The 283,985-nt window shown below is 45.6% G+C and overlaps 4 protein-coding genes and 4 long non-coding RNA genes across 28 annotated transcripts in view; 3 read left to right on the forward strand and 5 right to left on the reverse strand.

The window, feature by feature from the left end:
* Nucleotides 1-15,282: 15,282 nt before the first annotated feature.
* On the forward strand, nt 15,283-106,668 carry ABCA1 (ATP binding cassette subfamily A member 1). 3 transcript variants are annotated; one of them, XM_038169977.2, is made up of 50 exons: nt 15,283-15,442; nt 30,752-30,906; nt 35,627-35,720; nt 39,622-39,763; nt 40,620-40,741; nt 58,246-58,367; nt 61,397-61,588; nt 68,236-68,322; nt 72,830-73,070; nt 73,605-73,744; nt 74,427-74,543; nt 77,903-78,091; nt 78,979-79,184; nt 79,276-79,452; nt 79,793-80,015; nt 80,363-80,584; nt 81,112-81,316; nt 81,889-82,002; nt 82,452-82,623; nt 83,159-83,290; nt 83,799-83,938; nt 85,038-85,175; nt 85,717-85,937; nt 86,402-86,474; nt 86,978-87,180; nt 87,913-87,961; nt 88,909-89,022; nt 89,361-89,512; nt 89,846-89,970; nt 90,394-90,492; nt 91,197-91,383; nt 91,541-91,635; nt 92,071-92,103; nt 92,687-92,792; nt 93,510-93,584; nt 94,027-94,196; nt 95,372-95,549; nt 96,081-96,196; nt 96,284-96,428; nt 97,360-97,483; nt 98,113-98,242; nt 98,376-98,496; nt 98,674-98,736; nt 99,199-99,305; nt 99,716-99,857; nt 100,639-100,773; nt 101,524-101,627; nt 101,755-101,847; nt 102,029-102,272; nt 102,470-106,668. In XM_038169977.2, the coding sequence occupies exons 2-50, from the start codon at nt 30,841-30,843 to the stop codon at nt 102,608-102,610; spliced, it is 6,786 nt and encodes a 2,261-aa protein (XP_038025905.1). In that variant the 5' UTR covers nt 15,283-15,442; nt 30,752-30,840; the 3' UTR covers nt 102,611-106,668. The 3 variants fall into 3 exon arrangements, with proteins under 3 accessions (XP_038025905.1, XP_038025907.1, XP_038025906.1); XM_038169979.2 differs by having other exon boundaries at nt 89,364-89,512; XM_038169978.2 differs by lacking the exon at nt 15,283-15,442 and adding an exon at nt 24,372-24,490.
* Nucleotides 106,669-107,376: 708 nt separating this feature from the next.
* NIPSNAP3A (nipsnap homolog 3A) lies at nt 107,377-113,188 on the reverse strand. The gene is made up of 6 exons (XM_027447016.3): nt 113,035-113,188; nt 111,740-111,947; nt 110,518-110,679; nt 108,805-108,954; nt 108,322-108,408; nt 107,377-108,219 (listed from the first exon to the last, which is right to left on the reverse strand). Exons 1-6 carry the CDS (start codon nt 113,107-113,109, stop codon nt 108,143-108,145), a joined length of 759 nt encoding a protein of 252 aa, XP_027302817.1. The 5' UTR covers nt 113,110-113,188; the 3' UTR covers nt 107,377-108,142.
* Nucleotides 113,189-117,806: 4,618 nt separating this feature from the next.
* On the reverse strand, nt 117,807-120,523 carry LOC140000829 (uncharacterized). Its single transcript, XR_011806060.1, has 2 exons — nt 120,187-120,523; nt 117,807-118,855 (listed from the first exon to the last, which is right to left on the reverse strand). It is a non-coding gene; the product is annotated as an uncharacterized lncRNA (long non-coding RNA).
* Nucleotides 120,524-122,504: 1,981 nt separating this feature from the next.
* LOC113840322 (uncharacterized) lies at nt 122,505-129,156 on the reverse strand. The gene is made up of 3 exons (XR_003493123.2): nt 129,029-129,156; nt 127,225-127,329; nt 122,505-125,172 (listed from the first exon to the last, which is right to left on the reverse strand). It is a non-coding gene; the product is annotated as an uncharacterized lncRNA (long non-coding RNA).
* Nucleotides 129,157-132,448: 3,292 nt separating this feature from the next.
* PSD3 (pleckstrin and Sec7 domain containing 3) lies at nt 132,449-240,335 on the forward strand. Of its 18 annotated transcripts, XM_072031615.1 has the most exons (18): nt 132,451-132,576; nt 132,699-132,803; nt 145,592-145,700; nt 150,959-151,363; nt 158,420-159,488; nt 160,831-161,223; nt 173,973-174,179; nt 174,283-174,363; nt 177,071-177,183; nt 179,784-179,842; nt 182,833-182,922; nt 203,987-204,030; nt 210,956-211,149; nt 213,668-213,738; nt 219,869-220,026; nt 220,858-221,002; nt 224,160-224,303; nt 230,723-240,335. In XM_072031615.1, the coding sequence occupies exons 5-18, from the start codon at nt 158,701-158,703 to the stop codon at nt 230,933-230,935; spliced, it is 2,700 nt and encodes an 899-aa protein (XP_071887716.1). In that variant the 5' UTR covers nt 132,451-132,576; nt 132,699-132,803; nt 145,592-145,700; nt 150,959-151,363; nt 158,420-158,700; the 3' UTR covers nt 230,936-240,335. The 18 variants fall into 18 exon arrangements, with proteins under 18 accessions (XP_038025800.1, XP_071887716.1, XP_038025797.1 ...); XM_038169872.2 differs by lacking the exon at nt 150,959-151,363 and having other exon boundaries at nt 132,449-132,576; XM_038169868.2 differs by lacking the exons at nt 132,451-132,576; nt 132,699-132,803; nt 150,959-151,363 and adding an exon at nt 139,267-139,465 and having other exon boundaries at nt 230,723-230,863; nt 233,982-240,335.
* LOC119714371 (uncharacterized) lies at nt 183,729-187,969 on the reverse strand. 2 transcript variants are annotated; one of them, XR_011806031.1, is made up of 4 exons: nt 187,334-187,969; nt 187,038-187,244; nt 185,841-185,973; nt 183,730-184,887 (listed from the first exon to the last, which is right to left on the reverse strand). It is a non-coding gene; the product is annotated as an uncharacterized lncRNA (long non-coding RNA). The 2 variants fall into 2 exon arrangements; XR_005261494.2 differs by having other exon boundaries at nt 183,729-184,887; nt 187,038-187,964.
* LOC140000807 (uncharacterized) lies at nt 195,547-209,800 on the reverse strand. The gene is made up of 4 exons (XR_011806032.1): nt 209,287-209,800; nt 208,211-208,266; nt 198,567-198,666; nt 195,547-197,982 (listed from the first exon to the last, which is right to left on the reverse strand). It is a non-coding gene; the product is annotated as an uncharacterized lncRNA (long non-coding RNA).
* A 35,247-nt stretch (nt 240,336-275,582) lies between the features above and the next one.
* LPL (lipoprotein lipase) overlaps nt 275,583-283,985 on the forward strand; it is a gene marked incomplete at its 5' end in the record, with an annotated part of 17,349 nt that continues 8,946 nt past the window's right edge. The window contains 4 exons of the mRNA XM_027446391.3: nt 275,583-276,411; nt 282,930-283,096; nt 283,237-283,416; nt 283,876-283,985. The exon at nt 283,876-283,985 is cut by the window's right edge and continues 2 nt beyond it. Coding sequence (XP_027302192.3) covers nt 275,583-276,411; nt 282,930-283,096; nt 283,237-283,416; nt 283,876-283,985 — 1,286 coding nt within the window. The remainder of the gene's footprint in view (nt 276,412-282,929; nt 283,097-283,236; nt 283,417-283,875) is intronic.

The following is a 283,985-nucleotide window of genomic DNA, read 5'->3' on the forward strand; positions in this document are numbered from 1 at the left end:
TTTTACTTCTGTTTTAATAGTACCCATGCACACTTTGAAAGAGAAAATCCATTTTAGCCCATAGTTTTAGTCTGTAGGAGTATCCTACACCCTGAATTGAATTTAGCGAATCTAGAAGTGGATTAAGTGATGCTCAAAACTTTGGTGGCACTTATGCTTTGCATTTTACAGCTTGGCATTTCTGGTCCATACAGACACCAGACAAAAGCAATTAACTTTCTTTGTTTTACACATCTCTGCCCATGCTAGGAAGCGTTCCTCTACTTTCTGCTCAGGCACTGTGAGAATAACAACGGAAAAGGATGTTAAAAATAAACAAAAAATCCTGCCCAAGAACAGTAGGATCCCTATGATCTTTGGCTTTGCCTGGGATAGCAGAGCCTCTGCTGCACTCTGGGAGGGGTATCACCACATAAAATCCCCGTGAGAAGGGGACGAGGACCTGCAGCTCCCAACTCACACTGCTTCTCCCTTGCCTCCAAAAGCAGCGCCCTTGCCCAAGGCTTACAAGGGCATGTGCAGGCTAAGTGAAAGCAATACATGTCCTTTCATTTCTTCATTTATCTCCATAAGTTATCTGGAAGCCTCTTTTCATGTTATTTTTAAGTTTCCTTTGTTTAGCCTGTGCAACATGTTTTTTTTTTTTTTTTCTTTTTCTTTTGTTTTGTCTAGTGTAAGGGGGGAGGGGAGTGAGAGCCTTTGTAAAGCAGAAACCTAAACCTGTCTCTTTACACAGTGTTGGGAGAGATGTGCTGTGCACGGAGCTGGGCTTGTTTATGGCTTTTGTGGCAGAAAAAATAGCATGATGTACATAGTAATTCATACCAGTTTCCAGACAGCTTCTTCAGGCAGTCTCTCTGCATTGAAGCGGACATTGAAATTCCAGAATCACAGGGTCTCAGCCTGCTCCTCCTAAAAATTTACTTAGAACTTATGTAAAAAGTATGAGTCACACTGTCCTGTGGGCAATGGAGTTCAAGCTGTGTCTTTGCTTCCTCACAGATCACTTAGCTAGGGATCCCCATGTGCTTATTGTTATTTATTTATTTATTTATTTTGTAATTGCACAACTCTGTATACTTTGAAGCTGTAAGACAATTGTCCCCATGGTTCCGAACTTCTAGTTTAGGAAGTAACAACTGAGGCCTGCCAGTATATAAAAAAGGACTGATGTAATTAGGAGTGTTGTTTGACAATTGCACGCTGACCGTTTCAGTAGTTTTTATATAGGAATGCACATAGAGTATTCAGTTGTGATGGGTACACAATGACCAAACAAGTGATGCCAAAGCTCATGTTAATTTAAAATACCCGTGGCCTGGTGTTGTACGCATTTTCCTGACTGGGACTGAAAAACTTCTCTACAGCTGGAAGAGGGATGTTCTCAGACTGCATTGACATGTCTTAAGAGGATCACCCTCCTGCTGAATATAGGTCTTGTTTTGTAGAACTGTTGCAGAGAGGTGTAACTTTCTTCCTTAGTGTCAATAAATCAGCAAAGATGGGTAGAAAAGTAGCAAAGACAGAATGGTATGTCAAACTGGACAGAGAAGAGCTGATGGAGAAAACATCTAAGCTGAAAACAGGAGGAGAAAGTCACCTAGAAAATGCTGGTTGATAAAGAGAGAGTCTCTCCTGAGATGAGTTTTAGGAAAGAGGAGAGAAGATGAGGGGATTTTGCAGCACAGTACTGAAAAAGAAATGAAACATCAGGAAGAAAAGTTTCATTTTCCCTTTAGACATGTGATAGTCTATTAACAGCTGTCTGACTGAAGGGAGAACCCACCTGGTAAAAGCTCTTTAGATGCAGTTAGACACAGCTCTTTGCTGCTGACCTCTCCTCTCCTCCCAGCTGGGTGCTCTCACTCCCTTTCCTGCCCTGGCCCTGCCACTCACTCCAAGGTCATTTGGGAGGTGAGGAAAACGTTGCTGCTGGTTAACACAGGGGTGCAAGAGCTGGCAGGAGGAAGGGAAAGGGCGAGAGCAGGGCATGCTGCTGTCAGAGTGGCTGAGGCTGCTGTGGACATACAGCCACTGTTGCTTTCACCCGAATTTCCCATCTGTCCCTTCATATATTTTTGGGATAACGTCATCCTGCTACCTTCTGGGGTGCTTCTGGAGAGAAATTAACATGTTTTTTTTAGACTGTTTTTGGTGGTGTAGATATTCTGTACTTGTGTCCTTGAAAAAGGCTTGGCCACTGTTTACTAGAAGCAGCTCAAGGTTGCAAAAGAGAAAAAATAAGTTGTTGGGAAAACAATTACATGAGCCTTTAGTCAAAGACCACTGCAACACATATGTGTTAATGAAGGTAGCTTTCATCCTGGCATTTCATCAGTTTTGAGCATTTTACTTTTCTACTGCCACAGTCTTCCAGCAGGGATTTGTGTGTGATATAGTGGTAGCCTTTGCCCAGCCTGTTTAGGAGTTAAATCTTCCAGCAGTTAAAGCACTGGATAGTCCTTCAGTGAATCATTCCTGGGCATATATTCACTCAAAGCTTGGCCAAACAGTAGTTTGCTTCATGCACACTGAATGTGTCTACATGAGAAGTGTGGTGCTCAGCTGTAAATTCACTTCCTTCCTTACTAAGAAATAGCTTCCTCATGTAGACAAGCTCTAAGACACATTGCATTTAATCTAGCTATACTGTGGCCTGTGGAGATGGAGGGATGCCTTCCAGTGATTAGATGTATCTGCAGCCTGCCCCAGACATTCAGCAATTTGCTGACTTGAAAAAGCAAACTCCTTGCCTGCATGAGCCAGGCTTTCATGCTGGTCGGCAGTGGTGTAAAGTAGCTGAGGGCACTGAATGTGCCCTGCTTTATTCTGTCACAGAGTTTGGCTCGGTGGGACTTTGAGTAGCAAGGAAAGTTTGTCCAGGCTGAGGATGGGGAGAAATAGCAGAAGTCTTCTTACAGGGAAGGAGATAGGAGGACAAGACAGGAGAGGTTCATGTCTGAACTGATACAGATGCTGAATCACATTATTTATTCTGTGGAGGTAATTCTCTCATTCCAGCATGGAAGCTTGTTGATATTTGCTTTTGCACTACATTTTTCCTCAGGATAAATATGGATGAGATGCTTTAGGATCCAGTCTTGTGAGAGAGAAACAGATAAACCGGTGTGCTCCAACCAGACTCTCACCCTCATATAATTTGCATAGCTGCATTAACACCAGCAGATGAGGATTCATCCATTTGTTTAAAGTTCATTAAACTTGTGAGTAATTAATGAAGCTCATGAGAATTTGAAAAGCAGTAACTTTGCTATGAGAGCCTCCTATTTAACCATCTCTGATACTGTCTTGCAGCCTAGCCACAGGTGTGCAGGATCAGACCTTATTTGTAGGCAGCAGAAGGATGTTTTTCACATAGATTGGCCCCAACAAAAGAGTTTGAAAAGGTTTTTCCTTTAATATGTGCATGCGGGACCTCGGTTGTCTCATGCCCATCCACATAAATCAGCAATATTACTGGAGCTGATCAGACTGCGATCTCTAGCTAGCAGAAAACACTGCCACCTTAATCTGTGATGGCATGAAAGGCTGCAGTGAAGTGACCCCTCTTCGCCAGCTGCTCTTGAAATGACGTTGTAGGAGGGACAAGGACCGATTCTGTCCTGTCCATGACTGGCGACTCTCCTTTATTCCCTGTTTATGTGGAGCTGAGCACAAGGCTTGGGCTGTAGCTGGTCTCCACCGATATAAAATGATCGCTCATCTTATCCAGAGCAGTGGGGAGGAACTTGAGTCAAAGGTGAGTGACAGTGATTTGTGGACGTGCCAGACGTGGGGTCATTTTGTGTATTGCTTCGCAACCCCTCTCTTCTGTGCCATTATTTGGATGTACTGTTGCATTCAGCCTCTACTTCATGGTCATATACAGCCCTAAGTCAGTTTGTACATCTTAAAGAAAGGAGAAAGGCCAGCCATCTGCTATGTACTGCTGCTGCCAAAACTCCATGGAATATTAACAGCAAGACAAAGCTTAGCTGCCAGCAGACTCCATCTAGGAAGCACCAGGGAGCACAAGTGAAAAGATGCAAATTAAAAAAAAAAAAAAAAAAAGAAAAAGACTGCAAATCAATCCCAGGAACAAAAAAGCTGGAAGAGCCAGGATTTTGAGATTCACAGGAAAGTATGGGTAAAATAGATGTGTGCAAGATTTGCATATGTGGTTCTCATAACTCCCTGTATGCAAGAAAACATGTAAAGTACAAAGTATATTACTGTTTGTGAGTAATAAAGCTGTGTTTCTGCAATAGAAGGTGTTTCTGAAGGTGTTCCTGTCTGAGAAAATTATTGAGATTTCTCTCACATGTTGATATATGAGGGTGCAGGTTAAAGCTAGAGTTTAGTTTCTGTTTTTCATAAAATCATCCTTGCTTTTCCTTTGATTAACTTTGTCTTCAATGTTTTTCCTCAGCAAATGGTTTAGGTGTGCAGGCCTACGCATTCTCAAATCTTAGATACATGCCAGAAAAGTGGTTGGTAAGGATGTTCTCCTCTAAAAAACACAATATAAGTGGCAAAGGGGTGTGTTAACTGTGCATGTTTCACTTGTTGCCAGTTCCAAGCAGATAAATTCTGTACTCGAAACAGTTTTTTGCACGTGGCAGATAACCTCTTAAGGAGGAAGCACGTCTGTGGACAGCACTGAGTCATTCAAGTCCCCAGAGTCTGTTCCAGTTGGTAGGGAAGCCAATAACTCCTGTGCTGCTGGGAAGTTTCAAATCCTGAAATGCAGAGGCTTGCATTTAAGCAAGGTGGCTTAAATCATATAAAAGGAGGAAGTGCTCCAAAATTCCTCAGCGCTGGTCGGTCTTCCTCTAAGCAGCTACAGCATAAAGGGATTTTTACTGTTTGTTTTCCTGTGAGAATGGGGCTGCCAGACGCGGCTCCTGTAGGGGTCAGACCTCTGCTCCAGCTCCCCAGGGGCAGACCACAGCAGTGCATGCAGGCAGGTGTATTTTCTAGTTGGGCTCCTTCCTTTGTTGGGAGACCAACGTGGAAAAAAAAAAAATGGGTGGGAAGATCCTTTAAGAAGTCATTTTTTTCTGCCTTCTTTTCCCAAGGTAGTGAAGGGATGCAAGACATGGACTCCTGATAGCTCTTGAACACAAGGCCTTTATTGTCCTGATCTGCTTCTTGCTGCTATCGACTGGTAGGTTGCAGTCAGTTTTTCAGAGAGGCTGTGTTCCAGCTGTAGCATTCAGGGACATACCTGCACTGGGGCAAGAGTAGCTAAGCTGCTTAATGTAGAGAGGATTCTCAACTCTCCTTAAAAAACGACCCAAAGAAACCTCTGAAAGAACTTTTTTTTTTGTTATTCTTCCCCCCCCCGCCCCCGGAAGGAGTTTGTTCTTGTGTAGGCAGGGTTGGAATGCATCCACAAATTACTGCTGTTTTTATTTGTCCACGTGCAGTGAGCTTTATGGTCAGGCAGAACTGATAGAAACATTGATAATTATTCTCTGACAGCTCTTATCTGTGGTTGGTACAAACCAAAAAGTTTGTAGTTTTCAGGGGCACCTCCTGTTTGTTTGCTGTCATACACTTTTTTTTTTTTTCCTAATTCATCCTAGATTATTATTTTTTTTTAAACTTCCATAGAAAGGGTGGCAGCAAGGACAAGGGAAGGAAAGAACAGAGGTGGAGTCCCTTTATGTCTGAGTGTCTCAGTTTAGGAGAAGAAATATTTTTTATTCTGTAGACAGCAGATATTTTTCATTCTTACTTCGATAGGAAACCCATCTCCCATTTTACAGGCCAGTTCTGGAGACAGAAAAGTTTCAATTAATTTCCCAGTTAGCTCTTCAACCTCATTTCCAACCACACAGTCTGAGATTTCCCAGCTACAATGCCCTTCAGCTCACGTTGCTACATATGGACTCGTATGCAGGAATCCATCCCGGGCACAGTGTTACCTTATTTACGCAATGTTAGTTGCATGCATCTCGGTACCCTACCCACTGCTCATGTGCCCGAACTGTAATTGCGCAGGGAGGAGCTTTGCATAAGCTTTCTGCCAGCAGAGATTTATTTACCATGAATACTGAACCACGTATAAACAGACCATTAATATTACCTTTAGACAGTACCCTAATTATCATGTGCAGCGTTTAGAAGTAGGCAAGGAAAACAGGTAAGACGTTGTGACTGCAGAGCTGACACTCCATTGTGTCCCACAGAAATTCTAGAGATAGCTGACAGCTTTGAAGGTACTCATCTGTGGGAGGCTGACCTGGTCGTTCATTAAAAATGAAAACAAACTAGGAAAAGTTAGCCTGAATGAATAAACCCAAACATTTCAAAAGCAGTCCTGGAGAGTAAAAGTGGAATTATGAACCTATCATTTCAAATGGGTTCTTTAAAGTTGCTTCAGAGTTTGGGGCAACCACTTCCCATTTAATTAAGCACTAAAGTCACTGGGCAGCTTTTAAAATCCAGCCTTAAACTACAGTTCAGAGTCAGAGAGCAATTTTAGCTCGATGTAGCAAAGGGACTGCAGAACGTGCAGATGGAGTGCACAGAATCTCTGTGACAGAGATAAACACACAGCCTGATCAATGGAGCACTGAATGTGAAGGATACTGAACTTCAGCATCAGGAATATAAATTCCTTCAGTGGAAGGAATATGTTAATGATAAGCATTTATTGCAAACAAGGTCTCTCCTGTATATTAGTAGGCATCCCTACAGCTTCTTGGCCTTTCAAGACCAAAAAATGTTAAGGGGTTGGGGAAAGGAAAACAACAATAATCTAGTGAGCCTGGTTCACAATGAAAAATACTCTTCAGAGAGACTGTGGATTTGAAGGTGAGATACTGAAGTTACACTCAGTTAATCAGCCCATTGCATTTAGAGGGAATACAATCCAGCGTGAATGGATGAGACCTACAGCCCGTCTAATTAATCTCTGAAAGTGATCACAACCAGGTGCCTTACATAATGGCATGTGAACGCTGAAGCAGATCTAGAAAGCTACGTTAGCTCCTGACTCCTTATGACTGCAAGAATTTGGCAAGACTATATTACATGTATTTTAATAAAGAAAATACAACCTGCCAAAACTTAAAATGCCAGTTGATCTTGTAAGAAACATTGAGAGAGCTTTAAATGATAGCATATGTATCAAACTTGTCTTGAATCTACCTGTATCTTCTCCTTTTTTGTGTGTGTGTCACACACGTCAGTTTTCTTGGTCTTCCATTTTTCTTATACAGCCCTTCAGGCAACTAATACTTTTAGGCTGATTGCTAGGAATCATTTGCTCTGAAGATTTCTTTCTGATAGTTTATAATCGTTCACTGTTCCACAGATGGCCAAAGAAGAGTCATGGAAATCTCAGTGAAAAAAAAAAAAAAAAGTAAAAAAAAAAAAAAAGTCCCCAGTCATAAGTTCCCTTAGAAAGATATGAAAGTCAACACTGATGAGCAGCTTAGGGAGGAAGCCTGGACAAAGCTCGTGGGCTACAGCAATCACAAAAAGATTCTTTCCTGCATGCTGAAGAAGAAAGAGAACAAGTTTTTACAGATACCAAGAAAAACAACACAAGCAGATACCATATTGCTCTGTAATTCTGATGGAGCTGATGATGACAGCACGGCTTTTCTGAAGGAAACGAGTTCTGTGGGATACTTAGAGGCTTTAGAATAAAGGAGATAGCTCATAGCAGAAGGAAGAACCCCAGAGTTACTAGTTTTTATGGAAAATCTGACTAAAATGGCCAGGAACCAAGTGAAGCTGGACAGAATGGGTGTGTAAAGACTCAAGGACAGAAAGAAAGAGGTTGATTGTCTTTTTCTTCTCTAAAAGCAGAGCATATCCAAAATGTTGTGTTATTCTTATTACAGGGGCAGGTGGGAATGTGCTGACTGAGGAACATCAAAGTGAGAGGGAGATCCTCTAAGACAAAGGGAAAAGAGAGAGAACCTCTCCTGAAGGAAGAGAAGGATCTGGGATACAGAAGCCAGACAGCATTGATGCTGGACAATAAAGAGACAGCGTTTCACACTTGGGCATGCCACATGAGGATAAAGAGGAAAACAGGCTGGGGATGATAAGAAAGGACATGGTTTAGGTACTGGATTCTCCTTGGAAACATACAATAGATTGTGAGCCCGTTGAACCTCCAGGGAGGTTGTTAATATCCTGAGCAGTGACTGCACAGTCTCTGGCACCAACACTGAAGGTAAGTTAAAGGCAGCATTTGCAGCAGCTACCCAACCACACAGATATGGATGCGGGTGCACAAGACAAGGTTAAGCTTGATTATCTCCCCTTGCTATAGCTCCTAGGGAGAGAATTAACAGGCACAAGGAGGTACCTGTTCTTCAGATCAAGACAAAATGAGCAGAAGCAGGAACTGGCCCATCTCAGAGCCAAGAAGAAGAGTGTGTCTGCAGCACAAGTTGGCTACACCCTAGATCCGGCCCCGGATGCCTGCAAGTAGCTAGAGAATGTAGAGGTCAAGCCTGCTGCCTTGATAAAAGAGCTGGGAACATTCAGAAAGTGAAGCTATTTCCAAAGGGAGAAATATCAGAACTCAAAAGCTGCTTTTTATGTGTGTGTGTGTTTGTGTAGAAGCACAGTGCAAAGCAGACCCCAAACTGAGCAAGCATTTAACCTATCAAGAGGAAAAAATGTTAGGCTCTACAGAGCAGACTGCAGTGTAAATAAGCATGGAAGTCAGCTGGCAATTCCAAGCAGCTATGGAAAGATTTGGGCTTGAATAAGAGATCCTTCCTTTTCCAGTGTGAGTTTGTCTTGGTGTCCAGGGAAGCTCCTGATTTGAAGAGACACCTTTAAAGCTCGACTGCAGAAGGTGCTTCTCCAGGTGGATGAAAAGAGCAGCAAAATGTAGCCTCAAACCTATCTTTGTAAACAGTCATGCCTGGAAAAGGAGGGGTAGAACAGGTCTCTCTTGCCTCCTGGAAAGCAAGTCCCTGTTGCATGGCATGGATGCTCAGTAAAGGCAGAAGTGGGAAAAGAGGAGGAAAGTGTTTTCACCAAAAAAAAAAAAAAAAAAAAGTGTAACTTTTTCTTTTAGGGCACTATACTTAATGGCAGATGAGTCCTGTTTTTTCCCTTCTCACAGACATGGAGGCGCCGTCCGAAGGACAGAGGCACTTTACCAGCTCCACGCTGCAGGTTTTATGGGTGCAGAGTGAGCTGAAGAGCCCAAAAGCACCCCTTTGCTGGGGTGGAGGCCAGGGGGCTGGCTGGTGGTGCACTGCAGTGCAGCTAAGTAAGCGAAACCTCCCAGGGCTGGAGGATGGCCCTGGTTACCCGAGCATGACTCCTGTGTTAAGTTCAGAGGTAAGGCACAGCGTGCTTTCCCTGTGGCCTCTGGTCGGACTGGCACTGAAGCAGCCTGTACAGCTTGGGAGCCGTCCCCACCTCCCTTTCCTTCTGGTTCAGAAGCTGGTTTCATACACTGGAGTGCACTTCCTTCCCTTCCTGAATGTTGTTATCTACTAAAGGAAAAACATTTCTTCCTAAAAACAAGCTCCCACACACTAAGATTTGCACTGAGTTGTCTACAGCTGCAGGGCTGTAGACAGGAGGTTTGCTGATTGGGGACTGGCTGGGTCTGCAGTTGCACTGCCGGCACACGCGGTCCAGTTCCCAAGTGCACATCTCCACCGACTTCTGGAGCTACTCTAACACGTCCTCCGTATGTAAAAGGCTGAATCTTTTGTAGTATCAGCTCCAGTCCAGGAGCCCTTACTCAGGTAAACATCGCACTGAGTTTCACAAGCAACCGATTGAATAAGGATTTTTGATCGGCCGATTTTTGATCTCTCTTAAATAATTGTGTAAGGAAACGGGCAACTACAACTAATACAAAATGGCATTTGGCTGGCCATGAGGGAATGCTAGCCATTCTAGCTCACACCTCAAGGGTTAAGTTGGTGAAGTTTACCTCCTGGCCAGTCCATTTAACACAAGTAAAAATTTGTCCATCAGTACCTAAATTGAGGTTAGATAAAGCCAAATTGCATCCTTTTATTTGGCTTTATTTGCATTTGATTGGATCCTGTGTCTACCAGACCACTTCTACTTTGTGATGAAGCCTTTCTTCCTTGTTCCACCCACTGGGGATGTTATTAGAATAATCATTTTTCACTGGGGAAGAAGTGCCAATTTTTTAAAGTATGGGCTTTGTTCACACTGACATTTTACTCTCTCCACTGCTAACCGTTCAATCACATTAATGGCACAGAAACCCCAGTTTGTGCAGGCCAGGCTGTCCCTGTAAAAGTTGAATGGCAGAGTACACGTAATGTGCACTGAAACATTTCTAAAGGAGCCCTGGTGTGGGATAATTTTTGAATGGTAGACAATTGCACAGAGGAAGATTGAAATGTTAGCACAAAAATTTATACATGCTTCATGCCATTATAAGGTATACCTCTGGGGAATATGGGGAAGGCATAAAGTTGGTGTAAAATTAGAATTGCTACCTTAGGTATATTTTACTTGGCAACTCTACATATGTTCTTTGCTCTTCAAACTATAGGTTAGACTCATGGTTGGGAAAATCAGCTTATTTCTGGCAAGCTGAAGAATTTTTACCAGCTAAGTATTTGGCTGTATGTATATTTTACATCCAAAATGTAGTAATTTTGTTAACAGGGAGCCTCACACCACCTTATCTATAATAACTGCAGATGTAATTTGGCATGTGCTTACATTTAATGCTAAGCATTTGTGAGAAATGACAAGGCTATGCTTGTGGTAATGGGTCCTCTTCTTAAAATAACAGCAGTAATTTGGCAACTAACCTTCACAAGAGATGACGTTTTTAAATCATCCTTTTTAAACAAAATATATGTTACGTTAAGAAATATTACCCATACCGCTTGAATTGTTACTTGGTCATGTCTGAGCTTCAATATATTGTTTTATTAAAAAACTTAGATGTATCTTATTGATTATTAGAGGCAGTTTGGTGCTTATACCGAAGGATGTAGGGAATTAAGCAAGCTCCTTTGTCTCCACTAGGCGCTAAGACAGGCCAGCAATGTTCTTGGTCCCAAGGGCAGCAGCTTCCCAGGTTCAGTACTTGACATGGCACAAACACCTCGAAGCTTCCCCCATTCAGGGCACAGTGGAGTACCTAGGGCTTGTTAAGCCTCAACCACTTCTCTTTCTCTCCAACTGGAACACCGTCTTTTAAAGATCAAATGAGTGTTACCTGTTTTTCTGTGAATAGTATAGGAAGGGGAAAAAAAAAAAAAAAAGTGAGCATGGCAGGCTGCAGTAAACAGCAAGGTGCTGTCATTTGTACTCACTGTGTTGTAAACCGGGCTGGAGTGACTAACTCCCATGTTAGGAAATACAAATTGAAGACGGGATGCTCAGTGAAAGTTTAGGTTGCTATAAAATAATAACGATGCAATTATTTCTTACTAAAAGTTAGGAAGTTCCTTCCAGGAAGGCCTTATGAAAGTTGGCACCTCAGCTGACTCAGATATTGCAAATCAAGGGAGAAAGTAAAACAACACCGAGCAGATGTTTGAAATGCTGATTAATCTTCAATGTGTACCCCACAATGCAATAGAAAAGAGTCCTGAAGTGCTGCAAAACTGTAAACTAATCAAAGAAGAGTTGATCAAAACTCTTTGAAAAGTAATTTCCTAACCAGAAGTATTACTAATCTTACACCTTTCCTGTTTCCTGAACTAAGTCCAAACTAACTCACTTAGGGTTAAAAAGAGTTTGGATTTCCAGATGAAATACTTCATCTCAACAGCTGACTGCGAACTGGCATTCTTTATATCTGAAATCTGTCTTAGAGCTCTTCTGTTTATACCAAGGCATTTCTTGGTGTGACTGACTAAGCCCAGGGACTTCTCTAGCATCCTGATGTCAGGAGCCACCGATCTTAGAGGCTCAACAATGGCGTGCCATGCCTTCTACAAATTACAAGCACGGAGAAACAACTTCCTCCTCAGCAAGAACCCAGCTCCTTCATTCCTCTACATAAGGTCCTTTCCATGAACAGCAATTCACACAGTCTAGGACCTCTCCCTGTAACCTTCTGGAGTAGTTGTGGTCCCTTTGGCAGCTAAGTCTTCCCTTGCACCCAGCCTTGGACCCCAGTGTGGGCTGCATCTTCCACACTTGCAAAAATGAGGTTGTGGTGTGGGTGCAGGCTAAGGAAGAGGAGTAGCCTCTGGAAAAGCAGAGCAGATCAAATCTAGTATAGAAGAGCATGTCATGAGAGCTGTGTATCGGCTGTTCCTGGAGGCTTTCAGTAGCAGGGGCTGCGAGGGAGGAGGCCAGGAGGTGCTGTGACAGCCACAGGCAGTTGCTTCCAGCCAGCTCTGAAATGGATGAAAACGACCCACTGCATACCCAAACCTCAACCAATGGGAACAGCACGTGGCACCTCTGCTCACGTGTATCTGAGTGAGGGCAACAGCCACTGGGAGTGGAAGACATCGGAAGAGTAAGTGGAGGGGACGTATGGGAGGGGACTTGGTTGGGGACATGGCTGGAGACATAATATTGAAAGGATGCACTGTGCAGGGATTATCCTGAGGGGACTGTGGCCTATGAAGGACCCACAGAGAAGCAGTAAGAGGTGGGGAGCAGTGGAGGAAATTAAGAAGCAAGGAACAGCAGAAAGAAACCATTACACACTGACCCCAACCTCCCTCTTCACCCAGTGCCTCACAGAAGAAATTGGGAAGGATTGGGCATAACACCCACTGGAAGCAAGGGGTGTTGAGACTAGGAAGGAGGTAGAAGAGGTGTGTAACTGGAATAGAGCTTGGGGAAAAGACAGAAGGGTGTTTCCCTAAGGGTTTGACTGTTTATGTCTTTTTTTTCCCCTCTCAGTATCTGAAAGGTGTTTCTCTAAGTGTTCACTTATTCATGTCTTTTTTTTTTTTTTTTTTCTCTCCATATTCTGAATCAGTACCTGGAAGTTTGTGTTAATTGGTAATAGACTAAACTGAGCACAATTCCCTGACTGAAACTCTTTTGCCTGCAACAAACCTATCCCACCTTCCACAGGACACAAAAGCTAACATAATGCTTGCTGTGGGTGTAAGACTTGGGAGGTACAAATTTCTCTGAGAAATCTATAGGAGCTGCACGTGCCCATCCACTCTGAAAACTACACCCAAATAGAAATACTGTCAGTCCAGGAGACTGATTTTTTTATTAAAATCTGTTCCTGGTTTAGCTGTGGACTTGGTGTGTGTACAGGCTAGCCATTGGATCTATCAATGCTCCCTTTCCTTGTTTATCTTCTTGAACGGTTCGCCACAGCTTGCCTCTCAGTAACCTGACTGTGCTGTCATGCAAGAAATTGTAAATGTGGAAAATGCTATCCAGTGGTGCGCAAAGATATTTCTCACCGTCTTACAGGTATTTAGCAAACTAAATCAAATATTCCATTTGCTTCTGATGAACAGCTGTTTATTAAGTGCTTTACTGGAAGATGATATCTAAATGCTTTAACAGTTGACACAGACACTGATTTACAAAATTAAAAAACTCCAGTCTTCTGATGGCGTTTTGAAGGAATCTGATTTAAGGAGACGACAGCAGCAGGGCAATTTCCAGCCCCTTTTCAGTGCTCACATAGCACACTTTCCACTGATGTCAGGTCACAAATTGTTTTGAAAACCCTGTCCAGCATACCCCACTCTATTCAGACTCTTTATTGCATGGGATGAGTCTTTATGCCTTGCAGATAATAAATTAAATGTACTCTTTCTCACTGTATTTGAGCAAGCATGCTGAAGTTAATTTATATGACAATTCAAAATTGTGATCTAGTAAATGTTTGGAAATGTGTAAAAATTGAAAGATGTAGTATATAGTGAAGTATATAGTGAAGAACACATGGCTGTATTTTTACATTAAGGACCTAATTTTTATTTCAGTTTTGTGACCAGATGAATGTACAGAGTGAGTCCATGTAAGTCAGTGGAGCTGTGCAGCAGTGGTACTGGGGAACCTGGGATCAGAAAATGGGTCTGTTTTTATTTTGTCCATCCCTGAGTTGGTCTGCAAGATGGTGACTGATGGAAGGAGCTTGGGTCGTTGCCGAAACAAATGTGTCTGCGTTTATTCAGTGCAGAAGGGTCTGCACCATTAATCTGAATATTTACTACTATATATGACACGCCAGTGGATAATATTATTTCAGATCACAGTCACTCTGCGCTCTCTGGAGTTTTGCTTTCAGGTCCTTGTATTTCTGTGCTCCTCGAAGAAATACAATGGCTGTAGGCTGAGAATCGAAACAGAAGTGAAGAAACTGGAACGTACAGTTCCCTCAGTAACCATGTATCATACAGGTTGCTCATAATAAAGCAAGGCACTAACAGCATGCACAATAACATCAATGACTTCACTGCAGATGAGCAATGGCAGTGCATTATGTCTGTAGCGGGAACCATAATTTAGAGTTGCCTGTCTTTCGCGCGTTACATGTTTTCATTCACAATGGAGATGCACTGCTACACTTCTGCAGACCGAATTTCAGTGTTTCTGGGTGCTCCTGACAAAAATTTTGGAAAGGGTGATGCGCAGGCTGGTGTGTTTCTGGGAGAGGAGCCCACTGGGGAGGACGAGGAGCGCAGGCCGTTCCTGTGGGGGCTCCGACATGCTGCCCTTTGTGTTTGTCCCAAGCTGGAGAAGTTGGGCACTGTCAGGAAGGAGCTTTTTTAAGGTTTGGGAGTGGTTCCCAGTCTCACCACGAACCATTTCGTCCAAATTCATCGTTGTCTCTGGGTAGGTAGCAGCGCACTAACTTTCGCAGCTCCTCGCCCACTTCCTCAGCACGAAGAGCCACGGTGCGGGGGGGTGTCCCGGTCCTGCTGGACCTGGCACAGCCGGCGACAACCCTCCTCGGAGGTCCCCGGGCCTCCTCCACCCTTATCGCCCGGGGGTCCCACGCCACCCGTGTCCCACCGTGGGCAGCAGGCGCTGTGCGGGCCCGTGCGGTGCGGGCGGAGCCTCGAGGTTTGTTTTGTTTTTGGCTGCAACGTGCACGCCCTCATGCAAATCGCCGCGTCCCCGCCTCTCCTTCACCCCCTCCCCCGGAGAGAAAAAGTGGGGAAAAATAAAATTAAAAAAAAAAAAAAAAAAAGAAGAAAGAATAAAGGAGAAAAGCAAAATAAAAAATGCAAGAGGAAACAAACAAACAAAAAAAAAAGTAAAGGGGGAAAGAGAAAAAAGGGGACGGGAGAAAGAAGCCCCGGCGCTGCCCGGCCTTGGAAGGGGCGGTCGCCGCCGCCCTATAAGAGGCGCTGCGGGGCCGCGGCCGCCCGGGAGCGGGGCCGGCGTCGGGGCCGGAGCGGAGCGAGGCGGAGCGGAGCGGAGGGGCAAGGCGGCTCGGCTCGGCTCGGCTCGGCTCCCGGAGGGACCGACGGGACCCACGGCAGCTGCCCAGGGCCCCCCGGCCCGGGAGGTAGGCGAGGAGGGCGGTCGGGGGGATGCGCCGAGCCGAGCCGTGATGCGGGCAGCTGTCGGGGGAGGCAGCCCCGGCACAGAGCGAGGGGGGAAGAAAGCGAACGTGCCCTTTTTCTTTTTTTTTTTTTTACCCCCTTTTTAATTTTTTTTTTTTTTTTTGTCTTTTTGTTTCTCGCTGCGCGCAGCGTGTCTGGAGCGAGGCGCGGAGGATGGCTTGCGGGACGGCAGGGCACTGGGAGGGGGACAGCGCAGCTTGTTTTTTCTTTTTCCCCTCTTGTGCGTTTGTTTATTATTATTACTATTTTTTTTTTTTTTTTTGTGATCACTTTATTGTAGCTCGTCCTGAGCGAAGCGACGCTGGGTTGGCTGCGCTGGCGGAGGGGGGCTCGCCTCGCCGTCCCTTCCAGCCCCGGTGGGCTGCAAGAAGATAACGGGAAGGGTTTCCATCCCCTTCACACCTACGGGAAATCCATAAAACGTCGGGGGCGGGGAGGGCCTTGGGATGAGCGGGAGTGTAAAAATAAAAAAATCGATCCCGCAGCTTTTTGTGATGGGCAGGAGGCTGAGTTGCAGGCGGCACATCCCGCTCCTGCGTGCCAGGCTGTTGTGAAGTCTGCGCTCTGCTATGTTACAGGCTGCCATCAGCCTCTTACAAACACTGCTGCCTAGCGCGGGACGTGCCTGACTGCTCAGATGCATACAGTCTATCAGAGGAAAGATACTCTGACTGTAAATCGAAAGTTTACAGTAATCAGTATTTTTGTCTGTTTTGAACATGAGCTGTTTGTCCCGCCACCCCCAGCTGCTGTGCTTGGAGATTTTAAGGGTAATCAACTTACGTGGAGGGTCGAAGTTGATCTCTAGTGTGTTGGAGTAGACCTTACAAAAGCCAGGGGGATAAAAACGTGCTCGCACTTTTAGCTGAATTGGTGCCCATCTTGAAAATTATGGGTATAGATTAATGCATTACAAACCCGTTAGGAGGTGGCCTTTGGAAATTGTTTGCTGCTGGTGCAGCAGGGAACAGCCACGTCTTGGGGATGTTCCATTAACAACAGATGGTCCGGCTTGCTGTCTCGAGGCTCTCCGAACTGAGCAGTCTCGCTCAGTTTTGAAAGGGGTTAGGGTAATAAACACACAGTGCGGATGTGTTTTTGGTCTGGTCCTGGTTGGCACAGGTTTCCATCCTCACATCCACACCAGGGACGGGTGGCAGCGTGTGCCCAGGTTCTCCCGGAGCATCGCGCAGGGAGCTGCCCGGGGCTGCAGCATTGCTGATGTGTCAGCTGTAAATGCTGCTCCTGGGTCATCACCCTTCATCGCGCCCATCTGAACTTTCATGTGTGTAAAATGTGGTACCTCAATCTGTACCTGGTGTGGTCTGGGCAGGAGTTGTATGTATCTGGTGTGGTCTGGGCAGCTACAGGCAGGAGTCTGATGCCTTCGCTCGCAACCCGTGCCGCGTTGATCGTGTTGTCACAGTGCACTAGGGCTGATTATGGTGAGAATTGGAAGTTGGCTCTTTCCAAACCGGGGATAAAAGGTCTGCAGCCTGGAAACAAGAGCTGTGTGGTAGAGCTTAAATTGAACTTTTGAAGTTGAGAGTGTCTCGCTTTTGAAGACAGGAGTGTGCTCGCCATGGTTGTTCTGCAGAGATGGGTGGGTATGTGCTGGCTTTGGGCTGCCAGAGATCACAGTGGCTCTCATTTGCTGTTACAGGGCAGTGGTCCAGCATTGCAGCCATTCACAGTAACTTTCCCTTGAGAAATTACTGTTGAAGTTCAATTAGCAGTATGCTATTTGTGTGAAACAAGCACCTTGGGTGCAGCTCTGTGTAAGCTTTTGGTGTCTACAGGAGTTACAGCAATCTTTAGACATAAATTCCAGATTTCTTCCAAGTTCAGCTGGACTGTAGTGTAAGCAGGTATATTGAAAATCACTTAATGTCCCTTTCACCCAGCGAGACAGAGGCGTGTTTATAAATGGGTTTGCCACAGGCAGCTGCTGGCTAACCTTTTTTGTCATGCCAAATTTGTTTTCAAAAACCCGTGTGGCTCAGCTCTATTGACGTGAGTGGAGACCTTGTCTAGCACCAAATTCAGCACCTGCCGTTGCAGTGCAGGTGAGAGTGGTTCCCGGTGAAGTGCTTAACTACAGAAATTAAAAACGCATGACTATTAAAAATGCAAATTCTCAAAGATGAATCTAGTGTACACAGCTCAGGAAGCAAGTCCTCCCTTGCCTTCCTCTCTGTGAGCCTGTTTTCTCGCTGGTAGTTCACCTGGCAGAACTGTGCCCACAAACCAGAACAGGAGGAGGATCGGTCCCGAACCCATCCCTCAGTGGCAGAATGGGATCAGCGCTGCTAGTGTTTATCACGTGTGTTGCACCACACAGGCACAACATTTCCTAGGGTGTGGTTTCTTCAGAACTTTAATCCAAAGTAATTGAGGGCTGCAGCTGCACTGGTAATGGACCCAGTTCACTTCCCCCCAAGTGCCTGTTCTCTCATCTCTCCCTATCAGTTTCACCCTCTGGGCTGGTGTTGGTGTTCACCAACCAGTGAACAAACTTGAAATTATTATTTTTCTCTTGAGTTTTTGGGTCTGGGGGTGCTTTCACGGAGGGATAGAAGAGATGAAAACGTTTACTTTAGCTTCGGCATCCTGTGTTCAGGGGTTTGGTGTGGGTTCGTGAACGCTGGTGCCAGCACAAAGATGATGACAGGAGCAGGGCAGAAAGGGAACCAGACTACCCCTTTGTTTAAGTAACCTTGGAGCAAGCACCCTTGGTGTTTATATAGGTCTTTTAGGCTGGGCAACACACCAAATCCTGAAATAAGTCCGGAGGCCATGGCTGACCAAACACCAGCATGTTTCTATTAGGCTGCTTATTCTTGATGACTCCTGCTGTGACTGGCCAGAGTCAGGACCTGCTGTTTAATAAAACACACACACATATATATGCTGGATTTTCCTAGTTCATCTGAGGCAGCTAGGGACTGACATGGTAGAAGTTCTTATGTCTGCTGAAGATTTGAATCCTGAATTCTTGAAAGCTTGCTGTGTGGTTATCCAGCACAGTTGCAATTACTGATATTAAGAATAAAGATCATAAATAACATGGTAGAATTCTTACTTGTAGAAGATGATTGCTATTATTCAAAAATCAAATAAAAATATTTCCTATAATGTAGGAAATACTCCTCTATTTCTCCTGGCTGTAGGAAAGTCATACAGAACGACTCAGAAAAAATTACTATGATTTGAACTACTGATTGGAGTACCCTCTTACCTATTTTTAGATCTGTTTTTCTAATAAAACAAACAAATGAACAAAAAACAGCAAAGCTAGACCTGTGTTTTTTAGCACTTGTCATAGGGCAGAAAACATGTGAGCTTGCCTCAAGGACTGAGGGAGAGACAGAGTAGGATGGAAAACTGTTGATGCAGCTTTCCTGACACAACAAGCTAACACTGTAGGAAAAATAGGAGCATTCAGATCTTAAGATTTATTGGGTTATTAGTGAAAAGGCTTGATCGTGGATTATAAGAAGAATGTACATCAGTCTGAAAGGCATAAATATCCATATACAAGCTGACCTTTTTCCTCTTCTGTTATTTTCTGGAGGAGTGTTGCTTAGCAGAGCTCAATCTAATCCAATAAGAGATCCGTTTGTGTTGTGTTAACTTTGTTAGGGAACAATTGGCATTAGGCAAAAAGAGGAGAGCAGAAGAGCCTTTCCAAAGCTGCTCTGGCTTGGGCTAGATAGCAAGGTCGTTCTTTGGGAAAGAGCAAACAAAGTCAGAGCCCCTGACCACATGGTTCAGAGATCATTCTGGAGGTCTGGCTTCCTTTCTAGCAGGCAGGGCTGCGTGGAAGGTAAAGTGGCCAAAACCAGCTACCAGCCTACTTGCTTGGCTCCCTGAAACATTCTGCAGTTTTACTAGCCCATGTCCCAGTGAAAGGCTGTTACTGGGAGCTGGAACGCAAGCTATGCAATTAATGTTCATTAGCATTCTTGGCTGTAAGTAAAAGCCAAAATTAAGCCATGTGTAAGGTCTCAGAGCAACAGCGGTGGCGGTCTGGGTGACAACAGCAGGACGAGGATAACCTGGTTTCCAGCAACAGAGCCTGTCTTGTGATGACATGCTGCTGTTTCCCCTTAATTGATCTTAATATCATTATAAATATGAGATCACAAAACCTTATATTCTGCAAGGTAAAAGCAAAAGTGTATTTTAACTCATCTACAGCACTGTAATGTGTCTGCTTTTAAAGACTGTCGGCTGTGTTGCTCATGTCAGCAACCAGGTTGTAAAGCCCATGTTTTCAGACATAGCTTGTACTTCTGCAGGTGAGTTCTTGTGCCTTCAAAAGAAACAAGCAAAAATCATACATGTGTTTTGTCTGAGGGATGTATTCATGGAGGGTATGTTTATATTCTTAGGATATGTTGATGCCTGTTTCTCCTCTTACCAATGTTGTGATTATGCTCCCATAATTGTAATTTTGTTGTGGCTGATGGTTTAAGCAGAGTTAGGATCAAATTTAAATGTATTAAAAAATGAAACAAAACAAAATCAAAAACCTCCCCTCACCCAAACAATGAAATGGTAGCAACCTTTTGTATGTGCAGAAGCATTGCCATTTCTTTCTAGTAGCAGCAGTGGAGCCCAAGTTCAAAATCTAGACCTCTCTTAAAGCATTTTCTGTTTATGAAACTAAATTAATCTTGCATTTCAGTCTTTGTGCTATCACTGGACAATGTGCTTTTTATCAAAATTATTTGTTTTAAAGTATTCTTGGTGTTCTTTACCCTATTAAATTAGAGCAGCAATTCTTACCACCTAATTTACCCGCTTTAACAAACCTATATTGAAATATTCATCCTAAAGAAAGCTGTATCTTTTCTTCCCAGTTGTATTCACATATAAAACCAGACATAATTGCAGCCAATTAGATTGTCTGTGGGAGTGTGCTTTGACTCCAGTGGAACTTTCTCAGCATCATTAAGAATATCCTAAGCTCCACAGAAAATGTATGGCTTGGGTCCCATTTCCATTAACAACTTGCCAAACTATTTTGTTTACATTTCTTTTACGAGCTTACTCTCTCCCTTTGGGTGTTTAATGCCACTTCTGCACCTACCTGAAGTTTTTTTTGAATTGTTAGTCCTTTGCTTTAATTTGAGTAGACCACAGCTCTTCACTGCTGGATTTAGTCCCTTGAAACTGTGCAAGTAAACTAATGGATCTCTGTCCCGAATCTTGCTTGAAGAGATGTAACTTAGGATATGAAGAAATTCGGTCATCCTTGTCTCTGTTACATCAGTATGTGTATTATATTAAAATAAGCATACTTTTGTATGTTTTACATGTCTGCTAACTGTCTTGTTGACCCTAAGGATTGGAGCTTTAGCCGCAGGAGTGTGAGCTGTACAGCTGGAGCTAAAGAACACAAATGTGCAGAACGACTTGTTTCTGTGAACCAGGCAAAAAGGGGAAGCTTTGCACACAACTTTCTGGCAGCGCTCCCGGTGAGGTGCCCGGTGCCACACCTGCCCCAACAGGCGTGCTGCCTCCATTCTTATCATCTATGCCAATTATTTTTTATTCCTCTATGAATAACCTTAGAGATAAGTGGTTATTGAAAGCCGTATCAGTTGCAAAGATTGAGCAGAAATTCATTCCTCTTCATAGCTGATGCTCATTACGTTCAAAAGCATTTGGACACCTCTTTCTTATCTCTAGTGAATTACTAGTTTCTACATCCATATTGTTGGCTTGTGATGTGGGAGCTGAAGTCATGTTGTGGGACGGTGTCTTGTAGGGTTTCGAGGATCAAACAGTTCAAACTGACATCTGTTGCAAAATACTGCCTTTGCCACCTGTTTTTTTTTTTTTTTTTTTTTGACAATGTGATTTCCTTGCATTGTGCTAGAGGCTTTTTCTTGGCTGATTCTTTTCTGCATAGTTCAGAGAACTTTTTTTGTTTTGTCTGCTGTAACTTATACCTGTGTGACAGATATCAGTGCAGTTGTGTAGGTACCAGGCTTCACAGACAGTTTATTCCTTGCACTAATGAATCCCAAAGATACCTCTGGGATGTTTCCCACAGTATGAGCCACGTTGCATTCTGCTTTCTTACCGGACATGTGCTGGTTCACGACATGCTGCTCCCAGATGGCAAAGATCATGAAGGAAATAACAGTAAAGTTTATTTGGATGTTACAGGGCAGACAAACATCTCAGATTGCAGCTTAATCTTGTGCTGGGCCAAGATTGTTTGTAACCTTGTCTTCTCCCAAGATCAAGAGCAAGCTACAGAAACAAGACTTTGAAGACATTGCCTTCCGAAAAAGTCCTTATGAAGGTGATGGCAACACTGCAAGGCGTGGTGATTTTGCTCAAGAGAAGATACAAACACCCCAGTGGTGCTCCAGCCACTCCAGGGTAGGAATGTGGAGCACTTATCCAGTGTACACTTTCTAAAGACAGATCTCTAGCTGCTTTGTGTGGATAAAGTGATTCAGTGAGCAGGGAGTGGGGCTGAAGAGGTTTTCTTGCCCAAGACCTCCTGAGCTCACCAGTTTCTTTTCCCAAAAGTTGAGTAGGCTGATGACTTTCTTGGGGGGTGCCTTATCTTTCCTCGCACCCTGAAGGTGTCTGTCATGCAGAAAACGGTACCTTTTGCTACATGAAATGCTTCCTCTTTTTTCCCATTTGAGAAGATAACGTCCTTAAATAGGATGCGTCATCAGCTGGAAAAAGTGACTGAGGCTGTGTTACACAGCTTTTTGCAGGCTGTGTACTGACGATGCTATAGTTGCTCAGAGATCAAAGCTTAATGGCATGAATTGAGCTCAAATGTCGCAATTATTATTTTAGCAGGATGTTCTATTATTTCTAGATCTCACTACAGAGAGGAGCTCATTCTGTGAGAGCCAAAAAAAAAAAAAATCAGCTAATATGGACTATGGATTTTTGGACATTGGCCGTGATAAAGCAAATCGTCTTTTTGTTTGTTTTCACCAGAGAATGGACTATATTTCAGCCTCTTTTTTTTTTTTTTTTTTTTGGTGTGTGGGGAGAGTATGGATGTCCAGTGTAATAGGAAAGTTGAAATATTTTATGTGTTTCACAACGTTCCAGTGGAAGTTTTTTTTTTTGGTAAAACAGACGACTATTTGAGTGTTATACTTGACACTTAAGCAATTGCTCTTGCTGTAGTGCGTGACACAATCTCTTGCATGTGCCTTACTTTGGGCCAGTCCAACTGTGGCACGTGCAAGCCTGACTTCTTCCACTGCATGGGAAACACACTTGTTTTCACCAGTGAGCCTCCTGAATGTGCTAGCAGTAAGGAGAACCAGTTGTTGTGGTCATTCTGGTAGGAAGACATTGCTCCTGTGTGACCTGGGACAGGTTTTCAAAGGAGCTTGGTATGCTCTGTCACAAGGGAAGCTTCTAAAAACATGTCTAAAAACATGGCTTCCTGTAAATGCCTAAGGAGGCACTGCAGACTTTGGAAAATCTAGTCCAATTTATATTATGGAATGCTTTGTAAGCTAGTGCTCAGGTCTTTTGCAAACTATCTCTTATGGATTGTTTCTTGTTGGTAGGCACAGGCCCACCTGTGCCCTAAAAATGCCCCTTGGGACTTCAGCTTGGTCAGAAAGAGGAAGCAAAATCATCTGAAGAGTTCATGGCCAGCAGTTTGTGTGCTTGTGATATTCATTCTGGCCGCAGGCTTTCATAACGATCTCTGCTCAGCGATTCATAGCTGGTCTTTTTGAGCTACTCAGCACTTAATATGCTGGCTTTTGAAAAATCCAACTGTTTATTCCTAGCGTTGAGGCTAGGTACCTTTTAGAAGCCCCTTTCAATTTTGTCTAAATATTTGGGGTGCTGGATTTCTGCCCCTAACATCACATTTTATTTGTAACAGTTCCTGCCAGAACAAGGTCTAGGGTTCCCTCTCCTCTTGTAATTCATGCTGTGGCAGGCAGAACCCAGTACCAGTCTCTTTTACAGGACTAATTGTTTTAATAGCAGCAGTTAATGCAGGTTGTGAGTAGCTATTTTCTTGTCCTGCTGTTTTTAAAAGGAGCAGTTCTTTTCTACTAGCTGTCTCTTCTCTTCGGTGAGGTTCAGCCCTCTTAAACAAAGGGAAGTCATTTACTTGGTGTTTTGTAGCTGTGTGTATGCTGCCCTAAGGACCCTGTGGATAAGTGAAATGCAGTGTCTTGGTTTTGTTTGGACACTGGTGGAATTCCATGAGAATGTTTAGTCAGCCTACTGATACTTTGGCACTCTCCTTAGAGGGTTTTAGGAGACTTGACATGCTCCTCAGGGGGAAGTGAGTCAAATTGGTTGTGGATTATTACCATGAAAGCTAGATCTTAAAGTGCTTCAGTCATATGCATCGTTGTTATTCAGAGGTCAGACAGATGGCCAAGTTGAAAACAATGTTCTAGTTGCTTGCAGCGTTAGTAAGTGCTGGAGAACAAGGCCAGAACCTGTTTATTACCAAACATAAAGCCAGGTCGTCAGTATGTGTAAAGTGATGTAAACTAGTGGAGGATCTTGCCAAGAATCACCACCCAAATATTGTTGTTTGTGGTCCTAATTAAGTCCTTGCCTGCTGACCCAGAAGCTCTCCAATCACATCGTTAACAATAAGCAGTCAGATTAAACCCTGTGATGAGATCTGGGTCATTCTGAGAAGGATAGTACTTCTCATTGAATGAATTTTTAGATGGAATGGGAAATTTTGTCCGATATTCCTCTGGCAAATGGGAAAGAAATGGAAGTCCTCTGTTGGGAAGTTACGAAAGACGTGCGTTTTAGTGTCTGTGTGGCTCTGCTGATAATGATCCTGTGTCCCAGAGAGCAGGCTGCAGGTTCAAAGCTCACACCTCCTCTGCTGACCCTGCATTGCTCGCTATTGCTACAGAGTCTAGCAGTGCTTAAACTGGGAGACAGACGTGTGGCATCTGGTAGTTGTATTCTCATCTCTGCTTATGCTTTGGTTGTGGCCCGGGGTGAGTTGCTTGAACTGACCATGCTGCTAACATTTTTGATGGCATCTTGTTGTAACATAGTTCAGGCTGTTTGAGGTAAAGGGCGACTTTAAAAGAGCAATGGTGTTATTCCTAGAAGAGTATTATTGTTTGGGTGCAGTTTCCCTTCTTGCCTATGTGGTTTTTAACTCATAGTAATGAGTTTTTTTGACTTCATAGTCAAGAGTTAATGATTTTTTTTTTGACTTCTTGAAGGTTTTAGAGATGTGAATGTCAGATTTGCGCCTATTAGTCTTGCAAACTTTGCATGAATTATTTTGGTTTTAGAATGGACATTTACTCCTGATTCTTCATGCACTGTCTGTTTCTGCTGTGGAGATTATCTCCAGTTAGATCCCTCACAGTGGGATAAGTAATTGTTTGCATTTGTCCTCAGCTGCTCTTTGTTGAGCCTAATCTCAACAGCATTGTAACTAATGCCGCATTTCCAATTCCTTTAGTCCTGTTGAAGTTGTGTAGAAGCAAAGTGCTTATCCCTTTCTGGAAATCATGGATATTGTGGTGGAGGGGAATTAACGCTTGTGTCTTGAGAATTGCTTATTGCCTCGCACAGTCACAGGTTGTACGAGGTGGATGTGGTTGTGTAAGTCTCTTGGCTGTAGCTACTATGCGGGAAGAAACCAGAAGCTTAGGTCTAGGTGTCCTGCAGAGCAAGGGCACGTTAGACCCTGATTAGGGAGACATTGGCATCGTTCTAAGCTCTTGACTTACTTTGCACCTCTATTCACCAAATAAACAGAAGGGCTACTAGTTCTCCGATGGTTTGTCATGTTTAAATCAAAATGTCAATGCTTGAGGCACACACTTCTCTCTTGCCAGTGTTGCTCGTGGCCGTCATGGGGACCTGCTCTTGCTTGGTGGCATATGGAGAACTGGGGGACTTTGCTCTTGGGTCTGGGCTTTGCAGAGTTGACGTGGCTCATGATACTGTTTGCTTCATGAAATGCAGCTTGACCTACCTAAAGGAAATGAAATGTTAAGCCATTTCTCAGCATTCCTTGAAAGGACTGTTTCTGCTCAAAAATGGCGTGTTTTTTTTTTTTTTTTTTTGTTTGCCCCATTTCTTTCAAACAGTGGCTGTTTGATTTGATAGATATTTGTAAAAAAAGCTAATGGCATTAAGCAGATCTACAGCTTTTCATCTGAGATAGAGTAATGTGCTAGACCAGGTTTGCTCATTGTAGAGGAACAGGACTGGCTGTAGCAGTACAGCAGCTAATATTTTCTTTTCTCTTAGAGGGCATCATCTCTAGATATTAGATTGATATTCCCCCTGGCTGGTTGGTCTGTGGAGTGCTGCCAATGATGGTAGCTTTTATGATGTGGAGATCTGACCAACAGGGTGGGACAGAAGCCACTGACTGCTTTCATGGAGGCCTCTGAACCATCATCAATTGGTAAAAAAAAAAGCTTTTAGCTCTGCTGACCAGGGCTGGGTTTAAGTCGTTGCTGGAGCCTTGAAGGTAGCCTGCTGCCAGAATCCTGAAATGTTCCAGTCTCATAAGGTTTGATAAGTTTGCTTTGTTCACTGTCTAAATAGTGATTTCTTCTCTAGGGAAAAGGTTTTTTCGCCCCCAAAAGAAAGCAAACAGCTGCATTGTTTGCAGAAAGCTGCTTTTGAAGGCTGTTTTATGTTTATTTAGTACAGACACCAGGCATGGGGGTAGGGAATTGGTTCTCTGCCACTTGAGCATTTTTCCCCTCTTAAAATCTACAGCTGTAAAAATACATAGCTTTGTGTTTAAGACTGATTGGACCTGCAAACTCTTGGCATACCAGCTAATGGGCTTTTCAATAGCCGTTCTACTTCCAAAGAGTGGGGTAGCACTGATCTAGAAAGAAAGGGTTGGTCAAAGTGTGTATTTTGTTGTCAGCATTTTCAGAGCTTGCCCCATAGTGTAATTATCTCTTAGGAGTAATTTTCTGAATTGCACACTGAGATGGAATTGCAGCCTTGCAGGTCTGGAACCTCTGCAGGGTTTCTGCAGTGGGGAGAAGTGCCATATACAAAGGCAGTCTGTGGGACAACCATTTGGGCTCTTGTGCTTTAATTGTGCAGGCAGCTGTTGTGGCTGCTTGGTCTGGTAGAGAGGGTCCTGACCCACTATTAGAGCTCTCTGAGGGTCGAAGCAGGAGGAATCCCAGGCTGGATCAGAAGGTACACGCAGGCTGATCTGCCCTGCCTCTGGTGCCCACAGTTTTCTGTTGGTTGAACAACTGTTTTATAATTGGAAGGGTAAGCTTCCCTTGGGGAAGAGGATGTGAGGCGGACTATCAAAAGATGGGGGAATATCTAGATGCCTTTGCTTCATTCCTCCTGTGTGTTTTTTGTCATGAGTTGAGAAAATTTGGAATGCTCAGTAAATAGCACGTTAAGTGTATGCAAGTCTAAGTGGCACGTTGGTAAGGCATGCAAGAAGGTCTGTATACTGGATACCCAGAATTTATTTGCTGGTTAAACGTAAGGTGACCCTTTGATCCTTTTGCCTGGCTGTATGGTTAACTGAATGCTCGTTGCTCTATCTGTGTTGCACAGGGCATGTGGTGGGATTCAGGACATTACTCCAAACACCATTTGCTTGTTTCAATTATCAGACAGCCCGTTCTGATGGTATCTGTTTATTTGTAGTAAGATGGTGGTTAGAGTTTGCACCTGAGGTACCAGACAGCTGCCAGGTGTATCCCAAAGCTATAGGCAATTTGAGCCTCCCCTGGTGTGCTCCATGTTGCCTAAGCTATGCAGCGGTGTTGCATGTGTTGGTGAAGAGGTGGAGAAGTGCTGAAGCAGAGCTAGACAAAAGCAGACTGCTGGGTGATGAAGAGAAGCAAACCTGTTTATTGCCCCTAGGCTTAAAACTGCTGTGCATGGATACCTACCTCTGCTGGAAAACTTCCAGTGTTCACACAATGAAGAGGATTGGGTGTGCAAGGTGTATGTCTACAGCAAAGACCTCTACACAACCAGGTTGCGCTGCTTATTAACAGCTGGGGAAATTGTTCCTGCTCTCATGGAGCACAGCTTTACAGAAGCAAGAGATCGCACTTTCAAAGGGTAGGCCCAGTCTTGGCAGGCTTAAATCCCCACTGTCCTAGACAGAAATGGCATTGCTTTTTTAGAGGGTTGTGAGTAAGAGTCAGGAGTGATCACTGATGCTTGCTGTTGGCTCAGAAAGTTTTACATAGGTGCAACACAAAAGGAAAACTGGCTGGTACTTGTGCATTTGGCACTGCAGTAATTAATGGCAAGTTGGGTTTCCCAGCTGTGCTGAACTTCCCAGGCTAATCTGGAGTGGAAATACAGGTGGACTTCAGCTCCTTGAGCTGGAAGTGTTGGGTCTGTCACAGTTTTCTGTGTTGCTGCTTTATAGTTCTTACTTTCTGACAGCCAGAACATCTGAAGGAGAGGTAACCCATTTTCCTCTGAGATTCTTAGCTTGCAGAGCATTTTGATGCATTAGTAATTCAGGTGGACCTAGTTAACTTGTATCAGCAGTGAACCAAATAAGTCAGCCTCTGATCAAAATCAGAGACAGCTCTAGGCACCAACAAAACCTGTGTTGCCCACTCTATAAGAGATACTGGGGCAAAGATGTGTCTCTGAAGCTGTCATCCCAACATGGCTGGGAAGAAGTACAAGTGGAGACGCTTCAAGTTTTGTGCAGTTGGCAAGTATCCAGAGTTAGGGCTTTCCCTTTGGCTTCATGTAGAGACTTAGCTAGTAGGGTCAACATCTGGGACAAATTTTCCGATCTTCCAGTACAGTTGTAACAAATCAATATCTTTTTCCTAACTTGAAACTTGTATCTAGACTAACTAGCCTGATTTGAAAGCCTTTGCATTTGCTCTGTTCCCCATAAGGTTTAGATAAACTGTGGAGAGCTGCAATCTAAGCAGGCATAGCTGAGTCCTTCTAGTTGCACAGGTTTCTGCTGATCAGCAGAGATGTGTGTTAAGTGAGCACATATATGCCCTTATCTCACTGCAGAGTGCTAATGCAATGCGAACCCTACAACCTCTATAGAGCAGTAGTTCTGTATTTTGAATCCTGGGGGCTGCCTACAATTGCAAAGCACCAACATCTGGATTTTCACTGGCATGGATTAAACCAGATACACCCTGTGACTAGCTCAAACACCCTCTGGATGGCTTCAAATTTTACTCTACCTTTATGCAGGATATTAAAGCAAAGAAATTCTGTGATTTTATGAATTGTGTGTATTTCCATTCAGAATTAAAGGTCTCATTGGCTCTCCTTAGGATCCTTCCTGCTCTCTTGATCCTTCCCCTGGCACTTATATTTGTGGGGTTTTGTAATTGTTGGAAAAAAATAGGAAGTAGTTTGTTGCAGAGTGTTGATAGGATGCTACAGTGGGATTTTTTTTAACACTGCGTATGTGCTATCAGGTGTTACAGTGCCTTGCTCTGAGTATGCCTGGGAAATCACTATCTACCAGCCAGATGTGCATGCATCTGGAATGTGTTAGGGTGCTCCAAACAGAGGGAAGCACAGTGTTGGGGGAGGAAGGCTGTCCTGCCAGATCTGCTGGGCATCTACCTGTGAAGGGGAGCTGCTGTGGGCACAGGTCATTTCAGTGAGTGATAGCCGTAGTTAATGAACCCATGCTGACTGTACACCCGGCTGCCTGGGTACTGACATGAGGTTCAATTTGTAGGTTTTTGTAGGCGTGTGTTATCATTCTTGCTTCCCTAAACTGGCATAAAGAAGCACTGTTGTCCTGTTGTGATACTACAGCGTAACTGTCTGTAGCACTCGGCATGACTTTGTCATGATAGGGAAACTTTTTTGTAGCACAGACATATGCTGTAAAACAACTTTTTAATCTGTAAGTCATTGTAATAATGGATTTAGTTGTGGGCAAGTCATAGAGGCAGCAAATATTCATTAACTCAAAGCTCACATCCGGAATTACCATTTCTAATCCAGTCTTGGGCCTGTATAGGACTGGTCAGAGCATTTCTTGGAGTCTTAATTTCCTAGCGCATTTACAGATTTTCAAAATGTTTTCAGTGCAGTTTGCAATCAGGCATGCAACTCTGAATCATAAGGCTCAGATACTGGTATGTGGGATGTTTGAATCAAAAGCATGTGTGTTCCCACTTTAACAGATGTTAGAGGGAATGGTTATCTCTTAGTGTGTTTGGATCAGTTGCTAGCTGTCCTGTTAACACTGAGCCTGTCAACAGAGTGTATTCAGGAACATAAATCAGAGTTAATTTGATGTGGATTTAGCCAAATTCCTGCATGGACACTTATATGGAATGAAAATGCTCTTACTCTGAAGTGGCTTAAACTCAGAAGTAAATTAAGCTATGCTAAATTAATTCGTTAAAAAAAAAAAGTTTAATGACATTTAATCTACTATAAGCTCACCTTTCCATCTGAGCCTTCCTGAAAGTCTCTGTGTACCCAAGCCTATACCATGTAATTGTTAAAAGCCACCAAAGAAATGAATGCGTTTTTAAATCCTTTATACTTTCTCATAGTCTTACAAGGTGCATAATGAATGCACAGTATTCACAACAGATGTGGAGGCCAGGTGGCTGCAAGACCTGACACTGACTCAACAGTGATTTTCCATTCACTTTATCCAAATGTAAATGGTGGTAGGGTCATTCTTAGTCTCTTCATTTCAAGTAGATGAATGTTTCTCCCTCGCCTGTTAATTGCATAGCATTTTGTCCTACAAGCTGCGGTGCTGATTGGACTTCCAAACAAAGGGATTCCTGATTTGGTGTTACATTTTTCACCATTATAAAAATAAATATGGAAAGAAGCTTAAGGGAAAAAAACAAAAACCAAAAAACAACAGTGGTCAGAATTCTATGGTTCGACCTCATTCACAGAGTCTCTAAATTAGCTTTCAAAGCCTATGGTTTCTTCCCCCTTCTGGGCTGTTTTTTTTTTTTGTTTGTTTTTGCTTTTTTTTTTTTTTTTTTTTTTTTTTTGGAGGGGAGAGGAAGGGAAATAGCTTTCTTGCAGGTGTTTCATTCTTCTGTATCTAGGAGCTCTGAAGCAATAGGCAGTGATTCTAAATCTGAGTTTACTTGGGCCCACAAGGCTTGGGCAGAGTGCACGGGGTAAGAAGGAAGAGATGGGGAACGCACCGGGGTGCTGCAGGGTTATATGGGTTCACAGGGCACAGCCTCTGCCTTTCTGTGTCTTGTTGCATTTCCTGTATTAACACAGCTTTTCCCTTTCAGCTCTTGTTTTCTAGTTAATGCCCAGCCACAACCTCCTTGCTGTATACTGCTGCTGCTGCACAAGAGGAGCAAGGCGTTGCTGAAGAGCGATGGCTTTTTGGACGCAGCTGGGATTGCTGCTATGGAAGAACTTCACCTATAGAAGAAGACAGACTGTAAGTATTATCCAGAGGGTTTTTTGGTCTTAGGTTGTAGCCTTTAGCTTGCTTGTAAAGCCACACAGAAAAATTCTTGTATCTAGGTGTCTCAAATCTCAAACCAAACCTGCTGTGTATCTTTCCGACAGGTGTTGTAGTTTACATGGCTGACAAGAGACATGTTCTCAGATTTTTGTGGAGAGGAATCCAGGCAACTGATGCTTTTCTACCAAGGCATGTTCTGATCGGTTTCAGTGCTGGCCCCGCCATCTGTTAGCAGTGCAGAAACATACCTGCTTGGGTAGACAGTCTTATAGAGAGTCATTCAGGTTGGAAAAGACCTCTTAAGATCATCTAGTCCAACCTTTAACCTAGTACTAAAGTCCACCACTAAACCATGCTACTAAATCTACTTGTATGCAAGAGGGGTCTCTCTTTGTGGCAACAGGGGCACAAGAGCGTGAATTCAGCATATTCTTCTCAAAGCTTCTTATCTTCTCATCAATGAGACCTCACAGCATGCTGTAACTCCTGCAGACAGCTAAAAGCCACAGAAGGCGTGTTGTTTCTCCTCCAGGAATTTTGGAGGCAACTGTGTTGGACTGGGGCATGTTCTGTAGAACAGGGCTGTGCAGAGGAACTGTCCCATTAGGTCTGACCTTGAGGAGGTATGAGTAGGGAATGCAAAGGGAACACGAGTTACCGAGGTGGTGAGTGGAAAGTGGTCTCTCTGATAAGCTTTCTGAACCCTGCAAATGTCAGGGTGTTTGCCAGCTGGCTGGGGCTGGGTCGTTTTAGAAACTCAGAGTCACATGGGAGAGAGAGACAGCTATCATTTTCACTAGGGGAGATTCAAACGGTCTGTGAGGTCTTTGCTCAAATGTTTGGGTCTTGTCATAGGACTGGTGTCCAGTGAATTCAGAGCTGAAGTTATCCTATTCTTACAGTGCTTAAATAAAATCAGACAAAGGGGACTCGTGCCAGATTAGACTTTTCCTGTAAGCTCCACGGTTGCAGTGCTATCAAGGTGGCAGGAATTTCCGTGCAAGTTGCATGTTTTTGTGCTTACCCAAGAGCCTTGATCTCCCATGACAAGACAGCCCAGCTGATAAGCTGTGGGCTGTGCCAGCCCTAAGGAATGACATTGCCTGCTTTCTGGAAGTACATACAGGTCAGCATCCTAACCTTGTGAACTGCCTCATAATTTAGAAAAATGTTGCAATGGAGCTGGGGAAAGTAGTCTCAGAAGTAGCTGCAGCTCCTAAAAGTGCAGGCTGTTCTCAACTACCACCAAAGTAACCTAGGCTCTCAGAGCTGAAAATATTCTCTTCCTCCCTTGCTACTAGAAGTCTTACTCCTGTTCTGTCCCAAACTGGCTTTATGAGCCTGGGGGAACTGCAGGAGATTGTATCCTCTGGAGCAATGCTTAAACTGGTTCAGCTAGGAGGAGACTTCAGAGGAGCTGAGTTTTATGCTGAGGATGGTGGCTGTTTTGGCTGGACCTTATGAAATTAATGCATCAGGTCTGAAGGTTACTTGAAGAGGTCTGAGTCTAGCATGGTATGTCCCATCAAGTAACTGTAGGCTAGAGTGCTGGGCAGCACAAGTTCATAGAGAACTTTTGGCAATGCCACAAAAACGCACGAAGCATCTGCATGTTGGTGGAAAAAGACTTTCCTGCTTGTAATTTTGTCATGACCTTGGATCTGTTCAGCTATTTCTTGGTACCTTTTGCCAGCTTCTGTATCAATTTCCCATTGAGTAGCCCAAAGACCAGTGCTTTATAGTCTATTCCATACCAATTTTATTAGTCAATTCACAGTGAAGGCCCCAGTCATTCCTTCATCACACATTCTGCATATATCTCCATGGTTTTGCTCATTAATGGTTTCAGTGTGGGCTTTACCTGCAGATATAGAGGGGAAGGCCACTTGAAAAAATGGCAAGGAAATGGCAGAACCTCTCTTCTCACCATGGTGCTCTCACGTCTGCACAGTCATTCATGTTTGCTCTACTGTTAGAAGGCCATTGTCCTTCACCTAGGTTTGCTGGCAGTGGTGCTCACCCGTTTGTACCTACTGAAGATGTAGCCCTGAAATAATTTGATTTTTTTTCCCCTGCAAGAAGCGTGGGCTAGCCTTTTCTTCCCACTGAACTCTCTCCTCTGGTGCTGTGAGTTTAGTTTGGTCTGTGTTGCGAAAGCTGGGTTCAAAGCTCAGCCTGACGTGTGCAATTCAAGCGTTACTTTGTACTGGATAACTTCCAACAGCATAGGAGTGGGGGGAAGGAGCGTACGGGGGAGAGCAGGGGAAAAAAAAAAATCATGTTCAGGGGTCACTGTTGTGTAAAAGCACTATCTCTTCCTGCTGTCTTGCAGATCAGGAGTCATCTCAAACTGGCATGGAGAGACTGGTCAGCGCTGGTAGCTCTCCCCCCATGGAAACTGGACCATGAAGATGGGGAGGGTGGCTGACAGTGAGATGGGGTGGTAGTTTAGTTAGTTCTTGCTCAACAGATTTCCTGTTGACACAGCGTTGATTTCGATATTTAAGAGTAGCCAGCATTGTCAGCCAACTGGTATAAATTGGGCATGCTTTGGGAACTAGCCTAGTAAAACTACAAACAGTTTGTGCTGCCTCTGAACTCACCTTCTGTGTGCAAACGGGATGTTCCTTCCTCAATTCCAGATGGGGCAGGGGTGGCAGCAGGGTCAGGAGACCGAAGCTTCATTTTGCTGTTCACCAGGCAGGTTTGGTCACTGAAGCGTGAAACAGTGGGAGAGGAGACTTGGTTCTTTCGTATCTTCTTAGCAGGAATCTGGGAGAGGCATGTCCCTTGTAATATCCATGTGTCCTCTTCTGCAAAAGCTCCAGCAGATGAAAAGCGGTGGTATAATTGCTGTCACGTGAAGGTCAGGAAGCAGCATGGGAAGGAACCTATTAAACTCTACAAGCAAAAGGAAAAGATTTGTTTTTTTGTTGAATAGCGTAAGAGGCTGCCCAGGGAGACAAAAACTCTCTACTGAAAATCTGCAGATGCAATAAGTTTGACCCCATGCAAGGCTCATTTGCCAGCCACATCTGATGGAGTAGCATTTCATTTGCAGCTGTGATGTAGCAGCCTTCAGCTTCTAACATACAGCCAGTCCAAACTACCTCTGGAAAGCCAGAAACATGGGCATATACGTATGCAGAGGCAAACAGCACCTTGCACGCAGCCTGCACGTGGTTACCTTCTGGATTGTGCAATTAGACTACCGACGCGTTTTTGTGGTGCCTTTGTTAGCATGGTTTCAGTGCATTTCCTTATCCAGTGGCCATATAACATGTGCATGTGAATAACGGGTGGGAAACAGTATTCAAAACTCATCCTGCAGAGCCGGGCACTGTTACCAGAAATGCCTGGGAGACTCTGATGCTCCGTTTTCACTTCTGGGTACAGTTACCATGTGGCTGGATGTCAGCCATTAATGATATCTGTGAAGAGGCATCCTAGATGGTTCCTCTGCTGGATCATGGCATTTGTTTTAACATACTGATTTTACAGCGTGAGAATTTTTTCAAGGTACAGTAGTCAAGAGATCTCACCTCCAAGTTTGATTGGAGTGCTCTGTGTTGAATGTCAAGAGCCTAATTTTAGCTGTTAATGGTGTAGTACAGGAAAACACATTTGTGTGGGGATTATCTCCTCCACTGGAGTGCAGGTCTTACCCGTCTGGCTTGTCAGAGTGACGTAGATATCTTATTAGAAAAGATGTTTTATTCCAGCAAAGGAGAAAAGATTTCTCTTGACTAAGAAAGCATTCCGGTTTCCATTCCCCAAAGCATAAGAAGTAGCAGTATAAAAAGCTTTCAGTTTTCTTTGTCTCGTGGTTTACCCGAGATGCATGTTTAGGCAGCCTTCCTGGAAGGAGAAAGGAGGGAATAGCTGGTGAAGCTCAAGCCTGGAACACTTCTGCTTGTGTTCCAGGAGCTCTGTTGAAGTGTTGCTTTCTCTGTGTTTCTGTGGGATGTAGCACATACTTTTTTAAGGAGTTTTGCTGTGCTTCAATTCCTTAAAAAATGTTCTGCATTTAATAGTAGCCTTTTCTTCTATCCTCACCTCATTCCTCTAAATAACTGAGTTCTTTCTATCTTTACCTGACACTCTCTGTGTATATGTAAGAACCCCAGAGCAGTGTTTGCCTGCCTTTGGAAACATAAATACATCAGAACAGAACGGTAACTAGGTATAAGCTTAGTAGCTTTGCTCTCCTGATAACAATATACTTCCCTAACAGAGAAACTGAAAGATTTGGCATAGCTATACACTGGCACAATTTTCATCCCTGATGTTAGGGTAGAAGCTGAGTGGTTTATTGTGAGGATGAGATGTAAGTACTTCCCACTAACTCTAAAATACGAGGCCAAAAATTCGGCTAATTGCTGGGAAGATTAATTGGGCAATTTCTTGCAGGCAAGAGACGAAAAGAGCTATAAAAAAAGCCAAAAATAACCCTTCTTAAGCACATCCAATTCAGGTCTGTAACTGTCACATATCAACAAGAAAAGACTAATTTTTCACAGAGTGTCTTCTGAAGTAGTAGGAACAAACTTTTTGGTCCTGGAATGCATAGCCAAAAGGACACGAGACCATGCTTGGAAAGCTGTCCTGACTTACAAGTGGATTGTACTGGAAACTCTGTTCTGTCCCGTATTTTGCATATGACGTCTTAATACTTTGTCTTTATTGTTTCCAGTTCCAGCTGCTGATCGAAGTTGCTTGGCCTCTGTTTATCTTCTTCATCCTGATCTCCGTAAGACTTTCATATCCGCCCTACGAACAGCATGAATGTAAGTACCAAATGCTGCAGCTGCTCCCAGAGCGGTTGTTCCATGGCTAGGAGGCAGCAACGCCAACTGGCAAGAGACAAAGCGCAGGGGTAGTGGCTGCATACCTCTCAGTAATCTTCAGGGAAGTTTTAGTGGCTGCTTTCCTTCCATCTTGGGGTCTGCAGCCTGTTCTGACACGTTAATGTAGCTTCATAACTGTACGCTGCTCCTGCTTTCCTTGGTGTTCCCTGGTTTCTGCAGTTACAGTCTATTAGCCGAGAATTTGCTGTGGGAGCGTGACAAGTCTGTAAAACCCACACAGAACCTAAGCCTTATTTCTCATCCTTGATCCGTATGTGACTTAGCATAAAAAGAAAGCAGTGTTCAGATCTGTTGGAAAGCAATCTCATTTTCAGGCAGTAATGTGGGCTAATGTATTACATAAAACAACAGAGGAGCAATTCCATTCCTTCTAACTGCACACCATCAGCTCCGTGTTCAGTAGATTCAGCAGCCATACGTTTGCGAAGAAAACTGTTGTATTTTTCTCTTCACATCATAAATGGGCACACGTCAGCTTTTCCTTCAGAGTAAGCTTATTCTTGCCCTGCGGATGGCTGTCATTAGGCTTCTGTGTTGGTTGCCGTTTGATTTAGGAAGCATATCTTGTTTATTAGCATTATGCTTCATCTTACTGTGATTGGTGGCGACCTCATGCTGCAATCAGCTGACGATGGAAGAGCTCTTTGTTTATCTTTCCTTTGCCTGATTACTACAAGGTGAGGGTTAAGGGTCAGCACAACATGTTTCTGGAGGGCAATCTGAAGTATTTCGTTCTTAAAATAGGTGAAGAACTAGCTCTTACAGCACTTACCCTGTGGTTCTTTGCCGCGGCTGGGGCATATTATGCTGCTTGCTAGGCTTTCAAGCTAGCAAGGAGCCTGTCAAGGTTGAAGTGCTAATGACTGCAGTTTCCCTATATGCATTGGACACTGCTGGTCTCATGCACTGCCTAAGCCACTTTCTGCTGTGGCTGGCAGGATAATTGAAGCTTCTCTAAATGCCATCTCGTACTTTGCTGCATGACATTTGAGTTGCCTTTCCTAACCAAGTATTACAGTGGCATTAGGAGAAATACCTGCAATATGGACATGGAACTGGAGAGAAGCAAGAGAAGCAATAGGCAGTCTACTCAGATGGTATAAATAACTGCAGCAGCCTCAATGGTAATTTTTCCCAGCTGTGGCAGTGCAGTGTATAGACTCAAACTCAGAAAGAGCTGATTTTTCATAGCTGCTCATGTTGGGTTTGTTACTCATTAGCCTCCTTCTATGTCCTTTGGTCTGGCACCCTGGTGTCAGAAATAGAATTTCATTTTGGTATTTCACCTGCAGCCCTTTTTCCACCCCATTTTTGTTGACTAATATTGTTTTGTCTGCCTTCTCCCACTGTTGTCACCAAGAATCACAGAGGGTAGAGCATCTGGTAACTCTTAAATTCACACTATGGTTAATCTAGTTCCTCTCCTGTTCTGAGAAGCCTTCAGCAAAAAGAAAGCTAAGTCCTTTAGTTGAAATCTGGATTGGTTTCACTCACTGTTAGCTCGTATGCTGACAGATAGGGATGCATTCTGTAGTGGAACATTTTTTTGCTGAACTGTGAGCAGAGATAATACTGGAAGGAAACCTTGAGTTCGTGGTGAACTCTGTGGCAACCCTGTGGATGCCTTTAGGGAAACAGGATTGTTATCTGTAATGGCAGCACTGTCTGCTGTTATGAAATGACTTGCAGGTAATGCCTGACGATAGCAGTAGCAGAGCTGTGTGCAGGTGCTTTGCAACCTCCAAATACCCTCGTTATTTGATGGCATAATGTTTTTAATAAACAGATAAGATTTTCAGCTCTTTTTCTGTTTGATGAAAAGGAGAAGAACCAGGAATTGGACTGTTTCTGTAATCAGACTTTCCAGACAGGACTTTTATTTCCAGCAGCTTGGTCTGGTGTGGGGAACCTTTTTCTGAAAACACAGGGGAAAATTTTGCTAACTCTGCAATGATAGCTGCATGGCTTTCACCAGACGAGCCAGAGAAGGCATCTCAGACTGAGAGCTCTCTGGTATTTCTTTCATATCATTAGCATTTTGTTTTAATGCAATTAAATATCCAGAAGAAGCATTGAGCAAAATTGCTGACTTTGTCTTGTAGAGCTTGACTTTTTTTCCATTCCTGTGGTCTTTTGAGGTATTCAAAATGTGCTTCATTTGTAAGAAAAAAGCCCAACAGAAAAAAAAAAAATCTATTGAAAAGCTAGATGTTTGCAGCAATACCATTGAAAAGGGAGTGCTGATATATTGTGTTTTCTGAGTAGCTCTGCTGTCTTAAAATTGGATGATTCCACAGTAGTCTTTGAGAAACTGCCATTACATGCTTCACTGTACGTAGAAAATTACCATGAATTCCTGTGCACTTTTCCTGTTTTCATACTGCTCTTTATTTTTTTATTTTACTTTTTATCCATGTAAAGTAAAAGGCATGGAGGAGAAGGTGTTTCTTTTAGAAATTTTAGGAAAATAATCTAAACATCTTAGCACTTTTCTTCTTTTATCCTCCCCATACCCCTCTGCCAAGAAGAACAAAAACCAGAAATGAAACAAAAGCCAGAGAGCTCAGGTAAATAGCTTTTCTATTTTAAAAAGAACACTAGGAACAAGTAGTCCCCTGGGTACTGGAAACAATGAACCTTTGGTTCCCTCACCTTTCTCCTGGACAGAGTCCTTGGCTTTCTGCAGGGAAGACTGATAAGCACCCTGTCTTCTTTCCACCACCTGTACCAACCAGCCTTATTGGATCTCAGCAGACTTCTCCTAGGGGCTTGGTACCGCCTTTGTGGCTGTGGAGGCAGGCACCAAGAGTGAGGTTTAGAGAGGAGTGAGGTTTAGAGAGAAGCAGATGGAAGATTGTGGGTGTCATTGTCAAAGCCCTATGCAAGAAAGATGCTTGCCTCCCTTCCCAAGGGCTGGGGTAAGGAAGTGAATTCATGTGCAGAAAGCAGAGTGACAAGCCCTCTCAATTGCGCGATTGTATGAGAGAAGCCTTTCTTTGAAGGCTGAGGGATTCACAAGTACCCGGGTGGCGTACTGGTGGAGCTCTGCCACGGGCAGTTTTTTTCTGCTTTAACATTCACCAGAATTCATAACATAAACAGGATGCTAATGTTAAGGTATGCCTTAAGTAGGTCTTTAAGAGCAAGAGTTGGATTTTATTGGAAAGACTTGAAATTGGCAGACAGATGCCTTAGTGTTACAGGAACTCTGAAATCTTAGAATTGTCTGGAAATTAGCAATTATGGGAGAACAATGACATACTTATCTCAGGTAAACTAATGTAGGCACCTCACATGTGCTGACCTTTTGCTTGGAGTCTATGGTGCTTATAAGTGAGAGATGATTTTGAAAACCAAGAGGTCTGAGCATTAAGGGTCTCCAGAACCAAGATCCTGACCTGGTCTGTTGTTGTGGACAGTCCCCTTTGTTGGATAACCATGTTAATCCAGAGCAGCCTGGCTGGCTAGAAAGTAATGTGTGTACATGTGGTCAATATTGCCAGGCTTTGGAGCTGCCTATTCATGGGTGTTCCTCAACAAGTAGTATGTCCCCTTCAGCATGGCCAAAAACAATAGTGCAAGACTGAGGGTAGCAGAGAGCTTTTACAGCCTTAACACGGTGTAGTTTTTAAGTGGAGGAGGCCAGAGCTATATGGAGAAGTTAACATGTACTTAACCATCTTGGTATTGACCATTCTGCTCTCATGTATGCAATTTGAGGCAGTAACCAGGACAGGATTGCCATTGCCCTCTGCTGCTACATAACATGACATCTGCTTTGTCTTGTGTCTGTCTCCTAACTATTGTGTTTTGGTTTTAGGTCACTTCCCAAACAAAGCTATGCCTTCAGCTGGAACCTTGCCTTGGATACAGGGGATCATCTGCAATGCCAACAACCCTTGTTTCCGCTACCCAACTCCTGGGGAATCCCCTGGTATTGTTGGAAACTTCAATGCCTCCATGTGAGTCTAGTCTGACTGCTTTTTCCTAATCTCTGTTCTTGGGGGGACGTATGGAAAAGGGATATTTTGAAGTCACCAGTTAATTCTGCTACCACTTCAAGCACCAATCTGTGCAGCTCCCAGTTCAGAGGGGCTGTGGTGTATCCCCGCGTCCAAGCAGTTGAAGCTCTCATTGAATAGAGCTTTGCCAGGGCAAGGGCTGGGTCTGTTCTCTTATTAAGTGTTCAGAAATCAGCCCATAAAAAGGCAAGGTGCAAACTCTGTTCCCCAAGGAACCCCCATTACCTGGCTAATGTACCTCCGAGATGGACAATGTAGAGTGAGAGACTAAGAGCAGCTTAAGAGCAGGGTCTGGGTGATTCTCTTTGTCAGTTATTACTGGCTAATGTGTTGCAGGAAGCTCCATTTGTGGCCAGCATCCTTGTACCCTGCCTTGCTTGCTGCATTTGTACTGTCAGGCTAGCTAGGCTTAAAGCAGAATAAAAGATGTCTGCAACCTGGAAAAGCATTTGAAAAGGAGCAAGGGCACTCTTACATTATTGAGTTCTCAGAGGGAGCAGTTTACAAGCAGCAGGAGAACCACTCCATCCAAGTCTAACTGCTTTCAAATGCTTGGAGGTTACCAGTGTAACTTTGTTTGACCCTACTTTAGCAGACAACTTTTATTAGGCTCCTTAATTGTCCCAAGGGTGACCACCAAGAAAGGGCTCATTGTACTGAAGAGAGCAGTGGCATAACTGAAAGGACTGAAGTTTGAAATTGGGATGTAAAACTGTGTCTGTGGATGCTGGCTCACTGAGCTGATGACTGATGGTTGTTTTTTTTTTTGTTTTGTTTTTCCCGTATCTTCCATCAGTGTTTCCCGCCTGTTCTCAGATGCCAAGAGGTTACTCTTGTACAGCCAACAGGACACGAGCATAAAGGATGTCCAAAAGGTCTTGGGAAAACTGCGGAAGTTGGGAAACTCCTCTGGGTCAGGTAATGGCATGGCAGAAAAAGCCACCTACATTTGGTGTTTCTCATCTGGTTAATTCTATGTGTGTGAATTTCTGACATATATGATAATAGGAGGCTGCGTGGTTACCACTTGCTGCTCATCAGATCTTTCTAGTCCTACAGAATTAACTTAAGCCTCTCCATGTCAAAGCTTTGTGTGCTCTTTAGATTCTTCCGTGGAAGAGAAAGGGGAGGTCTGAATGCCAAGAATAGCAGCTGTTTTGGATGTAAAATTACAATCCTCAGCCTGCTGAAGTGATTTAAAATGCTGACTTTCTCAAAGAAGTTTAGGTAGCGTGTGTTTGGAAAACACTAGTTATTTTGCCAGTAAAGCAATGAACCCGTTAGAGCTAGAATTTACCTCTTTACTCTACAAGCTGCAGAAGGAAGTGAGCTGAAGGAAGACAGATAAGGAAAAGCTGATCTTGGCCTCGAGTTTACAAACTCAGAGCTGATTATTATCTGACCATGAAGTCTTCATTTCCCTTCTTAGTTTTTATTTTCCCTGTGACCGTTTGGTGTAGGGTACTGTATTCTCTGCTACTGTCCAGCAGGATTTTCAGTGACAAGCTCCAGAACAAAATGTTTTGTCTTACGGGCTCTTACTGCCCCGTTAGTGGAAAACAAACAAACAAAAAAAAACCACCAGCAACTGAGGATCCTGCCATTTTTAGCTGATGTGGGAATGCCTGGCATGGCTTCCTGTTCCATGGAAATGGGTAACTAAGTAGTGTGAAATCACATAGGAGGCTTACAGTAGAGCTGGGACTTGCAACAGCTTTGTCCAGTCTTGGAGAATGTATTGCCAAGCCTCACTGACATGGCAACTTGTTAGAGTTTTTTGGGGTACTCTTCTCTCAAAGGTTATTTCTCTTGGCTGCTTTGTTGGTACTGCCTGCTTCTATTGGAAACAAGTTGGAGATTATTGGAAAGTAACCGTTCAGGAAGAAATATTTACAGAGCAGGGGATGCAGCTGTTGAGTGCCTTCACCTACAAGCACTTGATGGTATTATAGAGTTTGGTGAAAGTTGTCCCTGGTTTTACAGTTGTGGTGTTCCCAGCTCTTTCCACCTGAGTATGGTTCAGGTAGGCTCCAGGAAGAAGAATATTGGCCCGGTGTGATATGAATAGTTTCACAAGTCTGATGTGGCCTGAGCATACTTCTGAGGCAGAGGTAACATTTTTATATTCTTTCTCGTGTTGCTCAGTACAAGGCAGGTCATTTTGAAATAATCTATATTGTTACTGGAAGGTTGGTAGATGCAAAGGGGATTGTCTTGGATAAATAACCATCCTCTCTCCCCTTCAGGGCTGTTCAGAATCCTGATGAGATCAGATCTGCAGGTGTTAGTGTGGCCTACTGCCTTTTTTTTGGCGTTAGTTGACCTGTATCTTTATGTAAAAGGGACACCCTTCATTCCTAGGCCCAATGTCCGTCCATATTGCCAGGCTCCCTTCTTTTTACTCTGGCAGCTGGTAAGTGGCACCACCATCCTTTTACCTAAATATTCAGTATTTAAGGGGGAGTAGGTATGTGGTGAGCCCATTGCGCGGAGATTAACAGATAATGAACACAGCCAAAATGAGCTAGGATGACTGTATTCCTCAAGGAGAGATTAAAAACACATTGAAGGGAACGCGTTAAACCCTTGGTTTAACTTGGTGTTGTGGGAACAAGCCCTACCAGTGGGAACAGCATAAGTTGTTACCAGATTTTACATCTAATTTCTGCAGTACTATCTGCAAATTAACTGTACCAAAGAAAGTCAATACTTGTGTTTTGTATTGAAACGTGCATAGAGCATCAAATGTGAACATTTGCAGGAATATGACTGAAGCCATAAGCTGGAGCATCATTGTTGGGAAGGTTTGAGGGGGCAGAGTGATTCCAAGAAACATTTTGCATAGGGAGTATTGTGCGAGTCTAGTCAGAAGTCTCGTGTTTCTCTACACTACAAAGACTACTGGACTGATTGCAAAAAATAAGCATCAGACAAGTCATCTAAGATTGTATTTCTGTAATAAAGTATTTCAAATGTGTAGTGAAAAAAAATAATCAAGCCTCCATGTCATTGGAAGGACAGACTGTCCATTGTTGGTATGGCTTGTAGGGAACAAAGCTTGTGCTTGTTTGTCCTTCTTATGATATGCTCATTTACAAAGCCACCAGCTTGGGGGTCCCTGCTGCCCACGCTTTGGCTGCCTGATTCATTCTCTGACAGCATGCATAAAACTGCATCCTCTAATCTTACAAGTATTTGCGTATTTATCCTTAGCAATGGTTAGATCCCTGTGCAATGAAGGGAACTATAGATGAACACTTCAGCTGCTGTTGACAGAGGTGTGAGGAGTAGCTTAAACCCATTGGTCTCTGGGTTTTTTCAGTGACTCTGGGAACCTAAGCAGACCGTAAGAGAGAGAGAGGTCAGCTGTGAGAGAACCTCCCAGACTGAAAGGATGTTCTGAGTAAATACAGCCACTGCAGTCTACAGGAAGAAAGTTCCTTTGCCTGCCTTAGTACAGGCATTTCCCACAATTAGCAGGAGGGTTAATTACCTGATGAGTTAATAATGATAATAATAAAAAAGTAATACCTCATCCATTCCAGTTCTGGCCCGGACCTGAAGCCTCTTCAATCAGTGATGCAGACAAATACAGCTTTGCAGCTCACGTTTCCCCACTGGGAGTAACTGTATGCTTCTTAACTTGTGTTACGGGCTCAACTGGTGTTTCTGCAGCTCCTTCTTCCTCTCTTAGGCTGGTGTGATGTCCCTCTTCCACACACACTTCTCACTGCTGCCTGATGGCTTTAAAACAGGCTTCAGGATGACCTCCTGTTACTAGCGTAAAAGCTGGAACTACGGGATGGTTTGTTCTAATATTATGCAGAGTATGCATGTCTGTGTTTGGCTCCAGATGTTTGAATCAGTTAAGAGATCATTTGCCAAAGTCCTTTGACTTCAAACTTGTTTTTAAAAAGAGCCTTGACAAACTAATGTCCAAGGTGGTATTGCTGGGGTTATCTGATCTGACATTAAGCACATTGTGAACCTTGGGGAAGGGATGCGTGCCTAAGATGTCAGGGTACTTACACAGGTGTCACGAAGTCAGGAGTCTTGGTTAAAGACACAAGGCAGGACCCTGAGATTTTGCTCAGGGAGAGCTTTAAACTCATGACAGCAGACTTTGTGCCTCCATCACTTCTGAGGGATCACCTCTAATCTTATGAAGAACAGGAGCTAGAGAACTGTCTCCTGTTCTCTGCTGCATCTAGCTCCAGAACTGCTGTCCAGCTGAAAGGGGAGGATGTGGCCATTAGGGAGCAGCCCACCCTCTTTCCATGTGGCACCTTTTCTAGCCAGGATGAAGCTTTGGCTGGTGGTGAGAGGGAAATAAGCACCGGTGGCTGTCAGGCTGTGTGGGGGCTGCTGTTTATGGCAGCTTCCAGCAATCCCTGAGCAGTGAAATCTACGTGCATGCACACACATAGTGCAATGCAATCGATTTTGCAGGCAGGTGCCAGGTGCCCTCTCCTTCCCAGCACTTGTTACATCTCTGTCCAACAATGTCATCAAGGTCTTCAACATTCATATGATAAGGCAGAGTACAAATCAGAACAGAGTCAAAGACCTTGGTGACAGCACTTCCAAGAGCAAGACATGGCTGTTGGGTTTGCTCCTCACTATAGGCTTGGCTCATTGGATATAGGTACTGACTTGGCAACTGTCCTCAGCGTTGAAGATAAAGTGTTTACAAGAAATAAGCTATTCTTCTGTTTTGGAAGGTGGAGATACACCTTCCTTTTTGCTCTGAGGCATCTGTTCTTTGTTTCCTTCTCCTCTGTACAAAGCTCCCAAATGTTTTGCTCTGTGGTGCTATGGGGTAATAAAAATCAACAGGTAAAATTAAAGCCACCTTCCCTGTTGTTGCTAACAGTTGCACGTGTAAGCCAGTCTAGCTGGTATTTACTTCATTGCTCTTAGTTTTCAGTGATCCCAAAGGGCATGTTTTTATTTTCCTTGAAACCAACCCAACTAAACAAAAAGGGAGTAATGAAATAGGCAGAGGGAAACAAACATCGCCTAAGAAGTTGCATCATATCTCAGGCTGTTGTTCTATACGTGCCCTCCCTTTCCTGCTTGTTTGCTAGATTAGTATTACCCGTGGTGTAGGAGAAACATCAGCTGGGTCGCATCTTCTGCCAGTGTTGCACCTCGGGGACTCTAGGTCCTGCACAACCCCTACTGGGGCTGAAGGAGTTTTCAGCCTGTCCAGTCAGAGCTAGTAGGGCTACTTTTATTTCAAGAATGGTGGAGGGCTAGGGCTGAACAATGGCCTTGGGAGAGGCTTTGTGGTGGTATGTGACCTGCTGGATGATTATTAGGGTGCTCAGGGAAACAGGATGTTCTGCATTATCTACTAGATGACTTTGAGGTGATAGATAGCTCCCTCCTTGGTGTCTTCTCCCTAATAAAAATGGCCCCACACCCTCAAGCTAAACATTTGGATCAGTTCTTATACCTGCCTACATCTCCCTAATTAAGCTGGTTTCCTCCCTGACTTACCTTGGGAAGGATCCTAGCAAAAACCAGCCAGGCTAGAACGAGGACTAACAAACCATGTGTCCAGGTGGCCTTTATCCCCGGAAACACCTGCGTACACCAGTGGTTGCAGGGTGGCATTCCTGGCATCTCATGGCAGCAAGTAAATACATGTCTGGGTTCTCTGATACTGTGCTCCATAATGACGCACAAGGCCTTGCTTTTCCTTCAGTCTGGGGAAAATGCCGACAAAAACCACTGCTCTGTGGTAACAGTGGTGAGATTTTGACTCTTGGGGGCATCTAGGAAGGCCAGCTGTTGAGCGTGATTCATGTATTTCATTGCGTTAACCCTCAGCAGAACCCCGTGTGGGGTTCCTGGAGGTCTCCAGGCTGCTGCTCCCTCCCAGCCCAAAGGGTCGAGCCAGGACTGTGTGTGAACAGGCATGATTCTGCCTTGGTCAGATGCAGTCTGTAATATGGAGCATGTGGAAGAAGCCGCCAGCACTGGGTACTCAGATTGCACAAAGGGTTTTACTTTGTGTGCTGTGTCGATCAGAGAGGAGACTTGGATATGCACAGTTTTCCCACATTTGCCTAATTACCTTTTCCCTGAAAGCACCGAGCCTCTGAGCAGACACAAGTAGAAAATATTTCCAGTACATTCTTGGAAGTTCAAGTCCCTTACTACAGGTGTAGTGAGCAGCATCTGTGTGTGAATCCAGAGGGTTCATTATGTTTTTGTCCTAAACTCCAGCAGGAAGACTGATGGTCAAGATAGGTACCGAGACTGAGAAGACTTCTTGGTGTGGTATTCAGCCCAAATTATGTGTTGTGCAGTTAGCTATAACATTTTTAGTGACATGGCACAGTATTTGCTGAACTACACACTTGTACACTTACCACTTCCATTGGAGTCTGCTTGTGCTTCCCTTGCTGTTTTGAAGCTGCTGCTAAGATTAAAGTAATAAAATAATTCTGTTAGAGGTTTAGGCACCAAGGTCTGCTGCACTGTGAAATCTGTTACCAGGAAAATTATCCTTGCTTCCCGTGGGGGTGTCCATGAACTTTCAGAGATTTTTTATCGGTAACAGCATTGTTGTTATATGACTGTACTTAGAGGCTGGGATGGGTAAACAGAAGCAGCGTAATGTGCATCACTGTCTCGTGATTGTGCAGAACTGGGCTTCGGTGCCTGTGTGTTTGTAGCTGAACTTCCCTTCTGCTTTTGAAGTGGGAGGTTTACATTTGTTCCAGCTTGCACTCTAGGTAGAATATGCATACATGTGGATGTAGGAGAGAAAGACTGTAGTACCTTTGAAAGCGTGGCTCAGAACATCCATTCAGTGTCACATTACATCTGGCCTTGCTTTAGTGTTTGCGCTGTAAGTGACAAGAGCTTGAGCAAGACATCTAGGATTCCCATGATAAAGGAGTGTGTGTACCATGTTAAAAACATGCAAGGGGAATCACAAGGATGTCACCATTGGTCTGTATTGGTGAAGGACAGTGCTGACAGTTTGGTTACTTTAAGACCACCTTACCTGATGATGCCACCAAACAATTTGACCACTTGCGGGGCAACCAACAGTGCCCATAGTTAAAATATGCAGCACAGCTACTACAACAAATTTTAGAAAATCACTGTACCTTAGAGACACTGGCTTTATCTTGATGTTAATTTGTCTAGAGAAAGACACAAAGATAAAGAAAACAAGAATTGCTTATTGTGCTTCTTGCAGCATGAATAATATCAGCTGCCAAAACAGGACACTGTGGGAGAGCTCTGGGTGCTTCCTTTAGTCTCCTGTAAAACTCTTCAGTCTGGTCTGTCAACACTGACTTTTGTTCTGAATCACCAAGTAAAACCAAGCGTTAAATGAACAGTCACACCTTTCACACTCTCCTATTATCTCACTCTTTTTTTTTAATGCAACCTTATCAGCAGAGCTTGCTAATACCAGCATTATGTTGCTGAAAACATATTCTCAGTGTTAACTTCAATTTGCATTTATTTTCTCCATTCCCCATTCTGAGACGATTTCTGGGTTTGTTCTCAGCGACTTCTAATCTCAGAATTTCAATAAATTGCCTGATTTGTGGAAGATCACATTTGGTTTATCTAAGGTACAGGCTGAGGTTGAATGAGACGGGAGGGTCACAGGCTGCTAACACCAACCTCGATGTGAAAACAGTCTCCTAGGAAACTTGTACCACTGTCCTCTGGTGAAAAGTGCAGCTGTTCCCAGGGGATTTCCTTGTCTTTGTGCTCTCATGAGAGTGGCTATTAGGAAATGGCCACAGCTGGAAAAAGCCGTGTCCACCTCTGTATCCAACTTGGTACTGAGGCTGGAGTACGTAATTTTGATCTGACCTACCATATCTCCAAAGTTAATATTGAGCTTTGGAGCCTTCTCTAGTAATAATGCATTTCATCTTTTTTTTTTTTTTTCATCATTACAAACATTTATTTATTACCCAATTTTACAGCATCCCTGTGAGCTAAATAAATAAACAGCTGCCAAGGAACTGGAGTCCTCCTTCTACAACACAGTAGGATGTGACATAGTTTTAAATGTAGTCAGGATGCAATAAAAGATGATGGCTTTGAAATATTGTTGATGTTGAATCAAAGTTCATTTTTATCCAGGCAAGAACACTGCTTGACCAATTTCTTTGAAAATCCATAAAAATTCAATTTTTGTAGGCTGCTTTTTTCACAGGGAACACATGCTGTTCTATTTAAGTATTTTTGGTCATAAAATAAGTGACTGTCAATGTCAGGATCCTGGCTAAAATCAAACAACATTTTCTACCTCCTGTTGCTAAACTTCTTTGCTGCTTCAACAGACTGCAACATTCTTTATTTGCAGTTCTGTTTTTTTTTAGTGTTGCTGTGTATTATCAAGTAGTGGTTATGTCTTGTTTAAGAGATGAATTTTTATTTCAGATTATAGGTTTTTTGCTTGAATCAGACTTTGTAAACAAGAAACATGCAAAGTTATGGAAAAATCCTTTTGAGATAAATTAAAGTGCTCCAGAATACAAAAGGGTTGCGCATTTTTATGTATAAACAGAGTTGTAATAATTAACCCAGCTTGTTAAAACTTAATATTGCTTATGCCTCTAATGAGATTCTTGGCTGATGAAAAATTGGTATAGCTCTGAAAGGTTTGTGGAACATAGCTCAGCTGAAGATCTTGCTCAGGCTTTTTTATGCTGACCTGTCCATACTGAGGTATATATGAGGGAGATAGAAGCTGATATGTGACATACATCTCTATAAATAGCTCAAGGTTCATCCCCTTTCTATTTAGTTTTAATTTTAAGGGTAGTGCAATGGAAGACTGCATTTTAAGGGATTGATGTAGACATGAAAGCACGTTGTCCCAACAATTCTCCTTACAATAAGGCGACAGATCTGTGCCATAGTCAGCGTCCATCAGATCTCTGCTCACCTGTCCTCTTTCCCACTCTGTTCACACACTTGTCCACCGCCCAGAAGCTGGGGAAAGCATTAACTCTAGTGCTGTAAAGCCAGAGAACAGAAATCAAGACAAAGCAATTCTTTAAGCCCACAATTACCTCTGGCTATGCAATCCATTTACTTCCTTTGCAAGTTACATTGTAGTGTTACCTGAAGAAAGTCAAAGAAGGATTGTACCAGGGTGTCCATATAAGTAATGCACAAGCCTTCTTCAGCAGTACACACTTTTTCTTATGCTAAAGTGCACTGGTCTGTGACTCTGAAGTACTCAGGACCCTGTTCCTCAACCAGAAAATGGCACTGCCCTTTGTTGTGTCTACTAGCAGTGCTCCTGACCTCTGTGTGAAACAGGAGGCAGTAGTGCCCCCACAAGTACCCCAAGCTGTATTTTCAGCTGGCAAGCTCTGCCAGTACAGAAGGGAGGGAATGGTTAGTATATTGCCAGTCCAGAGTGATGCCAAACGGAAGGATGAGCTCCTCAGACTACCAAGGCAAGGTCTGTTGGGAGCTGCCTGCTGTAAACAGCAGCACAGTGTAGTGCTTAGGAAGCAAGAGACATGATCTGTACCCAAAACTTTACTACGTGAGTCTGGGCAAGCCATATTCACTAAGTATCTGGTTTTCAAACCACATTTCTCAAAGATTGAGAAAGTTCTTTAACTATTTTGAAGTGATGTTGCTCAACAGTCTGATTAATGTTAGTAACGGGGCCGAATGGTTGCAAAGGTTTCCCTGAGCAAGACAGAGCACATTCTGTTGTTCCAGTGCTGAAGCTTGATTTTCTCATTCCTTTGGCCTTGGAGCTCAGAAGCAAAACTGAACTACATTATGGATAACTTTCCAACATCCAAACAACTTGAAACAAGGAACAATCACAAGGGTTTGAAATCATTTAGATATAGGTATGTGTTGAGAATAAGTAGGCAAAGTGCCCATTTAAGCTAGTTGGACTATAGTGATTGGCTGATTCTTGTGAATCCTTAGCATTTTTGCTACCTTTGGGGTTGGTTTGACCTTAGGAAGCTCCTTGTTCTAGAGCTGGCTTTTGCTGCTGTGCAGTAGATGAGGGAGCGTTAGGGCTTGGCACTACATCCAGAAGTGACATTTCTTCCTGACAGGCGGGGAAACAAGATGCACTGTGATCTGCTGACTGCAGACTCGGTATCACGTTGAGCCAGATGTGAGCTGGGTTCTACGAATCCTTGTCAAGAGAGAGGAAGGGAGCCAAGACCGAGTGAGGCTTCACACCCAGGGAAGGTGTGGCTATTTCTTTTTTCATCTTTCTGTGCAAAGCTAAACAATGCAAGTGCAGGACAGTCAGGCTCCTTTGATTCTGGGCAGCTCTGCCTGTTATTTTGCTTATAATTCATCATTACCCATACTGGTCTTGTGAGGGAAGTCTTTCCAATGGTGCTGGGCTGCAGCTATAAGTCAGAAGCAGCCCAGTGTTGTTGGGGTGGTTCTGGCTGCTTGTTTCAGGGCTCTGAAGCTATTCTGATACAGGTATTTTCTGTCTGCATTTGAACCAGCAGTTTCCCAGATGCTTGCTCACATATCCAGCTCATGAAAGCCCTTCCGCTATTAGTAATGGTCATTTGATTAAAATGTCCAGTCCTGCCTTTTCCTGTGACTTGAATTTCCACTGAATATAAGGTCATTTGTCCAAGTGCAAGCAACGCTGGCATGGGTCTTCGTTGGCCACAGCTCCTACTTTCAACTTCTGCTGAGGTCCATACTTTTTGATAGCATAGTGTCACACCATGTATTCTCACACCAGTCTTTGCCATTGGAATAGAGGTTTGTGGCTGGACAAACCGCGCCGTTTGTTTCCAGCCTGCCTATTGTTTTTTAATATATTTTATTGTATCTCTGAGCTGATGTTTTGGCGTATCCAAAATCTGCATGTTACCTAGGGCATAATGTTCTTAGTGCAGTTAAAATCCAAACCCTATTTTTAGCAACCAACCCTTACCTTCAGGCTCTTTAGAAACACTTTTCAGGTATTGCCAAGTATCTTTTTTTTTTCTTCTGAGCTGGATATGACAAACAGATCTTCCATAGCCTATACATGCCTCAAAAACTTTCTACATACCACTCCTGAAAATCATTTTGTTGTAATAATGAAGTATCATTATCTGGTCAGATCTGAGGTCTGTCATCGGTATAGCTGACAAGCCAATTCATGGGTTGAAAGATGTGCAGTGTAGCAGTTTATCCTTATTTTGTGAAACAGGAGAATTCTCAACCAGTTATAACTGCCTTGTGAACTCTGGAACCCTGCTCAGAATTTGCTTTTTAAAACAATACAGTGGGGGTATTTGATTTTTTTTTTTTTTTTTTCTGCAGGCATGCTTCATTTATTGTACTGTACAAAGCCTGAATACAAGTAACTTTTTTTTTTTTTTTTTTTTACTGGAAAACTGTATTTCACAGTTGTCTGTGCTGATAACAGTGTTTGGTTTGCAGCAGGGGAAAAGGCGAGAATATCTTTTTTATGGTGTTATACAAGACCAGGGGGTGTGGGTGTGGGTGGATGTGTGTCTTCAGAGATGGAAGCTCTGGAGGCTGCGTTTGTTCACAGGACTGCTGCTGGCCACCATGTGGCTTTCACTTCTGTGTCCTGTGCCTATGCTTTTTGATGCAGAGGCTATCTGTTGGCATGTTTGTCACACAGGATCTCTCTGATGTGCCTGTTTGTTGTGGCTATCCAAGCACTGCTTGGTACCTCAGACTCACCCCGTAACTTATAGGTCCCAACACAACAAGTGGGAAGAACAAGAGAAGTGAGTTCTCCATGGTGGAAAGAGGGGACCTGTTGCACAATACGTACCTTTATCCTAGCTGCTGGAGAAGGGCAGGAGGCTGCCTCCTCACTACACACTTTGCCAGGGAAATTTGACATAGCAAATATGTCAAGATTTCGGGCTCTAGTTAAATGGTGCTCACTTGGGTGTCATCTAATGTCTCCACAGACAGCACTGTTACATTTCTGATGGACACAGCACAGACTTACAGCCTGCCATGAAAACACATCAAGCCATGGCTGCAGAAGGAACAGCACTTCGATTGCAAGCAAATTAGGCTTGTGTTTTCACATGAGCAGGTCCTGCACAACAGGCCTGCTGAGCTGCTTGATTTCTTGTCAACAAATCAGGGCACAGCCGTCTAACTTGTTCAGAGAACAGTTTTGCACTTGTCAGTATCAGCAGGGATACAGGCAGCTCTGAGAGCTATTCCCACCATACCAGGGGCAAGGGATGCCTACAGGAAAAGGAAAATTAAACCCCAGTAACTTTTTATTTGTTTGGTTGGTTGGTTGGTTTTTAATAAATACCTGTATGTATGTACCATGCATCACATCACGCTCTCCCGATGTGTTGCTTGAAGTTAGGGTTATAATGAGGGCAAATGAAGATTTGCCCCCTTGCCAAAGCTCAGCAGTGGGTCGTCTGGAAGGTTTGCTTTTCACGCTGTAGATCTGGGCTGTTGGCTCAGAGTGGTACAATACTGTAACAGACATTAGGAGACTTCTATTTCCTCAGAGTAGGCATCAATTCATGAGCCCTTCTGTTCCACTGTTACTTAGTTTGAAAGCCTCTTTTTATGGGAAGTAGCCTCAGGCTCCTTTCGTCTATAAATCAGTGACAGGCAATGAGTATGAAAATCGGTGGAGTCATTTAACTGCACCTGTCAAGTATTTTTGAGGAACACTTCCCATAATCTCCACTGACAAATTAGCACAAAATTCTAGTCTAAGTGTTAATCCTGCAAGCACACTTGGTTTGTCTGCTCTGGTCCTTTTCCCATGTAAGGAGTTGCTAATTGTTAAGGTAAGTCTCCAGCCAGAGTCCTCTTGGTGGTAATGTGTGCCACTTGTACATGCTTTCAGCTGCAGGAGCTGATACCAGCTCTTGGTCTGCTGGTAGCCCATTCATGCACTTGGTATCTTGCAATATGTCCTGTTGTTGGGGCTATGAGTGGGAAAGAAGCAATGCCCTGGGTGAAGCAGGGCTCTGTGGCCAGGGAGCCTTCTCATCTTGTTTTCTGGTCATGCCAAGGCACTGTGGAGCTGGGTTGCACAGGCATGATGGGCAGGTGCATGATCAGGCTGGTGTGGGTGGATGTGAATTACTGCCTTCACATGAAAGCTCTGAGGAGGCACTGTGCACCTACCGCCCATTCTGCAGAAGTGCAGTTTTGTTCCAGCAGGGAACCAGGTACAATGAATCCCACTTCCCTCCCTGGTATCTCGTTCGGGCATTTATGGAAGCATGCTCATTCTAACAAAGCTACAGCTTCGTATGTCCTGTCTTGTCTTGCTGGTTCATCTTGCAGTGATGCTTTGATGCAGCTGCTGTGAAAATGATTGGGTTGCCCAATTAACAGTCTCTGTGATGAGAAATAAAGGGTCATAATTTAACAACAGCTTCTCTGTTGTCTTGATGCTTGGCTGTGAGGAACACAGGCTTAGCCAAAGGGTAGCAAATCTGCTAACCACAATGGATATCCAGAAAATAACATAATTGTTTTCTGCCCTGAATGTTCCGTAAGTAGGGACTGAAATTCCCTGAAGATAAATAGTCACACTTATAGATGGGACACACTGCCCTGTTTTCCTCCTAGCTTCTAAATTAGCATGGCATGAATTGCCTTCTCCCCCTTCCTTCACCGAGTTCCTTGTAGGGACTTACGGCATGTGAGGCTGGGAAATGAACAGTACATCAGCCTGTCAGATTGTTTTCAGTCAGCCTAAGTTAGTTTTAAACTGGTTGAAAGTCTGGTTTACTACAGTTTATGGAGAACAAACCCTTTGAGCACAAACCCCACAAATTGAAGTCAGACCTGGTGAGCTCTGTATTCTATGGTACACTGAGATATGTTGAACTAGATTTGCATGCCTTTTATTTTTAGAAGGCAGTGCTCAGGATATGAAAACTGTAGCCACAATTTCCGTGGGGTTTTGTTTTTCTACCCTATTGTTTCATTTTAAAAAGACACCGCATAATTAAATTTTGAAAGGAAGGTATGAGCCCATTGTGCTTCCAAGTGAAGCAAGAAGGAATGGAGAACAGTCCTGTTCTCTAACCTGCACGTTTTTAATCTTCTCACTTGTCTGTGGATCCTCTCAGTTTTGCTGGAAATAGTCACTGCTTGCTCTGGGAGCAGTCATGGTCATACTAATAGTAAGAGGATCAAATTAAAACAGGTTCCTCACTGTGGGTTGGTTCCCTTGCTCTTTCCTGCATTGAGCTGCGTTTAGAGCCTGTGAAAGTAACTGGTGATGTGTTTCCAGAGTGATGACAGTAAAAACCTCTGGCTGCGGAGAACATATGAACCATGGACACTTTCTTCACTGCACAATCAGTGTTTCAGTCCAGATCTAGAAGGAAAGTAGACTAGTTTATCTGCAATGTTTCTCATGACCCCACATAGCAATGACTTGCTATTATTTATAGTGGACATATTTTGTTCTGCACTTCGGCTCAACCAATAACGTAGCAAGCATGGAGTTTCTGTTTTTCTTGCTAATTCATATGGATGTCTTGAGCGCCTTGAATAGACTTTTTTTCTTGCTATTATTGTCATGATGATTTGATTCTCAAGCCAGAAGGGACCAGTCTGGCTCTGTGCTCGGGGGTGAAGGTGCTGGAAGGGCTGTTAGGAAACTCTGAATCTTGAACAGATTTAAAACAGTCCTGAAGGAGATGGTCTTCAATATGAAAATCCGGAATTTCTGTTTTCCCTGCCCACAGCTCAGCCCCCTGCGTCAGTTTGAAGCAACAGGAAAGACATGTCTTTCATGAAGTCAGTGTCCGTGAAATGCTGCCATGTGTGATTGTTTAATCCTGACCTGTGATTTCAGAGAGGAAGGGTGGTTTTGTGGTTAAGGCACAAGACCGCCAGTTCTGGGAGCTCTTGGTTCTGCTGGAGACTTCCGTGCGTGACTGTAGGGAGGACATTTCTCCCTGCCCCACAGTGGAAGTGGACTTCTGCTTGCTTCAAACAGATGGGGACTGTCTCCTGCTTTGTTGCTACACAGTGCCCAAGCTGGAGCTTGGCAGAACAAGGCTCGGCACATCAGTCCTGTTGGCCTGCTGACATGAGGTGGTTTGCATGGTTTATAAGCACAGCCCCTGTTCTTGTTCTCCATTGCTCTGCTTTCGTTCCTTTGTTGTCATGACTGAAATTACAGAGGTAGGCTACCATGAACACCATCTACCTTAGTATTTCTTCTGCTGTGAGACAGTAACTTCAGATGGCCATCCCACCTCCAAATCATGGCAGGGGCTGACATCAGATCTGATCATCTACGAGCGTGGTGGCTCAGTCTGACCTCACGTTTGTGCCTGGGGCTCATCTTGACTTGTGGGACCTGAGTTGCTGACTGGGAGGCTGTACCCTGCCGTGGTGGTGGTGAGGGGAGCCTGCAGTCCTGGTTTTCTGTTGGAGGCAAAGGGAGAGGGGAAAAGTCTGTCCATCCACATCAGCAAAACACAGAGGAACGTCTTTCTGATGTGCTGTACAGATGCTGCAGCTGCATTGCTGAGTGTCAGATGGGTTGCAATAGCTGACCATACCAGTGCTCTTCATCAATCTCAAGTGAGAGAAGACACACGAGTTAAATAACATTCAAGCTGACATTTTGCCTCACGTTTTTTGAGTAACTTGATAGTGTGTCTGAGCTTTTATGGCAGGAAAATATTACAGTAGTTGGCCTCTGGTTGTAAAATGTGTTCTTCTACTCCAAATGTTTGCATTATTAGGTAAGCTTGATACTAGCCTTCAAAAGACCTGTCTGTTTCTTTTGTTTTCTATTTTTGGGGTGGTTCTTTCAACTACTGCTCTTGTATTTCATACACCCTTGTGGGCAAGCAACCTTGGAGGAGAATGTCTGTTTTCAAGAGGAAAGATCTATTAACTTTCATCTTCTTGAAATACCCAGGACAGGAATTTAGACTGATTGCAGTGTGCAGTGCTTTTCTGTGGCTTCACGTGCGAGCTGTTACGCGTGCCTCTGTGACTGGGGGTGTGACATGAGACACTGAGCCGTGAGTGCTAGAAGTAGGACCAGACAGGGTGGGGGAGAAAAAAAGCACAGAGAGAGAGGCTGTCTGTTTGTTTGGGGTGGTGCAGTGGGACCATGATGTTTGGATTTGGCCCCTTGGTCTCACAGAGCTTCCACGTGTGGTCTCAGGCACACAAAGGATATGGCCAAGTAAGCATAGGTTCATGCCCAGCCAGCTGGAAGCTAGGTATTATCCCACAAGCAGTTCTGGTAACTTCACGTGCTGGTAACTTTATGTTCTGTTCCCATCATGTTTTCTTCCAAATGATGATGAAAACCCCTTCAGGCATTTGTAGGAGTTGCCTTAGAAGTCAGCTTTGATTTTCAGCAAATTCTAGTGCCGAGCAAGTCTGAAAATACTCGGCGTGATAAAAAGGAAGGGGAGAAATACCCTGTTAACCCTGGACGGGTTAATTACAGTTGTGAAGGATGGCAGGCTGTTCCTCCCCATGGTGATTACAGAGAGGCCAGCAGGAGTCCAAGCACTGTTCATGTTGCTTTCTTACAACTACCTACAGAGTCTGCTGCTGACCAAGAAAATCCTACTTTCGCATGGCAGACCCAGTGCATTTGCTCTTCTCCCCTCAAACAAACAACAGTGAGGATTCAGAAAAATAGGGGAATTATTGCTTGATATTTTTTTTTGAAGGTGCATGGCCCCTTTAAGAGGAACTTGAAAAATCCTCCGAACAGGGACAGACTACATGAAAAATCTTGCAAACATCTGAACTTTGCATGCTAGGGCACCTTCAGCCAGCTACCCTTTTGTCCACCCGAGTCTCTGAACCATTGATGATCTCACCAAAAAAACAAACAAGCCGCAGGAGCGCTCGGGCAGCTCGTGCCTTTTCAGGAGCAGCCAAGGAATGGGGCTGGGGAGGTTTTCCTTCAGCAGCACTGAGGCCGGCTGCTTTAGCCTCTGCAGGGGAGGAGGACAGCGTGAGGCGGCCGCACGTTATGGCAGCAGCGGCGGGTGGTTTCCTTGCGAGGTTTCCTGCAAACGCAGAGGGCGAGGAAGCAGCCTTTGTCCTGAAGTAACCTCTGCATCGCTGCGGCCGAGGGTGGTGGTGGTGGCGGCGGCTGCTCGCGCGGAACCAGAAGGCGACAGGGCGTTTGTAACTGGAGATGTGGACGAGGGAGCGATGACCGACAGTAACCCGGCGCGCTTCGTGCCGCAGGAGCAGCGCCTGTGGCCTGCTGCCGGGGCGCCCACAGCCTGCCCGGGCTGGGCCTGGCACCACGGGCGATGGGGTTTCTGCCCCAGGGTGGGTTTACTAGGAGGGATCACCAGCCTGGTGAAGCGAAAAAATGAAATGCTGGGGGTAGCAGCAGCTGCTGTTACTCCGCCTGTTACTCCTAGGGCTGCCTGCGGGACTTTTCCTGTCAGGGCTCGATCTTGGCTGTGGGCTCCCACATCCTGCTCTTCCTTGAGTAGACAAAGCAGCGTGATGCCCTGCTGGTGGGCTCAGCATCACCTGGAAATCCTCACCCCAGCAAATCCCGTCAGGCCTCCTCTCTCGGCTCTCCCTGCCATAGCTGCTTCCCTGGTCTCCACTTACTTAAGCATAGTGAAAAGCGAGTTGGCCTCTCGAAAGAAAGAAACAGCATGAGGGGCAGTCAGTTGCTTAAGCTCCGGGCTTGTGAACTTTAATACTGTACATGGATTTGTAATTTCCAGATGGCTCGCATCTGCTGTGAGGGAGATATGCATTTGTTTAAAACTGGGAGATGGAAGGTGAAGGTGAAGCTTTGTGAAAAGAAAACGGAAAAAAAGTGTTTGCAGAAATTTCGCCAGAGTGGTTAAGATTTGTTCCTATGTTTTCATGCAGTTCTATATGAGCTGGTCTCTTTTTGTCTGCACACATCAGACTTAGAAATATTTTGTGGTAGAGTACATATAGTAGTTTTGTAGAGTACATCTTATAGTTACTATTAGCATAATTAAATACGGACTACTAAGTCCCTCCATGGTCCATGTACCAGCTGAGTCTTGCATTCAGTAAGAGCACAGGGATTATGTGAACCTGAGTCTTTGTGCAAGGCTAATGCTGGAGTAGATTTCACCCCAGTGCAGGGTTATAGCTTGGTCTCCCTTGCTGCTTCTGTGTCTGACTAATGGAGAGTGTGTGCAAATTGAGTTTAAGTATTAAATAAAGTTGCTTTTAATCCCTCCCTCCCCCCGTTTTGAGATCAAGACATCATAGTTTGACATCTCTCAAAGCTGCTGTGCTTCAGAGCATTTTGCTAGCAGCTCCTGCTTTCTTTATGCTATTGTTTGCGTAATCCCCTCTCCCCTATTTGTCAGCTGTTGCTTTTCCTGTTCAGAGCTCTCACATGAATTTCCTTTTGGCTTTGCCCTGACCAAAATGTTGCTGGTTTTGTCACTTTTCAGACTTGAAACTTCGGGATTTCCTGGTTGACAACGAGACGTTCTCAGACTTCCTCTATCATAATGTGTCCATGCCATCATCTGCAGTAGAGGAGCTACTGAACGCAGAGGTCAAGCTCCAGCAGGTAAAGAGCGCTTTCAACCACTAAAATAATGGTCAGTCCATTGTTTGTTTAACTATAGTGCCATGATCCACAGTGCAGGACCCCTCTGTGCTAGGTGCTGTACAGAGAGGAAAATGTAATCCCTGCTTCTCTCTTCCTCCTTACCCTCAACTTACTGTTTTATTTGGTTGTAAACTGTAAAAAGACACTGAGACCCACAAGGAAATGTTTTGATTAGCATAAGAAACTAGCCTTGTACCCTTCAGGCTAAATGGAATTTCCTATTTCCCATCCTTTTTTTTTTTTTCTTTTTTTTTTTTTTTTCCACCCAGTGAAACATTAATTAGGTTGCTAGTGCTGCACCTGAGTCAGGGCAGTCTCAGACAGGAGTACAGACTGGATGGGGCCTTGGCCAACCTGATCTAATGGGTAGTATCCCTGCCTGTGCCAGGGAGGTTGGAGTTAGATGGATGATCTTTAATGCCCCTTCCAACCCGAGCCAGTCTAAGATTCTAGGTGCAGCTGCTGCCCCCCTTCCACATAGTGTCTCATTCTTCAGTGAATTCTCGCCAGCCATCTTTTTCAGTGCAGTTTCATAATTATTCCTACAAGTTAAGTTGTACTAAAAAAAAAAAGGTGAAAAAAAATAGATGACAAATCTATAAATGGGTGACAGCTTCTCTCACATAAGGCTGTACAGAAAGGCCAATTCCGATTATGCAAACCTCTCACGGTAAATGCAGCCTTCTCCTGCAGTCTGTCGGTGCCCTATAGTTGCCTGATAAGCCCAGCATTACAGTTTGTAAGCAAGCAGGGAACTGGAATTTCTGAGGAGAAAGTTCACTGATGTTACTGTAATGTACTCCAGTGTCCTAAGCAGGGTCATGTATCCAGTGCACCACATACGCTACAGAAGCATAAAATTGGCCAAAGCCTTGTCCAGATGTGCACGTTGCTTCCTGGGGCAGAGAAGCTCAACCTCGTGTTTCTCTGATAGTAGCAGGCATGCTGAGGGGCCATGGGGTTTGGAAGGAGCCCAGACCACCAGTGGGCAGGCAGCTGTGTGATCACATGCTGGATCATGGCTCGGATGGCAGGAGTAGGGCCACATCTGCGGGAAAAAGGCTGAGGTCCTGGTCTGGGCTGCCGCGTGACCCATTCAATGGCAGTGAGGAGTAAATAACAGTGGCCAGGGTGTATGCTGCCTGGCACAAATCTCCCTGTTTTATACAACAGGGACAGTCCCAGGAGAGGACAGTGTGACCTGTGAAGCTAAAACAGTCACCTGTGACTGCTTTCTTGGAAATGAGCTTGGCATTTTGGGAGTCTTAGGGAACTAACCTGCCATTTATTTGCTTATTGAAGACGCTGTGGCTTCGGGTGGTTCAAAAATGTTGAAAAGAATTGGCTAGGTGTGACTGGGTAGGTTGGAAGGGTAGGTAGGGCCTTTGTGTTAGGGTCATGAGCCATGGATGGGCTGTGTTTGGTAAGAGTATCTTTTATCCAAAGGAGCTTGAAATCTGAGTGAAATAGATGGTCAGACACTAGAGATTTGTTCATCCTCATTTTTTAAGTGAGCACTGAGAGACACTGGTTTTCTGTATATCCACCCAGGGAAGCTATTTTTGACTGAGCCCACAACTCCTGAGTGTCATTCCAGTTTCACAGGAATATCCCTTTTACAGCATGTGGTAGTAACGCTGCTGGCAAAAAAAAAAAAAAAATCTTTCTAAAAAGTCTTGACTTCTTGATGCAGGAGCTATTCTGTGTATTCAGCCGAGTGTGCAGCATAGAAACATCCTATTTTTGGCATGTGGATGCAGACTAAAGTTAAAGGTTTGCATAAGTGTTGCATTATAAATCTCTTCCCTCTCATATCATTTCCATCTGCTTGTTTTCTGAACATAGTGCGCTTTTTCCCCCTGGATTGTTGATGCCCTTTTGGTTTTGAAAGACAAGAAAATTCTCAAGCTTACCAGCATTACGCAGAAACTGTTAACTCTTCTGGGATGTAGATCAATCCTCTTTAGTTTTTGCTGGAAGTTGGGCAATGCATGTTGGGTATTACAAAAGAACAGAAAGCATAAACTGTAAAGCTCTTGTTCACTGTGTGTTCACAATAAAATTGTTCACTCTCTCTAGCCCCAAGGCAAACAAAATATCCTTTCCAAAAAGATTTCAGATTTTCTTTGTGTTTATTACTTTTTTGAAATGTGTACCTGTTTGCTGTGCACCTGTTTCTTGTTGAACAAACCTAGATGTTTTATTGACCTTATTAAAGAAATAAACTTGCCTAACAGGGCTGAAAGGTGTTCGTGATCAATCAGAGCAATTTTACGCATTTCCTTCACAAACAAGGTGATTGTTTGTGGATGAGTAAACCTCATCCACAAGCAAACCATCACCTTAAGTAAAAATATGCCCATAAAAGAAGACTTGAGGATCTTATCTCTTGCTTGTTGCAGTCAGTAAGATTATTCTTTATTTCACTGGTACATTATCTGCCCCCGAAACATTGCAAAATGTTTATCTTGGCTGCTAGTAAAGAGATGCATCAAGAGCTACAGGAGAAGGTGATCCTGATCCAGAACCACACTGAAAACGTAGCTGGCAGATACAACTAAGGAGTTGGGGACATAGGTCTTTTGCCCTTCACATATATTTGCCAGACTTGTGTCTGGTCACAAGCCTTGCTTTGTCCCTGTGGCTCAGTTCCCAGAAGACAGAATATTGGGCAATGCGTGTACCCTTGGTTGGAGAAAATGGCTGCTGTGGAGGACAAGATTACCGCTGCTCTGAGCACGTGTGCAGGGAAGTGGAGAGAGACCTGTGTCCCCCAGGACTTTTCCCCCACGTACTCTGCAGGGAAACATGTTTTTCTTGGAATTCAGAGTTGCGTGTGGGTCGGGACCGTGCAACTTGTAGAGAAAAATGCCCTCTTCCCTCTATCTGGAAGTGCCATGAATGGTTAGTTTTTTCTAGGTGATAACCAGCTTTGTTCTATGACTCTTACACGTAGGGAGATTTATATGCTTTTCTCACTTCTCTAGGTCATAGTGTCTGGCTACCGAATGCGACTGCGAGATCTCTGCAATAGCTCAATGCTGTCTGAATTTCTTACAATCCAAAATCAGTCAGTGGCCATGGACTCTGAAGCCTTCCTTTGCGCCTTACCAAAGGAAAAGCTCCTTGCAGCCGAACAAGCCTTCCGTGCTAACCTGAATCCTTTGAAGCCTCTTCAGGTGAGTCTAATAGTTGAACTTGTGAGAAGCTATCGTTGACATTGTGATGTTTTCAATCTGGGAATTTATCTCTGTATTTCTAGAGTGAATTGTTTATTGGCATTAAGAAAGAATATGGTCTTTATCATTGAAGCTTGAACAAAGTTGCTTCTTCCTGTCATTCCTACCCTTTCCGTTGCAGTGTTACTTGCATAGTGTAAATGTGTGTGGGCTATGATTTAGTTTGTCAAGAGGAAAATATTTATGCGGTATAGTAACAAACAGATGATGGGTTGTCCCTGTGTTTTGGTCAGCTGTATCGCAGCTGAAATGAGCACAGATGTTACACCGGCCCATGCTGGGTGCTAAAACCGTCATCCTCTGCACTTAGCAAGGGGCTGTATGTAGAGTGCGGAAATTCCTCGCCAAGAGCAGGTTTAATTCATATGAAGAGGAGTCAATAGTTAAAGACCCTGCTTGAAAGGCTGACCAACTAAACAGATTTTGGAGCAAGTGCTCCAAAACTCATTGAAATTAAGGAAAACGTATCAATTAGGGGGTGATTGCAGTCCGGGCAGACTTAGCCACTTATTCTAAGAAACCCCAGTGATGTTTTGTTGTTACATGCCCACAATATCTGGATAAAGAGCAAAAGTTTGAGGAAGTTAGTGCTGGAAATATCAGAGAGAAGGGACCACAGAACCCACTCTGTTACCCAGTAAAACAAACACTCTCTTGTGTGCACTGAAAGAAATAAACACTTCGGCTGTGTGAGTTTCCAGATTTGATGAGCCTTTCAGGACAGAAAGTCATGTACCACTTGCTTGGCTTTGTCCCCAGTCAAAGAGGGTCATTAATAAGTACCGGAATCATGTTACTCTTCAGTGCAGTGCACAGTGGACAGTTCTCTCTGCCGATCATTTTCGGTTTGCCATGTGTCCCCCATCTGCATTTTTTCTTTCTTGCTGGAAGAGCAAGCTAATCATGAGTATTAAGAAATGAGGTAACATTACTGAAACCATCCTCGTAACAAAAATGAGCAAAAAATGAAAAAAAAAACAGAAAACGGCTATAAGCAATTTCTTTTGTGCAGTTCGATGTATATGCATGCATTCACTTCAAATCTTTCAGAGTCTCTAGAGTTTTTGGAACTGAGCAGGATGAAAGTAACCAGCTAGCACCATTCATCATCGTCCTTTTGGGCCCTCTGGAGACTCCAGGTTGTTTTTACTCATGTTTGAAAGTCTCTACAATGGAGCTGGCAGAAGCAGATACTATGTCTCTGTTGTTACATCTGTATTGTTTACTGGTGAAAGAAGGAGTCATAAGCCACTCTGATAGTGCTACTTGGCAACAGCAAAGTAGAGATATTAAGAGCAATTTTGGGTGACTTCTGAGAATTGTGCTCATGAGCCTGGCTTCAGAGAAGCCCAAGGCCTGAAGCCAGAAGTTCTAAACCTGCTGTATATTGTACACCATCCAGTAGAGGTCCATGGGTTTCTTCAGAAAAATGTTGCATGCTATCCACTAGTAAAAGCTGCTGTAATGGCTCAGTGAGTGAAATAAAACCAAGTTGCTTCAGTATGGCCAGGCAAAATGATTAAAATAACATCAGGATCATGACCAATACATTTGAAACTTGGTGGCTTTAAAGGCTGAAAAAAAAATGCCTTGACCTGTAGTAACATCTTGGAACAAAGAGAGAACTTTCTGTTCTTAAACAAAGAAGGCTTTTGACAAATAGCTTATCATTAAAGGCAGTGGGGTCAAATCTTGGACAAGCACGCTGAAGCTAGCGTGCACCCTATCCACTACAGAGCCTGCAAACCAATGCCAACAAGTTGACTGTCCCAGAGATTTATTTTTAATTTTTGGCTTAATCCCCTTGATGTCAGTAAAAGTAAAGTAAAAGTAAGGGCCAAGTCAGATGCAGGTACAACAGAAATTTAGAGGCAGGTATTTGGCTCACATGATGAGACCTAAGCTCTGCTTGCTGGTTTTTGGGGAGGCAGAGAAAAAAAACATCTTAATATAATTAGGTAGATATAACTGGAATGACGAGGACTTGGAAAAATGTACAAGAACTGTGTAAGTTCAACACTAAAGTCTTGAACAGTAAAATGGAAGTTTTTGCTGTTCAAGTGGCTGTCATGTCTGGTGTGCTGCATATGGAAGATGCAGGCCAGCATCCACCTGCGTGCTCTTGCCCCTGTACATTCCTGTTTGTTGTTCCCTCCGCAAGACCATAAGCAAATTGCGTTAGGGAATTGACCTGGATTAGAGTGAACTAATGTAATTGTATGGTTACACAAACATATGTGCAGAAAGATGGAGGGGGGTTGGTATAAGACTGGGAACCAAGTGGTCGGGGTGTACGGGGAGGGGGCTTGAGACCCCTGTGTCAACACATGCTTCTATCATCTTAAAGTGTTTGTGCCTTTGCAGCCTGAGGGAAACAATAAGTGTTTCAGGTAACTCACAACAAAACAGTATTTTTTTTTTTTGTGAATTACGAAGAGAGCAGAGTTTTAAAAAGCAAATTAGAACAGGTGCACAGTGAAATGTGTGAGCTCTGAATGTCATGGCACTGTAAAGGAAGTCTGAAAAAGAAGGCAAAAACTCAATACTTGTCTTTGCATATCTGCTCATCTGTTCTATCCCAAACAGACACTTGAGTGTTGCACAAAGTGGATTAGTACAGTTAAGATAAAGGATTTCCAATTAAAATTTTTACCTACGCTTTTCTAGCTCTGCCACTGATCCTTTGTGTGACTTTCATTTACCCTACTCCTGTAGGGTGAGAAAACAGAGCCAGGATGGTAGAGGTATGGTGGGGAAGTTCAGGTAGGCCTCCTTGTTACCTCCTTTGTAAGAACCTATTTGGGGAGGGCTTTTTACATGGAAGAAAATCTGGGAGTGATCACAGGGTGCCATGGCAAAGGATCAGCTTTCCTTCTTGAAGGGAGTATTCGATCTGCTAGAAGCAACAAATGTTTATAAAAGTCAGATTCTTTTTTCTAGGTCCCACTCATTCCCTGAAGCCTTTTTGGCCAACAATAAGAACAATGGGCTGTAGTACATTTTGTTCAAGCCAGTTGCAGGCACAGCTTGTCTTCAGTGGAAGGTTTGCCTTCCACTGGGTGTATTCAGTGAGACTAAAGTGGGGCAGGAGAAGCTGGTTGGAGAAAAACAGAGAAACAGAACCTCTAATTCCATGCAGACAAGTTTTATTTTCAGCTATCTCTCTGTGCTAGGCCAGGAGTTGTCCCATGGAAGAACTGTGCAGGCAGGGGAAGGTTATCAAGAGCAATGGCATTAAGTCAGAGATGTCCCAACAGACTGGTGTTGATGGGTAGGGACTGTCTTATAGCATAAACTTACATGTCTGTGCAACAACTTTTACCTCTGCAAATCTCCCCAGTTTCAAAAACAACTTGGAGGGAGACTGTTAAGTGTCAGAGACGTTTCAGATTGGCCTTGTGGGATTTTGTCTCAGCAGTGCTGCTTAAGAAGGGCTTTGCCACATTCACTTCCAGTGGTGTGGGTCTATAACAAGCCATAAACATGTTGTGGCTTCTGTACTGTAGTGGTGCTAGAAGGAGTGTGGGTGAGCACATGAAACTCCAATTGTTCTTTTCCCTTCATAATGCAGCTGGCATTTTGTCATATGGTTAGCATGAACTAAGTATTGAATGTTGAATGCATTCCAGTTGAAAAAAAATGGCTTTAGAAAAGGTCTCTTAATGTAAATACATGCTGCAACTAAACTTGTGGCTTTCCTTGCTCTTTTGAGTGTTTTCGGTCAAGCACAATGATATCATGATTTCAAGCAGCTGTACTTTGGGACTTCCACTCCCAGGAAACAAAAGCAGAAACACAAAGCATGTGATTTTTCTGCAAAGTTCAGTGCTCAGTTTCCACTAAGATCAGCGTAAAATTGTAATAACTGTTTCAAAGCAAACATGGCAGTGGTCTCTTAAGCAGAAGCAATTAGCTGTTATGCTGCAGCAAGTGACAATTTTGTTATAACCTCCCAGCACTTCAAATACGGATGTGTTCTCATGTATGTTAAAGAGTTTTCCATCCCTTCTAGCAGGAGCTGACAGGTGGGTTTATTTAAGGCTTGTCTTGACTGGGCAGTCAACTCTAGTTACCTCGAGTATTTCTGTGTTTTGTGTCCTGTAAGCGCGCACATGAGAGCACACAGCGTGTGCTTAGTGCATTGGGTAGCTGCAGAATATTAAGACATTTGCATGCCCTAAAAGGCAAGACTAGATGAAGGCATAACTTACCAGCCACCAGCACAGTAATTGTACGGGGCAGCTCTGTTCAAAACCTGCTAGAACTCTGTCTTTCCACCATGTGCCAGGAAAAGACAGGTGATGTCATTACCCCCACAGGTGATGTCATTACCCCCACCTTGTTCTAGCGAAAACACCTGCAAAATACACTGTCACACTGGGACCAATCCTACTTGAGAAGCGCTGAATCTAGAGGACACTTCTGAATGTAAAGAACTATGCAGAGCCACTGCAAAAAGTTCTTTTCCAGGGAAACTGATGACATTTCAGGGCCAGATTTGAAAACTTGAATCTCATAAGGCTTACATACTTGTTCAGACCGAAGTCCTATTCAACCCGGTGTCCCTTGAGTGCTACTCCAACAGCGCTACTTCTTCAGCTAAGCCTGGAAACTTGGTATTTTTTTTTCTGTCATGAGTTCTTCTTAGCCTTTTTCAGTCCCATGTTAACTTTTACCTTCAGCATTGCATAGTGTGCACATAATTTCTCCATTTTGACTGGGTTGTGTGTGAAGTAGCTCCTTCGGTTTGTATTAAACCAATCATTACAATGGAAGCCCTCTGTTCTTCTGTGATGAGGTGCAGTGAACAATCATGCCCTATTCATGTTCTCCATCCCACTACTAATTCTACAGACCCCTGTCATATCCTCTGCTTGTCAATAAGATTTCTGTTGAAGAACTGTGGTCTCTTGTTCTTCCATCAGAGGCCATTTGTATCTTAAAATCATACTTGTGGCCTTCTTCTGTACTTGTGTTCTTTTGGAGATGGAGGATCCAAAATTGCACATAGTACTTGAGAGACAAGAAAGCACCATGGATGTATATTGATGTTGACCTGTCTTATCATTGTAATTCTGCGATCTCTTCTCTGTGTGGTGCTAGCTAGTTCAGAACCATCCCAGGGTATCTTGAGGTAGAACTGTCTTCTCCCTGTGTACTTTACTTTGCAGCACTGAATTTCATCTGGCACTTTATAACAGTGTGTCAACATGAGGTCTTTCACTAATCCTTTGCAATTGGCTTTCAACTTTCACTATTCCGAACCAATTAGTATCATCAGAAAACCCTTCCTCATCCACCCTGTCCCTGAATCACTTCTGAATACACCGAACAATGCAAATCTGCATAGAGCTTGATGAAGTGTAATGGAGCTGACCGGGCTTGTCTTACAGTATGCACGAATCTAGGACTTCCTACTTCATCTCATTGCTGAAGTGGTAGTGCAGGTACGTAGCTTTGATATTTGCTGTGTGTATTCCTTTAAAATGGCTTGAAGATCTTAGCCTGTGGGGAGTTTTAATTGCTTTTCTTCTAGCTCTGATGTGTTTTGGTTTATGTGAACCTTAAGGTCTGTGTTCGGTAGAAATTCATAGACGCTAGAAAGCCTCCCTGAATTTACAGCTGGCTTTGGAGCAGGCATGAACTGAGCACTCAGCAAAGTTAGCTAGGTGTAAATATCCCAGCAGCAGATCAGTGGAACAGTGCCCAGTTACACCAGCTGACACCGTCCAACTCTTACTACCCTTCAGCAAGTCAGCTGGAGCATGTGAAAGACTCCAGACTTTGCTTCCAGCAATTGCCTTGGGAAGGATGGAAAAAATGAAAGGCTTCAGCCCAAAAGATTTGTACTAAAATCAAGGGTCTTGACTGTTCCTCTGTGTCACAATGCTGTAACATGTAGCTATGAATGTGAAATCTTAGGAAATGATTTTAATCCTCATTCCTCTGAAAGAAGGATTGTGTCCAAAGCATTAGGCTAAAGAGTCTTGATGCTTCTCTTGCAATAAATGTTTCTCATACAAGGTAGTGCTTTAACTTTATCCAGAAATAAAACAGAAGAAAACAGAAGAAAAAACAAAAGAAAAACCCAGCCCCCCCTCCAGTTACATGGAGGGCAGGTATAAACAGGGAGTTGTCTTCAGTGGGACTCCCAGGTCAAGCAACTGCTAGAGCAAATGGAGTTTCCAGGAAGAAACCGTGCCTTCCACTTCTAGAAACCTGTCACTATTTCTCTTGTGGTGCTGTTGCTTTATGGAACCTGGTTCTTTTAAAATGCACCACTGGTTTAGTCTGAAAATGCACAGGCCTGATGGGAGGACTCAGGTGATGAAGATCACCTGAAGGTGAGATGTGCTGTGCAGCAGGATTTCTGAGCTGGAAGCTGTGGAGTCTCCATGGCATTACGGGGTGCGGAAGCCTGGGGTTGCTTGAGTTCAAGGTTGCACGGAGAGCCTGTCTTCCCCGTCAATCACTTTGCTTTGTAAGCAGTCCTAACTATTCTTCTCTACAAGGATGTCTACAATGGTTTAATTTCCACGTTGGTTGGTGCCTGTCAGTGACTCCCACCTTCTTTTTATCTCTTGCAGAGACACATTTCTTTTAACTCTTCCTTGCGGGATCTGTCAGAAACTGTGGAGGCTTTGAAAGAGAGCCTGGGAAAGCTTGTTAAAGAGGTAAGTGTGTCCTTTGTGTCAGAAGAATACATTGGTGTGGTGGTGGCTGCCCGTGCCTGTGGTCGAGTACAAGAAGCACAAGTCTCCTTGGTGCAACTCAAAGTCAAGCCCCTTGCTGTTTTTCAAATTTCCCCACCGTCCTACAGCTATTGTCCCTGTATGTTGACAGAGGCAGCACCTGCTGTGCAACCCCTTGGCGCACAGAACTCCAAATCGTGGACACCAATCTTTAGGCATGTGGCTAAAAGATTGGGTACACCCAGGAGGCACAGGAGTTACATTTTCTGTGGGGTTTACTTTCTCAGCGGTGGCACAACAGTTACCTTTGCAATATACATCTGTTGACTAGCAGCAGCTCGCAAACTACCTGTGGAGGTTTGCCTCCGTTTCAGCTTTTTCACTCCGTTGCCAACCATGCCAGGTGTGTTTCTATGTTGCAGATACTTGCTCTTAGGTTTGGTGAGGGTATGGCATGTGGAAGAGGTGTTGTGGATGTTACAACTGAGCAAACTGCAGGGTACTGTTTGCTCTTTGTCTTTGGATAAGTAGCTTTTGGGGGCAGAGATTGTTTTCTGATCTTTGTGGGGCACCCAATGCAGTGGCATCACAGCAGCAGCTGAGAAAGGCTCCGGCAAAATACAGGGATTTGCAGAGGCAAAGTGACATTGTAGAGACTGTATTTGTTTTTGCAGGTGAAATGGTGGATTAAGAATAAAGCCCTGCATGCCTAGCATGAGTCAGAAACCCAAACCCCAATTTTTTTTATTTTAATTTTTGGAGCCAGAAACATCTTAGCCACTTTCTGCCCGGCTCCAACTTCGACGTGCTGCTACCAGGCAAAAAAAAACATTCTCTCTCCCTCTAGCAGAGATCACAAGCACCTAAACTAAACAATAAACTGAGCCTCCTCCTCCTCGAGCCTTCCGTCCGTCCGTGGTGAACGGCAGTAACCCCGGGGAGCGCAGAGGAGCGGGTCACTCGGGGTTAGCAGCGTGCGCTCCCCTCCCACCCCGCCGGGAGCCAGCGCCGTGCCAGCCAGCAGCCCCTGGCACGCGTCCCTCACCCCAGAGCCCCAGAACCTGCCTCTGGCTGCCTTCTGCAGTGAAATTAAGATGATTCCCGGATCAGCTGCACTTCAGACCGCGGCAGAGCTCTTGCTGCTCGCAGGGAGGCTGCCCTTAAGAGTTTGGTTACAGCTGTTTCCCGTTACGTCACTTAAGCTTGCCTTTTTTTTTTCTTCTTTTTTTTTTCTTCTCTTTTCTTTTTTTTTTTTTTCTTCTTTTTTGTCTGGGATAAAAATAATTGAAACCATGTGACATTCAGTTTGCTGATGTGGCTGAAAATGTCCCAGGGTAGCGTGCCTTTTGCTTGGCAGCTGTTTTGGGTAGGACTACCTTTTATGCTGCCTTATTACTGTGCAAACAAAGGCAGCATTTTCCTTTGCGTACAGCGTGAGCTGCTCCAGATGGCTTGACCGAAAGTTACTTCTTATTGTCTGGCAGGCTGATTTCTGTGTGAAAAGGAGGGACTTGCTCCCTTGTTTCACAGGGCAGCAGCTTGAGGGGGTGGAGAGAGCTATTGTTTGTGCCACGTCTAGAAGCCTTTCTAGCAAGGAATTTTAATTAGAGAATAGTCTGAACAAAATATTTGTCTCTTAGTGTGGGGATTGATTGGGTCAGTGTCCCTGTGCTCTTTAAATCAACCCAGGAGGGCAGATTAAACTCTGAGAGTGAGGGCAACTATTAAGAAACACGGAGCCAGGTCTGATGTCTGGGAGTAGTTCAGTAACGCTTCAGACATGTGAGATATTTGCTTCCAGTGGTGTGAACGGAGCAGCTCTGCACATCTATTGTAAAACTGCTGGTGCCAAAGATGAAACAAAGCTGCTTGCTCAAACTTTGTTTTTAAAATAACAAATACTTTTGTTAATGCAATCCCTCTGCAAGATAGTTTGTGGCAATTAGCTACCCTTTCTGTTTCTGTCCCTTTGCCTGTCCTAAGGAGCTGATGGCACTTTAGCTAAAGCAGTGGACGTTTACCAAAGAAAATTCAACTGTCTTGCCTAAAGTACCAAAACCTCCCAAGGCATCCCTTTGAATTGGAGACTCACACTGTTATGCCTGAAGTGCAGCCTTGGCCTTTTGGGTTGGGAGACATCAAATCCAAAATCCACCTGGGTATATTTAACCAAGTACAGTTGTTGTCTTATATTCTCTTTTTCATTCACATCCTACGATGTTAGCACCCTGTCAGTCACCCTGAATCTGCAGAGCCTGATTGATTGGCACCAGGGTGCAGACAAAGGCACCAGTGAGCAGCGAGGAGATGAAAGTACTCTTGAAGCAAGTCTGGATACAAGTACTGAATCCCCAGGTTTTAGCTGTTCTCACAGCTGTCTTCTATCATATCAATGTGTCATGTGTTTTCAGGCAGCTAAAAATAGAGGCTCCTTGTGTATGTGACACAAAATAGCTCTTGTTTAGCATCAAGATTTTTTTTGCCCAGATGTTGGCACTTCTAGAGCATGCACAGAACTACAAATGAACACAAAGGGCCAGGTTTACCTACAGGGTAGGGCCAGAGACCCTGGGTATACCTGCCTCGGTTGAATTAGCATTGAGTTATTATGGGACACCGTTGCTTTCAGGGGTTGTTGTGGGCCAGCTTTGCCAACTGTCCTAGACCTTGAATACCTGCCATTTTATTTAAACAAAGGTGACAGAACTAAGACACGGCAGACCTGGCAGCAGGGCTTTGTCTGACTCCAAAAACAGAGTAATTGGGGCCATCTAATGTTATTTCTGAGATGCATCTGAGGAGCAATTACAAATAGGTGTCTCAGCAGCTCTGCTTGCCCTTATTAGTGCATGTCGCTATTCTGGGCAGCACAGCAAGAGCATCACAGTTCATGTCACCTGATATTCAGTAGCAGACAAGAAATCAGATCAAATGCTAGAAAAGATTTAGAAAAGGATAGGGAACCAACTGTGGAAGATGTTACCATGACACTATGCAAATCTGTGGTTTGCCCTCCTGTTTGATACGGAGTACAGAGCAAGGCACTTTGTCTCCAAAACACAGTAGCAGACCTGAAAAAAGTTCAGAGAAGGGCAATGGGGACATTTAGAAGTGGAATGACTTTCACGTAAGGAACAAGAGAGCAGTCTGGGACCTGTCAGCCTGGTAAAGAGATGAGCTGGGGGTATGACAGAGGTCTGTCAAGTTGAGTGGCCCAGAGAAAAAGAGATAGGGACTGAATGTTCACTGTGCAAAAAGTGTGGCACCAAGTGAAGCTAACAGTAGCCAAGTTTAGGAGAGGGAGAGGAGGTTCTTTCCAGTGATATGTTGTATGCTAAATATTTGCAGATGTTCAAATACCATGGAAGACATTCATTGTGAGTTAGCAAATAGACAGAAGTTCCCTGAGCTGAAAATAATTGGAATCTGGAAGGTTACTTGGGGGAAGTTTGTTCTTGGCCTTGCTTTTTTGTTTCCTAACATCCACTTACTGTCACCATCACAGAGGTTACTGAGCTAAACAGACTTTTCGTGTGTACGGACACACCTCTGTTTTCTTGCTTCTCCAGCCAGAGAGCCTGAGAGTAGTGGTCCAGTGTAGCACAAAAGCAGTGCTCATGGATGTGCATCATTTTTCTCCTTGTGGTGAGCCTGGCCATGTCTCTGAGCATGGAGACATCGATGCAGTGTCATAGGCTGACCACCTGCTGCTTTTGCTGGTGACAGATCCTGCAGGTAGCTGCCACAACAAGTAAATGTGTCTTGCAGTACAGAATCTCCCTTCCAGCTGTGAGCATTGCATCTCTGTGTCTGGTGTTGAGCGAGCAGGGCAGGAGAAGGCTTCTCACCGTGGTTGGCTTCATGTTCTGTGGAGTAAAGGCACACACCGTGGTCAGGCCTGAGGCTGCAGCTGGGCTTGTTTTCCTGGGCTTTCAGCAAAGCTGTTGACAAAGGGGCAGGGAGGTGCTAGGTCAGGCACAACATTGCTGGTCTAGGAGGTCAAACTTTCTGCCTGGTGTAAATCTGAGGAGGCTTGCTGACCCTGGTGGGGCTGTGCCGGGTGACACTGCCAGAGCGCTGGGGCCTGCAGCTCTGCAAGGCTGGGTCTGATTAGCTGCTCCCACTCCGTGTTGTTTCCTTATTCCCTCTTCTGAGTCGCTCCACCCCGGAGTGAGGGGACTGCTGGAATGTGAACTATTGTGCAACCAGAGAAGTGGTTTCCATGTGAGAGGGCAGGAAAGGCAGGAACCACCACAACACTGAAGGAGAAAACGTAGAATAAAGAGCTCAATAAGTACGTGGTCTCCACATTTTCCCACAGTGGTGGGGGGAAACACACTTCCTCTGGTCTCTCCTGTTAGTTGTACATCCAGTGGGATTCTCATCTGTCTGAAAACAGATGTGTGGCTTGAAGGAGAACGGCAGGATCTTTTCCCTTCTCTAATCCAGTTCCTACCCCTGTCTCCATTCTTCTCCCATTCCCTTCCAGTTGCTGAGCATGAAGAGCTGGAGCGACATGAGGCAAGAGGTGATGTTCCTGACCAACGTGAACGCATCAAACTCCTCTACGCAGATCTACCAGGCTGTGTCACGTATTGTGTGTGGCCATCCCGAAGGTGGAGGGCTCAAAATTAAATCCCTCAACTGGTACGAGGACAACAATTACAAAGCGCTGTTCGGAGGCAACAACACTGAAGATGATGTAACCAACTTCTATGATAACTCCACAAGTAAGTGTAACCCTGTCGTGGCCTAAGGTCCCATCCACTCCATGGCTGTAATGACCGCTGTATTCTAAACTTCCATGGGTGAAAGCAGGTGATCCTGAGGGTCAGCATACCTGCTACTGTTCAAGAAAAGTACACACATGCTCTTGCAGAAGGTCCACTGAAAGCTATGTGGACCTCTTTGAAGGGAACGGAGAGCACAGTTGCATGCGGTCTTTGGAAATCTGGCCTTTTCTGTGCAAATTTTGGCATGCAGCGTGTTGCATGGGCTGTGCAGATAAATGTGACTGTGTTAATCATGGGATATGCCATTAATGCTGGAAGCTCTGCAGGTACTCCATGCTTGCTGGGCAGATGGTGAAGGCTCAGGCTGAAAAGGGCATTTTGTGGAGCTTTGCAGCAGAGGAGGGTTTTTGTTTTGTGACAGCTGCTCTGCTTTCAGCTGTGACCGTCCTTAAAGTGCATGCGAGTGGGTCATGTGCCTTCTGCAGTTGTCACAGTGCTATTCAGCCACTCACCCCGTCCTCTCCTCCTCAGCACCCTACTGCAACGAGCTGATGAAGAACCTGGAATCCAGCCCGCTTTCCAGAATTATTTGGAGGGCTTTGAAACCCTTGCTGATTGGGAAGGTCTTGTACACTCCAGACACACCAGCCATAAGGAAGGTCATGACTGAGGTAACTCTAACCCTATCCTCTGATACGCAGTGTGAGGTATGTGCTCTGGCTGTACAGCTAAGCTTCTCTGTGTTAAATTGGGTCCAGATGCAAGCCTAGAAATGATTGTCCACAAAGCACAGTCTCCATAGTCGCTCGCTTCCCATGCCAAAGGCTCGAAGAGAAAAGGCATCTGAACTCCATGTTTACACCTTACTGGAGACATTTGTGGTGGTGCTTTGTGATTACCCACAGGATTTGCAGCTCTGATGTGGGATATGAGACCGGGAAAGACCTTGATATGCCTTCAGATGTCTTTTCTCTCCTCCGCTGCAGGCTGATCAGCTGATCCTTAACCATTTCTGATAGCAGTTTACCTAATGTGATCTCTAGTTCCCCTTAGCAAACCCTCCTAGCACATGGGGACGGGCTGCCTCTGTGTGCCCCTCATCTCCAAATTCCACCAAGCCTTAAGAGCAGTCCTCCGAGCAGGCACTGCTCAGCCACAGCCATCTTCACTCCCTCTTCTAATTTTCCTTCCAATCTGCACGTGCCTTTCCTTACTCCTGCCCTTGCGGAAGCTGTTGCTCTTTGAATATAAGCAATGCTCAGTACTTCACTTGACAGGTCAATGCACCCTCTCAGCCTGCTGTGGATCTGAGCCAGGTTTTGGGAATAACCTTCCTCCTCTCTTTGCCGACAGGTGAACAGGACATTCCAGGAGCTGGGTGTGTTTCGTGACCTCGGGGGGATGTGGGAGGAGATAAGCCCGAAGATCTGGACATTTATGGAAAGCAGTCAGGAAATGGATCTGATTCGGGTCAGTATGCTGTTCTTGCCAGAACCACTGCCATCGTCTTCTGCAATAAGTCATGAAACACTTGTTTTAGATAGTGCTTCAGCGCTAGTCTGGGCAGATAAATAGTATGGATGTGACCCCCTTTTTGAAACGTGTTGTGGTTGTACTGGTCTTGCCTTGTGCTGGACACTCCTTCATGTAACATCCTGCCACAAACAGGAGCAGACCACGTTTAACAGCTGCGTCTAATCTACCTCTGTGGGGAAGTGTGCTGCTTCTTCCACACTGTTGCCCTAATTCTGTGCAAATATCTGGCTGGTGGTATTTTTGTGGAGTTGGTGACATATTCTGCTGCCTGTGCTGTGCACTCCTCTGTAAAAGCGCTCTCTGGAGCAGCTGGTTTCATGACCCACCATATACCTAGATCAGATCCTGGAATGTGCTAGGTGGCCTCAGGCCCCATTAAGTACAGTCAGATTTAAATGGTTATTGTCTTAGAGCTAAACCTAGATGCCTGGTGGTCACCTGGCACAAACCTTGTAAAAAAATAATTTTGGCTTGTATGGTATGCTTAATTTAGTAACAGTTGAGTATTTATGGGGGAAGAGGGAATATCACCCTGCAGCTGATCACTTCATAATGTGTTACTTGTTCAAGACCATGAAGAAAGGGTTGGGAGCCTTGTTTGGATTTGACACACTCTGCTATTCTGTTGGCTCCCCAGAGCATTGTGCCCAATGTAAGACCTTCAATACTAGGGCATTATCTGCTTATTAAAAGTACAAGAGGCTTAGTTCACTTTGCTTCCCTCAGGTGTAGCTCAGGTGTGGGTCTTTCACCTCTGCACTGATGTCTTTGGAAACGCAGTGATGTAAAACTGTAACAGCACAACAGAAAATCAGTTGCAGAGGAGCTTTTCCTGCTGGCAGCTGGGTGGGTGTTATAGCACAGGTGTTACACAGAGATCTCCCTGGGTTTGTTAAGCCTTGAAGTTCATTCCTTGTTGATCCCAATGCAATGATGTGCAGAACAGTCCCTGACCTATCCTGTTGCACTTCCCAAGACCAAGACATACCGGAGAGGATGAAGACATCATTTTTATTACTCCTGTGCCTCTGTTGGCTTTATTAAAATTACTTCTGCAGATACTGGCAGCAGAGAGATGAGAATCAGGCCCACTGATTATAAATTGAACTGCTTGCTGCAGGGAGTGCTGACAGAGACAGGATTTGTCTATTGGTTTGGTTTGCAGTTGTGTCTTTTGAAAGGTGAATGTTGCTGGCTTTTTTTGTTTTTGTGCTTTAAATGAGCCCTAGGCTTTACTGATTCTTTATTTTATGCATCCTGTTAACTCTGCTGGCTCTGGTGTTTACTTCTTGGTCTTCCCAACAGTCTGGTCTCTTCCCGTGTACTGGTGCAGTAGCAGAAGTTCCTTTGCGGTCACCTGCAGCGGTTCTTGCTCGCAGCAGTGCTGCATTATGAACACCTGGGCAGCTCTCAGGCAGCATCCTGTTGGGTTTAGCAATGCAGCACAGCTCTCAGCGGTAGGCTAAAACATACAGCTGCCTGCTTGGGGCTGTTCCACTCTGCTGTTTGCAAGTCCCTGAGACTGCTGTGCTGTCGGGAGATGGGTTGTCACCTCCCAGCTTCTTTCGGTGTGGAACATGTTTGGTGTATTTCCTTCTGCAGTAGAGGAAAACTGCTTTTCCCACTCACTGCTGGCACTTGCAGCCCGATGCTAATGCAGCTGCTGACTCCAGGGAGGATGGGACGTGCCCCCAGGAGTTACTGTCTGTTAATGCTGCTGCTGGACATGATGAGGCTGAGCCCTGTGCCTGCAAGCGTGGTGCCCTTCCTGAGAGCAAGGGTGGGGTGGCCAGCCTCAGGAGACCGAGTGCGCAAAGGCAGCGTCGTGCAGCCTGTCCTGCATCCCTGTTTGTTCGGATTTCCCTTTTGCATGTTCTCCTTTGTCAGCTTGGCTTGTTCTGTTCTCCCAGTTTGTGATTCTGTTTTTGTAACTCATGTGACCCGTTGCTTTCGGGTTTGTTGCTAACAGCTGCACATGGGGACGCTCCTCTCCGCACCTCTCAGCTTCATTCTTTGTTCTGGCAGAAATTCCATTTCCTGTTTTTATTGGTTATGATTTTTAGTTTTCTCTCTTGTGCTGGCTGTGTTTTCCTCCCCTTCAGGTTAGCTTTATCTCTTACAGTTAATGCTGCCTTCCTACCTGCCCTTACATTACAGCTTTCAGTTCTGCTTTACTGCCAGGTGCTCCTACCTGGATTGCACTTGTGCAGGGTGTTACATATATACCTAGTGGGTCCACAGCCCACCCTCCAAAAGCTAGGAGCTAAACCACGTGAAAACAGCACTGTCTCCGGTGGGAGAGCAGAGAGGCAGGACATCATTGCTGTACAAGGCTGTTTCAGCCAGCCCCGGTGACACAACAGAAAAGCACATAACAAAGCCACCCGGCTTTTGGTTCTGGTGTTTCTATTTATTACCTGGAGGGCTCAGCCTCTGGCTGTGCCTTGCCCCTTCTCCATCCCAGAGACTTGTTCGGAGCAGCCTGCAGAGCTGGGGGGCCGCTGGGCACCCAGGTGCGTTTCTGCTGAGCACGTTTCTTCCTGCTCCGTATCTTGCTGGTGTAAAACCCCGTGGCTTGTGGGGAGGAGGGAAGGCGTGGATGGGTTTTGTCGTCTCCTTCATCTCTCTCCTGCCCGAGGAGCCCGGTTCGTGGCTGCCACCTAGGGCTGAGCCGGGGCTGGGCAGCGCTAGCTGAGTTTTCCCAAGGCGTGGGGCTGTGCACGGCTCTTTGCTGCCCTCTCCACGGAAAAAAAGTGGCAGGACAAGGAGACAGCAAGCCAGCCTGCGAAGCGTGCCCGATAGCTTCGCTGCTGCGCTGGGAGAAGTGCATCATTTCGGTAGGAGAGGTGCCCAGAGCTGTCGGGAACACCCCCAGGCTGAGCTTCTCTCTGGGGAAATACAGGGTGCGCAGTTAAAAGAGGGTGTGAGTGGCACAGGGAGCATCAGCACAGGGTGACAAAGTGACCTGCTTGGCACTCAGCAGCAGAGGACAGAAATGAGACCCCCTGACAGCCAGGCAAAGTGCCTGGGGCTTGGAGGTGGCCGGTGTGCTGGAGGTGAGCATTTATGGAGGGCTGCTGCTCGCTGCCACCTAAAACACAGGCGACATCCCCATCCCGCAGCTGCCTTGTGGGCAGCTGGTTGCGGGTGCTGAAGGGAGCTCTGGTTTAACATCAGTGCTTCCAGTGCATTTTTAAGTCATTTTTCCCAGTAATGCTAATTTCCATGACAAGGGGATGATCCAACAGCAATTCTCAACCTAACAATTTCCTCTTTGATTAAAATATCCACAGACACTGCTGAAAGGCAAAGCTCTCTGGGACCTGCACTTGCCGGCTTCCAACTGGACGGTGGAGGACATTGCCCGCTTCCTCTCAAAGCATCCCGAGGAGGTTGAGACAGATAACGGGTCGGTGTACACCTGGATGGATGCCTTCAATGAGACAGACAGGGCTATTCAGACCATCTCCCGCTTCATGGAGGTGAGATCGTGCTGCAGTGCGGGCAGGGAGCTGGGGGACAGCGGCGCCTTGGACTCCACTCACGTGGTGGGGTGGTTCCTGGGAAGGGAAGATCAATCTTCTTCAGTCCCTGTTCCGTAAATTACCACGCTTTGGTGGGGCCAAGTGCAAAGTATGTTAGAAAATACTATTTATTCGGGAGTCTAAATATAGATGTGGGAACCTAACTGTAGGCCTTGTTCTTGAAGCTCCTGCTTTGGCCATTGCATGTGGTTTCCCACCCTGTTGTTACTGGACGACTGAAAGTGGCTGCTCACTGCAGCCATGTCGCAGCTCATATTTCTGTTTGGGGTTTTAGCTGAGGATAGCAGCAAAGCTAGCAGCTTCTTCAAGCTGAGAAAGATGAAGTAAATAATGGAGCTTGTTCTACACGTTACGCACTTCTCTTGGCAGATGAGTGCAACCAGAAGCAGGTCTTGGCCTTTCGGGGGCCTGGTCCAAAGCCTTTGTGAGTCATCCACAGATTTTTAGAGGCTTTCAGTCAGACCTAGCTTATTGGTAACAGCAAAAATAAAATCTCATCTATGAAAATTGATGCTTGTATGGAATCCTATAGTCACTACTGTAATGCTTCCTAACCTCTTGTACAGAAAATACCTTTGGGTTATCTGTCAGGGACACCTGTTTGACTTGCAGATAACCAGTAAGCTGGGAAAAAAAAAAAAAAAAGACATCTCTAGCAACTTGCTGGGCTACTGTGAGCCATTGCAGAATATTTCAGTGCTACAGCCTTTTCATGGGCCTGATATTAGTGGTGTAGAGTTACCTCTTTTCTGTCCCTCCTGAACTTAAAGTGTGTTCTGGTTTGATCTGATCCCATAAACACTTCCAAAATTGTCCCTGTCTAGTGTGTCAACTTGGACAAACTGGAGCCTGTGGCCACAGAAGTCCGTCTTATAAACAAGTCCTTGCAGCTTCTGGATGAAAGAAGGTTCTGGGCTGGTATTGTCTTCACTGAAATAGCTCCTAACAGCACAGAGCTCCCTCAGCATGTGAAATACAAGATAAGGATGGACATTGACAACGTGGAAAGGACCAACAAGATCAAGGATGGGTGAGGCCTGGCATACTGCCTTTTACACAATTTTTTACTGGGGTTGAGCTGACTGAGGATTTCTAACAGAAACGTCTTGTTGCCTTGGCAGGTACTGGGATCCTGGTCCCCGTGCTGACCCCTTTGAGGACATGCGCTACGTTTGGGGAGGCTTTGCCTACCTGCAGGATGTGGTAGAACAGGCAATCATCAGGGTGCAAACAGGCACGGAGAAGAAGACAGGAGTTTATGTGCAGCAGATGCCCTATCCGTGTTACGTGGATGACATGTATGTATACAGGCTGCTTCAAAAGCTCCCAGGAGCATTCTGTCTTAGGAGGCATGGGCTTTTTCTCGCTTGGTTTGTTTTTTTTTCTCTTTGAACCTGCTCTTCAGTTGAGTGAGATGAGAACAACAACTCCAGCTCCCACTCAGGGCTGGTGATGTGCTTTAGACCCATCAGCCTCACCTTGTGGTGAGACACTGACACAATGTCATGGTTTACACTTGGGCTGCTTTGTGCAGTGAAGCCTTAGCCATCACCACGCTCTGCTAACCATTGGGTGGTACCCAAAGTCACACTAATGTTTCTCACTTTGTTCTTCTGTCCCTTTTCTTCCTGCTCTCAGATTTCTGCGTGTCATGAGCCGCTCCATGCCTCTCTTCATGACTCTAGCTTGGATCTACTCAGTGGCTGTGATAATTAAGGGCATTGTGTATGAGAAGGAAGCCCGGCTGAAGGAGACAATGAGGATTATGGGCCTTGACAATGGCATCCTTTGGCTAAGCTGGTTCATTAGCAGCCTTATTCCTCTCCTGATGAGTGCAGGTCTGCTGGTGCTGATCCTCAAGGTGAGCCCACTGGTTCGGTCTGTGACAGCAGAATCCAGAGCTTTGATGTGTAGTTGCTTGAATTGGCACATTGAGGAGGAGGTAGTGGTTGTTGACTGATCTTTGGGAGCAGGGTTTTGGAATTATAACATAGATGATTTGCTGAAAACTGCAGGATGTGCTGTGATAGGTTCAGTGCCCTTGAAAATGCACCTCTGGTAGCACCTCACTTCAGGGAATGCTGCTGTGCAAATTGCAGCCAGCCCAGTGTCCCCGTCCCCTCAGCAGCATTGCTGAGAATCTGCTTCTACTAGAGCCATTTTAGAGAGCCCTTTCAAAGCTTGATGTGCCTGTTTTTCACTTTCCAGATGGGGAATCTGCTACCTTACAGCGACCCAAGTGTGGTGTTTGTTTTCCTCTCGATCTTCGCTGTTGTGACCATTCTCCAATGCTTCCTCATCAGCACCGTGTTCTCCAGGGCCAACCTGGCAGCTGCCTGTGGGGGTATTGTGTATTTCACACTGTACCTTCCCTATGTGCTGTGTGTTGCTTGGCAGGACTACGTCAGCTTCTCACTCAAGATCTTTGCGGTAAGTCTCAAGGATACTGCAGCACTCTAGCTGGACAGTGATAATTAGCAGGGAGGAAGCAATGAGAGGATAATTTTCCAGTGTAAGAAGCTACTAGGGCCGAGCTTTTGTTGGCTTTGGTAGGAGGAGTAATTTAGCTACATGAAGCTCTTTTCATCTTTTTATGCTGTGGTGCTGTACCACCAGATAGGCAGGGCTGTAGGAACCATTTGACTTTCTCCTCACCTGCCTGGAGAGGGTGGCCTAATGGTGTCTTCTCTCATATTAAAGTCCAAAGAATAATGGAAGGAATAGGGAAGCAAACTTACTCTGGGTGGTGGTCCAGCAGAGATTTCAGGCTTTACTTATTTGAACAAAACAAAAATGGAGTCTGCCACTCCCTCTAGTGATTCTAGTGATGCTCCTTGGACTAATTTTTTCCTGTAAGGTCTCCGAGCTAGGTTGCTTTAGCCTTGCACTAAAGGTGAGCTGCCCAGAGCTGAGTAGTTGTGAAAAACTCGATGTGTGTTCATGCCTCCCATTTGCAGAGCCTGTTGTCTCCAGTAGCCTTTGGCTTTGGTTGCGAGTACTTTGCACTGTTTGAAGAGCAGGGAGTTGGTGTTCAGTGGGACAACTTCTTTGAGAGCCCACTGGAAGAAGATGGCTTTAGCATCACCACATCTGCCGTCATGATGTTGTTTGACACGTTCCTGTATGGGGTCATGACCTGGTACATTGAGTCTGTCTTCCCAGGTGAGGTCTGCTTCTACGTGAGGGTCATACCTTCACACTTTCACATGGATCCTCTTGCCTTACTCCTTTGACAAGGTGCAAAATGGGCCTATTTTTAAGCAGAGCTGAAGAAAAGCCATGGAGGAAAACTCCATACCAGCATTACAGGGAGGCTGTTGTGGCTATTATCAGTGTCTGTTTCCCAGTACAGAGGCAGTGCCCCATTGTGATGGTGGCTAAGATAGCCCCAAAAGCTTTGGTGCATTTCAACTGTTCGCTTCTCTGAACTGCTAATTCCATAGACCATGCTATAGGAGGCATTGGGAATATCAGCACCACATGTGGATGCTTAATGCCTTCCACCATAGGACCTCTAACCCTAAAATGGAATTTTGGAAAAGAGATTGTTCTCGCCCTGAAGACTGGCAGTGTCTTCATCAGTAAATATCTCCTTAGTCCTGCCTAACATAGAGGCTTACTACGGGGGTAAAATACTTGCCTTCATGTTATGAAAGCTAGCTTGGGAAAATGGTCTGCTGCAGTTGGGCTCATGTAATTTTATTTATTTATTTATTTATTTTCCCACTCTTTAGGCCAGTATGGAATTCCCAGGCCCTGGTACTTTCCTTTCACAAAGTCGTATTGGTTTGGTGAAGAACAACAGGACAGGCAGCCCCTTCATCCTGACCAGAAGGGGCCTTCAGAAGGTAAGTGTTGGAAATAAAGGAGCCCTTCTGCAGTGCAGTGTTGGGGTCTCCCTCTTTGAAAGCAGAGTTCACGGGCAGCAGGACTGCGTGGCTGAGGTGAAATTGGTCTTCCATTTGTTCTCAGTTTGGGTACACTCATCAGCTGTGTGTATCTAGGTAAACCCAAGGTAATTAGCCGGGTGGATACTACAGCCTCAAAGTTGAGATTTCTCTCATTTTTACCGACCCTGGTGACACTGGAGATTTCTAACCTCCAGTTGAAGCCAAGCGAGTGAAGAGAGCTAAAGGGCAATCTCTATGGAAGGTTCCTGTAAGTAGGAAAGAAATGTGGCCAGTTATTTGTATAGCTCATTTCTCCATGGATCTCCACAAACTTGGAGGAATGTGTTGTTCGTTAGAGTTCTCACACAGTTAAATAATCTGCCTCTACTTTGCTGTTTTCCTTCTAGTCTGCAAGGAGGAAGAGCCTGTGCATCTGAGCCTTGGTGTTTCCATCCAGAACCTGATAAAGGTTTATCGTGATGGCAAGAAAGTTGCTGTAGATGGTCTCACGCTGAACTTCTATGAAGGGCAGATCACATCCTTTCTGGGACATAATGGAGCAGGGAAAACCACTACCATGTAAGATCAACATAATACTTTTGGGAAGTGGGGGAAATGGCTCTGAATGCTACTGTACCTATCAATATGGTGCAGGTACAACTGCAGTAGGGCTCTGCTGATGATGCTCTGCTGATTTCAGTTGAGCTTTGTTTATTTACTCCAGCTGCCTCAGAAGATGCACAGATAAAGGGGACTGAAACTGGAGGGAGTTCAGACTGTGACTGAATGCATCTGCTGGCAGGCAGCATATTTTTAGTAATCCCATTTGTGATTCTGACTTATCAGTATAAGGAAATGAGTTGAGCTTGAAAGGATGGGAAGCTTTTAGAGGAAAAGATATTTCCTTCAAGCAATGTCATGTGGGTGTGCTTTGATCACTGTGTTAAAACCACTGGAGCCAATTCTTCATCCATTAGTGAGATGTTTGTCAGACTACTTCCCTAATGCAGGATTTCCCAAGGGCTTTCACCCGCTCTTCATTGATCCATCCTAGCATGTACAGCAGCCACTTATTAGTGGTAGAACCTGCATATCTGTTTTGTTTGTTCTTCAGGTCCATCTTGACTGGCTTGTTCCCTCCAACCTCGGGTACTGCCTTCATCCTGGGCAAAGATATCCGCTCCGAGCTCAGCACCATCAGGCAAAACTTGGGTGTCTGTCCACAACACAATGTGCTGTTTGACTTGTGAGTAGCATCCATGAGATGCAGGGCTGTTGTTACCCAACTGGTGTTTGGGTTCCTTCTGAGACACTAGTGTGCTTCCAGCTAGGATGGATGTATCTTCAGCTGTGGGGAGGGTGACTGACAGCAGGGTGGTGTGAGAGTGGTAGAAGGACATTCTGTTCATTAGTGTGTTCAGGCATGCTTACGTATTATCAACAGGAGCCTACACTTTCATCTTTGTCCTCTTTCTGAGGAAATCCGCTACACTAAACTTACTGAGCCTACTGGTTTGGGGTGTTAAGCACTGTCAAGATCCTCTAAAGGATGATTATTTGCATTGTTGCTGAATAGTCACACTCTGAAATCAGGCCCTAGCTGAGCACACCCAATCTGTAGCTGCTGTCTAAAACCTCAGCCTTAAGAGATGTTTTCCCTAGCAGACAAATGCACTTGCTGTAACACTAAATGCAAAGGATGTATCCCAGCATGGTGCTCTCAGCTGTGCCCTGAGTTTGTTCTTGTTCCCCAGGCTCACTGTGGAGGAGCACATCTGGTTCTATGCTCGGCTCAAAGGGCTGCCGGAGAAGCAGGTGAAAGAGGAAATGGAGCAGATGGCAATGGATGTTGGTTTGCCTCACAAACTGAAAGCCAGGACAAGCAAACTCTCTGGTAGGTTCAGCAGCTTTTGCATTTCTGAGTAGCTCCCTCAGCCCTCCCTCTCAGCAGAGCTTGGCAGAGGCTGCATCACAGATCTTGTCTGGATCTTCCAGTTAAGGCCGGATCCTCTGCAGGCTACCATACAACTTGACACTTAAAAAATTAGGTATTTACTAAGTACCTAATCATCTAAATTAGGAAACATAATGATCTTACAGTATTTCATGCTGATACCATAAAAGGTCAATCACTTTCTATGAATATTCTGTACTTGTTTCCATCGTGACACAGGCATCCACTCTAGCCATGGAATTTGCATACCTGTGATAAAACTACGTGTGATATTTGTTCTCCAAGTGCTTACTAGTATGTTTGGGCTTTATGGGGTTAGGTGAGGGTGGCTCAGACCATAACCTAACCTCCAAGTCACGTGCTGTTTGTGAACAGCATGTGCACTTCTCATATCAACTTCTGCTACTTCAGCTGACATCCTGGAGTGTCCTTCTGTTTTGTTCCAGAATGCTAGGATTCCTGTGTCATTCTGTACCAGATACTTGGGGACTGAGACTGCTTTGTCTCAGTCAACATGTTCACAGACTGCACATTTGTCCTTGGAAAGGGAGTGTAGATGGCCTCAGGTTGGCTTCACTGAGAAGAGTGTAACATAAGAGAGGTTGACGAGTATATAATAATTCCTCACTGCTGCCTCTGATGCACTTACACAGGAGCGAGTCTCTTGGGGACCTCCTGCTGTAGTTCAGGCTTCTAAAGACCTGTGCTCCATATCCTCAAACACAGTTAGGCCTCCAAGCAGGAAATTTGCTACTGCTGATGTAGCAAAGATACACGTAATTCACTTATAGAGGGGGTTGCAAGATGTGGTTTGCTGTAGAAGAAGAATTGGGCAGCGCTGGGGGAAAACCATCCCAATGAATTATCCCCTGTCCTGCAGTTTATGGGACCCTGAAGGCCTGAAACAGTAGCAGCACTGTCTTCTCAGTATTCAATTCTGCTTTCTCTTGGAGAGCTGAGTTTCCGCTGTGCTGCGTTTGTTGTTGTTCTCCTGCTCTCTGTGTCAGCCTGAATTCCTCTTTCTTGTTGTGCCTGTCAGGTGGCATGCAGAGGAAGCTCTCGGTTGCCTTAGCCTTTGTGGGTGGCTCCAAGGTTGTCATTCTGGATGAACCCACGGCTGGGGTGGATCCTTATTCCCGCAGAGGGATATGGGAACTGCTTCTGAAGTATCGGCAAGGTATGTGGTCTTTTTCTGTACTCCCAATGAAATCTGTCATGTGAAGCAAAAGAAAATCTCTGATTCGTGACTGTTCCCAAAATAGCAACGTGTCTTTGCAACTCTATTGTTGCCTGCACTGAGGAAGGAACAAAGAGCATGTGGGACAAGCGTGTTCTGATCTTTCACCTGTCCTCATTTCTCATCCCATTCATGTCAGAGCTCATGAACAAAGCCCCTTGATGTACTGTGAGAATAGTAAAGCCAGAAATTCACCTTTTTCTTGCAGCAGCATCCTGTCGTAGTGCAGCCATGCTTGTTGACATGAAATTAACCCACTTCAACTAAGCAGGGCAATGGTGTGTAGAGAATGGAGAGAATATAACTGTGACAGCAATTGTGAACCTTTTCCATACTGCTATCCTTGTACAAACGAGCTTCAACCTGGGTCAGAAAGCTCTTATGCAACTTCATTTTAAAACCCAGATGATCATGGCCTTTCTTGTTTTGCAAGCTTGGGTATGGTTGTTTTATGCCAGTGTCTTCCTTTGCTTTCTTGCAGGCCGCACTATCATTCTCTCCACACACCACATGGATGAGGCAGACATTCTGGGCGACCGGATTGCCATCATTTCTCATGGCAAGCTCTGCTGCGTTGGCTCTTCTCTCTTCCTGAAGAACCAGTTGGGAACAGGCTATTACTTGACCCTGGTCAAGAAGGATGTGGATTCTTCTCTGAGCTCCTGTCGAAACAGCAGCAGCACAGTGTCCTATCTGAAAAAGGTACAATGACCATTCCTGCTTATGTTCTTTCTTCCTGCACGAAATTTTAGGCTTACAGCATTTGAGATTTTACATGACAGAACAGATTGAAGAAAAATCCCTTATTCTTTAAAAGAAGGGTTCCTTGCTTTTGTAGGTGCCATTGCAGACAACTACAGCTATTTAAATTGTTGCATGGGACATATGCCTCTAATAGAGTTTATTTCAACACCAGCGTTTCCAAAGCTGATTGGAGAGAGACAAGATAGATGAAATGCACCTTTTTGTAATACTTAAATCTACTGATGTGACTTCTTGCTTGTATTTTAGCCCTTTGCAGTAGTATGTCACCTTTACTTTGACTCTTCTGTGGAGTATATAGCATGATGCAGCATCTGTTGGGAATTGTAAAGAGTGTAGCATCTACATAGGCCCCTTTTCTAACTAAACATTGCTTAATGGTTGTCTTTTCTTTTTGTGACTAGGATGACAGTGTCTCCCAGAGCAGCTCCGATGCTGGCCTTGGCAGTGACCATGAAAGCGACACCTTGACAATAGGTGAGGCTCGGGAAAAGAGTATATAACATTCAGTCCCAGTGCTAACATTGCTCATACTTTGACCTTGAAAAACTGCCTTAAATTTGTGTCCCTGTGTAGCTACAGTCTTGGGACAGTTATCAAGTTCACAGACACAGCATTTTTAAATCCATAAATACAGGAACATTTTCCTCCTGTGAGCCACTTTGAGTTCATGTTGTCTTGAGATTTAGTAGGTAAAGGTGACATAGTTGCTAGGCCTGTTAGCAATATGACTTGTAAGGCTGCTGGTAGCACGTAATAGATTGCTCACATTCTACAAATAAAAGGAATAACCAGACTTAGGTCCAAGTCTTTGCTAAAAATAAATGGAAGTCAGATTTTCCTTGGAAATGAGCTGCTTTCCAGATAAGTCCCATATTCCTTCCTTTGCTTCTGACAGGATTATTTTAGGCTGAGCTGATTTTTCTGCATAATGAACAAAGTCAAAAGATGAATGCTACCTTTTTCATTGGTTCTTCTAGATGTGTCTGCAATTTCAAATCTCATTACAAAACATGTTCCTGAGGCCAGACTGGTGGAGGACATTGGCCATGAGTTAACCTATGTCTTGCCATACAAAGCTGCTAAAGAGGGAGCTTTTGTGGAGCTGTTCCATGAGATTGATGACCGTCTCTCTGACCTCGGCATTTCCAGCTATGGCATTTCTGAAACTACCCTGGAGGAGGTGAGTGAGCTAACGCTTCTTTTTTGACTTAAACCACAGAAGTGAATTAGTGAATTATGTCAGAAACAAGGGCAAGGCGGTCTTGTCTCCACTTCCAGTAAATAGTTGCCTGTTTATTGTGGAGCAAGCAGCTCTGTCCTCCTCTCCAAAATGGATTTTATTCTGTACCATTAAAGAATTTGTGATAAAAATGGAAATGTAATACAGGCAAGCTAGGTCCTTTGTACTCAGTTGCACTTCACTGAGATGTCTTGTCATGTAAGTTTGGCCCCAAATTGGCTTCTAATGACTGTGCAAATACCTTTGAGGTGTTTTTAGGGATGCTTTGTGCTGCACTTAACCGGAAACATGCATTTTCAGTACTGGAGGTTGCTGTTTACAGAAACCCTACGGCCATATGCCCGTGTCAGGGTTTGGGGGCTGATCCTTGTGATTGTGTTCGGACACATTTAGTACCAAGGTGTTTCTCTCAGATACAGGAAATAATGTTCATTTAAGACATATGGAGAACTGATGTTGTAAAGGTGGAACAACTGCAGTGTGGTTACAGCCTGTGCTTTTGGGGAAGCTAAGAGAAAGTCCATGCTCGAGTCACCCAGCGGATAGAGTCTTGTATCCTCTGTTCTCATGATATGAATGTCAGTCTTAGGCTCTGTCATGGCATTTCGTGAAGGAATCCCCACAATATTGCATCCCTTCTAATTTTCACTGACACTTACCATTGCCTTTCAGATCTTCCTCAAAGTGGCTGATGATAGCGGTGTGGACGCAGAAACCTCAGGTGAGTGTAGTTGTCTCCTACAGTATTGAGGGAGACTTCAGGGAGGGGTATAGCCTGTATGTGTTGTTTAAGAACATGTCTGACAGAGCCTAGATATTTCAGGAGTAATGTTTCAGTGCAGGGCTTAGGTTCCTGGGGAAGAAATTATTTAATTTATATATCAAACGAGGAGTGTTCCTGTTTTCAGTTGTTAGCCTTGGACAGGTGGGTGACCTTTGTGTATGGCAATGTGTCCAGCTATACAGTGACATATGCCCAGGTATGATTGCCCCTATTTCAGGCTGAAGCAGAGCTCTTCTGTGGTGAGAGCTTTCATGACCTAAAGTAGCTGTTCTTAGTATGCTTAAAGTCTGCTTGTTTACTGTTAATTTCTGTCTACTCAGTAACAGCACAGTCATTTTGGAAAAGTGCAGTTTCAAGTTTCCGAGTGTGTTGTGACTTTGAGTGACACTGCTGTCTACTCTGAGGAGTAGGAAGAACTTTTGACAGGGTCACAGTACCCTCTGACTTCCTCTTCTCTTTTCCTGAGAGCAGCTCACTGAACTAAATGCTTGTGGCAGTGTTTCCTGATAAACTAATGCTAGCAAATTGTGCTTAGTGTCATGTGCATATTAAACAATAATTTTCTCTTGGTGAGAACAGCCTGCAGTTTCTAGGGCCTAGTGAAAAATAAAAAAAATAAAAAAAAAAAAAATAAAAAAAATTAGATGTCCAGTGCACTGGAAGAAGCTTCTAGGACAGCACACATGGAATAGTGCATAAACTATATGACCTTTCAGAGTGACAGTCATGGTTTTAGGTTTTTCTGTACTGGAATCACTCCAACTCAGCTCCTCGGTTTACAGATGGGCATCATGTAAAATGAAAACAATACTGCTTTGCTTTCTCTGGTGCTAACTGGAGATCAGTGGAAGCAGTTCAGCTAACCGTAACTGCATTATTTTCAGATGGGACATTGCCAGCCAGAAGGAACAGGCGTGCGTTTGGAGACAGACAGAGCTGCCTTCGTCCATTTACAGAAGATGATGCATTTGACCCTAATGATTCAGACATAGATCCAGGTATTGAGGGTTCCCAAGCCTGTTTTCTTCTTGTGGACACTCTTTCACATTATAAATATTGCAGATTACAAGGCTGAGAGTACCAAAGGATTAGTGGCTTATTTGCCTTTAGTAGGCATTGCAGTATCCATAGCCTGTTCCAACCTCCTATCAAGGTTCAAGGAGATACAGCTATAAAGCAATTCTTGTGAATTTCTGTTGCTTCCTCAACCTGTTGCTCTCTTTTTTTTTTTTGTGAGTGAGTAACTGGTCCAGCCATCACCTTGTTTCTCCAGCACAGAATTGCCCAGAGTATATTTTTGTGAGCTTGTAATTAATTGTTTCTTGCTTCTTGCCAGCAGAATCCAGAGAGACAGACCTTCTCAGTGGCATGGATGGGAAAGGCTCCTACCAGATGAAGGGCTGGAAGCTGTCCCAGCAGCAGTTCGTGGCTCTGTTGTGGAAGAGGCTGCTTATTGCCAAGCGAAGCCGGAAAGGCTTCTTCGCTCAGGTGAGCAAAAGGGGGCTTGTGCAAGTGAAAGGAGGTAGGGGATAACCAAGTGGTTACCACGTATTCTTGCACAGGAATTCTTACAAATGAGATTCAAATCCAAATTATACCTTAAGAGAAGCAAGTGGGGTCTGAGTCCTCTGCATGCCACATGAGTGACATGATTGCATGTCAGGATAGGCCTTGTCTTGATATCTAGAGAAGCCATGGTAATTTACAAAGACCTTCCTGGGAAACTTTGAAAAAAAGTCTTGATCCATTGACTCACCTGGAGCTGATGATGCCACTGGAACATTCACTTTAAAAATGCTCACTCTTTCTTTGCAATTTCAGATTGTGCTGCCAGCTGTCTTCGTGTGTATTGCTCTCATGTTCAGCCTGATCGTTCCTCCCTTTGGGAAGTACCCCAGCCTGGAATTGCAGCCCTGGATGTACGATGAGCAGTATACTTTTATTAGGTATGTTCTTTTTGGCACAGAAATAGTGCTAAATCCTAAAATTGTTTTATTCTCTGCTAACTTAAGTTACCAAGTACTGAATTCCTTACTGTATTGTTTAAATTTGCTTTCTGTGGTTAGCTCAGAAGTAAATTTGAAAGGAATGCTGGTGTTTCCTTTTTGGACCTTTAACTGCCATCCTTAACTACTAGCAAGGCCATATCCATTTCTGAACGGTGTTATGACCAGTAATGCTGTGCAGAAAAATAAATGTAGACCAGAAGTGTGTTTGTGCTCCTAGGCCAAGTGTTTTTCAAAGGGAAACCTCCACCCATATCCTTTTCCTGAGCTTTGTCACTGTGTTCTCAGCCTTACTCCACCGCTGTTTCTGCTGCATGTGTGTTAACCCACTGACCCGGTGGTGTTTGTCTTCTCTATCCATAGCAATGATGCTCCAGAAGATGCAGGCACTCAGAGGCTTTTGGATGCCCTTCTCAATAAGCCTGGCTTTGGGACACGCTGTATGCAAGGACACTCCATCCCGTAAGTAGAACTCAGTGCTGGGAAAGGGAAGCCCAGCCCTGGCTTCTGGTCACTCGGTAGATTTAGTCAGCTTCAGGGAATGATACTTACACATGGCCAGGGCAGGATTTAAACCAAAAGGGTTTTAATTACATTAACGTTTTTATGCTCAAAACCTTCTAGAAAGTGCCAGCACCTGGCATAGTAAGGGAGCAGGGTCTGAATGCAAGTCCTTACTGATGGAGCCAAAAGGGAGACTGTAGTCTCTCCCTCAAATTACTGTTCAGTTATGAACCAAAAAAAAAAAAAAAAAAAAAGGAAAAAAAAAAAGAACCTAGTCATAGAATCATAGACTGGTTTGGCTTGGAAGCAACCTTAAAGTTTATCTAATTCCAGCACCCTGCAATTGGCAGGATCACCTTCTACTCTTGACTGTACCTATTCACACAATCCTCAGTTTCCAGCTGCACTAAAAAAATCCAGGTTAGCACCCCCACAAACACCAGCAGACAGGATGGAGAGCCAAGCAGCACTGGTGGTATTTCCTAGCTCTGCCACTGTCTTGCTGCATGGCCTTGGGCAAATCACTGAAGATCCGGGCCACTTGTGTAGAAAGGATATACAGAGTCCAGGCTGGTTTGTGCCTAGGCAGGAAGAAATGCAGCTCATCTTCACTGGATGATGGGAAAGGGGGTGACGGTTGCCTTACCTCTGTCCTGACACAGAGACACTCCTTGCACCGTGGGGCAGACGGAATGGACCACTGCTTCAGTCCCACAGTCAGTCCTGGACATCTTGAAAGGCAACTGGAGCATGGAGAACCCTTCCCCATCGTGCGAGTGCAGCAATGAGAAGATCAAGAAGATGCTGCCTGTGTGTCCCCCTGGTGCAGGCGGGCTGCCACCCCCACAGGTAGGAGGGAGTTGAGGGATCCTGCACTGTGGGATGGTCCTAGAGAGCGGAGTGGCTGGGTGTGATTAATACTTTATACAGTACTGAACAAAATTTATCTGATTTGGCACTTGCATTTTCTAATGGATATTCATCTGTGTTTCCCCGGTGACACCAGCGAGAACAAGACACTGCTGATATCCTCCAGAATCTGACAGGCCGCAATATTTCAGACTATCTAGTGAAGACCTACGCGCAGATCATTGGAAAAAGGTAGCTGTTAACATGCCCTGTCCCTTACCTCCCCACCAAACACAGTGTGCTGTCAGCGGGATGCTTCACAGCTCAGCCAAATAGGTTTTGGCAACCCAAACTCTTAGCTCCTCTGACTGTCCTGATCCTGAGTTCAGGTGTTTCTGCTTTATAGTGATGCTATGGCAGGCATTGGGGAGGGGAGGCAGGCATGTCCTGAGCCTTGTGGGTAAAGTAATGGGAAAAACGGGGTGCAAACCCCAGGAGTTTTACCAGAGAGGAGTGGTGGGACGTAGAACCATAGAATGGTTTGGGTTGGAAGGGACCTTAAAGATCATATGCCAGATATGAGGGTGTATTGCACCCTTTTCCCTGGCTGTGTGCCTGAAGCACCGGTAGGGGTTGTCTCCTCTTTTTCCATATATAACTCATCTGCTTTCTTTTCTGTCTCTGCAGCTTAAAGAATAAGATCTGGGTGAATGAGTTCAGGTGAGTTTGTATGTTTTGTCTAGTTTGTTTCCACTGCCCCCTGTGCATTGTGTTGAGCAAGGTTCTCAGGACAGCTCCACCCCGTTTCATAGTTTATTGTGCGTGGCTTTTAACTGCCAAGTGTCCCAGGAACACTTCAAAGGATACTCTTGGGACAATCCCAGAGCACACTGCTGGAAAACCTGCCTGGTTTATATGGAGAGCAGTCCTGGCTTGTAGGGATTCACAGGATCAGCCAATACTGTCTCACAGGAGGTGCTGTTTTTGCAAGCAAGGAAAACAGAGGAATGTCCTGCTCTGCCTGCACAGGCAGCAGAGGACAGCTGCATTCATTAAACATGGTCTATGTCTTTACAAACAGCACACTGTAGTCATAAACTGATAATTTAACCCTAGAAATAAGGGGTGGGAGACAGCAGGGCTAAGTAGCAAAGTGGAAGGGTCAAAGTTTGCCCTTTATGTAAGAGTGGGGACATGTGCCTTGGTTGTAGTGCAAGAAAAGGAGACATCTGGGAAAGAAGAAGTGGTGTTTTCTGGAGGTGTGTAGTCAGATGTGTGCTTCATTCTCCATCTGTACCCCCAGGTATGGTGGCTTTTCCTTGGGAGCCAGCAGTTCCCTCATGCTTCCTCCAAGCCATGAAGTCACTGATGCCATTAAGCAGGTGAAGAAAATCTTGGAGCTAGCACAGGTGAGTAGCTGTCTCCCGTAAACCCAGATTGTGTTCATGTGACAGAGTTCTGTTATTTGGGAGATGGCTTGGAAAGTGTAAAGTGAGAATAGTTTGTGTGTTAGCAGTGGCTTCTCCCCGTCACCTCTCAGCTGGGGTTTTCCAGGCTGGTGTTGGGCAGCAGCAGAAGGCTTGGGAATGCGCTCAGCTGCACAGCCCTCATTGCTGATGCAGGTTCTACCCAACACCATCTGCAAGTCAATGGGGATTACAGCCACCTCTGAGTGCTGTGTGGCAGGGAAGAGCAGGCTGCCTCAGGGACTTAACAAGCTCCTGTAAAACCTCACTTAAATTCTTCTGTGCCAAGTCCGTCCTGGCTCAGGAGAGAACTTGGTCCACTGCTTTCTTCTGAGACTGCCTCTGGGCTGTGGTGTCACTGAAGATTTTCTGCAACCCTGGTTTAATACTTGTCACTGGGTAGAAGAAAAAAACACACAAAAAAACAACAACAGCTACAACAAAACAGGCCTAAGGCTGATCTCTCTTATTGGTAGGACTGCAGAAAGGAAAAGGGTGAGGGGAAAGCTGCACTTTCTAACCTTCTTACCACCTCTGTCTCAGAGGATACAGTCTGCAGACTAGAAAGAAAACTGTCAGAGCCATGAAAAACCTAGGGTGACCCCCAGAGTCCAGGATGTAAGAAAAGAGGGGAAGTAACTTTCTCTTTGCTGTTTGCAGGGGAGCTCTGGAGATCGATTTCTCAACAGCTTGGCAAGTTTCATGAAAGGCCTGGATACAAAGAACAATGTGAAGGTAAATCAAGCATCCTCACTGCTGTGCCTGCTGCTTGAAGCTCTGGTAACCAGGAGTTACTTTTAGTTAGCAAAGCCTCAGCAGTTTGCCTTGGACAACTGTGCAGCCTAGAGCTCTCTGCATTTAAATCAATTGCTAGTGGAGAAGATGCAGATTATATTCTTACAGTTTTCACTGAAATCTGTTTGTCCCTGTTCAGGCCTAAGGCTCAGAACGAGTTCTGTGCTGAATCAGTGGCTTGGTTTCAAGGCACATGCTCTTGCTTCCAGCAGCCTCTAATGGTTATTGGTCAAACTGTATGTCTGGTCCCTGAGCAAGCTGGCTGGAAAAAGAAAGAAATTGCATACCCTCAACATAGGAAGGGACATTCTGCAGGGCTCAGGAGTCTGTTCTGTGGCTGATATACTTGGTGCCTTTCTGATGTTGATGTGGTCTCTTGCAGGTGTGGTTCAACAACAAGGGCTGGCATGCCATTGCCTCCTTCCTAAATGTGATCAACAATGCCATCCTTCGGGCCAACCTGCAGCAAGGCAAAAACCCTAGTGCTTATGGGATCACTGCCTTCAATCACCCACTCAACCTCACCAAGCAGCAGCTCTCTGAAGTGGCTCTGTAAGTCCTAATGTGAATATAAATGGGTTTGGGATCATCAGCTGCTGATTACTGGAAGCTGACAACGTGTGCAGTGCTGTAGCATCATTGATGGGTAGTCAGTGGCTTGTGGCAGTGAGGTTCTACCATGCTTCCCCTAATTTCCTGTGGTCTGGGCAGGCTAGTTGAACCCCTCACCTGTCAAGGAAGGTGAATAACCAGCACACAAGAGACAGCAGTGGTTTTGTAAGGGTTCCATAAGTCACTTACTCTCTTTCTGTAGCTGGTGTAAATAGTGTAAAAAGAACCTGTCACCACTGTTTCCACACTGTTATGTTCTCAAAGCTTCAGTGGTTTATCTCCAAAGTGTGATAGATCCTCCCTAGGCAGCTGCATTTGTAGAGGTCACAGAATGAAAGGGAACATTTTTGTTATATGAAGGTAGTTCCCTATTCCTCAGTGCTATGCAAGCTTTCTGTGTGTAGTTCCTTGAAGTTGTAACTTCAAAAAAACAGTGAAATCCTCTAATCCACTGCTGCGTGGGGAATTTCAACAGTGTAACTGCCCCTTTCCTTTCTCAGCCATATCCAGAAGGTGACTTGCCATGCATATGGTCATTCATTAGTCCCAAAGTGCCACCACTTGACAAATTGATAGATACTGTTCAGTTTTGCCCACTGTCTCAGCCTGGTGGGCATGCAGTAATGCACAGGGCTTACTCAGTATCACTGAGGCATTGATGAGTTCACAAGCTGAATCAGGAGTCATAAGCTGTATGCAGATACATCTGTCAAATCTTAAGAGCGCAGCGATGGCAGGTGACACTCAGAGATACCTTTCTTTGAACTTAAAAAACAAAAGCAAAAAAATCCCAACCCCAGTAAGTGCATTAAGTGAGAAACAAAGTTACATAGGGTGATGGTGAGGAAAGCAGAAAGTAGGCTATCGTGCTGAAGTTACCAACCTGTCTCCAGGTTTTCGTGCTGTCTTTGAGGTGCTTACAAGCTATACAGACTCCTTTGATCATATAACCCTGTAGTTAACATGTCCTGGTGTGGTAATCCTTTACCCTGCAAAACAAGGGCAGCAGCAGGAGAACCAGTTTCTGTACTGCCCTGCATGAGCTGCCTAACCTCATCTCAAGGAAGCCAGTACCAACATACAAACACTTTGCTTTCTTTATTTTTTTTGTCCAGGATGACCACCTCTGTGGATGTCCTAGTCTCCATCTGTGTGATCTTTGCCATGTCCTTTGTTCCTGCCAGCTTTGTGGTCTTCCTCATCCAGGAACGTGTCAGCAAGGCTAAGCACTTGCAATTCATCAGTGGTGTGAAGCCTGTGATCTACTGGCTTGCCAACTTTGTCTGGGATATGGTAAGGGCTGAACCGTGCTTTGTGACTGTGCTTAATTTGTCTTCGATCCTGTGTTTGCAGGGTGTCCACTGAAATGTAAAATGTAGCTGGGGCCAGTGGGCACAACATTAGTTCAGTGGACAGCTGTGACTTCTGCCTTTACACTCTTGGGACTATGTTGGGACAAAGAACACTGAACAGAAGATAGGAAGACAACCATAAGCTGCAGCACTGGCATTTTTAATGTCACTTTAAAATACTTGCCCCAGAATGTTTGTTTGCCACTTCTTCTGCTTATTCAAATCAGGCTTTCCAACCCATGGTGTACAGAACCCCTGAGAGACTATTAACTGCTTCAAGGGGGGGCAAGAAATGTAAATGCATATGTACTACACTGCATCTCACACATGTGACACTCCTAAGAGTCTCCCATTGCAAGTGGCCTTGAGAACACTACAGGATGTTGAAAATCATAGGTTCAGAGCAGAAAGACACCTTCATTTTTGTCATCTAGAAACAAATCTAAAGCTGTTGTTTTTTTTCACCTTCCAGTGCAACTACATTGTTCCAGCCACGCTAGTCATCATCATCTTCATCTGCTTCCAGCAGAAATCATATGTATCCTCCTCCAACTTGCCTGTACTGGCTCTTCTTCTGCTTCTCTATGGGTAAGGGATTTCTCCTCAGAATAATGACTAGGAAGGAACTTAGATTTGAAAGATCCTTATCTGATGGTGCTGCCTTTCCTCTTGCAGGTGGTCTATCACCCCTCTGATGTATCCAGCCTCCTTTGTGTTCAAAATCCCCAGCACCGCATACGTTGTGCTGACAAGTGTGAACCTCTTCATTGGCATCAATGGCAGCGTGGCCACCTTTGTCCTGGAGCTCTTCACCAACAATGTAAGTCTCCCCAGAAGCTCCTTAGTTACTGCAGGGCTTTAAACGTGGGCATTTCCTATGTTTAAATGGAATTTCCTGCATGTTGCCCCTACTCACTTACTGTCTACTGGAGGCCATTTCAAGCACTCAGTCTGGTTTTGCCTCCAGTGGTAAATGTCCCTCTGACTGTATTGTGAATTTATGCACCTCACTTAAGTTTTTCCAGAGCCAGGCACCTCCTGGGGAAGATGCGATTTTCCCTCAACACCAGACATCTTAGCAGGCCCTGTGTCACATATTGGTGGGAAGTACTCCTTGAGGGAAAGGACCCTGTGGGATTAACCTGTTGATGGTACCACTGCCTGTGGTACATTTGCACTGCCCGTGGGCACAAGGCAGCAGTCCTTGATGGTTGTCCCTTTTGTCACAAGGCCTATTTTAGCTCATGCACTTGCTTGAAGATAAGTGCCTGGCAGAACAGAAACCTCTCTAGAGGCTGCTGTCAGTCAGACCTGTGGGTTAACACAAATGGAAAATAGCAAAGGCAAAGGACTACAGCATCCAGTATTGACTGGGGAGTGGCTACTCAAAGCCACTTGAGACAACCAGGCTGTGCAACCACACACGTCATCTCCACAACCTGTAGCCTTTCTGTATGTTGCTGTTTGCAGGCACTGCCTTTTAGCATTACCTGTGAGCATTTGGAGAAATCTTTCCTTGGTATAGTTTGCTGGTGTTAACAGCATCTTGAGCAAAGAAAGAACAACATTGACTGTCCAGAGGAGCCCTGGAACTGGCTCTTGGCAGAACATTTCTAATCCTTGATTTTTTGTGGGGCTGCAGTGCTGCTAGTGGGCAGTGGATGTTCACTCACAACATGCTGTCACACTCAGCAGGTGGTGGCTGCTCTCTACTCAGATGGCTCACTGGCACTTCATTTTTGTCTTAACAGAAGCTGAACAACATCAATGACATCCTGAAGTCCGTCTTCCTCATCTTCCCCCACTTCTGCCTGGGGCGTGGACTTATTGACATGGTGAAAAACCAGGCCATGGCTGATGCTCTGGAGAGGTTTGGTAAGTGAAATTGTGTGTTGCAGGCACAGTGGCATGAACTGGAGAGGGAACACTTGAGTCTGCTGCAGACGAGCACCCTTTGCTCCTCAGAGTTTTAAGGAAGTGAAATTGTACAGTTTACAGTGCAGAGCTGACCAAAGCTGGTAGGTCTCCTCAGCTGTCCTGTTCAGGCTTTGAGCATGAGGAGGTCTGGCAGATAGATCCCCAGTACTTTGAGTTATTAGGAGCCTTAATTAAAAATACGTGAGGTCAGTATGCATGGAGAAGATCGTTAGGCCAAGTGAAAGGAGTCGCAGAGATTCTGGAGAGCTGGATTTTATTTTATTTTTTTCTGGGATGCAAATGCTAGGCCTGAGTCTTGTGCTTCATGAGAAGGTGGGCCAACAATTCTTTGTCAGGCTGGATTCTCAGGGCCCACGTCACCTTCAGCTAAGAGCAATTGCCCACCCCCCACTGTGCTACAGCAAGAAGTGTGTATGCAGCCAGAATTTGTGTAGCCTATCCCCTCCCTCCTCTCACTGATTGCTCTCCAGTGCCCACACTGCCTGACCTGGTGAGCTCTGCAGGAAGAAATGGTAGCCTGCTCCCATTGCTCTGGAAAGGTGACTGTGCACTTCTTACCTTCACAGGTGAGAATCGCTTTGTGTCCCCTCTGTCATGGGACTTGGTGGGAAGAAACCTCTTTGCCATGGCCGTGGAGGGTGTGGTGTTCTTCCTCATCACCGTGCTCATCCAGTACAGGTTCTTCATCAAACCCAGGTAGGTTGTCTGCTCCACCTCACCACAGCAGGCAGGTGAAGTTTTGCCTGGTGTCTGCTGTGAGCTGGGGAGGAGGTGAACTATGGAGGCTCTGTCACATTCTGTTGAGGCTTTACCATGTTGCTCTCTGCAGGCCTGTCTATGCCAAGCTGCCTCCTGTGAATGATGAAGATGAAGATGTGAACAGAGAGAGACAGAGAATAATTAGTGGAGGAGGACAGAGTGACATCCTAGAAATCAAGGAGCTGACCAAGGTAATAAAAGTTTTGTGTTTCTAAGACACGTTGGAGCAAAGCTATGCAGTTCACTGGCATCCTCACTCAGGGATTAATGGAATCAGAATCAGAGAATATTGAAGTGTTGAACACGTATGGCTGTAGTTATAGTTCTCTTTTACATTGTTGTTCCTTTTTTTTCTCTTCTGTTTTCAGATTTACAGAATGAAGCGAAAGCCAGCAGTTGACAGAATCTGTGTTGGAATTCCCCCTGGAGAGGTAAGCTTATTTGTCAAACTCATTTCTTTGATATTACTGGAGTATTTAAAAGCACAACGCAGAGTAGGGTGATACTAGAAGCAGATGATGTTCAAATTGCACCAAAGGGAATGGCCTGGAAGTTGAAGCAGTTTATCACTCAGGCTTTCTCTGCCTTTGAAGATGATAGTGAACTCTGCTACCTCTAGGACCAGAGGCCGAACTATGGCACCCTCCAAGGTTTAGCACAGATGCGCTGTGGTGGCACTGCACAGAGGTGACACCACAGTTCATTCCTTTTCCCAGCCTAAAGATTTATGCTTGAAATGAAAGTCTAGAAGTTTATTCAGAAAAAGCACTCAAGTTCCCCTTCAGGTTGTCTTGAGAGTCAAGTTTGTCACCTTCAATCTTGTCAGTGGTGAAAATTAGTGACTGAACCCCGTTCTCAGATCCTGTGCTCATTTGCTCTTTTTATATCCCCAGTGCTTTGGGCTCCTGGGAGTAAATGGTGCTGGCAAATCATCCACTTTCAAGATGCTAACTGGTGATACAGATGTGACAGGAGGAGAAGCTTTCCTGAAAGGGAACAGGTGAAAGACCATGCATCTTTTCCTTGCTCTGTGTTAAAAAAAAATACTTTGCTGCTTCCTCCTTCAACCTTCACAGCCTTTGTTTCACTTCCAGCAAGTCTAAATGCTGCCACGCTTTTCAGTTTTGAGCTCTTGGTATCTGTTTCAGCCTTTTGCTGAGTCTACTAAAGTAGTTCAGCGACTTAAGAAGGTGTATTTAATCTGCTAGTCACTTCTAAATACCTGCCCTGCCATGGTTAAATGTCACATCTATAAAAAAAAAAGAAAAAGAATCGGGCAAAGACAGACTTTTAGGATCCCGTATTTTTGTTAGTCCAATGATTCCAAACCCACTGATTCACCTTCCTCTTTTTATTATCTAAATGGTGTGTATTTGTAAAATCCTAACAAAGGGAGTTTTTCTTTTACAGTATTCTGTCCAACATCCAAGAAGTCCATCAGAACATGGGCTACTGCCCGCAGTTTGATGCTATTAATGAGCTGCTGACAGGGCGAGAGCACTTGGAGTTCTTTGCGCTCCTCAGAGGTGTTCCGGAGAAAGAAGTCTGCAAGGTAAATGAAACACTACGGGACCACCCCCGTGACTAACTGTTCCTGCTTGCATGCACACTCCCCACAACACAAACAGTATTGTGGTGGTCTGCATCTTTTTGAGTCATCGCACCGTGTCATTAAATTGCTCCTGTTTCAGAGTTCACACATAAGCTTACGCTAACAGTCTTTAGGCAAATACTGACAGCTGCCAGTGCTGTGCAGCACCCTGTTCCATACTGGCTCATTGGGTTGTCAGCAGCTTTCACCATTTGTGTCCTGGGTTCTGCAGAACAGGGACTGCTGCAGGACATCTGTATCTGATGGTTTGGGCAGCATCATCGGATCCTGTGCCGATGCTCAGCTGATGCTGAAGTGTGTGCTTGCTTCATGCACTGGGACAGGCTCCCCAGGGCAGCGGTCATGGCACTGAACCTGCTGGAGTTTGAGAAGTGTTTGGACAGTGCTCTCTGAAATATGGCTTAATTTTTAATTTGTCCCGTGTGGAGCCAGGAGTTGGGCTCAATGATCTTTGAGGGTCCCTTCCAACTCAGAATATTCCATGATTTTGTACTGACTAAGAGGTGCAGCCATTGGATTTCCTGGGCTCTCAGGAGCAGGGTTTTATATTTTCTGATCTGAAGGTGAACCCGGTGTTCCAAAACCTAGATCCATGCCAGGTTGGAGCATCAGATAAGGGCCCTTCTGAAAAATCACTCTGAAGCTAAAGCTTGTAAAGAAACTCTCACTGTGTAAATGTAGCTGTGCTCAATTCAAGAGGGTGTTGTGCTGTCTCTTTTAGGTTGGCGAATGGGCAATTCGGAAACTGGGCCTTGTGAAATATGGAGAAAAATATGCAGGCAATTACAGTGGAGGGAACAGGCGCAAGCTCTCCACAGCAATTGCCCTCATTGGAGGGCCACCTGTGGTATTTCTGGTGAGTTTGCAACCTTTGCTTGTTAATATTTTCCTCTGAATACAGAGAAATCGAGCTTAGATGAAGGCTGAATATTTCATGACCAACTAATGTCTGAATATGTCATCAGTCACTTAAATGTAAGCAGAGAATCTTTCCCTCTTTGAATGTAGGTTAAAACTATAACGTGCCTCCTGGCTTCTGTTTTTGAAAAATCACTGGGGAAATGTGGGTCTCAAACATGATGCCAGACTACTGACTGCTGTAGCATCTTGACCACTGCTGCAACAATTTCTATACCTACAAAAAATTATGACTTTGCAGCATTTTATAGTTTTTGGGCACAAGCAAATCTTTCCATCTAGGAGAATCAGTCCTGTGATTTTAATAATTCAATGAAAGCTGGAAATAAATGTTTTAGGAGTCTTTATATTAAAATGAAGAATAAACCTTAGGATTAGTAAAGTTCATAGTATAGAAAGAAGTAGTCTACTGCTCTATTTAAATTTGAGCTAGCTGAGTTTAACTTGTTCAGAACTGACTATTTCAACATATTATAATTGCAAAATAAACAGCACTTAGTTCTTCAAATTTTAAATTAGCAACCATCTTTTTTGAGTATAAATTGTTTTTTCATTTTAAAAAATTAGTCAAACTTGGTTATTTTCAGCTTTTCCAATAAGCATAATCAGAATGGCCAGGTCATGTCAGACACGAGGCGTTTGTTGGTGGAACGGAACAGCATAACCTACTTTTTTATGTATTTTGCAGGATGAGCCAACAACAGGGATGGATCCCAAAGCACGTCGTTTCCTGTGGAACTGTGCTCTGAGTGTAATCAAAGAGGGGAGATCAGTGGTGCTTACATCTCACAGGCAAGTAGCAACCCAGCTGTATCACACCACCGCTACTGCATCTGCTGGGGCTGGATGCAAAGCTATGCTCAGCTGCTCTGCCCCGCAGCACTTCTCACAGTGCTAAGGAAGTTAATTCTTTCTGCAGCATGGAAGAATGTGAAGCCTTGTGCACTCGAATGGCGATAATGGTCAATGGGCGATTCAGGTGCCTGGGCAGCGTCCAGCATCTAAAGAACAGGTAGCTATTTTCTTTTCACTTCCACCACAGTACGCATTTTTAGGGACATACAGTCAGACGTAATCCCTCATGCAGCATTCCCATGGCTTTTCTGGCTATGGGAACAGCTGCTGAATTTTAAGCTGCACATCTGTTTCAAAGCCACTGATGTGAATTGCTCTGCTGGCCCTCTTGTTTACAGGTTTGGAGACGGTTACACGATCGTGGTGCGCATTGCAGGGGCAAACCCAGACCTGAAGCCTGTTGAGGAATTCTTTGGGCATGCCTTCCCTGGAAGTGTCCTAAAGGAAAAGCATCGGAATATGCTGCAGTACCAGCTTCCCTCCTCACCATCGTCCCTGGCCAGAATATTCAGTATTCTCTCCCAGAACAAAAAGAGACTCCACATAGAAGACTACTCCGTTTCTCAGACCACACTTGACCAAGTAAGTTTTTAGTAGCCAGTGTGCCAAAATTAGCAGAGGTAGGAATAAATCTACCAATTTTCCAGTCCTGTCTTGTGAGAGCATTTCAGCAAGCTGTAGAGCTGAATCCCAGGTATAGTCCTGAAAGCCCAGTGTATAAAGGGCCCTGAACTAACAAAAATCTAGACTGATGTTACACATGGCCTTTTTCCTTGCAGGTATTTGTAAATTTTGCTAAGGACCAAAGTGACGACGACCACACTAAGGACCTGTCATTGCACAAAAACCAAACTGTGGTAGACATTGCAATCCTTAATTCCTTTCTGCAAGATGAGAAGGTAAAAGAAAGTTGCGTGTGAGCCAATTTCAGCCAAGAAGTGATGAGCAGAATGCAAACTTCCTTTGCCTGGGGATAGGTTACTCCCAAAGAAGAAGCTAGAGGGAGAGAAACTGGACACTCTACTGATAACCATTCAATGCAATGCAATTCAATGCAATGAAAACAAAATTCCATTTTAGGGGCAGTGCCTCGTGGAGTCGTCTTGTACTGTTCTTAAGTGAAAGACTTGAATTTAGCTCATTTACAGTACAACTCTGTGAAGCTGTGGTAAAGCACCCACCAGATGCTGCGGGCTTTCATCCATACTGTATCTTGTCCTGTACAGTATGTTTTACTAGGGTTGCAAAAAACTGTTCATTAAGGAATCATGGCCAGTGGTTATTTATTGATATTCTAAAGACATGCATGTTTCACTCTTGAAAACATGCATGTCAGGAGTGGGAATTCCCTGGTGCTACATCCATTGCTGGCAATGAATGCACCGGGACAGTCGGTGGCAAGAAAAGTTGCCAGCCTTGTGGCCTGAATTTGTAAAAACTTACCTGACCAGCTTCTTTTCCTAGACTGGTGTAGGTCAGTCGGTGACAAATCTGGGGCCACAAAGCAGTGCTGTGCAGATGGGATGGCAAGAGATGGGCCATCATATCCATACATCTGTTTTAGAGGGTGGGGATATGTAGAACTGTGAACCCTACAAATGCACAGGATTGTCCCACCAGCATCACAACCAGTAACCTACTCCGACTAGGTTTTTGTGTAGCTGAGTACTCTCCTGCTCCTTCGAGGTACTGCAGCAGCTGCATGAACACCTAGCAGAAGGGAGTGGGTGAGAAGCAGGGTTCTGACCACAGCAGCAAACTCAGTAGTTGTACAAGCTGCTAATACCAAGAGCAAGTTCTAAATCATGATACGTCACTCAGATACGTAACGTCTGCTCTTTAACCCCTGCTTTGCACCAGAAAGGTACCCATCAACTAAAGTTATTGCTTAGCACAAGTGTTGCCATTTCTGGCTTTGCCAGATAAAACTAGAAATGTAGGTCTTTTTTTTTTTTTAACAGTATTATTTATATGACTTTAAATAAGTAGGTAGCATAATTAGGGATTGAAAGTGCTTTCACTTGATCTTTGTAGCCACAGTATTTCTTTACATTATGCCTGCAATGCTGTGCTCTCGTTCTCCATTCAGTGATAGCTATGTTCATGATCTTGGCGAGTTCCACGTTCTTGCAATCAACCTGTTATCTGGAATTACTGCAAGTTGTTGACCTAAAGTTTTCCCTGTTGGAAGCTAATATAATGTTAGATTAATGTGCAAGTTTGTACTTCTGTTGTGCAGTATAGTTTCAGTCATTAGGTGATCCCTAACTGGAGAACACACCCTTGTTCATGCAAGAAACTGCTTCATTAAAAAATTGTCTTGAACAAGATAGTTCAAAGTAGTAGTGCTACAAATTGCATCAGTGAGTTTTTAAAGTTTTACAAAGACAGATTAATAATAGAGGGGAGATGATGTGGTGAGAACAAGCAATTCTTGTTCATCCTGTAGAACAGTTGTGGGAGAGTGTGCTTTTGTTAATAAGCTTACGGGCCCTTCTGTCTTGCTTTTACAAAGTTCAGAAATAGGTTCAGTATGTGGTTTGAACCCAAGTGTAGTAGTTCCTGGGCTATTCCTGTATGTCGTGCCTCTGCCTTAAGTACCTGTACAAGTTCTGCACTAGTTTTTAACGCTACTCCGCCATGAACGAGTCACGGACCACTTTCTTCTGTGAATGCCCATAGCAGCCCAACAAGCAGCGAGGAGGCTGGAATGAGCCTTAAGGCCGATTACGTATTTCCAGGCGTACGTGGTAACATTGACCAATTCAGCATTTTTATTACATAGACAGCTAAAGATTTAGCACAAGTCCCCAGTCCCTGCTGTGTTCTACCTTGGGATAAAGTTAATAGCTTACTACATGTTCTGCTCAAGTGCCTTTTTCATACTAATTATTTTTTATCTGTATATTGCTAAGGGGATAGAAAGGAGAGTAACGGGGATTGTTATACCTCACTTAAAACATGCTTTGTTATTACCTTTATGGCATCCTTGCCCCCATGAGGATGAGTATGCACCAAACTTCGAGGTGCAGAACAACTACCAAGCAGCTGAGCTACAGCCATGACTTTTCTATAGCAGGCTGCTGGTAGGTTATTTTATCAGTGAAATAAGTAGCATGTATTGAAGACTTACCACTGCTAGAAATCGTAATTAGAAATCAGAATTGAGTCAAAATCTCAGCATAGAGACTGAAGTGAAGGGCTTACGTTTTGCACCGCACACATCTAGTGCATGTAGAAAACTACAAGTTCTAGGAGGATTCAGATTTGGTCAAAAAAAAAGAGCTGTGGTTTGCTCTTTGTTCATATAAGTTATTAATTTAGCAGGAAACAATAGTTTATTTTTCCCTTAGCTGGCCAAAAAGACATTATTGGTTCCTGTGCCCTGTGACTGTCATGCTTATACCCTGCCACAGGTAGTCTGGTATCTGTGATGAAAACCTTACAGTAAACATGGATATTAACTGAACTGTTTCACAACTCCAGTCCATTTTGTTTGTAGTCATACTGAACAGACAGCTTAATACAGTTCCCATGCAGATTTGTCATGGAGTAAATCCAGACAACAATTTGTCTACCCTTATTAACAGTTTATAGGGAAAAAATCACTCTAGTCACATACAGTATGATTATGAACCACTCATTATAATGAAGCTGCACTGAGGTGTTAACTTATTTTAAACTGTATTACTGTTGAAATGTTGCATCCCTCTTTGTAGTACACTTGTATTTCAGTAAGAGTTGTTACACTTTTCCCCCATGGTTAAACCGCCACTTTGCGCTTATCCTTGCCTCCTGAATTATAGTTGGTCCTTCATTCCAAGCACTTTATGCTATCTGTAATGGGATCTATTTTTGCACTGGAATATCTATTAACTTTGCAAAAATCTAGTGAGATTTCACAACTGAAATTTCTGAGTTAAATCCTTAAATGGACATTTTCATTAAAAGCGGAAAAAAAAAAAAAGTATATATATTTGTATTTGCTAATAACTGTTATGTGAAGTATTAAAAGGCACTCTAATTGCCTTGTATTAAGTAAAAAAAAAATAAAGCTGTTCTGGCACCTTTGGTCTATGAAGTGTCATTTATGCATACACCCTTGAAAAGTGCTACTTAGAAGCTCATTTTGCCCCGTTTTGGTCTGGTCTTACTTTCATGCATAATTGATGAGCAAGTTCAAGTATTCCTACATACTACTGTGAGGCACCTGCTATTTTCAGGTAAGTAAGTGAAGTGGTCCAAGATTTGAAACGCAAAAGCTACTTTAAGCTTCTTAATTTATTAAGTAAAAAGGTTTCCAATAAATCCTGAAAAAAAAAAAATAGAGCTTCTAAGAACCACAGACCTATCTGGATGTTCAAATCATCTGTCAGGCATGCACCCCAGAATATTTCCATCACAGAGGTGCAGCAAGGTGCAACTATATTGATAAGTGCTCGTTCTCTTTGCTATTTGATACCTGTTTTCACTGACAAAGCAGAATGTCATGTTTGTGTATAAAGGCTCTGAAATACCTTAGCTAACATCAAATTAAAGGACAATCCCTCAAGTAAATAACGTATTGATTTTGAACAGCAATTTAGAAATGAAAGCAGAACAATGGTCTGATTGCTGAAAGGAAAAGTGACTTAAAAATGCTGGCTTTTACTGCCTCTTCTACCAATATCAAAGTTCCAGAATCCAACAAATTCATTGAGTTACACTCTTCTCAAAAATTATTCTCAAGAAGACAATTAAAATTACCTGTTTATGCTGCCTTAATAGTGTTCAGTCTGCAACTGGGGTAGTGTGCTTTATTCATCAACTTTTTGTGCCACAAAAAATACAAACTTTGGAATAAAGTGCATCTCCAACATTCTGAGTATTCATCACTTTAAGTGTTTGTGATAGAATAGTTTTATTATGGAATTTTAGTCCTTTTGTAATACTTTGCTGTTTTTTCATGTCAGTTAATAAATATAAGTAATTTGTTGCATTTGTGTGCAAAAAGTCTTATTAATTCCTCGTGCCATGTTTTTGTTCAAGAAAAACGAATAGTCCCCCTTTAACTGCTACAAGACCACAGTCTAAATCAGTGTGCTAGTGATGGTTTATCAGTCATTTATACCTTTAGGAGTTCATTTGTAAAATAGAAGGCAGGGGTCTCTGAACTAGTCTGCTGTCCATCCTGAGAACGCTAGAGGTCCCTCTGTCATGGGGAGAAAGGATGAAGACTGGTGGGTGTAAAGATCTGTGACCTGTTAACACTCCATTACACAGTAGCTGGATCCCATCCACTCAGCTTGGACACCAGCACAACTACCTGCAGCCGTTTTGGTTATATTTTTTTTCCTAGTGCTTTCCATGAGACCTTAATGCACTTGACAGGAGCAACAATCATCATTAGGCAGATTGCACAAAGATACTTTGGTAAAGTGAACTCAGTTGCTTATCGCAGGTCAGTGAATAAACTTCAGATTTCAGCAGAGGGTGCTTTTCACTGTACACAAAATCTAAGTGACGCCTCACCCCGTGTGCCCTCTGCCCTGCTGCTACTCCAGCAAATCACACAGCAGCTTAGTGACTCCAGAGCAGCTATTACCAGGCCTGCTGATGACCGGAATGCAAAACCTGCAGAAGGCTGTGCCTGGGAGAATGGGGTTTATCACAGGTCGAAACCATAAAGAGCTGGAGGTGCAAACACTAAGATTTCATTCTTTATGCAAATTTATTTGGCTTTTAACAATCTGGCAGACACTATTTCAAAGAATGTAAGCATGTATAGATGCGCTGAATTTGAGATACAAGACTGTAAATTTTAGCACCCTAAATAAGTATTAAAATACTTCCTCAAAGCTAGCTTTGTTGAAGTGCTTACTGAATACAAAATGAAAGGACCGTACTCAGGCCAGACTCCATCAGAACGCCACCTAACCAGCTTCACTGCAGCACCTCCTTGGCACAATTGCAGCCACACTGAAATTTTACATTACGAAGAATTAATATAAAGCACCCCAATGAGATGTCTGATGAAACATAACCGTGTTATGAGGATATAGGGGCATTCATTCTTAAGACAGTATGTAATACCCATGATGCAGTGATTACAAGAGTCGCCAGTGTGCATTATGAAAATGATACCACCCTGAATTGTAACTTTGGAAAACAACACTTTACTTAGTGGGTCCTATTAGTAAACACAGAAAAGTTTTAATAAGTGAGGGGTTAAATTACAAGAGCTGCAAAACTAATTTTCATGTTCTATTCCTGGAGATGTAGAAACAGCATCATAAACTACCATGCAGGATTTTACTAATTTTCTTTGGTGTATCAGCATTTTGCATCCATTCACTGTAAACTGAAAAACAAACCACACAGTTCATGAGGGTATGACGATCCATACGACGGTACTTGCTGACGGTGCTTTCATCTTGTCTTTTCTGCCATTGGTCACATCATTTAGGGGAAGGTTACTTCAGGGGTGAGCATGCCACAGGAATCATCAGCATGTTGTGCTGGGACTCCAAGAACCTGACGCTGTCCCGTACTGCAATGAAACACACATTTAATTAGGAAATAAATCCAATGAGGAGTAATACTTTTCTCAGCATGCATACAAGTACCAGCAGTGAGAGCCAACATCGCTTACCAGCTGCTACCACTCTGGCATCTTCATGGGCACTGTGCCTTCCTGCTGCCCGGTGATCTGGGCTCTCATTCCACCAGATCACATGGACTGAAAAGTACAAATAAAGGCAGCTAAATATTGTTACTGTTGTAATACCATATGCACGTCCTAGTTTTCCACCCTCTCACGCCTTGCATCTAGCAGAAACGATTCACCAGGCGAGTATGCGGAGAGACAATCTGTTGTTCTGGCCTTTGAAAGGTTTGACTCTTGAACATCAGATCTAAGAACCTTTTAAAAGAGCACCATCTGGCTTAAGCATATAACCCAATACACAACGTTGGGTTCAAGGACTGTTTACAGGACTTCTGTGATCCATACCAACTTTTTTTTTATCAAGCCATCCAATCGTGAGCCAGGACAAGGGTTTCTCCCACTTTTCCCACCCCTTCTCCCCAAGTCGCCATTCCCAAATCTTTATCAGAAAGTGAGCAGTACTTGTACCTGTGTTAAGTAACCCATACTCTGTGTGGAAAACTCCAATCAGCTTAGTGTAGCCTGTATTGATGTGAGCATTGATTGCAGCCTGGAACGATTCACCCCACAGAGCTGGCCCACCAGGTTTCATCTGGAAAGTAACCCACTCATATACACCTGGAGGAAAAGACAAAGACGACCTCGAGGAAGGAAATAAAACTTAATACGTGCTGTTTCTCATTTTTTCACAGCCACAATGTTGTCATTGTGAAACCGGCACTGCAATTCCATGCCATTTGGGGTGGGCAGCCCACAAAACTGCCCCCTTCCTCCCAGCCCACACACACATCATCTCACAGCTTCCAGAGGAGCACAGGGAAGTGGCTCTTCAACTAGAACTGTTTGAAGTCTACATAAAAGCTCTGGGACCCAGAGGTTCAAAAGGATTCCCACAAAGCCCAGTTTAAAGGGAAATGGTCGCACGAACATTCACAGCAGTTCAATGTACTTTGCAGAAATCACAAATACTTATACTTCGTAGGTTTGCGATGGCTGAACTATGCAAGGTGGCTTTTTCTAAGACTAGTGATGTTTTCCGGAGCTGGTTTATGACATTATAAACACCTTTGAATCTTGGCAGCTGGTTGCATCAAGACTTGAAGTCATAAACAGCAGACCATGACTAGATTGCCATCTCTGCTCTGCCAAACAATCTGCCTTGTTTGCAGACAAACAGCACGATATCCCAAAAAACTCTGGTCTTGCTAAAAGACATGTTACCTGCCTCCTTTCCATTCACATCGTTACTCTAAATCACACTTGCTAACACTTTAATAGGAATCTGGACAATTGTCGTATGGCAATGTATTGTCTGGTACTGTTCTCCAAATACAGGCTGGAGATTTAAAAAGTACAAACATTAAAATGTGAATGAAGTGTTAGAATAGCCAGGTACCCAATTTCAACAGAAAACTGGACTGCTTTTAAATTCAATTGTAACACAGCATAAAATTCATAATCTCTCAGAAATAAAGAAGAAAGATTACTGTGTGCATACATATTCTGAGGGGTAAAGCAGGGCCTATTTGACATTATTCCAGGTGACAGACTACAAAGTCTGCAAATTTTTCTCAGTAAGCATGCGGTCACATTTGCTACAGAAAGAAAGAAAATATAGAGAGATAGGACATGAGAGACAGGACATCTAAACCTGATTTATGAACTACAAAGTATGCTTGACTTATACGTACCTTTAAAAAGTAGGTTTGGGGGTCCTTGTTTTAAAAACAATTATGCAAAAGAAGCAATAAAATAAAAATTGACAAATGAGAAAAACCTCTGTGATACGGAACAATCTTTTTTTAAATGTTTCCAGGAAACATCCTCTTGCTGACAGATGGACAAAGGGAGTCCAGGATGACTGCTCAGAATGTTAGTACAGAGTTGTCATTCTGCATGTTTGTTTATGTGACTCACACAACTTTTTACAGCCTTACAACTGGGGCTGCAGCTTTTGACAAAAAGTTTGACAAAGGTTTGACACAAGTCAGTACAAAGCCATTCTTAAAAATTTTCTACCTCATCTGTACTATGTCACCTCTTTCAGAGTGTGTGTACACGCACTTGTTACATAAAGGGTTATAAAATTGTGTAATACCTGGTTTAAACTTTAAGCTGTTTTTTGTTAGCCAGTCAGTCAGCATCAGTATCTTTAATCAGTAAAAGAGAAGATAAGCTCACCCCCTTCTTTTGAAGGTTTCCCAAGCTGACACCAGGGTACCAGATAAGCAACTTCATTGTGCTGCTTCTCTATACAGGTGAGGGCTGGAGAGATGAATTTTCCCTGCCAGTCCTTGTCATTGGCTAGTGCCTTCCGGACTGCTGCTCTGTGGGCAAAATTATCTGTAAGAAAGGGGAAAAAATATGAAAAAACGTACTTAATGCTACATCAGCAAGTATGAGAAAGATGGAGCATGAGAGACTGGAAAGAACTTTGAGGAATATCAGTATTTTGGTATTCAGAGGAAAAATGTAACAGTTTTTCTTAATTACTTAACAACATTTAAGAAGGGGGCTGACGAGACAAGGAGAAAGGATGTTGAACCTTACACATATAAACATAACCATGAAATAAAAATAATTTTATTTTTCCTTAGTTTTCCATTAAAAAGTTTCTCAGAAACTATTCAGATTTTTTATATATATATATATATTTTTTTTTTAGAAAAAGGAACAACAGAATAGGGCAGAAAATTCTAAGAAGCAGGGCATTTCTTAACCACTGATGCATGTGGCAGACAGCACTGACTCCAACAATGTACGAAGCTGGTTACAGCACCAGCAGCCTGTTGCAACCATCGCTGCAGCAACAGAGCGCTTCACACACGTGGGATGACAGAGCTGGTGGAGCAGCTTTCCAGCTCAGCACAGCATAGCTTCAGGAGCCTAACCACATGAACCGTGTGCTCTTCTGTTTTAGGCGAGTGACTGAACTAAACTTGAACCATGCTCATGTAAGATTTGGGAACAATGATACGTGCATGATTCTGTGTAAACACATACAGACACTTGCATATATGCTGTCTGCAGTTATCTGCATTATCTTATTGAGGACATCTCAGACTTTCTTCCATCCATTTTGAGATTGTGAAGACATCTGTGGTTCAGGAGCTGGCCTTAAGCAAGACACCTACCACAGGCAAAAGCACCCTGCTACAGCTCATCTCATCCACCTGCGAGGCACAAAGACCACCCTGTAGGAACAGCTGTAATCCTTTCATCCCAACAAGTCAAAATTGTCCTACAGTTGTTTTTTTTTTTTTTTTCCCATTAATCAGTACGGTAACATCTTTTTTTTTTTTTTTTCTGATGCTTGGTTACTTATCGTAAGAGCAACAAACACCAGCCACATAAGCACTCCCCTCGCTGGAACACGGAGCACGTAGAGGGATGCCGAGCGTACCATACTTCCACACATGGACAGCCTTATTCATCGCTCCCAGCTCCACAGTCCAGAATCCCACCAGCTCTGAGTGAGCTGTGCGAAGGTGGAAGTACTTATTGACCAGTTCCACAAACTCCTTCATCCTCGATGGCTTAATATCGTATGTGCGAATTTCATAGAAAATGCCATTATTTTGTCTGGGACCTGTAGCAAGGGATGCGAGTACCTAAGAGAAAATGTTGAGAAAAATAACAAACATTCTCAAGCCAGAAAACCATCCTTCTGTCTCATTTCTAGACTTCTTGTTTTGTTTTACAGTGAGGCATAGGTGTTTGGTTTTTGTTTGTTGTTTTGTTTGTTTGTTTAATAGGGACTGGGAGAGGGAATACTTCATGACCTCCACTGCATGAGTACCTTGTGACTTTTTCCTTTAGAAATACTTCCCACGTGCACTATTTGCTGCAATTCCTTTTGGCAGTGCAATGGACCGTCACACGTCCTTTGTCAAAACGAGCTGTTTAATTATTACCCATTAAAAAAGAAGGGGTTTTCTCTCCTCACTAGGGTCTCATGGGGTGTTCCCAGAACCAGTGGCACCAGGGTATGCCTCCATGACCCAGTCCTCTGCCACGGCACATGAGCCAAGGGCCAGCTCGACAGGAATGGGAGCAGGGGAAGTGCTGCCTGCCAGGTTACTCATTCATTGCCCTCTGCAGGGCGTGCTCTTGCCTTGGCTGCTTGTGAATGCGAAAGCGAACCAGACATCTTGATGAGCACCCCCTGTAATACGCTTCTTAATATGCCTTCGATATGTAAATATAATTTATGATTCTAAAAAGAAAGGAAAAAAAAAAAAAGGTGGCTAACTCTTCATATCATTTAACATTTTAATGCAGAGTGCTGACTAAACCAGTGCCCATTACTGATTTTGCTGAGAGTTACAGCGTGCAACTACATAAAATATAATAAATGTCACTACCAGCTTGCATCTCTGCATTAAAGCATCGCTCTCTTGGCACTGCTCAGCCCAACACTCACCAGACTGCATCGCGTTTTTACCAATCTACGACCAGCTACTGCACCACGCTTCCTAATGACAGCCTTACATCGGTATTGACAGCTTATAGATCGCTGGCACAAAAAACGCCCAGCAGCAAGCGCCTGGGGAGAGATTGCTTCCTTCTGCTAAACCCTGCCTCCTTGCCCTTTGCTGGCAGCCTCCCGAGGGCTGCTGGCGAGCCCTTTTCCCATCCACGCCACATAAATGTCCCCCGGCCCGGCCCTTCCCTCCTCGGCCCCATCCCGGCCCTCACCTGCGGGCGGCCCCACGCCCCGCACAGGCGGGCGGCGGCGGCCAGGGGTCGGCGGAGCAGCCCCGGGGGCAGCATGGCGGGCGGGCGGGCGGGCGGTGGCGGCGGGCGGGCCCTTGGGCGGCCCCTGGGCCGGAGCGGGGCGGCCGCTGGGCGGGGGTGGGACCAGGGAGTCAGAATCGTAGGGTAACGGAGGCAGAAGTGTTGGGAAAGAGCTCCCAGAGCTCCTCGCCCATCCCTGCACCACCAGTGTCACCACTAACCCACGTCCCCAGGCACCACGTCCAGCCTGTCCTTGAGCACCCCCAGGGACGGTGACCCCACCACCTCCCTGGGCAACCCGTCCCAGTGCCTGGCTGCTCTGTCTGAGCAGAAATGGCTCCTCATTGCCAACCTGAGCCTCCCCTGGTGCAACTTGAGGCCATTCCCTCTGGTCCTATCACCGGTTATCTGTGAGAAGAGGCCGACCCCCAGCTCCCCACACCTTCCTTTCAGGCAGCTGCAGAGAGCAATGAGGTCTGCCCTGAGCCTCCCCTTCTCTAGACCAAACACCCCCAGTTCCCTCAGCCGCTCCTCACAGGGCTTGTGCTCCAGGCCATGCACCAGCTTTGCAGCCTGGACATGCTCTATGGCCTTGATGCCCTTCTTGTGGTGAGGGGCCCAAAGCTGAACACAGTGCTCAAGGTGCAGCCTCACCAGAGCAGAGCACAGGGGAACAATCACCTCCCTGGTCCTGCTGGCTGCACTGTTCCTGATACAAGCAGGGATTTTGTTAGCCTTCTTGGCCACCTGGGCACACTGCTGGCTGATGTTCAGGCAAGCATCAACCAGCACCCCCAGGTCCTTTTCCTCTGCACAGCTTTCCAGCCACTCTGCCCCAAGCCTGTGGCGCTGCATGGGGTTGTTGTGACCAAAGTGCAGGACCCGGCCCATAGCCATGTTGAACCTCATCCCACTGGCCTCTGCCCATCAATCCATCCTGTCCAGGTCCCTCTGCAGGGCCTTCCTGCCCTCAAGCAGATGACCGACTCACTCTGCAGGGTTGAACGCTGGCCCAAAGGGAGTATTGGTGTCAGTGCAGCTGATAATAAAGATAAATTATAAATAACAAATAAATATACATCCTGCTTCAGTGAAGGGTGGCCTGTGAAAGCCAATAACAATAACAATAACAGCAACTTCAATGACAACAAAATCAACAACAATAATAACAACAACAACAATAACAATAATAACAATATAATTAATATAATTAATAATGGAATTAAGGTGAAGAGGGAAATCATGGCTTTGTGCCTTGCTTGTGCTACTCTGTGTGGAGCTTTCATGGTTTTTCTCTTGATTTCAGGCAATTTTTGTTAATAACAACCCCAGGAAAAAATATGGTCTAAATTAAAATGAGAAAGGAAAAAGTTGTTTTAGCAGACACGTTAAGAGAGTGGTGTGGAAAAAATGAAGAATCTGCACTGTGTGTTAGTGCGTTGTAAGTACACGTGCAAGTGTTACCCATGGTTACATTTTTTATGTTAAAAGCACTGAGCTTGATACACAATAAAGCATTTTTGCAGCATGGCATGAATCATTTTGATAGTTTCTATTGCAGAAGCACATATGAAGTGTGATTGCTGATGCAGTAATTGCCTGTTTCAGATCTTTTTTTTTTTTCCTTCTTTCTTTTTTTTTTTTTTTTTTCCCCACTTACAAACAAATTGTATTTCCGCTGAGGGCAGGGAATGAGTGGCAAATTCCATAATATTTAAGGTCTTCCTTTGTTTATCTTACTATATGGTTGCATAGATGTTGCTCATAGCCATGTTGTGCTGGGAGATTCCTTTACATTTGTAAAAGTTTTATCATTTCAACTTTATATGTGTTTGCTTCTTTGTCAGAAATGAAACCAGGATTTGAATCAAGTAGTCATAAAAAGCAGGTTTTGTTCTTGTTAACCTGAACAGTCAAACAGACACTTTGATTTTAAACCTCTTTGGTGTAGTCAGGGAATAGAAAAAAGAACGTGATTTTTGTATTTGAGCAAAACAGTTCAATGTAGTGCAAAGGAAAAATGTACAACAAACAGCAGTGGAACTCATTGTAGGCCCAAAATGATTCCCTGAAACTATTTGACAAATGATTTTATACAGACATAACTTTGAGAAAACTGTTTGTGAGTTCAGCTAATGAAGTGGCTAAGAAAAAACTTGTTAAGAAAGCTGTTCTTTCAGCTCTACATTTTTGCCTCAAACATGAGTTTGCCACATTTCCCGATATTTTCTCATTTACGTTCTTCTAGAAGTCCAGGGGAATATTCTTCTTTCAAAATAGACGATGCAGAGCCACAGTGGCAGAGTGAGGGGACTGTATATCCAGCCCGTTTGCTACTTATGGGGCTGTTTACCATTCCATAAAATGGTGAATAGGAGCTGTGTTTTGCAGACATAACGCAGCTCACAGATAGTATTGGACATATGGGAACGACAGTGTTGATCTTGTGAAAGAAATAGTGCTGCATAATACCTGTTAGGAATGTTTAATTTTGGTCCACAGTTGATGAATCAAATACTGTTTTCTATTCATGCCGCTGTGACTGCCAGTGATCCCCAGGCAGAAATGGTTTATTAAAATGTTTGTTACCAGTGGAAGCCAAAGCTCCGTGGAGGCAAAATGCAAGAAAGTGATTTGTTGCTATACTGCATTTATGTGTTGTATTCCCTCCATGCAACATTTTAATCGATTATCATTTTCCCATGGCACAGGGAAACATTTTTAGTCTGATCTATATGTAAATGACCTGTGAGTGTGTGCAAGCACTGCGTAATATCTTTTATCTCTCTCATATCCTAATTGGAGGTGGTGATAATAGATAAAGGTAACCATCTGTACCAAAGGCATTAACACTTGCAGGAGCAGCTCTAACTTCATTTCTGATGTTTGCTTAAACACATGCAGAGAAAGCAAATCAGTGCTAAGCTCTTCTTGAAACTGAGAAAGCACGATACCTGTCCTTATTACACTAGGCAGGATGTTCCAATTTGTGAATCGCAGCTTTCATTTTCCTTTTGCGTAAAGGATAAAACAAGGAGCTTTCCTTCTCTTTCTCCATGAAACCTTCTGCTTAAGCTCTTTCCACAGAAAGGCTATTTTCAAGTGTACAAGCAATAGGGCTTCTTGCTGCTCTTTTAAAACTACAGCTGGTTAAATAGTTCCATGACATTAGCAGAACTTGAGACAGGTGTACAAGGTGCTTATTTAGCCTAAGTGTAACATGCAGACTTTCCCTGTTCTTACAAATCTCTCATTCTGTGTGCTGCCCATCATCTCAGTGGTTCTGATCCTGGATGAGCAAGCAGCAAGTGATTTCCTGGTTTGTGAACAATACAGCATTCCTGAATATAACGTAGCCTCTTGGTGTCTTCCCAGTAGGCCAGAACATGTACATGTAAATAGATTATCATTTCCATCTTCTCAGCTGTTCCATATGAAAATCTGAGTAACAGCTTACCAAACTCAGTATTTTCTTCCATGGTTTTCCCGGTCACTTTGCAACCTTCATCCTAGCGAAACAATCTACATTGTATATAGTTAATTGCTGTGTGTCAACAATGGGAATACCTACCCAAACCAGTGCCATCCCTGTCTTACCACTGGTGAGAGTCACCATGCTGCTCCTTTGTGGCCAGGGCCTGAGGACATGCTCAAACCAGAGTCATCTTCAGGTTTCTGGTCAGTGATGTCATGTTTTCCCTTTGCTGGAGAAGGCAATGCAGTGCTTTATCTCTCTGGGAAGCAGGTCCCTGCTGTCCACACTCTGCATTTGTCCACTCCACACCCACAATATGCGCTGATGTTTGCTGCAACCCCTGACCGTGCCAGGGTGGAGTCCATCAGCTGTCTTGGCCTCTTAGATCTTCGGGAAGAAGAAATACGGCAAGGCAGGGGTTTACAGCTATCTAGAAAGGAATTAGAGAGCTGCTTTATGGTGATAGATTTTCATAAACATTTGGGCCTGATATTGGGTGTCACAGTGCCTTTTGTCATTGTTTGTATCAGCACCAGGAGGAGACAAATTTTACGGTATCAGATGTTCTCCACTCATCTTGCAAGTACCCAACTACCTATAGCACAAACTGAGTGATGGACCACTCTGTTTATTTGAATTAAGTACAGAAGAAAACACTCAGATATGTTCCCTGTTCTTTTATAGAAGGCATATTTCTTAAAAGCTCAATTAAATGATTTTTTTTTCTTTTTTTTTTTTTTTTTTTTTTTTTTTTTTTTTTTTTTTTTGTAGCCCCTGGGAAATCTATAATGATTCTAGAAGAAGGGACATGTTAAAGATGACACACATATTGAAATCCTCTAATCACTTCATTTTTTTTGTGTAGTAAAACAGTTTTATTCCATACCTCCGATTTAAAAACAAAAACAACAAAACAAAAAAAACCCCTTCCTTATCAATAGCTCATAAGTATTAAGTTCAAGGACTTTATTAATGTGTTGTGCTTATTTCCTGACCACTGTAATTACAGTTGTTCACCTCAGAATATCTCCTTGCATTTTATGAGTGATATTTTTAAAATCTGAGAATTAAATACTCCTTTTAGTTAATCCCTTTCCAGTTGATTAGGCAAAAAATAATGCTCTGCTTGCACATTTTCACAGATGGGGTGACATACGGTGGCTTCTGCCACTGCGGGTATTTCAAGCACAATGCAGCTGAGAACTGTAAGGTCTGTGCCGGAAAGGAGTTGACATGAGTATGCAGATGAAGGTTTACATGGGGAATACCCAGCTGGGTTGACTTCTTACTTCACAGGTATTAGCTCAATTAACATTTTCCCCTGAAAAATTAAAGCCTACAAAAGATGCAAATGAAATACCCAGTTTTTCTTTCCTAAGCTACATTTCTCTATTGCCGTCTGTTATTTGCTGCATACAATAAGCTTATTTCTGGAGGTGTAAAATGAGTTTTTTCTCTAGGATTTGGCCAAGCACAGGTTGCACGTGTGATCTAAAGTCATGTTTGCCTGCTAAGGAAAGCAGGCTGTACATGTTTAACCCAAAGAAAACCAGGGTTCTTTCAGCTGAGGGTGAAACAACATTGTGCCTCCTAACCTGAGTCCTGACGTGAGGCCTTCTGTGATGGAGGAGACAAGCAAAAGTACCCATTCTGTCAGATTTGATAAGGGAAGATAGATTCCAACACAGAAAGGTTTGCTGTAGAAAGCAGCTTTCAGGTATTCTTGCAATCCCATACCTGGATCAGGTGAGGAGAACTGGCATGGTCCTAGGCAGGCCTAAGAGGGCGGGGGAGGCGAATATGGCCTGTTTTCCTTGCTTGGGTGATTTCCTTCACCCTCTCCCAACAAGGATCGAAGATGAATGCAAGCAGACTGCTCTCAGACGAGTACATCCCCTCAGTCTTGCTGCTGTCTGTGCTGCTGGGGTGACTTGGCTGACCAGCTGGCCACTTCTCCTCACGTTGCCCAGCACAGCCTGGCCCCAGCAGAGATCCGTGCAGCATCAGAGGGTGGCTCATTTACTGTGGGCCTGCATAACCTGGGTGGAGAGCCGTCTGTGGCAGCACACAGCAAACATGCGGTTTCTAGGTATTTTGTTCTTCATCTCAGTCTCTCTCTAATACCAGTAATATTACTTAAATGGCATTGTCCCACGTAGCCTGCAGCACAAGTCCCAGTTAATGAAAGGAACTCTATGATGCCTGTGTATGGCCACCTTGGGGTTAGTTAGGCAGCCAGTCATTTTATTGTGAGCAAGCTCCTCTGCCTTAATTCATCTCCTGAGTTTGGGAATGAGGCCTAGAAAGCTTTGAACAAAAAAGCCCAAAATGATGGGTTAGATTTCTGAGCAAGGCTAAATTATCAACTCCAATAATTCACCTCTCTCTTCTATTTTTTGATGCCTTGCATAGATAAAGATCTCTTTCCTGTAGAAACACAGTCTTGTCCCACATGCCCAGAAAAGTTGTCTCCCTCTTCCAGTCTGCAGTAAATAACCTCTTTTGTAGCTTCCTTTCCCTGTAGTTAGATTGAAATGAGTACTGATAACAGGCTTCTCTTCCTGCCTTAGTTGTTCTTCCCTGACACCCCAGAAAACTGCTTTTCTTGGTACCACTCAATGAGAAGTTCACCTGATTTTTTTTTTTTTTTTTTTTTTTTTTTTGCCAAAATTCAAGAGGTGCTCTTGCTGTTTATGGTAATGAGCTGCAGGTCTGTTAATCACACCAGGGAAATTTGCAGCTGTTGCAGAACTCGTCATCTACCTCTGCACCTGGCCAACACGGTCTGTTCATCACATCTCTCCTTTCCACCTGTATCTTGGTGTAATGAAAGCACAGCTGAAGGCTGGACTACCTCATCTGACAGAGAGAGCTATGGTGAGCACAGGTTGAATATGCTGAGCAGGATATAACTTGGCTAAATAAACTGATAGGCTAAGAAGATGGAAACTGGGAGCAGAACAGACAAGTTCTGCCACCAGGCTTCTCAAAGCAATCTCTAAAGTGGTGTTAGGCATCAAGAGCTGTGAGATACCTCAGCACTCCTGATATCATGCAGAAATGAATAAAGCACCCAAATAAACTGCAGGTAGGCGGGTACAAACTGAATGGACATGCAATGTGAAAAACATTTGCAGGTGGACTTGATCACCTGGACGCTGTAATGTACATCAGTGCCCATTTCCTTTAAAAAAAAAAAAAAAAAAAAGTACTTCTTTTTACCTCCTTACATTTTTATTTTTTTTTTAATGTTAGGAAGTCAATAAAATTGCATAAAAACCATTGATAAATAGTCTGTTGACCAATACAACTAAAGGAAAATGATTGTATATGAAGTTCCAACCTGGAGGGAAAGTTTTGAATGGCAGTAAACATTTAAGTGATTCCAGGTAGATTTCTGCTGCAGTGACAAAAAATAAAAATAAAATTAAAATTAAAAATAGCAGCCTGAACTAGAAAGCATTCTGATACTCATAAGCACCTTATGTTATAAGCACCTTAGGGTGCAGGAATACACCTGTTTTAGAGAGAATCCTCCCAGCAGAATCGGCTTTCCACTAGGAAACCCATGAGTCATAGCAATGATAGGCAAATTAGTTTAGTCATTCATGTGAAGGGCTTCAAATATCAATACTTACCAATAGGATCCTGGTATTCTGAAGTCCTGCACGTCACTGTATTTACTTGGAAGCTACTGATATCCCAGCAGTTTGATGTAATCAGTCTTGAAGAACTATCTTTTTTAGAGACCTGTAGTATTTCAGAACAAAATTTTTAAAATAACTTATAAGAGAGAACACCTATCAGCATGGAAGTCTGTCATAAAAATCAGCTCTTCCACCACACTTTACAACATCTGCACAGTCTCCAACTTTATATTACCTTGGTCATGATATGCTAAGTTAAGCAAATTGTTATTTCTAGACCTGTCTGTCAAGTGAAGGAGTTGTGCGCTGGTATCCAATTTGCCTAGGACCAGACAGACTGGCAAGAGCAGAACTTGGCTTTGAAACCAAGTATTTCTAGCTCCGGGTCCCCAGAATGTGTGGTCTGTAAGCATGGAACATTTTCCTCATACTTGGTGACAGGCAGCTCCAGTAATCACTGCTCACCTCTAATGAGAACGTAGACTTCTGCATTTTTGCTTTATCCAGCAGGTAGGTCTGTATCAACACAGGCAGCAGGGTGTACAGGAAAAGCTGAACAAAAAACAATGTTGTTTTAATTTAGAGAAGATAGTACTGATGGTTATGAGATCCCTATTCAGGTAATTACAAGAGTGCTTCAGGACAGAAAGGCGTAATCTGTTCTCTTTGTCCATGGTGGATAAAATAAAAGCCACAGGCTGAAATTACAGGAAGGGAAATTTTGATCAGACGTTTTCCACTTGTTAAGATAGTGAAACATTTGAAAAGATTGCCAGGACAAAGTAGGATATCCAGGCCTGGAATTACTAGGAATGGTTGAAATGGTGATCATGCATTTACGTAGCAAGTATGTGCTAGATTACCTTTTTTAAACTGGACTGTAGACACAAGAGTAGTAGTCCACGAGGCATGCAGGCAATGGAAAGACAATCTAAGAAACTCTGCAACCAGCAGGGAAGTGGCGGATCTCTGTCCTCTGCTCTGAGAAATTACTCCAAATGTTGGGGCAATAACAATAAATATGCCATTCTGTAAAATGGTGACACTTCGACCAAGTGCTGAGTAATGTATTTACTTGTGGCCCACCCTCTAAGCACCATCAAGACTTTGGGGCAGCACCCTGGGTATTTACTAATGAGTTGCACTTTGGTAACCAGGGAAGGTAGCCAGGTAGCCACTTTTTCTCAGAAGTCCTCTAGTTAGAGCCAGTAGCATTTCAAAGGGACCTGCTGTGTTGCTGGTGTTGCATCACCAATAATCCCCTGTGACAGTGGTGCATGCAAATCGCAAGGAGCTTCAACCAACAGTAGTAACGAGTGTGACATTACGTGAACTCTTCATTCCCATGGACTCACTCTTATAGCCCAACCTTATGCAATTCTATTGGCGTTTCCCATCTCCCATTTGTGTCTTTGTGAATACCTATAGCAGGCAAGAATATTGCCTAAATGTGCATACCACTAGCCAATGCTAACTGCTGCCCAAAGGGATGTGCTTCTCCGTGTCTTTTCTGCAGAACAAGCATTGATCAAGTGCTGATTTCCATTAACCTAATTTTCCCCGAGACCTCTGTCCTACTTCTGTTTGAAATTAGCTAACTGGTTCAAAAGATACTACAGGAGGTGGGGCAGATGAACAAACAGATAACAGGTAGCGTAACCCCGTAAGCTCTGTTTTCTTAGAAAACTGGGATAAAAAGAGCACTGTTTAATCAGGCTGCAGCTGCCTGTGAATTGGTCAAGTCTGGCACTTAAGAGAAAGTCTTCACCTCAAAAACCAAGGGACCAAATCCAGCACACTCCCTAGGGACACACAGTGAATATGAAACTCTCCCTGGCTGGTCTGGTTGAATACTTTCCAGTCCTATGTTCAGTGCTGCAGCAGCAGCCTGTGGGCACAGGAGCTGAAACCAGCCTTGTGGCTGAAAGACAGGACTGATTTCAGAAGGACTGGGTTTGGTTCCTGCGTGTGACAGTGCCTTCTTTTGGGAGTAGGAGTAGGAGAATTTAAGGCAATGGGTTGAAGGATATGGCAAAGCTAGAACAGGAGAATCACAGTACAAAGTGCTGCCTTACAGGACAGCTAATAATGTCTCCTTTTCATATGATTCATAGCAAAACAACAGCTCTTGAAAATGTCATTCCCATCTAATTATGACCTTTTTGGGTAAGAAGCAATGGTTAGAAACCATTCTTTATTTTTTTTTTTATTATTATTATTTTTTTCCTGTACCACAGGGTAAACTGTAGCTGTATGAACAGTTTTGGGTGGTTGTTAGTGTACCTTATTTACTGCAATATGCTCTGGTATTTGAAAGCATTCCACTGTGTTGCTCTTCAGGGTGGCTTTCATTCTCCAATCCATCCCAAGATTGTGAGTTTTCCCCATATTTGTTCAGCCAGTCACAGCAAAATCATTTGAATTACATGGTCCCATCTCCTGGGAATGATTCCACTCCATGCAGGGAGTTTTTGACCAGTGGATTGTCTTGTCAACTTTAGAGAAGATCTTGGTGGCTACAGATGCATTAGTCATAAGCAACAGGTTGTGTGGTATGTATGTTACCATATTACCATCACCCACACCTTTTACAGGGTCTGACATATAGGAAAACTCATGCTTGCACTGGCTGTTAGGACAGAAGACGTCAGTCTGTTCACTTCCACCAGTGTCCTCTACCAGATCTCCATGAACACACATTGGCCAAAGGGGACTTTTGGAGTCTATGCCAAGTATTCCCTATTCTTGTAAAATATCCCTTGGATCCCAGAAAACTTCCAGCCTTTATTAATTTAAAACATGGCTTTCCAAATGTAAAAAAGAAAGGATCTTTGGGTGTCTCTTTTTGCCAGGTGACCCTACTGCACATAGCACAATTCTTCTTTTAATGTCTTTGAATATTTTATATGCAGAAGACATCCTTGGTGAGGTACCTGCAAATCCTCTGGCTGTATCAAGTTCTGCTGTATAGCTTGAGGCCCACAGCTTCTGTACAAAGACTGCCTGTTGAAATGTTCATGTTGCATTTCAAAAACAGATTCCCTGCATTTCCTGCAGGTAGAAGGATTGCTGCCATGCCACCATATGATATGGATATTTTGGATTATCATAAGCCTGCTGTATTTGCTTTCATTTGTTTGAGATCAAAGCTATTAATTAAGCTAGTCCATCATTTAAGCAAGTTATTTTGGCAATAATCACTTTCCCATTATGAGAAGGAGAAGGGTTTTCTATTGTTCTCTTGGCTGTTGCTATCCTCCAGTGTAAATATGGCTGCATTTCATAGGTGTGTCTAAAAAACTGCTGCATGAGGAGTTCTTCGGAAAAAGTGAACCTTTTTATTTTACATATAGGAAACCAGTCTTTTATTGGTTCCAAGGGGGCTGCTAGCTCATCAGCAAATACTGACCTACTCAAAGACATAAAGAGCTCTCATCCAGCTCAGCAAATCCCTTCAAACTCAAATCCGAGTTGTGAGTTGGGTTTATTTATTTGGGCTCACTGATTGAAAGGCATTGCTTACTCAAGCAGGGAGGGAGTAGAAACAAACCTGAGTGCTGCAGTAGATCGTTCTCTTCTTTTTCCATCCAGTTCCAACAGCTCAGACTCAGGCAACACAGGGAAACGGAGGCCCCTTGAGGGCTCACTTGAGCAAGGTGGGCTCCTGAGACAGTTGTGCTGTCTGACAATTTCGTGGAGCTATGGTTGTGGTAAATGTGCTGGAGCTCTTGCCTCAGCATTGTGTTTGACCAATGTCTGAAAATGTGAGTATGGATCTGGGGTATTTGGGTTCCAGTTTTATAAAGCACTCATGTGCCTTGGTTAACTTCATGCAGGTAAGTAACTACCTGCAGTGGGACTGAAGCATGTAGTTAGTAGGGACTGACTGAGAGGCGCCACGCTGAAAGACATCTGGTTTATTGCCATGCAGAGAGCAGGCCTTTCATATTGACTCTAACACTTGCTTGCATCTGTGGTTTGATCATGTCATTCATGTCATTTAACTTCTCTACCTCAGTTGTTTCATCTGAGAAGTGAGAATGCTAGGGTTTGCCTTTTTACCAGGAGTAGGAGGATTAATTCATGAGTGTGTGCCCTGGACTTCAGAGAAGTCTGCCAGTATGAAAAACTATAATTAACAATTGTTTGTCTTGCGCTTGAAAACACTTGCACAACAGCCTGATCCTGAGCAGCGCTGACTGTTTGTCACTACTGCCCTAAGCAGTAAAGGTTAAATGTCCTTAGCAGGATCAGAAACAGACTAAAAATTTAACTTTAAGATAGCCAGTAGAAATCCAACATTTTTTGAACCACAGGAGGCTCCAAAGGCCAATGCAGTAAGCGATAGCTTTCCCTGACTCCAACAGACTTTCAACCCAAGTTTGTATCTCCTGCAACTGTCTCAGATACTTATAATTTCATCACCATGCATAACTTTTCATTTCTATTTCTCTCAGAAAACAGGAATCTAATGTGTTCTTCAGGCAAGGAGTCAAGTCCGTCTGAAATCCAAGAAACAGCATGTTGCTTCTGCACCAGCTCTCAAAAATCTAGTATCCTAATTTGAAATATAAATGGAAAAAATTTTGAAGGATAGGAACACGTTTTTGGGAGTGAGTGGCTTTTTCCCTTGGGCTGAATTTGGAATTGGATTTGAACTTGGGATAGTTATGGAGTAGTAAAGTTGGGTTTATGGAGCTGTAAAGACTCAGTATGATGTTAAAGGAGAAAAAATCAAACTCTCAGAAATGGAGCAAAGAAGGATTTTTGGATTCAAAGGAGTCAGGAGCAGCACATCAGTTTCATCTGGATCCACATGGAGATGGTGAGTGATATGGAATGGAACGGGAAATGACAGACAATGTCCACCGACGCCCTCAGTTGTTGAGATAGAACCCACTTCACAGGAGATTGGATCTGTATGCTAGAGCACTGTGTAGTCCATTTCATGCCTTCTGCAGTCCAGGTGAGAATTTCCTAAAAGTAAGGAGACAAAAAGAGGTAGATGCTTTATAGCCTGCTGGCCTGGCTTTCAGTACAGCCACCTAGGGTGTGGAGGAAGATGTATGGAAATCATGAAAAGTAATCCTAAGTGCTAGCCCAGGAACAGGCAGGAGCTGTTTCATCCAGTTGCAGGTGGAAAATAAAGGCTGAGTTACAGGAGGGTGGGGATGGGGTAGGAGTAAAGGTGATGGCAGCAATTCATTTGGGGGGGAAATGTAGAAAGAAAAGCTGAAATGGAAAGTAATGCTTCTTGGGGAGAGCATTTTGTTTGCACAGAGTGGGCCTGGATAGATCTGGCATTTGGCACAGCTTCCAGATGGTGGTCAGGACTAAAAGTGGGGTGGGTGGGAGCTTCCTACAGCTTTCCTGCTGCTTATGCAGAAAGGGATGTTGAATGTCAAGTCTGTGTTCCCATCTCACTGACGGAGTGCTGACCTCTGGCCAGGGGCAGGGTGGAAATTAATAACTAGCTAGGGAAAGAGCAATATTAAGCAGATAAGTGATTGCATGAGAGATAGGGAGTGGGAAATGGGAAATGTACGGTAGTAGGGCTGGGACCCTTCCTTAAGGAGGCAGCAGTGGTATGAAACAAGAGTACAGAGGAGTTGAGAGCTCCTGTGCTGGGGTCCAAGTTTGAGTGCTGTAGAAGGCCAGGGTTGTGAGGAGCTGGTGTTGTGAGGAAATGGTGAGGTACATGAGAGGGTAGAAATTTAGGGGATACATGCTGGGCTTGACACCTGGGAAGGGAAGAAAGAGCATAGAAGGGTTTGAAAGGAGGTCTTGGGTCTTGCTTTGGAGAGGACCAGTAAACACTGTAGGGGATTTGCCTGAGAAGAGAGGCCAAGGTCTTCCTCTGGTGGCTCCTTTTCTGCATACAGTTTCAGTGTGTGATTTATGCATACACTCCCATCATCTGATGCAAAGCTATGCCTCGCTTCTCACTATATCCTCCCAGGAATGGCCTTGTTGGCTCTTGTTCCCCTAGGGCTTTTAATCTCTTTATATGACCCTATAAAGCCGATGTTAACCCAGCAGGCTCTGCAGTCCCCTTGTTTGGCAGACTGCCTCCAGGAAAAGGGCTATGGACAGGAGAAAATACAATACCCCCCAGCTGACAGCAGAGCCCTGTGAGCTGCAAACTGGAGGCTGTTGTCATGGTGTTGTACCTGGTACCGTGACCTGTCTCTGGTGTCACTCTCCCATGGGACACATAATACCTTCGGCTCAGGTCTTCTTTGGCTTTGGCTTCTGTTCTCTGCTGTGGGATCTGTGTCTTTCTTTGTTTAGAAAATCTGTCAAGAGAACCGTCTGCAGAAACCTTTCCCTTCCAACCAAAATCAGTATCAATTTGTCCACACTTGCTGGGCTTGCTCTGTCCAAGTGAAATTTGCTTAATTGTCTGTTTGTAACCTTGCATCCATTGTTTGTGACTCGTGTGTGTTCACTGTATGGAGAGATCCGAGGAGGGATGTGGATGAACAGGGTCATTCCTAGCCGTTTGTTACCCACATCCATGGCTGTTCTGTCTAAGGAGAGGAGAAAGCTGAACATGGCTGTTTGACATCTCACTTGCCTAAAGAGCTCCATTCTGCTTGTTGGACTGAAGAAGTAAAATGAGAGGCGATATCTGCATGAGGACAAATTTCTCATGTCCAATTAGAAGCAGAGTCCTGCTGCTTGTGGTAAAGACAGTGAGATGAAACATAGATGGCCAACCCATCTCTTCTTGTCACCTTTCCAATATGGTGAGGCTGCTTTATTTGGTTGATTTTAATAGCTTCATTCTCAATGGTATTAATTCACTCTGCAGCTGTAGCATTTCAGGTAGTGCCTGCTGCATCGCTGTCCCAGAGCTGTGGGACATAATGATCCCATTTTCAGAGGACTGTGGGGTGGTGTCTTATGCTTGCCTGACTCTAAAAGCTGCTTGTAGCATACCAATGAAGTCATAGCCTTAGCTGCAGCAATCCTCCTCAGACTCTGTTTTTCCACACACTGTTAGTACTGTTAAAAGGTGATACTTACCCTACCAAAAAAATAAAATAAAAAGCCATTGAGCACATCCCTCTCTTCCCCTCCACTCTCGGTGGCTTGGCATCTGATGTGCAGTCCCAGTCGAGTCTGAAAAATCTGTGGCAGAAGAAAGAAGGCACACATGAGCTGGGGAAAACCATACAGGGGGATTTTACAGGAGGATCCCGGTGTTTCAGGAAACCAAAAACACAAAGCCACAGTACCTTGGCTTGAAATGTAAGTTTCCCTTGATCATAACATACCATACAGTTTCAGTTTTTGGCATCTCTTTTTGGAGGTCAAGACCAGAATGATTTATGTGAGACTGGCTAAGGTCTTCCTATAAAGGATATCATTCTGCAGAATCCTATATGTTGTTCTGGAGGGGAAAAGACCACCTGGAGCTTTTCTGTTCTGCTCAAATGCAGTGTGGTCCCCTCCTGTGTGTGCTGGATTGAGTGCACTTTTGAACACTTCTGGACTTTCCTTAGTGTCAAAGTTCTTTTTAAGATGAGGTTGATGTTCATGGAAAACATTCTTTCTTCTCTTGGTTGTTAGTCCAGCTGTGTGTGTCAGATTGACTTGTGGGGCTGGTGCGATGCATTGTCAGTGCTGGAATCACAGAAACCCCCCTGCCAAGCAGGGTCATCCAGAGCACCTTGCACAGGATCGTGTCCAGGTGGGTTTTGAATATTCTCCAGAGAAGGAGACTTCACAACTTCTCTGTGCAACCCGTACCAGTGCTCTGTCACCCTTGAAGTAAAGAAGCTTTTCTCCATATTCAGATGAGAATTTCTGTACTTCATTTTGTGCCCATTGCTTCTCATCCTACCACCGGGCACCACTGGAAAGAGTCTGGCCCCCTCCTCTTAACACACTCCCTTCAGATGTTTATACACATTGATAAGATTCCTCAATAAGGTTCCTCCCTGCCCAGCTCTCCAGCAGGCCCAGGAAATGGAAGGGTGCTCTCAGCTGTCACCAGTGGCCTGCTCAGGAGGGACAGACCCAGTGCTGACAGGCTGATCTGGAGCCCTTTTTGCTGAAGAGAAGGCCAGAAAGAGATTTGATTGAGGTGAGGGAGGGAAAAGATTAAGAGAGGAAATAACAGCAGAGTCCCAGGAGGTAACTATGAACCTTACAAAGCAGGGCATTCATCAGGATTTTCTGCGTCGTCCAGTTTTGCTGGGGCTAACAAGGACGTTTCTGAAGGACCGGGACAGGCACATCAGGGGAGGTACCTGTGCTGTGAGGTTTTTCAGAGAGAAATGTCAGATTGGAGATCTCCAAAGAGGATGGATGAGATTTCTCATCAAAAGCTCTAATTTTGGCCAGTTAAAGGACAAATATCACTATCTGGCTGTGCAGGCAGGGAATGTCTGTCATTTCCTTTCCTCCCAAGGAACATGTCAGATGGAGGAGGGAGGGAAGTGAAATCTCTGGAGAGAAGAGATGGAGGATCTGGAAAAATCACATTTCCCAGAGTCCTGGGCATGGTGAGACTCTAGGGAATTGTCAATGGGGGAAGAAGCAAGGCAAGAATCAGTTAACCCCTGAAAGACAAATTTCCAGGCGTTTTGAGTGAAAAGCCAGCCCTGCTGGAGAATCTGCAAGGAAAGAACTGGATGAAGCATAATGATGCTGGCACAGATCTTAGTACCACTCCCCACAACAACACCAGCTAACCTGCCATGTGTGCACCGGCCATGGCTGCCACCCAGGACTTTACTGTAATGATTTATTACCACTGTCTGTCTTTTCTTAAAAATAATAGAAAGGTTTCACATGCCCAGCTCTTTCCTAGTGTGGACCTTACCTCCGTTTCTGCTGTTCCCCTTGTGCCATTACAGCTACTTTTCCAGGCTTAAGTCAGAAAGAAAGGGTTGTGACTGTTCTTCTGAGTAAAACAAGAAAAAAAAAATATGTTTTCGCAGCTGTTTCCAGAGAAGTCCAGACACACAGGAGAAAATCCAATAAATGATTAACTCAGTATTTCCATCTGTGGGTAATGGTGTTTCTGGTGGCGTTTTCTTTTTTTATTATTATTTTTTGTATTATTATTATTATTTTATTGCTAGCCTTCTCTTTCCCCCACGGAAAGAGGCAATCTCTGTTTGATTTGAAATGCAATGTCCTGAGCTGTTTTCTGGCGAGCACCTGGATGATGGCTTACATGTGTTTTTTCCCCTTTGAATGAGGAGGAATAAATTGGAAGTGAGTTTCCTGTACTCCTCTCATCTCCCCGTGAGAGGGGAATAATGAGCAAGAGAGCACCTTTATAGCCAAAAGATTACAGAGGTTGTGCATTGGTTATTCTTTACAGACCAATTATTGTGAAATACTCCTTTTTTTTTTTTCTTTTTATTTCTGAGGGGGTAGGGTTGTGAGAGAAGGTATTTTCGGCAGTGAATTTTTGACCCATAAGATCAATGTTTGTGTTGGGCAGCCATGGGAGGAGGACAGTGCCAGCAGGCCCAGAACAGGCACTGTCACAGCAATGCCAGCCCCACCGTCCCACCCAGCATCTCCTTGTGCAGTTTGGCACGACTCCCCCTGTGCGATCCAGCCATCCCTCCTGGTGCTTTCATCAGCTTCTCATGCTGCCACCCATCGTGTCCCACAGCTCCTGGCCTCACCTCCAGCTTCCTGTGTCCTGGTCTGGCAGCCGGGTCGCCTGCCCTCACATTTTGCATGTCTCCAGCTCACCCGCGCTGCTCCTGCTGCCACTGGTAGCTGGCGGCATGGGGACCTGGGGGTGGTGTCAGTGCCCCTTGCTGTGGGATTTGCAGCAGCTTACCCACTAAACCAGGCTGCAAATTCATGCTGAGTTGACTGTTTGCCACCTCCACAAAGGTTGGTTGCTGGATTTCTGCCTCTCTCCCTCTCTCCCTCTTGTTTTTCCCCCTAGATTGCTCTGTGTTAAAATACATGCCATTTGGTTGAACTTAAATCCTTAAGCAATTCAGAGCACTCTGTAGATATGACAGCACTCATAACTGCTTTTTTTTTTCTTTTTTTTTTTTTTTTTGTGCCAGCTTTTGCTGCAATCATTTTTTGATGTAGCTAACTGAAAACTTACATCAAGCTTTTGGACAAAAAAACATATTTTCCTTCATAAAAACACTATAAACGTCCCATTTCCCTGATGAGTGCCTGTTCATAGTAATGTTTTGGGATTTAATATGGCCCTGGTGCAAGAAGTGATGATTGATGGTGCAAGAAATATCGCCTTCCCTTGTGCAAACCTCGGGGAGGGTGGTGCCAAATCCCATCACCCTCCCTAGCAGTGAAGCAAACTCACTTAGATGCCAGCGTGGCGGAGGCTTGTGGATCATCCTCCCCAAAGCCAGCAAACACTCTCCTCTCCCAGCCTTATGGCACAGAGCGTATTCCTGACAGCCCAAACGTCTGGGTGACTCAGGCCAGAAGCCAGGCCCAGGGAGAAAATGTCAAATTCTTCTCAACTGAACACAAATAGGAAAAAAAAGGCAAATCGAAGTGCAGCAGCCACAGCTGCCACCTATGCGCCCAGGTCTGGGCGGCAAGCAGTTGCATGCAGTAGAGTGGTACCAGCCCCTACATCCCCCACCAAAAAAGTGTCTTTTCTTCCAGCTGCCTCCTGGCCGGCACCAACATTACCTCAGCCTTGCCTGGGAGGAGGCAGACGGCGCAAATCACCTCCTCGGAGACCCAGACACTGGGTGTTTTTTTTTCCGCTGCGTTAGCCAGCTCAGATGTGGCACAGATGGGGAATCCGCAGACCGTGCCCCTGCGCTGGCTCCTGGGGCCTCAGAGGCACACGAAGCAGATGGGACAAAACAGCATGGGGGCAGACAAGTGCCCGGCTCCTCAGAAGAGGCTGGGAGAAGGGTGAAGCCCCTCAGCTCTCCTCCTTGCCCTGCTGGGGCTGCCACGCTTCGTGGTGCGCATCCAGAGATGGACGGGCCAGGGCTCAGCATGACCTGAGGGACCAGGTGGTGGAAGCATGGGCAGAGCCTTGTTCTCCTGCGGGGTGGCATGGGTGGAAAGCAAGCATGGCAGTGGTTGGGTTGGGTGAATGTGGAGCAGAAAGCAGTGAGAGAGGAGGTGTTTGGGCTAGGAAGAGTGCTGTGAGCTCTGTGTGACATGGCCCTGTTGGGAGGAGCACGGGGTGATGCTGCTGGATGGAGGCTCCAGGCTGGCCGGTGCTGCCGCCGTTGCTTTACTGCCAGCAGGGCAGCCAGATGGAGAAAGCTCCAGGCCAGGACGCATCATGCTTTATGCCTGGACCTACTTTTCTGCTGCGAGGACAGGATTTGTCTCTCTTTGTTGTTTCTGGTGCTGGGAAACTGAAAGGCTGAGATCACCCTGGTGTTGGCAGGGAGCAATGGGGAATGAGGCAGCACTGTGCTTTCCCCTCGGCCGCAGAGATGTGTTGTCCTGAGCATGGGGGCCGGGCACATTATCCTTGTCTCAGTGGCTTTGTGGTGGCGCACCTGCAGTGTCAGGACTGCCCAAAGCCTTTCCTCACAGCAAAGCGACTGGAACAATGCTGCCTTCCACCTGACAGCTTTGTTTTAGGGTGCAAGGCCAGGAGCAGAATTAAAGTGTTCAGAGAATCCTGAGACTCCCTATTGCAATCTGCACAAGTCAGTTTGCTGGCCAAAAAGGCCTTTGGCAGAAACCTGTTCCTTGCCACCAAACTGCGGGTACAGAGAAGGACTTCATCTATCCTCAGCCCAACTATCCTCAGCCCAAATGCAACCGTGGCCCACCTGCAGGGGATGTCGCCCCGAGGGATGCCTGCACCAAGGCCGTGGAGGCAAGCTGTGATGGGTGGTGGGATCACGCTGCACCCTTTGCTGTGTGTGGGAGGTTTCTCCTGGCTGTGTGTCCCCAGGAGCGGATGGCCCCTTTGCTGCTGTCCTGCCCGCAGCTCGTGCCTTGTCCTCGGGCGACAAAGTGCCACTGGCTGCGGAGGAACCCTGGCAAAACTGCAGCTCTGAAATGGCAGTGACTTCCCATCGGGTTTCCAGCCTGGTATCACCTCGATCACACCTGGGTGCCCAGCAGAAAGCCTCTCTTCTTGCAGCCAAATAAATTAACGCGTTTGAGGGCTACTGAGCAAAGCACAAGCTGGCAGCACGTGGGGAAGGCAGCTAACATCCTCCTCCCGCCAGCCTGCCAGCCACTTGGCGTAGCTGCTGCGAGGGGCGCCGTGACACCCTGGGGTGTTTTCTGACTGCAGCTTCTGACGGGGAAACCGTCTCTCGCAGAAGGGGACAGGTTGAGAGAAACCCCGGCACCTGACGGCGTGCTCTGCTCGGAAACCCGAAGCTCGGGGAGAACTTCCAGCGACCTGCGAAACACAGATCGGCTGCGGAGGTGCAGACAGGGCTGCTCTGCAGACATCTGTGCTCTTTCGCTTTCTGGAGCCAGGCTGCGGGGAGAAGCCCCTGGGCTGAAAAAGGGCATTTTTTTAAAATTTATTTTATTTTTTTTTCCAGCGACTGCGAGAAGCACTGAAGGGATTTAGGAGCGTAGCAGAGCTCTGCACGTCCTGACGCCTCGCGGGCTTTGGGGACCACCGCTCCCAAGCGCCGTCCTCATGGGTAGGCAGCCCTGCTCCTCGGCAGTCCCGAAACCTCTCCTCATTTGTTATTATTTCTATTTTTTTTTTGGATTCAATCTCTTTTTGACGAGCACGTGGTGCACTCCGTTCCTCTTCCCCTTCCTTCACGTCCAACCCCCCCTTCCCCTTCTTCCCTTTCCCCTTCCCGGCCCGGCCCGGCCCGGCCCGCCCACACCCCGCCCCGCCTCGCCCGGCCCGGCCCGGGCCCACCAGGCTGGGGCCGCCCGCGGCCGCGCTGCCCGGCTCCGCCGCCGGCGCTGCGGGGCCGGCAGGGCGCCACGGCCCGGCCCGGCCCGGCACGGCCCGGCCCGGCACAGCCCGGCACGGCACGGCACGGCACGGCCCGGCCTCGCGGGAGGGCGGCTGCGATCCGCCGCGGCCGGCGATGGAAGATGGAGGGAGGCGGCGGTGCGGTAAGGGCGGCGGGTGCCGGCGTGCGGGAGCCGGGCGGGAGCCGGGCGGGCGGCGCGCCCAGCCGGGGGCACCTCCTCGCCTGCCTTTACTTTCCCTTTTTCTTTCTTAACACTTTTTTTTTCTTCTTCTTCTTCTCCTCTTCTCCCGTATCTCCTTTTTTTTTTTTTTTTTTTTTTTTTTTTTTTTTTTCCGTTTCTCTTTTCTCCTTCCTTTTTTACCTTTCCCTTTCATCTAGCTTTTATTTTTTGTAGCTTTTTTTTTTTCTGCAGCTTTCCTTGGTTTTTTTTTTTTTAGCTTCTCCTTTTTTTTCTTTTAGCTTCTCCTTTTTTCTTTTCCCTTTTGCTTTTCACTTTTTTCTTTCCCCTTTTCCCCCTTCTTTCCCCCTGTTCTTCCCTCTTCCCCCTTTTCCCTCCTCTTTCCCCTCTCCTCTTTTCTCCCTCACTCCTTTTCCCTCTCTTCTTTTTAATGTTTCCTTTTTCATTATTTCTCTCTCTCTCTCTTTGTGCATACCCCTAAGGGGCAAACACTCGGAGCCCACTAAGGCGCTCACTGCTGGTAGCTCCCCAGAAGCACCAGCATCACCAGAGAGCCCCCATCCCCGGGCTGGGACCCCCCACCTGCATCTTGTGTGGTTGGTTTTGCTTCTGTCTCCGTGTCAGTGTAACAAATCAGCACCCTTGCTGCACTGACAGGCTCTGTTAATCATGCCAAATTCTTGAATTAAATGAGATGTAGTGCAAAAATCAGCGTCTTTGGCTGAGTTAATAGCAATTGTGCTTTCTGGGGAGGAGTAGGATTGAGGTGAATTCACCAAAGGTGTAAAGTTTTACAACATTAAACTTGCACAGGGACACTCCTGCACTACTAGGGTGTTATCGTAAGCCCTTCTGCCGTGCTCCGAAGCCAAGCTTCTCAATGGGAACATAAACATAGAGATGTAATGAGCTTGAACTTCACACAAACTTGCAGAAGATGCTAACTTCTCACATAGACGCAGTGTTTCCGTGCCATAAACAACAATTACATGGCTCCCACAGGGTGCCAGTTAGTATATTGTCAGGCAGAGCACATCTATGTGTTATTGAAGTGATTTGGGTGTGTAGTAGGTAACTGCAATTACTTCTGCTTCTGCAGCTTCAGTCACACTTTAATTCTGTCTGTGCATAGGACCATTAAAACAGAGAGAGAAAATCAAATGCCATATTTCTAATGGAACTGCTGGTTGTGTACACGGTTTTTGAAGCAGTTGTAGTAGGCTGCTGATAATCATCCAGGCCTTTCTGGTTTAGCTAGCAGAAAGGAACCTCTTTCTACTCCAAGTGCACTTTCATCAGTCACATCCTTAGTTGATGTGCTTTAGCAGATGTTACCAGTTTAACACTAGCTGTAGGTCTGACCTAGCCCTGTTGGCTTGCACATGCTGAGAATTTGGCTATACAGTCGTTGGTTTTGGGAGTATGCTTTTGGTGGGAGAGATGGTGAGGTTAAACCACCTAGGAATCCCTGTGCAAATGCTCCCATTCAGTTTTAGCCTTGGTTCACCGTAGAAAAGAGTGTAAGAAATTCCTTTGTGGTAGTGGTGATGTTAAAAACAATTTCAAGAATGTTGTGCATTGCTCTCCTCTGAACTTGATACACAAAAAAAAATAGGGCTTGATAGATAAAATTCTTGCACAACGTACCTGTGTGAAGGAGGTCCTCTTGTGCTGCTGGTGCTTGAGTGGATTACTCTTGCCATTTCTAATGCCATCAGATTGAAGGGAAGAGCAGTGAGGATCATAGTGAACACAACAGATATTTTTTCTTCCTCCTCCCAGGAAGGCTGATGAAACTGGGGGAGCAAGAATTTATTTGCTGTTGTCAAACTGGGTGGCTAAAAGACCTGGATGCAGTTCAGAGCATTTTCCCTCCCCACCTCATCCTTTCTGTTCTTGCCGATGTTACCGGGAGAGTTTGGCCTTTGGTTTTCAAGCCTGGATTTAAGAGGCAGTTTGGAGTTTGTTTCCTGTGGGATGAAGAGGATTGTGTCTGCTGGAGGATTGTGGACTGGTGCCACAGAGCATCTGTGCAGATAAGCAGCTGTCATGCCGAACGTGCTGTGCTTGGGACAAACGTCCCAACTGCTTGGAGCTTCATCGTTGGGGCTGGTGGCCGTGGTGGCATGAGCCATGCTCCACAGGTGGCTGTCAGCATGTGGGAAGGATCCTTTGGCCACAGCTGGTGAGCGGTCCTCGTGCATGAGGCACTGATGGTGACTGGAAATGATGTCTGCTCGGTGGGGACACGGGCACCTGGTAGCAATCTTGCCATGCTGCTGTGGGCAAGGTGGGGCAAGACCAACAAGCTGTTGCCAAGGCTCAAAGTTTGAGGCAGCCAGAGCATCCCACCCTGTGTCAGCTCTACGGCTGGTGAAACACATGTGGCTGCTGGGATCTCCGGGCTGCAGCAGCTGGAGGCCTTTGTCAGCACCACGCTTGCAGGCCTGGCCTGAAGAGGTGGGAGAAGTCTTGGGGCTCAGCGACATGCAGCCCTGTTCCCCACGAAGGGCTGCTTCGTCAACGTGGTGGAAAGCTGCTCCTGAATCATGGCAGAGGGGGGATTTTCCGTCCCATCTTGCTCTCTTGCCCAGATCTGCTCGGTGGCATGGGTGGCTGCCCTGTTGCAGGGGGATGTACAGCCAGGGGTCCTTCCTCTGGAGGTTTGGCTGAGAGGGGTATCTGTGGTCAGAGAGCTCCTCCAGGCCGTCAGCATGCGGAGCAGCAGGGACACAGGTGGACCGAGGCAGATCTTGAGCAATTTGTGTCTTCAGAGTCTGCATCTCCTTCTGAGGGGATTTCTGTGCTCTGGCACCCACGGCAGCAGAGGTTATTTCCAGTCGTTTTTTCCTGTTTGCTCTGAGATGAAGCTGGGCGGGGGCGTTGAAACAGCACGTTTCTGTGGGATGAAAAAGCTATTTCAGCCCAGTGGTAAGTGCCTGCCTGACACTTTCAGACCAGCCCTATGCGTCCTGTTCCTCTCAGGATTACACCATTTGAAGTACGCTCTTGCAGCGCGTTTCCAGATGCTTTTTGTGAGCACGCCCCCTCCTTGCTCTGGGACTTCTCTTGCTGTCACGCCAGCTCCTGCCAGAGACCACAGGCCCCTGGGATGCTCACGCATCTGGGTGTTCGTGCTCTGTGTCTCAGGCAAGCACGGTGGGTCGTGGATGGGGCGTAAAAGCAGGGTGGAGTGAAGCTGAGTCCGGGTGAGGCTGGGTTGCCATGGGGTTGAACGAGGAGTGAGAATAGCTCAGGTATTATCTAGCCCTTGAAGCTTGAATTGCTCCTGAATTGACTGTACTTCCTGGATGCTGTAAGCAAACAAACCTGCCGGGGCACAGGATCAAGCTGTCTGTCAGAGCAGGAGCTCTGCACCTCCAGCCGGCGCCTCAGCCATCAGCTCCAGCTGCTGGAAGCACACAGGGTTTGCTGTGACTTGCTTTCCTAACTGTGCACTGTAGAAAAAGATTGTCAGTGCAGTGCCACGAACAGTGTCATTAGCCTGAGGAGACCAGCCTGGAGTGGGCTTTTGAGGCTAGACTGCCAAGGCACACTGGTAGCTGTCACGCTTACCAAGGGCTTCACGTCGTGACCGCAGCAGGTTTTTTTGATGCCTGGTATCAGGGCTGAACAAGAAGGCATTGTCTTGAGCCTGTGACACAGTAGTTTGGGAGGACTAAGAAAACAACTCAAATGGCAAGGATTAAACAGTCGAGACCTCCCTTTTTGCGGAAGCGATGAATGCGGCATCCTTTCCTTTCTTAGCGTGAAATGCCACAGTGGAAGAGGTGGCTTATCTCCAAATTGTACTCATTATTATTTCACAACAGCTTTCAAACAGGAAGTGTCACTGGGGTAATAACCGCATCTCCCAGGCTGGGCAAGAGCCAAGTGCAATGGCAAGATGCACTTAAGCCCGGGATATGGCTGCATTTCAGCCCTAACAGAAGAAGTGGTACCAGGAGGGAACTTCCTTCAGACGACGACAAATTCTAGCACCAGTGAGTTCTGGTTTTCATCAGCTCGCTTGTGTGTGGAGTCTCCGTGGCCTCATGAAAACAAAACAACAACAAAAAAGAAGGAAGAAGTGTGTATTAGCTTCTCCACCAGTGGGACACGTGTGCCAGCTGGCCAACTTTGTGCTGCTTGCAGGGAATATATAACTCCTGGTGTCTTCTCTTCTGCCTTCCTGCCATGGTTGGAACTGCCTGGTGGCTCCTGGCCATCTCTGGGGCCACGGCTGCCAGAGGGTGCCAGTGCTGGCACTCCCTAACTCACGCTTTCTTAGCAGGCAAACAGTCTGCTCTTGCAAAAAACATCTTTTCAGGCCCCCGGTATCTGCACAGCAGGAGGCTTACATAAACTTAGTTGGTGTGACTTCTAGCTTCTGCCTCTGTTCTGCCAGGGGAGGACAGATCAGCTCAAACTTCAGTCAGGTTGCTGATCTGAATAACTTCAGGTAAATCTAGGCAAGGTTTAGAAAGAACAATGGAGGTGAATATTGTAAAATTAATTTAAATACACGATATGAAATAATCATGCAGGGTCAAAGAGCTGTTTCTAGGTTAGAGGCAGATCTATACACATCTTTGCATGCCCTTTTGCTGTGTTGTCGCTCTACAGCTTGTCTTTGCCTCAGAGGAAATGCAGGTTTTTACACCTTTGCAGAAGTTTTTCCAGTTGCTGTTGTGCAGTGGTTTTTTTTTTTTTTTTTTCCCCCCACTGTTCAGTTCCCTGAACTGCAAAGAATACTATAGTCACTTTGAGCTACTGTCTTAGACCAACCATGTTGGTAATGCTGATGTGGAAAAGGTAGATGAACTCTCCTGATAACTCTTCTCTTTCTCTACATCCATCCATAAAAACAGTGTTTTTAGCTCAACATAAGGAATGTACAGCATGTGGGAAGGGATGAGCTTTGCAAGTTCTCAAGTCTCAGCAGATGTTGGCTTGGGTTTTGAAAAAAAAAGAGTTGCTTAAAGATACAGATGTAACTTCTGGTAGCCTCCTGAGGCACCAGATTTTAGCTTCTGTGGAGCTGAAATCCATGTGGGGCAGACCTGTAGCTGTCTAAACATTGTTCTGCCTTCTGAGGTACCTAAATATCATGGAAGTGCAATACCTGCTGAAGAGAAGCAGTCTGTCAGTTTGCTAAATATACTTGGAACAGATTGGACAAAAAAAAGTAAATGCAAGATGTCTGGTACATACCACTGCTGAATTCTCTGAGTAAAAAATTGCTGGCTTTGTGATATTTTTCCTACATCAGGACTCCATCCCAGTGCTGTCTGAGATAACTAAGAGAAAAACATTTGTATTGTGACTTTTAATATTTTGGATCTTTCTACTCTATCTGCTTTATATTTAAGAAGGTGGTTTTTCATGCAGTGAGCTGCAGTCTGCCTCTCGATGGGCTTGCTTTGACTTGAGCTCTGTGCTTGCCTTAGAAATAATGCATAGACATCCAGAGGTCCATACAGCACACATCAAAAATCACTGACTTGGCAAATAGAGAATGCTGAGTGACCTTTAAAGGTAAAGTGTAATCATAAAGACTTCGAATTAAAATGCTGTACACATTCATGCAGTTACAGCTCAGACAGTGTCAGCCTTTGCATAATAAAAAGCATTTAATTCAGTATAGCAGCTGACTGTTTTCCTAGCAGCTTCGGCCAAACAACAAAGCAAACATTTCTTTAAGGGGGGAAAAAAAATGAAGTACAGGTGTAGAACAAGACTAGCAGACTGAAAACAAAGTTTACCTGCAGCTGTTTGATTCTGCTGGTAAAGAATGCGTGTTTAGTCACTGTTCCCATGGCTTTTTCTAAGAGGAGACTCTTGTGGCTAGTTTCTGAATCGAGCCTCTCATCAGACACTGAACTTTTGTGCAGTGTGCCTTTGAGTAGGGAGAATAGCCTCGATGGTATCTGCGCCCTGTTAGTTCTGCTCTCTTCTGCCCCGAACGCTTCCCAGGAGGCTGTTCCTGGTAAACAAATTCGTCAGCGTCCTGAGCGCGATGAAAAGCCTGCAGAGCCCCAGTTCCTTGTGGCAAATTCCTGGGGCGAGCGAAGGTGTGCAGGAGGTGTGCCACGGGGAGCCCTGCGGTGGGGACGGAGCAGTGGAGCCGCCTGCCCGGCTGCAGAGCCCGAGGGCTGCCTCGTGCAGGGAGATGCCAGAGCCTGGTCAGCAGGTAAGAGCAGGCGGCTCTTCTGGGTTAGACCCATGGTCAGCTCAGCCCAGCAGCCTGTAGAGGTGGTCATGGGTGTCTACAGGAGCCTGGGAGGAGCTCAGCGTGGAGTTTCATGCTTTCTACCTGCGTGTAGGATTTATACCCCTTGAGGTTGTTTGCCTTCCTTTTCAGCCTTCCTGGTTTCCATGACATTGCTTTGTAGGGAGCTCTCTGGTTTGACTGCAGGCTGCGTGAGGAACCATCTCCTTCTGCTTGGTTTGATGCTGACTCCTAAAACCTTCTTCTGATGTCTTCTGGCTGATATATTAAAGGAGGCAATGGGTTGCTTCTCACAGGCTTTTCCAGACCTGCAGTGACTGCATGCATCTCTGCTATATATCTCTCAGCCATCTCTTTCCTTTAGTTGGGAAGCTGCATCTGTGATCCCTTGGTATAATTCAAGCTTTTTTGCTGGAGAATGGTTATAGGGAGTGCCCTCACACCAGTCCTTTCCTTCCTCCCCTACCTCCTGTCTCTTTGCAGGTATCTCCCTGTAACTCCTGATAGGTAGAAATTATTTTAAACCACGAGCTGAGTTTTCTTCTCTTCCAGAACCTTTGCTAGCATTGACTTTGGCAGCCCCAGGTGAGGTTTAGCCATGCAAAACTCCTGTTCTTTTCAGCTTTCATCTATTTTACTAATGCTTTAATTTAAAAATTGCAAACATGTATATTAGCATGTGGGAGGGCGTGTGAGGAAAACACGAACATGGTGTACGAGGTCATACAAAAATAAAAACTACAAACCTTCTTAGCGGTCTGTTTGTGAGCACCAGCTCTCTCAGCTCTCCCTGCTGTCAGTGCATTGGCTTCCACCAGCTAGCAGGTTTATTTTAACTCCAGCTTTCCCCATCTCATCCTGTTACTTGGGAAAGGGACTTAAGAAAAGCTCAACAGAAATAGTCTTTTCAGAACAATTAGCACAACCTGTCAAAAGCACGAAGACTTGCTAAGTTCACACCCACACAGGAATGATAACTGTGCTTAAAATCAAGGGCTGACCATTAGTGGTACCGGGCCCCTGGGAGCTTTGTCCATCCGTGACAGCAGAGGCCAAGCTCTCACTGCGTGTCTCCATGAAGAACTGACCACGGCATGGCAGCCTGGCTCAGATGGTCTCCCTTTTGCTCTTCTGGCAACTTGCTAAGAAGGCTGCAGATCTCTGGAAACCTTCCATCCATCACTCTTGCCTCTCCCTTATGTGTTTTCTCATGTATTTTTTGAAGCTAGCTCCTCTACCAATTCCTGTATTTCAGCTAGTCTCTGAGGAAACTTCTGGGCTGCGGAAGAGAACATCAAGGTAGATGTTTAAACTCCTCCTGAGAGCTAAAACTCACCCGATCGGGGTGTATGATAGGCTGCTGAGAGGCATTTGGCTTTTTGCTGCAAGGGATGATGATGAAGAGGTGAGGATAGGACAGTCCTGGAGTTAGAAATGGTCTGAGTGAAGTCTTCCACAGCTGACTTGTAATATACTTGTTTCCCAGCAGCTGTACAGCCGAGGGGAAGGTGGTCAGCTCTGGAAGGAGGGGATATGCAGCTGTGAGAGGGCAAAAACAGGGCTCCCCCAAGGCGCCCTCGTGGTGTGACTTAGTTGTGGAAACCCCTGAGCCAACTGCCCAGTTCCTTTTGGGTCCTCCTGTAAGCCCAGAATTAGATTATCATTTATTTATTTTTTTTTTCTGGGGGTAGGGTGAAAGTGTTTTATTAAGAAAGATTACAGCGGTTCCCCCAAGGGCACTTTCACTTCTCTGTCCTGGCTCACAGCCCTTCATGAGAGGTCACAGAAACACAGCATATCCTGAACTGGAAGGGACCCTCAAGCATCATCAGGTCAAACTCCTGGCTCCATACAGCACCACCCACAAAATCATGCCCGAGAGCATTGTCCAAATGCTTCTTGAGCTCTGTCAAGCTTGGTGCTGTGCCCATTGCCCTGGGGATCCTGTCCCAGTGCCCGACCCCCCTCTGGGTGCAGACCCTCTCCCTAACCCCCAGCCTGACCCTCCCCTCCCTGTCCCAGCTCCATGCCATTCCCTCAGGTCCTTAAACACCTTCCTGCTGATGTGTCTTTTTGCTCAGACTGGCCTATTTCTGGTGTCAGCAGCTGTGGGCAATGTAACCAGACTTTGGTGTTCCTCAGTTTAATGCTGTGTGGAATGTAGGTATTTAATGGGAAAAAAAAAAAAGTCCTCAAGAAGAAAACAGCCTGTTCCCAAAAGGTCCTGGCCAGAACCTCAGTTAAATTCAGAGAGGATGTTTTGGTGCTTTCTTTCCGTGGAGAAAGGAGAAGCATTTCCTTCAGGTTTCGATGACTCAGCCACACCATCTAAATATCTGGGGCAGTTTGAGGGGAGCTCACAACTGGAACTGAAATCAAATTCACCCAGCAAGAGACACTGTGCTTCAGGAAAGCTGGCAAACAACCCTTGTTTTGGGTCTGGATCAAGCCACCTTTCAGGGACAGACTGTGGCAAGGGTTTTTCCTTGCAGCTACTGACCCGCTGCTCGGGTCAGCATTCAGGGAACAGAGCTGTGCAGAGATGTGGTGTGTGATTCACAGTCAAGCCTGACTTACCTGGACGTGGCACCTCATGCCAGAGGAGCAGGGACCCTGAGGTCTGAGCATCCTCCTGCTGCTCACTTTGGTGCTGAAACACGCGTTCAGCAGCTTTGCTTACCGGGATACAGCCTTAAAACACAAGTGCTGTGGGCACTTCCTAAGCAATTTGCTTTCCCTGAGGGAAAGGATGAAACACCAGCGAGTTGGGACCTCGTGCCAATGCCTTGTGCAGGGTCAATAGAAAGGTCCAGTGTGGTGCCAGGAGGTCTGAGGGGTGAGGACTGGCACGTGGAAGCAAACACAGACTCACGAGCATTAAATGAAATTCTCCCAAGGGGCAAATGCAGCCTCCCCAAGTCCCAACCAAGATCCGTGACCCGGAGGAGCAGGCTTGAGCAAACATGACCCAGGAGGCAGAAAGGGCTGCAAGAGGGGTGAACAAATGGGCAGGAGCTTGCTGCCACTCTGCCCAGATCTTAATCAGACTGAAAAATGGTATGTGTGTGTGTGTGTGTGGCTCATGAGAAATGAATGTACAGCTGGGCTGATTTAAGGGGATTGATGCTCTGGGTGAGCGTCACCCTCTCTGGTGGTGACAAACACCAGATGCATCAAAAGTGGTGGTTAAAGCCCTCCGAGGGAAGCAATTATGAAATGAGATGACCCGGATGCAGATTTCTTTGCTCTTGAGCTGAGGGAGAAGGCTTAAGCAGGAGGTTTTTTCGTTATCCTTTCCAATCTTGCTTTCTTTTAATCCTTGCTAATGCAGCCTGGAAAGCTCCGGGAATGTTTGTCCTGCCCTCCTCTGAGCTCCCAGTTTCAGGGGCATAATGACTTCAGCAAGATTTGGGTGAGTGGCAGATTGAGGTAAGAAAAGGAGAGCAAATTTTCTCTCTTTGTTTTATAACTCTTCTTCCCTCTGTCTCTAAGGAAGGACCACAGTGAAGCAATGCTCTTAAAAGCAGTTCATGCCTGATAGCATTCACCTTCTCTCCCTCCCTTTTCTCTTTTTAATATTTTTTTGTTTGGATGAAATACTGTGACCTTATCCTCAAGCCTGGCTCTGGAGGCTGTGACCTGCTTTACCTTTATGCATCCTCATATTGCTCTGACAGCCTAGACAGATGTTAGGCTCAGTTGTTTCCACACACCAGCCGCTACATGGAGTTCTCATCAGCAGCGCTGAGCACTTCTGAAAATGAAGTTGCCTCTTTCAGGTGCCAAGATGAAGGTCCCTGCCAAGGCACCAAACTGATAAATGCTGCCCTGTAAACTGAAAGATCATTCATTTCATCCTAATACTGGGTGATGCGGAGGGTGTTGTGAACTGAAATCTTTTTCAATGCTTTATGATCAGACATAGGCAAGTACAGGCATTTGGAAAATGTGTTTGCTGACAAGGAGGCTCAGTGCAGCAGATGTCTGTCAAGTCTTGCAGAGCAGTGCTGAGGGATTGAGGTGCTGTATCTCAGAGGTGCGTAGATCAGAAATTTCTGATTGTTGAGCAACTGGACTGCTCTGTGCATTTTATTTACTATTTCATTCATGCGTAGGTGGGATTTGGCAGCAGCCAGAAGTTTAGCCATCCCATCCCATTGCATCAGCTGTGCAGGCTGAATTTTCATCTGGCTCCATAAGCTGCTTTTGACCAGGTTATCTCAGACTGAATCTTCTTCTGTGTGCTCTGTGTGTACCCCTTCCTTCCCCAGTTATTCCTGCCCCAAATCCTGTGAATGAACACATCTTCGTGGACATGATATAATTTGTCTTTGTGCTAGAAAGTCTTTGCTCTATTACTTCATGGTTCTCCTGAAGGATTTGTCTGGCTAGTGTTAGGAGGTCCATCAAAGTAGCTGTTGGAGCCCTAGTGACAAATAGTTAGGCCAGTGAATGATAAATACATCCAAGAACTTCATGGATAACTGCTCAGTTATTACACATGTGAGCTGGACTCAATTCTGCAGAACTGGTTCAACACAGAGGTGTGGGAGAAATAATGGGGAAAGAAGTCCAGGAGAGCCTGGAGCAGTTCTAGGGCATGGGGTAAGATGGTTATTTGTCAGTGTGGTCTTAGAAGAAAATGTAGTTGTTGTAGAGCTGGCCTTGGGGGAACGTATAGATTAGTGATTCCATCCATCTCTGATTAAAGAGCCTTGACCGTGTGTTCCTGTGAATTATGTGTCTCCTGTACTTTGAATTTCTGTTTGTAGCTGACGCTTACCCTAAGGTATTTGTTGGAAGTGCATGAAAGTTATTATTGTCCTGGGGGGCAGAATGTTCCATCTGACTTTTTTTTTTAAAGTATTTTTGTAAGCTAGGGCCTTTGCCAGTGTGAACCATGAAATGACTTGATATGCTGTAAGAACTGGCTGCCTAAGACATAGGATGTGAATACAAAGGTCACCGAAGAATTTATAGAGCTAATAATTTATTTCATCTGTCACTTCAGACAGAAGAATTACAGGCTCTGTCTTGCCCAGCTGGATAGCAACTTAAAGCTGACTGCAGACACTATTTGCGCTACAGTTTATTGCTGTTGTACGCTTCATTGTGGAGATTTGATTTGTCCTCACCTGTTCAGAAAAGTAATTTTAATGTTTGTCGTGCAGCCTCTCTTTCCCCTGAGAAACCGGACCTTTCTCTTTCAAATTGCTTCGTATGAGTAGGAAGCAGTGGGTAGGTGCTGGTGGCACCAGGCCTGTGTGACACCAAGATGCTTTATGTGCCTGTCCATCCATCCTCCCAGGTGCTCCCCTGCTAGCCAGGAGGACCACCCTGAGCCTCCTCATTTCAAGGTTTGGCTTGTGGGATCATAAAAACAGGACGGGTTGTCATCCTGACTTAGGTGGTGGTGGTCAGGCACAGGCCTGGGATCCAGAGGACAGGGATTGTAACACATCACTGGCCATGTATTTGCTTGCCTTATTATCCTTTTTCACCTTTCTGACCCTCCCTATTGTAGCCTCTTCTCACTTTCTTCACCCCAGTCTCCTCTCAAAAAAAACATCCTTTTCTTTTTTTTTTTTTTTTCCCCATAGGTCCCAGTTTTGTGACATCCTTACTTGAATTTACTGTTTCTGATACTGATATTCGGAGTTCAAGAGACGTTTGGACAATGCTGTCAGATATATCTGATTTTTGATGGTCCTGTGCAGACCAAGTGGTTGGACTTGATGATCCATGTGGATCCCTTCCAACTCTGACTATTCTGTGATTCTGTACCATGGCCTAGCAGTGGCTAAGATTGCTAAGGGGCTCGGCGTGGGCTGCTCTAGTCATCGTTGCTTGATACTGAAACATTTGGGTTCAAAGACTCAGAGATGAGCCCTTCAAAGGCACTGTGAGTTCGCTCAGGTCTGTTGTTCTTGATCTTAGTGGTGGTAATGGGGTGATGCTAATAGAGATAAATGAACAACTAGCACTTTGAAAATCCTACCTGACAGCCCACCTGAATGGATTTCGTGTTCCTGCTGCCATTTTTTTTGGCTAAAAGATAGATAAGCTTTGTTTATTTTGACTCTGCAGGCAGAAGCACTTGTGTGGGATAATGATGTATCTGCTCACGCCCAGACTGTTGCCAAGGCCAAATATGAATTTTTATTTGGCTTGGAAGAAGAGAAGCCTTCAGAAATGGGTAAGTGCTATTTATCACTAATGTGTGCAAAAACATCCTCCGAAGGCCCTCAGGAAGGAATTGCAGAAGCTGCTCCTGAATGACCCCGCGAGGGGTTGCTCAATGTGCTACGCTGCTCTTCGCTGGCACGCAGTGCAAGTACCAGACCAAAGGACCCTGATGGTTTGGCCACAGCAATCTTATGCCCCCCACCTGTCTCTGGCTCACCTGGGCCACCTCGATGAGATGGTGGGGACTTGTGTGCTGCTCACACTCAGCCAAGGGGCTGGCGGAGGAAACCTCAGCCCTTCTCTGCAGTGGAGCCATCTCAGCCACGTGTCTGCACTCTGCATGCCAAAACATGGCTCTGCCTGGCAGTCCTTCCAGGAATGCCCTTCGTGAGCTGCACGCTGCTGTTCCTACAGCTAGAGGTAGATAAGATTTTAATTTAGATATTCGAGGTGGTACCTGAACTGCTCCCTCCTCTGCATTTAGTAATTCATGTTATCCAGATGTAGTATCTAATTTTATGCCTAAGGGTCAGTCTTGTTTCTATGTTTTTCTTGTAAATAGAGGGCGTTTTCTACCTTTTCCCAGTCCAAGCTTAGAAGAAGAAAAAAAAAAAAAGTAGTTACTATACCTATTTCTTTTGCTTCATTTTAATTACCAATCCCTGCCCTCTTTGCAAAAGTATTTCCTCAGGCTGTTCTCTTTGCGCCTTGATCCTTTCTAAATTGCAAACTTTCTGGAATGTCACTTTTAATTAAAGAAGATTCCCTTCCTGCCAGAGAAGGGCAGCACTTTGTACAGGAACAAGCTGTGTATGGTCTTCCACTTCAGTCAAGAGAAAAAAAAAAAAAAAAAAAGAAAGAAAAAAAAAAAGAACAAGCAGAAGTGAGTTCTGGAAAGTGAGTAACAGTTTCTCCTGGATTTCCTAAAGTTAGGTCTTCCACTTGGGAAATCCTGGTTGCAGAGCAGGGGGAAAAAAACAAACCACACAGATGCTCTTGTTTAGGAATTTTAAAAACTTACAAATTGCCACAGAAATGTATATCGCATTCTTACATGAATCACAATGACCTCATTTCTTGTTTCGGGAGAGACAATGTGAGAGCACTGTCAGCAGGCATTAATACATTTCCGGAGATTGGCATTAAATAAAGCATGCTGTGTCTAATAAATCCAAGTGAATCTATTGTCATTACTAACCAAAACAATTATCAAATGTGATGAGCATTCTGTGCTGCATTGGTACTTAGAGTTAAAATAAAGGGCGGCTTTACTGGCTTAAGTGTGTACTTTGCCATATTTTTCCTGTGTTGCTTCTTGCCTTGTTTCTGAATCTCCTTCTGTACCTTTATTAATCGGAAGCTACCAGCAGGGGCTAACAGGCAGTGGAAAGGGAGTGACTTCCAAGGAGAGTTTCCAAATATTTAAGTGGTTAACATCTATCATTTGTGAATTGTACCCCAAAACTGTGTTGGAAGGGTGCTTTTACTATGCCCACAGAATTAATGACTGTGACAAAGACCAAGCAGAGTCTCAGAAAGGGCCCCTTCCCTTATGGTCCTTCTCCTTTTAGCAGATTCACAGCTGTCGAAATCCAGGTAGGACCTAGAAGAGTCTTCTCGCCCCATCCCATGTCCTGGCCAGCTAGACCTGTACTTGGCCAGCCTGGGATTTGCAGTCACCTTTGTCCCTCTGGCTGTGATAATGGTCTGACAAACTGTACTGCTTCTGCTGTGTGTTTTCCCCAGCCAGGATGACAATATGTGCTCTCCTCAAGGCCCCTGTTCCCCCTCCCCAAAACTCAGGTTCCCTGCTGCACAGCATTGTGCCAACCCAGACTGGTTTCTTGGTGTCACAGGCAAAGGCAGTCTCCTCCTTCTGCAAGATGCCTGGCCAAAATGGATGCATGAGAATGGCGCTGACCCTTTTTCTTCAAGGTTTCAGTTGCTTATTTATTGGAGATGAATGACTGGGCTGGCTCAGTTCACAGTAGTACAAACCCAGGTCCCTGTGCACCAAATCGTAGTTTCCTTTGATTTAACCTATACTGAAGATGTCATGGTGTATCTGCAGGTGATGAAGACTGTTTTGGGGGAAGCAGCTATGCCTGAAAGTCTTTCTGTCCTTCTTTATATTAGATGGGGATGGGAAAAAAAAACATCACTGAAAATCCAAACCAACCTGCTACTTTCTGAAGTTGCTTTTAAAATAAAGACGACATGGTTTTCATGGGTCAAAGTGTGTAAGATTTCAGACGAATGAGTGACAGCAGTAGGGCCCAGGAGCAGCACTGGTGTTTAAACTTAATCAGGAGAACAGCTTGTCGCTGTGGGCAGTAAAGCTGAACTTTCATTTATCTGACCTAAAGAGGCTTCACTCGTGCCTTGGCTGGCCTCAGAAAACGAGAACATAATACATAAGCTGCTGAATGGCTTAATTAGTTCTGCCTCCCAGTTTGGCCTTTCTCTCAGACACAGCCATATTGCCGAAGCCCTGCTGGATGCTGTTGAGAGTACGATTTTTTTAATTGGGTAGTGAAATACTTGTGTTGGAGAAGACACTTCACAGAGAGGGACAATGACTGGGGGATGGTGTAGCAAGCACTTCTGTTTGCCTAGGTCTCTCTCTGGAGACAGCAGACTGTTAATAAGCTGCTGGGCAGATTTTTGCCTTCCAGGTTTACACTAGCAGTCATTTTCACAGGTGAGAGGAGAAAAAAAAACACATCTGGTTAAATGTGTGTAGAAGAGGTGTTTCATTGCTATATTCAAATGTACGTGTTAATAAAGCTACCACATTACAAACAATTCCTCTTTTTTCTCCTTCACTGCCCTTGGTCTGTTTTTATTGGGGAGATTTGCAATCCCAGGTCGTCTCTGTACTCGTCTATTGGTCTTCAGCGTGTGACTGTCCTGCCTGGCTTTCCTTTCTCCTCTGTCCCTGGTTCTCCTCTGTCCCTGGTCATCCTCCTCGAGGCAGGTGGGTAGATGTGTGCAGGGAGGATGAGGGGACACGAATTTTCCTGCCGAGGCCTGCTCGTGGGGCTGCACCGTGCTGCCTCCGCAGCCTCGCAGCCCTGCCCTGCTCCTCGGTGGAGCCCCAGCTTTCTGCCTCCAGCAAAAGAAAATATTTTCTAAAATCTGAACTCAGCCGGAGCAGACAAGACGTCTTCTCAGCCTTGTTAACATAAAGGGCACTTGTATGGGTCTGGAAACATATCCTCCTCTGGAACTGGCCATGCTAACAGTGGTCTCTATTGAGCAGCTCTATCTCTTAGGCTTTGGCAGGCTGCAGAGTACTGATTGTTATGATTTTGCAGTTTATACATTTAAATACCAAAAAAAAAAGAGTTTTGACAAAGTGACTTAGTCCTAAAAAGTGCTTCCTTGGGGAAAGAAAAATTGGGGGGGGAGGGGAGGGCTACAAAATAATTGCTTAAAGAAACATGAAATCCCTAATCCCTGTTATTTGATGAAAGAAATCCAAGGGAGTTGTTAAGAAGCAAATATCTTCTTAAGATTCATGAACAGTCTTTTCTCTGATACTTCTAGGAGGGGAAAGCTTTCACCCCTCCTCTGTAACTAAGTGTATAATCTCATTCTTCACAAAAAAACCCTGTACAAGTAGTTCCCGGGTTGCTATGCAAATCTGGTCTTTCCCAACAGCTGCTGGAAGGAGCTTGTTTTTGAATTCCTGGTGAAACAAATAGCTTTTGGAAAGCCTGTCACTCGCTGTTTTGTGTACAGTGAGGTGTCATGAGGCAACTGAGCTCATGTAACAGCTTGCTTCTGCCAGAAGAGATGGTCCCAGCCGCATGCTGCCGCGGATTGTCTCATGCTAGCTCTTGTGCTCATCTGTTTTCTTAGCAAGTGTAAGCCGGTAAAAATGGAGTAAAAAAAAAGAAAAAAGTCTAAAAAAAGGTTTAGTTTCTCCTGGCAGTGCATGCTGAATCACCTTTCCAATGGTCAAACAGTGCCAGAGCTGATATGCAGAAGAAAATGAAATATGTACATGTACTTTAAGCCATGCCACATACCTGTTCCTGAAACTGAATCATGGCAATGAGTGCATTTGCTGTAGAATTTCTCTGGCTTCTTTCAGGAGCTAAGGAAGCACATAGTGGCTGTTTTTTTGTACACCCTTTTTCACAGAATCACAGAATAATTGAGGTTGGAAGGGATCTCAGGAGACCCTCTAGTCCAACCTCCTGCCTCAGGCAGGGTCCCCTTGAGAACATTTCCCAGTATTGTGTCCAGATGGTGGCCCTATATTGCTGATTTAAGCAGCCTTGAGAAAGTTACCCTCTTAACCTTTCTGTAAAATACATACTGCTTACTTTCTAGGTAGACCTTTGCTCTTCTGCTTTGCTTTCTTTCTCTGCATCACTTCCAGTCATGCATGTCCAGCTCTGCTGCACCCTCCTTGCACTGCGTAATGTGACACACTCATGATCCTCACTCTAAAACTTCCCTTACATCAAATTTGCTCATGTACTGCATCATCCTCATATTAGCATGGATTGCTAGCTGCAGTCTTCCCCCGTGCTTTAACCACATCTCTGTCCATGTCGATAACACCACCCTTTGTCATGTTTTCCTTTCTTGCCCTTTCGCATTTCCAGGCAGTCTTGAAAGTCTAGGCACCCTGGGCTGCTGTTTTCCTCTGCAGTTCTGCTTTCCTGAAAAGGTACAAAATTGTATTTTCTGAGGGTTGAAGGGCTGCTGATTGCAAGTCCATGTTGCAGTGACCAGAGCCTGTGAAGATAAGTACGTCAAATGTTCATTTTGGATATGCCCTGCAACATTTAACAGGGGTACATGCAAGACTGGATTCTTGGATAGCTAAAACCTGTGGTGCCCATGCGCTCCTAATTGAAATTCCATCATTCCGTTGTGCCTTCTTGAATCTCTAAGCTTACTTTTTGTTCTTTCTGCGGCTCTACTGCTGTTTCTGACACAATGAAGACCAGCAGGAGCTTTTAAGTGGTAGTTTGGTAACACTGCATTTTATCCTAATTGTCCCTGATGTTTGCTGTCTTCTTTGGCTGGCAGTGAGACATTACGCGAGGTCCATGGCTCTGCAGGAGGAAATTGCATGTCTTGTGACCTGCACTTGAAAGCTGGGTAGTTCAAGTTATCATAACCTACAGCTGCAGGGAGGAGATTACCACATCCTTAACTCAGTAAACAACAAAATTGTTTGAAGGCCAAGGGTTTAGTACAAATAATAGTTAAAACATGGGCTGTTTGTTTATTGTTTTTTTTTTTAAGGTGCAGAATTAAACACTCAGCAGCTAGGAAATGCCAGAGTTGAGGCAGTAATTACCTCCCCATTTGTGGGCTGCTGGCTGGAGCGGCGGAACGCCCTGAAACCAAATGGACAAATACTTGGGGGCCTGGTGATGCTGGCAGCCCTTTGATGGTGGCTGGGCTTCTGCGGGCACCCGGAGCATACGGGGTGCAGGCTGAGCTCAGCAGCAGCTGAATGCAGCAGAAAAGCTTCCCCAGCACAACAAAGCCAAGTCCACAAGGCACAGAAGGAGGGGCTCAGCTGGCTGACTTGATCGACCGGCCATATGTGGACGCGGTGGGGCACAGCTGCATCGTCACTTATCCTTGCCATCAGCTCCGCTCCTCTCCTTTGCTACAGCCCTGTCATCTTTTGAGACAAAGGAGGTAGGCAGCACGCACACAGAAGCCCTCCATCGTGTTGTAGCCTTGTTTTATCTCTAAAGGCTTCCGGAAGAACAGCAGTGTACTGTCCTGCTGCTAAAGGTGACTTGGTAATGAACATGTAGAAGACGTTTAATTAAAATTACATGGGTAGATGAAATTCTGGCTTGTAAAATGTAACATGGTACAGCAAATATCTTTCCTGTTCACAGTTCAGCACTTTAATGAGCGCCTTCTGCTCTGGACCCCTGCGTTGTTTATTGACCACCATTCAGCTTACTGAGGAAGGGAATCTCATTCACCATGCTAGCTTGCTGAAGAGTGCCCGTGCAATGTCAAGCTGCACCTTTAGCAGCAAAGACTCCAAGCTTGGGAAATGCACGTGTCCCTCTATGCGGCTACTTTTATTTTAGCTGCGTGCATAACTCGATATCCAGCTCCTGGGATGCTTTGAAGACTGCTTATCCAGCTTTCTCTTAGCCCAGCTAATTGATCCCAAATCTCAAAATGCAATAAATGACATCCTCTCACAGGGGTGTGTCTAGTTTCCTCAGTAGCTGCTGCAAAGATGCAGGGTTTCTCAAATTGGTGAGCAATTGTGTGTTTGTTTTCGCTTTTTTTGTTTTTAAGCTGTCATTTCTACCTTGAAGTCTGGAGCAGTTTCTTTATTTGAGAATATATTTCCATTTAAAGGACTTTTTGAGGGTTTTAAAAAGATTCTTTTAAAGGCAATATTTTAAATACATAAATGGAAGTGGATTCCAGGAGCTACAAAGTCTTCACTTTATAGTCGCTGCGAGTGTCAAAGCAGCTGTGGGTTGTCACTGCTCCAAAAGTTTGTGCTTTCAGCCTGAGGTTCTTAGGGAGCTTTTTAAATAATTACTGATATCACTGTATCTATCTGCACTTGGAAAATCACCTGTTAGGAGCTTCCTTTCTAAATCACAGCAATGGAAAAATGATATTTTTTTTATTCTTTTTGGATTTACCATTTGAATTTTGAGTTTAATGCTTATATTTTCCAACTTTTTAGAACCAAAACTTAAGGTTTTTTCTTTCACTGCAGGCGGTGTGCCTTTAAAGAAATAAAATGCTGTGCATATAACAAGACCCAGTGACGTCAGGGTAGTGAGCCCAGTTTTTCCCTTTGTATTCCCTCCCGTTCCCCCTTCTGCTAGCAGCTGTTTCAGTCTCTACCCTTTCGCTTTCCAGGGTAATGACTCTGGGGACCAAGCTATCTCACTGACCATCTGTGGCCCATGCAGCAATTTGTAGTGGATAATCCCTCACAGTAAGCTCTCCCAGCACGTGCTGTGTGTTAGTTTTGGACTGGGTCCTCTTCTGAGCTCACTGTGGGTCTGCGAGCTGCCGCGGCAGCGTGCCCTCTTTCCTGCAGCTTGGGGAGCGATGAGGTGCCCAGTGGAGGGCTTTTAGTTCAGTGTGGTTTGAGTTACACCGGAGGCTTCCAAACCCCATTTACTACTGGGAAATGGCTAAAATCTGTAAAAGAAATATGTAATTGAGTCACAACGTTATTTACCTAAGGCTTTCCATCAGAAAGCACATGATGTGGAATAGAGCTGGAAGACTTGCAATTGTAAAAAAACACACATGCACACGCACATATATTTTACATGCTGCTCTCGTCATTGCTTTCTTAAAGGACAGACTTTACACTCATAACTCCTCCGTCTTCCTTTCTCAAGTGCTGCCAACCCGCCTGTCACATCATCGCTGACTGCAGGAGCTGGAGCTGAAGGAGCTGGTGGAGATGCTGTTGGTAAATGTACCTGGTGTAAGAGTGGCTGTCCTGTGGCAGACTGAAGGTTCACCTAATGCAGCCTCTTGTGGCCAAATAACAGAATTTAGGGAACTGAGAACTACAGAGAGCAGTACTTCTCTGGTAACTTCTTCCAGCAGAGGTTTCCTGGTGGTCCTTGCTAGCGCTGGATGGATGGTGTCCTGCCCTGTGCTGATCAGTCTAACTTCTCAGCTGTCAGCCACCACCAGGTCTGCGTCCCTGGGACTCACCAGTGACCCCCTCTGGTCCTCTCTTTTTGGGGTGAGGGATCCCAGACTGCATGGTCGTTTCTTATGCATAGGCTCATCTGTATCCTTGGCTCCCCTCACTTCCACTGTGTGTTTGCTAAGGCAAACGTGGAGGTGGCTGTGATGTTTAGCCCGTGCTTACTTTATAAGCAGCTCTCCCTTACCTCTTTGCCCTGCTCTCCCTACATCTGTCAGCTCCTATATTTCCACCAACCTGTTTTTTGTGTAATGCTGATGGGCCGGTGGAGGCCTGGCTCCAGCTTCCCCAGGTGAGCAAGCTGCCCAAAAGCCCAGAGCAGCTGCAAGCTGCAGAAACCTGTGCTCCCAGTGCGTGCAGCAAGATGTGGTCATTTGCAGTCTGGTTAGAAATCCTCAGTGCTTGCATCGCGTAAATCACTCAGCTTTGGCTAGCACAGGACCATCACGGCACGGAGAATGACATCATTTGGCAAAAGGGCTGCTGACGGTGGTGTGGCAGCATCCCTGCTCTCCCACAGGCAGGGGCCGCTCCAGCTCAGCCTGCACAGGCACAGCTTGATAAATCCAAATAGCTTTAGTTACCGCTGAAGTTTCTGCCCGAGGGAGTGCACGATGCCTGTGGCTCCCCCTCTCCAGAAAGGTGCAGGAATGATACCGTGCCGTAACTGCTGTGATCTGTTCATTAAACTTTGTCACCCTGAGATCGTTTCCATGCAGTGCACCCATTGTTTTTATGGCCCTAATTTGCCATTTACAAATAAAGGCAATAAATGCCCCCAACAGAAGATCAATGGTATGGTTCTGCATGCAGTCACACCTATGTGCTGCTAGTGATCAGCGCAAGGAGCTGCAGAGAAATAAAATGCAAGATGCCTGCACTGTTGTGTGAACCCTTCCAGCTCAGTAACGCTGAAAAGCCGTCAGGCGCCTTCTGCTCTGAAACCAGCACGCCACTCTGAGGATCACCATGCTGCCCCTTTATTCCTCTTACAATACCCGGCAGTTAAGCACAAACATCTCCCTGGCATATCATCAGGCAGCCTGTGCTGGAGGAGATTTTTTTTTTCCCCCTGCAAGCTGCCAAGGTGGACTCCTTAGCTCCGGCGATAGACTGAATGAGACTGCAGTTCCCCCATCAGTTTCATAATACTCAGAAAGCTTCCATTTACATCATTGTGTGCAGTGCAGGGCAGCAGCTGCCAGGAAATTTGAAACTATTTTGATTCCAGTTGACTAGAACAGCAGCAATTGAATTAGCTGGTATCGCTATAGATAAACTGATGATCTGTGCATTTTATTTCTTTGACCAATGGGTAACTGCTGGAGCTACAGTAACCTCTGTGAGTAAGGAGACTGTTCAAGCAAATATATCTGATTTCTCTAGCTAGCTAATCTGTCTATCTGTCTATCTATATACTGCATAGAGAGAGAGACACACACCATTCTTTTGTAAAATGTACCTGTAAACAAAATGTCTGTCTATGCTTGTAACTTGTGTTTTGCTTCCTAGAATTTCCTTTTATTATGCTGTAGACAAGCTTGATTGAAACGGAGTGGCTATTTACCTATGAAATATCATATCTATGCCTGATTTAAGTCATGAATTCTTTCAACCTCTAGTCATACGAAAGGCTGACAGCTGCTGTTAGGTTATATTTGCCCGTTTTCTCGCCACTCGCCCCCGTGCTGTTTTAGCTCTTTCTCTCTCCTTTTCATTTTTTTTTTTTTTGCTTTGTTGAAAGAAGCCACCTTCAATGCAAAGTAGAAATTGGTGTTACCTGAGAGTGTGTGTCCTTTCATTGTTTGTTTGGTGGTGGGTAATTTTTTCCCTGCTCATCTTCAGTGCGGTCCTTAAATTTTGTTGTTGCCTTTCTAGCCTTGTTTGTAATGCAGTCATATTGGGGGATGGGGTTGCACAGGATATGCCAGTAGCTGCAGCAAGACATGATGCTGTGGTGGTGGATGGGAATAAGGGAGGAGTTTCCCTTAAAGAGCTCAAGCTCCTCCAGACTTGGGCACCTGAAGCGGTGCACGGAGCCTTGGGGAAGGCTTTGCTCCTTTCAGGAGCTGGTGGTGGTGGTGGTGATGGTGGTGCTGGTGGTGTGCTGCAAGGAGCGGAGGCCTCAGCAGCGTGGTGTGTGGTGCTGCCTGAGGCAGGGTGAACAGGCTGTCGCTTTGATGCCACATTTGATATTTGTTTTTCATCAGGCAATGTCAGGCATCAAATTAGGCAATGTTTCTCCAGGATGCTGTGCAGGCGAGAACCCCATTTGCTTGTGGTAACAAACTGCGGCAGCAGAAGTCCTCTCAGAGCATTGCTGCTGCGACCTCGGGGTAGAAAAGGCCTCAGGTTTCTACTGTGGTGGTGCCCAGGTGAAACACTTGCAGCTTGCACGTATGGCAAGCTCCTGTATGTCTCTGTGGGCCTGTGTGTTCTGTACTCATGGCTTTTCCTGAGCATACCAGGCTCGCCAGAGGGTCGTGTTTGCTTGGGAGTAGGTTGTGAAAGACATTCAGGAGGAGAAGCAAAGCAGGAACTTGTTCGGGACTGTTCACTGCTGTAAGCGGCGGCCATCGGTGATGGATGGGGCGCGCGGCAGTGTGTGCGGCATTCACTGCCAGAAAGAAGGCCTCCTCTGTTTTCCCTCCTGTCAGTTCAGAAGCTAAGATAGCAATTAGCAGAGACGAGCCTGGCCCCTTGGCAGGAGCTGTGCGCGGTGCCTTGTCGGGGCTTGGCCTCCAGTGCGTGTTGGCTGCAGCCCAGCCCCGTGGGGGGCCGGGGGGACACTGATGCCCCGGGCTTCCTTCCAAGGGGCCGAGTGTGTGGGTCAGAGGGAGGCACGGGGGTCCCTGCTTGTGTGGGCACTTCCCATTGCCTTCCTTACTGATAGGGTTGTGAGGCATTGGAACAGGCTGCCCAGGGAGGTGGTGGAGTCACCATCCCTGGAGGTCTTTAAAAGACGTTTAGATGTAGAGCTTAGGGATATGGTTTAGTGGGGACTGTTAGTGTTAGGTTAGAGGTTGGACTCGATGATCTTGAGGTCTCTTCCAACCTAGAAATTCTGTGATTCTGTGATTCTGTGGGATGTGCAGAGGCCGGGGCATGGCCATGTGCCTCCCTGTGGTGCTGGGGATTTGGAGCTGGAGTGGCGTCTGCCATGGGGGGCACCCCGTCTGGTGGGTCTGCAAGCTGAGAGTTGCTGTAGATAGAGCTGAGCCCTCCAAGAAGAGTTTACTGACATCTACAGTGATGGGGCAGCAGCCAGCATTAATGCTGCAGCACCTAAGCTCTCTGTGGATGTGAGACTGAATTTGTATACACTGGGGGCTGTTTACCTGGGGCTCCTAATCACTTAGAAAAAGCACTGTGCCTGGAGATGCTTGTGTGGAGAAAAGATACCACAGCCTTCTTCAAACTCATCTGGTACACCCACACCTGTGGGCTTGGAAACTCTGTGACAAAGGCAGTCTAGCAGTGCAGATGTGGACAGGGCATCTCTGCTCCTCACAGCCCTGCGGGACCTTTCTCTTTGCTCTGAGGCTGCGTGACTTTTGCAGCAGAGGTCCCTGCTTTGCCCAGGCACTGTCCTCAACAGCAGCCGGGTCATGTAGGTGAAACCTGAAGTTTAAATCAGGAGTGATTAAATCAAAGGCATGGAGATTCTAGAGAACCTGCTGGGGAGGAGGCTGTGGTTTGGTGTAGTCCGAGTCTGTCATTTTGGTCCTTTGCATACACACACACCATGTGTGGTATTTACCCTGTGGATAGAGCTACTGGCTAGTTAGCTGCCAGGTGTGACCTGCTTCTCCTTGTCTTTACAAACTGCTGGCAGATATATAGCCACGTTCATGCGGTGCTGAACTCGTGTTAACTTACTCTCCTTTTTACCTTGAAAATCATTAACCACAGCTACATGGCTTCCCCCTCAGCAATGGCTTGTGGCCAGCTCAGAGAGGAGACAGGCATGGGTTTGCAGAGCAGCACCCAGTGATGCCCCCCCCAGCAGGGCAAAGTGTCCAGATGCAAGTGGGTGTCTGGTTTCAGAGGTGTGCCCCTTGACATTTTTTGGAGTAGGGGATTGGGTTTGGCCTCCTCATTGTTTGGTTTAAAGAAATTTAAACTCCAGGCTATGTCTTTCCAGAAGTGTGCAGAGAACGCAGCTGCTGCTTTTTTCCAAAAGCTCAGCTCCAGCTTGGACCATAATATCAGGTGGCTAGATCTGCATCAGTGTGCCATCCATGGGTCCCTCTGAGAACAGCCGAGTCTGTGTTACCCAAGAACAATGGGAACCACTGGGTGCTCGGCTCCTTTGAAAATGCCACCATCAGTTTTCTCTCCCTCTCTGTTTACATCCGTTTGAAAAATAGCATGAGAAGGGAGGGGTAGTGAGCTTTTTGTGAAGCACTGAATTAACTTTTTTTTTAGCAGAAAATGTAAGCTACTTGGGATGTGTGCATTACTGCAACATGACCTTCAGTTACCTGAGTTGTTAAAGGAGGAGGGTAGTACTGGCAGAAAGTTTAATTGCCCATTAATTGCTGTATAATTTAACTAATTGGTTTTGTGGGATATATAGGGTGTGGCTGATTACCTTCCTGGTGTTTCATCTTTGTAAGTGAAAATGACCTCAAAGTATTTTTTAAGTGAAACCACTACGTATGGCGCATACTGTGGATGGATGTTAAACTTCTGAGTATCTGCTTCGTTCAGCCTTTGTGTTTGGCGTGTGGCCTCAGACTATTCATGGGCCACTGGGACCCTTTCTGAAGTGTAGCAGACATTTTTGGCATTCCTTCCTCGGCAGTGCAAGCTTCCAACATAGGGCTGCCCAAAAACTCGTATGCAAGAGGACCAGTTGTGGATAGCTGCAGTGTGAGAGCATGCAGAAATGAGTTAAACAGAACGGTATTTTCCCTGCAGGGACAAACACAATTGCTCTGTTCTGAAAGGCTGGGATGCGGTAGTTAGGCTTTTTGCTTATGCACAAAGTAGATAAATCCACACTCTTTTTTTTTTTTTTTTTTTGGCAGGTAGTGGCAATGGAAGTAACACGTTGCTCCCCCACACCATCATCAATGAATTTCCAGAGTACGGCACTATAGAGCCAAGTGGAGACGCACTGAGGACATCATCAGAGGGCCAGGCAGAGCCTGTGACGTGCAGCCCAGAAGGACGGGACAGTCACCAGGTACCTGGCAGGCCTCCTTCTCAGCCTGCGGCTTCTGTGGACGAGTCTAGAGCTCATGCTAAGGCAGCACAGCTGCATGCTGCGGAAGAAGGCTTACAACCTGCGGGTAACGTGCCAGAGATTATGAAAATCTCTCGACGGCTAGAAGCAACAAAGGTGCAAGAGGGAGCAAATACTGCTCTTGATTCGGAGACACACATGGAAAAAAAGAACGTTCCTGGCAGCCAAAATGTACAGACAGCCAGAGAACCAGTTCCAGCAGGCCAAGAAAAAACCTCAGACATGCCTCTTCCATCTGAACGAACAGCTGAGGAAAAAATGCATTTGATCGTAGGGAAAGATCTGGCTGCAATATGGACTGGAGAAAAGCAGTCCGAGTCCTTGCAAGCCACCAGTAATAAAACTGAGGAGGTCCACACAGCAGAGGAGACAAGCTGTCATAGACCATCTGCGACAAACCTGGAAGCAGCCAGCAGAGTGGAAGGGTGGGCGCATTTCGAGGAGTTTTCAGCGTACAGTCAAGGCAAAATGCAAATGGGTCCTGAGAGGAGGCTCTCTAAAGAGGCAGCTGTGAGCAAACATGTAGAATTTCAAGGGGTGGAGATTTTATGGCTGCAAAAAGCAGAGGAGCAGAGCAAAAAGAAGCATTCACTGCTGGAGACCGCATCCGTGGAGAGGAAGGCATTCCCCAAAACATCCAGCCATCCTGCGCCACCAATGGTCTCCCCGGGCTTGGTTGCCTCTCCGGATAGTGCTGGGAGAGAGGTCTGGGAAGACCTCAAGCTGGGAGCTGCCTGTGGAGCCGCTCCTCTGGCATTGCTTGATGAAAGTGGGGAGGATGAAGTTTTTGTGAAGGACAGAAAGAACCGCGGTGAGGAGGAGACCGCTGTGCTAGCGAGAGGCCAGGGCAGGTGAGATGGCTTCTGGGGGCTGTGGGGGTTTGGATGGGTGTCTCTTACTGCAAGCATGGGACTTTTGCCTGCCCCTGTAGGAGCTGCTGGTTTGCTATCAGTGGCAACTCAAGATTGTCTGCAGTATGGTGGAAATGGTAATGGTTAGTGTGCAGTGGTGGCCAGTGTGTGAGGCTGGGCTGAGTCCTGTCCACACTGTGCTGATGCAGTTGGAAGTCAAGCTTGTCTTTGGAAGTGTGGAAGTGTCTTTTGCAGTCTGTCCAGTAACAATTGTGTGGCGAAGCAACTCTGGCAGGTGTAGCCAGGATGGTGTACAGTTACACAGAGGCAACACACAGGCCTGGCCGCATGTGCCCTGATAGGTGTTCTGGTTTCGAGCCAAGTTCATGCAAGCACAGTGTGAGCACCTCTGTGAGGTTGGATAATGAAAACATTTAGCCAAAGTCACTTCTGGGTAAATGCAGTGACGTGCTTTCTGTGTCGTCTACCTGTTCACCGAGGTGTATTTATGAACCCCAGGCTGTTCTTTGTGAGAGCGTCCTGATTTGCTTGCCCTTTGCTCCTGGCCATGTCTGTAATGGGGTGTGGGGTGCCCCCACAGCTGTGGGAAGGCCAGTGGGCCTCATTGGGGAGCATCCAGCCCCTTGGGGGCCCTCAGGACTTGTTTTGGTTACTGCCTGGGGTGGCTCTGGTTTCAGCACTGGTGGCAGACAGGTGCCATGAACACCTGAGATCTGCTGCTGCCAGGCCTCAGGCCCTGCTGCCGGGTGAGGGCAAGCAGATCTCAGCTTTTGGGCAAAACGAACATATGTGAAAAGCTGCTGGCTTCCCTCAGCTGGAAGGAAAGCTCAAAAAAATAGCCAGTAACCATACACTGTGCTCTCTCCACCTTGTGTCAGGTGAAGGCCAGGCCCATGGGGCTCCTGAGCTGGGCTCTTGCTTCTCTCTTATTTCGGAGAGGCCTCCTCCAGTCCCCCAAGGCCACTGGCTGGGGTTGTGGCTCTGTCCTGGCCAACAGGGATGGTGCTAACAGAGAGTTTATGATTTAGTGAGTGCACTAGCATCTGGTGTTAACTGTTAGGCAATATCATGCCTCCCCCCGCAGTGCTTTTGCCCATAACTCTGTTTCCTTTCATGTCCCCAGGACTGTAACAGCGTGGAGAGGGAGATGGTGCTTGTTGTGAGCAGAGGCAGTGTGAGATGCTGGTGGGTCGTCCGTGGTGTGGTCTCCTGCACGAAGCACAGACCTTTCTGTCCAGAAAGGTGGAAAACAAGGAGGTCCACTCAAAGGTCCAAACCTAGCTGCCAAACTGAAACGAGCTTGTTTGTGCTTAATTTCTAGGATCATGGAGGAGGGGGAAGCCGCCGTGGGAGGATATGAAGATGTCCTTGGACAGAGGCACTCTGACGTCTCCACTGATCTGTACAGCTCGCAGTTTGAAAACATCCTAGACAATGCCTCTTTATACTACAGCGCGGAGTCACTGGAGACGTTATACTCGGAGCCTGACAGCTACTTCAGCTTCGAGATGCCACTCACTCCGATGATCCAGCAACGTATGAAGGAGGGCAGTCAGTTTTTAGAACGGACTTCAGCCTCAGGACAGACGGATGTCTTTCAGCTTCCCCCTGACGGGGAAGCAAAGAGCTGCTGTGAAGGCATCGCCAATGGTTTAAGGGATGTAAGTGAAACGCTCTTCAGAGGAGATGTCACAGAAGTTCCTCGTTTGGAAAGGTAAAAGTAGTGGATAAGCTTTCTGTGTGTGTGCTTAGTTGTTCTGATGCCTGTGTAGTGAAGCAGACTGTCTCAGAGTGTAGTTATGACTCTGCACGCTGCACGTTTTCTACACCAAATGATTTTCAGTGTAACAGAGTCAGGTGCAGAAGAGAAAAGAGCCATCCAAACCTGCTGTTTTATTAGAAAGTGCAAATTTACATGTTTTTTGTAGGTGTCTCTGTCATAGTTGTGTCAATAAAAGGCTGGCCTGTATTGTAGCATCTGTGGGACTTGTCCCCGGAGGAGTTAGCTACCTGCTATAAATAAACACTGTTCATCTCCTCTTACACCTGAATTTGCTTACAGCAATTTTAGGAAGAATGAAATCTGTGCACATGCACAAGATGTCCAAATGCAGCTTATGATCTGGATGTTATAGATGTGTCTTTTGGCATGGCTTTTTCTCTCATGAGACCAGTAGGAATTTTGCTGGTTTCTTCAGCTGGGACGAGGTTTTGCTCCCACTGTGTCCTAGCAGTTGCACTAATTAACTGATTTGTTTTACTAGTGCAGTAGCAACTGACTGAAAGAGGAAGGAGTATTGCAAAAATACTGAAGATCTCTGTTTAGGTAAAGGGAGAGGCAAAGAAACCTAGTAAGAGAAGAGTTATGTGAGAAATAAACACTGGGCTAAGTGGTCAGAAGATACTGTGTATTTATATAAACTTGCTCTATGAGCAAACTTCCCTCATAATGTGTTGGTCAAAGAGAGATGGGGATATTGAGAGGCAGCAACGCACTAAGTGGGGGAGCTACAGCCAAAGGCAGTAATGTTTTTTTATTTCTCAGCAGTAATGAGGGGTGAGAGACCTCACAAATGACGAAGATGCCTCAGGTCACCATCCTGCAGGGACGGGCTGTTATCTCAGAGCCCTTAGACTATTCCATTAGATAGGACTAGTCTAGTCTAGGTATTCCAGAGCATGAGTGGTAGGAGGTCTTTTATGTGTTTTAGTCCTTTTGTGCAAGTGTGAAAGAAGTCCTTTGAGCAGAGGTAGTTTTTCCAGCTTCATGGATTAAGGTACAGTTTGCCCTTAAAAGATCAGGCAGAACTTAGTAGTTTGGGTATTTCATCAATTTCACAGGAAAAGGGGTGTTTAAATCTTGTGCAACCTTGAACTGCTTGGTGCCAATTAATAGAAAGCGACTGCTAATCTGCTACAAGGAGTTTAGAGCCAGAAACTGAGGTCAGTCCTGACACTTGGCAGTTTGTGCTTCCGCTAAAACCTGAGATTGCCGTAAGACTGGAGTAGTGGAAGACAAGCAGCACATACAAACCCTGGTCTGATACCCCACAGCTGTAGTCTCAAGTGTCCCACATAGTGAAAAGTTCCACCAGGTAAGATCCACATTGGCTTATCAAGGCAGAAGTTTTAATGAAGACGAGGTGAGCTTAGGTAATGCTTGTTAACATGTTGTTTGCCTATTTAGTATGAATTTCATGCAGAATGAAGTTCGATTGAGTTTAAATTTGCAACCACAGTGAAATACCAACAGAGGCTTTCAAAAATTCTTTCCCCTCCCTTCCCTTGCTATACAAAGAAGAAAGAAATGTTCCTAAGAGTGGTATTGTGGCAAAGCCCTCCTGTTGTAATCCACAAGGTGCTGGTAAGAGCAAACCCTGAGCTCGCTCTCTTACGGCAGGTACGGGTAAAGAGCGTAGCTGCAGCAGAGCTGCCAGCCACGGATGTGCCCAGATGGGTAATCCTCCAGACAATAACTCAATTAACCACACCCCCATGGTGATATTCTAATGTTATATTGTATTACACCAGGGCACAGATGGCTGGCAGATCATGTTTGCCTTACTGTTGGGAGCCAGAGGGGAGCCACGGTGTTGTCGTGTGCTGTTGAGGGGTGCAGTGTGCGTGCTGGGGGTCCTATGAGATTTATTTAAGGGGGGATTGAGGCACACTGTCACTGCAATGCTTGGTATGAACCAGAAACACCTGCCTAAACTGCAGGTACTTTTCCTAAGAGGAATAACAGTACGTGGTTGTGTTGCCTGAAGCAACCCTGAACTGCTTTTCTCACCCGCATGACACTCGTGAGGTATCCTTTGCTCCTTCTGCTACAGGACACCATTTCCCACAGCACTGCAAAACCCTACCAGCCTCAGAGATGTTACCACCTCGGCGGAGAGCCTGCCTCTTTCTGCCCGAGCATCGGATGCTCTCCCTGAAGCTGCTGTCCTGCAGCGCAGCCCTGGGCCACCGGAGGGCTCCTCGGCACAGGAGCAGCAGCAGCAGCAGCCAGCCCTGCAGGGGAGGCAGAGGGATTGGCAAGGGAGGGCGCTTGCAAGGGGGATCCTGCAAAGCTGCAGTCAGGCACGATGAGAAGCCTGCCCCGCACCTTTTTCTTTCCTTTTTTTTTTTTTTTTTTGTCTTCCAGAAATCAGCTTCCAGCTGAAAGCAAACAAAAACTGAAACCAAACACTCTGCAGCTCCCTGTGTGCTGGTATTTCGGTGACATAAAAAGCGCGTGGGAAAGTGCGTAGGGGGGAGGACACATCCTGGTACCAGCGCTAATTTATGGGGGAACAGGCTGTGAAATACTGACAGCTCTTCTTGGTCCTGCACAGGAGGAGAGGGTGGATGTGAGAGCAAGAGAGTTAATGGCTTACACCTGGAAACTGCATGCAGCTTGTCTATTGCAGGAGAAGAAGCAGGTGTTCCTCATGTTGAGGGTATCTTGGGAGCAGGCAGTCAGCACCACCGTCCTTTTGGGTCTCTGTGGAGGGATCCTGAGCATTAATGGCCCGCAGACCCTAGATGGCGTGAGGTTTTAATGCACGGCACACGCGTAACCACGTCTTCTCATGAGTAAGTGGGAGGGTAACATCCTTTTCGGCTCTTAGGAAATCACTGGCTCTGGGAGGGGTCAGCTCTGGTATGTGAAGGCCAGTCACATGCCTTCAGAAACAGAAAAAAAAAAAAGGGAAAAAAATGATTAAAGGCTCACGGGCTGCAAGTTCCTATGGGCTTCTTCGTGTCCGGGTACTTCGTCCCTGCTGTCCTATCAGCTGCCAGCCGTGGTTAAATGCAGTAAGTCCCAACAAAAGCTGTGTGATGCTGACCATGCCCCCTCTGATGGGGACCTGTGGTTTTTCTGTGGGACAGGTGGGATGCCAGCTGGCCTGCAGGTTATCGGTGCAGGTCCTCGCAGAAGGACAGGTTGGCGTGCTTTGGAAAGCAGAGCTTATTTGCCCTCTGCATCTGGTTCAGAGGAAGGGAGAAGGGGAAGCTTGAGGTAGTTGTGCATGGTGTTTATGTTCTTTCAGGAACAACTTCAGCTCTTGTCATTATTTTGGTTTAACCTCTTTTGTAGTTACGTATTACTCACCTCTGGCGAAAAACAAATTTTTGCTGCTGAGGTGGGCTTAATTTTCCCCAGATGGGGGTGGGAGAGCTGGGAGGAGGGGGAGTGTGCGTGAGTTTCTGGACCCGACTGATAGCCTCTCTGTGTATTAGAGCACCGTGGGGGTCCTTGTGGGGCGTGCTGAGCCAGAAGGTGCCAGTAATGAAGCTTTGCAGAGTTAATAACAATATTGTGTTTGGGCTGCATTTGGTCCTGTGACCTCCAAGCTTAATCCACACAGAGGTGTGCAAGTCCCTGCAGCCACCTGTATGCAGGATGTGACCCTCCTCCTGCCTCAGTTTGGTGTGTCATGTTGAGAAAGAGAGGGCTCAGGCTCAGCATCTGGGTTGTGGTCTTACTCAAAGAGGCAGGAAAGAAGAGTATTTGCAAGGTGCTACTGAGCTCGAGTTTGCACGGTTCAAAGTAGGTGTAATCATTCACACGAAATCACAGTGGGAAGAAGGTATTTCCAAAGCAGTAAGATAAAGCTCACTTTCTCCTCAGGTATCTTTGCTATATACACAGAGAGCGACAGAACATCTGTGTGTCTGAAAGCATGGAGTTCTCTCTGTGATGGTAATCTTTCTACTGTCTAACTTTAAACAGAGAATTTGTTTTAGGCACTTTCCTGCATTCTTTGTAGCAGACTTTGCATTCCCTCTTCCCTTCTGTGTTCAGATTGTATCAGAACAAGAAAGGAGGAAAAAAAAATCCAACTTCTGGCATTTGTCTTCCTGAGTTGTCTTGGAAGGTGTGGTCTCTGTTGGTAGGACATAGCCTGAGATTTTTGCAAATCCAGAGAGAAAAGAAAAAAAAAATCTGTATTGCAACTCCTAATCCTCAAAAATGCTAACTATTTGCCACCTGCCATCATCTTCAAAGAACTGCTGTTGCTCAGCAAATTTTGCAAGTCTTGTTATGTGTATTTTTTTCTTTCTTTTTTTTTTTTTTTTTTTCCCTAGCAGTGCAAACTCTAATTTAGTCGCATATGTGTTCTTCCGTAGTTCAAGGGGTGGTGGTGGGGAACAAGCTCCTTAAAGCAATCTGGTAGTTCTCAGAATAAATGCACGTGAATGTAGACTTTACTTCCCAGAGCCTGTCAGATTACTCTGAATGTTTGGGCCTCTCAAACTCTCGTAGTAGTTCCCAGCTGTTTTCCTTCTTCTGCATGTAGGTCATTTCCAGTACTTTCTGTACTTGTGCTTTACTTACTCCTTTTTGGAGACAGTAAACTTTGTCAATAGATAAAAATCAGTTTTGATTCTACTCTCCCGGTTGATTCTCCTCATTTTCCTCCCAGTTTATCAGTATTCTGTATGCCAGTTAGACTTCTGGCTTTCAGTTCACACTTTATTTTTCCAGTGGTAGCTTATATTTGATTTTCAATATAAATGTGAGACTCATTGCTTGCCTATTTAATGTGTAACCTTTATTCATTAACTTTATTAGTCTGTCTGGCAGCAGCCTGGTAGGACTCTTCCCATCTGAAGACTCCCCTTGTGTCTTGGCTGATGTTTTTTCACTTAGCATGAAGCCTACCCAAGGTCTGCATGTTCCTAAGTGGCTGCTTCTTGTCCTTCATGACCACCTCGCTTCAGAATGAACTCGGGGACCCCGGGGAGCTGGGACTTTCAGGAAGTGTTGCCATCCACCATCCTCTGCTTTGGAAGTACGGAGAAGCACGTGGTGAACAGTGTTCAGATGACTGCTGGCTGCTTGAATGTTCACTGCAGCCCAATGCCAGGTTTGGTTTCCTCATCTGGGTGTGCCTTTAAGCAGTGTAGTTGGGAGCAGTTGCCACTTCCTCCCAGCCGGTGTCTTTTTTGGCTGCCTGGTTCTGCATGTTTTGGCGAGCTGGCCCTGCTGTGATGGATGGGTCAGTCACGCTCCTCGCTGCTCCCGCTGCTGGCAGCGTGTGACAGAAGCGGAGCTCTCTGTAGTTGCCTTTTTCTGCCAATTCTCCTCGGAAAATACCCATTTAGAAAAATGGGATCTACTTCTCAAATCACTGCAATGGCAGCAACAGCAGCTGCAGCTTCAGCAATTAGGAAATAAGCTCATCGTTTCTGTACAGAAGGAGTGATGCAACAGCGTGATGAAAGGGACTGTGCTCTGAAAAGGCTTACCGTGAGGAAAGGGAGCAGAAATCACCCTTGGACCTGTCTGGCAGTGGGTCAAGGCTCCTGTGTTCCCAGGTGCATCTTCAGAGGTGCAGAAGCTGTATCTTAGCCCGTTTTTTTTTCCCTTCAAAATGCAAAAAATGCCCAGAATAAGGAAATGTATTCCGAGGAGTATTGCTGGTTGTTGTCACAGAAGGCTGAATGCATCCAATGTGTCTGCAGCCAGAGAGCAAGCAAGCACGTGCCAGAGTGCATTTGCCTGCACGTGGGCTACTGCATCTGCCATTAGGAAATGCAGAAGTGTGGATATGGAGTGGTAAAAATCCAGGTAAAGACAGAGTCCAGGTGTAATCTGCAGCGGCAAATTTCTGTAGCTCTTCTGAACCTGTGGCAGCGTTTTGGCGGATGAGGATTTGTCTCACAGGTTAGTAACGTCAAAAATATTGAGCCACCCTGGTCAGAGTGGTGTTCCCTGCAGGAGGGCGGCATCAGTATTGAGGCTCTGAAAGCACAGAATGAGTTTGCCTCTGCTCTGGCTAACATGGTGCTTGCGGTGCAAGTTTAGTAAGAGTTTGTAAAACCGCTTCCAGCTCCTAAATAAACTGTTGTTTTAGGGAGGAAAAAAAAAGGGTTGCTGACTCCTCGCCTCCTCAGGTCCCAGCCTCCTCCGAAAATAAAGCAAACGAAACCAAAATCCAAGAGCCGACGGCGACAGAAAAAGAAAAATGCGTGGCAGCCGCTGAGTCCATGGCACAAAGCGCTCAGTGTGAAGCTGTCAGCGGTCCAGCTCCTCAGCTGGCACGCGTTGGCAGGTCTCCAGTGAAGCCAGAGACATGCAGGTCAGGAAGCCTTCATTCACCAAAACCCCTGCCAGCCCCGAGGCGCAGCCTGTTGTCTCATCCATTAGCCACGTCTGGCTGCTGCCGGTCAGGCCCCCTCCGAATTACTGCGGGTCGCCTCTTGTCCTCCGGGTTTCTGCTGGAGAGAGGCAGCAGCGAGGAGGCATGCAGGGCTTCGCAGGCAATGCAGCAGCACCAGTGAAGAACGAGGCACGTGGCGTGTGGGCACCTCATTAGCACAGCTGGGTGAGCTGGGGGATGTTGTTGTTGTTGTTTTTTTTTTGTTATTCTCCCCTCCCACTTTAACTGCTTAAGTCTTTTTTTTTTATTATTATTATTATCTGTTCTTTTTGAAGAAGGGCAGTCTGTTTCACTGCCACGAAGCTGCTGTGGAGTGAGGCTGCCCACACTGAAGTGCTCCGACTGCAGCTTGCAGGGGAAGGCACGGCGCCCGAATTTTTACGAGTCTATTTTCCTCCCTGCCCGGGGACCGGCCGGGCCAGCTGCCCGGTTATCACACGTGCTCCTGGCACCCATCTCCAGGCAGTCAGCCCGAACACACAGGGCTCACATGTGGCTCCTTGAAGCAGGGTCTGGTGGAGGGAGGCTGCTGGAGGCGAGCGGGCAGAGCAGCAGGGAGAACCTCCCTGCGCCGGGGGACCTGCAGGAGCAGCGTGGAGAGATGTCATGCTGGCGCTGGGCTTTATCTGGTGGAGGCAGCCAGGAGATAGTGCATCGGGTCTGGTTTTCCTCATCTGTGGTGGTAGGTGGACTGCATCCCCTGGATGGGCGTGGGGCTGTCCTGGTGTGCCTGTCAGGAGGGTTTAACGCAGCATAGGTGTGAGTGCAGCTGGCAGAAATGCTCCTGGTGGAGGGAGTTGTTACAGCACACGCTGCCCTCTGTGGAGAGGGACAGGTTTTCGCTTTCCAAGCAGAGGGGCATTAACGTGGTGGCAGCCCCTTTTCCACCTGTAGCCCCTGCTGCAGCGATGCAAGGAGCCTGAGGCTTGAAAGAGAATCAAACCTAAAGTATTTTTAGCAAAACGTTTGTATTTCAGGTGGCAACAGGCCAGCAAGCCTGTGCAATAAAGGACACGCTGTCTCTCGGAAGGATTGCAATCTTGTCCCCGTGTGTGGTGGGACTTTGTGTCCTAGCGCTGCAGTCCTGCAAAGACAAAGCTTGGACCTGCTGCAGTGTGAGCCTACCAGAAATGGCATTTCCTGAGCATACTAGCTGTTAGCTCCCTACTTACGGTCGGCAGGACTTCTTTCAGTCAAAGAAAAAGGCAGATGATTGCAGGGAGCAAGAGGTTATTTTTAAGCAGCGGCGTTCGCTTCAGTTCCTGGAAATGGCTTTGCATACGCGCTTATTGATAAGCAATAACAGGTTACAGGGTTTGTTTGCTTGTTTATTTGTTCTCTGCTCCTCTCCCCGTAGTGTGGGACAGCCTAGGTGCTCTTTAATGGATCCTCGGCGGGTGCTGTGGGTCGTGGAAGCCGTCCTCCCTTCATGTGCACTCACGGATGCTGTGCTCGTGAGCCACCCGCTGAACTCAGCTGCAGCACAGTGCAGCTGTGTCAGTCCTCAAAGCGCGATCTACTTCAAACGTGTCTTTGAAGAGAACCCGTACGTAGGACTTCAAAGCTGCTTAAACCGTTCGGAGTAGAATTGCACAGTGAGTCATCTGCCAGGAAAAGGCTTCATTTATTTATATATTTATTGCGCACCCCCCTCCCCTCCTGTGGCTGTATTTTGGAAGAGCACTGTGACTGGAGGTAACTGGCACGGTGAATTGTTGCCTGACATAGTTCTGTGCTCGCTGCTGGCCCTGAAGAACCCGGTGCAGAGCTGTGGCAAAGCTGCAGCAAGGCAGCTCCCAGCCGGTCTGCGTGATCGGTCCCTTGCAGCAGGAACTGACTCATCGTGTCCTTGTGCTGCCGGGATTTCTTTCCTTCTTGAGGCTGGGGTACTCCTTTCAGAAACCCGCCTGCGTGTCAGCTCTTTCGAAACACATCTCGGCTGGCGCCACGGATTGTTTCCGATCGGCTCCGAAATGTGGAAGCATGTTTCTGGCTGAGCCTGAGCCTTGCCCTGGCAGCTTGCAGGGCAGGGGTTCCTCGCCCCAGGGCGGGATGTTTCACAGAGCAAAGCCTGCTCCCCCTGCTATCTGGGCTGGTGTCGGTGGCATCCCAGTGCTCCTGTGTTTCTGATGTCCCTGCCGCGCTGCGACATGAGAGCCACTGCTGGGGGGCTGTTCGGGAACCAAAAGAAGGAAAAGACGTGGAGTGAAGGCATCTGAGACAGCAGGGACAGTGCTGTGTTGCAGTGTTATCAGACCCAGTTTGGTTCCCTGGCAGATGCCGTGCTCCTGCTGAAGACAACATTTGTTCTGGCCCTGGTTTCAGCGAGCCAGAACTCTTCTCCACCCTTCCTTATTTTTAATAACTGCTGTGTTTTGCTCTGATGGACTATGCTGGCAAATGCCTGACTTAGTCTGCCTTAAAGAGTTTTTTCCCAACAGATCTGCTCCAAATGAGGAGCGTGCCGAGGTCTAATGCACCTAAAACTGCAGGTACTCATGCTAAAGTTTCCCTTTTGCAGTTTAATAGACTGGGAGGTCGAACCTCTGTGAGATGCAAAGTGCTGTATGCTTGCCACTAGGTTAGTGGTCTTGCTCTGCTGTTGCCTGAAAGTTGCAGCCATTCACCAGCCATCTCCAGCATCGCTATGAATGGTTTGAGTTTTGCATATATCAGAGAAAAAAAACAACACCCACCAACCAAAAAATTACCTTACTCTGGAAGACTTTTAAATAGAGCAAAGTGTACTAAGTGCTGAGCACAATACATTTGAGATACCTTGGCATCGGGAGTTAGGTTCCTGCAGACCTGGTAAATAATGGAATAAATAAAGAAAGCAGCCTTAAATGTTTCGGTCCCTTCCTGGCCGTTAAGGTGTGTTAGGGGAAAGCAGCTTTACAGATGTTACAGTCTGCATGTGTTTTATCCATGAGCGTGGTGGGGTGGTGGCTGCTGTTGGAATGTATTGAATTTACTGTAGCAGCTGTTTGTTAAATTGCTGTAGTTTCTGCTGGGTATGGTGGCCCAGAGCGTGTGCACGTTCAGTGGAGAAGCTGAGGAGCTCATGTGTGGTGAGACTTAAGATTTATTTTTTTTTTTTGTGCTTCTGTTTTCTGATAGCAGAGATTAATATGAGAGTCTCTGGGTGAAAAACAGTAGCGTTGCAGTGCAGGCAATTACCAGTGCTATTGTTACAGCCGCTTTTGGCCTTGAATCCAGGATAAGGCAGATACAATTTATTACGTTTTCAGCCTACTCTTGTCAGTGAAGGTTTCTCATTTTTATGTGATAAAGAGTGAAGCCGCATGAGAAATCTGTGTCCAGTCCTGCTCTCCATCACAAAGCCCCCTTTTGGCTGCGTGTAGCTAGCAGTGCTGCTGTGGACTGATTGTGCGTAGAAATTGCAGGCTGCAGAAGGCAGCCTTGGGCACTCCCAGCCTTTGATTTGAGTCCATTACAGGCACTTTGCAGAAATAAGCAGGTATTAATGCCTGTGTTTGGCAGTGGGAACAGACAGGAAAATGGTACGCCCATGGAGCTTGGAGGTAAGAGGAGACGTCAGCCTTTCCCCTGTAAGACCTGCAGACCCTATAGAAATGACCTGTCCAGGAGGGGACATTAAAAAGGCAGCTTACATGCTGTAATCAGCAGCTGTCTGTATTTTATTAGCATTCAGCGACACGGGCGCTGTCTTCTCACCACGTAAAAAGTTTTGAGAATTGGAGTCTTACTTTATTTTAGCAGTCTGGCATTGTCCCTGAACACGAGGCTTATGTTACAAACAACCTGTACTATTGATCTGACTGCCTTTGTGTACTTACTAATTGAGTAACAAGTTAATTCATTGCCAGAATAGCTGAAGGAATCCTATGACCTAATAATGTGTATGGGGACTCCCCAGGAGGACGAAGCCTACAATCAGGCAAGCTGGAAGTTAAGGTTTCTTACGCAGCTCTGTTGGCTCGTTTTAGCGCTCCCTTCTTGCTGTGTGTTCCTTCTCCACATCCGAATGGCAGCCCTGAGAGGCAAAACAGAAGCCTAGGGCTCCTGCACTGTTTATTTCACCAAGAGGCAGATGCTGGCACTTCCTCTCTCTATAAACTCGTGGTGGTTTGTGGTGACGTTGACTCTCGCAGTGTGCTGCTTCTAGCAGAATGCAGATGTTGCTTGTCAGCGCTGGCCATCGTTCAGGGCTATAAATACTGCCTTTAATAAAGAGCAGTGGTGAAACAGGGCTGTGATTTATGAGCAAGGCTCCACAAGTTGGCATGGCTTTCTGAGTAGCGTTTGCGTGTGGAAGGCAGAGTAGAGGTGTTAGCTCACCTGGCTGTCCTTTGCTCTTCTTAAATACCAGGGCTGGGTGTTTGAAACCAGTTTTGGCTGTTGTGAATGGATGAGCTGTTACTTTGGGTGTGTGTCAGAAGAGCTGGGGATCTGCTTTATTCACAAATTCAGAGGAGACCAAATTCAGTGTTTGTTTTTTTTTTTAATTATTTCTAAGAGAATTTACGACTTTGTCTAGAGCTTTTGAAAAGGGCTGAGGAGGGGCTTCCCGCAACAACAGTTATGAGGAGGGGCTTTTTTTGTTTGCTTTCTAGGGTGGCTGGTGGGAAGTGTTCTTAATACTTTATATCCAGTAATCCCATGGTAGATGAAAATGAAGTCTTTTTATTATAGCATCTTAATATTTACACTTACATGCAAACTAAAATCCCCATTACTCGTAAGAATGGGCAGATGTCTGTTTTCTCCAGATACGTTTTTAAAAAATAGAAAGGTTTACCCAAAGTGCAGATGTTTGATACCTTCATTAGGTGTTTTCTGTAAGTTTCCCACCTGTAGGATCACAGCACAACCTCCTCTTAAACGTGAGAAGAGGGTAGGGCGCAGGTGATGATACATGTTGAGGAAGGTGTGCAGAACAACCAAGATCTTTGGTTTTAGCCCACGTTACATGAGAATCTCAGCTTGGAAAGGTTAATAAACATCTAACAGACATCTCAGGAAATCGGTAGGTCGTTGCTGGAGTGATCAGTTGTTCTGACTGTGGCTTGTCCAGCCTGAGGATTACAGTGGCATACGAAGCTTTGGTATGCTGAAGCGTTGTGTTTAAAGTCATCTTTACCTCATTCCACTCATATCTGCCCTGCCTGTGACCTCTGCTGATCACTCATTATCCCTGTGTAAACTAAGACTTAGTGGAAAGAATTTCTGCATAGTACTTTTCTTTAATAGAAATGCTGTCACACACAGAAATGAGATTGTGTAAGGGTTTTCATGCAAGTGTCAGACAAGCTTTTTTCCAAACTTTTTTTTTTTTTTTTTTAAAGAAAAGATTTATCCATGTGGAGGGAGGTGTACGCGGGGGTGCACTTTCTTATGTGGAAGGCTTTTGCTTCTTTGAAGGAAGAAAAGCAAATACAGAGTTTAGCCAGAACTTTCCTGCTGTAGTAGAAGTGGGAGGAATCTATAAATGCATGATTTATATAAAGTGCCCTGGGACTGCGATGCTGAACATCCTGACTTGGAGCAGCCGGTGAGGGAAATCATCGCTGCCACGAGGGAGCAGGAGGAAGGCAAGAGGTTCTTCAGGCTGGCCCAGCGGTTTGTGCCTCTCTCCGGTTCTCCCAAATCAGCTTCCTTGCCCCGAGTCCTGCTCTTCCTGGTGGTGCCACCCAGTGGGATGCCCGCTGCGTGTGGGCAGCGTGGATGCTACTGAATTCTGCGGAGGTTATTTTAGATTTGGGGAGTAGCATTGTTTCCAGGACAACTGGGGGAAGAAATGAGGAAGGGACTTCTGCTGAGCCAGCGCGGAGCTGCCGATCGCCCTGGCTGTGTTGCCCTGTGGAAAGTGGCTTAGGGCTTACACCTACAGGGGACCCTTACAAGCTGTTCTCAAACACTTTGGGTACATGCTGCTGGCAAATGATTGAGTTAAAAAATACTACAACAAAAATTAGATGAGAAGTTGTTATTGTCAGGCGCAGTTGTAGGTTGACTGTAGCAAGCAGCTGTCTGTGCGGTGAGCACAGGTTTTGGACACAGCTTGTTCAAGAGGTGAGTGCAGAGCACAGTATGTTTCTGGGCTGGAAAAAACATATTTGGGTCTCTGTTTAATTCTCTTATTCTCTGATGACTGCTAAATAAATGTTCCTGTTATACACAGCTCCTTCAATTAAGTGGCATTTGCTATAGCACGTAATATTGCCTCTGTACCATTAATTGCCCTCTATTCTAAGAGGAATTAAATCCTTCTCAAAGCCGTGATGTTGTCATTCTTACTTCTTTTCATGTTCCTTACATCTCATAGCAATGCTGGACTGCAGAATGCGGTGCTAGACTCCAGTGCTGCCATGGGGAGCAATGAACTTCAGGAGAAAGATGCTGCTGGAGCCCTTGGCTACGACCTCAGCAATGGCAGCAGCAGCAATTTGGACGCAGCCAGGCGCCTGGCTAAACGCCTCTACCATCTGGACAGATTCAAGCGCTCCGATGTGGCGAAGCATTTGGGCAAAAAGTACGTGCTGATATGGGAACTTGTGCTGTGTTGTTCGTACTACTGGCTCAGGAGAGCTCAGTCTTGAATAACTCACCTTTCTTTCTTTTTTCTTTCTTTAAAGCAACGAGTTCAGCAAGCTCGTGGCCGAAGAATACCTTAAATTTTTCGATTTCACAGGCATGACGCTGGACTACTCGCTCAGGTACGTGCCTCTTTGGAAACCCAATGCTCTTGTTTTAGTAGCAGGGCTGTTTGCTGTGTTGGCCTGGGTGAAGCAGTGGGAGCTTAAGATTGTGAAGAGAGGGAAGTGACGTGTTCTGGGATGGAGCATTTCTCTTCTGTTTAGCTTGGCGTGCTGCTGTGCGTAGCTCTGTTGGAGTGGTGGCATTTCCTGGAGGGAGAGATCTTTGGGTGGACTTGCTTAGATGTGATCCTTGACGCAGGGGAGAGGGAGAAAAACAACAAGTCAGTGAACAGGGGGAGCTTGCGGCCTGCCAGGTGCAGCTGAATAATGAAGGTGTTGCTTGCGATTGAGCCGCCCAGTACTCGCTGTCTTTTTGGCTGGTGCCTTTTGAAGCTTTCACTGCCTGGCTGCACTGTGCAAGGCAGGGGCCAGGATTTCACGTGGCTTGGCAGCTCCCCTCGCTGTGTCCCTCTGAGGCACCTAAAAATGTGCAGAACAGCAAAAGCTTCCACATGGAAAATGCCTTTGAGAGTTTGGTAGCTGCCAGCGTGGGTGTTTGAAAACCCATCCCTTCAATTTTTGTTCCTTTTTACAATGGATTTAGGTCTTAACGGTGTTTGTTTTCAGTGTTTTTCTAGGAGGCAAAACACTAAACTTGTGTAGCAGTGGCCTGTTGGCACAGTTGCTGGACCGTTAAATGCTGACAGAAAGGGAGAGGGATTTAATGTGAGTTTAAACCGTCTGGCTCAGGCTACTGGAAAGGGTTATTATTTTTCCTAATGATATGAAACCAGGAAGGCTGTGGGCTCTTGTTGGTCCCCTGGCAAATGCATTTCGAGGGGGTCAGCAGCAGGAAACTGTGGCAGAGCCCTGTCCACGAGGAAAGGACAACGAGCCCTGCATGCCGAGGGCAGCAGGGAGACACCTGCTGAAGGGTTAAAGGAGTGCTTGGATGCTGGGTGCTCCAGCACCAGCCCAGCGCAGGGTGGGGGATGCTGCCTCCTTGTTCCGGGTGTTCGGAGCCCTGGAGCATGGTGCTAAATATACCCCTCTTTTAAATTGTGAAATCCAACACCTAATTACTTCTCCTCGCATTTCTAGGAGGCCTCTTCTCCCTGTAGATCTCCTGTTAATATTAATAGTCGTGACCTTCTCTAAAATATGCTCTGGTTGGTGCGGGACTGAGGCACACAAGGGACTTGCAGAGGCTTCGTCAGCAACCGCTTGCCAGCCAAACTGTGGAGGCTGCTGGGTGTACAGGCTAAGGGCAAAGCATCCTCTTTTTTCACAGATTGAAGCCTGTGGTAATCATGCTGACTTTTAGGATGCCTTGCCCTCCATCTGCAGCACGTGAGAGGTATCTGCCCCGCTGCTGCTGGCTTGCTGGCGAGCTGTAGTTGCTAAATGATTGCGATTCATCAGTGTACCACAGCCTGTGGCAGCAGCCCAGACCTGTGTTCCCTTCAGATGGTGTGAGGCCGTTGTGCAGGGTGCAGCACAGTCCGTGGAGAGTCAGGGCACGTGGATAGGCAGTTGTTGCTCTGCTCTGCTCCCATGCCCTGGCTCTGCGTGTGGGCTGGCTTCACTCGTGCATCTCTCTTGTTTATTGAGCAAATGGTGTTCGTCTGGCTCCCTCTCCAGGGGTGCTTGCAAGGTGGGTCATGGTGCTGACAACAAGGAGAGGCTGCAGGTCTGTGGTGAACAGCAGGAGCAGGGGCTGCTGCTGGAGGGAGGGCTGGCTGTCAAAATTTCCCAGTAGGGCGTGAAATAGGGTGGGGAAGAGAAACCCTGCAAAGACTTGGTTGTATCTACTTGTGAGTTCGGTTATTTGCAATACGGTACATGTGAAATGAAATTATTACCAGGCAGATCACACTCCGTATGGGTGTGAGATCCCTGCAAGTACAGTCTGTCTCTGACCTTACATCAAAGAAAAAGATTTAATAGTTATTCTTCCAGGCTAGATAGACTCGAATGTTCCAGCAGCATATTCCACGCCTCTCAGCTCTGGTGTTTGTTTCAGTCTCATGGGGTATTTAAAATTTGTCTATTAGGCACTCATTTGCAATGCCTTCTTGCTTTGGACCCAGAAGGTCTGTGTTTCCAAGCTTTTCTTAGAAGCATCTTGACAAATGAGTGTAGGCTGATACCGTTGAGGTCATCTCTTGGCTCCAGGATGTGGGGATTTCGGGAAGGGAGAAGCTCTTCATGAGAGCTGGCTGCAGGGCTAGTTTTCCTAGCAGGGAGAATAGTGGGGTGGCTAAGAGGCGGATGAAGGCGTGTCCCTGCTCCTTGCATGGGCTCACTTGCTGTGTCCAGTGCGTGTGCTTGGGTGTGCACAGCTGGAACAGAACACCTTGAGTATACACTGTGCATGGACAGCACCTGTCCCAGCTCCCTCCCTGAAGAAATGAGAAATACTGAAAATTAGGAACAGCTATTTCAAGCAGAAAAACTGCTTATTAGCTCATATATTCTGCGGTTGAGACCAGTAATTTAACTCCTCCTGGTTAATTTACTGTAGTATTTGGGTTAACTGCCCGTGGGATAATGGTTCACTTTCCTAGACAGGCTTCTTGGAACCAAATGTCTGGTGTGTGCTTATGTATTTCCTGCTAAGATTTGTGCTGTGCTGTACAGCTGTATATGCTCCCTCCACACACACCGTGTGAGAGGAAAAAGGGATTTATGATTTTAATTTCTCCTTTTTCTGTGCTTCTTTTAGGAGTTTCTTTAAAGCCTTTTCACTTATTGGAGAAACTCAGGAACGAGAGAGAGTTTTAGTCCACTTTTCCAGCAGATACTATCAGTGTAACCCAAACACCATTTCTTCTCAAGGTAACTTTGCTTCTGATAAGGTCTTTGGTCTCCCTATTCCCTCATCCTCACCTTGTATGTATGGTAGCTTGTGTGGTGACATGCTGTAATTGCTGTGCCACGCTTCAGAGATTGCCTGTCACAAGCATGGAAACCCTTCCCATTGTCGACACACATTTGTGTTAAGATAGTGAAAAATTGTGTTTATCCCCACACAGGCAAGGTCTTTAGGCCTTCTCAGTGTAAATCCTTTGTTTCAGCATCTCCAGATTTAAACGTCCTCGGTTGTGGTTTTTGGTCTTGCTGACTTCCCATGTGTGTGGGTACCTGTGCTCCAGCTGCACGTGTAGGGATGGGAATGATCACATCTCATGTGGCAAAGACACTCTGCACTTCTCATACTCAGCTCAGTGCTCATCTCTCCGCATGCACTGGCAACGCACATGCCAGTTCTTGCCAGTTGTGGGGGTGAATTTTGGGTGCTGTATCCAGACCCTGGCACGGTTTCATCTTGACTGACTAACATCAGTCAGAGAGTACTGCCTCCGTGCCAATGTTTTCAGTCATTTTGGAAGTTGGTGGGGGAAACAAACAAGCGCAGAGATCAAACCCAAGGAAGTTGGCATTCGAGAAGAGGACGAGCTGTCCGCTGGCATAGCTGCTGCACTCAGTCACCCGTGCCAGCGGAGGAATGTGACCCTGCGATTCCAGTGCCGGCTGATCACACGCTGGGAAAGCTGAGAAAGGGAGGAGGAGAAGAAAGAAAATACGCACGGGCTCAGACGAGCCTTTGGTCTCTAGTGTAAGTAGGGAGGAGCTGCTGTGTTTGGAGGAACCACCACACTTCTTGCCCCTTGCTTTGTAATTAACCTGTGACAGAGAGGTGGCGTTTGCCTTCTCTGTGCCTGTTCAGCTTTACTGGCTGACCTGTCAGGGAAGGAAATAGGTAGCAATGAGATGTCATCTGCTCCTGCACCATATCTATCCCCTTCCTGATGCCTTTCTTGTTTTAAGATGCCACAGGCAGTCAAGTAGAATAGGTGTGTGTTGTTTTTAGATTAAAACAATGATTTCCATGTCGATCTGGCTGCCTTACTCGAATTCCAGGTTGCAGTAGGGACATTTCTACTTAAGAGTGTGAGTAAGCATTTCAATTTAAGCGAGTCCTGTAGCCCTTGCTTAGGATTTCACATAATTTTGATGCTGGGTTCCCACTGTCAGTAGTCAGGTGGTGCGGTGCAGAAATGTGGTGATAGTTCCTTTTGGTGGAAATCCAGGGTTGCATTTGCTTTTCTGTTTTCACTTTTCACATTTCCTTTTTTTCAGTTCTCCAATTGTATTTGGGATTTGGAGGACGGGCTGCTCTAGAGAAATGTGTAGACCTGAACTAGAGCACCACTGTCCCAGATTCAAGCTGCTTCAGACTTGACGCTGTTACCGATTATAATAGTGCTGCTTTTATTCCCTGCTCTGCTAGAGTTCTGCCACGTTGCTTGGTTGCCTTACAAACATTGTAAGAAAACATGGTATTTACCTTGCAGCACGTCTTTTTGTAATGGCTTTATTTTTCACAGATTTAAGCCTGTGGTAGTCATGCTGACTTTTAAGATGCATATATCCCCATCCCCATTTCTTCTCTTTTACACCACACGGGGATCTGTGCATGGTCATAATCCTGACCTGGCTACAAAGGTTTTTACTTGCATCTCACTGCAGTGTGTCCATGGCTTATAAATGATTCTGTATCTTCATGACAGCTCTGTGAGAGAAAGGAAGACATCACCAGGTGTTTACAAACAGGAGAATGGAGAAAATATTTTTCTTAGAGCACTTTTTAAGTTTGAAAACAGGACGAAGGGATTTAGAAAATGAATTTACCGAGGTGACAAATGGCAGCATGGGCACTGTCACCTGTGTTTGGATTGTGCTCAGCTGCTACACTTAGGGTTTTAAAAGGGGTGCATGGAAAATAAACAGTACTAAAGTGATAGCCACTTCTGAAAATACTGGTCTGCTCTGACTTTCCCAGGTCTACCACAGTGACTCTAGGGATGGAGTAAGGAATGCAGCCCCTTTTCTTCTGGCTCCATGTGGAGTTCCTCTGTTACAGGACCTGTTTAGACATTGATGGGTTGTTCACTAGCCAACATGAAGCCTAGGCTGTCTGAAGAGCTGAGGGAAATTCTTCAAAATTTAGTGTAATTGAGCCCTGAATGAGGAGGGGGCCACAAAAACAGCATGCTATCTATCGTGTTGTATGTGCACCGTATACAAGAATGTGCGTGTATTATTCTTCCCTTTCTGCCCTAAAAAAGTGGGAGCTGATTCAAGCTGTACTGGCATTAGCAGGCAAAGGGTGGCAGCGTGGTTTCCTGTCTAGTTTGCATCATCCATGTGTGCTGCAAGATAGTTCTGACAGTCATTAAAAGATGAAAGAAAGGCTGTTCTGTCTTGGCAGCTGTGGAATGACCTCACTGTTCATTTACTTAATTATGTGTATTTCTTGATAAACAGATTCTCATTAGGAGAACAGACTCGATTAGGCTACAAGGCTTCGTTTCAGCTGTTCTTAAAGGTACAGGCTTGGGTTTGCATGTGACTCGTGTTATGCCTTTCTGCAGATGGAGTTCACTGCCTCACGTGTGCCATGATGCTGCTGAACACTGACCTGCATGGACACGTGAGTTTTGGGTTTTGCCATTATGTGCGAAGATGCTCCTAGTCCTCAGCCCCCTTTCTTTCTGGTGGGCTTCTCATCCTTTCCCCAGTGATGGCAGGTGACCCTGGCCAGGGAGCTGTGGTTGGGATTGAATTCTCCTTTCCAATACACAGAATACAAGGGGCAGGTGGTGCTTGCAGGTATCCTGTTGCAGGGAGAAGATCTGGTGGGACCAGAGTTCTGCTCAGCCAGGTAATAATGGCTGTGCCCAGAGGAAAGAGAGCAGAGGAGGGGCGTGGGTGCCCTGAGCAGGAGCCCTGCATTCCCCCGGTACATGCATCTCTCCTGTGGCTGCCTGGGGGAAATAATTTTCCAGTTCCATTCCTCTTAGTCACTCTGGTGCAGCAGGGTGCCAGCAGCCCTAGGACATGTATTTGAGCACCTGCAGTGCAATAGGCTGCTGTGCACGGTATTCCTGGGGCTTTCTCTGTCCATGCACAGCAAGGATGCGGGACCAGGCAGCAGGGCATGGAGGCTTATCCCTGGGGGCAGGCACAGCCCTGAGAACCCCAGCTGCAGCACTGTAGCTCTGTCTCCAGGGGCTGCTCAGCCCCTGTGGGTGCACAGCTCTGCAGTGGCTGCAGGTAATGAAGCCCAGGCTTCTGCCTGCTTCCCCAGGGGTTTTGACGCCCACCTGACGTTAATTGAAGATCTTTGTCTGAAAATTGTAGGAGCAGGAGGGGGAAGGGAGTAGTAAAGACTTTTTTTTTTCCTTTGTGGGCTGGGCCTTCCCCGAGGTACTGGAGTAAGGGATGTGGCTCAGACCCTTCGTTACTGCTGTTGGTTTGTAGCTGGGGTTAGAATGACTGGTGCACTATGTAACTTCGGAGGTTTATACTGCTGGCAGCCATTATTCATGTGTTGCTACCTGTGTGGAGCTGTAATGTTTGCCAGGCTCCTGTACGTGTGCCACTTCTCTCTGGGATTTCCTGTAACTTTGGTTTTCTTCTTACTGCTTTGCATTTTTTCCACGTAGGTGGTAAGTTGGGCATTTCTGACTTGGAATGCAGCCCCTTGCACACATATACTAATTGCCTGTTCCCTAACAAAGATACAATGCTCCAACCCATCCTTTAGCATGATTCTGCTGGAGCAGGAAACAAATGAGTCATAGGGCTTGTCTGCACTGAGCTCTGGTTGTTGCTGACAAGCTAATGATAAGTGCGGATGCTTTTATCTCATGGTAAGCTCACATGCATGTAGGGCTGTAGGGCAACTGCTGTGCCTTCAGTCCATGCTCTCCCTTAACTCTTGTAGACAAGCTCTCACTTACCCCTTTATTTGCCCCTGCCCTGCCGCATTTTTTTTTTTTTTTGGTAGCTAAATCCTTTATGCTAGCTGTGTCTTGAAGATGCATGCTTACTTCTCTGCAGGCAGGTTATTTCTTGGGCTGTGATGCCATGCTAGAGGTAACTCTGTTCAAGGCATCCCTAGACTGCAAGGCACATCTTCTGCAACCTGTGTGGTGATGTTAGCTTTGGTCCTTTGGTGGGTAGGTCCTAACCTGCTTTTGGTCCTTTGGTGGCCAAGGGCTGTGGGTTCTGTCTTTGTGTCTAGATGAGGCTGATGGTTAGGGTTTGGTGGTTTTCCATCTTTCCCTGATCATTTTTTTTATTTTTTTTTGCAAAACAGGAGTAGAAGTGCAGCCCAAGCCATCATGTAACTGCAACACTGAATAACCTATATTATTGACTCATCTCTTTCTTGGGACTTTGCTTCTGCCTGTACACAAAGCTCTTCCACTGTAGGTTGTGAATGCTTCATGTTTTCCTGGCAAGGCAGGGAGGAGGGCTTCAAGCTACAAGGCTGCTTCCCCAGAGGACAGCCAGCAGTCCATTTTGCACACAGAAACAAGGCAGGTACCTTGTAACATGCCCTCATTAGTCAGAGAGAGCAAGCGCTGTGCAGCTTGTGGGCACACCGTGCTACAGGTGGAGGTTTGCAGTGTGGTACGTGGGCGCACCGTGTACTAGCTCTGTCCCAACAGAGGAATTCACAGCCCAGTGTCATCCTGCAGCCACGGCATACCCTGACTATGGGATGATCTTACCAGACCTTTTCCTCTCTGGCATCCCTAAAGATAATGCTGGTCATCAGAAAGCCCTGTTTTCACTTTTGCCATGTTTTGTGGTTAGTTCCAGGCTGCTTCCCTTTCCTCAGTTCTCTCTGGGATCCTTTTTTCACCAGTTCGGTGTTACCATTGCTGCCCACTCACAAGGCTTCCTGCATGCAAGGCTTGGAGTTTCTAACACCCAGGACACCAGGGGGACCTAGCACAGACACCTTCTCTGAGCCCTCACTGGGATCCCAGAACAATTTAAAGGCAGCCTCAAACCTTGAAATACAGAATGTTTTGGGTCCTACACGAATGTAGCTATCCCCTTTCTGATTGTGGCTCTGTTGGGCAACTTGGAGACAGTGAATTACACAGAAGGAGAGAGAAAAGAATCCTCTGTAAGTGTGGAGGCAGAATCAGAGTCTGTGAATCAGAAGATGGTGGTGGCTCCTGAGCATCCTGCTCTTGCAAGGCTGCTGCTACTGGAGGGCAGGATTAGAAGGAATAAGAATAAGGTCTGGAAAGTGTCTTGGCTGTTTCCCTATGCCCTACAGGTGGATCAAGTACAGATTTTCTACCTTGTAGAGCCTTTGGAGACATGGGGGTGGAAGGCACCATGCACATTCCAGTGAACTTCAGCAGCACCCTCTTCATTATCCTCCAGTATTCAACTTTTTTTTTTTTCAGATGAGTATGTGGAGTCCAAGTACACTTTACCTTTTCCAACTGTGTTCACACAGGGATGCTTGCCTGTGAGTGATCTTGGGAATGTCTTAGTATTGCTCGCCTTGGGCTTGAATGAAAGCAGGGAGATGGAATTCATCTGTAACATTGCTTATGTACTTTTCAAAAGCAGCATGAAGGTGATGCTTTGTTTCTCTGTCATCCTTTCCAGAACATCGGGAAAAAGATGACCTGCCAGGAGTTCATTGCTAACCTCCAGGGGATGAACGATGGCAAAGACTTCCCAAAAGGGCTGTTGAAGGTAAGAAGATGAACTGCAGAACATGTGTTTCAGTTTCAGTGAGAGATGGTTCAAGCCGTGCTTGCATTTTCAGAATCTCAATTGTAAAGCAGGACAGGCTGTGGGCACATTTCTCCTCCCAGAGCATACACAATACGTACAGTGTGTTCATTCTGTTGTTTTCCCTCTGCCTTCACTTGCATGAGGCTGGGACAGTGTGCATCATGAACTAGCAGGACTAAACTTCAGTGGAACCATCTCCAGAGCCATACGTCCTGTAAGGTCGGGTGGTCAGGCAGTCCCAGGCTTCTGTCTCCTGATTCAATCAGAGAGAAGGCAGCCAGCTGGTTCTGACTATTGAATATGTAAGGACTAATCCTGAACTGCATATCTGGAAGGCGTGTGTTTTTTCATCAAAGGTGCTTTGGGGTTTTCACATTAGAGCAGATGTAATTTCAGATTACAGTGTGCTGTCTGGTACAGACTGCTTTGCTTCAGGTTTTGTTCATTAAGTTTATGGCAGGAGTTAAATCTGAAGAGCTGTGAAAGAGGCAGAGCAGGACAAATCTTGTTTCATTGTCAATAATAATGAGACTGTTTCGTTTCTCTTTTGTGTGACTGTTGGCATGAAACAGCAGTCTGTTTGAATGAGGAGAGGAGCGCATATACTAGACATCGTAATTTTTTTGGTAATGGAAATAGTAATGAGAGGTTGCTGCATCCGAGATCTGACCCAAAGCCTACTGAAGTAAATCAAGAGTTCCTCCTGTTCTGTTTTTTTTTTTTTATTTTTATTTTTTTCAGGCCTATTGTGAAATGCAGATGCACCTGCACAATTACAAGTGGCAGAGTTTTTTATACTATTGGCAGTTTCTTCAGTTTCTCCAACGTTTTCAGGAGCTTTTTGTTAGTCCCTCCCACCTCAGTTTATTAGTTAGGAATGTAAACTCAAACCCCTTGATTTTAGATTTAATGTATTTATTTTTAAAATGTGGGTGCAGCGTGCTTGTCTATCAGCAGCATCACTTAATTTATTTTTTTTTTCCCAACAAAGTTCATTTCTCAGTCTGCCATAGAGAGATGTGTTGAGATTAATTTGCAGGCTAATTGCAGCCCTTATTGAATAAATAGGTCTCCAGGCTGTGTTTAAATAACCTTCTGAGTGTACTGAGGAGAGGTTTCCACTGGTGCTCACCTGCTGTTTATTTTCATGCTGACAGAAGTACACAGTCGGGGCTGAATCTTGGTGTTTATTGCTGACCTTCAGTCTAGTGCTAAGACTGCCTGGCTCTTTGCCAGCCCACGGAAAGCCAGGGACTGGGACTTGGGATGTTTTGCAAGAAACCTGGTGCCAGTGTCCTGCTTCGTTTGAGGCATGCTGCCCTTTTCTGCGTGCTGCCCTAATGCTCTGGGGACAGAGGTGGAAACCAATACTGGTCTTTCATATGGCTTGTCTGAAGGTTTGCAGACATTCTGCTGCTCATTGTTTTAATTCGCTAGTGGAGGGAAGTCGAGCGAGTGGCAGTAAATGTGTGTTTCAATAGCTACATTACTGTGCCCGCAGCAGCCAGCCTGACACTAGATATGTGATTACCAAGATTTAGCAGAAATTAAATTTGCATTACTGTCAATAAATTTAATTCACGGAGCCCTGCTTCAGCACAGTGCTGAAGCGCGTTTGGCTCGCTGGTGCATTAGCAGGACAGCTGATGTGAGGAGGCTGCAGGCTGACTCCCCACAGCCCTTCTGAAGTTGTCTGGGAGAGCAAGGACCATTTCCACAGGGTGGCAGTGTGCCCCTGCGGGAGCGAGATGCTCAGCACCCACTGGTGAGTGGCGTAGATGTGGCTGGGAAGCAATTGTGCTTTTCTGCCTCTTCCATCTTTCCGTGTTCTCTTTGTAGCACTGAGGTGGGCATTGCATCACTGAATGAAACTCTGCAGCTGTGCATAGCCAAGCCCCTGTACAAAGCTGAGCAGTGCTGGCACTGAAAGAAAAGGGGGGAAATCTTAGACAAATGCTTCATGCAGGACTTGGGAAGCTCTCTGTAACACTTGCTCAGTACAGAGCAAGTACAGGTGGCTCAGTACAGAGTCAGAGCTGCAAGTCCCAGTTGAGACATGCAGAACAGTAAACACACAAGCAGAAGTCAAATGTCTTCAGTCACTCCTATTACCCTTACTTCCACTGCAGCCTTGAGTGTTTATTTTGTTTATTTCGTAGGAAAAGAGACTTTCAGTGGGCAGACATGAACGTGTGAGGAGAGACAGTTGCCTATTCTAATTGTAATCAGCCTCTGAAAACTTTGGATGTGGGATCTCATTGCTCCCACATGAAGGAACCAGACCTCTGTTGTATTGTGGTTTTTTTTTTTTTTTGTTTGTTTGTTTGTTTTCACCCCAGCAATAAGGGCAGTTTGGTAAACACCATAAGGCCTTGTAGTTCAGGACTTGATTCTGTGTGTCCCTGATAGTGCTTTGGGAACAGGGATTTTATTCTGGCTAGAAGGGAAATGAGGAATGCTAATACATCACTTGCTCTGTGTCCTTCTGTCTTTAATAGTGAAAGGAGTTTCATTTTGTACATTCATCTATACGATGGTTTATCTATTTATTTTTTTTGTCTTCCTCCCTCCTCCTGTTAGGCCTGAGGTTGTTTTTAAAGTTGGGACCCACAACGGCAGATATGCCAAGCTGACTAACAGCGTGGCTCTCCCCATGGGATCTGCTTGCAGTGTGCATATATTCAGTTCTTTGCTGGGCAGGCAGATACATGCACAGATACATGCACCTTCCCTTTTATTCTATCCTAGCTCTGGTTTGACTGTCTGTCACGCATCTGCTGTCACCTGCTAGTAAAGACCAGAAGTGGAGACAGTGGCTTGATGTCCATTGTGTGCTGTCAGTGCATACAGGCCCGAGAATGGTTGTTTATACTTACTCCAAAGTTCCCATAGGCCTTCAGACTGGAACAACTCCTTGCAAGTGAGAACCAGCATCCCAAGCTGCGATTCTCTTCGGTGTAAATCAGTGGTATCTCTGTTTGGCTGACTGGTGTACAAGGTGATTCAGGCCTGTTGAATCCAGACAGATTAAGGTTATTGAGAGTGAAGTTTTTCAAAGGCAAGAAAACTTTTTGAAACTCCTGTCCTTTGACTCTGAACTGTCACACTCCAAGCATACAGATAGTTTTCTATTGTATCGAGCTGTGCGAGGTGAATCTTGAATTACTAGCAATGTTTTCCTTTCAGCTTTGGTCTGTTGCACAGATCCCTTCACTGTGATGAGTCGAAGCCTTGCAAGGAGTGCCAAGGCCTGTGAGCTTTAATCTGGTGTTGCCATACTATCTCCACTGATGGTAGTCTGTTACATAGCCGTTGTCGTCTTCAGTGTTGGGCTTCATGAGATTGGCTTGAAAAGCATCTACTTCTGGCTGTGCTCTCTTGTGCTGACTGGTGGCTGCATTGCCCCCCAGCGTGAGCACTGGGTGTGAGGTGTGCCCAGATCTGTGCCTTCAGGTGGAAGGTGATGGCTCTGCACCAGAGTGGTGTCAGGCAGCTTCACCAGCCTGAGGGAGCCGGGGTGCTCTGCAGTGACTTTGCAAGAGCTGTCCCAGGAGGGACTGCTGTGGAGATAAGACTACATTCCTGCATGAAAGATCTGCTCTGTCTCCTGGAGAAGTGCTGTAATGAAGTGACCAAATTAAGTGGGAGTTGCTGCTGCCGAACTTTCCTGAAGAGCCAGTCCCCCTTAATTTCCTAAATGATTTGAATTCTTGATCAGGACTCCTGGGATATGCAATTTCCTATAGAAGCTGCAAGGTAGAGTTTATCTCATTTTGCTGTCAGTTCCTTGCACTTTAATCAATGATTGTTGTATTATTATTTTTTTTTTTTGCCACTGCCTTTGTCTCCTATTTCACCGTCTCCCCCGCTCCTCATCTCCCCCCCAAAAAAGCCCTCCAAAGCAAACACTTCATTAAAAGAGTTGATCTCTTTTATTTCTCTTTTATTTTATTTTATTTTTCATTCTTGATCCATTCCCATCATTTCAGGTGTCTCGTGGAGAGAAGGGGGTTGAATGTCAGGTAGCTAACTTTTTTCTCCCCTCTTATTTACCCAGAAGAAGTCACACTTACCAGACTGCTGTATATGCTGTAACTGCCCTCATCTGTAGTCTCTGCACTTTATCCTTTTGTGTCTGAGGCTCTTCGGCAAGGACTTTCCACCTTCCTGCTATTGCTGAATGGAAAAGCGAGCCTGATGAATTCACCGAGAAGGGAGTTTGTAGCGGCGTGCCAGAAGGGCCCCAGAAGGGTAGCGTTTATTGCTGGGGCACGGTGCAGCTGTGGGCAAAGCAGGGGGGCGGAGGGGATGAAATGTCTGTGCTCTGCTAGGAGAGTTGGAATTCTGCTTGGCAGGAATCGGGCCTTACCTCCTTGGTTTGCCTCCAGGATGAAGTTTTTCCTTTTTTAAAATGTTTCTGCTGGGATAGTGTTTCTGGGGCAGCCATTTCTTATCTGTTTGAAATGAAGGATCTGTTGCTGAAGGCCTCTTTCAGCTGCTAGGAAACAACTGAGTCTAATCCAGCAGTCTAAAAGTCAGGGAATGCAGGATAAAACATTAATCCATGTCTTTAACAGTTGTTTGTGAAAACATACTTTCCTTTCAGTCACTGAAGAGCCACAGTAACAGTGACTGAAGGGAACACTCAGATTGCCTTCGGTCTTCTCCATCCTCAGTAAGGACCTTTCTTCTGTGGTAACCTTCGTTTCCCTTGGCTTATGATTCTGGATGTTGTAGCTTATCCTCTGCAGGGATAGTAACCAGCTAAAGCATGCCCGTGCAGAACTGTGAATTAAGCCAGGTTATGGTGATACACGCATTGCTTTGGGATCTGCTAGTAACAGAGGTCCTGACACCTACCTGCCTGGGTGACATACACATCTATTTTCTTCTTGTGTTCCAGGAATTTGGCTCAATTCATGTAAAGAGAAAAATCTGAAATCTGTGCACTCTCTGAAGTCAAACAAGCCTAAGTATTAAGTCTAGGAAAGCAATATAAGATAACAGCAAAAGTCTAATGCTCTCCACTGAGTTTCTTTCTCTGAGCAGGGGAAGTGAAACTCTTGAAAAGGCTTAAATGTAAGATTGTGTGATGGTGATCCAGGAATAATAATTCCTCTCAGTGGTCCAGGGGTGGTGCAGGGAATTGCTTATCTTGCTAGGAAGCAGGCGTTTCAGGGCGGGCATGTTTCTGCTTTCATTGCCTGCATTTCTCTGACTTATTTTTCCTTCTCCAACCTTTTATTTCTATGCATTCAGATAGTTACTCAGAAGATATTGCCTAGCCCATCAGGCTTTTGTGTCAGCAAGGAGTGAAACCCAAGCAGGGTCAGCTAAGACCCTTTCCATTAGTACTTGCCGCAATTATGTGGCTTAATACCAGGCTCCTAATGAGCGTTTGGGGGGTTAATTTTCATCTGTGGAGGCAAAGTCTCAGTAGCGAATTGTCCAAGTTGATCAGGCAAGTGAATCATATGATGTTTAGCTTCTCCATCCTGTCAGATGGCCAAGGCTGTCAGTTACTCTCTGGTTTAGCCAAAATGCTTAGCAGCTCCCGAGGACGAATGTCTCCGTGTAGAGCTTCCCATTCCTTGTGCTGTCAGTGTGAAGGGTACAGAATGCTGGTCTTGAGCAGTGCTGCTCTCTGCCACCTTAAAGAAGGAGCTTTAGGCTCTTTTCGAGCTGGGAAATCTCTAATACAATGTCACACATACATTTTGGTCCCTATGACATATTACTCCCACCTCCATGTAGGTAGAAAACAAATTCTGAAAAACATTCTTTGATCTTCCACCCACTGATCTGCTTGAAATTTTAGTTCTGTACTGCAACTCGAGAGAAGGAGGAGTAGGAATATAATTTATACCATATTTAAAAAAAAAAAAAAGGAAGAAAAAGAAAGGGAGAAAACATTACTTCCACCAGTTTTGGAATTATTGCCATATAAATCTTTGGTACTCATGCCTCCTGTTAGTCATCTCACTTTTAAAATGACATTGGATTACTCTCTCTCTGACCCAGTTACACTGTTTCTTTTCAAGCAAGAGCACCGTGTTGCTGCTTGAATTTTGATGTGTGTGTGTGTATATATATATATATAATTTTTTTTAATGTTAAAATGAGCGCTTAGTTTCCTTCTGAGGTCATGCTTCCTTGTGTGACAAAGTATTCGTAAGATCCTGGTGAAAACAGAGGGCAAATCCAAGATGACTCCTTCCTGCCCTGCTGACAGATGGTGTTTGGCAGGCGTCATGAGGACTACGTTGGATTTCTCCTGTGGCTGGGCCAAGGCAGCCAGACACCCCTCCATAGCCACATGCATTTGTGGAGGACAGGGATGCCAGAGGCTGTGCCTGTGTACCCCCCCTTGGGCTGCTCCTTCCAGTGCCAGCAACACCCACGTCAAACTTTTGTGGCTCTCAGAGTGGCCTCAATTATTTTTTTATTTTATTTAATTTTTGCTATTGTTGTGTTTGCTGTCTCTGAATCAGAGGGAAGCATTAAGGGGTGGTTGTTTTTCTTTTCATGCAATGTCTGGGGGCGTGCTGGGTGGCAGAGGGTTTATTTAAATGTTGTTGGCTGTAAGCATGCTCGCTGCAGGTACAGAGGCACGGTTTGTTTGCAGCTGACAGGGAGAGTCTGTTGGCTTTGCAACCATGTTTGATTTGCATCACTGCGGGTTTCTGTCACATCTACTTAGGACGGTAGGGTTTTTTCATGGTTTTATGGATTTGCTTGGGATGCTGCTCTTTTGTGTAGCTACATCTGTTAGCTTTAACTTAAGGAACTTGGTGGTCTCTGATAGTTGACGCTTGTTGTATGGCTCCATTTGTTTCTGCCAGCACAATTTAAAATAGACAGTAGCTCCCAAAAGAAGGATGCTAGAGGAGACTTTTTTCCCCTCCGGAGACTATACTGCTTAGCTAGGAAATGCAGTCTGTGACACTGAGCTGTGTAGGGATATGCTGTAAGGAAAATCAAGTTAGGTAACTGCATCTCTTCACTTGTAATGCTGATCAGGATAAAGGAGGTGTGGTTCCTTTGCACCACTGTTCTTATCCAGGAGCTTTTTTTCACTAAACTTGTAGTCTCCCATCATTCTCAGCAGGCCACTTCATCTTGGGACAGATTTCTTTTGGCTCAAAAGAATCCTGGAGAGAGAGATAGCAGGATTGATTTGGTCTTCCACCAGCCAATGTGGTTTTATCTCTCAGCTTGCTTTTTGGTGACTTACTGATGTAAAAGGTCAGTTGTAAAGACTAGTGTCTGTGACTACAAGTCAGCTGATCACAGATGTGCTTTTAGCCTGCTTCTCACATAGAGTAAAACTTTACCTTCTTGAGTTAACCTCTTGGGAGCAAGGCTTGTATTTTCCTGGTACTGTAAGTTGATGTGCTTTGCTTCATGGTTGAAGTGGTCTAAAAGCACATGCTCTTGCAGTTTGAATGGCTTAGTTGAAATGGGATAGCTTTCTAGGCTGTAGTAGTTTGACTGCTTTCCATTGTAAGGATTACTTTCCATATTGTAACAGAAATCAGAATAATCTTCAGGGATTCCTTCAGAATCTATAGCAAAGGTGTATGCACTACTACATAAGTCATAAGAAAGCACAAAATTCTTTCTTGAGGACATCAGTGAGTGTTTTTTTTTTTTTGCTGGTAAATTCACTCAGATTGGGGTAAAACCCAGCAGCTCCATAAATGTCACTATAAAGATCTACTGTGGTCAGCGGAGAACAGGACTATCTATTGGGAAAAGCTAGGTAGTTAATTTGGAGATTAATTTTGAAATTTCCTGTCAATATCTGCCATTCTCCCACCATACACGAAACGTGCTGTTACCCTGTTAGGGTTCCTTGTAGACGTGATTGCTTATGTATGTAGAAACAAAGTGATTGCTCTAGTATTTCTGCTATTTACAGGGATGGCTGTTGGGAGACATTAAGATTTAATCTTGGTTGTCAGCTCCCCCTGGTTAGCAGACCTCAGAAATCATTATCTTAATATCACAGTAATGTCAGTTCAATAATGTCACTGTTGATCAGTTGTTGAGCTGTAGTTCTGTAGCCATCATGTATTAGTATTTGATCCAGCGGAATTAACTGCACGTCTGTTTTGGGGAGAAGAAAAAAACAGGGATGAAGGAAGAAGGAAAGCAATCTTATGAGAGATTTAATGCTGTTTATTTAACAAACAACAGTATTTAATAGTGGTATTAAATACTGCTGCTTTCCTGTGCTGCACAAATATGTTATTACTGGCTCTTGAGAGTACATTTTAGGTAATTGATGTGTGTATGTATTTTGTTAGCTTTTGTTGGGGGTATTGTTGTCACTGGGATCAGGCTTAAATGATACTAATGGATTCTTGTGGCTTTGTCTGAGGACACTGAAGTTCTTCAGACACAATAACTTGGTCCTTGGGTTTGGTAGCTAAAAGCCAATATTGAATGTCACTTTGAATTCCTCAGGTTTTCTTCTTTTGTTGTTATTTGCTGAATAACATTAGGAGGACAAAGTGAGGACTGGGTATATTTGGCCCTGACTGAGTCAGTGAAACCTGGTGGGAGGAAGAGATGGGAAGGAGCTTATTGCATAGGAAGTTGGCACGGCTGCCTGTTACCTGTATGGGTGATGTACTCTGCCACTGTCTGTGACAGGTGAAAAGCTTTTGGATAGTTTTGAAACGGTGAGATGGAAAGAACTGCAGAGACTCTGCTCCCCCCTCCCTTCATCTGCTTTGGCCTAAAGTTTCAAATTCTCTTGCTGATTTATGGTTTGCTCTTGGAGGTGCTGGTAGGAAGTGTCCATAAATAGGGTCACCATCCTTTCAGTCACCCCAGTGGTGTTACTGAACTGTTCCGACCAAATGCCAGCTGAATATCTCCATCTTGCTCCTTTCCTACTACCTCTTTGCTGGCCTCTGATCAAGGGGAAGATCGTGGCTTCTTGCCACTACTGGAGATTCCCCTGGGTGCAGATGGCTTTGATTTTTTTTATTTTTTTTTTCCGGTATTGCATAGTCATATCAGCCCCTCGTTAAAGAAATTCCTTCTGTCCCCTTTTCTGTCAACAACCCACTTCCCTTCTCCCTCAGAAATTCTGTTGCTCAGTTACAGACACAAATCAATCCTGTATGCATGTTAATTTCTAAAATGGTGGAACCTCTCTAATGTTCAGAAGTGGTCTTTCTGAAGAGGAAGAGCAGTCACTGTGTACACAGATCTACTTGCTCAGTCAGGACTACAAGACTGTGTTATAACTTACAGATGAAAATTAGAGACAGTGGAGCAATAGACAAATCCCTGGGCTTAAGACATTTAAGGCTTCATAAAGCATGATCTCAAGGTGTTTTCTTTATTGGAGAGCATGAGCTGACAGGTGTTTTCCATGCTCTGGCTGGGAGGGGGAGTAAAATTGAACAAGATGTGACCTCTCACCCTGGGTGTTTTGGACTGCTGCTTGGTTACAGCTGAACCAGACCCGATCCCTTGTGAATTAAGGTTCCCATCCTGCCTGGGGAGCTGCTAATCTTGGCTTGGAGGGTGATAGATAGTGAGCTGCGACACTGGGGCAGCGTTGATGGTACTGTGTTGTGGGTAAGGGAAGAGAAATGAAAAATGTTGCTGTGATTTGGTATAACTTGTGTTTAATAATGAAATTGCTCTGCATAATGCACGGTGGCCTAGGTCTATGTGTGGTATTTAAGGAATATAATTATTTTGGATGTGTTGAGGGTGCTTGGGGAGGTGGCCTTATAAATCTGAGAGCAAGAATAATCTGCCTAGGCAGGGGGCCTGTAGGTTAGGGAGTGATTTGTGGCCATTTACGTAGCACCTGTCGGGACCTGCTGCTTAGCTCATCTGGAGCTGTTTGATTGCAATGAAAATTTCCACTAAGATGATATTTTCTTTGAAAAGCTTTTCCACTAGCAGTGGATAATTTCAGTTGGGTTAAGTAATGGTTTCTGGGAAATGGTGCAAATAGCTTCGAGCACGCAGCTGATTGCTGCCAGAGCAGAGCGGCCTTCTGTTCCTTCGGGTATCCCCTGACAACGTCAGGTTTGTGTACGGAGGCTGGAGCACACCTGCAATTTGATCCTAACACGTGAGGTGGGGGTGAGCTTGCGAGACTGCCATGGAGTTAGGAACGCATTTTGCTTCTTGGCCAGGTGGGAAGAAGTCAGTAGTCCAGCTGGCCAGAGGCAGGATCTGTGGGGAATCAGCACCTGGCTCAGTGGGGCTCTTTGTTCCCCTCTTCACCAAGTGTTGCCCTTCAGGATTGCCTGCAGTGATCGTGGTCTGTGGGCAGGACTGGTGTCTGCAGCATCCCTGGGGGTAACGCAAGCAAAAGGTGGCTGCTGAAGGGTGCTGGGGAGGGGGGGAGCGGTGTTTTCCACAAGCAGAAATGCACCTCGGAGCACAACGTGGCTGTCTAGTCACTTGTCCGCTGAGGCTGTAAATCCCAGATTGCAAGAGGCTTGGCAGGTGTATCTAGGGAAAACGCCCACTCGGTTCATCTGCTTCTTGTTTACTCCTGGGTGCTGCAGCACACATGACAGGGGCTAAACAAGCTCTGGCTCTGCCTCGGCGTGGCTCTGCTGACACCAAATGTGACTGGGGCGTGGGATGGGGCCCCTCCAGACGGCCGTCAGGGGTGGAGGGGGTCTCAAGGGGGCTTCCCCTCCTCTGAGGGGTCTGGGCATGTGGTGTGACGTGCCACATGGGAGTGGGACATGGTGCTATGGGGTCCCTACGGCTTGTGATCCTACTGCTGGCCTGGCCTTGCCCTGCAGGCTGGCGGCATGGGGCAGGCCGAGGTCCCTGAGCCGTTCAATCTCCCAGCTCCTCGTGCTTCTTTAGGCAACCTGCTTCCCTTTTCTGAGTTCAAGGGCCAGGTCCGCCTCGTGTCCTCCTGCCTTGGCGCTGGCACGGGCTGCTCCACCTGCCCCAGCATGTGCCGTCGCTGCCACGGCCGGCGCCGAGCATAGTAGGTCTCCCTCACCGTAGCATGTTGCCATGGCGATGCGCAGTCTGCAGCGCTCCGGGTCTCCAGCAACCAGAAATGATGGTGCTTTTGCAACGTTGAGGTAAACATCTCTCTTCTCCCTTACACGGCGCACCCACCCCTGCTGACTTATCCGGCTGCCATTGGTGCCGGCCTCCCCTCGCCCCCTGCGCGGGGGAGAGCAGCTCCAGGCAGCGCAGAAATCGGGGGATGCGATTTGTTTGCAGGGTGGTGTGGTTGTGGTCCCCCGTAGCCCCAAGGGGGGGAACTGGCCCCTGTCTGCTTGCTCACAACCCTGCCCTGGTCACCTTGTGAAAGGTGACCTCTTTCCCTCCAGCCCGTCTGAGTGTGTGGGAGTGCTGGCCCGCTCCCTTAGCCCAGGAGGGCACCCTGAGGGCTCTGGCTAAACACTTGAGTTGTTGAATCTCTCTGAGGATGGACAGCGGGCATCTCTGTGGGGCTTGGGTGCTTCCCAGAACTTTTGTTGTGGTGTTGTGGGCTTTCACTTGTTTCTCCAGTGCTTTGGGAACCCGTCAGTATTTCTAACACCCAGGAGCCTGTAGCTGGCAGGTGACTGAAGGCTCTCTTTACGGTGTCCTTTGTTACTGAAGACAGTAATGAGCGTGGCAGGCCACTGCAGGCAGGGAAGTGTGGCCGTGTGAACTGAAAATGAATCTCTTGCTTGATCTGCTGGCATTTGTTCCAGCATCTTTCTCTCCTCCTCTCTGCCTCTCACCGTCGGTGTGTGTATGAAGGGGGCGTCTAAGCTAGAGAGGGGAGTGGAGCAGGGGTGGAGTTTCTGTCCTCTTCTTTTTCTTTTCCTTTTTTTTTTTTTTCCTATCCAGTGACGTGAGCAATGCCTGGAACAATCAGGCTGGCTCCAAACAGTGTGCCTGAAGATGCTGGAGGAAACAGCCTAGTGCGTTTTAAGCAAACACTGATTGCTTGAGCCTGGGCTCTCCAGACTTGACCTTTTCCAATTCCTCTGCAGGGGATTGGGAAGTGCCATTAGCTTTCTTCTCCCCCATCCCATACCGTCACTTTTTGGAGATGATTGGAGTTAACAGTGTTCAGAGCACCAGCAAAGTCCGGGTGAGAGCCACAGGTTCAGTGAAATACTCCCGAGAAGAATCTCTCTGGCGGCAGTCCCATCGGTCAAAATCTATGAAAATCTCCAACTCCTCTGAGTTCTCTACTAAAGAAAGCAAGGTAAATGGCTAAATATTCAGTGTTTCTCTCTGCTAAGAATGAAGGTGATGATGCTGAAAAGATTATGCTCTGCAGGAATGAAGGGCTCCGGATAATCTGCAGTGATCACGGAGTTGCTGTCAAGTCAGAAAAGATCTTTAGGCTTAAGGGGAGGCTGAAGGTGGAAAAGGTTTGGTGTGTATGATAGCGATCAGGTTTTACAGGAATGCCTTTCACTGTGCTCGATGCAGTAGTACACAGTGAAAACTTGCTAGTGAGAATGCTAATTGGAGCTCTGCTCCCAGGAAAGGTACCTGAGTTTGCAAGTAATGTCCTTGGGGTTATCCCTCTAATGGGAATTGTTTTCCCCAGCAAAAAATAGTTTTTGCTCTTTCTCTGCAGCTTGATGTTTTAGTAGGTGGGTGCTAGATAAAAACATCATCTCGCTTGCTTGCGTGATTAAATATTGCCATCAAGTATTTATTAGGGACGCATCACTCGTGCGCTTACGGGAATACATTATTGTTTGTCTAACAGTCGGTAGCACGGGCTATGCCCAGCTGCTACGGTGGCTGCGTTCAGCATTTCCTCGCCCGGTGCAGTTTGGTTCCTAGGCGAACAGCCCCCACTTCATGCAGTATCGCATTTTCCCTCATTCCGTCACTCCTGAGAGGCACCTGGGAACCTCTGGCAAGAGCTTTAATACCTGTCTCCCTCCCAAAGCTCTCTGTGTTTCCAAGGATTAGATGAACTTTATGCAGTGACCTCTAATTCCTCTAATTTCATTCCTGCTGCAAATTGATTTTTGCCTTGGGATTAGAAGATAAAACCGTTTGCTGAGGTGTGCTGAATGAGGCTGAAGTATTTCAGAATAACAGCCAAAGGCGTTTAATCAACCGTGTCTTGTGTCTGCCTGCTTGTTTGCATGCAGGCAGACACATGGATCAACCTGTGCTGTCCCTTTGCTAAATCCCATATCTGTCCTGAGAGAAGCCTCCTTCGGTACGGTGAAAACGTCCTCATGCTGCACAGTACTTCCTAGCAGATCACCCTGTGCCAGATTACAAGTTGTGTGCTATTTCAGAGTCTCAGCTGCAGAGCTTTCATCAGAGTACTGCAAGCAGAAATAAATATTTTATTCACTCTAGTTCTAGGAATTACCATTTTGGAGGCTTAATTTCACCATGACTAGGAAATAATGTAACGGTAAGGTTGTGGCAGAGGAATAGCGTGGCCACTATTTTGGGGCTGTAGCTGATGCAGTGTGTTACTTTGGTACTGCTACTCTGGAAAATGCCAAAGTGAGGGGTGGATCTTACAATTGCTTTAGGACCATGCTCTTGTAAGCAATTTCACCTTAGGCATGTGAAAAATTCTGGTGTATTTGGTGGGAGGATGCATACATGTGAAGTCTCCGCGTATGGCAGAAACTTGGGTCTTTTGGCTCTGGGTGAAACACAGTCTCTGCACCTCTGTGCCCCCTCCTGGGTTTTGTGACCACTGTGTGCACATGGTGTAACGTCCTCAGAGCAGGACTCCCAGGGGTGATGTCTGACACCCGTAGCTGCTACTGCAGTGATGATTGCTCTGTGCTCATTCCTCTGTGGGATTCCCATTTCTGCCCCCTGAGTGCTGGGCGCAGTGGGTTGTGGTGAGGGAGAAAGCCACTTCTCACCTGCCTAGCTCAAGCAGCTGGGAAGCGTACTGCAGCTTTGATTTTGTTTATAGAGCTGTATCTTTGTTTAGTAGCAAGATATTTGTATCTGTCAAGTACATAGGACCTGTAAAGGGGATATTATGGAGGGCTGAGGTGATCCTTACATGCCCATCAGTGGTACCTGCCCAGCTAAGACTAGAAGCCTGCATGGGCTGTGTATTCCTCTTGCCTATTTCCCCCTTTTGTCCCCAGCGCGGCCTGTAACTTTTCTTGTAGACAGGATTTTGGATGAGATTTGTATTTTTGGCTCTACCATTGATCAGAGACGTGTGATTTGAGGCAGCCCCATTCTTTCCGTATGTCTGTTCCCTATTCTGTTCCTCATCTGACCATCTATGATTTAGAGATCTGGTTTATGCTTGAGTTTTGGCTCTTCAGTGCTGCTGTCTCGGTGGAAGACACCTGAAAATCTAGAAGTTATTGCCACTGTGTAGCGTGGCAAAGGATGTCTTTTCGTCAGTGAAGCCCATGTGTGCGTGCCTGTACATCACCTCGCACAAAATGTCCTCAGTTCTAGGCTTTTTATTTTTTAAGTTCTGTTCCCCATACAAAAGGACTACAATGCTCAAGACCTGTTTCTGTGACTGCTTCTGCTGTTTAACCTATTTGTGCCCCAGAGCCACGTTCCATGGGTATTTTGCACTCGCATCACAGCCTGTTTTGCTAATCTGGAGAGTATTATGTGCTCTTGTGCTGTGGCTGGTGTGAACGAGGCACCAACATGGTGCCTGCATATGGCATATACCTGCTACCTGTGTCAAAGAAGTTAGCCCGGGGAGCCATCACCTCCTTTAAAAACATCAGGAAATGCTTCTGTGGACACACGTACACTTCTATATGCACAGGGTCCACTGTGTAATCCATCCTGGGTGTATTACAGGCAGACATCACAGTCTCAGGGCAGCAGGAGAACCCGTGAAAAGGATGTTGTGGATCGATGTGCCATTATTCTCAGGAGGGTAGTCTCAAACCCAGGCTGCAGGCAAGGTGAGTTGGAGGATCTCAGGATCTTCCGTGCGATGTGCCGTGCTCAGCAGTCTCTCCTCCCGACAGGCACTGTTTCCCTGCAACCATGGGCTGAATCGCACAGTGCCTGTACAGGTCCTGCCTGCAAATGTGCAAGGATAATAAAACAGTTTCTGAAACAGTCTGTGCAGGTGCTCCGCTATCAAGAAACACTTCTCCAGCCTTTTTCTCTGTTCACTCTTAATAATTCAGTGTACTGCCTTTACCAGTAACATTGATGAAACACTCCAGCAAGTACAGAACAAATCTTTCTAGCAATACCAATGTATCAAGATTACAGAGGAAGCATTTCTTGTGTGGCATTAATTTCTTGGCTCTTGGGAGCCCCAGCTAACCACCCTTTTCTGTTTTGTGACGATGATGTATCTGGCACAATCTTTCCTTCCTTTTTTTTTTTCCCTTCCTCCCCACCCCCCCTTCTCTCCATACAAACCAGATTTTTTAACAGAGGAGTTTTCTCTTAGAAATGTTCTCCTCCAGTTGGTGACGCACTTGAAATTCCCTGGGTGAAATGATCTCTTTTCCTTCCCCCTAAAACATTCCTATCAACCCTATCTCCACCCACACCAAAACAACATTCATCGGTTCCATATGCTGCTGAACAGCTCTGTGCTGTTTTATGAATAATGTATGCCGGCTTGTTAGAAGAATGTTTGTTGTACAAACCAGTGGAATTTGCAATTGAGAGAGGTGTCAGCAGACGTGCCACGCCACGTACTAACCCATGGCCTTCCTGGGGTACTGCTCTGGCATCCTGGCTGCACCCCTGTCAGAAAGAGAAAGAGGGGGTAAGGCGCTGGGCGTGAGCAGATTTTGAGGCTGGCAAGATGCTACAGGCACTTGGTGCTCAGAGCCCGTATACTTGCCTCGCCAGGTGTTACAGATCCGTGCATGGCAAGAGGAGAAAATTTCAAGATCTGAATTTTGGGGGGAGGCTGGGGAATAGAAAATGGCAACGTAATGTGGATCTAAATGCAAGTAACAGCTCTAGGGGAGGGTCAGCCTTTGGGGTAGAGGCGTAAGCAGCAAACCAAGGGTGTTTTATAGCAGTGCATCCCACTCCATTCCTGCCTGAGGAGGCTGTGACACAGAGACACGCTGGTTCAAGGGACCTGCATGCTGAGTACAACACCTATCAGACCTGCGTGCAGGTATCTGTGATGTCTGGTATTTGTGGCTTCCCTAATCTGTTTTATAGGGCTCTGCCTCTTAACGTTGTGTGTCCTCCCTCCAGTAAATCCTGCACGGTGGGAGCTGGGCTGGTGCCTGGCTGGCTGCCACGGTCCTGGGGGCAGAGCTGGTGGACGGGAGCTGAACTGAATGGGAGGCGTGCGGAGCTGCATCGGCGCACAGGCTGGTCGGGAGAGGAGAGCGTGGTTCACGCTGTTCCCACAGCACAGACAGGTGACAGAGATGTTCCTGACTTTGACTTGTTTCAGGACGCACACAGACTGCTCTTTCCTGCCTCCTCCCCATACCTGCCAGCTTCCCTGTCTCTGGGGTGGCGGACAGGAGGAGCACATCTCTGTCTGGGGCTGTGTCTGGGGCTCCCTTGGCTTCCTGAGCCTGACAGTGCCGCAACCAGCTGGAAGAAGAAGACACATTCTCCGGCAGGGCTCCTTCTGACAGCAGCTGCAGGGGGAGGCTGGCAGGGGGCTGGCTCTGAGAGCATGAGTGCATCCCTCTCCTGCCTGGTGGGAGCTGCAGAGGTCACCTGCTGCATCTCCTGTAGCGGTCAGATGGCCATTCCCCCAGCAGCGACTTCAGAAATCAGGGCAAAACTGGGTGTTGGCAGAGTGCCTGAGAAACAAATACCAGGGAAAGCTGGCTGGGCGATCCCAGCTCCCCAAAGTTGGTTTTGTTTTTGCCTGTTTACCCGCTCATGACAAGCATTTATGGCACCTTCCCATTTGTGCACAGAGCAGGTGTGAGAAATACCTGTGGCGCATTTCCTTCCTTCTTGGCAAGCTTTTCTGGAAGGACCCATGTGTGCAAATGTGACCAGAAACTAGCACTTAGGTTCTTGAAGCAGACTTTCTCTGCCCTGCGTTGCCTTTCAAAGGAAGGGCTCATGCCTTGCTCCAGGAGCTCTTCGGCTCCTTGTGCTCTGCTGGCCAGGATTTGGGAGTCTGCCCCTTCTTGTTGCCTAAACTATTTACCTGGATGAGTACCCTGGTATTTCCCTGGATCTCTACCCCTGTGTTCACACCTGCGCGTGCCTTTCTTTTGTCTGCTGCTTCTGCATGCAGAGGCTGACTCACAGCATAGCAGGCAGTCGGCAGGTGCTGAGAGCAGCCTATCTAAATGGGTCCAGTGGTTTTTGCATGTGACAGGGTTTTGAGGGGGGTGAGGATGGCATGCGATCTCTTTTTCTTTCTTTTTTTTTTTTTTGGCTGCTTTGTAAATAAACAGGAGTTTTCAGAAGCGCTTTCTGCGTGGTTTTGCTTCTCTTTTCAATTGCAATAAGATTACCAACTGGTGAGAGATTATTGAAATCTAGATTTCTAGTTTACCTGCTTACCAAAGGGAAAACAGATGGAATCCAGTGAATTCTCACAGAATTGCAGGCTTCCTTTTTTAAAACAGGAAGCACACATTTGTTTTCCTGTTTATGAACAACTGCAAACAAATCCCGCTTTGCTCTTTTTTTATACTGCAGGCTGTTGAGGGTCAAATTGGAGCTATAGGAAACAACGCTGGAGTTAAGAAAGGTGTTCAGGATGGTGCTTTCTATTCTGTTTTGTATACCAGTTAATTTCTTTTGTTCTCCCTTACAAACTATGCTTTTTTCTCCAGGAAGCCCAGAGGAGTGCTGGGCCTCATGTGTAGTGGACCCAAAGATCAGCAGTTCCCAGAAAAGGAGAAGCTCCAGGGAGTAGGTTTTGGGGGTCTGGGTAGTAGTGCTTGTAAGTTAAAATAGTGAAACTGGATGCTGCCGAGTAGCTGTTTACAGTAGCCTTGGGTGACAAGGGAGAGAGAGAAAGAGTCTCTCCTTTCCAAGTGGTATCAGTCCAGCTGGGGAGATGAGACCAGTGAAGTACTAATTCTGGCATTCCCTGCTGTGGTCCAGCCTGAGGTTTTCTGACTTAGAGAGTAAATTGGCCAAGCAATTCGCAGGCTAACAGGTAAGAAGCTCAGATTTTTGTCAAACTGTGAATATGCCTGAAACCAGGGCCTTTTGTCATTTGCTAGACAAAAAGCATGAGTTAGTTAAACCCATCCTTGCAGCTAGCCAAGTACAGTTAAAGTCATGTTCCCACTGTAATCTCTGATCAGTTCTGTTACAATTTAGCGAAGCATTTAAGTGTTTGTCTTCAAGTTTGATTTAATCATACTCTGGAGAGATGTCTGCTGAAAAGAGCTGCTGTCTGAATCAGGGCCTTGGGAAACAGCCATGAAATGACAGAGCAGGTGCTGGGCTGTAAAATAAGGGAGGAAAAAAAAATTTTCTTCTGATCATGGGGGAGCCCAGTAGAAACTGGGAGAATGCTACAGTATAAACAGTGATGGGAAAGGAATGAAAAGCATCTCTAAAAAGATGGTGTGGCCAGTGCCAGAGGGGTGGGCAAGGGTGGGAGCTGATACATCACCATCCCTTACGTGGTCTGCTCGCTGAGGTCTCAGTGACCGTGCTCTGTATACGGCTGCCTGGGCTGTGGATATTTTCTAGGATTTGCTGTTCCACTTTTGTAAATAACAGAGACTTTCTGAGAGGCTGTATTTGGTGCTCCGTGGGACACAGTGTCCTTTGTCGGATGTATGCCATATGACTGGGTTGGTGTCTGTTACTCCCTAAGGAAGGGTCTGGCTCTTTCCTAAGGATTGGGACAAACACATGTCACTTTCCACAAGGCAAAAGCCTGGGGCATTTGTTGTTCCTTCACCAATCTGGAGTTCTGCTTTTATGTGTCCTGCTCTTTGGCTGTAGTGATCCTTAGAGATTTCCTTAGCAGCAAGATCCATAAAAAGCAGTACTGCACAGGGCAGGTGTTCATTTTCAGACATTGCGACCCAATCTGGTGTTTGGGCCAGGGAAGAACAAGAGGCATTTCTGATGCCTGAGGGCAGGCCAAGTTTCAAAAGCTCTTCTAACCAACTGGGGGAAAAAAATTCTATCCCTTTACCTTATATTTTAAAGTAGATTTTTGGCTTAAAAAAAATGCAGGAGAATATTTTAATAATAGTAGGAAGAAAAGGCCAAGTCAAAGAGTAATAATGGGGCTTCGACCAACTCATTAGAAATGTAGTGGCTTCTAATAAGTATTGGGCAACCCGAGGCAATCAGTGCTGCTTTTCCGCATGTGCAGAAGAATGAAGGTACATCTAATTCTGCAGGACTGCTGGCTGCATGGTAGGACAAATGTTAGCCCTTTGTTTTCTTTTCTTCCTGCAGGGTATTCTTAAAATCTCTTACTAGCTCTCATCTGAAAATTAAGCAAATTGCCTACAAACTGCCAGCAGTGCCCTTTCCTTCACCTTTGTCTGGCTGTTTGCCTTTGGATCAGAGCTTCTCATACAAATTTGGAGAAGATAGGTTAAATACAAATAGACAGAGAACACTCCAGAGTTGGAAATATTTCATCATGTTTCTGTGAGCAGCTCAGCAAAGCCCTCTGAGTGGTGGGGTCCTCTCTCTGCTGGTAAAAGTATGGTGTGGGATGGTTCCTTCTGGTGATCATCTTGGTTCTAATGCTCTGAGACACCTACTTTTATGGTACGTGTTGCCTAAAAGCTGCTCAATGCATAGCATCAGTATGAGGCAAGTTGTACTAGCGTGTTTGACCTCCTTGTGTATGGTTTGGTGAAGCCAGATTTTCACAGAGCTGAATATTACGGATCTTCAAATAGACTATGCAAGATTCAGAAAGGAGTCCGTGGATCACAGGATGAGCAGTGAGATATACTCATGGGATTCCCATTGCAAGTTCAATGGTGACATATGTACAAGACTAGTTTCAACTCTATAGTCTTCCAAATTATTTTTGTTTTGGGGCAGACTTAAGACTATTTAAATGCTAATGTTTCTGTTGAACATGTCATAGCTTCTATAGTGTGTGACTTTCAGATTTGTTCATCCTTGATGTGCTACTTTTTGGTAATCATGTGCATCAACAGTTCTTCTACACGTTAACATATTTCAAGGCTGTGTAGGAGTTATGTGCCAGAGGGAGTAAATCTAGCTATGTATATAAGGTAAATTACAAATGTGGATTATAAGTGCGAGAATCAGGGACGTTCCATACCAAAATACCTCACTTGAGTCAAGTGGCCTATTTGAAGAACTCCATTAGCTTGTAGTAATAGCAGGCTTTTATCCATTGTATATACCAGCACAAATCAGATGCTCTTATCCAAGTGCTTCCTCTCAAAAGAAATTAATCCCAAATGTCTGATATCTATCCAGGCTAAAGTCATCCTCCAGACCCTTTTCATTGCAGGCTGGTATCAACAACAGAATTGGGACCCTTGGTATCAAGCCTACTAGCTTCTGTTTTGTGAAGTAATAACTATGTTAGGAGGTAGCAGTCTAAGACATTCATCTTCAAACACAAAAGTTACTTGTAGTTTATTTTTCTGTTTTGCACTTAAATGGAATTTATTTATGTCTGAATATTTATATCTGTAACTGGGGGAGGTATTCAGGTGTCTGTGATGCTCAAAGGCTTTGGATAGGTATCCTGGTATACTTTAGTTGGTAAGCCTGTGTGATGAAATCTTGGCCCCATTAAAGTCAGTGGCAAAAAAATCTCACTGACTATAGCCATAATTAAATTTGAGCTTGAATTTCAGAGTGGCGTGTAGGGTTGTAGTCTTGTGCATCTTGCGAACTTGTGGAGTTATTTAAAAATAAATATAGGAAAAATTGTGTTCCAGAAAATGACTTTACTCTCAAACCATGTATTCTGGTAATTTCTTTTTAGATGAGATTTCTTCTCAAGACTTTTTTGTTACCATAAGCAGATATGGTACTTTCTTGATCAGAGACAGCTCACTTGCTCGTACTAGTTTACTAATTTTCATTAGCATATTAATGTATGTGAAGCAGGGGTAAAAAATAATCACATCTCCTTTCTCTCCCTTTGCAGGCTCTCTACAATTCAATCAAGAATGAGAAGCTTGAATGGGCAGTGTAAGTATACTGCATGGGATTTAGGAGTTTAAAAATAGTACCTGAGTAGTAACCTGTTTATAATTCCTGTGCCACTATCTGAGTGGGCTCCAAAGCTTGTAGAAGATAGCCAGTGTGTGTAATGACTTTGCTTTTCTGTTAATGAATGACCTGGCAATACTGCCTCATCTGTTTATCCAGTGAGGGGAGTTGTTAGTGATAGGAGCCAATTGCATTTGTAAGGAAAGAGGACATTTCATTTCGTAGGAAGCTTCAGCCTGAAAAGAGAGAAATTAAATCCTCTCTTGTTCTGTGACTGCATAAATAAAACAGATGTTGACTTCTCCCTTTATCTTTCAGTACATTGTGTCAGAACCACTGAATAGAAACACACATCTTGGATTGAGTTTCCTGCTGTTGGTTTATTGTCTTGGTTTGTCTCCTGATTAATTATGGATAACTTGACAACAACCTAATATGAAAGATGATAAATAGGACAAAATCTGATATCCCCCTATCCTTAGCCGCTTTTGACAGACTAACACTTGTTAACTACTGAAACAATGAAGATGAGAGAGCTTCCATTTCTAATCATGTTAAATTGACGTTTCTCTGTGCTTAGGTTTAATGTGGTCAAGGTATGCCAGCACAGAGCAGAAGGGTCTGCTTTAGACCTTGCCTCTTGCAGAACAGTGTATTTTGGTGTAAAATAGATTGATGTCTCTATCTTCATGGATTTACCTATCTGAAGCCTCTCTTTCCTAAGACTGCATGCTACTGCATCTTTTGTGCCAGCAGTCCTAACCACTGCCATAGGTCTTGCAGGCCCTCTGACTTCTGATCTTCCTTAAGTTTACGTTCTGCAAGTGAGTATCTTGTCAAGGCATAAAACATTGCTTGCAAGGGCTGGTTATCCCAACTGGGATCGCAGCCCCTGTTTTGGAAATGTGTTAGGTAATGTCAGGGTAGTGAGGAAGGTGTGCTGGCAATGAGAACCACTGGGAAGTGCAACCTCTGATGAGCCTTATAAGAAGCAGGGTGAGACATTCTCCCAAACCATGTGTTGGGTCTGTAGCATGCTGTGTGAATCTCACACCTCACAAGATCAGAGCGCTTTGCAGGATACCTTCTCAGAGGTGCTTTAGACCCAGCAGAATCTGTTATGACTTTCACATCAGAATTTTTCTCCTGGCAAGAGACCATATTGTGTTTAATCGATTTGGGCAGCCTCCAGGGGGGAACTGGCTCATGCCTGGCTCTGCTCCCGTGAGTTTCAGTCAAGGTGATTTATGTGATGACCTGGTCCTGCATAGGTAATAACTTCTTTGGCATTTACGTAGTCCAGACTATATCCATTGCTAATGAATTGTTGGATGGGGGAGGAATGCAAGCAGGCTAGAAGAGGGGGAAACCAGAATCTTAAATTAGGCTTTGGGATGTGGTTGTAATGCAACTCAGGAAGATAGCTGGGACTTGTGTGCAAATTATTTTCTACGTTGAGAAACACAGCTTGTTCTGGACAAAGCTGAAGAGGTAGTACCTTTAGATTAGGCCTGAGAGGGATGGCTGGAAGAGGGAGCATGAAGACATTTCTCACTGTTACTCTGCCGTGGGTTGGTATAAAGTAACCTCAAGCAGCCTCAGGACTGCCTGAGCTGGAGGGAGAAGGCAAATCACTGTCTCTTGATCTGCTGCAGAGGAAGATGAGTGGGAAGGAAATGTGGTCAGTTTTGCTGCAAGAGGACTGAGAAAGGTCCTCTCTGCCCTTTCCAAAGAGTATTCCTTTGCTTCCCCTGATGGAGTTGGCTGTGGAAGAATTGGGAGGTAAGGCAGTGTGGAAATATGGCTGCAAAACCCAGCATAACCTCCCTCATGGTGCTGTTAAGATGAAGGAACACCTTTCCTTTAGCTAAAATCCCCTTGAGGATCTAAAGATGTTTTTTATGAGCTGAGAAGCAGTTTAAGAGCTTCTCTGGCAATGCATTATTGGTGGATTAATGGCTGTGTGTAAGTCCTTGGGCAGGGACGGCTAACAGTGATGAGTGAGATGGGGAAGATTGCTACCCGATCCTAATCGCACTAATTACAAGATAGCACGTGTCATCATACGAAGTAGGTTGCTGTCCACTTCCAGTAGAATTACAGTCTAGTCATAAGCCCCCTGAGAGGAAAAGCTACCATTGAATTCAAATTTGTAGTCAAAAGAAGTGGCACCTTTAATCAGCAGATGTGCTCCTCATCTATTTCCACAGGTATTCAGTAGGACAAATACTCGTTTATGCTTTATGAACAAGGAAACACGAGTACAGCTCTGGGAGAGAATTTACATTAGAATTCCTTTTTCTGCAGTACTTGCAGGTTCCAGTTCCCTAAAAGGTTAGAAGGGAATCACATGCCATGATCTATAAAATAAGCAAATCTGACCTGGAATCCATGGAGAACTGGTAAATGTAGCTCTTGAGTGCAAACTTCCACCTACTCCCCCCCAGGTTTTTGATTAATTTTCACAACAGAACTACCAGGAGGTATTCTGTCATTTACTGGTTGTTTCCTCTTGCCCGCCTGCCTTGAGTAAAGCAGTGTGGGAAAATTGACCATCATATGTATGATTTCTGTCTTGTCCCATTCCATGTTTTCTCTGCACTGCATACCACTCTAGATCTCTTCTCTCTGTTGGACTTTAGTTCATTTCCTTGAATTGCAAGCACGAAGTAGCCAGGCCTCACTGAAGTCGCTGGCAGAAATTCCTACTGGCTGCAGTGAAGCCAGGCACTGTTTTGTCCAGTTGGTCCAATCCACCCTGTTTTCAGTGTGCTGAGGTCACTGGAACTACCCCAGTTTGGTGCATTTAGCCATGATAATCGTGTAATAATTTCTCGTGCTTCTTAAACGTCTCCCAAGGGACTAGATTTTTTCATGATTTTTTTTCATACTTGGTTGGGAACGTCTTGTTCTGCCCTGACATCACCTGTAAGACTAAATGAATTCAAGATCCTGTGAATACAAATGTTGAGAAAAGCTAACACTGATGAGAGGTACCTGGTTGTATTCTTTTGAGTGTATAAAGGCTGTTGCAGAGATAGGTGTGAATAATTCTTCACACCCATTGTGGATGGACTTATATTTGAAACAAGAGAATTCGATGTTAAACATTAAAAATAAAAATAAAAAAAACCTAGCAATAATTCTTGTAAACCAGCAAATAGTTTTGCCAGAGCAAGCTATGAAAGTCCTTTCACTGGAGATTTTCCTGAGCTGTTTTTACAAGTATCTGTCTAGAATGGATTATGAAGAATGGATCCAGCCATGGATATTAAGAGATGGTTTAGCTGACCTTTTAACATCCCTTCAGTCTCATTGACTATAATTTTACATCCCAGGTTTTGTAGGTATTCCTTCTCCTTTGGCTTTTGCATCAGTTGTTGTCAGCTTTCAAGTGAATAAGAAAAATGAGTTTGATTTTCAAAGGTGCCAGAGCTAAATATGTTTTGTTTGCACGATGTCTGCATGGAAATGTGATGGTGAACTTTGTTCTCCATTGCCTGTAATATTATGTCTGCCTTCTGCTGCAGGTGATACGAGTAATAGAATAATCATCTTAAAATAAACCGAATAGTAATTTGGAATTAATAATATGAAATCCCAAATTGCTGTTTACAAAATTGCAGAAACTAGATGGCTGCATTTGAGCCAATAGTACCTGGGATGCTGAGACTGAGCTGGTTATAATGACATCTGTGCTGAAGCTCACCCTTTTCTAGGTCAAATCCAGAAATCTCTCTACATTGTAATTACCATTTCTTTTCTCAAATTCTAGGATATTTCCTGCTTGCAGCTTAATGATTAGTTTTAGAGAGGGGTTGGCTGGTAGTCACCTGGTGCTCCTTTCTTCTCTCCTCCCTTTGGGAAAGATGCCAAGGGGAACTTCTTTCCATTGGCTTCTCAAGTCACACTCCTGATAAAAATGCTGTCTGTCCCACAGATTTGTATAATTATACGTTACACATAGGAATATTTTTTAAGTGCCATTTCTTTTAAATTGATGAACCCAGTCTTTTTTCTTGTCATGTCATGTAAGTTTTCTATTCAAACAAATGCAAAGAAGCATTCATGTACTTTTTATCAGTCCCCACCTGACTCCAGTCCTGACCAGTATTATTCGTCTGACTTCAGAGGGTACACAACCAAAGACCATCATTACCTGAACTGTTTTGCTGCTTTGAAACTCCTCCCAGTCCTCCTTCTTCTTCTTCTTGACTGCCAAAGTAAAATGAAGCATTTGAAGAAGTGGGTCCCAGAGCCCCTGATTTTCTCTCTGCTGCTGCTAGGTATTCAGGGTCAGAGGGAGATAGAAGGTGCTCAGCTGTTCATCCCTTCCTTCGTGTTCTCTGTAATGCTTGTGCATCTTGACATCCGAACTGTCAGAGTGTCCAGGTCTAACAAGTGCATGAGGCTTCTGAGTCTCAAGGATGTCCCATTTCCACTGTCAGTTTAAAGGGCCATTTAAAGGCTTGTTTTCTACTGCCAGCTGTCAGGACAGCAGATGCCATTATGTACTTGTCCGCCCTGTCTGCAATTTGTCTTTTGAAGACAATTTAGCTGTCCCAGAGATGCTGAATTTGAGAGCACCACCCCCAGGACTAGGGCTGTCCATGATCCCCGTAACTGCTCATCACAACTCTCGTGGCTGCTTGGATGAGGGCACAGGGACATTCCCAGAGGACAGGATCAGTATTGGATAACCTGCTTCCATGGATCCGAAGCAGATAGCACACTCCAAAAAATCCTAAGCCATTTACTGCAGTAGGTCTCTGCTGACAAGGAGAAATCCACTGTGTCCTTGGCTGAGATCCCAGAATTCACAAGGCACTTAAATGTGACAAATCAGCTTGAGTGCTTAGTGCCCTAAGAAAGATTTTAGTCTGGATTAGGCACCGTGAAATACACAGAGAACTGGGTGGAAAGAATGTGCTCCTGGAACGGACACATTTAAGAAGTGTGTGCCACACAGTGGTCTGGCCTGGCCACCAGCTAGTCGGAGCAGTAGGCACTGGGAAAGGCTGGGACAACCAAAATTGTCAGAAATTCCTCCCCTTTTTAGCTTCAGAGAGGGCTTCAACCAAACTGTGCACAAGGATACCCTTATTGCTTTGACCAGCAAATAGTTAATTGCATATATCTATGTTCTTAGTGGAAAAACACAGACAGGTAGCCTGGAAGATGCAAGGAATGGTCTCCCGTGCAGGAATCAGATCTTCCAGAAAAAGTTTGACTCACCTTGTTAATCAGAAGACCTTTCCAGACCACACCACGATGATATCTTGCATCACCATAGCTACCCTCTCCACAACCGAATCAAGTGTCTGGCATCTTTCTGAGGCTCTCAGGCTGGTTGTCAATACTTAGCACCCATACCCATACTGCCAAAAGGTTTTACCCTCTGACAGAAGAGTGGTCCTTGGCTATACTGATTCTGAGTCTGAGGCTGGAAGTTATTTGGGAGCCTGCTGGGCTTAGACCATGCCAAGCATGAGGTAACATGAGAGGTGATCAGATTCAAGTAGTTGGGAATGTTCCCTGGCACTGCTGAGTGCACTGATTTGGCCTCCGTGTATCTGGGTTTGGTTTCCTTGTTGTCATATCAGGTCATTACCCTGGTATCTCGTCAGGCTAAATTCCCCAGGAAGCTAGCAAAGGTTGGGATGTTACCTGATCGTCCCTATATCCTGCAGTTCTTGGAGGATGTTCCTGTGGGTGGTCGTTTGCATAGGCAGATGTGGTTGCAGCATGTTGTAAGAGGAGCTTTTGGACTGATGTATTTTTTCTAATTGCTAATTCCTGCTGTTCCTCGTCTGATAAACACCTGTGAATGTATGCATGTTGGGAAGTTTTGCTTTGGGTGCCGATTATCTGGGTCCAGTGAAATGCAGCAATTTAAAGTTTTACCTTCCCCCCACAAGTGGCCATCATTGCACTGAAGTGTTAATGATTTTTTTTGTCAGGTGCTGGTTTTAAGAGAAGCATTTCTACCCTATCCTTCAAATGGCAGCCTTCAGCCTCCCTGTCATACCTTGGGCAGTCACCAGGAGAGGAATGTGTGGGGACTTCAAAGGAGACAGGGCTGCTTTGTAGTCTGACACTAACTATGATTCCTACAGATGTGACATCCAGCCCGATTCGGTGGCCCGTTGTTTCTCTGAAAACTATCGTTTTCAGAGGTGGACACCCTTTATTTTCTAAGTTGCTTTATCCTTTTTGCTTTTGGCTGTGACGAGCAAGAAGGCATTCATTAGGTAGGCAACGCTTGTGACTTGCTGAAAGGGTTGCATTGTTGTTCCCAAGAGCTGTGTAGAATACATTGTACTAATAAGTAACATTTTGAGCAGCATTTTGTTTCTAAAATACAGATAACATAATTCACCTACTGTAGTTTTTATTTTTAAATTACTACTTTTGTGCTAGTCTGTGGAGGAAAATAAAGAAAAGGAGTTAGAGGCTGTGTTTCATATGCTAAGTTAAGGAGTAAGCCACAGCGATCTGTAGTAATCTAATTCTTTTCATCTACATATGAATTCATGGAGAAATTGGAGATTTTTCAGAAGAGCCCAGCAGGCAAATATTTCCTATTTTAGCACTTGGATAAGTGGAAATAAAAATAGGTGTAGCTGGAGGGCAGAGAACACTCTTGAAAGCCTGCCTTTTGGCAATGTAAAAGGCAAACTTTGGCTTTCTTTAAAATCCAGCTCTTATGACCTGTGCTGGTGAAGTAGGTGAACCGTAGCTTTGCTTTGATCTCTCTGTGTTTTGGTGCGTGTCTAGGTTTCTCACTGCATAGGGTCCTGTATGGAGTAGGAGGTATGTTTTAACAAGGACTGTACAAGGATTACTGCAATGAAACCTTGCTGGTCAGTTGCTCATTCATTCTTTTTTTTCCTTACTTCTTAAGGGATGAAGAAGAGAAAAAAAAATCTCATTTGGAAGGTACAGATGAAAAAGATAATGGGAACCAGACGAAGGCTGTAAGTCGAATTGGTAACTCTAACAACCCATTTCTGGACATCCCTCATGACCCCAATGCTGCTGTGTATAAAACTGGATTTCTGGCTCGGAAAATCCATGCAGATATGGATGGAAAGAAAAGTAAGTATCTTTCACACTTAACATCTCTCTTCCTCGTTATCTCTGCACAGAGCCACTTAACGATGAGACTGTGTGGTTCTCCAGGTGAATAGTACTGCTTCATTAGGGGAAATTGCAGCAATAACAAACAACAAAGCAATTGGATTATCGCACTCTCACTATCAGGCCAGGATTTACATTGTTCGGTCCCATTTGTAGCTACTCTAATGCATGTGCATAATGAGTAATATGATACAGCAAAGCAGTGTGAATCTTTTGTGCTAAAAGAAAATGAAGTGCATGGTTTACAGAAGAGAAAACAATTTCTAGTGAATTACAGCTCGTCTGTAGTAGCTTGATAATTCTCCTTTTCCTTATGTTATACCAGATTGTTTCAAGCCTTCCTTCCCCTCTAGGTCTGTCTTTAAATAAAGGCTGGTTTTTGATCTCTGCTTGGATAATCCTTTAAGTATTTCCTTCCCTTCTTCCCCAGTCTTGTGTCACATAGCTGACAAATTCAACAGCTTTTGGTAACAGTCAGAATTATGCCATGCAATTTATCCCTGCCCCTGTAATAATCTTGCTGTGTCTGTTATTTACTTTAATTGTCCTCTTTCCTTCTCATCCTACTTCCATTCTTGGTGCACTAATTATCAAAGGCCTTTGATTTGACTGGGTGTGTCTGTTGTTGTTCAGTTATCTTCAATTAGGAGTTGGACTCAATGATCCTTTTGGTCCCTTCCAACTCGGGATAGTCTATGATCCTATGATTTTATGTTCAGTTTGTTTTCAGCTTATGGTCTTGGAAACAGCAGAGGCTACTCAGAACATCTGTATTTTTCCCAGCCACTATTGAAGATCGCCTACCAATGGCCCATACTGTTGGGTTGAATTCCGAAGGCAAAAGGGAACTTTGTGGTCGGTTTCCGCTAACTGCAACTCTCTCTAGTTAGGCCAAGCTCTTTTGCATTTGCATATTGTGCTAGTGTATTTTAGGAGGTGCATTTGGAGGTCACTGTTTTCAGCCTGAAGACTGGCAGCTGGACAATTAAATCCAAGTGGAGATGTCGTAATCGAACCGATCAGATTCTTTGTGATGACTGGATGTTTTGAATAGGTTCTTCTTTATTAAACTTATGTTTACTTAACCTTAAGTAATTGTATATGGTTACCATTATTAACTTAATTATAAATATTCAGAATCACTCATTATTCAGTGCACTGGATATTGGCATTTTTGGGATAATCCTTTAATGAGTAATGTAATTAGGGCCATGCCTTTAGAATTTCCTTTGTACGTAAGAGGCTTGTCTCTCGTTGTCATGCGACTCTTGAAAAAGTTACATTCAGACTTTCTAGTCGTAAGTAAAATGAAACTAATTTTTAAAGTTAGGGCTTTTCATATTTCGTTTCTTAAAGTAATTGTTGCAGGGCCAAGATCAGCTTGTGTGGGATTGCTAATGAGGTGGTGTGATTACATGCTATACATATTTCCTTAAGAAAGGAGTACTGAGGGCTGAAGCACTTAACGAGTCTAGAGGAGAAGGACATAACAGGGGCCAGTGATTGGAAGCTGAGATGAACAAATGCCAATTAAGAATAATGCTCATTGTGTAAGATGAGAATGATTAACCTCTGGAGCAAGGGACTAGTAATTTCTTCACTGCCACTTGGTGACTTCAGATCAGAATGAGACACTTTTTGAGGGTGATGCTTTAGTCATGTATTAATCTCAGTACTGAGGTCAGCATGATGCTGGTCAGTGGTGCGTGCTTGGCGGAGAGTGAACTGAGATGCTTCTGGTCGCTGTGACTGTACAGCCTGTGCCTTCTCACCCTGTACTACAGCTGAATTTCAGACTGCAGCTTTCATGCTGAATTCACCTCCCTGCTCCCCCTCCCACCTTCTTTTCCCACTGCTTGTTCCTGGGAATTTGTGGGATGGATATGTTGTCTCTCTTATGCTCTTCAGTGCCACTTCAGGTTTCTTGAGGGGTGATTTTTTTTTTTTTCTTAGGATTTAATTTGGCTCCCCTCTCCATCCACTTCTTTGGCTTCCCCAGTGGCTGCAGGAAGAGGGGTGAAGCAGCAGTGCCCGCTGGGGTGTGCAGCAGCTGCAAGAGGGAAGGATGCTCTTGGGAAGTGTTGATTTTCAAGCTGTGTCTGAGCAGTGCCTGCCAGCCTGTTTTGGCATGGAGAAAGGGTGTTCCCTGCTGAAAGCGCCGCCACGGCACAGAGCTCTGACATAGCTGTACAGGGGCAGTGTACACCCACCTGCAAGAGCACAAAGACCAGATCGCTCTGGCCTGTTTTCTGCGTTGCTCCTGTTCCTTTCTGATCCAGTCCAGGGCTGTCGTCAGGGCTGTTTTATTACTTTATCTCACAGCAGGTATGTGCAGGCACTGTGCTGAGTTGCATTGTCCTTTGAAAAGGAGAGTACAAAGGAGGTTTAACACAGGACTAATGTAGCTCTCCTGTTGCCTAGACAAAGTGTAAAAATGGATCTGAGTTAAATGGGTTTTCATTTGTTTTCTTTGCAGCTCCCCGGGGAAAGCGAGGCTGGAAAACCTTTTATGCTGTGCTGAAGGGAACGGTCCTGTACTTGCAGAAGGTAGGAGAAATCACTGTCTTTTGGAAAGTAATTAAAGAGGGATAAAGCAGCAGGCATCTTCTCCACTCTCACAGCCCACCTCCAGGTTCCTTTCTCTCTGACACACAGTATAGCTCTTCTCTCTGTCTCCCATCCTGTTTACACACGCATTCAGACATGAATCCTCTCACTGACACCCTCCCTAATTTCACAGCTTCAAGTTCAGTCTCATTGTCCCCGTCCACATGTCCACCCTGTCAATTCCAGTTTATACCATTGCTGTCACTCATGACTGACAAAACAGCCAGCTTCACCAGCAAAGACGGTGTCATTTCTCTGTGTCTTGCATACATTCCTCTGGGCTGCTTTTAACACTGCAGTTGATATGTATGACTTCACCCTCCTGTAAGGCTGTCCTCCTTTCCAGTCTTTTCTCAGTATACTTTTCTGCAATGCCTGCAAGAGCAGCTGCAAAACAGTTTAACAGCAGCTCTGTCTTGGTAGGAATCTGCTCCATAGCAAAGCTGGAGGATACCATTTTTTTTTCCTAAATCAAGATAGAAACACTTATTTCTAACAAATTTTATTCCCTGCCAGCAAGAAGTCTAAAAAAAAAAAAAAAATCAGCTCAAACCCTTCAAGTCTTTTGGCGCAAGCTTAGATGTATTATTATACAGCTTCAACTATAAAAGTCTTAAACTGTAACTTGTTCTGGAAAGTGAGATGTATTATGTGAGTGAGAACTGACAAAATGAAATAAATGGTAGCAGCTAGGTAGATTTTTAAGGCTTTTTGACCCCAAGTGTAAGTGAAATGTTATTGAAATCGGTGGTGTCTGTCCACGTTGCCCTGCATTGTAGAATTTTGGTCCATTGAAAGCACTTTTACATTTCCAATGTGTTTTGTGACTGTCAGGAGTGCAAGTTGAAGTGCATAATGTTGTTTCTTCCTTTCCTGCTCTGGTTTTCTGAAGATGTTGGTTTCATTGGAGGCAGAAATTTGAATAGTTTGGATCAAATTCTTACAGCATGTGGTTTATGAGGTGGATGGTCTTGCACTCAGTGCCTGTTTGAGAGGGCTGAAATGCTGAAGCAGACAAAGCAATCTGCAGGCAGGAGGAAAAGGTTTGGGCTGGAAGTTGGGTGTGACATGCTCAAAGCCAGTGCAGGAGGCTTGAACGAAGTCTCCCAAATTGCAGCTGACCCTTCCCTCTCTCTGGTCCTTTTGGTGACAGTACATTGCAATTTTAGTAAAGTGGCCTTCCTGGCAGGTTTGTATTTGCCCTTTCCTGTGTAAATTCAAGACAACTGCTTTGATTTCTGAAGTCATATTTATCAGTTGCCTGCAAAGGCTTCATGGCTCCCTAAGAAGCAAGAAGGTTCCTTGTCCATAGTACATGAATTAATTTCTTGTTTGATCCTTGAGGGTTGCTTAGTAATCATTCAAGGGTAAGAACTGGAGATGCTATCTATTCTAGAGTCTTAATTAAAAACTTGCTGCATGTATCACTGGAATACTACTTAAAAACACTGTTCCTTTGACAACATGTATAGATGCTGATGCACCATGCAAATTTTCTGCAGCAGTTTGCTCTCGCCACTATCACACTCCATCCCTTGGAAAACAAGAGAGTAGTTTCACATCTGACTGCACATTTGCAGAAGAAAATGCATTGGTGGAGTTCTTGTTCTCATTTATTTGTTATTTGTGTATCCTGCAGTTGTCACAGCTCTTGAATTCAGTGGTTACAGGGTAGTTACTCTGCAAAGCTGCTCTTTCCCACCTAGCTCTGAAACCACTTTCTCTGTAGCTGCAGCACAGTGACAAGCAAGACTTATGGTTTAGTGCCAAAAACAGTTGACAGAGGGGTCTGATGGTAAATGGCTCACTCCAAGAGTGATAGGGCAGCTACGGGCCTCCCTGAGGTGCTTGTAAACCCTGCTCGGCAGCAGTGCCTTGTACTACAGCAGTGAAACATAATCTGGTTTCTCTTCAGCTCCAGAAGGTCCATCAGGGCTTTGCTTAAACCCTGAAACAATCTTTGCTCTGTTAAGCTGTGGCTTGGAAGTTGAGGATGACAGGGTTTTAAAACATGCAGCTAGACTAACCTTAGTTGTAGTGAAAATTGCTGAACTGTTTAATTCTGGAGTAAGTACCAGGAGACAGAAATCTTCCTAATTTCATAAAGTTCAGGAGCATTTTAGAACAACTTGTTTTCTTTGTAGAAATCCCGAACTCTGGTGGTCGTCATGGGCAGGGGATTTCCATGGCTGTTTCCCTTCTCTCCTGATTATGTGGTGCTACTGGGCACGGTGCACGCACACACAAGTTTTTCCTCTTTCTCTCATTATCTGTACATCTGTGGAGGGAACAGCTGTGATGATAGTTTCATTGCACCGAGTGCTATTCAAGCAGAGGAGGGAGAAATCTCACTGTTCTAGGTGCTGTACGCACACAAACATACAAGCCTCTGCACTATTGCTTTCTGTATTCATCTGCAGCTCAGCTGTTTCCTCAAGACACTACTCCAGTATAAATATTAACAGCTGTGATTCCCCCATTGGGTAGTGTGGGCCTGATTCGCTTTTTGTTCTGTTTGCATCCCTGTCTACATCGCCTTGTTTTGCTGTAAAAGACCATAGACAAGAGTGGTTCCTTAAATGGTGATCATTTGAGATTTACAGGTGAGTTTATCTGGGCAGTCTGGTCTCTGCTTACTTTTTTTTTTTTTTTTCAATTGGAAGTGCTCCAGTGCTAATTACTGTGCTGCATATTGTTTCTCTTTTTTTAATGAGTGATTTGAGAGAGATGGTTTCTGAATTAGTGAGCACAGAAGCCACCGGAGGGGCTCAGTGGAAGCTATCACAATTAGCCAACTAAACATGCCTGCACAATATTATATAAAATGAGAAGTTTGACATGTTTGGGATGTTCGCCCTGACTCTGGACATCCTCAGGCCAAGGTTAATTTCCTGCCCTCTGTTTATAGCAAGAGGAAATTGGAAAGTAGGAGCTTGACAGAATGTCTGTTCTCTAGACTGACATGGGATGTGATGTGCATGCAGACGAGAGGTTTGTAAGGAGAGGACACGAGGCTGACCTCACCTCCTTGCTTGAAATTGCTTACGGGCAGGCAGGGCACGACATGGGTGACATGTTTCGGCTCTGCTCTGAGGTTTGTAACATCTTATACACCTTATAATGTGCGATTTCAAGTATTTTTATGTAACTTTTCTCCAACGGGGTTCCTCCATTAAATTAAAAAGAGAGAGAGAGGAGGAAAAAAAGCCATAATGATGTAAAGAGATCAGTGACAAGACTTTCTGAAAGAAATAATTTTGCATCTGTCACATGCAACTGAGCAGAGAAATCCACCCACGGGTACGTTGGCTGATGAAAAAACCCATTGCCGTTCTTTGGTCTATCAAAAATGGATACAGAAACACGCTGACTCTGGGTCAGCAGAAAATGGGAAAGTCGTTCATTGGGAGTCTTAGACAGACAAATTCAGCCTGTACTTGTGTGGTGTGCAGCGCTTGCAGCTGCCCTCAGTCAATGCAGGGGTCGCGTTTCCTTTCTGGCTCCTCATATATTTCTTGCCACTGCCGTGGTCTAACTTTAGTGAGCTGCCTCTCCTTTCAGCTCCACCTCCGTGCTGACACCAGCACTCCAGAGCATGTGCTGTCCTTGAAGCCATATGAGACAGGGGTGTTCCCGCGCCCCAAGCATTCCCTGCTGGTTACGAAGAGCTTGGAGGCCTTAGGGGAGGAATTTTGACAGCGCCTTCACATCCCTCCGACTTTCTCTGAGGCTGGCCAAGTCCTCGGAGACGTTTCCGGTATGCCGATCAGTGCTGGTGGAGAGCCTGGCAGAGCCCCAGCTGTCAAGGTAGACAGCAGCCAGTGGATCCAGCAGGATTAGCAAGGATTATCCTGAACTCTTTCCCTTGATAAGGAGGGGTTTGGGTCAGGGCTGCTTCTGGGGCTGCCCAAATGTGGAGTTGTTCTGGAGCAGGGTTAGGCACCAGAGCGAGTTGTGGTCGTTGGATTCATCTCACAGAGAAGGCTGGGAGGCACCAAGCAAGGCAATAGCTGACAATGTCTCACGGCAGTAATTTGAGGAAAGCCAGAATATCACGCATGCTTTTGGGATCTAAGTTCATTTCCTGGCCTTGAATTTTCTCAGTGCCTCTGGATAGTGAAGCCAGTCATCTACCCCAAAGCTACTACCAAAGAAATCAGCTTTGGTACCCATGATGCAGGGGGCTTGACCTTGGGGTTTGCTTCCTTCATCTTCAAGATCGGGCTGGGCCAGGTGTTGGACAGCTTCCTGCAGTTCTTGCCCTTTGGCTAGGGACTTTCCCAAATTTTCCGTGAAGAAGGTTTAGGAGTGCCCTGAATGGAAGCAGGCGAAGTACATCATGATCTGAAGATCCTTCCAAAACTTGCTGGGACCCATCTATGAAAGGGGAGAGGCATTTGGCTTAGCTCTCTACCATACCTTGAAACCCTCATTTGTCACAGTCAGCTGGATTGAAGGCTGTGCTTTGGCCACCTGTGGAGCAGTGCCTTGCCATTAGTCCTGCCATGGGTCTGCGGTGGGTGGTGCCCTTGCCTGTCCCCCAGCGGAGTGGTTGCAGTGACGATATTGCTGGTAGGCTGTCTCCTCCCTGGTGTGTTGGAGAAATGTCCAAGCATCAGGTTGTCCATGGTGAAACACATCCTGGAGAGGCCCTGGCAAATCCAGCATCTCACTGGTGAGAGCACCGATGCCCTTAGCAGTGGTCTAATTGCCTCCATTTGCAGCCTCTGCCTGTGCACCACCAGATAAGCCCTCTAAATCAATTCTTGCATGTCAAACAGCTCTTCTCCAGGACGAGTACCTCTCCGGGTGTTTAAGCTAATGTTGTCCCTGTGCATGTTTTGTGTTCTGCAGTCTGTTGTCTGCTAAACCTGGCCTCATCACTCTTGTGTTCAAGTGAAGGGATCAATAATTATGACACCTGCAGGGAATTACTGTTGAGTGTTGCAGCCATCATACCCACTCCCTTGGTGGGTGTTTCAGATGAGACTGATTTCTGTGATATATCAAAGGAGAGAGCAGTAGAGACAGTTGCAGGCTGCTTTGGCCTCTCCCTAAGAAATTTTGTGATTATTTTTACAGGTGCAGCATTGCTGACGAGTGATTTTTTTCCTTAAAGCTGCTGGCTTTCCGTATATTCAGAAAAACATTGATAGTCAGGTGGGCCTTAATCTGAACTCGTGTCTACACCACTCACCCAGCTCCTGTTGCTCAGGATATTCCAGTCTTATAATGGCAACATAGAGGAGTTTGTGTCCCTGTTTTTCATAATTTGCTGTTAGGAGTGGTACTGTTGCCGTGTCAGGACCATACTGTGGTTGTCATTTGCAGACCCTGCCCAGAGAAGCTATCCCCTCCTGCAGGACATACAGCTCTGTGCTTGCAAAGAGACTGTGTAACGTGATGTAACCTGGAGCTGACCCAGTCACCCAGGGTGGTTCCTTTTTGTTTCTGCAATAAAGGCTGCAGATGTGCAAAGAAGCTGTGTGATGGTGCTGGGTCATAAAGCTGTCAGTGCATTGGCACAGCAGTCACTGCTAGCATCATGCCTCCTTGGTAGCATAGCAAAAGAGAGGTTTAAACGATGTTGCTATATTTGCTTTGTGGAGACTGATAGGAAGGCTTCTCTGCTGTTGAGGGCCTATCTAGAAGGAAGTACAAAGATAGTTGAGAAAAAACAAAAATTGAGCAGTGGGAGCTGAGAACTCAAGCAGGAACTAGCAGCTGAGTAGTGGAGTTGGAGAGCTGTCCATGGAGGATTCCTGAAGTGAAGACAAATAGTCTGTAGCTGTGATAATCAGATACTCCTTGTTCACCTCTCTTCTGTAAGGCAGGTAGCAGAACTACTTCTCCCTTGCGAAGAGGCCAAAACAAAACAAAAACCCACCCAAAACCAAAAAAGGAGATTTAAAAACTAGTGGGAACAGCAAGTGCTCAAGTCATATTGCATTCAGTTCCCATACTTTGGTACTTCTCATGACTATGCAACAAGATTTTTTCTTAGGTTAAGTAAAGAGGAGTAGCACATGGAGAAATAAGATGCCATTTTTTATCTTGTTAATTCCTGTAGGATGAGTACAAGCCAGAAAAGGCTTTGTCGGAGGAAGATCTGAAGAATGCAGTTAGCGTGCATCATGCGCTGGCATCCAAGGCAACAGACTATGAGAAGAAACCCAATGTCCTCAAGCTTAAAACAGCAGATTGGAGGGTCCTGCTTTTCCAAGCCCAGTAAGTGCTCTCTTTTGATTTGTGCCAATAGTTCAGGAAAGAAAGCGGTTCTTTAGGAGGGGTAAATTCATGCCTGGGCAAGTTAAAGCAGAGGCTTAAGAGGTTCAATCTGTTTATTTGATCAGAAATAAGATTAAGTAGTGATTTGATTAAAGTGCACAAGTAGTTCATGAGAAAGAAAGATCAGGTTTTAAGAACCTTTTTAATCTAGCTGAGAAAGGCATAACAAGATGCAGCAGCTGGAAGCTGAAGCTGCAGGAAATTCAATTTGGAAACAAGGCACAAACTTCTAACAGTCAGGGTGATTAATCATTTTAACAAATGACCGAAGGCAGTCTTGGATTCTGGCTCCTGATGTCATCAGGAACCAGCCGGATGTCTTTCTAGAAGATACACTTTGGTCAGAAACAAAGTTAGTACTTAATACAAGAGTAATTTGATTAAGTTCTTCAGGCTGTGATATCCAGACAGAACAGATGACCTGCCTTTTGCTTCTGGCATTAAAAACCTGTTCATAGTTTTGTACATTAGCCTGTTTCTACTGAGATCCACATGAAACCTCCTAGAGATCTGCTGGGTACAGAACAGCTGAGACCTTAGGACACACATCTGCATCAGGGCATTTTCTGCCTCTGCTTCCTGTGTCACTTGGTTTGGATTAGGAAAAGATGCATGTTAGGGTGAGTTACAGACACTAACTGCTCACAAGAGCCAGAAGACTCATCAGACTGAAATGTGTTCATATTCTCACTTCAAAAGTGCCATTGAAGGGGTAGCGAAGATGGAGAGGAGGCTGAGTCAACAGGTTCTCAGTATGTGTTTCTTTCCCAGGAGCCAAGAAGAAATGCAGACCTGGATCAACAAGATTAACTGTGTGGCTGCTGTCTTCTCTGCACCACCGTTTCCAGCAGCAATTGGCTCTCAGAAGAAGTTCAGTCGCCCACTCCTGCCAGCTACCACAACGAAGCTATCTCAGGTGAGCTGTTTTTATATGGAGGATAGGTGATGGAGATTTCTCTGACTGGCTTGGGCCTGGAAGGTGGTTCTTTACTTTTTGTTCCTGTCAGTGCTGGTATTTGTAGGAGAAATAGGCTTGCGTGGATGTCTGCTAGCAGGGTAAATCTCTGCTTGTTTCCTGAGCCAAGATTTTAAGTAGCGGGAGAGGAGGAGAAGACTTGAGTATAATTCTTTTATATTTCCAAAGGAAAGAAACAATCACTAGTGTGCCTAGTACTAGATACAGGATATTCATTCCACAGATATAGCTCTGCAGAGGACATTTCAAATACCATCAGGCTGGTGATTTTATGAATTTGAGGGTTTATTGCCACTTGTTTCAAAAGAAACGCATGTATTCCTGAGTGTTTGGGTTATTGGGGTGATAAAGGGCGAAAGCTGATTTCATCAGTCAAACGTGAATTATATTTTTCCCATAATACTTTTCCAGACTTCAATCCTTATCAGCTGAGGGATTTCTTCTTTTCTATTTATCAGCTGTCTCTTACTTGAGCATCCATGGTCTTCCCTTGTGATCATATAACCTTTTATTTTCCACAACAACCTGTGGCAGGGAGTTTCACACATCTATTACTTCCTGCGTGAACAAACACCTACTTTTGCTGTTTTCAAACTGGCTTTGCCTGGTGCTTGAACCTACAGCTCTGTGTACTCTGATGTGATGAATGCCTGCAGTTCCTCCTGCATTGACAGGAACCCACTATTGATTGTGTCAATCAGATTGACAGAGTGGCAGAGGGGATAGATCCCAGCCCTAGGTATATAATTTTACAAATAAAATCCTGTAACTTTTAGTCATCTCTTCATGCTGGATTGCTTCTTAAATGCGTTCCTGCCATCTTCATAGCTTAGCAACACTCCTTAGAAACCATTATCTCATAATCTGCATTTCTCTAAGAGGGTGTTTTTATGTCGCCCCTGCTTTTTCCCTCTCTGTGGCAATAGCCGTTTTCCTTGTGATGTGGTGACCGACTTTCTATCTTCTATTCTGGGTTAAAGTTTAAAACATGTCTCATACAGGATAATAATAACTTGTCCTTTTACTCATACATACTTTTTATATACTGATATGGGGTTTCAATAATTTACCCCCAGTCACCAAAAAAAGCCTTTTTACTCATCATTGTTCTGTGTGATTGTTCCATTTAGCACATTGTTTCCTAGTCTCACTGTTTCTGTTTAATCTGGAAAGGGAAAAAATAGAATATAGCCCTGTGGTTTGTGTCTTGAAGAAGAGGAGACAGAAAAAGTGAAATAAGATAAGCTGTTTTAGCTAAAGGCAGAAGAATGTTAAGTGTTCAAAGCAGATAAATTCAAAGACAAGCAGAAACATGTCTGCTTTTATCTGTCAGTGTGGAAAAGCTGCCAGCAGGCTGCTTCTCATTTGGCAGACCAAAAAATATGAATTGTCAAATCCCTCTGGTTGCTGTTTAGGATTTTGTGGACTGAATCATGATGCACAGTACTTCTTCAGGGGGCTTTTTCCCAGTCAGACGGAAGTCAGGATGCCTTGAGAACATAACATGGGCAAGGGAGAGAGGGTGGTGGACATGACAGGTTGCACAAGATCATTGTAACGAGTTTGCTTTCAGTGTCTGATCTTGGTTAGTCCAGAGGGATGTGACAAAACTATATGCAAAGGAACAACCAGTGTAGAAAGGATCTAGTAGCTTTGTGTGCCTTCTTTCTGAGGGTGTGCCTGCACACACAAAAACACCAAAGGGCTGCTACCCTGGAAATTACAAGTGCCAAATTAATGGCTTCTCAAAGACCTCCTGTCATCAGACTGGAGAACTCACTGCAACAGGATGTCACTGAGACCAGCAATTTATCACGAAGTAAGAAGTGATTGGATACTTAAAGAAAAAGCAGCAGATCCAGGGTAGTTACTAACAGCAACAAGGATTTTTGGCAGTCAGTAGAGATCAGTTCGAACCCACCCATGTATAGGCGGAGGCAAATTATCCCACATATTTCCTTCTATGGTCTTCTTGCACAAAAAAAAAAAAAGGTGAAACACAAGATTAGCTGGGAATCAGCTGTTGTCCTCTGTAGAAGTTTTCCCCGTTCTGCTCTTTTCTGCAGCTCCAATTCAGTGAGCTAAAAGGCTTAGTCCTTGGTGTGACTCAGTGCGCTGCAGACAAGTCTGATAGAGGCTTGAAGCTGCAAGCTGCACATCCACACCACTGGGGGACAACTACTGGCAGCAATCCCCTCTTCTGAGGCTAGGTAAATATTTGTTAGCTGAGCTGGGCGCTACCTGCTGTTATGACTCTGCCTAAGTCATTGAGGGTTGCATGACTGTGTCTATATTTTGGACTTACCTAAATCAAACATAATTTTAGATCCAAGCCTAGAGATGGCCAGAAGGCCATGCAGCAGGAGCTGGAAACCTTCTGAGCTGAGGGAAGGTTAGCTGACAGATGGACTGGAGGAAGTGAGTGGGCCTGGGATTATGATAAAGGAAATTGCCTAGAAAGAGGGAGTAGCAGCTCCTCATTCTCTCCAACTGCACAGTGGGGAAAAAAAGCTGGTAGCAGCTTAGCAAAATGAGATACCTTCTTAGGAGAGGACAACCCTTCCTTTCCTGGATTCATTGCATTGTTCTGAACAAAAGGAAAACACAGACGTTCGGTAGCATAGAAATGGAAGTAAGGACCCTGTCCTCTCTGTCCTGGAAGGAGCTACTTTTATATTGCAAAGACCTGAGGCAGGGTCTCTGCCTGTCTCATTTTGCCCTCAGTCTGACTCTGTGTAACAGCCTTAATTAATTTGCCAAAAATGTATTAGAGCAGAAGTGTCATGTTGTCAGTAATGCTCTACAGCAAGCTGCTTCCGTTGCTCCCAGCAAGGCAAGGGATGACACGTTTGCTATCCTTCCAGTGGCATCTGCTCACTGCTGAGTTTTTCTGCAAAGTTGGCCACTTTGCTTGGATGCCTTTGAGAGAGCTGTTGGGGACAGGGGATTGGGAAAACAGGCCTGATCAATCTAATTAAAATTAGTAAAGAGAAAGAAAGAAAGAACTTACTTGTTATTGCAAAAGGATCTCCGTTTACTTCCCTTTGCTTATAGAATATTTTATATTCTGTAATTTATGTGCCTCGTGTTTCTGAAGGATGAACAGCTGAAATCTCATGAAGCTAAGCTGAAGCAGATCTCCACTGAGCTTGCTGAACATCGCTCTTACCCTCCTGACAAGAAGCTGAAAGGAAAGGAAGTAGATGATTACAAACTGAAAGACCACTATCTGGAGTTTGAGGTATGTATGGGAAACATTATTGCTTTTACTTTTTAGGTGTGGATGGAGCTGGTCTTGTATTTGTGATACAATCCAGGAGTTCTTCATTTTTCACCTTTACCCACTGAGGAGGATGTGGTTTTTTGAGAGATATGTCACAGCAATCCCAGAAGTTGGGATGTGGTTCTTTCTTTTGATAAAGACTTCCTGTGAATTTGGCTGTGGGCTTAGCTCCTTATCTATAAAATGGAAAAACATGACCCTCTGTCCTTGCCTGTTTTATCTCTTTGAAGACATGATAAGGTTTTTAGGCAGGAACTGTCTCATGTTGTAAGACTGTGTGTTGTGCACTGTGGTGGGACTCCAGTCTTTACCTGGAATTAGAGTAATGCAGATCATAATAATTATCTTGCATTGGTATGTTCTGAAGGAACAGCTCTTCTAAAACTTATGTCATAGACATGCCTCTTGAGAGCTATTTGTGTTGTCTACCAGTGAGCTAGACATCAGGATGAGCAGGTGAAGGGTAGAATTAAAGATCACAGGAGTGACTGATGCAATTTAGGCAGCTGTACGGGGACGTTGTTCTGAGATTCTGACAGCAGCTTTTATCTTTTACTGCGCCTGCCACGTTGTAGGGCTATGTGGGAAGGGTTGGGCAGCCCAGCAGATGGCTAGTGTTTTTCATGGCTGCACCTTTGAGCATTTTCCCACAGAACTGCAAGTCATTGTTGCCTTGGATCTGAACAGATCTTAAGGCAGGCACTGCCTTACAAGGAATATCCACATACTGAAGGAAGAGCAGAGGTATTTTCTGTTATGATCCATAGAGGTTCCAAGAGATTAAAGTTTATTGGCTGTGTTTGCAGAGAGAAAGGTCCCTTAATCAACTGCTGATAGAGACAGCTGCCTTCTGCCTGGAAGGAGAGAATTCTTCATGGGAACGAGCACACCAATTTGACAGTGGAGCAGAGGAGTGTGGGAGCAGGGACTTCTGTGGCTCCTGGTTTCCATTCAGGCTGTAACTGGTATTCTCTTCTCCATCTTGGGCAAAGGGTGTGTGTTTTACTGGACTGAAAAGCTCAGAGCTCTCTCCTGCATTCCCCAGACATACAAACAGTTCTAAGGCTGTGGCTTAGTGAAACTCCATTCAGGTAAGAAGTCAGGGGGACCACCAAAGGAGATGGTGGAGGTAATATAAGCCTTCAGAGCTGAAGTAAGCCTCTCAGCATGTATTATATGTATTATTATTATTTTGGAGGGCCTCTTTTTGCTCCTGGGCTGACTGGCTGTGTACTTCTGCTGTTGCAGAGGAAGGTTGTAGCCCCTCGTTGTGCGTTTGATTTTGCTGTAGCTCTGGGCTGCTGTTGTTGCATATGGTGAGCTTGAGATGTGTTCCTGCTGTTTTGTGAAGGGAGCACAGTTGGCCAGTTTGATTTTCCACATCCCACATATCTGAAATGATCTGATAAACAATCAAATGAGGAGGTGGTGGAAAGGGCTGGTAAGCGAAGAGTACACAACGATGTGAAGAAGAAAGACTTCATAATCAACAAAACAGGGCTAAAGCAGGTTCATCTCACACATAGTACATAATTAAGTGCCCCCAGGACAACATTATAGAGAAAGCTCCTATACCCTTTTTGAGCAATCAGTACAGGTAGGTGCCTCTGAAGTGCCTGTGCGCTAATGCATACAGCATGGGAAATGAACAGAGTAAATTAGAGATCTGTGTGCAGTTGCAAGCTACAATCTCGTTGGGACCACAGATATTTGATGGGATAGTTCACACAGCATGAGTGCTGCCACGAATGGATACAGGCCTTTTAGGAAGGACAGACATGGATGGAGCGGAGGGGGAGTCATCCTTAATGTGGGTGAGCAGCAGGATCATGTGAAGCCTCGCCTAGGGGAAGGTAACAAGCCAGCTGAGAGCATGTGGGTCAAGATTAGTGTGCACACCAAGACGGGTGACATTGTGTTGGTTGTCTGATAGGCCATTTCTAACCTCTGGGAGAAGCCCTGTGTTTGCAGGCCCTTGTTCTCCTGGGCAATTTCAACCACCATGATATCGGAGAGACAACATAGCAGGGTGCAAACAATCCAGGAGGTTTCTGGAGAGCAGTGACAACCTCTTAACACAGGTGGTCGAGGAGCAGACAAGGAAAGGCACTTTGCCGGACCTCTTACTTATGAATAAGGAAGAAGTGTTTGGTAATATGAAAGCCAGGGACAACCATGGCAGCAAGTGACTATGAGATGTGGACTTCAGGATCCTGTAAGGAGTTGTCAAATCAAAGAGTAGGATCACAGCTGTGAACTTCAGGAGAGCTGACGTTGGGGAACTGCTTGGAAGACTCCTATGGAATACTGCTTTGGGGGAAAGAGGGCTCAGTGAGAGCTGGTCAGTTTTCAAGTTATCATCTCCTTCAAGCTCAGGAACACTCTACCCTGATGAGCCAGAAACCAGGCAGAGGTGTCAGAAAGCCTTCATGGATCAACAGAGAGCTCCTGAAAAAAATCAACTATAAAAATGTACAGAAGTGGAAGCAGTGGCAAATGACATTGGAGGAATATAGAGATACTGTCCAAGCATGTGAGGTTGGGTTTAAGGAAGTCAAAGCCCAAGTGAAGTTGAATTATCAGAAGGTGTGAAGGTCAAGAAGAAAGCTTTCTATGGGTATGTTAGCAGCAGAACAAACAGGGAAAATAAGCATCCTAGCTGGAGCCTGTTATGAAGCAGGGAACCTGGTCACAAAAGGGAAAGGCCAAGGTAGTCAATGTATTCTTTGTCTAGGTCTCTACTGGTAAGACTAGCCTAGCCTTCAGCAATTGCAAGACCGTGAGCCCAATGGGAGAGTCTGGAGCAAGGAAGACTTACTCTTGGGGAATGAGGACAAAGTCAGGCAATAATTTAAGTTGGATACACACACATCTATGGGATCTGATGGGTCATACCAATGAGTGGAGCTCTGAGGGAGCTGGATAATGTAATTGGGAGGCCATTCTGACATTCTCATTTACCTTTGAAAGATCCTTGTAATCAGGGAAGGTTCCTGAAGAATGAATGAAAATAAATTCCTATCTTCAGCAAGGGTGAGGTTCAGAGAACTACAGGCTGCATAGATTCTTCTCCATCCAGGTAAAAGGTGGTAGAGCAAATTCTCCTGGAAATCTCTTCCAAAAACATTACAGACAAGGAGGTGACTAACAATAATCAATATGGGTTTACAAAAGCAAAATTGTGCCAGACCAATGTGATAGCTGGCTGAACAGCAGTGATAAAAGGGCTGTGATCAATGGCATAGTCAATTTTGGACACAGCACTCACATGTGCACTTAAGCCACACGCTTGCCCTCCATAGGGGTGTTGTGCAACTTAGGAGAGCAAAATAGTTTTTTTGGGTTTTGGCCCTTGACTGACAGTTTATTTTCTATCACTCCTGGAAGCACGATGAGTTAGGATGAAACGTAGGCTATAGTGTCTGATGGTTTGGAAAGACTGATAAGAGAAAGAGGTTGTTGTGTGTGTGTGTGTTTGTTTTCTGTCAATTTTATTTAGAGAATTATGTCTCAGATTCCTCAGGACAAAGCAGAAGCAGTATAGCACAGGAAACAAAAGATATCTTCTCTCCTAGTGAGACCCTTGAACAGCAGTCGAGCTGCATGGTTCAAATCTGTGACCAGCACTGCAAGGAAAGCCTGTCTAAGCAGGCAAATGGTGGCACCTGCTTGAACTGGGTGTGAGACAGTGATTCAAGGTGCTGCTGTGCAGTGCTGAATTACCTTCACACTTGGCACAGATTGCACAGACCATGCTGAAGTATCAGTTCAGAAGTTTTTGGGGAAAAAAAAAGCGCTATACAAAAATCCTGAATGGAAACTTTCTACCAGTTTTGGAATTCCCTCACCTTTCCTTCAGAATAAAGCGCTGTCAGGATCAGCGAGGAACTGGTGATAGACTTTGCTGCATGAGGTTACAGCAAGAGGACGAGAGGCAGGTGAGGCAGTATTTTGTACTCGTCTCTTTCAGGCAGAGCCTGCAGGCCAGAGCTTTCATCAATGTACAAAGGGCCAGACCAATACATCCCCGAGCACATCAAAAAGGACCTGTTAGTTCCAAAGGAAGCAGCATAGTCCCACTAGGCAGGAAGAAGCCAGATTTCTTTTTCAGTAGGATCTTGTAATTTCTTTTAATTCAACCATTTGAGTTCCCTTCGTTCTTATTCCTGATGTAATACAAGCAATGGCATTTCCTTGTGAGGGGAGGTGAACAAGGAGTTGCCCGGTCCTTGTTCAGGGATGTGTCCTTGATCACTTTTCCTTGCTGGTGCTTTTGCTTGTAAAAACCAAGCAAAGAATGCTTCCTCTTTGTTTGTTGTCTGAAAAAGTGCTACTCCAGGTTATGATTGCTCAGGATGGCAAAGTTATGAGCGAGAGATGTTTCGAGCACTGTCAGTCAGAGGTGAAGCCAGGAATTTGATGGATGGCTGTCTCATCTTATCTTCATTACATACATTCAGTCTTCAGAAATGCGAACAGTACATACATTGTCTTCAAATTGAAAAAGCTTCAGAACATTTTTAATTTCCGTGTCTTATTTTCTTGACAGAATTTTCCAGATTGCTTTCTTTTAAGGAAAAATTTCCACCAAATTGAGTACATAGCTTCAAATGTCAGATCATTAAAAGAGCAAGTTTGCAGCTGTAATCAATTGAGAAACTTTCAGATGCATTGCTTAGTTGAGACATCATGAGCCCACAGAGCCTAAGGTAAAATGGCCACTGACAGAAGTGCAGGGAAGAAACTGGTCCTGGATTTCTGTTCTTATTGCTAGGTCTTGTGACCCCAGCGGTGTTTTTACTGGACTAACAAATAAAATTCCATATAGCAGTAATGTTCTTCTCTCCCTTGATGAATATTATGCTGATACCAGGGTTAGAGCACTGTCCTGGCTTCTTTTTTTTGCAGAGGTGTACCGTTCATTGTGTGATGAATCATTCATCAGCCCAGTGCATTGTCAGATTTCTGCCTGCTGTTTCTCCATTTCCTTTCATATTGAATGACACATCTTACCTGCTTAATGCCTTTGTCTCTGGAGCTCCAGATACGGAATTGATAAGGATGCTTTTTGTTTATTTTTTAGGTGTATTCTTTTATGATCCTCCTCTATGTGGTCTTGTTTATTCAAAGGACTTTTTGGAAACACAGTCACATTCTCTCCTTTTTTCCTTTATATTCCACTCTTCAAAGCAGTTATAAAGCTTTTAGCTTTTTTTTTTTTTGCCTGTAAATAAGTATTATTACCTGGTATTTTTTATTTTATTACAAATTGGAAGAATTTTCGCTAAGCACTTTTTGCTTAGTCAGGAACATAACAGTTTGGCAGCTGTTTTCAGTGGAAATATTTATGCTTTCTTTTTTTGCCAGCCCCTATCCCACTGAGATCCCCTTAGTTACAATGCCTGCATTATGTCTTTAGTGGTTATGTCACGGTCAGGTTATTGAACAAATGCCAAGGGGTGGGTTGCTCTGTTCCCAACACCTCCTGCCCCAGGTAATGATTTTGAGGCCCTGCGGTGCTCCTTTGTTAATCCAGCTTCAATTTGTTGTTTGCTGAGATGTTCTGTGCAGAAAGGTGTTACCGTGACACAATAGAGCAAAGTCTTCCCATTGGAAGGGGAAAGCTCCACTCCAGAGAAGGAACAGGAGCAAGCAGGAATGGGGCATGGTAAAGCGAAGAAAATAAAAGTGTCTGGACAGAGAGCACCCTTCATCGTTCATCATTAGCTGTCCTGTCAGGGGAATGAATATTCCCTGCTGCTCTCATATCCCTCTCATCTGCTTCTCCCTCTCAAAGCATCGTCTCAAGGGCTCAGTGGTGGCTGAGCTGGAACAGTTTTAGATTAAAAGGACTCTGCTTTGGTTTCTACCCCTTAGGCTGAATTCAGAAAAGCAGGACCCGCTGATGGGAGTGGAGAGTTGCACGGGGGAGATGTAGCCAGCCAGAGCACGATTCTTGTTGTCCCTTAGTCCATTTTGCTGCCCATTAACTCCATGCTTTCTTCAGGCACGTAACGCCTCAGTGTATGTGAGCATAGGAGGTGACTCAGCATGGCTAAGGTCAGCAAGCTCTTGCTTGGTGTTGTTACTCAGAAATCACCAGGCACTCTGCTAGGCGAGAGCCACCATTCAGCAGAGCACTGGGAATTGTATGCTGCAGAACTGAGTGCCTTAAATTGCGCAGCATCCCTAGGCACAGCCTGCCTGAAATCCTTTTTGCACAGTGTAGTTTACATTAGCCACCATTGTTCTCATCCGTATTAGACTCCCAGCTTTCAAGGCCAGCTGAAACCATTATGTTACCTAGACAGCCTCTCAAAAATGCTTCTGCAGAATTTCTCCTAGACTGATTCGGGCCTTTCTTTTTCACTTCCCAGAAAAGTCGCTACGAGATCTACGTTGGCCTCCTGAAAGAAGGGGTGAAGGAGCTGCTGAGCGGAGGCGAGAACGACGCGCCAGGATTGAAGAAATCCCACTCAAGTCCGTCGCTCAACCAGGAGTCTCCAGTCAGTGCCAAGGTGAAGCGCAATGTCTCGGAGAGGAAGGACTACAGGCCAGAAACACCCAGCATTAAGCAGAAGGTCACTTAGGGCGGAAGTGATAGCTAGGGGAACAGCCATGCAGCAAAGTACCGGTGGTCAAAATTTTTCCATTTAATAACCTGTCATTCACAAAATTAAGTGCATCTGCCTGAATGGGGTGTTAGTGACATTTTCTATTGTATATTTTGCTGTTTCTGTGCAGATTGTGGGAGATGTCTTTGCTCCTGCTTTGCTTTGTTAATTTATCATTTAGCAATTGAAGCATCGGGACTTTTTTGTGTTCTGTTTTTAAAGGAGCTGGGGGAGGGGTAGAGCGCTGTGACGTGTATTCTGTCTCTTCCCCGTTTACCTCCTCCCATCGGCACGTGGCTTTCATCTCTCAAGTCACTTGTCACTTTATTTACGTGGTGGGTGGGAAAAGTAACTGGACAAATGCTGCAGTGTTGTGAATGTGAGCTGTAGCTGTGAGAAATTTTGTGCAAACGGGCAGCTGCAGAGGGCTGGACAGAGTCTAGGGTGCTGGGAACATTGGTTTCCTGACAGCGCAGAGCGTGTTGGTACTGGCAATTAGCAGTGGGTGCTACGGTAAATAGTCGCTGTTGCTTATTGTTCCTACGTTGACCCTGGACCCACAAAGGCAAAGGTATGCAACCTGGAAATCTCTGGCAATGCTGGGATGACAGCATTGGAATCGTTGGTTTGCTTCTTTCCAAGCAAAGAGCCTTCTCCTGAGTTAGCAGGCTGGGGGGTATCCAAACCTGTCGTGTCTCTGTGGTCAGGGAGATGAGGAGTTACCCGGCTGGGATGAACCTGGGTTGCAGCAGTGGCTGCTGAGGATGTCAGCCACTGGCATTGCATTTAAAGACAAAGGGCCTCTGTGTAGTTTTTAACTATACACTCTTCACTTAGCTGCTATATAGAGCCTTATGATACATTGTCCCCCGATGCTCCCCTTCCCAGGAGTTCCCGTGTTGGTGTGTGCAGATGTATGCAATTTCTCTGATAGTGACAGTGCACTTTGCCTTTTCCCTCCAGAAAGGGATTCTCCTCAGCTATTTGTTTTCCTGCTTTAGTTCATACAGAGGTGGAAGAGGCTGGTGCAGACTGGAGGATGGTACAGACGTGTGGTTGCTCAGGGCCAGGTTTGATGCCCTCCTGGCTCCTCCATGCCTGGAGGCCAGCACAGGGCTGCCTCAGCTTTGGCAGATCCTATCCTCCACCTGCGGGGAGCCAGCCTGCCCTGCAGCTCCAGCATATCCCACTTCAGGCTTTCAGAGGGAGGCAGAGGCCAGGGAGAGGCCACCACGGGCAGAGCTTTCCATACCTCAAAGCCATGCTTGGTCCGCAGGTCCTGGGGATGTTTGGCAGTCTTGAGTCACAGGGGTCAGGGGAGTATCAAGATGATGCAGAGATCATTTTTCTGTTTCCCAGCCCCTCTCGACTTGGGGCAGCTTGGTACTGCAGAGAACACAGGCTCACCTGGTACTTTACACGCTCAGTTTTAATCTCTGATTTGATACTGGCCTGCTGTGTGAGCTCGGACAGGTCTCTCCCTCTTTGCCTCACCCATCCCCTTTGCAGAGTAGTTGAACCATTCTGGCTTTTCTCACAAAGCGCCTTGAGAGGTAATGTTCAGGGCCAGCTGAGAAATGCTTGTTGCTGTTATTTTTGTTGGGCCTGGCGCAGGGTAGCTGTCCTTATAGATATAATTCGTAATGTATAGAGAAATGCCGAGATCAATGCAAGGACTGTTTAGAAATGTGCTGGAATTTCCAGCCTGAACGGTGTAGGACCACACATCAAAAAAAATTACCATCTGATGGGATTTTGTGCTCTGTCAGACTTCCCAAAGGGTCCAAGCCAATTAGCCCAGCTTATTGAACTGCCAGTTCAGTGGGCAGAAAAGGGAGCAATCAAAGAGAGGGGGACCCTAACAGGCACCACATGACCTGCCTCCCCCACTGAGGACCACCATGCAGCATCGCTCCCGATGTTGTGCTCGCCGTGGGCTGCAACAAAGGATGTCATGCACTCAGATGCCAAGAGGTGCTGAAGCGAATCGATCCTTGCAGTTGCAGCAGAATCGGATGGGACTGACTCCGTGTGTGATGGTGGGGCACATGCGTTTGGCATTTGGTGGAGCAAGCGTGCAGTCCTCCTGCTGCTGAAGGAGAGAGAGGCCTTCTTGTACCGGGGCGTGCTGCACCGGGAGACTCCGTGCAGACAGGTGCACGGCAGTGCTTATCGGAGGGGGTTGTGTGAATTAATCGTGTGTGGTAGGTAAACAGCTCGTGGAGGGGAAACAGAGCCAGGAGATCCCTGCAGCTGTTCATCGTACTCTGGTGGTTTTAAACAAACAATCAGAAGAGAGAGAGAGGTTATACTAAGAGGGAAAAAAGACATATGGGGAATGCTGAGTGCGTGTTTGAGAAGAAAACTTGTCCAGTCTCAGATAACGGCATTTCACAGAAAGCATGCAGCAGAAACAGGGAAAAAAAAAAGGTGCAGATGTGTAAATGGACCTTGCTTGGATGTCAGGGTGGGGTTGTCTGGAGGAGCTTTTCAGAGGCATCCTGGAACACACCCAGCAAACCTCTTGTGATACTGAGTGCAGCGCTTTAAAAGGCGAAGAGGTGACATTTAACTTTTTTCTCAGCTTTTAAAATGCTCTGCTGCAGTAGACTGGAGTTAAATTGCTGAACTCAAAAAAAAAATAAAAAAAATCCTGTGAAATGCATTTCCCAGCTTTGACACAGAAACTGGTTAATTCCTTTTCAAAGTCACTGCAGAGGAGATGATTTGAAATAACAGGAAAAGTCAAAAAGTAAGCTGCGAAAATGATTTTTTTCAGTTTTTGTTATTTATTCTCCATTACCAGGTGTACTTGCAAATGGATCGGGGTATAATTTTTAAGTCTCATCTGTGCTTAGCAAATGCAATTTTTCACTGCATTTTTTAGCAATTAAACATTTGTTGAACGTGGAGCAGTCTCGGTGAGACTGTTGAGGCGTGCAGATTAGTTTACTGAGAATTTGTCAGGTTCTGCTCAAGTTTTAATTAATGTCATTTTGCTCCATTGCTTTACAAATTCTAGGCGTCCCAGCCACCCATGTGAATATGCACATTTCAGAGGCCAAGAGAAAAAGGAGATCCTGTCGTGAATGCCTAAGCCTCCTGGACTCCCTTAGGAACAGGATCATCTGCTGAGCAGTACTGTCATTTGCTTTTTTTTTCCCTTCCCCCCTTGATGCTATTGTAAAGGGTGGGTGCAGATTCTCCAGGGGTGTGAGTGATGCATCTTGTTGGGTGGCACCACGGAGAGTCTGGCCAGATGGCTTTGCATGGTACCCGGTGCCCTGCCTTTTCTTTGCCGAATGTTTGCCTTTATTAGAGATTGGTGTTTGGCCTCAGTGACTCAGGAGCCCCCCGTTGCAGCATGTAAGGTTCCTCTGCTGATTTCCAGCCCTCCCCTGGACCCCTGCATGCCTGGCTGTCCCCACCGTGCACCCGACCTCGGTATCACCTGAGCAGCCTGTGGCTTCCTGGGGGTGCTGAATGTTAGCAGGAGGTACCTGAGGCTTGTTTTGGGCCCCCGTTCAGCCTGGGCAGAGCTGTGTTGGGATGCTCAGTGATAAGATCTTGCAGTGCCCGCTCGCTCAGCTGCAGCTGGCAGGCCACTGCAAGCGTGCGTCCGAGCATGCAGCCCCCAAGCCAGCCCTTTGCGTTGGTGCTGCTGGGGAGGTATCGCCCTCCCTTGTCCTCCTCCCTGCTGCAGCCTGCCACCTGGAAGCCGCCGCTCGGGCAGAAGCTCTGCCCCCACGTCTTGAGAGGGGGAAAGCGAGGAGGGGATGCTGATTGCTCACCCTCCGTGTTGGACTCCTCTCCCGGCTGAAGGAGGAGCGGCAGGAGGGTCTGGACGTGACAGCAGAGAGGGGAGGGAGAAGCACAGAGATGCCTTCCCTCCCTCCGCTCAGCAACCAAAGCAGGTGAGAAAACTCTCCCAACGCCAAAGCCGCGCTCTCCTTCGTAAGCCGGCAGGATGCTGGGATTTTTGTTCAGCAGCGTCGTGGAAGAAAATCTCTGGGCTGGCTTTGTGTTTGGATGCGTCTTGCAGATAAATCACGCACGGACCAGTGAACATGGCTGCAGCTTTTTAATCCAGTATTTATGTTGTGTCTTTAATTGATGTAGAGAGATAAGTCAGCCAGCAGTGTGATTAATGTAGCGGAGCTGTGGGGGAACGCTGTTCATCTGCGACTCCGACTCAGACACTTTTTCATCTATAGCCAGCCACTTGTAAATGGTTACCAGAAGCTTTCTAAGGGCTGTAACAGCTCATCCCTTAAGTGCTTTCTCTTTGATCCTGCCTGCTCCCAGGGTGCAGCCTGTCCAAGTTCAGGGGCTCCTCTGGAGCACGGTGTGCAGCAGTTTGAGCTCGCTGACCTCCAGAGGCCCCTTGTGACCTGGACTGATGGGTGACTTTTCACAGCTCCAGTGCCTTCCCGTAATAGGCCGGCTGTTCTTCTGCCTTGAAACCATCAGGCTTTTTTGTCTCACCCGAGTGGGGCTGGGTTCCCACTTGGTTAGAGCATCTCTTTGGTGAGGGGGTTGTTGTGGCGGTGGGGAATGTCAGAGGTGGCAGGATGATCACTGCATTTCTGGAGGCATTGCACTGCAGTGCTCTTCTTGAAAGATGGAAGGCTCTTCTCTGCAGACAGCTTACAGCTTACCCATGTCTGCATTCTCCATCCCTAAATCAATTTTGGCCTTATAGCAGTTAGTCTGACAGCTCCTCCTCCTTTTCTGTCAAGCTGCTCCTGTCTGTCATCTTAGCACCTCAGCTGCTTCTGTGTAACAGGTCTCTTTCCTTCCATGCTTGCAGAAATCCAGAAAATTTGACTGTCCCATCTTGCCTTGAGAAAACCTGCTCCGAGGCAGTACCGTGTTGAATGGATAACCTTTTGAACAGCTTTCTCGTTCTGCTCGTTTGTAGCCTGTATTTCCAGCCACAGTTATAGCTGGGAAGTGCGAGACAGAGTTTCAGACTTCTGTGATCCTTGTGTGTTACGCTGCATGGATGCAAGGTCCCCCTCCCACACTCAGACCAGACACTTGTGACATTCCTAGCCTCCTTTCCAAAAATCTCAGCGGCAGAGGCAGCCTGTGCTGTGCTGTGGGGAAACTTTGACACGCTGTTTTGCAAGGATTTGGGTGGTTTCCAAATCAGGTCATACATTCTCCAACCTTTCAGGGAGCTGTGTAAAAAAAGAAAAGAAAAAAGAGAAAAAAAGATGCCATTTTCAATCAGTGCCCCCCAAGCACAGAGAGATGGTATCCAGAAACACCATCTGCTTTTGCAGAGGCATAGGCAGCATGAACACCTTGTCTCCAGCAGTCTTACAGGTTGATGCTTGTTTGGACTTGACCCGGTGTGGCTCTCCCCCAGCTCTGGGGTGTTGTGTCTGCCCTGATGGGACAATTCTTCAGTCCACGTTTCACCACTCTCCCCAGAGTACGACTGGAGCTCCTCAGCTTGTGTCCTGGTGTCAGCTGCCTAGGCTGCCGAGAGGGGCAAGCCAAAGGAGCTGTCTCAGAAATTTCTTTGAAAGAGCTGGTTGCCAGCTTGTGCTTCATGGAGGGTATTTTTAGTGCATGCTCACGCAGTATGCCTGGCCTCTCCTCTCCTCTCTCTCTCTCTCTGATCTCTCCCAGCAGCATAAGTGTAGTATAGTGAACTGCTTTACTTGGAGTTCCTGAGCATTTGCTCCAGCAAGAAGAGGCTTTGTCAGCCTCCAGAGCAGCTACGTTCCCCAGGCTGAGCACCAGTGCATGGGCCCATCTCCCATGCGGCCAGCGACACCGTAAGAAGACACTCGGAAAGCCAGTGCCACCCTCCGTGTCTGGTCACCTCCTGGGACCTGGGCAGTAGTGCTCTCCATCATTGCCCTCAGTGCTGGGGGAAGTGAGAAATGCCAGCTTCCTTCTCCATGTACGCCCTGCTGCTTAGGGAACTGGCCCCAGTCCGTGTCGCCAGCTGCTTCTCTCCCTTGCGACTGCAGCGCCCTCATCCAGGGGTGTCACGGCCTCAGTGTGAAGAGGCTGGTTTAAATTAAAGCAAGGAGGAGAGGTGGTCCTGGGGAGCTGTGTCTGGAGGCCTTCTGTTGGCAACACCCAGCTGAGCAGTGGAAGGAGGCCGGCTCTCAGCCCTGCCTGAGCTGGAGGTACCTTGCTCGTTTGTTTTGTGAGCTGCACTGAGGCTTCGGGTTAATTATTTATGAGAGCACTTCCTTAACAAGCGCAAGCAACAGCTTTCCCAAAGGCTGCACTGTTGACCTGACTTTGCTGCCGTGGTCAAAAGGAGCAAATATAGGTCAGCCCCGCAGAGCTTCTGTCACCCCCCTTTGAGCAGTGAAGTATTCTGCAAAAGTTATAAATTTTTAAACAGTGAGGGACCTACCATGGCATCTGCTGTTAGGTCTGTGCCAGGAATCAGCTGGGGTACAGGCCTGAGGTACTGAGGAGAAGTACATCACTTCGTGCATGTGCTGAAAGTGCTGCAGATTACAAGGGCACGACTTTCCTCTGACATCAACCTTTGCAATTAGCAGCCGCTCTGCGGCGACGGTCCAGCGTGCAATTCACCTCAACTAGACCAACACAGCAAGGGGGCTGTGGCTCAAGCAGGCACGGCAGGTTTCAGCTCTGCCTTGTGCCGTATGGCAGCTAGCCAGCTGCTCTGCAGAGAGGTGTTTGACTGAAGTCCCCCGGCTCCCCAGAGCCTCTTGCTGGGAATGGAGCGATCTGCGGTACCCAGTCTGTCACTTCACCAGGCAAAAGCTATCGGTGGTGGAAGTCTGAAGCCACTCAGACACTTGTGAAAACCTCATGCTCAGTGCTGTTGAGTCCTGAAAAACCATAAGATGAGAACAGGGGTGGGTCTTTTTTTGTGTTGTTGTTGTTTCTTGTTTTGTGTGTACATATTCATGACAACTATGTCCTCTTATTTGAGGCTAGGATTAAACCTTGGCTAAAAGAACAGAGTTTTTTGGCAGTTTGAAAACTTTAAAATCAATACTCTCTGCGTGAGGTACAATCTGAGGCTTACAGTACTTGGTGAACGTGTTTAAGTGATGCCTATAGATGTGTGTACGTGTTTCATAGGTATAGTATGGCTTCTGTGGCTCAGCACTCCAAAGCCTGCTATTCTTTTCTGAAGCTTATTTTTGTCAAAGCTCTTAAAACAGCTGCGAACTTTGTTAGGATGCTTGTTGTTCTAGTTGTTCTCAAATTAGGTTAAACAGTCATCAGAGCTTTTGCAGATTTAGGGTATCCCTTGAGCTGCCTTGATCTCCGTGTGTTGTCCACCAGGGGCTGCCTGTTGTTGTGCGTGTTGAAAGCAAAGGCACGTGCCTGAGAGTCGAAGCGAGGATCGCTGGGTGCTGTTTTCTGCTAGCTACACGCTGGGCTGTCTCCCTGGTGGTGTCAGCTGATGCCTGCACCATGAACATCCACGCCTGATTCTTCTGAAAATCACACTCTGGGGATCCAATATACAGCTTTACTTCTGAAAATGTTGACCTCGCTCTGTGAAAATTTCAGCAAGGGGACATCATGTCCAAAAGTGTCCGAGCAGGACAGGTGCCTGTGATGTCTCCTGCAGATACAGCCGTACAGCAGTAGTGAGGGTTTCTTTCTGCAACTGTACAGATTTCCAGAAGAATGTTTGGCTCATCAGAGGGGAAAAGAAGAGCAGCAGGACGGATATCTCTCTAGGGCATCTTGTTTGCCCTCCCAGAGGTCTCCCTTGTGAGGTTTAAGCAACCTTTTAACAAGTTGGTGGAAGCCCAGTGGGTTTTCCCATTATGCTCTGTCTAGTTGGTGCAACAGCAGCACTATCTGCATTATCCCAGGAAAGGGGGAGCAAGGCCTAAGGATGGATTCTTACCTGGAGTCATAAAACGTGTAAGGTGCAGGTAACTTGATGCACTTGGGCAACCTCAGTGAAGTGGCTCTGACCATGGCTAGGGTGATCACATCTTGGAGGACTGAGATGCAAGTGGACTTTAGCTCAGGGTGAGATGAAGAGGGACATCCCCGTCACCTTGCTTTGGGTCAGTTGTGGTCTTGTAACCCTTTTTCAGGCTCTGAGCTTCTCCCTTGGGTTACCTGCCTCCCGTGGTGACACAGTGGGCAGGTGAGGGTCAGCGCTGTTGCGTTCAGAGTTGCAGTTAGGGACTGGCACTTGCCCTCCGCCTGAGATGATGCAGCGTTGTGTTCCCTTAGGTTGAGAAAGAGCACTGAATTTTGAGTTACTGTGGTGTGGTGCCCCTATGGGAATAGTAGCCCCTGGCAGCAGCAGTGCAAAAAACATTTTGCACACGCGTGTACACACACCCTGTGGATCTCTTCTGCGCAGACTTAACCTTACTGGGCCCAACAGCAGTCCTTGCAAGACTTTTCCTCTGGGCAGCCTCCTGTCCCTTTTGCCAAGTGTAGGAACCTTCTTCCTAATAACCTTGAACGCGGTTTATTCTCATCACTGACTCACTGGAGTGTTTTCCATGCAACACACTAGAGACGCAGTCCCGGTCTCACTGCTTTGTGGTAACTTCTTGGTCTGCTCTGAAGCAGCTTTGAGGTAATCACTAAATTTTTTCCAGCAGCATGAAATTTGCTGCTCTGACTCTTTGGTGTGGTAATTGTCTCGTGTCCGAGGCTGTCCTACCACCAGGGCACTCCTTCCTGTCCCTGGGTGCATGCATGGTCAGAAAAGCATATTGCTTCTCGGTGGTCAGAGTCAGAGCTGTGCCGACTTAAATCAAACCCTGGTTCATGGGAGGTGTTTCCACGTGCTGCTGATGTCCATAAGGACTCAAACAAATACTTGCTTACACAGAGATGCTTTCCTGAAGCAGAGTTGTCACTCTTTTCTACAGGTACCACAGGATGCCCTCCCTTATTCTGCTTCATGTAACTGGTACTAGAATGATCATTTCCTGATAAATGAAGGCACTTAATCAGTCCTCTTCCCCTTGGAAGAAGGACTTTTGGGGATATTGTTATATCATTTAAAATAATATTTTGGAATTTAAGTTTACATTGCTTTATTTTTCACTTGAGGTGACTGTATATAAATATTTTCCTCTATTTTATCATTGCTGATAAAGTAAGCCTACGGTATACAGACAAATAATTTGCCTTTGATGTATTGAAACTGTGAGATATAAAGTAGACTTCTCTCTTGTGTCCATGTTCCTGACTATTACTCTGTTCCTCTGTGTTTTTATAAGTTGGAATAAATGTTGCTTACGGGCAACAGAGAGCCTGCAAGCTTCCCAATAATTTTTATGTAATTGAACTCAAGCAACCCTAGTGAAGGATCTCACATATGTATAATGATATATGTATATGTACAAACTTTAGAAAGAAATAAACCAAATGTATTTCATCTCCTGCAGTTGAATGTTTTTTTTTATTGGAGCCCTGGCTGTTATTTCTTGTGCATAAGAGCATGAAGGTGGCGCTACCAGCTCACAGCAGCCTCTGGCGGGTCTGCAGCCCTGCTGAGGGAAGATAGCACCCACTAGCTGGCACAACGCTTTCCCCAGTGCATGTTGCTGACCTCTGGCAGTCAGCAGTATCAAAGTTTCCTGAGCTGGAGAGTGCAGGTACTGTGTACCTTGCAGAAACACAGCCTGGACCAGCGTACCTCTTCCAGGGCTGAAACCAGTGTTGCCCGACACAAATGTACAGTAAACGCTCTTTATTTATCACAGGAAGCCTATTTATCACATGAAGGAGGTGTGTGGTTTGGGCATGCACACTAGTCCTACATGAGGGCAGCTGGAGCTCCTCTCTCCTTGCAGCTCTGCCAGAGGTGGCCTTACCTGTGGGCTGTCACAGGACTGTGAAGTCACCTCCCCTTGGCTGTGAAGAGACACCAAGAAGACAATTAACTGATTAAAAATGGTTTTGCCAGCAGATGGGCTGGTAGAGGGCAGCTGCAGCGGTCAGCTATTCAGAAACGATTGGGAGCTGACCTCAACCTTTTTACAAGACAGTTTGTTTGGGAGCACTGTCAAGGTTGGGAATTGCTGCTGGCGTAGTGAATGGGAGGAAGCAAGGATCCCTGACATCCCAGCAAAGCGGGACACTAAAGAAAAGGGGAAGCACAGAAAGAAGAGGTGGGAGTGGGTAAGAAACAATGGCTAAGTGAAGGGAAGCAGACTGCACAATACACAGAAAGCAAACAACTTTGTGTTTGCTGTTCTTGCGCTGGCCGTGGCTCAGCGTGGGAATGTAGGAGGCTGTCTGCCGAATGGGTTACAGGGCAAATTGACAGGATGTCTCCAAGAGCAGGTAGGGCCCAGGGAAGCCTCACAACAGGGCTGGGAGCTTGTATTGGGAAAACAATAGTAGGGAAGATGTTTTTTCTTACCAAGATCTCTCTGAACGTTTGACCATCTTGAGATGATTGTTTCTTTGTATTTTTCTTCCTCCTAGAAACTCAGCGTGTTACTTTCAGATGAATAGCAAGACCTCCGGCACTTGAGATTGCTTTCTTTTCCACATTATGCTATGGGATGTCAAGCTTTTTTCTTTGCTGTTCCTGTGGATTTGCCATCCTGGTTACTTCAAAGCACTGGAAGTTTTTGTTTCCAACACATGCTCCTGGATTAGTATTTCTTTTATGAAAGGGCTAAACACAGTGATGGTGAGGATTGGGACTTGTACTTAGAGGAGGCATTTAATATTTCTTCCTAATGCCCGGATGAATGTTTCAACTATGTGTGAATGTTTATGTCAGTGCTGCTCACCGCATCTTTCCCTATTTTGCCTTCCGAGCTGACAAAGTCAACTCTGAGCATTTTCTGGTGATCCCTTTTCTGCCTGGAATCACAAGTCGTGTCACGTTGCTCACAGTGCACTAAACTAGAACAAAATGACAGGACAGCCGCAAAGTGAAAGACAGATGCATTTATATTCTCTGCATTCTTCATTGTCCATTTTCAGTTTACATTTCCAAGTAAGGAATATAATTACCAAGGGAGCCCAAAAGGGCTAGCTTGAATATAAAGGTGAATATCCACTGTGCACAAAAGCTACACATCTCCGGCTATTTACAAATAATCTAGCATGACAGAGTGACTTAGCCCAAAACTAAAGCACAAATTGGTCTGAAGTTGTCATGGATATCTCTAGATTAGAAACTGGAAGCGTTCGTACCCAGCAGAACATTGATGTATTGCAGTAGCCTCCTAACTGGCAAGGCAAAGGCAAAAATACCTTGTGGGCTTTATGGTGGAGGTTGGTACGTCACGAAGAGGAATGATACACTGACGACCCAGGTTTTCATTCGTCAGGCCGTCACAGTGTTCAGCTCTGTCTATGTTTGGTGCTAAATAGATGTTTTTCAGAAAAAAAAAGAAAAAATGTCACCCATTATTGTAACCACTTTCCCTAAAAAATGGGCCATCCTAAAAAAGATAAACTACTGCACAACAGCTTGCCACCACTCCAGGATTATTTGGTCATATTTGTTCTAGGGTATCTCTTCTAGTCACCAATCCACAGCTAATTTTTGGGTGGATCAGGTATGGAGATGGTGTGTGTCTTTGTTTTGTTGGTCTTATGACAAGGTCACAAAAACAAGGAGCTTAACTTGCTTGAGGTGGAGGAGTCAAGGCCAAAGCACACTGTTTTGTCTTAGAAAATATATAAGGCAAACAATAATAACTGGAAAGCCATAGGGGAGTTTTGTTCCCCTGTGCCCAGACAGGTGTATCAGTAGTACTGTATAAAGCTGAGACTGCCCCAGCAACAACTTTGGAAATAGCAGACTTGCGGTAGCAGAACTGGGCCAGCCAGAAAGGATTAGCAAGGGATGTGTCTTAAAGATCATTTAGCATAGAGAAAGTGAGGCAAAAGGGTGGCAAAAAAGGTGTTCCAGAAATAGAAACAGTAATGAATACGGTAGAAAATCAGGTGAAGAGCAAAGGATGGGGGAATATTCTGAAGGGAGGAGTGCAGGTGCCTGCAGATAGTTGGGATACTGACCCATAAACCCAAACCAGAGGGAGTTCTGTGGGACAACACATTGGAGTTCCCATCAGCTCTGTCCTGGTGTGAGGGTGGGCTGCAGAGGGGCAGATTTGCACACCAGTAACAGGTCATGTGGAGAGGAAAAGGTGGAGGATCAGTAACTAAGTAATGGCTGTGTGTGATTCATGATATGTAAAAGAGCTGATTAACAGCTTTATAATTGTGTAATAATGTGGAAAGTGGTATAATTGCAGATTAGTGAGAGGGTGTGTTTACTGGGTATTCAGTATATTGATTCTTTAATAGATGGACCATTTTCTTAGTAATGGCTTGCTTAATCACTAGATGCTGTAGTTTCCTAAATCAGTGGCATCTCGATCCTGCAGTCTAAATGGAGAGAGTTGGTTCCTGAAATAACAGTTTCATGGGAAGAAAGGCTTCAGGACAGTTCCTGCCTCATTTAAACTTGGTTCAGTCACAACAAGTTTAATGACTTAGACAACTGCAAGGATGTTTGTAAGAATATTTGAAAATAATGAATTATGCAGGAGCTCTGCCAGTGACCACAAGCTAAGAAGGATGAGTCTAGAGAATGCAAAAATAACAGTAAAAAAAAAAAAAAAAGACATTTTAGGAAAGCAGGGTCTGTGAGTTAAAATTTCAGGGACAGACATCTATAGTGTGGAAGCATGGTGTTTTCTCCAAGAACAAACACTACTTGTCTGCACATGTAAAGGCACTGGTGGGCCATTATCTGTGCAGTCTTGAAATGTAGGTGAAATGTATTGTGCAGATGGCTGGAAGGCTGCAGAAGAATGCAGAATATAGCACCAGGGACTGAAAGCTCTGTGGAAAAGAAGATGGCAAGGAGAGTTTGCCCGAGGGGAGAGCAACAAAGAGCGGTTTGAAAGCCAGAGGCAAGGAGAAAACTGAGCAAAACTGTAAAGAAAAAGCATGGGAGGCAACTGAAATGCATACAGATTCAGCCATCACTTGGAAAAGGAAATCAATTAATAAGAAAGGAGCTGCCACCTGTGAAGGTTGCCTGACACCTTCCTTTGTCTTTTGATGAAAAGTTCATGTTCCCCCATTGTTTGCAGAGGAGATTTTAACACTGTCAGGGCTGCCATGAGGTCAGAAGAGGGTGCTGTGTGCTGACCTTCAGAGAAAGCTGCTCAGTTAGCCAAGATAAATACTTCTGTCTACGCCTTGTAGCTTGGAAGCTACAAGCTTCCAAGCACCATCCTTCTGTCTGTGCAGTCTCTGCTGGATGGGGAATGGCTTTGCTAGGAAGAGAAGGAAAAAATAAAATAAAAAATGCCAAGCTGAAGCCCCTTCCCCTCCCTTTGGGAAGGTGAATATTTTTAGTTAGCTTGAACAAGCTTCTCCCCTCTGCTCAGGTGTCAAAAATTAAAAACAACAGCAACAACAAACACACACACACACACACACAAAAAACCCACAAAAACTTTCTATTTTCAGGTGAATTCCAACTATGGCTTGTTAGCAATTATGCATGTCTCAGAAAACTCATAGTGGATGCAGCCAGCAGTATAGGTACGTGATGTGCCCTGTCACTTGAGAAGTGGCTTGACAGGACAAGGGGGCATGGCTTTAAACTAAAAGAAGGGAGATTTAGATTAGAGTTTAGGAGGTAATTCTTCTCTCAGAGGGTGGTGAGGCCCTGGCACAGGTTGCCCAGAGGAGCTGTGGATGCCCCATCCCTGGAGGTGCTCAAGGCCAGGCTGGATGGGGCTTTGGGCAGCCTGGGCTGGTGGGAGGTGTCCCTGACCATGGCAGGGGGGTTGGAACTAGGTGATCTGTGAGGTCTCTTCCAGCCCAAACCACTTTTTAGTTATGTGGATAATGACTGGGTCATAACTGAGGATGGGTGTGGATAGCATGAAGTAATGAACTGGGATGGATGGAGCCAGGGTCATTACTGGAATAATTACCAGAGTAATGTAGACACCAGCTACTGCATCCCTGGCTTCTCCCAGGGTGGTGCTTGCTATGGCAGGTGCTTGCAGTGGGCTGTGCCTGGGGTGGGAATGCTCTCTCTGTATGGGCTAGAGCATCCTGCTGGGACACTTCTGTGGGGGCCTAGCAGCTAGCCAGTGATAGCAAGCATGGTGTAAAACCCAAATCTCTATTACCACCACCATACCCACGCTGCGTTACTCAGGCAACTGAGGTGTGGGCGGCAGTTAGAGGTTGTAATTGTTTCTGGAGGGGAAAAAAAAAAAAAAGAAAAAGAAAAAACACGAAAAAAGAAGTGCTCTTTCTGTTTAGCTGCAATTTCTGACTGCACTTTAGACAAATTGTCAGAATCCACATTCCCATTGGCAGGGAGCCAGGCTCCCTGGCACGCTGATTAAACTGTGTGTGGGCAAAATGTAGGCAGATGATGGGGACCTGGTACAGTGAAACCTCGGAGAGCTTTGTTTTCCTTGCTGCTTTCTTCTTCTCTCTACATTCCTTCCAGGCTAGTTTTCTGACCATCCCTCATTGGGTCTTGAACCTCTGACTTTGGGAGCTGAGGACTGTGGACCTAGAGCAGCAGCTGCTCGTGGCTAATAACCCCTGCACGTTTGTCCACCTGCAGGCGAGCGAGTGAACCTCTGAGTGCAGTGAAGCTGCTGGAGAGACCCAAAATACCAGACTGCAGTAATATAAAGGTAATTTTTACAGGTGGATGGGGAACTTCCTTCTGCAAATGGCCCATCTGGACAGCAAGGCATGTGCTCATGCTCCTCATCCAGCTTCAGCCTGCTGGGGAGCTCCATCCACGAGGGCTCCTCTGAGGAGTGCAGCCACAGCTCAGCATGGGAGTGTGGTTGTGCTTGGGTGAGCTACACTGCCCTTCTCCATCACAGGTCCCTGGGCTCAGCTGCCCTGGAAGCGTTAGGGCTGGGGAATTTCGGAAATCAGCTTTGTAGCCTCTCTGCTGCTTACATCTCACAGCCACGGCATTTCCACACCCTTGTGTGCGAAGCCTTTGCACCATTCCCAGGACATCTGTCTGTCTGTCAAGGTGGGATCCCCTGGTTCAGAGAGGCTTGCTTGTTCACTAACCTTTTGTCTGTTCTCTCATCATTTCTCTTAGGGCTTGTCTGCACTCTGTCGGAAAGGTAAGATGAGATGAAGAAGCCTTTGTGAGTGCGGCATGCGTGGTGTAGGTACTCTTTTTCAGGAACACGATGGCTGGGCTCCACTGTAACACTGCATGGGAGCTGATGCCACCACAAAGGGCTTAACTGGATAGCTATGTCTGAAGTGAGGTAACTGCTTCAAAACGTGTGGGCTGCACTGCATTAAACACCTGTGTGGGCACCCTGATTCAGAGGCAGGGTGGCCTCGACGCCGCCAAGCTTCTGGAGTGTGGCAACAGGAGTCCCGTGAGGGCCTCTTTTCAACCGGAACATGTTCCCCTCAGCGATTTGATTCACGTCTTCAGCTAATTCCTCTTGAACTTTCTAAGAGATCTGGCACAAACAAGTCCCTGGAGGTATTCCGCAACCCTCTGGGCTGTTGCTGTGCTTGTGATTCATCAGATGTCTCTTGATGTTTAGCTCACTGCGCAGCCTGACTGACAGGGCCTCCTCGCCGAGCATCAGGAGCTGCGGACATCCTTCGGGGGCTCACATATGCCGACCCACCGTGAGGTCTGGGGCTCGGCCTCGCTTCATTTCAGAGCACAGTCCACTCCTCCAGGCAAGAGCTCTTTGCTCTTACGAGCTCAGGCTGCAGCCCGCCCCAGCCCTGATCTGTGTGCCCAGCAGCCCGGCAAGTTTCACCCCCAGCTTCCCTGGGAGCAGAGCAAGGCCAGAGCTGAGAACATGTGCCTGTTCTTCCTGTACTATTTCAACTGCAAACTCCCCAGGGCAGGGGCCTCAACCACGTACATTCAATAGTAATAAATATTAATCCCCATGATTTGCAAACTGCGAGGCTTTCGGAGGCTGGTATGACTTTAATGCAAAACACAGAAGGCCTGGCACAGTGTTTTGTGAGCCCTGGGGATGGTTTAACTCGTTCGAATGCATGCTTGGATTTGAGTCACAGATGCGATCAATCAAAGGAGCAGTCCTTTCCCTGTGACTCACCGAGGCTGATTCCGTGAATTTGAGGGGTTTAAATATCCACTTGACTCGACTCAGGCTTGAAGGAGTTTGAAAAATTCTGGATAATGAAGCCGCAGCTGCAGTAACCGGCCCTAGCTCTGGCAAGGTCAAGTAAAGATGACTCAGGTGCTAAAGGTAGAGGTCATCTCCTTGGCTTTCCTCCTCTGGAGACTGAGCTTTGTGGGCCATGAAATGCAGATTTGCTGGGGTGCCAAATGTGGAAAACTTACTCTGTAAATTTCCTCTAATCTTTCATCAAAATGGCTTTCAAAAGCAAACAGACAAAAACAAACAAAACCAAACACAAACAGCCAAACAAGCAAATAAAACACCAGCAAACCCACTGCAATGGGCTTTTCAGGTTTACCGTTCTGCTCCTGGGGGTTCTGATTTTGCCAAAGGACTTTACAATGGTGAAGGAGAAAGGGAAAAATATGGCCCAGTTTATTCAGTCAGATCCTTCGTGTTGCAGTACAGTTTTTATTCCACATTTCCTCAGCAGGTATGCTCTGAGACCCAGTGGGTTTCTGCAGCCCAGTGGGACTGTCCCACGTTGAATGGTGAAAGGCCACCATGCCCATTGCTGTTTCTGTTTTGGCTGTGATGGGTGTGAGGAAACACTGCATTTGTTTGGCTGCCTGTGTTACCCGTGGCATTGCCTTGCTGGAGTTTGTCATCCCTTGCTTGTATTTCCCCCTCAATGCTTTTATTGTCGTGCTAATGGACTGCACTGTATTTTTAATCTTCTCCTCATGCGATTGCCCTCTAGGTGGAAAATGAGACACAAAAAGCCCAAGCAATTTGCTCACTTGGGAATTTGTGAGCTTATATGAAACGTGAATTCCCATCTCCCGCTTCTGTGCCACTCTTCTTTTTCAGCTCCCTCGAGTACTTTGACAGCTTCGCCTCCATGACGAAGACCATCCCATCCTGGCCTTACCCTTCATTGCTGCTCTTGGCTTGTTTAGTTCTGAATTGCCGGTAGAGAAAACCTCATAAAATCACTGCCATTACAACTAACACCTCCAGCATATCCGCACCTCTCTTATTTCAGGGCAAAATGCCAGCTGAAGATCAAGCAGTAGCACCGTACAGATTTATTCATGGTCGCTTGTACGGCAGCCATCACCCGAGTTCAGAGTACTCTTATGTTAAGCAGTGTGTAAGCCCCCCCATGGCTCCACACTATGGCTTTGATCTGTTTGCTCTCAAAAGGTTTATATCCAAGCTGAAATTCAGAGGTAAGTGGTTTACTGGACTTTTTGCTGTTAATGCTAATAGGGTCAGGATGCACTGGCTGGCTGCAGAGCGTAAAGATGAGCAGACAAAATAGTTAGAAAAGACAGATAACAGAGACAAAGAAACAGGCACACTGCGATCGCTTTGCCCATGGTCAGACATTGTTATTGATAACTGTTCTTAAAGCTCTTGTTATGGACAATAAACATAAATACCAGTAGTTTGGATTGAGGGTAGAGGTTGGTAGTGCCCTGTCAGTGACTTTCATCCTTCCAGGTGAGAGAAGTGAAACACGATTTCACACACAGATACACACACACAAAAAAAGAATCCAAATTCTGTTTTTTCAGTGAGCTTGGACGTAAGTTTTTATTACAAATCAAGATGCAGAACATCCCTCACTTAACAGAAACACCCATCTGCCCAGCATTAAAGAACATTAAAGATTTTTTTGTAAGCTTCTGGCAGTTCACACTGGGAGTGCTGGGGCCAGTGCTGGGCTTTCCACTACAGGAGAGACATGGGGATACTGGAGAGAGTCCAGCAAAGGGCCTTGAAGTAGATGAAGGGAATGGAGAACCTCTCCTGTGAGGAAAGGCTGAGAGAGCTGGGACAGTACATCTTGGAGAAGAGAAGGGTCAGGGGGTCTCATCAATGTGTACAAATACACGAGCAGGGAGAGTGCAAAGAGGATGGAGCCAGGCTCTTTTTGTTACTGTCAGGTGACAGGATGAGAGATGATGGGCACAAGCTGAAACACAGGAGGCTCCCTCTGAACACCAGGCAGCACGTCTGTGCTGTGTGGGTGATGGAGCACTGGCACAGGCTGCCCAGAGAGGCTGTGGGGTCTCCCTCCTTGGAGATCTCCAGAAGCCACCTGGAAATGCTCCTGGGCAGCCTGCTCTGGTTGTCCCTTGCTTGAGCAGGGTTTGGACCAGGTGACCTCCAGAGATCCTCTCCATTTTTAACTGTTCTGTGATCCCGATTCTGTAGTTTTCCTGCTTAAGCACAGCACAAATTATACAGCATTGGCCAAGTCTCCTTATTAATTTCACTCTGTAAGCAATCATAAAACATTTAATTTTAGTATGTATTATTCAAGTTCTTCTCTGATTGTTTTTGAATCCTTTATGTATAATTCAGAGAATTCAGTACCACAGAAATTATTAACTATGGATATGTCAGATTACGAGAAAGCTAAGGAGGAGGGACAAGGATACTGAAAACTGAAGGAGTTACCAAAACCGTAACAAAATATTTTGAGTGAAGATTTTTCCTTGGACAATGAAAACAAGAACTAGTCCCTGATTTTAAGGCCAGAAAGGGCCTTGTTGATAATTTGCTAGAGACGGTCTGCAAAGCCCTGGGTGGGGTTGTTATTACTGGCACGAGGCTGTCTTTGCACCAGGTGAGCTGCCTGACTTCCCTGTGCTTTAATGCAGTGCGTCCCAGCCTTCATGCAAGGGTGATCCCAAAAACGTCACCCCGCGGTCCCCACATGTTCAAGGCCTCAATGGGAAGATCTGAAGGCTTCCACTTTGTGCCTCAATAGACTACTTTTCGCTTGGAAAAAAATGTGCCATTGTACCATTGTCACAAAGAGCACCAGAGCTCACATAGGATGAAGAGGACAACGGGGTGGGGCTGCAGAGGAAGAGCCTTTGAGCTCAAAGCTCCCCTTGCTCCTCCTTGCAGCTACACTAAATCTGAAACCCACCAGCTGCTCCAAGTCAAGCACTCTCTCTGACTCTTTCCCAAATACCCCTGGCCCTGGCTCTGTGCACCCTTGTCCCCAAGAAGCCCCAGGCCCTGTGTGCTCCTCCCATCCCGTGGCACCGCAGTCCTGTAACTGCTCTGAGAGCACAAAGCACAGCTCCTCCTTGCTGGCACACTCCTCACCATTTGCCCCCTGGCTTTCCTGGCTGCTGGGACTTTCTGATGGTGTACCTCTGCAATGCTCCCTGGACAAGAGGTTGCCTGGTCCCATCTGAGCCTGGATTACCGGGGTGCATCCTCCTTGTTTCTCCAGATATTGGTCCCCAGGTTATGCCCCAGAGGCAGAGGGCAGCTAAGGTCCCATCTGGGCGTCTGCACCACCTGTCTGGCACAGCAGCCATGAGGGAGCAGTGGCAAAACACAGCAGAGCAGAGCTCCTGCACCCACCCCTTCAGGCTCCTCATGTGGTTGACTAAGCTTTGTTGCAGTGTAGGGATGGCTTTGGCAAAATATGGGAGGGCACAGAACCTGATAGAAGGAGCTTGGTGTTCCTCTTTGGCCAAAAAAAGTCACTGCTAGGATTATTCACCCTTTTCCAGGCTATTAGTGGCTTGTAGGCGTATAGGGCTTGAAGAAAAGCATCATCCATTTTCAAGCCAGATAAAGAAATCAACAACTAGCTGCACTTCTGAATAGAAATGTGAATTTTTGGAGAGCTAAACACATATTTATTATTACTGGGAAACCAAGTACTTCTGAAAACCTGCCTCTTTGTTGCTGCTTGTAGTTTGGAGTCTGATGCAGTTGCAGGTGGGGACAGTTCAGTGGTGGGAGCTTTCACATAGATTAGTAGCACAATAGGCGCAGGAGCAGAGGGAACAGTTTGTGCATTGCATCACGGCAACTAAGAAAGGCATCTGTGAAATATCACCCTCCTGTCAGCCACGCAGGAATACATCTCGATTCTTTCTTTTCCAGCCAGCTCCCGCTTCAGGGGGCATATGAGGAATGAAGCCCTGTGCCGGGACTGCAATCACTGATTGCAGAGGAAAGGGCAGTCCTTGGTGGAGTGGTTATCATTCAAGCCTTGTGCCTGCTCCAGAAGAGCCAGGACTTAGCATGCATTCTGAGCAAAGGGAGAGGAAGGATGGAGCAGGGCAAACCACTGTGCATTTTAAACAGCTTTGATTCTGAGTTGGAGTTTTATGTTAAATACCGTGATTCATCTCTATTTATTTTGTTAAGGAGTGAGCAAGCAGAAAGTCTAGCAGCTGAAATGATGTGCCTGAAAGACTCCTGGCAGGCAATCCATCAAACAAGTATTGATTAGTACTGCCACAGGAGCCATTTTGCACAGTAAGACCTTTATTCTTTACTCTGACAAATGCTCACTTAGATGTAAATTAGCTGAAGGTGTCCTTCTCTCACGTTGTAGGGCTGAATTGGGAATGAAGGTTTGATCTCCTAAGGGCAGAAGTGTGGATAGCATAGTAAGAGCCGTGAGGAAAAGAATACGTCTAAGATTCCAGTGCTTCCAGGAGCTGTTTTTTTGTTGTTGTTATTTGTTTGTTTGTTCTTTGTTGTTTGTTTGGTTTGGTTTGTTTTTCATTTGGTTGTTTAAGGAAAAAAAAAAAAAAAACAAAAAACAAACAAACAAACACAAAACAAACAAAAAATTCCAGTGCACAGTGTCAGGAAATGCTGTTATACCATTTAGCTTTGCATTACATCTGGAAGCTCCCCTGTGCTGCCCAGCAGTGTTCACGTCAGCACAGTGGTTAGAGAGCCAGGCTTTGCCCTCCCAGAAGGAATATGAGGCTGCTGCTGTTGAGCCTCCAACCAAATGGCTAATTCTCCTTTAATTTTATAAATCCTTCTAATCTTGGTGTAAACGTCTGACTTCAATTTGTAGCCATTGGTTCCCATTGTACCTTCCTCTGCTTGATTAAACAGCCCTTCAGGATCCAGAGTTTTCTCTCCCTGAGAGGCAGCTTTACACGGCAGTCGTGGTCTCTTTAGTTCCTTCTTGAGCGGTGAAACAGATTGAGCTCTCCTCTTCCCTCAGTGCTGGGCATCTGCTCTGATCCTAGCTTCAAAAGTCCCTTCTAGCTCTCTCAGTGACCCTACCCAGGGACATCTCAGCCACCTTTACAGGGCTGTGAGCTGCGATGCTGTACTACAGCTTTGGTTTCCTTCACAGCCAGAAGAGAGCATTGCACTTCTTGTGGGCTCCACACCTCCAAGGACGGATGGCCTGATGGACTTTGAGTTCCCTGAGCTTCTTTTCACAGTGGGCTATGAAGATAAGGAGTTGTATTATTTCTGCTGGCACCAGGTTGAAAGAGGTTGTTCACTGCTGGTCACCCAAGCCCTGTGGAAGGTATGTTTCGTGTAGGAAGACCTGGTTCTTGCATCATAACCAAAACCTTCTCCCAGTCCCATGAAAAATGCACAGTGGTGAAACAATCAGTATGAGCCTACACTTGGCTGTTTGTAAAAGCTGGGTGAATGGCTCTGTGTCATTTATTATCTGCCTAAAGCATAATGACCCCAGCCAAAATCGGGGCTGCCAGCCTCCATGCTGTGCTGTATTGTGGGAGATGTGTGCTGTCTTGGAAAACAAGACAAAAGAGACAGGAGAAAGCCCAGAAAGGAGGAGCGAGCTCAACAAGTTGGTGATGAAATGATCGGTTTTGACTGCCCTTGGCACCACTACAGGCTGCTCGCATCCAGCCACAACACTGCCATGCTGGAGCACACCTTGCCAGCTGTGCCTGGAGAGTTCTCTACATGCATGCTTTTCAGCCTCTCTGTGGGCAGCGTACCCTTGATAGTCTGCAGTTAACACCATCTCCCTCCGGGAAGTAACTAGGTGTTGCCACATCTACAGCAAGTTCCTAAGCTGGGCAGGACTGTGGGTGATCACAGCGGGCATTGTGCTCAGAGTGCAGCAGCACAAAACACCTGTAACATCTATTGGAAAGCCTCGCTGGTGAGCAGGGGGCAGTAGGCTGTTGAGTGTGCCAGCTGCACAGAGGTAATACCCTGGGTTTTCATCCACGTGGAGCTCTAATGAAGCAGACAACACGTATATGTCTGCTGCTTGTGTCTGAATGCAGGTAAGATTCAGTCCCTGTGCTGGGATGTGTGCACCACGTGTAAATCACACCGGGTGCTGGCTGGTGGCTGGGAGGGTTTGGTGTAGCTTAGGTGAGCAGCAACCCCTCTAGGCTGCAATGTGAGGACTGAAAATGGGGGTCATGCTGCTCCTCTCCCACCTGCTTCTGCTCCCTCACAGGTGCAGTGCTGTCTCTATCGCCCGTGGAGGTCTTGGTCTAAGGATCTTCCTGTACAGCACTAGCTTAGTCTTCATTGTGGCAGTATGCAAACACCTTGCTCTCCCGTGACCTCTGCACAACGTGGTTTGTTTAGCTGACGTAAGATATCACTGTAGTCAGCTGCCTGCCCCATCTGTAGATGAGGAGTTGCCCCACCTGAAATGATGCAGCGCATCCACATTTCACCGGGACATTCACAGTTCAGCTTGCTCCACCGATGCACCTGAAGCTGCATTAAAACAACCAGGCCATGAGCTACACACCTTATTATGTCCCGGAGTGTTAGACCATGCAGGAAGTACTTGGCAGAGATGGAAAATGAACCAGTCTCTTCCAAATCACTGCCTAGATCCACTTTCTATCTCAGAGAAAATGTTTCATTACAGTGCGTCAACTGCACTGATTTTGAATGATTTCAGCTTCATTGGCTCCAAAGCAATTTTAGCACTGGCCATAGCAAAAACTGTTGTAGAGCCTATGCCTGGATGTATTTTGAGACCAGTATAAAATACAAAAATCTTAGCAAAGCTCTGACTTGTGACTTGTACTCTTTAATATGTTACAGTTTGTTGTTGTTTTTTTTTTTTTTTTCTTCACATGCAGCGAATTATTCCAAGAACAGGTGGCAGGGGAGAGGGTGAATACATCTGTAGGGACATGTTCTATCACAGCCATTTAAGCAGCAATTAGCTGTAATCTCTCCTAATTTACTAACTTGTACGGGGTCTGGTATCACAAAATATTAATAAGAGCTGGACAGGGAATTCATTGGCAACAGTCTATCTGTATGCTTTTAATTGAACTTCTCTCCCAGCTGATTCATCTTATTAGATTGTAGTGGTAGTACAATTTGAAGACACTCTGCTGTGTAAACTGATGTGACCTCACCTATTTTGCTCTGGCTTTATTGTCACTGGGGACTCTCTGTACTTCCCTTTTGTTCTTTGGGACTGTTTTCACTTCACAGCTCAGGTGTGAGGTATTGATTTCTCTTGCTAGTGGCAGGCAGAAAAACGTGGAGAAGCACAGGACGGGATCCAGTCAGGGCCCTAGAAGAGGAAGACATGTAACTGTGAGCCAGCAGGGTCTAATTCTGTCCTTAGGTTTGCAGGACAAGGCTCAGAAGAGACACAGTCAGACATACCCACTGGATACAAGGACTAAGAGCACCTGGTAAGGTCTCCTACACCACGTGCTGCTCTGCTCTGCTCTGCCTGCATGGTACTACCTCTTCACCACTGCTCAGCACCTTTCTCTGGGCATTTCTGGTCTCTCTTCTTGCAATAAGTATTCTTTTTTTCCTGCTACATGTGGATGCCAGCAACCATTCAAGATGCTGCTGGGCTGGTGCTTCTATACAGATGTCCTATATGTACCAGGAGGAATTTTCCAGGGACCTAGCAGCACCTTTACTTATTTATTTATTTATTGCACTGTTAGCTAGTCACAAAAATGGGGCAAAGAGTTGTGTGTGGGTGAGATAATCCAAAAGATGGAGCAGACCTGAAAGATACGTGATTCATATGTTTCACCAGCACTGGTATTCAGTCTGTGGGCTTTCAGTGCTCACCATATGGAAAATGTTTAGGGGGTGAGACCCCACTCTTGGTGGTAGTACACCATTGTCAATTGCTGCCGTAGTCCATCCGTTTTAGACATGTCTGATATTTACTGGGACATGGGTTTCTCACTGCCAATGCACTTTGCTGACGTATATTAACCTTTGTGGCCCTTTCCACCACCTTCTTTGCCTTGGCTCAAAGCAGAATCAGTGTTTAATGTGTGTAAGGAAATTTTGTCCCCTCCAAAGGTGCTGACTGGAAAAGGGCACAGGACTTTTAACTTCTCTCCTAGCTGATTGCTATTTGTAGATGCTGATGGAAAGTGCATGAGAAAATGTTGATCACAGCTGCAGGGAGTCTTATCTCCAGAGTAACTTTCCCAGAGTTATTGTCGTGTTGCCTGAGAAAAAGCCCTCATCATGAGCATAGGAGCAATGGGGACCAAAAGTGGAGGAAATCTGCTTGATAAGTCTGTGAGTCCTGAGTGAAAACTGTTAAGGACATGACATTGCATTGCGTCCCAGCAGCTGCCTTGGATTCCCATGGCTCCAGTACCCTCTTGGTGATGGCAACAGAAGGGTCTGGAAGATGGTGACCACCGCTGGGAAGTAGGAGCCCCACAGATGCATCCGGCAGGATGGTCCTCCTGGGAGCTGCTCAGTGTCTGTGCCCACCTCTACAACAGCAGCGTCGTGGCCCTGGGGGTCACCATCTCTCTCTTTCTGGCTGTTTGGAAGCTGCAGATTGCTGCTTGCTTGAGCATGAGGCACAGTCAGGGTTACTGCTGGAGAGCACAAATATCCCTTCTTTCAATCCACCTCCTGAAGGCCTTACCCTCTGACAGTGCTGCAGGGCAGCACCCTGCATTCCCTCTGCTGGAAACAGCTGGTGAGCAAGCTCACTGGCTGAGGGAGCAGGGCTGGGAAATAAATGATCAACACCCTGGAAAGGCTCTCGGCTGATGCATTACCTTTTGTGTAAGTACTTGCCTCAGCATGCGCTCCACCTTTGGAAACGGGATAGGGGAACCCAAACAAACAGTGGCGGTCACCTCAAGAATATCCTGTACTAGGGACTTCCTTAGTTTGGCTACAGGCTTTGTTATTTCCTTTCATGTGCTTTAAGCCTATTATTTGCAAATGTTTCCACATCCATGTGCTATTATGAAGGTGGAATCACCCAGCTGCCCATCCACCAAACCATTCAGTGTTGGAGGCACAGCCTCAAAACCCGTTGGTGACTGCTTGTTCTGAAATGAAGGTCCGATCCCCTTCCCTTTCTCAGAGGCAGTTTGCATCCACAAATATTGCTGGGCAAGGGTGTTAATTTCACGTCATCACTGCACGTTCACCTTCTGGGAAGTTCAGGTGCTACCCTGGCACACGGCACACCAACACCAGCTCTAGCTGCTGCTTTCCTTGCTGTTCACTCTCCAGTGGTGAGCTCCAGCTGCTCAGGGTTTCCTACAGAGCTCTGCCAAGTAACTCCTGTGATGACAAATGCTCCTGTTTATCTCTACCTCACTTCCTTCTGAAGCCACAAAAGACTATCAGAAGAACCGTGACGGCCACCTCCCTTATGGTATCTCCTTTATGACCTTTCCATCGCGCCCATCCAGTGGAGCAGAATCACCTTCCATTTCCGTGCCAGTAGGTGGCATTGCTTACTCTCTTAAACGCCTAAAAGTTTAGCAAACTTTCGGCCTTGCCTTTGCAGGTACCTTGCTGGAAGGTCATGCAGCCGTTCCCAATGCTGCAACAGCATCTGAACCCTGTGTCTGAAGTCAGGCTGGATGTCAGGTTGGTTTCTAACCACCAGGAAAGGAGTCCTGCGAGCACCTTCCTGCGGGAGTTGCAGGGCCAGAGGAACTAGGTAGTTTCATGCCGTAGGTAAACTTATGAACTTGGGTGGCATGGTGTGGTTGCTTGTGTTGTTAAAGAGCTGCAGCCCACGACCTTGTCACTTCTACAGTGGCTCACCAAGAATGAAGGCAGTCTGCTCAATGGAGCTGGGGGCCAGCAATTACAGCGCTGCCCCGTGCTGGGCTGCAATTATGGTTGCAATCCTGTCCTGTGTTACTCCATGGCACAGACTGCCAAAGATGTGACTGTGCCATCTCTCTTCCCAATGGACAGCCATTTCCTGTCCTGGAAATAAGGCACATGGGACACCATTTCTCTATCATAAATAGACTAGGGGGAGGTTTCCAAGGGGATGTTGAAAGTTCCTGGTTTTGACACTGCAAGCGCAACTTTGCTGAGAATCAGCACTCCAGGAAAGGGAACTTGGCAGGGCAGGGACGGTGATGGTGCCATCGCAGGAGACGAGTGTCTACAGGCTGTTGGGAGAGAAGGGGCATATGAGGAGAAAGGCAAGCAGCACAAAGGCAATTAGAAGTTGGAGTGGTGAAACTTCCAACTGCTGTCCCGCATCCAGGAAAAAAACACTCAGACATGTGCATTATTCCAGGGAAAGCTTTAGGGTCTCTTGACTCTTTGCTGGCAAGGAGTATCCTGGAAGACTTTACCAGCAGCCAGCACCACTGGATTAGATTTATGAGCAGAAGATGTGTCCTCAGCCCACCCATGAGGAGCCTACTGAAATGGACAGGATACATTAACTGTCACTGCCCTGGACACCTGTCTCTAAAACAAGGGACTGACTGCTGTGTCACTCATCCTGGCACAGGGAAGTGAAGGTCAAAGCACAACTTTTTAACCAGCTGTGTCTGTATCATCACCCAGATCAGTGGGATAAGGTGTCCCATTGCAACATCTGGTGTGCCTTGAACGTGCTGATGAGAGATTGTGCAGTTCACTGGCTTGCTCTGAGGGGACTCTCTGGGCAGAGAACAGCCTGTAGAAGAAGGGGAACCAAGCTCAAGTCAGCCCTGGAGAACAGCGCAATCATGGGGCATGAGGAAAGTTTGACAAGGTGGTGAAAGCCCAATGTTTTGCTGTCTGTTAATACTCTCTGCTTCTTGCTGACAAGATTATGTACTGCACATACCATTGATCTGGCTCCAGTAACTAGGATGACTCTGCCTTTCTTTGCATGGCAGGTAGACCATAATTTTCTGAGCTATTATGCATGGCATCTGACACAAATATGGGATGCATTTGATGCCTCATACAAGCTGTCCATGGCAAAGCAAACAGGCTGCTCTTGGCCCTGTAGCGATCTCCTTCTCCTACCATGTGCTGTACCCATCTTCTAATTAGGAAAGACTAGTTGGAGGGTCTACTGTTTCAGGAATTGGAACAGATGTAATGGACCAAAGCCTGTATTGTCCTTCCTGTACAGGTGGAGGAAAGAGAGGCCACCCTAGCCTTGATGCCACAGGAGTGGAGTTTGTCTGGTGCAGGAGGCTGAGCCACATGGAAAGCACCCCATCGCCAAGACCGTAGGACACAGACAGTGACTCTAGGCCATTTCTCTCAATACCCACATCTGAAAGGTCTTATGTTCTACCTCATCCCTCATGCTGCTGACTGGAGCTGGAGATGTTGGCCTCTGAACACCAGCCATGCAGCAAGAGCAAGGCCTGGAGAATACATTTCCTGATCAGATGACCTCTGCGAAATACCTTTCAGTTTGTATCATAATATCCCTTTGTCCCAGACAGAAGACTCCTGAATGAAGAATATAATTAGCATCAGACAATGCTCACTGTGAATTAAAAGACTTTCAATTCCATTGTATATTAATTCTATAGAGCCTACTTAGATTACTCTTTCATGATTTATTTTTAAATTGCTACAGAGCACTGGAACCTATTCTTCTTGGAAAGTGACGTATGACTAGATGTGAGATGTTCTCACAGAGGGCGTCAGGTTGTCTTCTCACGTAGCGGCTTTACCATTTTTGGTTGCAGTGTCTTATGGAAAATTTGAGGATGATTCAGGTTCTTAAACACCACTTTAGATATCCTGGGGTGTTCAAACCCTCTATCCAGAACAGGTGAGTCTAGTACGGCACCTATAGGTCCACAGGGTTCATGAGTTATTGACTGCAAGGCATGGCTTTAGTAGCTGGCTCCTCTGCAATGCAATACAGATTATTTCTTGCATATTCATGTGTCAGGGTTGTTCTCTAATACTGGAAGAGCTTAGTGGAAATTAGTCCCTTGGGCTAATTGTCAGCTCATCACTTGCTTACTCAATGTCATGCCCACAGCATCTCAGCCAGGATGGACTTGCATAAGAAGAGTAACAGAGAACAAGAAAGGCTTGTATGGTAAAACAAAACAAAACAAAACACAATTGGTTTAAATAAATCAATGAATGTACATGTTGTCTGCTTTGACAATAAGAAATAACATAAACCTCTGTTTCACTTGTGCAATCAAGGAGCTGACAGCCAAGTAAAGGGCAGTCCCTGTTTCACCAGAACTTTTTTCTTTTTTCTTTCCAAAAAATACCTCTGCTTTCTTTCCCCTCCCTCTCCTTTCCCTTCTCCTCTTCCTCCCCTACCAAACCCCTTCACCCCCTCACACCCTCTCCCACTCCCTTCCTCCCCAGCAATTAGGAAATTCCACTCCTCCACCTGTGGCTGTGATGGTCTTGGCTGCAGATTTCACAGGTCAGACTGACCCTGGCTGGCCAGTTCCTCTGACTGAGAGCATCCTCCAGGGAGCACAGACCAGCTGCGGAGGCACAAAACACATGGCGTCTCCTCCTTGGACTTGTCTGGGGCCCTGCTCTGCTGTTGGCAGCCCTTTCTCAACTCAGCTCTTAGTCTTGCAGGGTATGTCTTCACTGGTGTGATGTACACTTGCTGGGACAAAATTAGCCCTGAAGTAGTGAGGAGCTGAGAAGAGTTCAGGTGCCATAGTGCTGAGCTGCTGCAGCATGCAGAGATCCCAGTCCTGGCTGTGTACCATGCAGCCCCAGTTGTACAGCTTCTAGTAGTGGTCAGCCTCTGCTAACAGAAGCCACGTTTGTGTTGGTATAGGAAGGAGATAACAACAAAGGAAGAAAAGAGGGCTTTTTACTTGCTCACACTGTGCTAACCTGTGTTTCATGAGTTCAGAGAAGGATTCTTCCTGAATAAATTAAACATAACTTTTTGAATGAAAAAGACACTGTGCAGTCTTTCCTCCTGTTCAGGACAAACAAAGCCTAGGATTTAGGGTCAAAACTGATCACCTGTCCAGAATCTTTGGGAGATTTTGGATTCTGTTGCAGATGTGGTTGTAGCATGTTACTTTCATGAAAATGAAGGCCACAGAGGAAGAAGTGGCAATGCAAAGGCTCTGAAGGATGTCAGTGCTGGAGAGGCTTGTTGGTGCTTTGTTGTGGCTTGAGCCTCTTTCCTGGAACGAAGAGAGAGAAGGCGTGTAAGCAAGTTTCAGGCTCTTTATTTGTTTCCAAGTGTCTGTGTTGCCTGAAAAGCCCCACCAGGAGCAGGAGGAGGAACCCAGGATATACAAGCTCCTTACGACTGTGCTTGGTACCTGACAGTAAAAAAACAAAACAAAACAGAAAAAAACAAAACAAAACAAAACAAAAAAAACAAAAAAACAACCCAGGAGCACAAGAGGGCGTAAAATGACAAATTGTTCTGAGATGTTCTGCACACATCCCTGAATTGCTGCGCGACAATTGGATTAGCAGCCAGCGGATATCTCTTCATTAACTAGGAGACAGAGTAATAAGCTGGTCGGAACATGCCACAGAGAGAGTGGCCGTGTGTTTCCTTGCAGGTCTAGTCAATGAATCCCAGAGCTCTTCTATTTATATCCTGTGAGCGAGCACCGGCGTCAGCCTGAGGTGTGCCGGATGCTGCTCGTTGTGCGGGGCTGGAACCTGGAGGCGCCATCTGAGGCCGGGGTCCTGCTTTCTAGGCACGTTCCCAGCACGTAGTGAAGGGCTTCTGCAGCCTGCACGAAGCCCGGTGTTCCTTGGGCACAAAACCAGCCACCCAGCTTCCTATCAAACCATTCCTTGAATGGGTTTAAATTGGGCTTCAGGGCTTTCTCCTTCAATTCAGGAGCAAGTCCTTCCAAGACCATGTTAGTTATTGGTTACAAGTAGCCATCACTCTTTTTCAAGGAGCTGTGTGCTTTCAGGGGCATGTGAGAGTGCACATCTTATATCCCTGAGATTGCTCTCCTAGAAAAAACAATTGGCCGAGATCCTTAGCTGTGCAGTTCTGCAGACCTCAATGCGTCTTCTACAGCGTTTGGCAGATGAAAGACCCAAGGGATGAAACTGAGGCATAGCAAACTGTTTAGGCTTTTAAAAGGGTGTTTAGAGTAACAGAACAGGAGAAACTTTTATGAGATATTTTGTCCATAACAAGCACTAGCTGACCTCAGTAAACCAGAAATTTGCGTGACTGACGTCTTCTGGATGAAGCTTGAAATTGGGGATTGTCCTCTGCTTTTCTTTCTTCTTCCAGGGGTCACATCATATAGTCCTTATAGCACCAATTTAGGACTGCATAATTGTATTTCAGATATGGGGGGGTCACCATTTCTTTAACAGCTCACCACAAATAGGTATTGACTCACAAACCTGCCCATTCCTGAGGCCTGCATGGCAAGTGTCCGAGAAAAGTAACAAAACAAAGTTATTCCAGGTTTGCAATCTCAGTATTTAATGTGGTGTCTGAGCTAAAGGTAGGAATGGTGGTTACTTGCTTTAAGATAGGGATTTCTTTCTTCATGTATCTTTAAGACTTAAGCTGTGTTTTATCTCCAGTGCAATAAGCTGTCTGTGGTTAGTTTGCTGATGATGAGATCTTGGTGGCTGAGGGAGAGGTACAGGTTAAAGGTATTGATTGTCCCCATTGGAATAAGCTCTCCAGCAGCAAGTGACCTTTTCTGAGGCAAAAGCATATTAAGAAATATTTCTGAACTTCTTAGCTTGCATTAATTTCAGCAAATAATGAAGAAAATTTAAAATAGCTCAGGAATAGCAATATGTTTCATAATTTGCGTAATATTGTCTTTTTCCTAACTGTACACTAGGGATGAATGGTAGAAATTTATGTTCTATTGCATAATTAACCAATTCATGCTGTTCTTTCCTGATTTTTCATGCGTTTGGAAACTTCTGCAGAACAATGATGGTCTTCTGCTTGGAGATTTTTTTTTTTTTTCCTTTTTGCACGTCAACTGCTTGTGATAGGGACTAACAGGAATAACACCAATTCCTTAATTTTGACTTTCTCTTTCCTGTCAGTAGCACCCAAGAAGCTTGCTCCTTTATCTTTCCTATCAAATGATATGTATGTTGGAGCTGCAGATTCTTTTTCCTTTTTAAGCATTTCCCCCAACTTCACCTGATGTACCAGAAATATCCTTGGGCTCTTTGTCGAGGGCATGGAAAATCGGTAATGGATCTCCCAGAGCTGTGTGTATTTTTAACTCATATGTCTTTAGACCCAACCTGGATCGTGAAGGGACTCAAATACTTTTCCTGCTGACAGTTCACTCTTTAATGAGTTGTTGCCTGCTTCTGATGTTGTCTACTAATGCCGTGGTCTTCCAGAATGGTTAACATATTTAGGTGAACAGTTTTGCAATAAATGGATGTTAAGTGTTCAGACTCTCTAAGAAAATTTGAAATCTCTTGGCCATGGCATGAGATCTGTGTCCTGACACCCATGTTCATGCAGCAGGAGCACTCTGTGAGTTGGATTGGGCCCTGAAATTGCTTTGTTTTCTTGTTCATTAAATGTCATGTGTCATCCAAGAGAAATAACTGGAACTTTCCTCTGACAGAATTAACTGAACAGTTCTTAGAGCCTGTGTTTGTCTTTCTGGGGGCTGAATTGTATTCTCAAGGGATAAGGAGCAAGGGAAAAAGTAATAAGTGATGTCCACAAGTTGATGGTATGGACGTGAGTAGGTGGAGGAATAGCAACAGCATCACCTTTGTCCCAGAGAGTTGTTCCAGTTGACTCTCTTGGGGTTTACAGGGCTAAACATGTGAGTGGGAAGGGCTGCAAAGCTGGCTGTCTGCCACGGCACTCTCTGGGGCCTGAAGGGGATGAAAGTAGTGAGTACTGCTCCTTTACAAGGGGAACTGCAAACCATGCAACCAAACAAGACGCGATACTCAGACTCTCTTTTCCTTCTTGTTTCTCTCAGACCTCGCTGTGTGATGGGTTCTTAGTCAGCTGAAGTCTTACTTACAAGTGTGACGAGTTTGCAGCTAGCATACAGCTAAATGCTTCACTGTGAGAACTCTATGCTGCATCAGGGCATTTCCGTGTAAGAGCTTAATGCACCTTGGAGGCCCTGCTTGAAATCCATGATAAGGTTTCACAGTGAAGGTATCAGATAACCATAGAATCACAGAATCATAGAATATCCCGAGTTGGAAGGGACCCACAAGGCTCATCGAGTTCAACTCCTGGTGCCACACAGGTCTACCCAAAATTTTAGACCATGTGACTAAGTGCACAGTCCAAACACTTCTTAAACTCTGACAGACTTGGTGCAGTGACTATGTCCCTGGGGAGCCTGTTCCAGTGTGCAACCACCCTCTCAGTGAAGAACCCCTTCCTGATGTCCAGCCTAAACCTCCCCTGCCTCAGCTTGACACAATTCCTGTGGGTCCTATCACTGGTGATTAAGGAGAACATATCTACGCCTGCCTCCACTCCCCCCTCGTGAGGAAGCTGTAGACCGTGATGAGGTCTCTCCTCAGCCTCCTCTTCTCCAGGCTGAACAGGCCAAGTGACCTTAGCCGCTCCTCATACATCTTCCCCTCTAGGCCCTTCACCATCTTAGTAGCGCTCAAACAAATTAGTTTCCACCATAACACTCTCTTTCATTTATATTTTCATATGGGTAGCAAGATACGTGCACCTGATGCAAACCAAAATGCACAAACCCAAGTAGTGAATGGGAAGTCTAGAAGGTGCTGAGGACACCACACATCTGGCATTCAAGGAGGGTTTCCAGTTCTCAGTGCACAGCAGCCTTGCATCAAGCACTGTCCCTAAAGTTGCACTAACCCCTAGATTCACTGCAAAGAGATGGTGTTTGCAGGTTGTAGATAACACTCAGCTGTGGATGTTGAGTTGCATTTAGCAACCACTTGGCTAGGGCAGTTGCAAGGCAAGCTCAGTTCATGCAATTTCAGCTGTGTACTCCCTCCAGGGGATTGTGTCAGACAGGAAGGGCCTCTAAGTTTTAAAAAGGTCATGGCTGGACTCCCATGGGACTTAGATTGCCCTTCTGTATCCTTGGGGAAGAGGTTAATTTTCCAGTGGGTTCATGTGGGTGTAGGGAGAGAAAGGATGGTGTAAGGTCTTGGAACAAAACATCAGGCTGGGGTTTAAGCAAGTTTGAGGCTAGAGGGGAATAGGCCTGGTTCTCCTCTTGGGTTATTAGGCATTGATTTATTGAGATGGTTTACCCAAGTGCAAGAAGGACCCTTGGGCTCAGGTTCGATTTCAGTGGGGTGAAAGAGAAAGCTGTGTTCTCAAGTGAGAGCAAGACAGACAACTGATCAACACAGGAAAAAGATTTAGAAAAAGGGTGTATTTATGCAATGAAGAGCTGTATGAAGGAAGCAGAAAGAAGGGACTTATCACATGAGACCTTACCAGTAGAAAAGCACTAGCTGAATTGACTTCAACTCTGCAGTTTGCCAATGTGTTTGGTAGGTGGGTAGTGGTGTGAGAATAAAGCAAAGGCGAAAAAATAACTGGTCAGAAAAAGAAATTAATAAGTGGAAATTACAAGTTACAGGCTTTTATTCTCAGCAGGATTTTGGACTACAGTAAGAAACAGTTTATTTTCATGAAAACACTCCATATTGTTGTTTTACCACATATCCTAAATGTTTTGAAAGGCCAGAAGCAGTCATACAAGAAGCTAGTGAACTGATTTTGCTTGAATTAACATCAGGTAAATGGGAGGCCTCCTTTATGCTATCCAGAGGCTGCGAAGATTACCTGACATGGAAAATAGCAAACTTTTGTATGAACCCGGAGCATTTTTGCTGAGTTGCTGGGGCTTTAGTGTTACTGGAACGTCATTGTCTCTTTTCAGAGCTCTTTTCACAAGGGCTGATGTTTCAGCTTTCATACTTTAGATGAATTCTGGGTTGGATGTTACAGCAGTGCTACAAGCACTGTGCACCAATGGCTGCACCAGGCCAGACCACTGTCCTTCTGGCTCCAGATTTTGCCTCAGCAACAGGTGCTTAAGGGAAGGCTGACAGATACACCAGTCGTGTGACTAAAGCCAGTTAGCCAGCTGACACTGAGAAATACCTGCTTCCAGCCATTGCCTACTGCACTCATCAGCTGCTAGGCACTGCACACTGTTCCCCGATGCTCTGGCTTCCTCAAGGTCTGTCCATGCAAAATTCAAATGCAGTTTTGGGTTACATGACTCCTGTTCCTCCAACCTGCTAACTTGTTTCCTTGCCCCCCTGCCTGGGGTGAGCCAGCCTGCAGGGGGGTTGGAAACTCTTTTGCAATGCACACCGCAATCATCAGTTGACAGGTGGCAAGGTAATACATCATCGCTGTAAAGCTCCCTCTCCATGCTGGCGTCCAACCATGGCAAAAAGCTTGGGGAAGGGGATTTCTCACCGAGCGACAGGGAGCGCAGCAGCAGGAGTAACTAAGCACAGATACACACACTGACATATCTCAGCTGCTCCCTGGAAGGAAAGTAATACTGTCCCCTGCTCAAGTCAATCAGTGCTCCCAGCCCTGTGCCTCAATGGGACTGAGATCTGCCAGCAGGGTTGTGCTGGCAAGAGCGAGCCACTTCCTTCCCAAACCCTGTTGGGATACACAGTGGCTCTGCTCCTTGAAGAGGTACCAGGTTTTCTTCCCACACACATAAACCCTGCATCACTGGAGGAGGCTCATCTGGCCAGCAGAAAGGCCAGCTAGGAGAAGGTCCTGTTTCACTATAAGGAAACCTTACACTTGACTGCCAGCTATTGCAAAGTTTATAGTAGCTGCTTTGAGATTATTTACAGCATCTAGTCTGCTATTCCAGAAGAAAATACCTTTCCAGCCAGAGCAAATCCAACAATTATACAGAGGTCAAATTACAAAAAAGTCATCTGTATTTTTCATATATTTTCAGATCTGGTTTCCAGATTTTTAGATTTATGCTGTAATTACAAACTTTTGAAAATTACTTTTTTTTTTTTTTTTTTTTTTTTTTTTGAGGGGGGTGGGGGTGGATGGAATTGTTTCATTTAGAACAAAAAATATCATTTTAAAATATTAAGGCTTTTTCCTCCAGAAAAAAAAAAAAAAAAAAAAAAAAAAGTTGAAATTGGAAATGGAAATGAAATTGGAAGCTCAGAAGCAGATATTTAATATGTCTGGGTAAATTTAAGACTAAATGTATCATATTCTTACAGACCCATTCTTGCCAGGAGGGCTGGTCCTGCATTTGTTCAGAGTACGAATCATACACCTAGATGCATAGATCTGTACCCAGACCTGCCAGAGGGGTCCAAAAGCAAGTGCAACAGCAGCAGCTCTGACATGTCCTGCCTGCAGCAGGTCCCAGGTATCTGGGAGCATGTCTGATTAATGAGGGTTGTGATTCTGAGCTTCCCTGCATAAGCACAACTGAGCTTTTGCAGAGATCCCCAAAACACAGACCAAGAAATATGGAAGTGGGTTGTCACTGAGTGATACTTTTCTGCCAGGGTCAGTCAAGCTGGCATGTGTGTAGTGTACTCCTCTGGCTAGCATGGTTCCATCAGAAGCAAAAGAGATGTTATATTTCTGGCCCTGCCAGCTGGACAGTTTATAGCTGCTTAGCACCTCTGAGACTGGCACTCAAATGGGTACAAAACAGCCGAGTCTGTCCTCGTGGATTTACATGGGTTATCTGGATGGAAAGTAGCTGCATGCAAGAGGAGACAGAGAAACCAAAAAAGCTTGCAGATGAAATACCTGTCTGAGGCAAACGCAACTGCTGACTGAAACCAGGATCAATATCCAAATTTGTTTTCAAGAGATGGGTGGTTGTTTTCCTTTTCTCTCTCTTTAAAAAAAAAAAAAATAAAAAATTGAAAGGTGCCAACCCCAAAAGTTTTAAAAGGCAGCGTTTTGCTTTAAAAATGTCAAAACAGAAAGTTTGGGTGGCATTATTTTTTAATCTTCAGCAATTTATTTAATTCAGCACAAAGCTGCAAAATATTGTGACTGAGTCATAACATAAGTTTTCAAAGCCAAGAATTACTTAGGTTGGAAATACTTTGCTGAGCTCTACTTCTGCCTCGAAAGAGAAGCCTGCAGCTGTTTCCTAGTGAATTATCCATGGAGCACTGACTCCTTCCTTTAGCATGCCTAATCAGCCCCAAATTTGCCTTATCCCATTAGCTTTGTTTGCTCTGTTGTCTGTCTCTGCTTTATCTTGGGAGAGAATAAAGGTGACAGCCTAGCACCAAACAGGGCAGAGACTGTCCTCTTCAATTGCCTGCAAAGCAGCTCACGGGGTGGTTCTCCCCTGTGATCAGAGTCCTGAAAACACAAGGGAAGAATTTGTTTAGCTCTTCCCTCTGCAAGGGAAATTTTTAAGTAGGAGCTGTTTTTTCCATGTCCACAGGTGGAACTTCCTTTGAGCCTGATTCTCTCCTTTACTTTACAGCTGCTTTCTTCTCTTCAGGATATTAAGGAAAAAATACACAGGCCAAAACAACAACAATAAAAAACCTTGCTTGGCTGAGACGACAAACCTCAATATTCAGATATGAGCTGTTGAAGGAGATGGGAGAGTGAGTGCCTTTTCATCAGTTTGTTGACAAACGTAAATAAACAATGATAAAAGAATTATTCAGTAAATCTGATCATAGATTAACAAGCAAGAGAAAACCAGGGACAATTTGTTAACTAATCCCAAAAGGACTGGAAGCTCTCAGGAATGATAGCAAGCCTTGTGGAAGCAGGTAGTTTATGTAAGATACCCTTCCAGCCCTGCAATTACCTACGACTCACAGCTTGCATTACAGAAGAGTAAATGTTTAGCCTTCATGGCCACAGAGAAGAGTTTGAAGACGAGAATGTTAAACCTCAAAAACCAGAAGGCAAATAAAAAATACCTCACCATTTGTCTTTTGAAACAAAACAAAGAAAGCCTAGCATTTTTTAAGCTACGCTGAGTAGTGTTCATTTTTCTGCTGCGTGTACTTTCTCGGCTTCTGCTGTCTCTTCAGCCCTGTACCTCAACCACATCGTTTGTAGAAAACCCCAGGGTTAAAAATATCTATGCAATTGAATGACTGGGCTTTGCAGCAACAGCATCTCCTCATACTTTCTACAGTGGCACTTAAGACAGGGTTAGGTGGCTTTTTTAAGACCTAAATCCAAGATCACACCAAGGTCAAGGCTGCTGCCACAGACAGTCCTGCATTTTATCCTCCAGAGTGCCTAAGCACCATGCAGCTAAGCATGTCCAGAAGCAGCCCATGACAGGTAAATGCAGATGTCCTTGGGAAAAGCCATCTCTGCCAGTAGTCTGTGCATGCAGAAGAGATGGGAACTGCCTTTTGCATGACAGCCTGTGCTATGGCTGCTTGGTTGAAAAGTGTTGTTTGGTCCTGGGCTGGAGACAGACAGGGCAGTCAGGAGGAGCTGGGTGGCAAGGCTGAGCTCTCTTGAGACTGAGGCCCTTCCGTGCTGCGTGGGAAAAAAACAGCTGTCCAAAACAGCTTTTGTCATCAAAATGGCCTATGGAAAGTCTCAGTGCTTGAGGAAAATATAGAACAGCTGTGGCGCGTTAATAATTTGTTTTCCCTGGAGCCCTGGTGCAGCATGGATGTGCTGATGGTGAGCTCTGCCCAGAGGAAGCTCAGCCTGTCCCATGGCCAGGGGAGAGTCGGACGGCTGGCTGGCATGGGGACCCACTGCTGCCAGCCAGGGAAACACCTTACCGGGACCTTTCCTTTTCCCAGAGGGAATTTTCACTGTATCTGTATCCCCATCTTGGCTGTGTGAGTCCAGAACAGTTTACGTGCTAGGAACTCGTCTGGCTGATTTTATTTTCCCAAGATTTTTGGTCATAAGCCTTCTAGTTACGTTACTACACAGGAAAGCCTGGAGTCCTTAGTTCTTACTGTAACACAAAATAATCTGAAAGGATGTAAATGAGTTTAAACATCACGACCCCAGAAAATTTGAGGAAGAAGTTCACCTAACAACAAAGGAGCCGATATTCCTTAAAAAAGCCACCTTCCCCCAGAGTTCTCATAGCATCAGGACTATTGGAAATCAAATTCACATGTCCCTAATTATTTAACAGGAATTCTTAAGATTCCTGCAGGATAAGTAATTTGAAACAACCCACAAAGCTATTTTGCCTGTTTCCTGGGGCAAATTTATGTCATAGTTTGGTTAGTTACAATGTTATCAGCTGCCTGGAGAAACAGGCTATGCTAATACCACTATTACCTAATTCATGCCTGGAGTCTGATCCTCAGAGATTTCTAAGCCTTTTAGTGGTTCTTTGAATGGCCTCTTTATAGCTTTAAACACAGGAACATTTACTGAGGTAGCTGCCATACTAAGTAAACAGGAAGGTTTGTAAGAATAGCCATTTTTTGCTTGGCATCCTGCCAGCCACACAACTGCAAACTTGTGTATAAACACACACACATGGCTGCTTTCTTCACCACTGGATCCTGAAAACAGAAATCCCCCCATGGACCTCATGGACACCCTTGGAGATGTGAATGTAGAGGAGTTGAAGATATCGGTGGAGCCTGATGCCTGTGGCACCCAAAGGAGATGGATTGAGCTCTTGTCCTGCTTCTCATCACCTACTCCGTGCGCCCCTGGCCTTATCCCCACAGGACATCCACTGGGCAGGAGCCTGTCCTGCTGAGGGACATCTGAGCTTTGGGTCTTTTTCAGCCCCTGGCTTTGTATGCAGCCCTGGGGCAGGACGATTGAAGGTTTTGTGCCTTGTCTTCTTACTCAGTCCATAGAGCACTTACAAGTGGCCTCAGGAGCTGCAGAGGACAAGGGTTGCCCAGATGGTGGGTCACTGACAGTGGTTTCCACTGCAGCAGCAACTGGGTCTCACTGGTGTCTCCTACAAGGCTCAGCACTCGGACACAAAAGGATTGAGTCAGGAGGGAGATGGTGTTGGAGACCTTCAAACAGCCAAATTTCCATCTGCTTTGTGTGGCTGGCTGGTGAGGAGCTCTCTGTGTGGCTGGTGAAGAGCGCCTTGATGAGGCCTAGCTGTGTTTTCTGCTCTGGGGGCTGCCCTCAGGACCCAGGCCCTAGCAGGGGCTGGAACGTGCCTCCTCTCTGGTGTGCCACCTGGCAGCACCTTCAGTGATACACACAGGACTTCCACATGAAGAGTGACAGACTGAGCACTTTGGGGCTTTAAAAACAAAGGTCCCCTGGATTCGTGGCTGCCTTCAGCACACCGTAACGCTGGCATCATCTGGTGCCATAAAGGCAAAGATGATATACTTCCCTCACAGGTTCTCGCTGAATGAAGTGTCCCTAGGGAAAATATCCCTTTCCAGCTTGGAGAACCCATCTGCAGGGTCTGAAACCCTCCTTGATAATGGAACCAGGTTTGCCATTTCTCATGTTTCTCCCCCAGTCTGCATGGTGACCGGGGTCACCTGAAGAGTGGTGGGATCTTGATATTGCAGCCCCTGCCCTTCCTCTCCCCTTCCCTGGCTTGTTTGTATCTCCTCTTTGTTCCCATGTCTGGCTTTTGGCAGGAATACCTCTGGTACGGGGATCGGTATGCGCTCCTACAGAGTGTCAGCATGCTTGCGACAGTGAAGTAATGTGAATAAAGAAGTGGGTGGAAATAAATACTATTTATTGGCTACCTACATGTGACAAACAGAATAGACCTGACAAGGGAATTTTGCATATACAAACTTGGCTTGCTTCCTGCTAATAGTTCGAAGACAGCTCACTGAGTTTAAGATTTGCTTGAAATCATTTAAATTTCCATAAGGCCTAAAAATTTGTCTCAGTATCTGTTTTAGCTCCAAGCTTCCCTGAGCTAAATCCTGATTTCACCTAATTGGAGGGGAGCTGGAGAACTACGTGCTCAGCCACTTGTCTCCTCTGCTCTGCACTACAATCTTGAGGACATTTTCAAAAGTTTTCATGTTTAAATCCCCCTCTTCCTTTGGCATATTCTTGTTGACTGTCTGATACTGAGCAGAGGAACTGGGAGCCAACATCAGAGCCATAAGCACACACCAAGTTAGGGCTAGTTATATGCAAACCCTGCAGGCACAGAAAAATGGAGAGAACACATGCATGAACCTAAGTGTCCACACATGCATGCAAACAGGAATAAAACCCTCTAACTTTGGGCTTGGAACCAAGGCAAATAAAACCTGGGAGAACAAAAACACTGAAAGATTCCTCTGTATTCCCCAGAGGCACTGCACAAGTGTGCTGTGACCACAGGCAGGCTGACCTGTCCTGTGGGAGCACAGCCCACTCTCCACGAGCACTTGGGCTGGATGTCCACATCAGGGGTGCTGGGCCAGGAGGGAGTTTTTACTTACTAGTTGCAAAACCCCAGAGCAGCAATGCTAGCTCAGCCTAAACTTTAAATGAAAATTTAAAACAAATCCCCTTTGGGATGAGATGGAAATGTCAGCCCAAGGAGGAATATGTTCTGAGTAAGTTGCAAGCGACCGAAGGAGATACAAGCTGGAATCCAGCCTTGGCTACACCACACACCATCTGTCAGCATTGCAGAGCAAACTAAAGGAAGAGCAGAAAGTGTGCAATTATCCTCTCCCTTGCTGGGGAGCCCAGAGGCCAGAGAAGTGGCTTCTCTTCCCTGCTACACTTCTTGAGACAGACATGACACATGCATTTCCCCCCACTGGCCACGCCATGCATTCCCTCTTGTCCTACTCACTCTCCCTGTGGTGAGCCAGGGATGCAGACTGCCGTGCTGGGACCTGAGCAAGAGGGCTCTGTTCCCATGGTTAAAGAGACTGGTTTAGGAAATAGCGTGAGAGGAACAGCAGGCACCTTGCTGGCAAGACCTGGGGGCTTGCTCATGTCCCTACGGGCACCCAAGCGCCACTGGGACTGAGCACTACCCCCAGACAAGAGCTCTTCCCTCTCCTTCTCCCCCCTGCCCTTGCACATTTTCGTAACCTTGCAAAAGTTTCAGACAACGTCATCTTTAACCTACTGCAGGCAGGGCTCGGGAGCCACGTGAGGGGCAGCGAGGGGGCCGCACGTGTTCAGCACACCAGCCCCATGGCCAATGAGTGGGGAGCTGGCCTACACTCCCCTGCCCGCCACCCCAAAAGGGCTGCAGGAATGTCTCCCCCCCTGGCATTGCGTTTTGAAAGATGTGTCTGGCGAGACAGCAAGCTGACTTTGGCAGGCAGCGCCGGCAGCGTGGTAATTAATTAAAGCACAGTTGAGAAAATCGCAGCGCAAGCTTACCCCGCAGCCAGGCCCGCAGCTCTGTGGCAGAGCGTGGCGTCTTGCTGGAGCCCACACCTCTTCGTGCGAGGGGGTGGGCAGCCTGCATTTGGCTCCGAAAATGAGAGCGGGATGGAGAGGAACGGATCCTTGCGCTAATCAGTGAGCGAGGACCTTGTCTGCAAGATAAGGCAACCTGGGAATGGAGCAGTAAGCTGTACCACAGTAGCAGAGAGGATAAACAAGTGAAGGCTATTAAAGGGTGGCTTACACAGGCAGGAATCCCTTCTCCTGTCGCATGTGCAGCTCTGGGGACTGAAGGAGCCTCCCCACAGACAGAGAGCCGCAGGAGGAACAGGTGCCCCATCCTTTGCAGCCGGAGCTGCAAACACTGCACAGCTCCCCGTAGCTCTGTGCCTACAGCTGAGCTCTTCCAGCTACCAGAACTGCATTGCCAGCAGACACTCCTGTGGTTCCTGCCATCACCTTTCCCACTGCTGCACACCTAGGGGGTTTGGGAGAACCACAATGTGCAGGCTTCCACTTCGCTCCCACCTGCAGCACATGCTTGCCTGTCACCAGGCTGTCCGTGCTGCCAGGCAGTTTTCAAAAATACCTCTTTTTCAACCTTTGAATAAACTTAACATAGGAGAAAAGTATTCTTTTTTTTGTTTGTTTGTATTTACTAGAGGAGAAATCACATGGAAGCTCACTCTGACTTTTTAAATTTAATTTCCCCTTTTCTTTTTAATCAAATATTTAAATATTCATAGGGTGAAAACAAAGACCTCTTGCTTATTTGCATCTTCTAGCCAGGAGGAAAGCAGAACTTTTTTTTTCTTTTTTTCTTATATCTAGGAATATATTTTTTGGTGGGAGACCTCTTGTCCTAACATCCTGTATGAGGAGAATTAAGGCAGCACAGGAATTTTCAAAGTTACAGCGTTAGCTCTCTCTCTCTTTCTCTCTTACACATATGCAAACACATTTCCGTGCTGCGTTTCAAGCTCCCTTTGGAGTATTGCAGTGGAAATAAAACATTGGGGTTGACTTCCTCTTGCCTGCCGTTGTGTGAGGCCAATGAATCTGCTTGGGGTTTAACACAGCTGCATCACACAGACCAGCGCTGCCCACGTTGTGCTGGGGACACTCGTGGGCTTGCTTTGACTTTAACCTTGCACATGGTCTGTGGGTGCAAGTAGCAGCCCAGTTACGCAACCGCTGTCTCCATTCCTCCAGACTCCCCACCCTTCCCTGTTGGAAATAATGTGTTTTAGCTCTCACTCTGTTACCTTCCACCCATTTTGGAACCCCTGACTACATTAAATCAGGCTCAGTTTCGCAGATGGAGTTTTGCTTTCCCCTATAGGATTATGTATTTTACAGAGGAAGCAAAACTTTAATCCAGTTAATGACTGCGCTGAAGCATGTTGAGTTGATGCCGTAAAGCTTCTTCGCAGCCTGATCACGATTACCTGCAAGGGTAAGAGCAATTTTAAGTACTGGAAGATGTGCTGTGACAGAGTAGTGCAACTGCACATTGCTTAGTGGTCAGGGACACATTCTGCCTTCATGAAGGGCCACGTATTTCAGACTATTTTGCAGCTGGGTATACACAGATTGAGGCAACTACTTGTTCAAGATCTGAGAAAACAGAATTACTTGGCTTGTCCTTCCCCGCCTTGCCCCACAACTTCTCTTTGATCACATGGAAGTTTTCTTTTAGTGCTTTGTTTGCAATTTTTTCCTTTTTTTTTTTTTTTTTTTTTTTTGGTGGAGACTTTGCACAACTCTCTCAGATTATGTCTTCAAGTGCTACATGGGCATGAGAAGGAACCCAAAATTATGCAAACGAGCATTTTCAGTGTAGCAAAGTAGATCTTATTCCAAATAGACTTCAAATCCATTGCCAGCCCTTGCTACTCATAGGTTCCACGCTCTGTGCTGGGAATGAGCTGAAATTCTGATTACAGCCTGTGGATTAGCAGAGGTTAGTGGGGCCAGCAGTCTGCCCAGGGCTAGCCTGCCAGGCATTGTGACTGCTCTTTTGTACCTGATCCCACCAGATGCTAAAATTGCATTACTCGTCTTCCCACAGTCGTATTCTAACATAAGTTTTTTGCTGCAGTAGCCATGGATGTAGCTGTGCAAAAGAGGAGAGAGACACCCTTCATGCCCTCTTGTGCTCTGACTGGGTCAGTAGCATCACCTGTGAGAAAGGTAGCCTGACAGTCCCTGTTATTACTTTAAATTGTTTGTTCTTTTAGTTTGCCAAATGTTGGCTACAGGGACTGGAATTTTCTAGGAAGGATGTCTGCACCTAGAGGGAGTCAGGTTGATTTGTAGAGGGGGAAATTACACTATTGAGGTTCAACTAAATTAGATCAAGAGAAAACATATTGTTTAGTCCACACTTGGAAAAAAAAAAAAAAGACATGAGAAAATTCTTGCTATTGTTTTGATGAGAGGGTCTCAAACACTGGTCAGAGGATATGCTTGATACTTATCAAGAGCAAGCTGCAGTGAGTGCAAGCCATGTTCTTCCCTGCTCACACCACTTCCATCCTCCATCCTTTCATCCTCCTTTCTGTCTTCTTACCCTCAGCCTTCCCACCTCCTGTGCCTTGCCTCTGACTCCCACCGACTCACGCACTTCTTCACCCCACCGACCCCCCTGCCCCGATTGTCTCAACTGGAAAGAAAGACCCAGCACAACCAGTTGCACCCTCGTTAGATTCTTCTGAGATTCCTTTTGGATATAAATAGAGGCTGGGAGTTAAGGAACTTCAAGTTGTGTCCTGGGGAAGATGTGCTCTCATATTTAGATCTTATTGGTCTTTTTATGAAACCTACGTCTGCAAAGGTGACCCAGTTCTGCTACACTCGAGCGACCTCTTATTGAATAGCCTCGCTAATATGAACCAGGTATATTTTAGTCCATTTTAGTATATTATATTGCTAAGGTGCCTGGCCTGAGAAGAATCTGATGCCCCCAAAATGGATCATATTTGCTTCATATCACAAAAAACAGGGAGTTCTCATTCCCTGTTAGCTACAGAAGACCTTTATGAGGCTGGGCCTTTGACAATACGCTGCGAAATAAAAACAGGTCTTGTTATTAATTTAGTATTTCTGTTACATGTCCTTACATAACTGATCTTTCACCCCGTGGCTGGCAACGACAACCTAGCTGCTTGCGAACCCCATTGCTGAGAGCAGGGCAGAGAGAGTTGAAAAGCTCAAAAAGGCAACTTTGCATTTCTCCAGAGTACAGATGCAATCTCCAGCAAATTAATTTACGCTCCAAGCTTGCATCCCCAGGAGCGCTGGCAAAACAAGGTTTTGGCCGAGGTTTTTCAAGGGAAAGGCAAAAGGTGCCTTGCAGCCACCGATCCGAAGACGCACTTCGCGGTGGAGTTGGTTCTCGGGTGCAGAAGCATGGATAGGAAGGAAGATCTCATCCCCTTTGGAAAGGGGACCCGGGGCGGGGGAGGCAGGGAAAACCGAGGGCATCCCGGCGGTGCCGGCACAACGGAGCGGGACCTCGGGGAGGGGACGGAGCTGGGGCGGGGGGGCCGTGCTGTACCGAGCCGTACCGAGCTGTACCGAGCCGTACCGAGCCGTACCGAGCCGTGCCGAGCCGTGCCGGGGCAGCGGGGGTCGCGGGGCCCCGCGGGAGCGGCTCTGCCCCCCCCCGCCGCCCGTCCCCGGCCGGCAGCAGCGGCCCCGCCCCGCGGCGTGCGCCAATGGGCGGGGGGGGCTCATTTGCATATTTGCATATTGGCGGGGACATAAGGGGCCGGGAGGGAGCGGCGCCGGCAGAGGGGGGCGGTTGTGCCTGCGGGTGCTGCGGGCGCCTCCCCAAGTGACCCATCAACGCTTCGTCCTTTATTTTTTTTTTCTTTTTTTTTTTTTTCTTTTTTCTTTTTTTTTTTTTTTTAACCCCCCCAAACTTCACTCTTCTTCCTATTCGTCCGGTTGTTTTTGTTTTGCTTCCCCCGCCGAAAGAAACTTTTCCGCCGCGACAGCGCGCACGCAGCGAGGAGGAGAGATGGGGAGGAAGGCGCTGCTGGCCGCGCTCTGCCTCTGCCTGCCATGGGCCACGGCTGTCGGCGATGAGCACGGTAAGTCCCGACCGGTCCCGACATGGGGAGGGGGCACGGGGCGGGTGAGCCTTGGACCGAGCCCGGACCGTGGACGGGGCGGGGTGGGGGAGCCGCGGGGCATGCCCGCTGCCGTGGGGAGGGGGCTGCGGGGGGCATTGCTGCTGCACGGGGGGAAATGGGGCTGGAGAGGGCTGCTGGAGGACCTGCGTCCTCCTGGGACAGATCTGGACACGGTTCCCTTGCCCGGAGCTCAGCAGGGTCTCAGCTCAGGGATGGCATGGCCTGCGGAGGTTTGGGATGTGCTTGGGTTTTTTCCCCCAGGAGAGAGGTGTCTCCTAAAAATCCCTTTCTGGAGGCAGGTTGGCACTGCCGTAGCATCATGGTAGGGTCCTTAGCTCCGTGCAGGAACAGGACCCTCTGTTCTGAGGGCATTCACCTGTCCCGTGGGAGTCCTGCATCCCAGCTGGATGCAGGTCTTGGTCCGTTTCGCCTAAGGCAAGGCAGAATTTCATCACTGTCATAATAACGCATTTGGGCTGCAGTTAATGTAACAGAATCTATTAGGAAAAATGTTAACAGAGGAGTGTACCCCCACAGTGTCTATATATACACACAGAATTGTACTTACACCACACCTATTGTACTTACATTTGTGCGTGGGCACTCTCCAGGGTAGGGAAAGTAGGACACGTGCGCGCGTTGACTACTCGATGTTCCCTAGTGCTCCTGTTTCAGCCACAACATGATCGCAGCTTTGACAAGCAAAGAGACTGGTTTTAATAGACCACTACTCTTTAAACTTTTTAGTGGTGCCCTGTCATGGCATTACTTTTCAGACATTGCGTGAGAGTTTAGCGTATCCTTTAAAAGTCTATATCCTTACAAGAAAATGTTGATGAATCTCCTGCAGCTGCTAGGTGAAGCTAAAATGTATAATGCCACTTTATTTTTTTTTTAATATTTTTTTTTGCCTACTGCACATGCCTTTGTTATTTCCTTTGTGTGTAAGGAAGCTGGAGGGAAGCATTCAAAACTAAGAGCATGGTGTGCTAGAGCGCAGCCAGAGGAATGTATTCTCATTTCGAATCCAATTTCGTGCCATCACAGACAATCAAAAGCAGTTTCCATCACAGTACCCAAATTTCATACAGTAAAATAACTATCTGCCCAGAGAGAGCTTTCATCCCTCTAGGAATTGATTTGCCTTAGACTTACTGATTGCATTATTTCTCCATAGGAACAGGTTATATGTAAACAGGTTGTGCGATCATCCTAAAATTATCCAAGTCTTGAGCCTTGCACTATTTCTTCCACACCACAGTAAAAAGATGTTTTGGAGCCATGGAAAATACATGATCCATCCCTCCGGGAATCCTGAGTATTTAATAAACAACATAGAAAAAGATATTGTAGGTGGAGATAACATTGGTGTTCCAGGAAAAGATAATACACTACTAGGAATGCATGCTGATCTCTATTTTTACCAGTGTAAATCCAGAGTCAGGGGTTACACCAGATTTACACCACTGTGTGATGTGACCTGCTGATGTTTGCTGTGGCCATGTTTGGGACAGACCTGCCAGAGCAGCTGTGGTATGGCCTTTCCAGGAACAATGCCTTTCTGGGGAGGCTGCTGGGCATCCCAAATGTGCTGTAGAATAGCATGGGCACTGGCATTCCTAAGAAAGTCTGCTGGGACCTCTTCTGTGCAGGAAGCAGTTGCATGGTGTGGCTTTCTCATGCACCCTTTCCTCCGCATTACTGTAAAGTCTGGTGGTGATTGCATTTTATTGTCTTGGGCTGATTGCAGATATCGCAGAGGGACTAATGGATGGCAAGATCTCTGCTGCTGGATTGAGTTACAGGCCTGCCAGCTGCAGCTGAGTAAGCACCTCTTTGACAGGGAGTGCCTCGGAGAGGGGCGAGCACCCATGTGCACAGCGTGGGAACCTTGGTGTGCCCTCACCCCGCCAGCTGCTGGGCTTGAGCAGGACAGGGCCATGCTCAGCATCTGCTCTCTGGCCAAGCTGGGCTTCAGAGGTGTTGCTCTTTCCATTGAGAAGTGAGGGAGGACTTAATCTCAAGGCTCTGCCATGAGGAAACTCATAGAATGGGAGATGGAATTTCTTTCACAGCAAAGTTAAACAGTAACCTGATTTACGGGGTAGGTTTTGTCAGATTGCAACACGCAGTAGTCTGCTTTCAGTTTATAGTGTAGCTACAATTAAACAATCATACTAGGTGAAGTAGCACAGCTGACCGTCAGTGTGCTTCAGAGCGCTTTTAGGGACTCAGTGTGACTGATGGGTGCCTTAGCCTGATGCTGGTAATCAGGTGGAGGATGAGTTGTTCCAGTTAACTCCAGCAGGTTGTGTAAATGTTTGATGTTGTGTGCAGATGTTTGCCTCTGTGTGTGTGCGTGGACTTAAGTTTACTCAGGCTAGCAGTACAACTTCTAGTGATCTTTGCACCCAGCTAGTAGTATTCCCACTTCTGTGTACATAACACCAGGAAATTGTTGTTTACCAAAGATTCCTGTTTAAACTGTAGTTCAGAAGCACTGATTCTTGCATGTGTATTGTCACCGTATTTTGCATCCTGCATCTGATGATGGCAGTTTATTTTATTTCCAGATGCTGATATATCTTCAAATTCACATTTTCCACCCAGCTGACCAGTGGTACTTTCCTTCATCCAAAACAGTTGACAGGTTGCTGTAGGCTTCTCTAGGCTTCTCACGAAGGAAATTTGAGGATGAATTCTCTTGATTAGTGTGTAACTGTGCAATTATATTGAGTCAGAATGCTTAAAGTCAGTGCGATGCTTTCAAAATTATTAGCAGTAATGGCCTGAGTGGAATTTCACAAATTGCAAATCCAAGTCAGTGTAATGAGGTTTAAAGAGGAAAATGAAATTACTGACTCTTCCTAGTTACTAGGCATTTTTCTGCACTTTATCCAAGTTCTAGGATATCCTCTATACCTTCGTGCACATGGCAGCTTTTTTAGGAGATGAAAACTGAGACTAGGTTAGTGAAAGTTTCAGAAAGGCAGCAGAAATTTTGTGGAACATGATAAAATGGAGTTTGGCATGCAGCCTGTAGGCTGTGAGAAGAGACAGCTCCAGTTCGAAATTGATGGCTTAATTCTGCTCCCTTTTCCAGTTCTCTAAATAGGTAAATATCTCTTTCTGGGCACTGCTGTGTGCTTACAGTTTAAGAAGGTGACCTATGCAGCTTTATTTTGTAACAGGGACTTATATTTGCCATGGTGTACCTGGAAGTTCTTGCAACACAGAGAACGTGCCTTTATACCTCTGCTTCCCTAAGCCTGGGAAAGTGTGATTTTTAGCAAGAACATGGATTTTTTTTTTTTTCCCTACAAATTTAAACCTTCAGACCTGTTTATCTTCAAGGTCTTATTTAGAAATAGAGTCGCAGTCTTATCCCAAAAACTACTTCAATGTCGCAGGGTGCACATAAACTTTTTTATCTGATTTATATCCATCTATATTATGTAAAGCTTGTGGCAACTTCAGTTAAATTCCTATCCACCTTCCAGAAACATGCTGAAGGCTCCCCATTTCTGGGTTTGCCCTGGTTTGGCTAACCCAAGTTGAAACACACCATTAACTTGCAGGTAGTGTGTGCGCATTGACCTTCTTTGCATTTCTCTGGCATCGTGTCAGACTGTAGGAATGAAACCCACTGTCACAATGTCTGACCAGCTCAGATCGGACATGATTCAAGGAGACTTCTCACTTTACACATATGAGGAAAAGGTCTGTGACAAGTATATGCATAACAAGGTTTAGTTCTCAGTCACTTTTTTTTTTTTTAATGAGACACAGATACTTTGATGTACAAAAGTCAAAGTGGCAAAAGCTTGCTTTCTGAAGCAACCTGCTCAGTAGCTGCAGTTCTAAATCATGGTATGTATTGAGGTCAGTATGTGAAATTAGTTTTTATATATGCTGTTATATACCCCAGTATTTTTTTCTGAAATTTAGCGTGCAGAAGGTGAGAGACGAGGTGGTGCTGCAACATGCATGGAGCACAAGACGAGGTACAAATTGATCTTGTGTTGTGACCCAGACAGAATTTGCAAAGCCAAACTCAGGCAGCTCTTGAGGATAGCTTCTGATTAGCATGTCATTAAGCAGGCAGCAACAAATGCCACCACACACACACTTCCCTCATGCAGAGGGTATCTTGCTCCTGGGAAATGAACACGTGTGGACATTAGACACCAAGATGTTTTTTTTTGAGCATGAAGGATGCTAATGATAATTTCTGACTCTAATACCTCACACAACATAGCTTAATGAGCAGAGTGGCCTTCTGCTATTTCCCTAACCCATGGGCTTTGCAGCTGGTGCTTTGCTGGGGGTGATGTAGCTCTTATACCCTAAATGCCACCCAGAGATTTTGTGGCTGAAACACTAATATTTGTCAAGCTTTTTTTACCTCTCCACTGGCAGATGCCCCTGTACTGTAAACTCTCCTCAGGAGTGAGGTACATGTGGGACTGCAAATTTGGTTTCTGAAAAGCTTATTTCCAAAAGAGTCACAGTAAGTGCAAATTCTAGCATGTGTTTGTAATTGAGAACACAACAGAAGGCAGGATTTCAATTTAATTTAGATTTTGGTTGATTATCAGATAGGTTTGATTCAGAAGGGAAATGATTTCTAAATATGAAAGGAAGCACTATTAACTAGTGAGCAGGTGGACTATTCTTGTTCGCCTTCCTGTGTGGAACAAGAATACACATAATTGAAAGTCCTTGTGTGCCTTAGACTTGAAAGCTGTTCTTGGTTCTTTCCAAGTTTTACTGATTCACTGCTGAGTGAGAAGTTATAGCTGATATTTAACCAATCACACTTTAGGTATCTTATTTTTCTGGCTAAAAAATAAAAAGAATAAGATTAAAGATTTGTTCCAGAGAGGGGTTTTGCACTCTCTTGATTGTGAAAAAATTAAGTTTTGAATGTGCAAAAAATACTAGAGGGGGTAACTTCTGAGAAAACTTGCATTTGGTTAGTTTGGTAGCTTTTGTTCATTTTCAGCAGGTAAAGTTTTGTATTCAGTGTTATGTGAATCCTTCTGCTTGTATGGGGAAGGATGCACAGGAAAAACACCAGTTCTTGATGGGGAAGGGGACAGGAAGGGGGCTTGCAGTGTAATTAGCCTGGATTAGCTGGCCAGGCAAGTGCAGCCAAGGTCAAGTACAGCCAAGGATGAGGCTTGAATGGGGAGACCAGAAAAACAAATTTTAGAAACAGTGAATGATTCTTGCTTCTATATAATGCAGCACGACTTTATGGAGACATTATATATATGCATATCTCTCTCTCTCTATATAGATATATAGATATATATATGCCAGGTATAGAAGACTTATGCAGGGGGCAAAAGAAGGGTGCTGCATAACTGTTGTGCCTAGCATGAGGACCTGACTGCAGCCCTGTGCGTTCCCTGTGGTGGCTTGGAGCCATTTATTAATGCGTGTGTAGGAGTCTGTGAAAGCTTGGTGCTCACGATGCCAGGAAACACAGCACTGAGCAGGATGGAGTTGGCCTGAGTTCAGCTGCACTTGGAAAACAGGCAGTCAATATTTGCTAAAAGCAAGTTGACAAAATACGACCTGGTTTCAGGAAAGCATTGGCGTTTAGGTCCGTGGTTAATTACAGGATCTGTTGGATATAGAGGTGTTTAAGTGTTGAATCAGACCTAGGAGGATGAGGCATTTAAGTTTCCTCCTAGACAAAGGAAGAAGTGGACATGAAGATTAAAGTAGTTTCTCTGCCTTGACAGGAACAAAAGGAAAACTTATGTTTTGAATCTAGAAGCTGGAGGGAGTTCTGAGATGTGATCCTTCCAGGCCATCACATGCTTTCTGACTACCAGTACATGATTTATCTATTTATTTTTCTTCCTTCAAATGGGTTCAAAATAACTTCAGGCAGAGGAAGACTTTTTTCTCAAATGTTGTTTATTAGATGACGTGGAAAAAAAAATACTGTCTTCAAAATGCAGGCTGCTGCTTTGCTGGCTTGGTTTCCTTAGTGGGTATCTGATATTTTCATCTACTGTTTTTCTCTGGTGGTAAAAAATAAAATGCCCACATTCTTATAAAACTTGGACTTTACGGCTCATATTTTTAATGGACTGTGGTTACTGTGTCCTAAGAAGAGCCTTGATAAACAAGTAACATGCTTGTGATGAAGTGGAAGATGTACCTCCAAAATATGTAGTATTATGATAGGAATTTGCTTTCCTGCATGTACCATGACTCCTAAAAGTGGCTCATACCTGCCTGACAGATAGTCAGATTCTCACTGTTTTAGCAGTATCATGGAGGGGGAGCAGTTTTCATGAACCTTTGGTTTCCCTCTCCCATACTCACTGAGGGAAATGAAAAGTGTGCTCCATTTCTTGACTGTTCTTGACCTCTCTCCAACATCATAACTGGTAACTTCTGAACTGTTTGCCCTAATACTGCTAAAAGGCAGCTCTGTTTTCTGTGATCTTGCATAGCAGAAGCTGAGACGAATTTTGAGGGAATCGAGAGCAAGTTTTCCTTACGGACGCCTGCAGAGCCCGATGAGGATGTCTGCTACCTGGTTCCTGGGCAGATGGACAGCCTGGCACAGTGCAACTTCAACCACACCAGTAAAACCTTTGTGGTCATCCATGGATGGACGGTAAGATGAGAAGGGTGGCACGTCCCCTTTGGTTGCACTCATGATGGATAGGGCTAGATGCTTCAGCTGAGGGATCTTTGTGCTGCAGATGATATTAAAACCTTTTTTTTTTTTTTTTTTAAAAAACCACAATGAAACAGGTGACAGGCATGTATGAAAGTTGGGTCCCAAAGCTGGTCGATGCTCTGTACAAGAGGGAACCTGATTCAAACGTCATTGTGGTGGACTGGCTAGTTCGAGCTCAGCAGCACTACCCAGTGTCTGCTGCGTACACTAAGCTGGTGGGAAAGGATGTCGCTATGTTTATTGACTGGATGGAGGTAAGTCACATATCTCACATATTTAATCTCCTGGGTCCACAGAGTATTTCTGAAGGCTCTGTGAAAGATAAGCTATGAAAGACGGGTTCCTATATATTGTACAGCAGCCACATTTTAGCAACATTCCAACACATTTTAGTTGTTGGAAGTCTGCCTTGCCTTTGGAATTTATTTAGGGGATCCAGAAACTGGGGCAGAAGATGGCTGAAAATCTATGGTACACAGGAATGTGTTCTGTCCCTAATCCTTTATTTCCCTCTACTTTGGTTTTTGCATTAAGCAAAAAACTCAATTAACTGAAGCAAGCTTCTATGGAGCAAGGTTATACTGATTACATTTTTTTTTTTTTCTGTTATTCATAGCTCAAACAAATTCTGCTTTTTATAAAATAATTTCCCTTGTGTCATCTGATTGTCGTCCCACTTAACATCAGATTTTAAATGAAGCTCTCTTTTCCAGGAGAAAGTCAATTACCCACTCAACAATGTCCACTTGCTGGGGTACAGTCTGGGTGCTCACGCTGCTGGGATTGCTGGGAGCCTGACCAAGAAGAAGGTGAACAGAATTAC

Source organism: Anas platyrhynchos, chromosome Z, assembly GCF_047663525.1.
Source record: "Anas platyrhynchos isolate ZD024472 breed Pekin duck chromosome Z, IASCAAS_PekinDuck_T2T, whole genome shotgun sequence".
In the NCBI taxonomy this organism is placed as follows: domain Eukaryota; kingdom Metazoa; phylum Chordata; class Aves; order Anseriformes; family Anatidae; genus Anas; species Anas platyrhynchos.

Coding starts and splice junctions, on each gene's coding strand:
- NIPSNAP3A (XM_027447016.3), bottom strand. CDS start 113,109: ATGCTGCCCCCGGGGCTGCTCCGCCGACCCCTGGCCGCCGCCGCCCGC. Junction 111,948..113,034: donor GGGCGTGGGGCCGCCCGCAG/GTGAGGGCCGGG, acceptor ATTTTCTCTTAG/GTACTCGCATCCCTTGCTAC. Junction 108,409..108,804: donor GTATGGGTTACTTAACACAG/GTACAAGTACTG, acceptor TGTACTTTTCAG/TCCATGTGATCTGGTGGAAT.
- PSD3 (XM_038169867.2), top strand. CDS start 139,292: ATGAAAAGCCTGCAGAGCCCCAGTTCCTTGTGGCAAATTCCTGGGGCG. Junction 182,923..203,986: donor TCCCAAAAGGGCTGTTGAAG/GTAAGAAGATGA, acceptor CTCCCTTTGCAG/GCTCTCTACAATTCAATCAA. Junction 213,739..219,868: donor CGGTCCTGTACTTGCAGAAG/GTAGGAGAAATC, acceptor TAATTCCTGTAG/GATGAGTACAAGCCAGAAAA.
- ABCA1 (XM_038169977.2), top strand. CDS start 30,841: ATGGCTTTTTGGACGCAGCTGGGATTGCTGCTATGGAAGAACTTCACC. Junction 85,176..85,716: donor GCTTCTGAAGTATCGGCAAG/GTATGTGGTCTT, acceptor GCTTTCTTGCAG/GCCGCACTATCATTCTCTCC. Junction 87,962..88,908: donor TGTGGACGCAGAAACCTCAG/GTGAGTGTAGTT, acceptor CATTATTTTCAG/ATGGGACATTGCCAGCCAGA.